The 245,326-nt window shown below is 33.3% G+C and overlaps 19 protein-coding genes and 1 long non-coding RNA gene across 30 annotated transcripts in view; 13 read left to right on the forward strand and 7 right to left on the reverse strand.

The window, feature by feature from the left end:
- The window catches only part of LOC100254825 (uncharacterized), an 11,732-nt gene extending 10,457 nt beyond the window's left edge, over positions 1-1,275 (forward strand). The window contains exons 5-6 of one of the 2 annotated variants that reach the window (XM_010657376.3): positions 113-355; positions 791-1,275. In XM_010657376.3, coding sequence (XP_010655678.1) covers positions 113-346 — 234 coding nt within the window. In that variant the 3' untranslated portion in view covers positions 347-355; positions 791-1,275. The remainder of the gene's footprint in view (positions 1-112; positions 356-790) is intronic. The other variant, XM_002277669.5, reaches the window with a different exon arrangement.
- Positions 1,276-11,192: 9,917 nt separating this feature from the next.
- Positions 11,193-12,561, forward strand: LOC100249695 (protein TIFY 5A). The gene is made up of 3 exons (XM_002277733.5): positions 11,193-11,484; positions 11,611-11,713; positions 12,153-12,561. The coding sequence occupies exons 1-3, from the start codon at positions 11,399-11,401 to the stop codon at positions 12,345-12,347; spliced, it is 384 nt and encodes a 127-aa protein (XP_002277769.1). The 5' UTR covers positions 11,193-11,398; the 3' UTR covers positions 12,348-12,561.
- Positions 12,562-16,298: 3,737 nt separating this feature from the next.
- On the forward strand, positions 16,299-18,131 carry LOC109123259 (uncharacterized). The gene is made up of 2 exons (XR_009466738.1): positions 16,299-16,334; positions 17,452-18,131. It is a non-coding gene; the product is annotated as an uncharacterized LOC109123259 (long non-coding RNA).
- Positions 18,132-26,662: 8,531 nt separating this feature from the next.
- Positions 26,663-27,902, forward strand: LOC100244546 (protein TIFY 5A). Its single transcript, XM_002277769.5, has 3 exons — positions 26,663-26,851; positions 26,957-27,059; positions 27,495-27,902. The coding sequence occupies exons 1-3, from the start codon at positions 26,766-26,768 to the stop codon at positions 27,687-27,689; spliced, it is 384 nt and encodes a 127-aa protein (XP_002277805.1). The 5' UTR covers positions 26,663-26,765; the 3' UTR covers positions 27,690-27,902.
- Positions 27,903-36,520: 8,618 nt separating this feature from the next.
- Positions 36,521-37,739, forward strand: LOC100256656 (protein TIFY 5A). Its single transcript, XM_002277916.5, has 2 exons — positions 36,521-37,060; positions 37,412-37,739. Exons 1-2 carry the CDS (start codon positions 36,809-36,811, stop codon positions 37,589-37,591), a joined length of 432 nt encoding a protein of 143 aa, XP_002277952.1. The 5' UTR covers positions 36,521-36,808; the 3' UTR covers positions 37,592-37,739.
- A 38,503-nt stretch (positions 37,740-76,242) lies between these two features.
- Positions 76,243-77,373, forward strand: LOC100246382 (protein TIFY 5A). The gene is made up of 3 exons (XM_002271161.5): positions 76,243-76,473; positions 76,638-76,740; positions 77,014-77,373. The coding sequence occupies exons 1-3, from the start codon at positions 76,406-76,408 to the stop codon at positions 77,206-77,208; spliced, it is 366 nt and encodes a 121-aa protein (XP_002271197.1). The 5' UTR covers positions 76,243-76,405; the 3' UTR covers positions 77,209-77,373.
- Positions 77,374-82,451: 5,078 nt separating this feature from the next.
- LOC100232932 (glycolate oxidase 1) lies at positions 82,452-87,839 on the reverse strand. Its single transcript, XM_002278068.5, has 12 exons — positions 87,359-87,839; positions 86,265-86,438; positions 85,958-86,082; positions 84,925-84,971; positions 84,649-84,726; positions 84,375-84,499; positions 84,123-84,189; positions 83,967-84,029; positions 83,812-83,881; positions 83,597-83,697; positions 83,048-83,152; positions 82,452-82,822 (listed from the first exon to the last, which is right to left on the reverse strand). Exons 2-12 carry the CDS (start codon positions 86,408-86,410, stop codon positions 82,631-82,633), a joined length of 1,119 nt encoding a protein of 372 aa, XP_002278104.1. The 5' UTR covers positions 86,411-86,438; positions 87,359-87,839; the 3' UTR covers positions 82,452-82,630.
- Positions 87,840-103,124: 15,285 nt separating this feature from the next.
- LOC100263527 (uncharacterized) lies at positions 103,125-106,613 on the reverse strand. The gene is made up of 2 exons (XM_002271242.4): positions 105,918-106,613; positions 103,125-105,257 (listed from the first exon to the last, which is right to left on the reverse strand). The coding sequence occupies exons 1-2, from the start codon at positions 106,323-106,325 to the stop codon at positions 103,296-103,298; spliced, it is 2,370 nt and encodes a 789-aa protein (XP_002271278.1). The 5' UTR covers positions 106,326-106,613; the 3' UTR covers positions 103,125-103,295.
- Positions 106,614-107,657: 1,044 nt separating this feature from the next.
- Positions 107,658-109,680, reverse strand: LOC100253248 (receptor like protein 29). Its single transcript, XM_002271309.5, has one exon. The coding sequence runs from the start codon at positions 109,124-109,126 to the stop codon at positions 107,702-107,704; it is 1,425 nt and encodes a 474-aa protein (XP_002271345.3). The 5' UTR covers positions 109,127-109,680; the 3' UTR covers positions 107,658-107,701.
- A 2,433-nt stretch (positions 109,681-112,113) lies between these two features.
- Positions 112,114-113,065, forward strand: LOC104880516 (uncharacterized). The gene has a single exon (XM_010657378.3). It carries the CDS (start codon positions 112,199-112,201, stop codon positions 112,898-112,900), a length of 702 nt encoding a protein of 233 aa, XP_010655680.1. The 5' UTR covers positions 112,114-112,198; the 3' UTR covers positions 112,901-113,065.
- A 6,350-nt stretch (positions 113,066-119,415) lies between these two features.
- Positions 119,416-127,614, forward strand: LOC100243001 (protease Do-like 5, chloroplastic). 2 transcript variants are annotated; one of them, XM_002278236.5, is made up of 8 exons: positions 119,416-119,934; positions 121,396-121,545; positions 122,289-122,351; positions 122,478-122,567; positions 126,299-126,421; positions 126,674-126,761; positions 127,017-127,091; positions 127,424-127,614. In XM_002278236.5, exons 1-8 carry the CDS (start codon positions 119,689-119,691, stop codon positions 127,528-127,530), a joined length of 942 nt encoding a protein of 313 aa, XP_002278272.1. In that variant the 5' UTR covers positions 119,416-119,688; the 3' UTR covers positions 127,531-127,614. The 2 variants fall into 2 exon arrangements, with proteins under 2 accessions (XP_002278272.1, XP_059596206.1); XM_059740223.1 differs by lacking the exon at positions 121,396-121,545 and having other exon boundaries at positions 119,559-119,934.
- Positions 127,615-127,901: 287 nt separating this feature from the next.
- LOC100853415 (agamous-like MADS-box protein AGL61) lies at positions 127,902-129,110 on the reverse strand. The gene has a single exon (XM_059740224.1). It carries the CDS (start codon positions 128,975-128,977, stop codon positions 128,174-128,176), a length of 804 nt encoding a protein of 267 aa, XP_059596207.1. The 5' UTR covers positions 128,978-129,110; the 3' UTR covers positions 127,902-128,173.
- A 5,496-nt stretch (positions 129,111-134,606) lies between these two features.
- On the forward strand, positions 134,607-141,329 carry LOC100260091 (protease Do-like 5, chloroplastic). Of its 2 annotated transcripts, none has more exons than XM_059740225.1 (8): positions 134,607-134,983; positions 136,434-136,637; positions 137,324-137,386; positions 137,515-137,604; positions 140,003-140,125; positions 140,379-140,466; positions 140,722-140,796; positions 141,139-141,329. In XM_059740225.1, the coding sequence occupies exons 1-8, from the start codon at positions 134,738-134,740 to the stop codon at positions 141,243-141,245; spliced, it is 996 nt and encodes a 331-aa protein (XP_059596208.1). In that variant the 5' UTR covers positions 134,607-134,737; the 3' UTR covers positions 141,246-141,329. The 2 variants fall into 2 exon arrangements, with proteins under 2 accessions (XP_059596208.1, XP_059596209.1); XM_059740226.1 differs by having other exon boundaries at positions 134,608-134,983; positions 136,434-136,583.
- Positions 141,330-141,636: 307 nt separating this feature from the next.
- LOC132254483 (agamous-like MADS-box protein AGL61) lies at positions 141,637-142,779 on the reverse strand. Its single transcript, XM_059740227.1, has one exon. The coding sequence runs from the start codon at positions 142,710-142,712 to the stop codon at positions 141,909-141,911; it is 804 nt and encodes a 267-aa protein (XP_059596210.1). The 5' UTR covers positions 142,713-142,779; the 3' UTR covers positions 141,637-141,908.
- Positions 142,780-145,400: 2,621 nt separating this feature from the next.
- Positions 145,401-151,991, forward strand: LOC100261680 (KH domain-containing protein At4g18375). Its single transcript, XM_002278331.4, has 8 exons — positions 145,401-145,514; positions 146,538-147,148; positions 148,090-148,581; positions 149,310-149,549; positions 149,656-149,922; positions 150,661-150,716; positions 150,818-150,914; positions 151,456-151,991. The coding sequence occupies exons 2-8, from the start codon at positions 146,561-146,563 to the stop codon at positions 151,585-151,587; spliced, it is 1,872 nt and encodes a 623-aa protein (XP_002278367.1). The 5' UTR covers positions 145,401-145,514; positions 146,538-146,560; the 3' UTR covers positions 151,588-151,991.
- A 3,991-nt stretch (positions 151,992-155,982) lies between these two features.
- On the forward strand, positions 155,983-181,598 carry LOC100233101 (ornithine aminotransferase). The gene is given in 10 exon segments (NM_001281140.1): positions 155,983-156,201; positions 169,543-169,651; positions 170,020-170,250; positions 171,978-172,137; positions 172,346-172,401; positions 172,708-172,860; positions 174,191-174,288; positions 175,341-175,421; positions 177,081-177,314; positions 181,170-181,598. Coding segments are annotated over 10 exon segments (1,401 nt in total). The 5' UTR covers positions 155,983-156,070; the 3' UTR covers positions 181,318-181,598.
- A 7,661-nt stretch (positions 181,599-189,259) lies between these two features.
- LOC100251447 (F-box protein At5g46170) lies at positions 189,260-191,596 on the forward strand. The gene is made up of 2 exons (XM_002278444.5): positions 189,260-190,921; positions 191,231-191,596. Exon 1 carries the CDS (start codon positions 189,699-189,701, stop codon positions 190,896-190,898), a length of 1,200 nt encoding a protein of 399 aa, XP_002278480.1. The 5' UTR covers positions 189,260-189,698; the 3' UTR covers positions 190,899-190,921; positions 191,231-191,596.
- A 3,658-nt stretch (positions 191,597-195,254) lies between these two features.
- Positions 195,255-213,518, reverse strand: LOC100249845 (transcription factor TCP2). Of its 2 annotated transcripts, none has more exons than XM_002271512.5 (4): positions 213,009-213,518; positions 212,321-212,444; positions 210,429-212,152; positions 195,255-195,526 (listed from the first exon to the last, which is right to left on the reverse strand). In XM_002271512.5, the coding sequence occupies exon 3, from the start codon at positions 211,804-211,806 to the stop codon at positions 210,472-210,474; it is 1,335 nt and encodes a 444-aa protein (XP_002271548.1). In that variant the 5' UTR covers positions 211,807-212,152; positions 212,321-212,444; positions 213,009-213,518; the 3' UTR covers positions 195,255-195,526; positions 210,429-210,471. The 2 variants fall into 2 exon arrangements, with proteins under 2 accessions (XP_002271548.1, XP_010655682.1); XM_010657380.3 differs by having other exon boundaries at positions 212,960-213,486.
- Positions 213,519-227,393: 13,875 nt separating this feature from the next.
- LOC100241180 (large ribosomal subunit protein uL14mz) lies at positions 227,394-238,321 on the forward strand. Of its 7 annotated transcripts, XM_059740114.1 has the most exons (5): positions 227,482-227,501; positions 228,390-228,472; positions 228,580-228,659; positions 236,696-236,787; positions 237,724-238,321. In XM_059740114.1, the coding sequence occupies exons 3-5, from the start codon at positions 228,626-228,628 to the stop codon at positions 238,099-238,101; spliced, it is 504 nt and encodes a 167-aa protein (XP_059596097.1). In that variant the 5' UTR covers positions 227,482-227,501; positions 228,390-228,472; positions 228,580-228,625; the 3' UTR covers positions 238,102-238,321. The 7 variants fall into 7 exon arrangements, with proteins under 7 accessions (XP_010655685.1, XP_002278662.1, XP_059596097.1 ...); XM_010657383.3 differs by lacking the exon at positions 228,390-228,472 and having other exon boundaries at positions 227,394-227,501; positions 237,727-238,321; XM_002278626.5 differs by lacking the exon at positions 228,390-228,472 and having other exon boundaries at positions 227,395-227,501.
- A 370-nt stretch (positions 238,322-238,691) lies between these two features.
- On the reverse strand, positions 238,692-243,026 carry LOC100246301 (probable inositol transporter 2). The gene is made up of 6 exons (XM_002278696.5): positions 242,685-243,026; positions 242,501-242,571; positions 241,576-241,911; positions 240,780-240,887; positions 239,762-240,364; positions 238,692-239,471 (listed from the first exon to the last, which is right to left on the reverse strand). Exons 1-6 carry the CDS (start codon positions 242,815-242,817, stop codon positions 238,989-238,991), a joined length of 1,734 nt encoding a protein of 577 aa, XP_002278732.1. The 5' UTR covers positions 242,818-243,026; the 3' UTR covers positions 238,692-238,988.
- Between the last annotated feature and the right edge of the window lie 2,300 nt (positions 243,027-245,326).

Genomic DNA, 245,326 nt, shown 5'->3' on the forward strand with positions numbered 1-245,326 from the left:
AAAGTGCTTCAATATTGAATCAACTGTGTTAGTTTGTGTTTATTTTTGGTCTTTTTGTTTTCTAAATATTGAATCAAATGTTTATCTTTGTTTCTGTAATTTATTTCTCTAGGCTCTCAAGCTCTGGTGGAAAAATGTGCAATTCATCCATCATCCAAAGTGTTCCAACCCAGCATATAGGGAGGAAGCTTCAGTACGTGATAGAAAACTCAAATGCTGTCAGGCCTCTGGACTGGGCGAGGATGAACATATGCTAGTTGGAGGAAGTGGTCCAGATTTTGTGGCTGACAATTATGAGGAGGATCGATGGTTTTCATGGAGAGATGCTAAATGGCCCTGGTGTTGAATGATAACAGTAAGCCACTGTGTTTTGATTCAACCTAACACGGACACTGGCCTATCTTTTATTTACTTCATTTGTTTAGTAATTTGTTAAAGCTTATATGTGACTTTACAGTAAGCACACACAATGAAAACAAAAAATTTATTTGTTAATAAACTTGTATAGGTGAACTGCAACCTGTCTACATTTTTTTTTTTTTTTAATTGCTCAGTTGTTTATTTGATTTTTCTTTTGGAGCCAATTTAGTATGTCTCTCACTTCTTAGCATCTAGTTGGCTTGGAACTCATGACCTAATACACTTTTTATAGGTACATGATTGAACTGACTTCTTAGGACTGTTCCTACTTTGAATATTTTGATTGCCTAGTGAGATTAGCTCTTGCCAAATTAAATTTTGAGAAATTTTTCATGATCTCATTCTGTCTTTATGTTTTCCGTTTCTCTAGGGAGAAAGCTGATATTTGACATGGATATGCTGAGTTATGGACTTTGAATTACCTCACATGTTCAAGGATTCCTATTATTTCCCAGATGGAAAATGTTTATTTCTATAATTTTCTAATGAAGATGTTCCTTTTATTGTGTTGAAGTAACTATTGCTTTTCCCTCTCAAAAATGATCATCCACAGGCACCATGGTATCAAGACACTTGCCATAAAGGAGGCGGCAGGAGTTTCTGTCACACGTGATCGGGTGATTTTCTAACGGTAAATTGGGTGGGGCAGGTTCTATGCCTGATGAGCTAAGGATGTGTTTGTATGAGAATATTTGGAAGTACCAAGAGTTAAAATCTCAAAATTTTTATCTTTACTCCTCTGGATCATGGAAAAATACCACGGGTAAAATTGTCAAATTCTTAAAGTTATATTTTATTTGTTATTATTATGGGAAAATTATGTTTTGGGCCCAACTGAGCTCAAAAATTAAGCTATGGTCCATATATGTTTCATATTTAAGCCCAACACCCAATAAAAGAGTAGAAATTGAAAGTAAAGATATTGTCTTTAAAAAATCCCTAAAATACCCTTAACCATTAAATGAAAAAACTAACAAATTATCTCACATTTCTCATTCTCTCTTTGACTTTTTTGTCCTTCTATCACCTATTTAATAGTGGAACCAATTTGAATAATTTTTCTTCATCAAATATGAAAGATGGTTAAAAATTATTATTACTAAATATATTTTTGAAGTGAATAACTTTTAAATACCTCATCAAATATTATTCTTTTTTTCAAACTTACATAATATATAATAAATATTTTTTAAATATATCGAAAACTTATATAATATATAATAAATAATATTCGTTATTTCAAACTTATATTATTTCTCATATATATTAAATAATTTTTAAACACCTCATAAAATATTAATATTATTTGTTTATTCTAACTTGTAAATTATTATATTTTTTCAAATTTATAGAACATATAATAAATACTTTTTAAATACCTCATAAAATATTATTAATTTTTTTTTTCTAACTTGCAAATTAAACACATGGTGTTTATTATTTTTTCGTAAATAATGTAAACACTCACATATATATATATTTTAATCAAGAAGACAATATTTCTAAGACTAATTTACCAACCTTCCAATAATTTTGAAAGTGTAAATAGGGTAATTGGTCGAATTAAGGTCTTTAAAATGTTCAAAATTTCTCAATTCCAAAATTACCTAATTACTCTCCACACTAATCCTAAATATTTTTCAATACAGATTTAAATATTTAAAACCATTAAAATAAATACTTTCTTATTAAAGCAATTTTTTCAAAGTAATAAGATGAAATTCATGAAATCTTCAAAACTATAATTACAATAAATATTTTTAACTTTAAAACTAATTTCATAATTTAAATTAATGATTTTAAAAATAAAAATGTTATAAAAATAATTTTTGTTTATTTTTAATGTCATTTAAATATGATTTTTTTAATCTCTATTGATAACAATGAAATTATATTTATAAAGGCAAAATAGTAAAAATATATATTTCATTTAGTTTACTTATAATGAACAATTCAAACATGATTGATTTTAATTTTATTTCCTATGTATTAATTTTTGTAGAGAATGTCTTAATGACATAGTTTGGTAAAAAAAAGAAAAACAAAACTATCAATAATCTTCTTAATGTCAAATTCAAGTTGTTTAAAATTGTACAAAACCTATTAGAAGCTTTGTACACCCTTGTACACTTAGCACATTTCTCTTATACAATTAGTGTAATATCCTTTAGTGTAACACCCTTGTACAATGACACAAATTTCATATATCTCCTAATTTATATGTCCATGTAGGTGTATTAATCATATTTTCAATGGTTTGGTTGAGAAAATGGTGGATGACTTAGGGTCAATTTTTTTTCCCCAAATATCATTATTGGGAAAAATATTGGAATTTTCATGTGAGAGTTAAATAAAGTGCATGACATAGGTATACAATAATTGGGTGACAAGGAAAATAAAAAAGTAGTTTACAATAAATTAAAATCATTCACAAAGGGTAATCTTGTACACCTTTGTACAGTTAGTACATTTCCCTTGTACAGTTAGTGTAATACCATTGTATAATGACACAAATTTTATATCCTTTCTAAGTTATGTGTCCACGTAGGAGTGTTTAACCATATTTCCAATGATTTAATTGAGAATATGGTAGATGATTTAAGGTAAAAAAAAAATTTATCCAAATATTATTATTAGGAAAAATATTGGAATTTTCATGCGGGAATTAAATAAACTGCATGACATATGTGTACAATTCGTGAGTGATAAAAAAAATAAAGGAATGACTCATAATCGATTATAATATTTCACAAATTGTAACCTTGTACACCTTTATACATTTAGTACATTTCCCTTATATAGTTAGTATAATACAATTGTACAGTGGCACAATAAATGAATAAATAAAATTTATTATTTTTTTATTTTCATATTAAAAAAAATAGTACTAAACAAGGTTTTCAATTTTCATTTTAAAAAATAGTTTTCATTTTTTAATTAAAAATATTTTCAAAAAGAGACAATATAGAAAATAAAAATTATTTTTAAAAATAAAAAATAAAAACTAAAAAAATATTTTAAAACCAAACTCAAATATAATCTATATGATTTTTAACCACTTGTTTTCATTTAAAATAAGTAAATATACATTTCAACCATTTTATATAAGAAAAATTCAATTTCTACTATGTATTGATATAATTCACTTTTAAAGTTAGGTCATATGAAAATATTTTAATTGAGTACTTAAAATAAAAACTTTCCATCCATCATTTTTCTTTCTTTTTCTTTTTCTTATTTTAATAAATTTTTAATTAATTCAAATCATTAAAAAAAATCCTTAATAAACAAATTTGTAACATTTCATATAACTTATTACTAAAAGTCATGTTCAAAAAGTTATTAAAATAAGGAAGAAAGAAGATTAAAAAAAATTAAAATTTTTATTTTATAATAGTAAAAAAAAAACTTTAAAATACTTTTTAAAATAAAAAAATTAAAATAGTGAATATATTTATTTTAAATAGTATTTTAATCATTAAATTATTTACTTCTAAAATGTAAAAGATAAAAATAAATGTAAAATATAATTTTTATTTATTTAAATTAATATTTTTTTAGAAAGTATTTTCCGAAATAGTCTTTGAATCATTAATATAATTTTTGTTTATTTATAATTTAAAAATAAAAAATAATGTTGATTTTTCAATTATTTATAAAAGAGTTTAAAAAAATAATAAAAAATCCAAAAATGATTAAATAAGAAAGAATAGTGGCATGTGAAGAGTGGTAGAATAAAGACAAAAATGAGTCAAGTTGGTATTTTTGTTTATTCTTATCTCATATCCTTGTAATCAATTATGGGTGTTTGAAGGACTCTTTATTAATTATCAAAGTCAAATGGGTCTAAAGCCCAATTCTCCCTATTATTATTGTTTTCTAGCTTTCGGTCACCACTAATTTTTCATGATTCAAATTATTTTGGAGACCATTTTTTATTTTATTTTTGAGAACAGAAAACATGAAAACATGTTTGATTGTCAATTACTCCCAAAATAAGGTTTGGAGAATTGTCTTGAAAGGATTGTTTTTTGATAACATATTTGTTTTTGAATCGTTTTCTAAGTTTTTTTTAAAAAGATAATTGTATAAATATGAAACAAAAGATAAAACAATACGAATAAAAGTTATTATTAAAAAATATTTGCTAAAAAAAGAGGTTTAAAATATTTTAATTTTTTAGAAAGATTTTATTCTAAAAAAATTGGTTCTAAAGGGGGGTGCGGTCGGGGTGGGGTGGTGATGGTTTTGGCAGTGGTAGCCTGGTAGGGACGATGGGGCTGCATGACCACCAGCAGCTGTAGAGGTGGAAGTGGGTCAAGTGGGTGAAGGAGGGCAATTAGATGTTCATGGTCACAAGGGAGGGATTTAGAGGATGCTCCAGGAAGCGGAGATTGCTTCATAGGAAATTTAAATCATGGAATTCTACATGTAAGTAAACACATCTAGCAGAAAGATGATTTGACTGAAGCAGGCCCTGATATGAGTGAAGTGTGATACATCATACATGAGAAGGATGGTATTGTACTTCCGCTCTCTCCTTGCAAAATGAGAAGGACTTGTGTAAGTTTTCTCAAGATTCCCACTGGTGCCCGTTCATTTACCATAAATGCACACACAAAAGAGGAAGGTTGTACTACCACTGTCTCCCGTGGTCGCCATGTACAAGTACCTTTTTTTAAAAAAACTAAAGGATATCAATTAAAAAAAAAAAAATGATATCCACATTCATCCTGGGTGAAATTGAAGTATTTGGGGGCATTTGATAAATGGTCTGTCGTTGTTACATTGCCACGTTGTTACCATGTTCATTTTCAATCAAATTTCTTGCTTATAACGAGAATTTTATTCTTCTTTTGTCTAATCGCCTAACTTGGTTTACAAGGGAAAGGGTTTGGGCCATGGAACTGGTCATGATAGTGACCTATTGCCCAAAAATGAAAAATATTCTCCTCGAGGATGGAGATGGTCTTCTTATCTCAACTGGAATAGGCCCTTGTACTTGTCCACCCTCATGTCCGACAAAAGCACATTCTTTCAAGTCATGTTGCCAGCTGCCTGTGAGGGACGTAAATTATTGGACTCCATGAGCGGCTGTAATTCGTTTGGCCATTGGAAATGTACTGCCAATTGAGCTTTGGCTCGTTATCTTCTAGGAAATTGCTTTGCATGGAGACAGAATTTGAGAAGGCTCCAGGTTTGTTTGAAAGTGGCTGTGGTTACAGTACGGATGAGAAATGCATTTTTTGTACATATCTTTATATCTTCTTCCCATTTGTTTATACCCTTATTACCCCTGCTAATTTCTTGAAGGTTAATATCGCTTTCCCTTGTCATAAGAATGAGTTGTGGTGGTCGGAGGTGGGAACCACTGCATTGTTCATTCATTGATACTGAAACGTTTATAATGAGTTCTGAGAGATGGAGATGTGACGTGAGATGCTTCCAGACAAACATGAGCCTCTTTTTCAACAACATCAGTGTTATTTTCCTTAAGTACCTAAACAATTTTGGAAGAATATAATTTAGGATAAATTATTAAACACCACTCCTTATAAAATGGCCCGTTAGGTGCTTGGGTAGAATTGTCATTCCTTAAAAAAAAAAAAAAAAAAAAAGTAAGAATCTAAATTAAGACCTAAGACTGAATATTTTACTTTGGAATAATTTCTCCTGTAATTTTTAGTATCGGAAAAAAGACTTGGTGTTAGGTAGGAGTGGGAAACAGAGACTTTTGAAATCAGGTGCGGTGGAGGTTGGGCTTACCCCAAAAATTATACTCCGCCTACCCTCCAAGGTATTGTTTCTTGTAAAGTCACATGCCCATCTTACCTTAAACTTTAATCCCTAAAACTCTCCTTGATGTCGAATCATGAAATGGAAACAAAAGAATTCATATATTTTGTCATGAATCTCGGTTTTGTTGATGAGCAAACCAAGGTGAATAGAAATGCATGTTGAATGTTTCCAACATTTTACAATAACAATACTTTAAAATAAGAAGAATGATAATAAAACATTTAAAATTTTTATTTTTGTTCATGAAACAATAAAAGTGGTTACCCAAAAGGGGTATGTTCTCGAAAGTTTTCACTCTCGTTTTAGTGCACCAATAAATAAGCAAGGGAAGCTACTTCTCAATTCTCACAAGTCATACCTTCCTTTGTTGAACGCTAATTGCATTTCTCCTATTCGTCCATGTGCAATCCCGACTTGCACATAAAGGAAAATGTTAAGAAACATGATATGCATGAGGTTTACTTGCGAGTTTAACCATCTCATTTGAAAATCAATGGATGTTCAACAACATTACACTTCATAAACTTGTTTTAAAAGTCATCATTTACGTGATTTATTTTTAAACTTAAGAGTGGCAACAATCTTTGTTTTAAAAGTCATCATTTAGGTGACCCATCTTTAGATTTAAGAATGACAACAATCTCTCCTCCAACATAACTCTTAAGTAACTCAAACTCATGATCTTTGGGTATGTTATCATGTTGAACAACTAATTTTTATAAAAACATAAATTTACAAGATTTAAACTCAATATGCATATCGCGCTCTTTAACATCCTTTGTTTTTTTATCCCCATACCCCCAACTCTCTTTTAAATGACCCACTCACATCATCTATTGGCATTAATAGCCACCATTTATTTATTAGTATCAAATTTGAATACCAATGACTTTCATCTTACAATATGCTAAATCTAAAGGAACCCTAGCTATATTCCTAAAGAAGATAAAATATTAATTTAGCTTTTAGTTTCAATGCTTTTTTCTACTAAAAACACTATTTGCACACTTTCTCTCATGTTATAATGCCAAAGCAAGCAAAGTTACCAAAAATGGCTATAGATTTTGTTGTTAGATTAGATCAAATTCATGATTTCTTCCATTATACTACCACAAACAAGCAAAGTTACCAAAAATAATTTAAGATTATGATGTGGGGTGAGATGAATGTCATGTGCCAAAGTGCCACTTGACTTGATGCGAGTGTGGACTAGGACCACTTGACTCGATAGTTTGATGAGAAAAAAAAAATGAAATGGGGTTTTAGCTTATTAGGCATTAGGCGAGATTCAGGCATTCCATGTGCTTTATAAATTGCATGTTGGAATTTGTTTTAAGAATCTTAACAATTGTCATCTATAATTTCCATTTTTTGGTTCGAGGTGGTGATTGTTTTCTAATTTTAATATTAGACGGTTTGTTTTTTATAATATTTTATTTTTATTAAATATTAAAAAATAAAAAAATTTAATATATATATATTATTTTTTAAAAAGTTAAATATTCTGATTTTTTTCTTTTTCAACAAGAAGTTTTTAATAAATCATAAAAAGATAAAAAAAATTAATCATATGAAAACAAATTAATTTCAATAAATTAAAAAAAAATCCTTTGAACTTAATTCAATATCTTTTTTTGGGAAAATCAAGTATTTTTTTTCAATGAATTAAATAAAATAATAACGTGTTTGACTGAAGTATTTTCATTAAAATATTTTTTTAATTAAAAAATGGTGTAAGTATTTTTATTTTATTTTTTAAAGTGTTTTTTATTTATTTTACTTTTCAAAGCGGGATGATTATTTGTTTTTAGCAAAACCGAAGACTTTAAAAGAAGAATGTGCTAAAAGATTTGGCGACTTAAAGTGCGCAACAAAACTTCAAAAGTTCATTAATTTTCCAAACCTAATTTCAACGGCTGAAATCAAATAAGCCCACGTTTCTTATGAGCAAAGAAAACCTTAGCAAAGCAGCAATTTCAACGCCATGTGGCAGCCTCAAAGTGGAAGAAAATTATTACGGTGGTGGCCCAAAGAGCGTCGTGAGAAGGGGGCTAGCATTGATCACGTTCGGAAATGGAAAATGTGAAGTTGCTTGACTTGGTGCGGAAGGCAAAGGCGGGAGGGTAGGCCCAGATTTCCTATTGAAGTCGGAACTGCCACAATGACTTGTTCAAAATTTCAAATCACATTTCTTCACGTGCTCTTGCCACATTTGGCTCATGTCTTTTCTAGGTCGCCGCAAGTGAAATCAATACATTCATGGGAGAAAAAGATGGGGTAAGCCATTGCATATCAATTTTGAAAAAAAAATACACTAATTTAGACTTTATTTAATAATTATATTTGTTCAAATTAATGATAAAAAACTGTTTTATGTTTTTAATAATAAAAAAATGTTTTTTCAAAAAATATTTTAAATTATTTTTCATTTTTTTCACTCATTTTATAAATACAATTTTAAAAAATAATTATATAAATATTTTTAAAAAATTAAAAATAAAATACTACACAAACTTTATTTTAAAAATATTAAAAATAGGTTAAAAATATTTTAAGTTTTTAAATAAATTTTATATTTTACAAAATATCGAATTATAATTTTTAAAAACTATTTTAAAAAAAGTTACCAAAGGAATCTTTAATTTTTTAAAAAATTATTTCAGTTAAAATTTAAAATTATTTTATAAAAAGATCATTTTAATTAATATTTTAAAGGGTGTTTTTGTCAAAATCCCCTCCCATACCTACCATCCATGCATGCAGTACATGATGGTACTACACTATCAGCTGTCACTTAGCCTCTAGACTTGTTTTCAATCTAGTCCTTTACTTTAAAAATAGTTGAAAGATGACAAATATAATTTGTATTTTCCTATGATGAAACAACTTTAATAAATGAAAAGTAATTTCAGGTGTAATCACATGGGTTTTATTCTATTTATCCCATTTTTTTAAATACCAAAATTGGGAGGAAACTTCTAAAATATTTCATGAAAAACATTTAAAAAATGTTCTAATTGTTTAGAAATGTGAGACTAAATTTTCAATTTTTAAGAAAGAGAAATATTTAAGAACAATAATAACTCAATTGCAATTGGCTTATTTCAAGATTTAAAACACGACAAGTAAATATTATGAAGTGACTAAAATGATCACGTATATTTGATGATACTAAAAATAGGTACGTGCCCACCAAGTACCCTTTATAGAAAAGTAGAGCCTTGAGGTATCATGCAAAAATAGGTACCTTTGAAAATTCATACTTAATTACTGAAATATCCATATTGATAAGATTCGTGATTCCTAATTTTGACTTTAATTAAAAAACCGTAATCAAGATTAAATTGATTGAGAAAGTTATCAAATACTACTATATAAAAGGTAATCCAATTAATTGTAAAGATAAGATGAACCTAATATAAAAAATAGGTTTTCAATCCTAGTTTTACCATTTTTATGACACCTTTTGAAATTATTTCAAAGGGAAATAAATTAAATAAAAACAAAATTTTGGTGCCAAATTTTAAAAATTAAAATGGTATTTTCCACATGGTGTTGAAAAAAGTGAGTCCAAGTTGTACAAACTGTCCCCATTATCTCAATCATATTTTTAATGCATGTGTAGGTGACCTCTAAGTGTGGGGCAAATCAATTGTAGGATTTGTCACTTCCATTTACTCTGGTTAATCATAAATACACAACATGCTATTTGGATAAGTAGGCAAAAGCCACCCTCAACTTGGCCATAAATTGCTGGCTTGCAGCACCCACTTTATGCCTCGTTTGGATATTTTTATTTATTTTCGCTCTACCTCTTCAATTAAAGAGGCAGCTGGAAAGGGCAGGCCAAACACGTGGTTTCCTTGGGCCACCACTTTCCATATTCCACGCCCCCGCCATAGTCCAAATAGAAGTTTTCAACCTTTCAAACATGTGGGCGTCAGTGCCACTTTTTCACCCCTACAACTAGTTGGGCTTCTGTTTTTGAAATATTTCCTTTTCACTTTTAGTCATTGCGTCGTCATTTTAATAGTATTTGTAGGGCAAGCATATGATAATTTTATATCATAATTTACATTATCCTATGTGATCATTTTTAAGGTTTTTTTTTTTTTTTTTACAGTGTATAAGAATATTTTGTTACACTTTTATTTAATTAATATCTTATTTAAGATTATTTATTATCTTATCCTAAATCATTTTAAATGGTGTTGAATTGTGAAAGTTGAATCAGTATATTGAGATATAATAAATAACATCCGTTGAATCTTTTTATATTTTAAGGTTTTATTTTATAAAGATCATAACAATAATTGAAAGTAATTTTTAAGAGCTTCATTATTATATTTTATTTTATTTCTTTTGATTAGTAGATTTTTTTTGTAATTTATGTATAATATTAATTTTTGAATTATATTAAAATTTTTATTTAATTTTTTTTTTAACATGTGGTTTGATTTTTTTTATTTTTTATTTTATAATGATTTTCTTTTTAAAATTTTTTTATATAATTATTTAAATATGATCATATATATCTAGTGCTGATATTCAAAATTAAGAATGGTATCAAATCAATACCTTAAAATCTTTGTAAGTTTTATTAATACGCCGTAAATAAATTATTAAAGACTTCACTTTCGGTTTGTAAAAAATAAGAACAAATAGGTAGACATAATATTTTAAGAAGTGGAGGAAGTGGGACTCCGCCAAACAAGAAGATTTCAAAACTCGACAGTCGACATCAAGTAAAACCATATCGATTTCCTTTCTCTGACTTGTCTTTAGAGATACAGATACAGCTAATAAAGAGAAATATTAAAAAAAAATTGAAAAGAAGATGCCGACGGGGGATAAAAACTGAAAAGCACGTGTAGAAATGATGAGAAGAAACAGTGGGGGGAAAACCAGGGGGAGACTGGGAGTGGGAGGTGAATATCGTGTTCCACGTGCAGATTAAATGTGGGGATATTTCTGTGTCTGATTTTTCGTGGGTTGCGTATTAAAAATTATTAGAGTAGTTGAATGTGGGATGGGGTCCAGTATTTCACCCTCGTGTATAAAACGGCCATCTCTCTCTCTCTTCTTCCTTCATCACTCATTTCTCCATGAGCTCTCCTCTCCTTATCACAGAAATCAAAAGCGAAGGAAGAACTGAAGAAGACCCTTTTGTCCTTTAACAATGAAGAGAAGGAACTGCAATTTGGAGCTTCGGCTTCTTCCCCCCAACACTGATTATTCAAGCCCCCAGCACCACCACAACATGATGTAAATCTCTCTCCCTCTCTCTCTCTCTCTCTCTCTCTTTGTTGCAGTACTGTTTGAGCATGAGACTTGGGTGGGTTGTGTATATAGTTTTCTCTGACTGTTTTGTTTTTGTGTTGGTGATTGAAGGATGGAGACGGGAAGAGGAAGCCCACAGGAGCAACAACAACAGCAGCAGCTTACCATTTTCTATAACGGAAGGATCTGCGTTTGTGATGTTACAGAGCTTCAGGTATGTGTGTTTTGGCCTGGTCTTTTTTTTTTTTCCCCTTTCAATGAAATTATTACTTGAAATGTTGATTCTCTCATGGGTCTGTTGATGTGGGTAAAATGGGTGAAGTGAGAGTCGCCTCCCCAGCCTGTTTTCCTGTAAATTAAATCTTCTTTTGGGGTCTGTTGTACCTTTTGTATAAAGGCAGTCAAAATACAATCTATCTCTGCAAAAACAAATATTTCACAGGTTCCATGAATGTGTTTGCAGCCAACTCATGCCGGCCCCCCACTTGTATTCAAAATTCCAAAGCCTTTGTTATTTGCCAATTTCATCACACATATAAGTTGTTGATTCTGAAATTTTTGTGAGCATATCATTTAACTAGTTTCTGATTGTGTTGAAACCATAAATCTAGCAAGATGACCGTGAATTAATAAGTTTGTTGGCATATTTGCAGGCTAGAGCCATCTTACTGCTTGCAAGTAGAGAAATGGAGGAAAAAACAAGAACCCCGACTGCCTCAGACGCGACCTCGCCATCTCTGCATTCTCAGCTGTATAGCGCTACTGGCCTTTCCATGAAGAGATCGCTGCAACGCTTCCTCCAGAAGCGAAAGAATAGGATGGAAGCAACCTCCCCCTACCATCGCTAGTCATGAATCATGACCACATTTTTTTGGTTTGTTTTTTTAATATAATCCAACGCGATTCCTGATTTTGATCCAGTTGAGAAAACCCATCTTGTAAATTTTCTAGCTATTCAACCCTGATGCCATATGGGACTTGTAAATTAAGAAAAATTTACACTCGTGTTCATTAAATTGCCTTTGATTTATTACATCAATTTACAGAGATTTCTGCTAGAAACCATTGGTGAAAGTTCTTGACGGTTTGTGCAGATCTTGGAAGACTTTTGGGATCACAGAGAGAAGTGAATAGTAGTATCAAATGAGATTGTGACATACTTCCATCCGATCAAGCACTGGGCCAATTAAGTATTGAATATGAATTATTTGATTAAATAGGTAGTAGGTATGTTGAAAAATCTGTTCTGTTTGCCAAGGAAAAAAATTATAATTTAAGGCAGAGGTCAACTACTTTTAAAAGTAAAGATTTTCTCGGAAATCTAGAAATTAATTGTGGGTAATTCCTTCCTCATGTCTCCCACCTTTCCCGCACATGGTTTGCTAAGATTATCACGCCAACAAAGACAAAAGAAAACAATATCACTTGGGGATCGCTTTTGGTACATGGATATTCATTTTAAACTTCTTTTTACTTTTTCAAAGCAAAATATGACCAAATGTTTAAGTGGGATTTTTGTTATTTAATTTTAAAAATTGACAACAAAATTTCTAAATAGAAAACAGTTGGAAACAACATGTTACATGAATTAAATGGATCCATTGTTCTTATTGGAAGCAATACTATATATTATTGTTATTTGCATGATGGTGATGGCTGACTTCCTCCTCCTCCTTCCCCCTCCAACCAACAGCCCACAAAACCCAATGATAAAGAATGTGAATCTGGAAAATTTTTGTAGGTGATTAGGTGTGGAAAAAGACTTTCAAGGCGAAGTAACGTGTTAAAAGTTTAATTCGCAGTTGAAAATGTAGCATGATATGATTATTGAAAATAGAGAGTGTAAGCTAAGCTTTCTTTAATGGTTTCCTTGCTTTTGACCCAGTGTTTGTTTATTTCTTGTGGTCTGAAAAAGGGGGAGATTGGAATTTTTATGTTTAATTGTTCCTTGTTTGTCCTCCTCTCATGGTCCCACAACGCTTGATTAAGCACGTGGTAAAGTTTTATCCATAGCAAGTAAGATATGAGTTTTTTACGTAAAGAGAACTGTGATTCTTCATACACGAGGATTCCCTTTTTATATAAACACATTTTTAAATTGTGGTCTTATTGAATCCTAAAATAGTTAATATACAACACACTTTCGATGAACATCTAAATACCTAATTCATTTGTTATTATAAATTAAAAACCTTTACGTATACTCAACTTCTTTTAATTGTGAAGTCACATTTACAAATTATAGAGCTCTTGAATTTCAAAATGGGCAATATGTACACCAGAGACGAAAACGTCTTATGTCCGTAATGGACATTTAGGTTATGTTTAGTTTTCGGTAAGTATCAAGAAAAGAAAAAAATTATTCAAAAAATGATTTTTCTCATATTTGATTTTATCATGAAAAATACGAAATAAATAAATATTATTAAAAATCAATTAAAAATTTATAAAATTTAAAATTATCTAATATTTTTATAATAAAAGAAAATAAATTAAATGAATTTAAATAAATATATAAAAATAATTTATTTATTTTAAATCTAATTTTTATTTTGCTTTATTTCTTTTTTTTTTTTACTTTCACTTTTTCTATTTTCTTTTCCTCACATTTTCTCTCAAATTTCTCAAGAGCAGTTTAAGTTACATAGATTTTAAGTCCTTTATCGAATAAGATCACCAAAGATAAGAATAACCAACCATGGACCTCTAAGCACTAGAGTCATTTCTCCATACAAAATTAAGTTATATATATACCAAATATGTTTTTCCTTATTTTGAATGTATATATATAACTTGGGTAATTATTTAAAAAATAAATAAAAAAAATGAATTTTACCCATTACAAATTTGACCTTCAAAAATAAAAAAATATTCATAATTAAATGTTATTAGAAAAAGATAACGTTTACACTTAGTACTAAATTTAAATATTAAGATTTCAATAAAATTACAAAAATAAAAAATATATTATAAAATCTATTTAATTTTCACATTTATTTATCTTTTTATCTTTTTAAAATTTATCTTGATTTTTTTCATGCAATTAATGTTGAAATATGTTTTTCACTTATCAAAAATATGTGTGAATTTTCTATTTTGTTTTATTATAAAATGTTCATAATAAAAATGAATATTTTGTAATTCTTTATCTTATTAAATAAGTTTCATAGTAGATTCCTTTTGCTTTCAATTTGAAAATTTTAATTTTTTTAACTTTGGAGATTTAATTGGATAATAACTAATTTGCAACTAAATTATATAATTATACTAAACTATATATTACTTAATTTTTGATAAAATTTAGTCTTATTTAATTATTTATATTAAGATTTTAAAATTTAGCCAAAACTGAAATTGAATTATTATCATTGGTAGGCTGCCAGATTTGGATTTCCGTATTGAGACAAAGTTGATTTACGTATTACATGATTATATCCACTACTACCATGTTTCTTTTAACCATTAATATTGTTAAAGATCCACTCTTCCCTATGGAAAAAAAAAATGCTAATATGATCTCGACTGAAATTATTCCTGTTACATGTAGCCTATAAGGTTATCTAATCAAAATTGTTTGCTTAATTATAACATTTGAGAAATTAGAGACACGTTGTTGGAAATCGATTTGCGTGCCCAAATACACTAACTCGGCCTAATTAAACACAATATTTAAAATAATTAGAGGAAATAGTTTCTAAGAGTTTTTTAACCATTCAAAATGTGCCACTAAAAATATTAATAATAATAATAATAATAGTAATAATATTAAAGTCGAATAATACATTTTTTTTTTCTATATATAACTAAAGAGAGTTTTTCCAAAAGATGCTTGTAAGCACACTGATTTCCATTTTTTTTTTCTTTTTCTTTTTTTTATATTATTTGATATTTATATTTATTACAACTTCACCTGTCATTTTCTGATTGAGACAAATAATAGTAGAGATGATCCTATTTTAGTTATAGGTTGTAATAAAAATGATCCCCTTCTAGTGATGAGTAATTGTGTTCCCAAGGGTGGTATTTTGTGTGTATTCTTGAAGACATGACTTGATTTATATTCACAAAAATACGATTGTTAAATATCACTTATCTTGATTATAATAAAGGTTTTTTTTATTTATTATTATTATTATTATTAACGACTACTTCAATGTTAACTCTTAAAGGCTTTAGATTTTATTAGTGAAAACAAAAGTTAAAACCAATGTTTTCAGAATCGGACCGATGATCGAACCGGAAAAGTTATCGGTTCACGGTTCACTGGTCGGACTGGCTGTCGGACCGCTATTGAACCAGTGACGTCATAAATATATAATTTATATATTATTAAAATAAAAAATAATTATAAAAATTAAAAATATATAAAATTACAAATTTTAATAATGTTTGATTTTTATATTTGGTAATTAAATTAAATGATAAATTTTAATATTTTAAATTTTATTAAATAGAAATATGTAATATTTAAGAAAGAAGATATATTTAAGATGAAAAAATTTAAAATATTTAATTTTATCCTTTTGTCTTTATATTTTATTGTTTTTAAATTATTCTATTAACTAATTTATATTATTTTTTATAATTATTATAAAAATAAACAGGAATTTAAATATTTACATTTTTTTAAAGATTTTATATGATAAAATTTTGAAATAAAATCAAAGTTCCATGCGTCCAACCCTCTAAAGGCAATGTTTTCCTCTAATAGTCTCATTCCCAATCCCACATCGGAAGCACAAGAATTTTATGTGCTCCATGTGCTCTATAAATCCCTTCCAACTTGCCTTAAGCCAAACAAGCCAGCAAGCTGGGCCTGAAAGCATGGCCCAAATGTAAGTGTTATTTTAAAATAAAAAATGCTGCAAATTGGGCTTTTAGACATGGCCCAAATAATAGTGTTTTAATCTTTTCATTGGACTAGGCCTTAGTGGCTTGGATCAAAGATAGTTTATTAGGTTGAGTTGTAAGCATTGGGCCTGGGTGTTTTAATCTTTTCATTGGACTAGGCCTGAGTGGCTTGGACCAAAGATGGTTTATTAGGTTGAGTTGTAAGCATTGGGCCTGGAATGGGCCTTTTCATAGTTAAAAAAAACTTTTTAAGTTATGACCGGTTTGCAAAAAATCGGACGGGTCGTCTGGTTCGATGGTCCAACCGGTTCAATGTCGTTTTGATAACAAAACGGTTCAAACATGTATAATTCATGTTATCCCATGGTATTGAAGAAGAAATTTCACTCATGCTGCCATGTTCCCCTGCCCCAAGATTTGGGGATTAGAGATATCAGGTGTCTAGGTGCATGCACCCATCATTCATACCCTAGTCCATGACTGCCTGGTTTGCCTTGCATCATCTGACCACCTAGCCAAGCATACAAAGCACCTTTGACTGCATGGTATGAAATAAGCTATTTGATCTTGATAACCTTGATCAGGCACTGATAATGAGCTTCTGGACTGATGTTGTATGCAATGTTTCTACTAGTAACCTTTTCAGCCTCATGTGCCATAAAATAATGGTGCCTTACATTGTCTTAGTGCCTATTCAAGTATGGTGGGCTCATTCTCTAGCTTGCTGCATGATAGTCTATTTGATCTTGGTAATGAATGTTTTTCTAGCAATGCCTTGCTATAGTTGTGCATCCCATGAAACTAAAGCCAGTGTGAAAAAATTCATCAATCTTTCTGAACTCAGTTAAGTTGATTCTTTCAGTTCTATAATTCTGTGTAGCAAATGGAGCAAATGGATTTTTTCTTTTTTTGAGATTTTCTACACCAAACACTGTCTCATTGATGTCCAAGCACAAGGTCTGTTTTGAAGACATTTCTGATATGAGCCCAAAGTGCTTCAATATTGAATCAACTGTGTTAGTTTGTGTTTATTTTTGGTCTTTTTGTTTTCTAAATATTGAATCAAATGTTTATCTTTGTTTCTGTAATTTATTTCTCTAGGCTCTCAAGCTCTGGTGGAAAAATGTGCAATTCATCCATCATCCAAAGTATTCCAACCCAGCATATAGGGAGGAAGCTTCAGTACGTGATAGAAAACTCATATGCTGTCAGGCCTTTGGATTGGGCGAGGATAAACATATGCTAGTTGGAGGAAGTGGTCCAGATTTTGTGGCTGACAATAATGAGGAGGATCGATGGTTTTCATGGAGAGATGCTAAATGGCCCTGGTGTTGAATGATAACAGTAAGCCACTGTGTTTTGAGATTAGCTCTTGCCAAATTAAATTCTGAGAAATTTTTCATTATCTCATTCTGTCTTTATGTTTTCCGTTTCTCTAGGGAGAAAGTTGATATTTGACATGCATATGCTGAGTTGTGAAGGACTTTGAATTACCTCACATGTTCAAGGATTCCTCATTTCTTGCTATTATTTCCCGTATGGAAAATGTTTATTTCTATAATTTTCTAATGAAGATGGTCCTTTTATTGTGTTGAAGTAACTATTGATTTTCTAACGGTAAATTGGGTGGGGCAGGTTCTATGCCGAATGAGCTAAGGATGTGTTTGTATGAGAATATTTGGAAGTACCAAGAATTAAAATCTCAAAATTTTTATCTTTACTCCTCTGGATCATGGAAAAATATCAAGGGTAAATTGTCAAATTCTTAAAGTTATATTTTATTTGTTATTATTATTGTATTCCTGCTTTCTGTCACCACTAATTTTTCATGCCTCGACTCTTTTATTTATTTATTTTTGAGAACAGAAAATAGGAAAACATGTTTGATTGTCAATTACTCCTGAAATAAGGTTTTGAGAATTGTTCTGAAAGGATTGTTTTTTGACAATATATTTGTTTTGAATCGTTTTCATTTGTTTTCTAAGTTTTTTTAAAAAAAAGATAATTGTATAAATATGAAAGTAAAGATAAAACAATAGGAATAAAAGCTATTATTAAAAAATATTTGCTAAAAAAAGAGGTTTAAAATATTTTATTTTTTAAAAAAGATTTTATTCTAAAAAATTGGTTCTAAAAAATTATTTTTTACTGTTTTAAAAAATATTTTAAGTGCTTATAGGCTCCGATGCGAACATATGGTGGTGGTGGGGGGTGGCGGGGGTGGGGTTGTGGTGGTGATGGTTTTGGCAGTGGTAACCTGGTAGGGACGATGGGGACTGCATGACCACCAGCAGCTGTAGAGGTGGAAGTGGGCTAGCAGAGGTAGGTCAAGTGGGTGAAGGAAAGGAGGGCAATTAGATGTTCATGGTCACAAGCGAGGGATTTAGAACATGCTCCATGTGGGATCCTCCCTAAAAAGTGCCGCGTGGCTCCCTCTCCCTTGGACACGCAGACGGCCCCTTGCGACACGTGGCATCGCTCATTCCACCCGGACGGAAATTCTCACTCATTCCACCCGGATATCTCACATCCAGAATTCTGTCCGACCGACGTTCCACCTTCTCTGGATATCTCACATTCGGAATTTTATCCGGCCGACGTTCCACCTTCTCCAGATATCTCACAGCCGGCGCCTGCCGTCGGATGGGAGAGGAGGACGATTCAACTTCCCTAGGCAGACATGTCCGGATCCTCTAGTAGCGTTTACCCGAAGAACATCCGCAGCCGACAATTCAGATTCCCCGGACAGCTTGGCTCGTCAGACACTCACGATTCGCCGGATCTATTTCTGCCCACAATAAAAAAGCAAACTCCGACAATACTGACGACCAAGTCTCTTGAACTGTCACTCATCTTTAATGCAAGACACACTCGACAAGACATTCCTAAGTCTTCTCAGGTCGCCTGACGCATCCCTGATATTTAAAATCATAAATTGAGGTGACATCCGCCGCCTGAATACCCTCCTGATAGTCGCCATCTCGCACCAGAAACGTCATGATTGCTTCGCCACCCTATGAGCCGCAATCATGACGATGGGACCCGCTAGCACAGTGGGGCCATACTTTCTAACTCATATATAAACTCTAAGGAGACTCTTAGAAAGGTAAGCATCCTTGATGAAAATAACGGAGCAACACTCCCAAAGGAAAACTCTATTTTCCAACAACTTCCAAAAGACTAACTTAATCATTGGAGGGTGTGTCCGGACAACCCATCTAGATATCTTTTTTGCAGGAGGAAGGAGGATTCACTGTAACGCGTTGATCGAGATTCTGTTGCTGGTGATTACTATTGCAGCAGGGGAATTTTGCCATCAACATTGACGCCGTCTGTGGAATGTAGCCAATCTAAAGCAATACTACCAATGAAAGAGAAATTTTGTAAAGGTAACATTTTTATCCCGCCTTTTCTAACCGAGCCAGACATGCGATATAAAAGGGGGCATTGTGGGATCCTCCCTAAAAAGTGCCGCGTGGCTCTCTCTCCTTTGGACATGCAGACGGCCCCTTGCGACACGTGGCATCGCTCATTCCACCCGGACGATAATTCTCACTCATTCCACCCGGATATCTCACATCCGGAATTCTGTCCAGCCGACGTTCCACCTTCTCCGGATATCTCACAGTCGGCGCCTATCACCGGATGGGAGAGGAGGACGATTCAACTTCCCTGGGCAGACATGTCCGGATCCTCTGGTAGCGCTTACCCGAAGAACATCCGCAACCGACAATTCAGATTCCCCGGACAGCTTGGCTCGTTAGACACTCGTGATTCGTCGGATCCATTTCCACCCACAATCAAAAAGCAAACTCCGACAATACTGACGACTAAGTCTCCTGAACTGTCACTCATCTTTAATGCAAGATACATTCGACAAGACATTCCCAAGTCTTCTTAGGTCGCCTGACGCATCCCCGATATTTAAAATCATAAATTGAGGCGACATCCGCCGCCTAAATACCCTCCTGACAGCAGCCATCTCGCACCAGAAACGTCATGATTGTTTTGCCACCCTATGAGCCGCAATCATGACGATGGGACCCGCTAGCACAGCGGGGCCATACTTTCTAACTCATATATAAACTCTAAGGAGACTCTCAGAAAGGTAAGCATCCTTGACGAAAATCACGGAGCAACACTCCCAAAGGAAAACTCTATTTTTCAACAACTTCCAAAAGACTAACTTAATCATCGGAGGGTGTGTCCGAACAACTCATCCGGACATCTTTTTTGCAGGAGGAAAGAGGATTCACTGTAACGCGTTAATCGAGATTCTATTGTTGGTGATTACTATTGCAGCAGGGGAATTTTGCCATCAACACTCCAGGAAGCGGAGATTGCTTCATAGGAAATTTAAATCATGGAATTCTACATGTAAGTAAACGCATCTAGCAGAAAGATGCTTTGACTGAAGTAGACCCTGATATGAGTGAAGTGCGATACATCATACATGAGAAGGATGGTATTGTACTTCCGCTCCCTCCTTGCCAAATGAGAAGGAGTTGTGTAAGTTTTGTCAAGATTCCCACTAGTGCCCATTCATTTACCATAAATGCACACACAAAAGAGGAGGGTTGTACTACCACTGGCTCCCGTGGTCGCCATGTACAAGTACTACCCTTTTTTTCTTCTGATCTTTGAACATTATAACTAATAATTTTTTTTTAAAATAAAGGACATCAATTAAAAGAATTCTTACAACCGCATCCACATCTAAACTAAAATAAGCTGTCCAATATCCACATTCATCCTGGGTGAAATTGAAGTATTTAGGGGCATTTGATAAATGGTCTGTTGTTGTTACATTGCCACGTTGTTGCCATATGCCCTTGTCTAAAATGCTTTCCAGGTCCTCAGACATGACCCCAAGATATTTCTCTTATGAGAAAGAAAGAGGTGAAAGCTAAAAGAAAGGTTTCATCGCTTAAGGCCTTAGATAGTTACCATGTTCATTTTCAATCAAATTTCTTGCTTATATCAAGAATTTTATTCTTCTTTTGTCTAATCGCCTAACTTGCTTTACAAGGGAAAAGGTTTGGGGCATGGAACTGGTCATGATAGTGACCTAATGCCATGTGGGGTGAGATGAAGAGTTTTGGGTCAAAATTGCCCATTTATTAGAAAAAACATAACATCTAACCACTTTTTGAAACTTATGTTCAAATTGACCTCTTTAGTACCACATAAGTGTCATGTCATTAAAAATTTTTTTTTTTTCATCATTTTAGTTAAAGTCTCAGTTGGCAACTGAGGCTTTATTTTTGAATTGAACTCGTAGTTTTCAACCGAGACTTTATTTTTAAACTAAAACCTCAATTGACAACTGACAATTCATTTTTGAACTAAAGTCGTAGTTGCTAACTGAGACTTCATTTTTTAACTAAAGTCATAGTTGCCAACTGAGGCTTTAATTAATATTTTTTTTAAATTTAAAAATTATTAAATTACAATTTATGATTGAAATTTAAAAAATATACTTACATAATAAATTATTTATATTTAAACTTAAGAATCTAGTATTACTTCAACAAACATAAATTAATAAATAGAAGATATTATAAATGAATATTTTATTTATTAATAAATTAATAATCTTAAAATAATAAACTTATATAACATATAAATAATATATAAAATTGTATAATTTATTAATTTAAGATATTTAATTTTTTGTTTTTTAATATATTAATTTATTTGTATTATGACAAAAACTAATATTTAAAAGTATACTATTATTTCAATAAAGATAAATTTGTCATAATACAAATAAATTAATATCTTAAAAAACAACAAATTAAATACCTTAAATTAATAAATTATACAATTTTATATATTATTTATATGTTATATAAGTTTATTATTTTAAGATTATTAATTTATTAATAAATAAAATATTTATTTATAATATCTTCTATTTATCAATTTATGTTTGTTGAAGTAATACTAGATTCTTAAGTCTAATTATAAATAGTTTATTATTTAAGTATATTTTTTAAATTTCAATCATAAATTGTAATTTAATAATTTTTAATTAAATTTTTAATTTAAAAAAAAATTAACTAAAGCCTCAGTTGGTAACTGCGACTTTAGTTAAAAAATGAAGTCTCGATTGGTAATTGCGACTTTAATTAAAAAATGAAACCTCAATTACCAACTGAGACTTTAATTTAAAAATAAAATTTCAGTTGGCAACTGCGGTTTTAGTTCAAAAATGAAGTTTCAGTTGCTAATTGAGACTTCAGTTTAAAAATAAAGCGTCAGCTGGTAACTACGACTTCAGTTAAAAAAAGATTTTAAACTAAAATGATGAAAAGAAAAAAAAATTAATTACATGACATATGTGACACCAAGGAAACCAATTTGAACATAAATTTTAAAAAATGGTTAAATGTTGTATTTTTTTTTATTTAATAAATGAGCCATTTTGACCCAAATTCTTAGACGAATGTCATGTAACAAAGTGCCACTTGACTTGATGCGAGTGTGGACTAGGACCACTTGACTTGATGGTTTGATGAGAAAGAAAAAAGGAAATAGGGTTTTAGCTTATTAGGCATTAGGTGAGTTTCAGACATTCCATATGCTTTATAAATTGCATGTTGGAATTTGTTCTAAGAACCTTAGCAATTGTCATCTATAATTTCCTTTTTTTGGTTCAACATTGAGGTGGTGATTGTTTTCTAATTTTAATATTAGCGGTTTGTTTTTATAATATTTTATTTTTATCAAATATTAAAAAAAAAAAATTAATATATTATTTTTTTTAAAAAAAAAAGTTAAATATATTGATTTTTTTCACTTTCAACAAAAAGTTTTTAACAAATCATAAAAAAAATTAACCATATAAAATTTGAAATCAAATCACTTTGAGTAAAAAGATAAAAAAAAAAACACCTTTTAAGCTTAATTTAAGATATTTTTTTGGGAAAATCAAATATTTTTTTCAATGAATTAAATCAAATAATAACGTGTTTGACTGAAGTATTTTCATTAAAATGTTTTTTTAATTAAAAAATGTTGTTAGTATTTTTTATATTTTCTTGAAGTGTTTTTTTTTTTTTTATACTTTTTAAAGCGGGATGATTATTTGTTTTTAGCATAACCGAAGACTTTAAAAGCAGATTGTGCTAAAAGATTTGGCGACTTAAAGTGCGCAACAAAACTTCAAAAGTTCATTAATTTTGCAAACCTACTTTCAACGGCCAAAATCAAATAAGCCCACGTTTTTTATGAGCAAAGAAAATCTTAGCAAAGCCGCAATTTGAACGCCATGTGGCAGCCTCAAAGTGGAAGAAGATTATTACGGTGATGGGGTGGTGGCCCCAAGAGCGGCGTGAGAAGGGGGCTAGCATTGATCACGTTCGGAAATGGAAAATGTGAAGTTGCTTGACTTGGTGCGGAAGGCAAAGGCGGAAGGGTAGGCCCAGATTTCCTATTGAACTCGGAACTGCCACAATGACTTGTTCAAAATTTCAAATCACATTTCTTCATGTGCTCTTGCCACATTTGGCTCATGTCTTTTCTAGGTTGCCGCAAGTGAAATCAATACATTCATGGGAGAAAAAGATGGGGTAAGCCATTCCATATCAATTTTGAAAAAAAAATACACTAATTTAGACTTTATTTAATTCCATATCAAAAGATGGGGTAAACTCTTTTATGTTTTTAATAATAATAAAAAAAAAATTTCAAAAAAAATTTTAAATTATTTTTCACTCTTTTTACTCATTTTTATTAGTACTGTTTTAAAAAATAATTATATAAATATTTAAAATAATTAAAAATAAAATTCTATATATAAAAATTATTTTAAAAATATTAAAAACAGATTAAAAATATTTTATCTTTTTAAATAGATTTTTTATTTTACAAAATATCAAATAATAGTTTTTAAAAATTATTTTAAAAAAGAATTATCAAACAAATCTTTAATTTTTTTAAATAATTTTTATAAAATTTAAAATTATTTTATAAAAAGATAATTTTAATTAATATTTTAAAGGGTATTTTTCTCAAAAATCCCCTCCCATACCCACCATCCATGCATGCAGTACATGGTGGTACTACACTATCAGCTGTCACTTAGCCTCTAGACTTGTTTTCAATATAGTCCTTTACTTTAAATATAGTTGAAAGTTAAAAAATATAATTTGTATTTTCCTATGACAAAACAACTTTAATAAATGAAAAGCGATTGTGTAATCACATGGGTTTTATTCTATTTATCCCATTTTTTTAAATACCAAAATTGAGAGGAAACTTCTAATATATTTCATGAAAAACATTTAAAAAATGTTCAATTGTTTAGAAATATGGGACTAAATTTTCAATTTTCAAGAAAGAGAAATATTTAAGAATAATAACAGCTCAATTGCAATTAGTTTGTTTCAAGATTTAAAAACAATTTGCTTATGATTTAAAAACATGACAAATAAATATTATGGGTGACTCAAACGATCATACATATATGTTGGTACTAAAAATAGGTACTTGCTCACCAAGTATCCTTTAGAGAAAAGTGGAGTCTTGAGGTACCATATGTAGTCATATACTTCTGAAAATTCACACTAAATTACTAAAATATCCAAACTGATAAGATTTGTGATTCATAACTTCCATTTAAAAAAAAAAAAAAAATGCAAATGGCCATTCAAATTGATTAAGAAAGTTAACAAACACTACTATATAAAAAGTAATCGAATTAATTGTAAAGATAAGATGAACCCAACAGAAAAAATACGCTTTCAATCCTAGTTTTACCATTTTTATGACACCCTTTTTGGTACCAAATTTGAAAATTTAAAATGGTATTTTTTTTCCACATGGTGTTGAAAAAAGTGTGTGCACCGTCCCCATTATCTCAATCATATTTTTAATGCATGTGTAGGTGACTTCTAAGTGTGGGGCAAATCACTTCCATTTACTCTAATTAATCATAAACACACAACATGCTATTTGCGTAAGTAGGCCGCAAAAGCCACCCTCAACTTGGCCATCAATTGCAGGCTTGCAGCACCCACTTTATGCCTCGTTTGGATATTTTTATTTTTATTTCGCTCTACCTCTTCAATTAAAGAAGCAGCTGGAAAGGGCAAGCCAAACACGTGGTTTCCTTGGGCCACCACTTCCCCTATTCCACGCCCCCGCCATAGTCCTAATAGAAGTTTGCAACCTTTCAAACATGTGGGCGTCAGTCCCACTTTTTCACCCCTACAACTAGTTGTGCTTCTGTTTTTGAAATATTTCATTTTCACTTTGAGTCATTGCGTCGTCATTTTAATAGTATTTGTCGGGCAAGCATATGATAATTTTATATCATAATTGATAATTTTTAAGGTTTTTATTTTTATGGTGTATAAGAATATTTTATTACACCTTTATTTAATTAATATCTTATTTAAGATTATTTATTATCTTATCATAAATCATTTTAAATGGTGTTGAATTGTGAAACCTATATCAGTTTTATAATTGTTCATTTTTTATATTAAGATGTAATAAATAACGAGTTTGTTTCTTTAATCTTTTTATGTTTTAAGATTTTATTTTATAGAGATCATAAATATTTTATCTTATTTATTTTGATTAGTGGATTTTGTTTTGATGTATGAATTATATTGATTATCGAATTATATTAAAAAAATTATTTAACATGTGGTTTGATTTTTTTTGTATTTTATAATGATTTTTTTTTAATTTTTTATTATATAATTATTTAAATATAATCATAAATATTTAGTGCTGATATTCAAAATTAAGAATGATATCAAATCAATACCTTAAAATCTTTGTAAGTTTTATTAATATTATAAATGATCATGAGTCCATCGAAATCAGACAAATACGCTGTAAATAGATTATTAAATACTTCAATTTCGGTTTGTAAAAAGTAAGAACAAATAGGTAGACATAATATTTTAGGAAGTGAAGTGGGAGTCCGCCAAACAAGAAGATTTCGAAACTTGACAGTAGACATCAAGTAAAACCATATCGATTTCCTTTCTCTGACTTGTCTTTAGAGATACAGATACAGCTAATAAAGAGAAATATTAAAAAAAATTGGAAAGGAGATGCCGACGGGGGATGAAAACTGAAAAGCACGTGTAGAAAATGATGAGAAGAAACGGTAAGGGGAAAACCAGGGGGAGACTGGGAGTGGAAGGTGAATATCGTGTTCCACGTGCAGATTAAATGAGGGGATATTTCTGTGTCTGATTTTTCGTGGGTTACGTGTTCAAAATTGTTAGAGTAGTTGAGTGCGGGATGGGGTCCAGTATTTCACCCTCATGTATAAAACAGCCATCTCTCTCTCTTCTTCCTTCGTCACTCATTTCTCCATCACGCTCTCCTCTCCTTATCACGGAAATCAAAAGCGAAGGAAGAACTGAAGAAGACCCTTTTGTCCTTTAACAATGAAGAGAAGCAACTGCAATTTGGAGGTTCGGCTTCTTCCCCCCAACACTGATTATTCAAGCCCCCAGCACCACCATAACATGATGTAAATCTCTCTCGCTTTGTTGCACTGTTTTAGCATGAGACTTGGGTGGGTTGTGTATATATATAGTTTTTTCTGACTGTTTTGTTTTTGTGTTGGTGATTGAAGGATGGAGACGGGAAGAGGAAGCCCACAGGAGCAACAGCAACGGCAGCAGCTTACTATTTTCTATAACGGAAGGATCTGCGTTTGTGATGTTACAGAGCTTCAGGTATGTGTGTTTCGGCCTGGTCTTTTTTTTTCCCCCTTTCAATGAAATTATTACTTGAAATGTTGATTCTCTCATGGGTCTGTTGATGTGGGTAAAATGGGTGAAGTGAGAGTCGCCTCCCCAGCCTGTTTTCCTGTAAATTAAATCTTCTTTTGGGGTCTGTTGTACCTTTTGTATAAAGGCAGTCAAAATACAATCTATCTCTGCAAAAACAAGTATCTTACAGGTTCCATGAATGTGTTCGCAGCCAACTCATGCCGGCCCCCACTTGTATTCAAAATTCCAAAGCCTTTGTTATTTGCCAATTTCATCACACATATAAGTTGTTGATTCTGAAATTTTTGTGAGCATATCATTTGACTAGTTTCTGATTGTGTTGAAACCATAAATCCAGCAAGATGACAGTGAATTAATAAGTTTGTTGGCATATTGCAGGCTAGAGCCATCCTACAGCTTGCAAGTAGAGAAATGGAGGAAAAAACAAGAACCCCGACTGCCTCAGACGCGATCTCGTCGTCTCTGCATTCTCAGCTGTATAGCCCTACTGGCCTTTCCATGAAGAGATCGCTGCAACGCTTCCTCCAGAAGCGAAAGAATAGGATGGAAGCAACCTCCCCCTACCATCGCTAGTCATGAATCATGACCACCTTTTTTGGTTTGTTTATTTAATATAATCCAACGCGATTCCTGATTTTGATCCAGTAGAGAAAACCCATCTTGTAAATTTTCTAGCTATTCATCCCTGATGCCATATGAGACTTGTAAATTAAGAAAAATTTACACTCGTGTTCATTAAATTGCCTTTGATTTGTTACATCAATTTATAGAGATTTCTGCTAGAAACCATTGGTCAAAGTTCTTGACGGTTTGTGCAGATCTTGGAAGATTTTTGGGATCACAGAGAGAAGTGAATAGTAGTATCAAATGAGATTGTGACATACTTCCAAAATGGGCTAATCACATTCAAAAATATTCCGATTCACATTCTTTATCATTGGGTTTTGTGGGCTGTTGGGGGAGGGGGAAGGGGGGAGGGGGAGGAGGAGGAAATCAGCCATCACCATCAGGAATCGCGTTGGATTATATTAAAAAAAACAAACCAAAAAAAGGTGGTCATGATTCATGACTAGCGATGGTATGGGGGGGTTGCTTCCATCCTATTCTTTCGCTTCTGGAGGAAGCGTTGCAGCGATCTCTTCATGGAAAGGCCAGTAGGGCTATACAGCTGAGAATGCAGAGATGGCGAGATCGCGTCTGAGGCAGTCGGGGTTCTTGTTTTTTCCTCCATTTCTCTACTTGCAAGCAGTAAGATGGCTCTAGCCTGCAATATGCCAACAAACTTATTAATTCACTGTCATCTTGCTAGATTTATGGTTTCGACAAAATCAGAAACTAGTCAAATGATATGCTCACAAAAATTTCAGAATCAACAACTTATATGTGTGATGAAATTGGCAAATAACAAAGGCTTTGGAATTTTGAATACAAGTGGGGGGCCGGCATGAGTTGGCTGCAAACACATTCATGGAACCTGTGAGATACTTGTTTTTGCAGAGATAGATTGTATTTTGACTGCCTTTATACAAAAGGTACAATAGACCCCAAAAGAAGATTTAATTTACAGGAAAACAGGCTGCGGAGGCGACTCTCACTTTGAAAAGATGAATGACAGAGGGAAATGGCTGAATGAATATTATTGATGCTGAATTGTGTATTTATACAGGGAGATTTGTGATCTTTTCCTACAAGTCAGGAATTAGCTACTACATTCTAGGTTGTCCAGCTATAAGTCAAGGATTACAATAGGAAGACTAATATACACAGATAATCTATTCTTAATATGGAAGATTTAGAAAGATTAACTTTCCAACACTCCCTCTCAAGTTCGAGAGTGGATATCCCACACTCCCAACTTGCGAATCATAGGAGCAAAAATCCCCTTTCCTAATGGTTTGGTCAAAATGTCTGCAAGTTGGTGTGCTGAGCTCACATGTCTTGTAATAATGGAACTATCTTGGATTTTGTCCCTAATATAGTGATAATCCATCTCAATGTGTCTAGTATGCTCATGGAAAACAGGGTTGACTACAATGTGTAACGCTGCCTTGTTGTCACAATGTAGCAAGGCAGGTTCCTAATGTAAAACACCCAAATCTCTCAAAAGGTACTGAAGCCACGTCAACTCACAACAAGCTCTTGTCATTAAACAATATTTTGCTTCGGCTGAAGAGAGTGACACTATTTTCTGTCGCTTTGATCTCCAAGAAATCAGTAAAGGCCCAAGGAATACACAGTAGCATGTAGTGGACCTTTTCTGCCCAATCCGAATCACAGTAGGCTCTTAATCTGAAATCATTATTTGAATAGAAGAACATGCCATCAGCAGGTGCATTCTTGAGATAACGCACAACTCTAAGTGCTGCTTCCATATGAGCCTTTCTTGGTTGATGCATAAACCGACTTAACACATGAACTGCATAAGTGATATCTAGCCTCAACACAATTAGATATATTAACCTTCCAACCAATCTCCTTTAACGACCTTGATTCTTGAGCAAATCACTCTTATCAGACAATTTCAATCCTCGTTCCATAGGTGTATCAATAAGGGCGGCGCCCAATAGTCCTGCATCCTCAATAATCTCTAATGCATACTTACGGGTGAACAAAGAATAATTGGCTCGAGATTATGCATAATTGGAAGATTGAATAGCTTTTGAGAACTTGGTGAACCACTGGCGAGATGCTTGTTTCAAATCATAAAGTGATTTATGAAGACGACATACCAAGTTTTCCTCCCCCTGTCGCCGAAGCCCTGGCGGCGGAGACATATATATTTCCTTATGTAAGTCGTCGTGAAGAAAGACGTTGTTGACATCCATTTGATGAAGGGACCAGCCACGAGTTGCGACCAATGCAAGCAAACAACGTATTGATATGATCTTGGCAGTGGGGGAAAAGATGTCCTGATAATCGACACCTTCTAATTTAGTGAAACCCTTTGCTACCAATCGTTCTTTGTAATGCTTGATAGACCCATCTGAACGGTGTTTAATTTTATACACCCATCATCAACCAATCGGTGTCTTGCCGATCAGAAGTGGAGTGAGAGACCAAGTGCCATTAGCTTGGAGAGCCTCAATTTGGAACACATTGCCTCCTGCCACTCAGGATGAGAGACGACTTTCGAATAAGACCTATGTTTTGTGACAGCACTGTGTTGAGCAACAAAAGATCTATATGTAGGCTTATATTTGTGACAAGAAACATAATTGGCCAGTGGATATCATGTACCTTTGGTCGGACCTGGAATCAAGGAAGACGATTCATAGGAGCAAACGTGGGAGTAGACATAATCATGGAGCTTGACCAACGGGCCTATATGGTGGCTGGAGCGACGAAGTGGAGCGGCTGGTTCGGGTGAGTGTGTTTCTGGTGAAAAAAAGGGGCGTCTCGGATGGAGGAGCAAATGGGATGGATGCGGACGACGACACCGGAGAAGGCAATGTTGGAGTTGCAGAAGACGATGGTGGAGGGTTTGGATCGATCTGAGAAGAAGGTTCGATCGTGGTAGGATTATTTGGTAAGGAGGAAGGTTTTGGGCATCGGGTATAGGTATGAAGAATGAAGGGTGGGGCTAGTGTCAGCACTGGAGAAGAGGGACCGAATTCAGAAAGTGGAGAAGGAGATGAGAGGTCATCATTTTCTGTGGTGGGATACAGTATGCTTGTGTGGTTAGAAAGAAGAGAGGAAGATGCGTGAGAAGTAGAGTGAAAAAAAGAGTCATGGGCTACCAAGGGGATTGGGCAAGAATTATGGGTCAACGAAGGGAGAGTAGAGTTGGGCTTGAGAGAGACAGAAGGAAAAATATTTTCATGAAATTTGACATCTTGGCTAGTAAAGGCCTTTTTGGTTGATAAATCAAATAATTTGTATGCTTTCTGATCGACAGGATAACCAATGAAGATGGATGGCATGACACGGTAGTCAAATTTGTGAGAAATGTAAACATTGGTGGTATAGGTGATTCGTGCCCAATTGGTGTCTTAGCTGATTCGTGTCCAGCTGGTACTCCTTGATTGAGGGAGTAATCAACAAAATTTATAACCTATTACACCATGAACTAGGGTAGCAAAGACAAAGCTACTATAGCATAGTGGCTCTAGGATCGTTCACTGGGATGGGTTTTCACTTCACAGATGATGTTAATTCAAAGTTGAATTGGTGCCTTTTCATTTCAAGGTTAGCTTTAAAAGAAAACATAAAGATGTAAATGTTTTAGAAAGATTTAAACTAATCTAAGCTAACATTAAAGATTAAAATGAAAGGGTGTAAAAACAAGTTTCTCAAAGATAGGATAGCTATGCTCTGGCTCTTATGCAAATTGGAAATCTCAGGATAGGCTCCTCGCGTTGGGGTTGCAACTATGGTGATGTTTGCTTCCCGAACCGGTATGGATTTAGCAAATCAAGTTTTAATCCTTTAAAATGGCAAAACAGATGGTAGTGAATTTCATCAATGGTTATTCACTTTAGACTTCCTTTGAATGGCTCGTAAGAGATAACTAATGGTCTAAAGCCAAAAGCTTACCAAATATTGGCAACTCAAAGTCATTCCAGGTGATAAACTCACCTTTCAATGGTCATTGAAATTGGTTCTAACAGATTAATGCAAAACTTGGAATTGAAAACCTCACCTTCCAATAGCTCGTAGGAGATAACTAATGGATAAAAATCCAAAAGCTTATCAAGTATTGGCCGTTGGAAGTTGTCCAAAGGAAATAAAAACCAAACTTTGCATTAATGAACCATTAATGAAAAACGACTACTTTACCTTCCAGGTGCGAGAAATTTCCATGGGATTGCATTCAAGTCATCACATAACATCCATACTTTGAGAAACTAAAAGTTTTAGCCAATCATCATCTGAGGAAAAGCCCTCAGAGGCTGTTTGGCTACTAAGAAAATAGAAATGGGGAAGAACAGGAGAAAAGAGAAAAAATAGAGCAAGGCTCTGTATATTCTATATATTGATCGATATTACATATATGAGACGTTTTTCCAACCTTCCTAGCTAAGAAATATTATGGTTCGTAGATTACAAGGAGAAGAATGGAAATTTATACAAAAATATCTTAAGAAAAATATCCAAAAGTGTCGGTCGCAACTATCGGGAAGCTTCAGGAGAACACTCGTGCACTGTTCAAAATGGCTGCGAAATTCTCGCAGCAAAAGGCTGATTTCGCAACCGTGTAAAATTCTTCCTTCAGCTTGGAGTGATCTGTTTGCAATAGCTGTAACTACTTCATTTCAACTCTGAATTATGCACCGTTTGAAGCATTAGATTGTTGACTTCCTGAGCTTTGAAATGGTATATAGCATGTAGAAAATGGACTTCGGGAAGTGCTCCAAATGTGCGAAAGAATACTGCAGCTGCTGTCCTCTGTATTCTTCACTCTGTTTTCCTCTTCTCCATTGCTTGTGCTCGTGTTTCCACTTGAAATTCAAGCATGTAAACTTCCAAAATCCTTGCTTTAACTTGTCCAAGTAGCCCCTCCATCAATTGGCATGCTTGAATTGGTTCATGAGCTAATAAAAACATGTAAACTTGCCACAAAATGGTTAAAACCAATTACTAAGGACCTTAATGAATTAATTGGGTTAAATGAATATGATTACTACTCAAAGGTGCTTAAAACCATTATAATTAGATCTACAAAATAGCACTTTTTGGTAGTAATCAATAGGCTAAACATCCGAAAACACAGAGATGAGAGTAAGAATGTGGTTTTGAGTAAAGCAATTCAAATGAAGTTTTGAAAGACAATATCGGTGAAGGTAACCAATTGATGATGTGTACGGCAGTGAGAGCACACTCTCCCCAAAATTGAGTGGGAAATTAAGCATGAAATTTCAAAACTTGGGCTACTTGTAAAATATGACAATGTTTGCGTTCCACAACCCCATTTTGTTGAGGCATGTAAACGTAAGAATGCTGAAAGATGACACCATTATCTTGAAAAATGAACGAAGTGAGATAAATTCTCCACCATTGTTACTTTGAAAAGTTTTAATGCGAAATTCAAATTGTGTGAAAACATAGTTGAAGAAGCGTTTTAAAAGTGATTGTGCTTCATCTTTATGTTGCATTAAAAATATCCATGTGAAACGTGTATAATCATCAACAATAGTGAGAAAGTAATGGGCACCAGAAAGAGAAGGGTGTCGATAACGACCCCAAATGTCACAATGAATAATCTCAAAAGGTTTTGTAGAAGAAATAACACTAGTACCAAAAGATAAACGACTTTTTTTAGCCAAAGGACATATATGGCAAACACTATTGGACTGAATGGAAAAATTCAAAAAATTATTGGCAATGAAACTCAAACGAGAAGGTGATACATGGCCTAAGCGACTATGCCAGAGATCGGTGGAAGAGATGGCGAGATTGCAGGCTGGTTGGTTTGTAGATGAGGAATGGTTGGTCAAAGATTTTTCCGTCGCTAGTGCCACCAAATAGTATAGTCCATCATTTTACCCAAACCAATCGTCCTCCTTGTAGCCAGATCCTGCAAAATACACCAATAATGGAAAAACGTCACTGAACAGTTCAGACCTCTTGTCAAACGACTAATTGATATTAAATCAACTTTGAATGTAGGCACGGATAACACATCATGCAAATAATAGACGGAATTCAGAGGCAAAGACCATTTCGCAACAATATTCGTTTTTTCTCCACTAGGCAACAATACGGGCGATAACGAGCAATTTTTATCTTTATGCAATAACTTAGATGATGAAGTAATATGATCCGTCGCTCCATTGTCAATAATCCAATTGCAGGAAGAGACTTTGGACAAACCTGGCTTTGTTACCACATTTGCTTTGGAACTAAAGCCTTCATCTTGGTTATTAAGAAGTGACAAAAGTTGCTTGAGTTGAGATTCTGATAATGCAACTTCAAGTCTCCCTTCATCTGCCTCAAAAACTTGGTTAGTCACAGAAAAACCTTTATACCGATTTGAATTTGAGTCTGAGGTCATTCTTGCTTTAGGATGGCCTGGTGGGTTATCCATGTAGTTGAAAACACTTTTGGACCCAATGGACCATATCTCCATAATACGAGCACTGGGGACGTCCTCTTCTAGAACCTATGCAACACTGATCTAGATAAAAAAAAGCGTCTACCATCTTGCCACTGAGAAGATTGATTCGCCCATAAATTTTGAGAACCAGAGGGGCGATCAATCGGTTCCATTCTTCCTGTGTTCGATCAATCTATTCTGTCCTTCCAGGCCACCGAAGGCTTGTCGTTGCTGCACACGGCCATAGCAGCACTTGCGACAGATTCCGCTATTGTGTTCGTCGAAGTGAGGAGGAACTACATTTCTTCTTGAAAGATAGAGGAGTATGCTTGGTGGACAGAAGGGAGATGATTCATTAGGAGGATTTTTCCCGCGAATAGTACTGTAAGATTCATTCAATCCCATCAGAAATTGCATCAATTTTTGTTGATCTTGTTGTGCCCCATGTGCTGCAACGTTATAGGAAGCTAGTTCATCCCACAAGCCTTTTAATTTTGTGTAATAAGCAAAGACAAAGAGTTGTTCTTGTCGAAGACAAGCAATATCTCACCGAATTTAAAATATGCGAGGTGCATTGCTTTGAGAGAATCACTCACAGAGATCTTCCCAAACTTCATGAGCAGTAGAATAATAGATTACACTGTCCACGATTTCTGGATTGAGAGTATTGACAATGCAGGAGTGAACCATGTCGTTACACTATCACCAAATCGGATAACCTTCAGGATCAGTTTCTTCTAAAGGACCCTTGATCGAGTCATTGACAAAACCCAATTTGTTATTGGAATTCAAAGCTAGAATCATAACCCTTTTCCAAGCCAAATAATTTTAAAGAGCAAATTAATTATAATTATTTTATAATTAAATGCAAAATTTTCTTTTAATTAATTACCAAAAATATAAAAATTATATAATTTTCATCATAATATTTTTAATATCATTAATAAATAATTAAATATTAAAAAATTATACATATATCATAATTTATTTTATATTGTTTAATACAATTGAATTAAATGGATCATAATTTTAATATTAATATATATTTTAAAATTAGACATATTACAATCAAATATCATAATATTAGATGTAATTTAATAATAAATATATACTTATAAAATTCATATTTTTATCGATGCATACGATATTATTATCAAATATGATAAATCATATTATACATATATCAAATTATTTAATAAAACAACTTTAAAATATCATTATACTTCTAATTACATTTTTATGAAGTTTTTCTTATTTTTTTTTCTAAATTTTGATCAATTTTAGGTTTATCGATATTTTTTTCCAAAATATCCGCCGATATATCTCCGATATATCCGTAAAATCGAAGTACTGATATATCCATGATTACTGATATTTTCATCCTTGGTCTAAACTGATTCAATTCTAAACTTAGGAAAAAAGGTTGGGTTGTAAACCATATATATGAGTTAGTCTTAAGTTGAATTTTGGACAAATGTGATTTGTTCTTAGATTAAGCTCGGGTTGAATGTCAACCTTAACCAACTTGTTGATCACCCTCGGTGAAAAAAACTTATTAATCATTAAATGCTTATTAATAACTTGAAACCTATTTAATATTTCTATTTAAACCCCCTCCTTGTCTTATTTTGTAACACATGAATTCAATTCATTTTATTATCATTCAATAAAAAAAAATTTAAGTTAGAAAATACATTCAAATTAAAAGAAAAAAAATTCAACCTTAACCAACCTATAGAGTCGTGTCCTTAATTTTAAGGGTATGGATCACCTGAAGTGAAAAATGCTCACTAACCCTAAAATGCTCATTAATAACTTGAAATGTATTTAATATTTCTAATTAAAGTGCCTCATCTTATTTTGTAACACATGAATTCAATAAAAAAAAATTTAAGTTAGAAAATAAACTCAAAAGGGGACAATTAATTAGTCCATTTGCAAGGTTTATGCAGGATTGAACATGGCATTGTCACTCAACATACAATGTTAGATTCACCATCCCCAAAATAGTGTGATTGGAAGACAAAATTGGACCTTAAGAATGACATGGTTGAAACACCCTTAAGAGGGTGGAGATACAACGGCTCAAGCTCTTAAAAGTTGTTCAGAGGTATACATAACAAATTATTATCTAATAAAAGGTCATAACTGTAATTTTTATTGACAAGTCTTTTTATGTTAAATAAAAATATTTTAATTTTTTTTGACAAAACCCACGTAAGAAATTATAAACTTGGTGATGGATCGAGTTTAGGATTGAGTAACTTCCCAAATTTCTCAGTATTTTATGAAACATTTGTAAAAGGTCTTAATTGCATACACTTGCACAAAATTTAAGTTAATAAAAAAATATTATGTCACGGGAGGTGGTGCGTCTTTTTCCCAGAAAAATGGAGATTATTGTCCAGCTGCGAGGAAAAGAAAGGGGGGTATGAATGTGAAATAAGGACACGATTGAAGGGGAGACCGTGATCCGCGTGGAGATTGAAGGGCTTGATCTTTTGTTTTGTGTCGGTTATGTGTGCATTACGCGTTCAACACCCCAAGTTTATCAATTTCCAACTGTTATCCAGTGGGGGCTGGGCCAGCTATCTCACACCGTACCTACATAAAGGTTAAACCCCCCAGCTACCTGCCTTCACCATTTATTTTCGTCTTTATGGAGTTTACCCCCAATCTAAGAAAGCAAAACAACTTCCCCTCTGCCCTTCAAGAATCAATCAAGATGGAGAGTAACAAGCCCATGAATCTGGAACTTCCACTGTTTCCCTCCACTGCTCACACTTCTTCAATTCCCACTATGAGAGGAGGAGGAGGAGGAGGAGGAAGCCCCCAAGAGCAACAGCAACGGCAGCAGCTTACCATCTTCTACAACGGAAGGATTTGCGTTTCTGATGTTACAGAGCTTCGGGTATGAATGACTGTTTCTGGGTCTCTCTTTCCCTTCCCCTCCCCCTTCCCCTTCCTCCCCAGGTAGTGCTTGGAAAGTGGATACCGTCATGGGCCATTTCCGTGGCGGCTTTTGGGAAATGGGTTGAAAAGGCTTATTTTTTCCTTGCAAACAAAGTCTTCTTCCAGGGTGGTGGCCCAGCACCCGAGTAAAGTATAGCATTGCATTGGAAAATTCAAGCTGTCATGCCCATAACCTATCAGTTTTAGTTTCACATTAACAACCTCCACTGGCGATGAAATTGACAGGAGACCAATCATCGATGCCGTTGCTTGATTATAGGCAATTAACAAGTTAATTCACATATTGCAGGCTAGAGCAATTATACTGGCTGCAAGTAGAGAAATGGAGGAAAGGAAGAGAGCCCCGCTGTCGCCATCCATGCAATCTCAGCTCTGTGGCCCTTCGGGTGTTTCAATGAAGAGATCGCTCCATCGGTTCCTTCAGAAGCGAAAGAATAGGAGGGAAGCTATGTCCCCATACAATCATTAATCCCTGATTCCCCTCTAATTGTGAGTTTGATTCAGGTCAACCTGTACCATTTTTTCATTAATTTCTGTCATTCCTTATAAACGGATGATGTATAACGTTAAACTGAAATTGAATTATTATCATTGGTAGGCTGCCAGATTTGGATTTCCGTATTGAGACAAAGTTGATTTATGTATTACATGATTATATCCACTACTACCATGTTTCTTTTAACCATTAATATTGTTAAAGATCCACTCTTCCCTATGGAAAAAAAAATGCTAATATGATCTCGACTCAAATTATTATTGAGACTCTAGTGCTGTGAAAGTTTTTTAGTCGATTCTCGGTAGTTTCATTTATGATTTGGAATGAAAATTTTATCGAAAAAACAATCGAATTAGGATTTTTTAACATCTTTGGAGATAATTTAAATTTTTTTTTATTAACACACATAAATGTAGTTATCCAACCAAATAATCTTGTATTCCTAACAAATAATTTTAATGAATTTTTTAGGAGTTTACCTTGTTTTTTCTAATTCTTTAAAAAAAAAAAAAAAACTATGTCAATTGTAGAGGAACATACACGGGTTTCGTATGATATAAAAAATGACGAGGCGACGAGTGACAGAGACAGCGGTGATTAATTAGCACGGCCATGAATTGGTCCAAATACTGTTAGATAAGCGCGTATTACGTGTTCTAGTTGTTGAAAACGTTATCCCAATGTGTGGGAAGGTGAGGGGGTGGGAGGGGAGGAGGGAACCGGGTATTTGCACGAGGAGCATTCTTTGACCAAATTAAAATCAATCTTAAGATGATGTTTAGTATTTGGAAAATCTGAAATAAATAAGTGAAAGAAATAAAAATAATAAATTATTTTTCTATGTTGTTTTAAATTTATTTTATTTCTTTTAACTTTTTATATATAAATATATAAATATATCATTTTTAAGTAATTTTAATTATTCTTAATTTTATTTTGAATTTTTTTATGGTATAATTAAATATGAAAAGAAATCATTTTTCTTTATATGTGGTTTCAAATAAAAAAAAAGGAAAGAAAAATACTAAAAAAATTGATTTTCTTATATTTATTTATTATAAAAAATAGTTAAAAATTGAGGCATTTTAAAATGATTTAATCTTTATATAAAAAAGATTTAAAATAAGAAACATTTTTAACCTAAAAAATGTTTTTGGAAAAAAAAAAAGTATTTGACAAAATTTAGGAAACATTTTTAAAAATTTGAAGATTCATTTATAGTGTTGGAAAATTACTTGAGATGTTTTTTTTTAAAAAAAAAAATTTGATAAGTGATTCTCTTAAAAATACTTCGTGAAAAAACATTTTAACTAAAAACACTTCCAATATAAATACAGTCAAACACATTTTTAGTTATATCAAATGAGTTATAATTAAGGATAAAAATATTAGGATATATTGTTAATATATCGTGTATTGGATCAACCCAACTAGTCTATACATGACGACTTTTTAATCTTATCTAATGGACTAAAAAATGGATAAAGCCTAATGACTTAATAAATGTAAATTTTTAACTTTTATATATATATATATATATAATTATTATAAATAAGTTAATTTTAATTATTAATATTTTTAAATAAAATATTTTGTGTCAAAATGTGCCGATATTTTTAAATAAAAATCATAAATACATTTGAATAACATAATTAATACATTTACAATAATTTAGTTTTAAGTTAATGATTTAATTTTATTTTGATATTCAAGTGTAATAATAGCCTATTGAGAATAAATTAGTTTAGTGTATTTTTACATGAATATAACATTGAATTTAAATTAGTACATTTTTACAATTAATTAGCATATTTTTAATAGATGTAAGTAAATTACCTTATCATATTAATACATTTGAATCAAATAATTAACACATTTGCAATAATTTAGCTTCATAATGAGTGTATACTTATAAAATTCACATTTAAGACCAATACAATATAATTACATTTAATATTGCAAATCATATCATACATATATCAATTTCTTCAACAAAACAACTTTAAAGTATCTATTATACTTCTAATTTTATTTCTAAGAGTTTTTCATGTTAGGATAGAACCCTTAAAAGCATGACATGATGTAATAATTTGGAATTCATTATTTATTTAATGATGTTCCAGTTTCACTTTTATTTATCATTATTTCATGTATTATACTTTATGAGCATTCTTGCATGCATATTTTGTATTGTACGTGACTTAGGTGCATTAGAAGTTGTACAAAAAATCTAAGTCATGGGTTCTTTGCAAATAGATAACTTGTTCACAACCAGTTCATGGGTCTAGGTAACCCATTAGAGGTTGTAGTGCACCACTTCCTAATTAGAGGGATGACTAGTCTTGGCTATCAGGATGGCTTTCCCATAATGAGTGTACTAGTATGTATGGTTACACATTGGACAGAACCTACGGTGAGTCATGACTTAAGGCTATCAAGTAGTCATGACCTCACCAAACTGCTTTATTGTGTTGTCTCTCAACCTTGAGAGAGTATTGAACTTGTGTTAAAGTTAACAGTGACTTTGACCTACGAGTGAGATTGTAAGTTGATCATATATTCCCTATGGATTGACTCACTCTTGATGGAAGCTCGTAGCAATAGGTATCTCAATAAAGGGACACCATGATATCTCTTGGGATTGAGACAGTGTGTCCTATTAGGTGATCCTAAGGAGGTGTGTTCATGGAAACTATGACCATAGTAGTTCTTTAAGTGGAACTTGACATAGGCTCTTTGAGAGCTAAGTATGTTAATTGAACACACAATAGAAGGATTTGTAACTCAAGAATGGTAGAGATAGTCTTGAAAGGCTGATAGTTTTCACCTTGTTAGACTATGGACACCATTTCATGGAGACTGAACACAATGGATAGCAAGTCACTGATCTAAGCATTGGTGTCTTGTTGTTATTTATATAGGATACTAGAGTTCAGTTGATTTTCTATAGTGAGATGTTGAATCAACTTTAGAATTAGATTTTGAGGGAACCAGTATTCCTATAGGTTCCATTGGTCTTCGCTTTAAGCTCATATAGTTTGTTGGCATGGGTTATGAGGGTTGGATTAACTCTAGGTTCACTTTTGTACATTAAGGCATTTTGGTAATAACACAAGGTTGCATAGAGGTAAGTGAACAAGACTTCTGGATTAGGCTAATTGAATAATCAGTAGGTCCCTTTGGGTTAATTATTCAATTAGGACCCATTTTGGGTTAGATTAAGTGACCTAAGCCCATGTGGGCTCAAGTCACTTAAACTCACTTAGGAACCCGATAAATACTCTCTAGGGGTTAGGATTTCCATAGTTTTTGTCTTCCACCATTTAGAGAGATAGAGAGTCATAGCCTCCACTCCCTTTTCCTCATAGGGCAAAAGACTTCGGGTTTACAAGACTTCTGTAATTTTAATCTTCATCTTCACCATGTGGATTTGATTCGAGAACATCCAAATATGAGATATGGTTTTCATTAGCACTTTCTGAATGCTTTTAAAGTATAATAATATTATTATTTTTGTTGTGCATAGGATTTAGAAAAAGCCTAGGATAGTTATACTTGTTCCTAACCTGATCTGGACTTGGAAAACGAAGATATCCATGTTTTTTCCATCAATTGGTATTAGAGTCATAGATTAGTAATCGTACTAAAACCATTTTAGGGTGTGCTAACTTGTTTTTGTAGGGTTTTTGTGTTTATCCTATGACCCTAAGGATAATTAATGTGTGTTTTTTTTATTATGATCTTGTTATAATATGGTGGTTATAACCAATGTTTTCAGAACCGAACCGGTCATCGAACCGGAAAAATTACAGGTTCACGGTTCACTGGTCAGACCGGCGGTCGAACCGGTTGAACCGGTGATGTAATAAATATATAATTTATATATTATATAAAATTAAAAATAATTATAAAAATTAAAAATATATAAAATTATAAGTTTTAATAATGCTTGGTTTTTATATTTGGTATATTAAATTAAATGATAAAGTTTAATATTTTAAATTTTATTAAATAGAAATATGTAATATTTAAGAATGAATATATATTTAAGATGAAAAAATTTATAATATTTAATTTTATCTTTCTTTTTTGTATTTTATTGTTTTAAAATTATTCTATTAATTAGTTTATATTATTTTTTATAATTATTATTATAAAAATGAATAGGAATTTAAACATTTACATTTCTTTAAAGATTTTATATGATAAAAATTTGAAATGAAAACATTAATCTTAAGTCTTATTATATATATATATTTTAACAACATTGCAAAAGTCCAGCCCTCATGCAGTCATGCCATGCTTCCAACCGGACCAGCTCTCAAAGAGGCCATGTTCTATTCCCAGTCCCACATCGAAAGCACATGAATTCCATGTGCTTCAAGTGCTCTATAAATAGAGACCTTGCAGCATGCTTTTCAAGCCAAGCAAGCCAACAAATTGGGCTTGGAGGCATGGCCCAAGAGAAGGATTTATAAGTTATAATTTTATTGGATTGGGCCTGGTGGCTTGAACCAATTATGGGTTTATAATTAGTTAAGTTTTAAAAGTATTGGGCAAGGAATTGGGCTCGTTAATGGGCCTCATAATAGTAACAAATATTTGTAGAAGAGGGAAAAAAAAAGCTTGGCCGGTTCGTAAAAAACCGAACGGTTTGACCGGTTTGGCGGTTCAACCGGCGGTTTGACCTGTTTAATACCGGTTTGACCATAAAACGGTTCATTGGGCTGGACCGAACCGGAAAGGTCACCGGTCGACGGTTCGACCGGTCGGACCGGCCGGTCCAGTCCGGTTTTTAAAACATTGGTTATAACTGTGATTGCTTTTTATTGGGTATGTAATAATTACTTGGATTGGTTTTTACTTTTCCTAGATGGGTTGTAAGCCTCATAAGATGCATATGATATTTTGTTTTTTGTTTTTTTTTTTGTTTGTTTTTTGTTTTGTTTTTTTTTTTTTTTTTGTAAAAATCCATTTTTTATATCTTAGAATGATATGTAAACTCCAAATCTTTGGAGTATAGGATTTTGTTGTAATTTTTAAATAATTTTTTTTTATTTTTTTATTTTTATCATTCTTTGCAACTTATGAAGAGTATGGAAGCAATCTGAAGCATCACAAAATGTTTGTGCACATTCTCTTTCTAGAAAAGACAAAATAAGGCTTCTTGAAGTTTCTTTTATAAGTTTCTGTGGTGTTTTAGGTAAAAATAAAGATTTTGGGAAAATATTGATTTGAGATCCTTGGCAGCATAGTTTCATCATCTTTAACTTAAAATTGGGATGACATTCCATGAGATTTTTGGGGCAAACTACATATAGTTTTGAATCTTAGGAAGTTAGGAATCCAAGGCTTCAAATGAATCGTAATTCGGAGTTGAAACAAGGGAATTATAGTTGATTAAAGCAAGACTGCACAAAAAGCATGGCAACATAGTGACGCTGATTTCAACTCAAAATCGGGGATACCTCCTTTGAGATTTTTGGGTCAAACCATATATGGTTTTGAATCTTAGGAAGTCAAAAATCCAGTGTTTCAAATAGATTTCAATTCAGAGTTGAAATAAGGGAGATATGACTGATTAAAGTAAGGTTGTACAAAGGGCATGCAATTACAAGATTGAGTTTGGACCAAATTATTTTTGGTTGTATGGGCTCAATTTTGGGATTCTTTTTAGGCTCTTTTTGTGAAAATTGGGCCCATTGAGTTTTTATTTTTTCACTAACCCTATCTTTGGTTGTAGGACTATTTTGATAATTTGGAATTTATCCCAATTTTAGTTACCAAATTTGCAACAGGATCTCTAAGGCCATGAGAATTATTTATTTAATTTCCTTTATATCTTTTATGTTTTTATTTTTTTTTATTTTTGGAATATAATATATTTTTCTATTCGTAAGTTAATGATTTTTCATATTTTTTTTCATTCTTTTAGATAATTTATTAAATTGGAATGTGTTAAGAATTAGGAAAATTTTATTTTAGGTCAAGACAAGTTGGAAAGAAATAAGGAACTTACTTCCTTTTCAAAATTAAACTCTTGGAGATTTTTTTTAAATAAATATTTTTAGATTTTAGATCTCTAACAATCTTTTTATTTTAAGGAAGAAGTTTTATTTTTCCAAGTCTTTACGAAATAAAATATTCTTTCCTATTTAGCACAAGATTCTAATTTAAAGAATTAAATTATTTTTTGAAAAATATATGATAGATAATTCATAATTGAGATAACTTACCAAGATTTGTTTCAAATAAAATAAATTAAAATGGTAATTTTGGATTTTCTTGAAAGAAGAAATTTTCATAAGTTTTATTTCCACTATTATTTATTTAAGAAATTGGTTGTTGTCATTTGGAATTTTAAATTTCTTTTGGGGTTTTCCTTTATTTAGGTTAGGTGGTTATCCAGGCTCCCCCTAGAGAGAAGGAGAATGACACCTAAATTGGTCATCCAGACTCTTCCCCCATGAGAAAAGAAGGAAACCATTTAGTTTGAAAAGGAAAGTTTAAGGATAAGGAATATAAAAGATATTCCAATTTGGCATAAGAGTCTCAATTCAAGTAATAAATAAAAGTTTTGGAAATTCTCATAATAGATAATTTATTTTAAGATAGTTCCCAAAATTATCTTAAAGTCTCTTTTCCAAAATATTAAGTAGGAGCGGGTCATAGGCAAATCTATAGCCTCCAAGATCGAGCTCATCTTGATTTTGGGCCCATTACCATCCTAAAGATGGGGTGACCTAAGGAATCAAAGGATATGGACTATCCTATATGGTCAAGAGTATATACGTTTGTAGTGGGAATGACCAATCCTAAAGATGGAACTCTTCACTTGGTAACATTGATGTCAAAGATCTTGGTTACATGCTTAATTTAGACATGAAGTGGTAGAATCACCTAAAATGGTCCTACTTGCATGGGCTAAGGGCTAAACATAAAGGTATGTTGATCAATGCCTTAGGATAATCTTTGGAGGTTTAAGGCAGGTTGATTAATTAGAGAGGGTCTCTACCTAGAAATAAGAGTCATGACCTGCCTAAAATAGGCTTGATTATTTTGATACTAGGATATCTTGCATAAATATATGTAGTTTGAGAGCACTACATTTTTGCTAAATTAATTATCAACTTATCTTGAATACTCAATTTCTTTTTATTAATGCATGGAATTATTATATTTATTGTAGATATCATGTCTTTAACCTGTCACCTATTATCTTTTATTTAAATTGGACATAATTATATATTGAAAACAATCTGGATATAGTATTAATTGCATAGAAGCTCATTTTGGTAGATTTTGTTATTTCCTTTTAACAAACCTATCGTAAAGTAAAAGAAACACATCAAAGGTGACATAAGACGGATAAAAAAAACTAAGTCTCTCATACTTGGGTCTTTAGATAATGTGTTGCAAAAGCAACACATGTCTATTGCCATAGTCTATGATATTCTCTTTAAAGTTGGAAGGGTTATTTGGTGATAAGGGCAAGTCAACTAAACAAGTTTCCCTTAAGACTATTATGAACACCATGATTCATGTTATCCTAGAGATCTTATTAGACTCTTTTAGGATGTGTAAGAAAATTTTCAAAGAGTGGAAAGGTGTTCATATGGAAGTCAAGGTTCTTCAGGCTCTTCTATCAAGAAGAAGAAATAAAAAAAGTTCAAGAAAAGGAATGGGAGAACAAACTCATGGGCATTAATTCCTTTGTGACCTTTTAGGACACTAGAAAAGGAATGCTTGGAGTGCTTAAGGATAGATAAGTACACATCATATTCTTATTGTTAAATAAATAGTGGTGGATTTCACCAATTGTAGTAGATAGATTTTAGGCCTGATTCGACTCATGGTAGCTTAGCTTTAAAGGCGTATCAACAAAATTTATACCTTGAATACTATTACTAAAGTAGCCAAGCTACTATAGCATAGTGGTTCTAGGATCGTTCACTGGGAAGGGTTTTCGCAAACACAAGTGATATTCAAATTAGGAAAATAGGTGATTTTCTTATGGATGTTAGCTTTAAAAGAAGATGTAAATGTTTTAGAAAGATTTAAACTAATCTAAGCTAACATTAAAGACTAAAATGAAAGGGTGTAAAAACAAGTTTCTCAAAGATAGGATAGCTATGCTCTGGCTCTTATGCAAATTGGAAATCTCAGGATAGGCTCCTCGCGTTGGGGTTGCAACTATGGTGATGCTTGCTTCCCGAACCGGTATGGATTTAGCAAATCAAGTTTTAATCCTTTAAAATGGCAAAACAGATGGTAGTGAATTTCTTCAATGGTTATTCACCTTAGACTTCCTTTGAATGGCTCGTAAGAGATAACTAATGGTCTAAATCCAAAAGCTTACCAAATATTGGCAACTCAAAGTCATTCCAGGTGATAAACTCACCTTTCAATGGCCATTGAAATTGGTTCTAACGGATTAATACAAAACTTGGAATTGAAAACCTCACCTTCCAATAGCTCGTAGGAGATAACTAATGGATAGAAATCCAAAAGCTTATCAAGTATTGGCCGTTGGAAGTTGTCCAAAGGAAATAAAAACCAAACTTTGCATTAATGAACCTTTAATGAAAAACGACTACCTTACCTTCCAGGTGCGAGAAATTTCCATGGGATTGCATCCAAGCCATCACATAACATCCATACTTTGAGAAACTAAAAGTTTTAGCCAATCATCCTTTGAGGAAAAGCCCTCAAAGGCTGTTTAGCTACTAAGAAAATAGAAACGGGAGAGCTCTGTAAATATTCTCTATCTATATATCAATATCTCAATATCTCAATATTTGTTACAACGGATGCAAGGGGATATAAATAGAGAAGTTTTTTCAACCTTCCTAGCTAAGAAATCTTATGATTGGTGGATTACAAGGAGAAGAATGAAAATTTATACAAAAATATCCAAAAGAAAAGATCTCGTGTGGAGTCGGCAGAAACAGAGGAAAATTCGCACGTTGGAGTTCCAATTTCGCACTTTGGTTTGAGGCGTGCGAAATTCCCACACTTTGGACTGAGGAATTCGCACCTTGATTTCCATCGTGCGAAATTATCCCTCAGCTTGATGCAGTTGTCTTCCGAAGGCCATATCTTCCTCATTTCAGCTCCAAATTGTACACGGTTTGAAGCGTTGGATTCTTCACTTCCTGATCTTTGAAATGGTATATAGCATGTAGAAAATGAACTTCGGGAAGTGCTCCAAAAGTGCTAAAGAAGACTGCAGCTGCTGTCCTCTATTTTCCTCTTTGCTTCTTTTTGCTTCTCTTTGCTTCTCTTTGCTTTTCTCCTTTTGTTGGCTTGCTTTGGTGTAGCTAAAAGCTTGCTTTAACTTGTCCAAGTAGCTCCTCCATCATTTGGCATGCTTGAATTGATTCATAAGCTGATATAAACATGTAAACTTGCCACAAAATGGTTAAAACCAATTACTAAGGACCTTAATGAATTAATTGGGTTAAATGAATATGATTGCTACTCAAAGGTGCTTAAAACCATTATAATTAGGTCTACAAAATAGCACTTTTTGGTAGTAATCAAGGCCCACTATCTATAGTTCTTTACAGGGTTTTAAACAAGTGAGAAGGTCACATGATGGGATTATACTTACCTTAGCTTTAGTTGCAAGGTTAGTTGTGTAAGCAAGTGAGAGGTATTACTTCTTTTTTTTTTTTAATGTGAGACTCCATTATCATTTTGCCAAGTAATGAGAAAAGCCATATCTTACTAAAAGAAAGAAACTAGCACTAATCAAACATTTGACTTCTAATGCCTAGGTCATATTAATCTATATAGAAATTAAGTCTAGACCTTATTAATCCAGAAGATCTTTTAGTCTATGAATATTATATAGATGGTAAAATGACTATTGGATAAACATATCGAGGCACTTTGATTAAATTGAGGTGGTTAGTCTAGTAGGTTTGATTCTTTCCAAATAGAGCATGAGATCTTATTCCAATTATGTGCACCAAGGACTCCATTGCAAAATGGAGTAATGGAAATAAGATATTAAACTTTGATAGACAAAGTGAGATCAATGATTATTTCTCATTACTTCCTATATTCTTTGGGGATATATCTTAAAATTTGTGTAATACATCTTCTTTTTATAAAGATGTGTATTAGTTTTATAAGATATCAAAGAGGATTTCAGGATTATTACTTTATAGTCAAAATTATCAGAAGGTGTTTGTTGTTACAAATACCAGATTTTTTTTATAAAGATTATATGATATGTAATAAGGCAAACAATGACATAGATTGGAGAACACTAGAAGATAGTCTCACTATACATAAGATACTATGGATTTAGTACCAACCATTCCTATTTCTAGTTCACCGATGCCTTGTCGTAGTGGGAGGGTTGTTAAATAACTAGATCGATTCATGTATCTGGGAAAGTCTTTCGAGGCCATTCTAAAGGAACATGACATCGACCCCATATATTATGATAAAACAATGAGAAATGTGGATGCACATCTCTGGTAAAAAGCTATGGAAGCAGAGTTAGAATCTATGCGATTCTAATGTAGTCTGGGTTCCTATAAAAGCACCTGAAGGGGTAAAACCCATAGGTGTAAGTTGGTTTACAAGAAAAACAAAGAAGTAGATGGAAAAGTTGATATTTATGCGGTTAGATTGTAGCTAAAGGTTATAGTTCGAAACATTGTTTCGAATATGGAAAACCTTTTTACTAGCAGCCATATTTAGATCCATCAGAGTACTCCTACCCATTATGGTGTATGTCATTTATGAGATATTGCAATAGGATGTTAAGATAGTGTTCTTAAATGATTATCTTTATATTAGCATCTATATGATTTAAATGGATATTTTTCATAGCAAAAGGCCTTGTGAGTACAATAAATTGCAGGAAAGCATGGTGCTGTTCTAGGATCTTATAGGTAAATGATAATCTACTCATTGGTAATGATGTAGGATTATTGTTATTAGTCAAGATCTAGTTTTCTACTCAGTTCTAGATGAAGAATCTAGGAGAAGCGTAATATATCCTTATTAAGGTCTTTAGGGACTGCAATAATAGGAAACTAGTACTACGTCAAGCTACCTATGTGGATAAGTTTTTGGTCAAGTATGTGATGCAGGATTCCAAGAAAGGTTTGTTACCTTTTAGGCATGGAATTTCCTTTTCTTAGGATCAATGTCCTAAAACACCTGAGGAGAAAGAGCGCATGCAGTTAGTACCCTATGCCTTTGCAATTGGTACTCTTATGTATGCGATGTTATGTACTAGGCCAAATATTTGCTTTGAAGTGGATATGGTGAGTAAATATCATTCTAATCTAGGTCCGGAACATTGGGTAGCTATCAAGCATATACTCAACTATCTTAGGAGAACGAGAGATTATGTGTTTGTGCTCCAAAGTGTTGAGATAGTTTAGAGGGTAACATGATGGTTGACAAGATACCTTATGTGAAGAACCTGGTAGATCTCTTCACCAAGACATTGTCAGGGAGAGTCTTTATTGGTCATAGGGATAGCATAGGTTTCAGATGAGTATCTAACATGCTTTATAGGCATGATGCTTTGAGGGCTAATGAGAGAATGTTAAGATATAACCCTTAAAAGCATGATATAATGTAATAAATTTGGAATTCATTATTTATTTAATGATGTTCCAGTTTCACTTTTATCTATCCTTATTCAATGTATTATACTTTATGAGCATTCTTGTCTGCATCTTTTGCATTATACGTGACTTAGGTGCATTAGAAGTTGCAAAAAAATCTAAGTTATGAGTTTCTTTCAAATAGATGACTTGTTCACAACCAGTTTATAGGTCTAGGCAACCCATTAGAGATTATAGTGCACCACCTCCTAATTGGAGGGATGACTATTCTTGGCTATCGGGATGAGTTTCCCATCGTGAGTGCACTAGTGTGTATGGTTATACATTGGATAGAACCTACGGTGAGTCATGACTTAAGGCTATCAAGTAGTCATGACATCACCAAGCTGCTTCATTGTGTTATCTCTCAACCTTGAGAGAATATTGAGTTTGTGTTAAAGTTAACAATGACTTTGACCTACGAGTGAGATCGTAAGCTAATCATATATTCCCTATGGATTGGCTCACTCTTGATGGAAGTTGGTAGTAATAGGTATCTCAATAAAGGGGCACCATGATATCTATTGGGATTAAGATAATGTGTCTCATTGGGTGATCCTAAGAAGGTGTGTTCATGGAAACTATGGTCATAATAGTTCCTTAAGTGGAACTTAACATTGGTTCTTTGAGAGCTAAGTTATGTTAATTGAATACACAATAGGAGAATATGTAACTCAAGGATGATAGATGTAGTCTTGAAAGGTTGATAGTTTTCTCATTGTTAGACTATAGATACCAGTTCATGAGAAGACTGAACACAATGGATAGCAAGTTACAAACTTGAGTACTTGGTGTCTCGTTGTTATTTACATAGAATTTTGGAATTCAGTTGATTCTCTGTAGTGATATGTTGAATTAACTTTAAAATTGGATTTTGAGAGAGCCAGTATTCCTATAGGTCCTAGTGGTCTTCGCTCCAAGCTCGTATACCTTTTTGTCATGGTTATGAGCGTTGGACTAACTCTAGGTTTGTTTTTGTGCATAAGGGTGTTTTGGTAATTACACAAGGTTGCATAGGGGTAAGTAAACAAGGTTTTTGGATTGAGTTAATTGATTAATTAGTAGGTCCCTTTGACTTAATTAATCAATTAAGACTCATTTTGGGCTATATTAAGTCACTTAAGCCCATTTAGGAACCCTATAAATACTCTTTAGGGGTTAGGATTGTCATAGTTTTTGTTTTCCACCATCCAGAGAAATAGAAAGTCATAGCCTCTACTTTCTTTTCTTCCCCACCAGAAGTGTGTCAAGATTAAGATTCGAGTCATCGAGCGGAAGACTTTGGGTTTACAAGACTTTTACGATTTCGATTTTCATCTTCACCATGTGGATTTGATTCAGGAACATCCAAATCCGAGTTATGATTTTCGTTAACACTTTCTAAATCCTTTTAAAGTATAAAAATATTATTTTTCAACTGTGTATAGGATTTAGAAAAAGCTTATGATAGTTATGTATGTTCCTAACTTGATTTGGACTTAGGAAATAGAGAGATCTGAGTTTTTCCCATCATTTCTTACATTTCCATGAGTTTGAATTATTTTTTGGCCCACCAATATTTTGTGTCAAAATATCTGCCAATATATATTCGCATATCTGTCATTACTGATATTTTCTTATAACCACATAAAATTATGGGACAATTAACACACTATTAAATAAACACTATTAAAAATGATCTTTAAGTAACATGCCCGATGTGAAGTCACAAAATTCTTTTAAATAAAATGGTAAAATATAATTTTGTTTTTCAAAATAAAATTGTATAACCTTTTTTTAAAAATAGGATTTTTTTTAAAAAAAAAAATAAAGTTACAAAATCATCTTTATCTCTAACACAACAAAATCTTTTCTTAAAAATAATAAAATTCGAAAAATTTCCTTCCAACAAAAATAAACTAAAGTCTCTTTTCATGTTTTCTTAAAATAACACTAAAACTATTTTCCTTAAAAATAGTAAATTTATAACCATTTTCTTTAATAATTTTGAAATAGTAAATTGCAAGAATTCTTTTGGATAATACTCAAGAACCTTTTAAATAAAAATGAAATCCCCTTGTAAAATATTTTTTAAATGAAATTAAATAAAACTCTCTTTTTAAAATAAAATTTAATTGGGAAGTGATTGTCACAAGTGAAAGTTGTAATCCTTGAAAATGAAGTTTGATTTAGAAATAATTTTCAAAAATGAAAGTTGTAAAAATATTCAATAATAAAAATCTCTTTCTAAATAAAATTGTTTTGGGGATTTTTATTTTTTTTTTATAAATAGAAATCGTAAAAAAATTATTTTAAATAAAATTGGATTGAAAATATTTGTGTAAATAAAATTTGTAAAATATCATCTTCTTAATAAAATTGAATTGAAACCTTCTTTCGTAATTAAACATTTTCTTTGTAAACATTTTCTAAATAGAAACTTAAATACTTATTTTTGAATAAAATTGTAAATCTAGTTTTCAATAAAAATAATAAAAATCAATTCGTTTGTAAATAAAATCAAATTGGAATTTTGTTTTGTAAATGAATTTTTAAAAATCACTTTCTTTTAATAATTTGTAAAAATAAAAAATTATTTAAACAAAAATTGAATTGAAATACTCTTTTAAAAATAAAAATTGTAAAAATTCATTCTTTTTCTAGAAAAAAATAAATAAAAATCATATTCTTGTAAATAAAATCAAATTCAAAATTTTCTCTTTAAATGAAATTGGATTCAATAAATTATTTTAATAAAAAAACTACCAAATGTCTATTTGAAAATAAATTTAATGTGAATAAATAAAACAAATCCTTTGTTAATAAATTGAATTTTATTTGTAAATAAATAATTGAATTTTCTTTAAAATTGTGTCGCAACATTTTGGAGTAATAAACATCTCTTCTAATGAATCATTCTATGCACTTATCTTATATTATTTTTGTATATTCCTGAATTAATTTTTTTCATCTCATGTCATGTTGTATGTTTATTTGTATCGTACTTTCCTTGGTATCTATCTATGTTTTGATTAATCAATTATCATAATTCCTTTAATTCATTTAATAAAGATCATAGGTATGTAAACTTAAAGAGGTGCTACAACTTATTATCATAACTTTTTGACAAGTGAGCTGACCCAAATTCCTTTTTGGTTTGCATATTTGTCATTTTTTCAAATAAATAATCACATAAAGTTTCTTTATTATTTTGTTTTCCCTTTAACAAATAAGCTAAAATCAGTGATGATTTCAACTTTTTAAAAAAATCATTTTTTCACTATAAAAGCTGACTCATGCTATTGACTGGGGATGGATATGAAAAATGTGGATCAATGGTGAGTATTATTGTGTTTAAAAACTATGCACCTAATTGCATAATTTGAATAAGTAGGGATGCACAATTTGAATGGTACACAATTTAAATGAATAAGGGTATGTTATTATTATTATTATTATTTTTCTAGTGCACGGTATCCAATTTCAATCTATAAAAATTTTAATTCCTAATAGAAAATATTTAATACAATTTTTTTTTATGAAAAATATAATTTATTTTTATTTTATATAAATAAAAAATATATTTTTTGAATCATAGTCAGTTTTTTATTTTATATAAGTAAAAAAATTAAATATTTTAATGAAGTTAAAAGTTAGGACTACGATTAAGTTAAAATTATAAGTAAAAAGCTAAAATCACGATCATTGATTAAGATTTTCACATAAAAAATTAAAATAAATAAGATTTATAAATAATAAAATAAATATAATTTAATATACTATAAACAATAAAATAATATGATAAAGATATTTTATTTAATCAATAAGTGATAAAATTTATAAAATAAATCAATATTTTATTTAGCATGAATATATAAAATTTTATATCTTAAGCCTCTAAATTTTTTTATTATACTTATATTTATATTAAAATTATTTTCATTAATTTTTTTATTACAAATTATTATTTTGTATTTTCATAAATAATTAAAATCAATAAATATGAAAACAATAAAAGAGTAAACAAAAAATGAAATTAAAAAGGTATCATGAGAAAACACATGACCAACATATTGAAAAAAAAAAAAGGAAAAAAAAAAGGGAAAAAAAAAGGGAAAATAGTTAAGAGAGAAAAAAAAAAAAAAAAAAGGGGTGAGACATGACCTAAAGGTAAAATGGAGGTGGAAGAAAAAAGAAGTAAAAAAAAAAAGAAAAGTGAGGTGGTGTTTGTTTTTTTACTTAATTCTAAATAGAATCTTAATACTTAATAGTATTAAATATTAGGTTGTTTGTTTTTATAGTATTTTATTTCTATTAAGTATTAAAAAGTAAAAAAAAATCATTGTGTTATTTTTTCTATTTAAAAAAAGTCACATATTTTGGTTTTTTCTATTTAGTAAAAAGTTTATAATAAGTCATGAAAAAGTAAAAAAACAAACACCACATGAGTCGTGAGAAGAAGAGGAATTTAAGTGTGCGTGTGAAGTTGATCGTGGTGGTTGGAGGGTAGTGAAAGTGAAAGTTATCACAAATTTTATTTTTTTAAGGTTACATATGGGTACATTATTTTCCCTTGAAAAATGGATGAAAATTGATTTATTTTAATTTTGTTATACCATAAAAGTGTTGAATCTATAGTAGTAAATTCATATACAATGATTTATTTATTTATTTATTTTAGAGTTATTGTTTTTAACGACGAATGTACATAAATATTTTTAGGAAATTGAAAGTAAATTTATTTTCTTTCCTTTGAATTCCATGATATCGAGAATAAAGATAAAAATCAAAGAAAATAACATTTCTTATCGCCCAAAACTACCTAGAGGGTTGAATAGGTTGTCTAATTTTTATGATCTAAATCTAGTTCCTTAATTTCTAATTTATCAAAATTCAACTTTAGTGTAATCCAAGAATATAAGATTAAGATTAATCTCAAATTTAGCTTCATATATTATTCCAATCTCAATGTAACCTCTCATTGCAAACTTTTCTCTATTTCTCCATCCCCTTCATATCGTTACAAAGTCTGATCATCCTAATTAACTTAACCCTTTTTTTCATAAGCTTTAATTATTGACTATATCATCACCGGTCTACTATATCACTCTCCTTATTGCAAACTTCCTCTAGTCTTTTTCCTTATCTAGAGTTCAAATTTTGATTATCCAACTTGACCCTCGTATAGTAATTTCCTTCCAATCAAAACCTATACTCATCCATTTTAACTAGGCTTTACTTTACTTTATCAATAATTTAACAAATTTGACTTTTCTTTTAACGACTCTTCACAAGTTTCACTGCATTTTACCTTACACATCCAACCATTTAGATTTGACCATATTCCTTTATTTATCTAGTTATCAAATCATACAAACTTCATAAATTGAATTATTTTAATTTAGTGAATACTTTCTAGGAACTTTAAACTCCCTAAATGTTTTCCATTTGAGTTAACCTCATCCCTTCAACATGTCCAATTTAAGGATGACTTCTTATAAACTTCAATCACTCATTTTTACTAGTTTGACATAATATCACTAATTGAGAATTACCTAAGTAATTTTTCTTTCTTGTTTGATAATTTTAGTTCCCGTCTAACGTGAGATCACCGATCCAAAACTACCAAAGTAATATTTCTTTTCATCTTATAGTTTTCATTTAACTTGATCTTCCTCTCACATCATAAGAGTTACGTAACGGATAATTTTGTGGTAGCATTTAAATCAAGATTTAACATCATAAGAGCTATATAATGGATATCAATGCAGCAACGAATCAATATCTTAGTCAAAGTTTTTGAGTTAGGTATTTTTTTTGTCATTTTTCCCTCTTCTCTCTTTCTTCTTTTGCACTCTATTTGGCATCCTCGTAATTCCATGAATAATAAAAAAAGTTTTTATTTCAAAATTTAGTAATTATTAGTTCAAGGATATATCCATCTCCATTCCATCCGGGCTATATTTGTTCCAAAAAGGTATTGAGAAAAGAAAAAAAGTTAAAAGAAAATGATTTATGTTTAATTTTATTATGCAAAATATAAAAAAAAATAAATATAAATAAACTTAGTTAAAATTTTATATATTTTTGAATTATTTAATTTTTATATAAAAGAATTAAAATAGATAAATTAAGTTTAGAGTAATATATAAAAATAATTTATTAATTTTATATATATATATATTATTTTATTTTATTTTTATTTTTCTTCCTTTTTAATTTTCAGTACCCAAGCACAACCTTTATAATAATAATAATAATAATAATAATAGTTAAGTCAAAATTTGCTCACTATGTTATAGTAAAGAGATATAAATCTCCATTTATTTATTCATTAAAATATTTATTTTATGCGCATGTATGATATTATTCACTTCCTGATCCTAGCTTAATCTTCATTTAAATGTCATCACGATCCAAAAATAAAATTATTTAACCTCCAACCACATATCAAGAAAATTAAATATTTTTTATATTCCGTGCCACCTATTGTTATTTATGTAAGGTTTAATGCTTACTAATATCTGTCTTCCGTGGAATAGTATTAGTTAGAATCGATAAGTAATTGGAGAGCAGTGTCACAAGGCACCATCTATTCATTCTATGAATTCATTAGACAGCAACGGGTTATATTTTTGTACATATGAATTTATGATCGATATTGCGTTACAACTCATATCTGAAACTTTATTTTAGTCGGTTTCTGCAGGGTCCACAAACCAAATCGGGAAAAGTGGGGACTGAGCAGGAACATCTCCAGACGAGTCAATCCAACACTTATTACCCCACCCCAAGAAATAAATCACTAAAAAAACAAGATAAGGGTAGAATGTGGATAAGAACACTCCCCCCATGGTGGTCTGAGTCTTCCATTTTAACCAGCAGAGTCAGGTGAAGGTCATATGGCTACCTCCATTCCTGGCCACTCTATTGGAGGTTACCCTCATCACCCCCTGATGCTTTCTTCATTGAGAATTGCACACGTACCCAGGCAGTCAGGCAAGGAAACAGAAAATTAATAAAGCAGCCTGCAATGCTTGCGAGACGTGTAGTCTCAGAAGTGGATTTGGGAAATATAATTCTGGCCGTATGTGCATGGCTCGGCCTCCTTTAATCCATGCTTACTGATATATGCTTTATTCAATGAAATTAACTGTATACTTAGCGAAGTCTGCATCACTTGAGTTCCAAGTGTGGGCTCCCTGGTGGCTTGGAGCCGACTCCATTTGGGATTCAAATGGAATGAATTCTGAATTCTAGAGCTAGGCAATGGAACACCAAGAATATAAAATTAAGATTCATCTCAAATTTAACTTCATGAATTATTACAATTACACCTGATTTGTTCAACATTTATAGTAAAAAAATATTAATTCAATTATCCATTGTCTTATTAATATGAAAAACTTTAAGCAATATATGATATGTTATCTTAATTTTAACAATTTAATTTTTATTAGTTTATTCTTCTCTGAATTTTTGTATTTATTTAATATACTAAAACGTAATGATATAAATTGATTTATTCACTTTCTACTACAAAATAACTTATCTTTTCCTATATGATATAAATTGATTTATATCACTCTCCTTATTGTAAACTTCCTCTAGTCTTTATCAATTCATTTCCTTCTCTTCAATCGAAAATTATGCCCACCCAATTTGGCTAAATAATTAAAAGAGTTTTTATTTCAAATTTTAGTAATTATTAGTTTAAGGATATATGCATCTCCTTTCCATTCCACTATATATAGTTCCCAAAAGTTATTGAGAAAAGAAACAGAGTAAAAGAAAATGATTTTTTATTATGGGTAAAATATGGAAGAAAAATAAATATAAATAAAATTAGTTAAAATTTTATATATTTTAAAATTATTTAATTTTTATATAGAAGAATTAAAATAAATTAACAAAGTTTAAACTAATATGTAAAAAAAAATTATTTACTTTATATTTATTTTTCTTTTTTCTATTTTTTCTTTCATTTTACTTTTTATTTTCTTTTGCATTTTCATCAAATATCAATTTATTTATTCATTAAAATATTTATTTTATGAGTATGTATGAAACTCACTTCTGATCCTAGCTTAAACTTCATTTAAATGTCATAACGATCAAAAAATAAAATAGTTTACATCCAACTACAGATCAAGACAATATAAACGAAAATTAATTATTTTTTATATTCCCTGCCACCTATTGTTTTTTACGTAATCTTTCGTGGAATACTACTAATTAGAATTGATAAGTAATTAGAGAGCAGTGTCACAAGGCACCACCGATCCACTCTATGAATTCATTAGACAGCAACAGGTTATATTTTTGTACATATGAATTTATGATCAATGCGTTACAACTCATCTGAAACTTTTGTTTTAGTCGGTTTTTGCAGGGTCCACAAACCAAATCGGGCAGAGTGAAGAGGAACATCTCCAGACGATTCAATCCAACACTTACCCCACCCTAAGAAATAAATCATTAAAAATAAACAAGATAAGGCTGTGATGTGGATAAGAACACTCCCCATGGCGGTCTGAGTCTTCCATTGGAACCAGCACCCATCATGACCCAACACAGTCAGGTGAAGGTCATGTGGCAACCTCCATTCCTGGCCACTCTATTTGAGGCTACCCTCATCAGCCATCACCCCCTCACGCCTTCTTCATTGAGAATCGCACAAGTGCTCAGGCAGTCAGGCAATGAAACAGAAAGTTCATAAAGCAACCTGCAATGCTTGCGATACTTGTAGTCTCAGAAGTGAATTTGGGAAATATAACTGCGGCAGCATATGCATGGCTCGGCCTCCTTTAGTCGATGCTTACTGACATTTGCTTTATTCAATGAAGTTAGCTGTATACTTGGCGAAGCCTGAATCACTTGAGTTCTAAGTGTCCGCTTCCTGTTGGCTTGGATGGCGGCAGCTTCCGGACTCCATTTGAGATTCGAATGGGATGGATTCTTAAAGCTATCGCTAGAAATGGAACACGGACACTCCTGGGGAATATGCCCTTTGTGAGAGGAAAAAATTATTTGACATGACTAGCTCCAGCAGTGCCTTATCGGAACCAACACCAAAGTAATTCATTGCCTCTTCGTTGAGTCGTGAGACACACTAGAGCTGGCTCAGGCTAAGCAACAAAATTTTTTTAAAGGGAGAACGTTTGCTTTCGCTTTATATTTGGCTTCAGTGAATCATTACGTGGTCCACAAGTATTTTCAAAAATATTCCTGAAAAATAATTTTTAATATCAATTTTTTTAAAAACTGCTTTATAACTCATTCTCCAAGTCAAAAACTTTTAACTTAATGAATACTTCTTATAAATTTTAGGTCCAATTTGAGAATAAGTTCATATACAAACTTCGATAACTCATTCTTTCTTGACAAACATGATATTATAACATATAAACTATGTTGGGTAGAATAAAATATCAGGAAACGAAAAAAATAATAATAATATTCTTATATTTGATTTTACTAGGAAAAACATGGAAGAAAATTGAATATAACAAAACTTAATTAAAAATTTATATAACTTTTAATAATCTTCTTATGTTGGTTTTACTATGAAAAACATAAAAGAAAATTAAATATAACAAAACTTAATTAAAAGTTTATATAATTTTAAATTTTTTATTTTTTATATAAAAGATAAAAAATATATAAATTAAATTTAAAGTAACTCTTGATAATGATTCTATAAAGCACTTTTAATATTTTTAATATTTAAAAATTTTTATCATTCAAGTACCAAAAATAATAGAAACACTTTTTAGAATTACTTTCAAATGTATTTTAAAAGTACGTTTGACAGTGATTATAGGAAATATTTTTAACATTTTTAATACTTAAAGAATGAAAATTTTTAAGTATTATAAATATTGTAAACACTTCTTAAAATCACTGTCAAACAAACTCTTAATAATTTTAAAACAATTTTTTATTTTCTTTTAATTTTTATTTTGTATTTTGTATTTTTCCTCAAATATTTTAAAACCAAACATAACCATAAAAAACTTATGTAAATGAATATTTTTTTCCTTCTTTCACAACTTTTATTTGATTTAATTTTTTCACATATTGTAAGGATTACATGGAGAATAATTTTGTAGTAGTATTCCAATCAAGACGTTAACGTGGTTTAGAGGTGAAGAATTTAGTGGACAATCTTATTGCAACATTTGTAGTGTACCAAGTGGATTTTAGAAATATGATTATGGCATTACATGCATGGTTGGGCTTCTTTATCTTTACCTTTATGATCCAAGCGAGTCTAAAATTTAAATGACTTTGAGTTCTTTTATCTACGATTCAATTAAAAGTTATCTTCTTCTCTTTGTTTAATTATTATTTTTATAACTCATTCTTATCCAATATTTTCCTAACATTTTGGCCTCCTTTTATCTACAACTTATTTAAAATTTATCTTTATCTCTTGTTTAATTCTCATTTTAATAATTAAGGATTATTTAATATTTAGATTTTATTTAAGATATTTCTTACTTTTTGTTTTAATAGAAAGCTTAAGTTAAAACTAAAGTCACGAGACAATGTCGATATTAAAAGAGTTTTAGTATGCGAGAAAGATTACTTTTAACTTAAGTCACGAGACAATGTCAATATTAAAAGAAAAAATTTTAGTATGTGAGAAAGATTACTTCAATTATTATCAATATTTTATATATTTAGTTCTAGTTTGGAATAGGACTTTTTTTTTTTTGAAGTTCAAGTTGAAACCAAAGTCATAATTTTTAAAAAATAATATTGATATCAATATAAAAGTTTTGGTAAATAGGAAAAGATTTTTTGTGAGTCAAAATAAGGTTTTTACATGAAACAATATTTTCCTTTATTGACTTCTCTTTTACGCTTTGTTTTAAGTGATAAGTTCTATGAATAAAAATAGCCAATATGAGAGCTTTTATTGAGTTTGAAAAAGAGTTTTGGCTTCTTAAAAGTAGAATCAAATAAGGTCGTATTCACTTTCTATAATAAAATGATTTATCTTTTCCTATATAATATCTTAGCCCCTTTCATCGCTACTCTCATTATCGTTTTCACCTCTTATTATACTCTATTCTATTAATGAACCCGCTAACTTTCCTCTATTTATATCTCTTTTCTATTATTACAAACTTTGCACATCCCTTTAACCATTTTCGTCTCTCATTATCGTTTGCATCTTTTGCCTCTTGTTAGTGTTGCTTGTTACTGCAAACTTTCTTCTATCTAGATCTCCTTCCTATCGTTACAAACTCTCGCATCCCTTTAACTATCTTTGTCTCCTTACTATTTGCATCCCTCTAACTATCTTCATCTCTCTCTAACTATCTTCGTTTTCTTACTATCGTTACAAATTTTACTCATCTTGATCAACTTAACCTTTTTTTTTTCATTTTAAGTGTCAAAATTGGTTATATCATCACCTAACTTCTGTTCCTCTTCATCTTCTGTTTCCAATATTACTCTCCTTCCTTGTCACAACTTTCCTCTAATCTTTATTCATCTATTTAATTGATTTTATCCTTATTTACTATTAGAAGTTTAGTTATCTAGTTTGACATTCATAAAATGATTTTGAAGTTTAGTTATCTAGTTTGACCTTCATAAAATGATTTCCTTTCAAAACGAAACTATACTCATCCAAAGTTAGATTTTGCTTTTTCAACAATTTAACCAATTTGACTTTTCATCGGACCTCACACATATAATAGTTTAGATTTACCCATTTTTTTCTCATCATTTGTTAATTCATACAAAGCTCACAAACTTTTAATTCTCTCATTTTCATTTGACTTGATCTCATCCTTTCAACAATTCTAATTTGAGGAAGGCTTCTTACAAACTTCAATCAACCGACCTTTCATGATATGGTGGATAACAAAGGTACTTTTCTCTTTCTTACACTATTTAGCATAATTCTATAAATAAATAAAAAAGTTACTATTTCAAATTTTAGTTATTACTAGTGTTTTTTTAAAGGATATCCGCATCACCATTCAATTTATTATTTTATAAATATAATAATAAAATTGATATGTCAAAATTTGGTCATTATCTTCTAATAAAGAGATACACATCTCCATTTATTTAATTCATTAAAATATTTATTTTATTTTCATATTATGGCCCAAAAATAAAATTATTTCACATCTTTTTTCCTTCATATTCTCTACCCCCAATTTTTACATATGTAAGGTTTAATGCATACAATATTTCTAACTAATTTCGTAGAATAGTACTAGAATAATTGATAAGTAATTAGAGAGAAGTGTGATAAGGCATCATTGACTGATTCCATAAATTCATTTGGACATCAACATGCTCTCTAATGAAGAATTACCACAACATTGTTATACACAACCCCATCTAGGGCATTCAATTTACATAAATCTATAATCAATGTTACAACTCATATATGAAGCTTTGTTTTAATCGATTTTGGCAGGACCCACAAATCAATCGGTCAGGACCGAGGAGGAACATCTACAAACGAGTCGATCCAACATTTTCTCCACCCCAAGAAATAAAGCAATATTTGTGAAACAATCTGAAGGTGATGTGAACAAGAACGCATCTCCCATAGCGGTCTCCGTCTTCTATCAGAATCAACACCCAGCACAATCATGTGAAGGTGATATGATTATCTCCATTCTCAGGTACCCGATTAGAGGTTGCAGTCATTCTCCTCATGACTCTCGTATGACTTCTTCAGATAATATTATCGGTCAGGAAAAGCAACAAAAAGATACAAAGCAACATACAACGATTGCAATACTCATAATATGGGAAGTAGGCTTAGGAAATAGAATTCTAACAGTGTGCGCATGATGTAATATCTTTTAATCTCTGTTTTCAAGATGTCTAACTATGGTAAAATCTTGAGATGGAGGTGGCAGCTCTCATCACTGATGTGGGCTGTGGGCTCTCCATTTATCCAGAAATATACCTAGTTAGCGTGGGCTTTCAACGTCTAGCTCAAAGGTGGCAACTTCTAACCTATAATCGAGATTAAAATGGGACAAATTCTCAATACTAGATGCAATGAAAAACATGAGAATATACCTTCCAGTTATTATAAACATAGATTAGTGGAACCGTGTAGGTGCATGTTGTAAATTTTTTATGATTTTTGTTAATATTAGAAGTTGAACAGTTGAGGAGGTGTAATGAGAAACAATGTATATTTTATATGATTTTCGTTTGTATTAGAAGTTGAACATGCTATAATGAGAAACAAGTTACAATTTTTATGATTTTCCGGTACATATCACAGACATTTGCAGAATTTGCTGATGGGACTTATGACCTATTTGGTTGTTGTTTTCAAGAATTGTTTTGGATCTATTCTTGAAAATAAAAAACACTAAAAAGGAATTTGGGAAAGAGGGTGTGTTATTGTTTTTTGTGTTTCTTGTATTTTCAAAAATCATTTTTTTATAATAATAAAATGATGTTTTTATTGTTTTCTCATTGTTCAAAAAACACATTATTCTCCGTGTTTCTCCGTGTTTTATCACTGTTCAAAAAGTTTTTTATTTAAGAAAATTATAAGTAGTATAAAAAATTCAAAATGGCAAGTTAATTAAAGAAAATACTTTATTAATTAAAACAAAAACAAAAACATGTTTTTCTATTTTAGTTATTCTAACAAAACTTTTTATTAATTCAGACTTTTTCTTTTTGTTTTTTTAGAATAAAAACAGTTTTTCAGTTTCCAAATACAATTTTTTTTTAAGCATAAAAAATCATTTTAAAAAACAATTTTCCAAAACAGTTTTCAAAAACAACAACGATGGTTAATATGTCACATACCCAATTTTTAAAACTTATGATTATCATTTAAATTTAATCCAAAGAGAAAAATAAATTATGACATTCAACTTTTTAATAACATAAATAAATGAGTATTCATGTTGAATTCAAATTGTGTATGTAAAACTCTTTATATACATTTTTTTTTAAATGATTTAAAACATGGTAACTTATGTTTAGTTGATCAATCTTAGGACATGTTTAGCTTTTTAAAAAAAATATTTAAGAATAAATAAATTATATGTTGATATAAATGGATGAAGAATTTTACAAAATTCAAAATCACCAAATTTGTTCAATTCAATAAATAAAAAATCATTTTAAAAATAATAAAAATATAAAATAAAAAAAATTGAAAAGACAAGCACTACAACTAGCTCCGGCCAAGCAATAAAATTTTTTTAAGGGAAAACTTTTGCTTTCACTTTGTATTTTGGCTTCGATTAATTATTATATGTTCTATAAGTATTTTCGAAAATATTTCTAAAAACTAGTTTGTAATAATAATTTTTAAAAAATTGTTGTATAATATTTTATAAAATAAATTCTTTTTGAGAATTTGAATTTTTTTAATCTATTTTTTATGTTTTTAAATATATTTTAAAAATCATTTTAATTTATAGTGTTTTATTTTTAATATATTTTAGCTTAAAAATTTGTATATTAAATTATTCTTTTAAAAAGAATTCAATGTATATTCTCTAATTCAATAATGTTTAATTTAATGAACTCTTCCTATAACCTTAAAATTTTGCCATTCAAAGACTTTGATTTGACCCAACCTCGTCATTCCCATTGGTCCAATTTGAGGGGGAGTTCCTATACAAACTTCGATGACACATTCTTTCGTGTCAAGCATGATATTATAACGGCCATGTTGGGTTTCATAAAATAGCAAAAAAAGAAAAAAAAATATTAAAAAAATAATATTCGTATGCTTAATTGTATTGAGAAAATATAAAAGATAAAAATATATAAAATAATTCATAAAAATAATTTAATGATGTTGAATCAATTTTTTTCTTCGTTTTTTCTTTAATTTATTCAACTTTTCTTCTTTATTTTTTTTTAATGATATGTCACAAATCACAATATGATAATTATCATTTAATAGAGAGAAACATAAGATTTATCTTTATCTCTTATTTGATTATGATTATCTAATATCTTATTAACATTTAGATTTCATTTGTGATACTTCTTAATTTTGTTTTAGTAGAAATCTTATGTTAAAACTAAAGTCATGAGGTAATATTGATATTATAAAAGTTTTAGTATATAAGAAAGATTACTTTTTATTATCAATATTTTAAATATTTAAGTCTAATTTGAAATAGTTTTTTTCTTTTTTTGGTTTGGAAGACAAAGTCATAATTTAAAAATATATATATTAATATTATAAAAGTTTTACTAAATATGAAAGGTTTTTTATAAGTTAAAATAAAGTTTTTGTACAAAAATTTCCTTTCTTGACTTCTCTTTTAAGCTTGGTTTCAAGTGATTAATTTTATGAATAAAAATAGCCAACAAGTATAGAAGCTCTTATTGAGTTTTAAAAAAAGTTTTGACATCTTAGAAGCATAATCAAACAAGGTCTTATTCACTTTCAATTATAAAATGATCATATTTTCCTATATAACAACTTAGTCCCTTCCATCGTTACTCTCATTATCAATTGCATCTTCACCTCTTGTTATACTTTATCCAATTAGTGTAACTTGTTACTACAAATTTTCCTCTATCTATATCTCATTTCTATCACTACAAACTCTATGCATCCCTCCAATTATCTTCGTCTCCTTACTCCTTGCTATTGTTATAAACTTTACTCATCTTGATCAACTCAACATTTTTTCATTTTAAGTTTCAAAAATCAGTTATATCATCACCTAACTTTTGTTCTTCCTCATTATCTATTTCTTGTATCACTCTCCTTCCTCGTCACAAATTTTCTCTAATCTTTATCCATTTATTCAATTGATTTTATCCTTCTCCATTGTTGGAAGTTTAGTTATCTTAATCTTCATAAAGTGATTTTTTTTTTTTTTTTTCAAAACGAAGTTATACTCACTCAAACTTCCAATTTGACTTTCCACTTGACCTCACATATCTAATGGTTTAGATTTGACCACCTTCTATTTCTTTCTCATTATTCGCTAATTCATACGAATAGATTGAGTAGGTTCAAACAAACTTTAAACTCTCTCATTTCCATTTTATTTGATCTCATCCTTTCAACCAATTTAATTGGAGGAAGGCTTCTTATAAACTTCAATCACCCATCCTTTTATGATACCGTAGATAACAAGTTCATTTTCTCTTTCTTACATAATTTAGCATAATTCTACAAATAATAGAAAAGTTACTATTTCAAATTTAGTTATTACTGTTGTTTTTTAAGGATATCTGTATCACCATTCAATTTACAATTTTATAAATATAATAATAAAATAGATACATCAAAATTTGGTTATAACCTTCTAGTAAAGATATACACATCTCTATTTATTTATTCATTAAAATATTTATTTTATGCTCATGTGAAGGCTCATTGACATTTACCTCTGATCATACTAAACTTCATTTGAATGTCGCAACATGACTTGAAAATAAAATTATTTGACATATCCGCAAAATATAGATGAAAAATAATAATTTTTTCATATTTCTCGCCACTAATTTTTACTTATGTAAGGTTGAATGCATACCATAGCTGACTAGTTTCGTGGAATACTAGTAGAATAATTGATAAGTAATTAGAGAGCAGTGTGACAAGGCACCATTGACTGATTCTATAAATTCATTTATATGAGTTGTAATATTAATTATAAATTAATGTAAATTAAAGACCATAGATGGGGCTATATATAAAAATGTTGTGGTAATTCTTCATTAGAGAGCATGTTGATGTCTAAATGAATTTATAGAATCAGTCAATGGTGCCTTGTCACACTGCTCTCTAATTACTTATCAATTATTCTACTAGTATTCCACGAAACTAGTCAGCTATGGTATGCATTCAACCATACATAAGTAAAAATTAAGATTCTTGAGAATAGGCCCTTTCAGTTATTATAAATTATATATAGCTAGTGAAAATGTGGAGGTACATGTTGTACAGTTTTTATGATCATTTTTGTTTGTATTAGAAGTTGAGCAGCTGAGGTGCTACAAATATATATATGGTAGATAAATAATTATAACAAATGAAAGGAAAATAAATTATGAAATTCGACTTTTTTATAACATAAATATTAAATGAGTATTCATGTTGCATTTAACTTAAGTGTGTAAAACTTTGCATATGTATTTTTATAAAAAAAAAAAAATTGATTAAAAACAACATAATTTTGATTGGTGACTCATGTAATTGTTAACACAAATCACACACAAGTAGAAATAAGAAAAATAATAAATAAAGGATTCTAACGTGGTTTAATGATTAATGTGATTTCTACCTCTATGAAGTAAAATAATATTAAATCCACTAATTAAACCAAAATAAAAATATATATAATAGTAAAAATTTTAATTTTCCCAATCACAACAACACATTTGTTTTGTTGAAAGAGAGTGTGAATTGTATTTGAGTGAAAATGAAAAGAGGTGCTAATCCCATATTGAAAAAGGGTTAAGACACCTTTTATAGGATTATATCATTTCTTCTTTTGCCTCATCGTTTGTGGGTAAAAGTGTGCAAGTGGGAGCCTTGTGCACAAGGGGCTTGGATTTTAGACTTCTATTCTATCAGCTTGTGTAAAATGGATGAAGGGAGTTTTGAACTTGACTAACGGACAACCATTTTATAAAGGTGAGATACAATGCTTTGTATTTTAGATGTCGATTCTCTTTTGTACTAAAGTTCATCTTTGAGGAGAGCGGATTTACTTTAATGATAGTGTACTTTGTTCACTTTAATTCGATAAATATCATATTCTAATTTTGTTTGTTTCTTGTTTAATTGGTTTTGAACTTAATTAAGATGGTTAAGATTAATATTTTAGACGTTCATTTTTTATTGAGGTTCATCTTTGAGGAGGGCATTGAAGGATAATATTTTATTGTCTCGGTCACTTTAATTTAAATATATTGTTCTAATTTTGTTTGTTTCTTGTTTGGTTGGTTTCAAACGTGGTTAAATCCTTTAAGATTAATTTCTTAAGCCTCTCAAAATCAACATATTTTTCTTTGGTTAAACCTTGAATCATTAAGAATGTTAAAGATAAAAACTATAGGGGCAAAATCATTATCAAACAAATGAAAAAAAAAAAAGTCTACGTATTGTAACAAGTTTAAGACCAGCGGACGTTTCTCTCACCAATCCTAGAACTAATTTATAACCTTCATTTTAATCGGTTTATGGCATCCTCACTCTCCATCGAAACCAACGCAGTATGGAGAAGTGTCGCATGAGTAGATCCGGCCTTTGCAACTCATTTACCCGATGGCTTGCTCATGGCCTCCTGGTTGAGTTGAGAGACGAACACTACCACTCAGACTAGGGAACAAAAAATTCAAAACAACCTGCAACAGTGCAATACTTGCAAAACGTGTAGAGTGAGAAGTGCTTTTGGCAAAGTATGAGTGCCCTGCATGGCCATGGCCTCTTCTATCTGCTTTTGAGATGCCTTGATATGGGTGGTGACTTTGGGCAGGTTTTTGAGACTCTGACTACTGATGGCGGGCTCTCCATTAATGGGGAATATAAGTAGGATTAAAGCAAAACACAATGAGATTAATGTACAAAACCATCGAACCACAGCTCCGGTATAAAACAATGAAATTCGGATAGAAAGTATTGAGACCAATTTGTACATATGGCATCATTCAATTAGTGGTACTTTATCGGTTTATATTAAACAAATACATTTCATTAATGTAATTGAACCTTGATAGTGTGCTTTTGAGAGTGATTTTAGAAAATGTTTTTAACATTTTTAATACTTGAATAATAAAAAATTTCAACCAATTTGTACATATGGCATCATTCAATTAGTGGTACTTTATCGGTTTATATTAAACAAATACATTTCATTATTGTAATTGAACCTTAATAGTTAGAGTCCTTTTGAGAGTGATTTTAGAAAATGTTTTTAACATTTTTAATATTTGAATAATAAAAAATTTCAAGTGTTAAAAAGATTAAAAGTGTTTTCTATAATTACTATCAAATAGATTTTTAATTAATTTATTTACTAATATGATTTATATAATTTGACAAAAAAACTTTAAGCACACTTAAAATCGACTAATGTGATATTGTTTTAAGTAAAACATTTCTTTTTCCCATACCTTATTTAATATTCACATTATTACTATTATTATTATTAGACAACTTGAAATGTTTTCAACTTATTTTCTATATTTTCAAATATTTTTTAAAAATAAATTTATATGTAACACTTTATTTTCAATTATTTTTTATTTTTTTCTAATATTTTTTAAAACAATCTTCATAAAACAAGTTTTTTTTCATAGAAAATATCCTCTCTTTTTTTGTTTTTAAGAATAAAGTATTTTTTTATGATTACAAAATATGTTTTGCAGTTTTTATTAAAATAAGTATACTCAATTCTTGAATAAAAAATGTCTATTTGGATATAAATGATAGTTATTTTTGCATAAGAAATAAGTAATGATTTTAAAAACTATTTAAAAAATCCATATCTCAAAATTTAAAATTTCTAAAAATGAATTTTAAATATATAAAGTAAATTTATGTTTTTTGTATAAGATATTCTACTTTTATATAAAAAATTCTAATTGAAATTTTTAAAAATGAAAAATTTTATTTTTAATAAATCATTTTAAAATCTAAATCATCATTTTTATATATTATAATTCCACACCATTACAATTGCCTGGTCTGGTCAGCAAAGGATCTTGCCTTCTCTGGGCCGAGACATGGGCCTCAGTTTGATCCGGACCAGCACATAGATGGAATAGCCCACAACGATAGGCCCAGAGTAGGAACGGTTGATTTGCAAGCTTTATGAATATGGACTTTGTCTAGGCCTGTGGACCCGTAGAATTCATTTAACATATTTTAACTCTTGGATATAAAAATTAAATAATTTAAAAATACATAATTTTCTAATTAATTTTAATTATATTTTATTTTATTTTATTTATTTTACATTTTCTTAAGTATAATCAAACAGAGGAAAATTATTTTCTTTAATTTTTTTTCTTTCTTTCTTAATACTTTTTGAGAATAAAACATTTACAATTTAAATGATTTTTAGTTCTTTTATACAATTAATTAAAATTTTGTCTCGCAATTCCAATATATTGTTTTCAATTCCTTTTTTTTTTGTGTGAATAATATTTTGAGTACCTATTTTAGGTTTACAATTTAAATTTTATTCATTTATGACATGCAATTTTTATATTTATTTAATATAATAAAAAATAATTATAAATTATTTATTCACTTTCTATTACAAAAAGATTTATCTTTTCCCATATATATAAATATATATGGATAATATTTATACTATTCAATTCCAAACTTTACTTATTCAATTAGTCTCTTCCTTCAATACAAAAGTCTCTCTAGTCTCAATCAATCTATTCAATCTTATTTTGCCTCCTCAGTGTCACATGATGCACAAATAACCCTCCCCATGGGCTTATATAGAAGGTGGGAAGCTTTTGAAGACTCCTAGAGCCATCTATAATAAGCCATTGGTGGAAAGAGTGTGGAAGCTTTTAAAGATGGCAAGAGATGTTCACACATCTCTACACTATGGTGGAAGGCATGAGAAGAGTCTAAGGCTTTTTAGAAAATTCTAGAAGTCTCTTGTATATTTTTGTACATAGACTTGTACATAGAATTGTGTAGAATGTTCTAGAATATTCATGAGTTGTAAGGAATCATCCAAGGTTCCATAAAGTTCCATTGGTGCCTATAAATAAGTAAGGACGTCATTTGGCCTAAACACCAAGTGAGTTCCAAAGCACTTGTAAAGTTTCCTTTGAACAATAAAAGTTTCCATTCTTCAAGAGTTGTCTACTACGCCTTCTAAAACTTTCAAGTCGTAAGCATCTTAGTCTAACAAACTAAGCATTGGGAGAGTAAGACCGACTTAGCAAGTCAAGTGTCTTGACTTGTCTAAGTGTCGCAGGAGCTTAGGAAAATACTAAGTCCGTGACAATTGATATCAGAGCACGTTTACGAATGGGGCATAGTGAAGGAAGCATGTTGAGCTCCAATGTGGATGAGGCTAGTGAGCAAACCTGTGGGAGGGAGACCGAGTCTATTGCATGAGGCAATAGTAGAAGGATAAGTCTCGTGATGCCTTAGCCAAGGCTATCCAAAATGGAGCTAGCCATGGCGGACACTCGAGAAGGCGTGGACTTGATCGAGCAAGGCATGGAAAAGGGCTTAGAGGATCTAAGTGAGCATATCTAAGACCTTCGTGATGGTGTGCTTGTCTCACAAGTTTAGCCAATGTCACACAAGGAGTTTATGTCTTTCCAAAACAAAGTCATGAGAATGTTGATTAGCATGGAGTCAAGGGTAGAGGCCTTGGTTGCACGCATGAAAGCCCTAGACTAGGAGGTTCGACAAGAGTTGGTCATCTATAAGACCGTAGTGTCAGTACAGGTCATGGCCACTCATGAGACACCAAGAGTGGAGGTGCCCAAGCCACACATGTTCAATGGCAAGAGGGATGCTAAGGAGCTGGATAACTTCTTGTGACATAAGGAGATGTACTTTGAGGCTATCACACTAACGGATGAAGCCACTAAGGTACACACTACAACTATCTACCTCACTAATAATGCTACTATATGGTGGCATCGAAGTTTTTGCGATATAGAAAAAGGGACGTGCACCATAGACACATGGGATGTCTTTAAGCAAGAGATTAAAAAACAATTCTAACCTAAGGATGTGGTTTACCTGACAAGGAAAAATATGAAACGTCTAAAGCACACAGGTTCGATCCATGAGTACATCAAGGAATTCTCTACATTAATGCTTGAGATTCCTAACATGTTTGAGGAGAAACTATTATTCAATTTCATAGACAATCTACAAAGTTAGGCCAAGCAAAAGTTGAAGACACATGGTGTCTAAGACCTAACCACAGACATGGCGGTAGTAGAGTCCTTGGTGGAATACAAAATAAGAGACTCTTCCAAGCCTAAGCCACAGTACAAGGGTAATCATGGTAAAGGTGGGGGAGACAAGGGGTCAAGGGGTTATACTCTTAAAGAAGGATAAGTAAGGCCCCTGGTGGCAAGGATGACAAGGGCAAGGATAAACAAAAGGAGTTCACGCCTAGGACCAATTATTTCCTAGCTCCCTACGGCGCATCGATCTTATTTCAAAGGAAACATGATGGTTCCCTAAAGATGGGCATTAACCATCGGGCACTCAACAAGGTGACAATAAAGAACAAGTCCCCTATTCTGCTCATCGTTGACTTATTTGATCAACTTGGTAGGGCAAGATACTTCACGAAGCTAGACTTGAGATCGGGCTACTACTAAGTAAAGATTACGAAGGAGGACGAGCCAAAGACTACATGTGTGACCCGATACGACTCATATGAGTTCTTAGTGATGCCCTTCAATCTCACCAATGCACTAGCAATGTTCTGCACACTCATGAATAAGATCTTCAATCCATATCTAGACAAGTTTGTGGTGGTATACTTGGATGACATAACCATCTACAATAGCACCTTGAAGAAACACATAAGGCACCTAAGGAAGGTCTTCAAGATCCTAAAGCAGAACAAGTTATATGTAAAGAAAGAGAAATGTTCATTTGCTAAGGAATGGATGAGCTTCTTAGGGCATCACATCAAGGATGGCAAGCTGATGATAGATGACAACAAGGTGAAGACCACCCAAGAAGATCCATCTACTAAAGTACCTCAACTAAGGTTTTTCCTTAGCTTGGTTAACTACTACCAGCGATTCATCAAGGGTTACTCTACAAAGGTAGCTCCACTCACCGGTATTCTCAAGAAGTAAAAGGCATGGGAATGAGATGAAAGGTGTCGGCAAGACTTTGAGGATCTAAAGAAGAATGTGATTAAGGAGCCAGTGTTGGCACTACCCGAGCATTCTAAGTTATTTAAGGTACACACGGATGCTTCAGACTTCGCTATTAGGGCAATTCTAATGCAAAATAGGCATCTGATAGCCTTTGAAAGTCGCAAACCCAACGACACAGAGAGGCGCTACACGATACAAGAAAAGAAAATCACTGTCATTATCCATTGCTTGCACACCTGAAGACATTATCTTCTAAGGTCTCACTTCATAGTGAAAACCGACAATGTTGTCACTAGCTACTTTCAAACATAAAAGAATCTAAGCCCTAAGCAAGCTAGGTGATAAGACTTCTTGGCCGAGTTCGAATAAACATTGGAGTATAAATTAGGAAACGTTAATCATGTGATCGATGCCCTAAGTCGTAAGGTAAAGCTAGCTTCCATGATTAGCCAGCCCCAAGAAGATATGGTGGATCTTATAAGGGAAGGGTTGCAGCACGATCCAATGGTTAAAAACCTCATTGTCTTAGCTCATGAAGTAAAGACTAAGCGGTTTTGGGTGAAGGACGACCTACTATACACCAAGGGTAAATGGCTCTACGTGCCTAAGTGGGGGAATATAAGGAAAAATCTTATCAAGGAATGCCATAACACCAAGTGCGCTTAGAACTACTTAAGTCGGCTTACTATTGACCTCAGATGGGGGATAAAGTTGAGGCTTATGTGAGGACTTGTCTTGTGTGCCACCAAGACAAAGTAAAGCAACGATAGCTTAGAGGCCTGTTGGAGCCACTACCCATGGCAAAGCATCTATGGGAGAGCATCACTATGGACTTTATCATTGGGCTACCTAATTTGGAGGGTTATGGCTCAATCATAGTGGTAGTGGACATGTTCTCTAAGTACGCTACCTTCATAGCAGTCCCTACAAACTTCACCACAGAAGAAATGACAAGGCTATTCTTGAAACACGTGGTCAAGTATTGGGAGTTATCTAAGTATATCATTAGTGATCGTGACCCACAGTTCACAAGAAAATTTTAAATGAAGCTCTTCAAGCTTATTAGATCGAAGCTTCACTTTCTCTATAAGCTTTCACCCACAAACAGATGGACGAACCAAAAGAATGAACGTCTTACTAGAGTTATACTTAAGGTACTTTGCGAGTACCAACCAGAAGGATTGGGCTAAGTTGCTAGATGTGGTCCAGTTCTCATACGACTTGCAAATGAGTGAGACAACCAATAAAAGCCTATTTGAGCTAGCCATGGGGTAGCAACCATTGAGTCCTCACACATTAGTGATAGGGTATACAAGGAGAAGTCCAACGGCTTTCAAGTTAGCTGAAGAATGGCATGAGCAAGCTGATATAGCACGCTCATACTTGGATAAGGCCGCTAAGAAGATGAAGAAGTGGGCTGACATGAAGCGATGCCACACGAAATACAAGGTTAGAGACACAATGTTTGTCAAGCTCTTTCCTTAACAATTCAAGTTGCTAAGGCAAGTGCATAAGGGCCTTGTGAGGAGGTATGAAGGACCATTTCCCATACTTGGGGAAGTCGACAAAGTGTCCTACAAAGTTGAGTTGCCACCAAGGTTAAAGATTCATCATGTCTTCCATGTGAGTTACTTGAAACTATATCACGAAAACAAAGATAATCCAAGCCGAGGAATGTTTAAGAGGGCACCTACAATGGTTGTGACCTTCTATGATAAGGAGATAGAGTACACCATAGTAGACTGAGTCAAAAGGAGACAAGGCATGTCTCCGGCTATGGAGTACTTGGTGAAATAGTAGGGAATACTAGAGAGCAAGGCTAGCTAGGAGCCAAATTGAGTGATTTTGGGCGGAAGGCGCGATGAGGATATCTATAGCTTAGGTGGGGGTAAGTGTCACATGATGCACAAATAACCCTCCCCATGGGCTTATGTAGGAGGTGGGAAGCTTTTGGAGACTCTTTGAGCCATCTACACTAAGTCATTGGTAGAAAGAGTATAAAAACTTCTAGAGATGCCTAGAGATGTCCACATATCCTTACACTATGATGGAAGGCATGAGAGGAGTCCAAGCAAGTGAGTTCCGAAGCACTTGTAAAGCTTCCTTTGAACAATAAAAGCTTTCATTCTTCAAGAGTTGCCTACTACACCTTTTAAAGCTTCCAAATCGTAAGCATCTTAACCTAGCAAGCTAAGCATCAAGAGAATAAAGCTAACTTAGCAAGATCAAGCATCTTGACTTGTCTAAGTGTTACACAAGCTTAGAAAAAGACTAAGTCTGTGATATTAGTTTGTCCTTGTTGTAACCTTCATCATCAATTTAACCTTCTTTTTCTTGTAAACTTTAACTAGATTTAACCTTTTATTTTTTGTGAACTTTTGAGATTAAAACATTTAAGTACTAGCCACATCATCACTTATTTCCCTTGCCATTCTCATTCTTTGGCTTTAAAATAAAAAATGGGTGACTATTTTCAAGTACCCGTCCAAGGATGACAATGAAATAAGTTTTTTCGATTGCTCCTAATAGAATGTTGAATGCTTAAACAAGTTAAAATTGGATTTAAGAAATTTTCTTTTGAAACTTGAGTGGGGGTGAACCAATTTGCTATTGCCTTATACTCTTATTATTATATAATTAAATAAAAAATAATTTAATTTTTTTCATTTCTCATTTTTTTAATGTATATAAAATAAAAAATTTAGTTCTCATCAAAATAAATTATATAATTTATATTATTCATTTTATTCATAATTTAAATTTATTTTTAATATAATTATTTTAAAAAAAATTAAAACTTGTAAAAGTTAAACTTGACAACACACGTTTAGCATAGAAAATTTCCCTACTTGTCTCCCCTCTCTTTAGTTTCTTTTAAATGGGGATAAGAACTGATTTAAACAATTTAGGTGTGAGTTGTCTTGAACTTGGCCTATTATCATCTCTACTCAACATCACACCCTAAGTAGTCTGTAGCCATCTTTATTCAACATCATGGTTACTTTTATCACGTTTCTCCATTTTTGTTCAACATCATGATTTCTTTCATCACTGTTCTTCGTTGTCACAAAATTCTTCTCATCTTTGTCAATCAATTCAATCTTACCACTTTTTGTTATTGTGAATTCCTTTACTTACCCCCTAATCATGGAGAATCAAATATCCCATTTTACCCTTATCAATCCTAATCGATTCACATTTCTCTTATTATAGACTCCCCATTAACTTAATCTATTATTTGATTGCACTCCAATCCATCATGGAGAGCCCATACATCAAATATTACCTTTATACAACTCAAAACTTGACCTTTATGCACCAAAATTCAACCAAAAAGCTTTTGTTTTAATTTTTATTCTTCTAGTAACTTGAACATTTCGTTTAAAAATTTAAAGAATTAAGCCTAAGGTTTTAAAGTGAAACATATATTCATTCATTTTTAGAAACTTAAGATCACTTTTAAACTAACATAGGTATGAATGAAAGACATTTGAAAATGTACAAAAAAAGTTTTATCCTCGATGCACTCATGAAATTCATCTTACATTTGTTTCTAAACATATTGAGTCTTCAAAGATACATTTTTTCTTGTTATCATCAAAACATTAAATGGAGGAATCATTGGGCTAATAATATTACTTGTTGAATATATATTTATAATTTACCATATATTTAAATGATAAATTAATAATAGGAAATTTTTACATTTAATATATGGTAATAACTTTTTTTTTTTAACATTCGGTAAAGCAAATGGTAAAATAATGCAGTAAATTAAAGGGAAGGAAAAATAGTATTATTTAATTTAGATTGGATTAGATGTCACACTTCCCAAGTGTGGGACTAGAATTAGAGTCATGTTCCTATGATTGATGCATTGAATTTATTTAAGGGTAAAATAAATATTTTGATGCAAATGGAAGGAGAAAAGAGGTTTTTCAGAGAAAAATAAAACAAAATGGGAAATACGTGTGGACAAGGAAGGAGGGGTATGAATGCATGATACTCGATAATGACAAAAAATATGCAGCAAAAAAGGTGGTTGTGGTGTGGTGTGGTGAATATCGTGTTTCACATGCCGATAATTTAATGCCAATACCTTTTGTCTTTAGGTTTCTTGTGTGGATTTCGCGTTCAACTCATTAAAAACGGTACCACTGGTGTGGTGTGGTGCGGTGCGGTGTGGCTCTTCCTACCATATGATATTTGATATTTCATTCACATGTGGCATATATATAGAAGCATCCCGTCTTTACCCTTCCTTCATCCCCATTCATTTCTCTTCCTGCACTCCAAATATTCAAGCAATTAACACAAGGTTTCAGCCCTTCAAGGATCAAAGATGAAGAGCAGGAACTGCAATTTGGAACTAAGCCTTCTTCCCTCCACTGCTTACCGTCACAAAATGATGTAATATAGTCTCTCTTTCTGGGTTTCTTTATCTTTTACCTATTCATATATGCACATAGAGCCCCGGAGACAGTACTTCACTGCCTCTGACACAAGGGTTGATAGTTTGTATATATGCACTTCTTTTGTCCTGATTTGTTTGGTTTTTGTGTTGGGAACTGAAGGATGGAGATGGGAAGAGGAAGCCCACAAGAGCAGCAGCAGCAGCAGCAGCTGACCATTTTCTATGACGGGAGGGTTTGCGTATGTGAAGTTACAGAGCTTCAGGTATGCACATACGGGTCTGGGTCTGGGTCTGGGTCTTGTCTTCCAGGGGCTATTCATGAACCCTGCAGATCAAGTCTTCTTGTGGGCTGTTGTACCATTTGGATATATGTATGAAGTAACTCCCGAGTTCGACTCAGTATATCATTAGGGAATTCAATTTCAATGCTATGCCATTTGTCGTATGGGCAAAAGTACTCTTTGTCATATATGACTTATTAATTAGGACAGAAGCTTCTTTCTATTAATTATGATAAGTTTGTTAGTATATTGCAGGCTAGAGCCATAATACTTACTGCAAGTAGAGAAGTGGAGACGAAAACCCCAACTGCCTCAGACGTGACCATGGTCTCGCCATCTCTGCAATCCCAGCTGTACAGCCCTACTGGCCTTTCAATGAAGAGATCGCTGCGAAGCTTCCTCCAGAAGCGAAAAAATAGGATTGAAGCCACCTCCCCATACGGTCATTAGTCTCTTCTCAGATATTACTATCCAACGACTTTGATTCAGTGGAGAGACGACTCATCTTGTACAATTTCCTCCCATTCAAAGCACATGTAAATTATGAACCAGGGTTTCCAATGGGAAAATTTGTACCTTCTTAATTAAAAATACCCTTTGATTCCTTAGTCTTTACATTTCACATATCTTAATTGTGCTTGTTATTAAGAGGATGTTTGCAAAATCAATTTCATCACTTCATATGATTTTGTAATTTAATTTAAGTGGTTAAAGGGATTAAATATTATTAATAAAATAATTTAAATTTAAAAATAATTTTAAGTCATGTTAAATCAAAATAACCGATATCTTAATTTTATTGTTTTTTTTTTTGTCTTATTTATTCAAGTCTTGTATGTCTTCTATTGATATTCACAACTTCACTCTATCACTTATTTTTTATTGTAAATATTTTATACTGCTTCTAATATTTTTAAACATCATGTCATTCTTTTATTTGACTTACAAAAAGAACAGAAAAATAGAATGAAAAACATATTGTATTTCAGTGTTCAATATTTATTTAAAATAAAAATTTATTGAAAAAAAATTAACAAATGAAATCTATCACAGGTTAATATTATTTGAAAATTGTTCAATAATTTATTATTTAACAAGAAATAAAACTTGTTATTACTTTATTAATAGTATTCATGATTATTTAAAATTTATAAATAAAATATCATATTCTTCTATTGCTAAATATAGAAAAATAATTTGCATATTAAATATTATATTAAATAATGCATATATAGTACTATTTTACATTATGTTTTAAAGAACTATAAATTTAACTTTTTTTTAATCAAAATTATTTATTTTACAAAATCAATAGCATAAAAAAAAAATTAAAATGAAGAAAATTGATAATAAATGGAAATGTATTATTCATAAGATATGTAAATTATATATTTAATTGAGGATCAATTGTTATATTCCAAGAATATAAAAAAGAAAATAAAACAATATATCTCACTATTTATCTTATTCTATATTTAATTTAAAATGAAATATGATATAAATGATGAGATTTTATATTATATTGTCATTCAAACATGCGATAAGATATATTATCTCATCTTTTAATTTATTTTATGATATATTCAAACAACCAAACATGACCTTAATATGGATGTTTAACAAAAAAATAAATTATAACTCAAAATTAATGAAAATAAATATTAATTAAAACTAATGGGGATGAATAGTTAATTTGATAATTTAGAAGAAAATAAAAAATAAAAGTTCATTTGATAATGATTTTAAGAAGTCTTTTTAATATTTTTAATACTTGAAAATTTTTATTATTAAAGTATTAGAAATATTAAAAACACTTTTTAAAATCACCTTCAAACACACTCTAAATTAACTGATCAAATAAGTTTAATACTTAAAGTAAAAATCAAATGTATTTCAAGGATAATTTAACTTAAAATTAATTTAAATAATTAAATAACAAGAATTAAATTTGAAAAAAATACTCTTTCACCATATGAAACAATATAAATTTTAAGGTTTCTAGGAAAAAATTAAATAAAAGATAAAAAAATATTACGAAAAATTATTTTCTCATATTTTCTTTACTATGTAAAATTAAAAAGAAAAAAAATCAAATATGACTATATTAATTAAAAAATGATACAATTTCAAGTAATTTAATCTTTATATAGAAAAGAATTTTTTTTTTTTTTTTTTTTTTGCCTTTTACTTTCTATCATTCGAACATTTTTCCTCATTCATTTTTAAGAACAAACACAGGGTAAATCACTTCCAATACATTTCTTTGCAAAGTTGCCTTCCTCCTTACTTCAGTATGAATATAAACATCATTTTAATTTTTGGGCTTTTTAGGCTTCTATCAATAATCAGATTCAAAGTTTGTTCGGTGGGCATATTTAGGTGAGTTGCATTCAAAAGGAGCGGAGCCTCATCCAAACAGTCTCTCCCACCGTTCCACGTTTATGTTATGAGTAGAGATTTTCACGACACTTTTACAACAGAAACATTGAACCAGTAGAGGAAATTAAAGGGAAAAACATCATCTCCGGCGGTGGGGGGCCAACTGATCTTGTTCAAGTGGCTAAAGACAAGGCCCAAAAAGTCACAAGTGTCCCATTTTTAGCATCTTCCAAGATCTTTCCTAGGAAATTTGTACATAGTTCTAACCTTCTAGGCAATTCCTTTGCTCCTCTTCTAATTCCACCATCTCTAACTTCTGTTCCGTGGGTGATATTGTTGAAAGTTTCTCAGCGCCGAAGGTGGTGTTTTTCTAAGGCATAAAAGTCAATGATTTTGAGCCATAATGTGGTGATTCACTGAACCACACTGCAGACCTTATAAAAAATTATTATTATAATAAATATTTGGGCCGCAGAAAACGTAAGGCAATTGCATAGCAAATTCAGGGCAACATGCTCGGGAAAGTAGCCATGACTTGTAATAATTTTAAAAAAATTAGGGCGGATATCGGTTCGTGCTTATCAAACTTGTAATCTAGAGTTTGTTTGGAAATCATTTTTTACGATAGTTTTTTATTATCCAAAACAAAAAATACAGAAAATATATTTAATAACTAAAAACTTATTTTTATTTTTTTTTTTTTTAAACAAAAAATATGGTGTTTGTAGATAATATTTTTTAGTTGTTTACTTGTTTTTGCTTATTTTTTTAGAGTTAATTATACGGAGAATGATTAAAAATAAAACATTAAATATAAAAATTACTTTTAAAATATATTTAAAAATATTAAAAATAAATTAAAAACATTTTAAGTTTTCAAACATACTTTTGTTTTATAAAAATAAAAATAAAAAAATTTCAAAAATTGCTCTCAAAAAACTATTTGTAAGAATTGTTTTTGAAAACAATTGCTAAACATGCCCTAAATCATTAAATAATAATACAAACAAATAGAACCGAAGTATAAAACGAAATTAAAATATAAAAAAATAATATCAAAATACAAAATAATAGAACATAAGTTAATACAAAATAATGAAATTAAACTACACATATAATATATTGTAGTTGGATCTTTATTGTAATTGATACTGATGTGATATATAGCGCGAGCCTTAATAATTTTTTAGGAATTTTTTTAAAAAAATAATATTATTATTTTACATAAATCCATGACTTGTTGTCAACGTTGGAGCCAATATTTTCGTATAGAATAATGTCTAAAAGAATGTGATGAAGGTAACAAAATGCATTTATTTCATTTTGTGATATGGACCGAAAGAAGAAGTGAAACCTTTTCTTAGTCATAATAATTTCCCACAATTTCAACTTATCAAACGCACCACGTTTACCTTTTGTTTTAAGATAAAAAAATTTTAAAAAAAAACGCACATAGATTTGTTTTATTCAAATAACATAATCCAAAGACTTACTATTAAATTAAAATAATTGGCTTATTCTGAATTATAATGATGTCTAATAAAGCTAAATACTTATTATTTAATTACTCAAATTAATTTCATAATTTATAATAATTTTAATATGGAGATGTTTAACCAATAAATTTATTGATTAAGATTAATGAAATTAAATATTAATTAAAATTAATAAGTTAAATATACAATAATTTAAAAATAAGTTAATTTTAAGTGATAAATATTAAGTTTTATCAAATATTTTAATATTAAATGGGTGTTTAGTGAATCAGTTTAATAACTTAAAGTGACTTAATAACTTAATTTAAGTAATTAAATAAATTAAGTATGTTTAATAAAATAACTTAATAATATAGTTTAAAGTAAAAAAACAATTTTAAGTAATAAGTAGAAATAATTAATTTGTTCTTAAGTCCACATCTGTATTTTATCTTTTTATCTTTATTTATCGTAGTTACCTCCATGATCTCTTTTACTACTCCACGACCTTCATTGTTACTCTACCTTTTTTTACTTTAATTATAATTTATAAAGATAGATATGTTAATTTGATGATTTCAAACAAATTTTAAATTAAGTTTATCAAACAACCTTAATACATAAAACAAAAATTAAATAATAAATTTTAAGTCAATAATTTAAGTATAATTTAACTTAAAGTCAACTTAAGTCATTAAGTAATAAGTATTAAATAAAAAGTATTAAATTTTACTAAGCATCCTCAAAATAATTAATTTATTTTAAATCCTAAATCCTTTTTACTTATTGCCTACATCTCTTTTAAACTCATGACTCTTCCCTCATCTTTTATTATAAATATTATGTAATTATTTAATATATATATAATACTTTTAACAAAGATGTTTAACAAACAAATTCATTCATTAAAATAATGAATGCAAATATTAATTATAAATTATAATTAATAAGAGTAAATATATCAATTTGATAATTATAAAAAATTAAATTATTTTTATCAAACAATTTTAATGAAATAACGAGTTTTAAATCAATAAATTAACTAATAAATATTAAGTTTTATGAAACAATTTTGATGTATTTTTCTAATTCAATGGTGACTTTATTTTCACAAGTGGCTTCACCAATACTAAAAGCCAAAATAAATAAATAAATAAATAAACAAAATAACCAAATTGGTTTGAAATTTGAATTAAAATTAATACAAAAGTGATTATTAATTTTAGAATTTTAGATGAAAGTTAAAAATGTCTTAAACCCAAAAAGATGATAATAAGACCTTAGGCTTGAATAATGGCAAGCCTCTATATAAGAAAAGGGTTGGCATAAAATGTATTGAGAATTTGTATAAATTGCTTTGTCATTGTGACATGAGGCTGAACGCAGAGGATAAGCTTGGTTGAATTTCTTTTTGGGCCCTTATCTTCCCCAGCTTGGTCCGTGTTGATTTGGGTTGGCTATCTCATTTCATAAAAAGGAAGACAACAATTTTGTTCCTACTTGGAAACAAGGCATTTGAAGAGAAAACAAAAAAGTTGAATTCAAATTATTAAAGTACAATCTTTTCAAGGAATAAAATTGTGAACAGGAAGGGATTTTGTACAATTTGAAGATAAGGTTCAGGTCTTCGGGAAGATCAAAATTGTATGAAGATTAGAGTTTTGGAAGGGAGGAAACAAAAAACAAATAAAAGGAAGATTGCCAACAACCAAACAGAGCATTAGCAGAGCAGGGAAACTGGTTTAATGTGTGCCACTGCCACAATGCAATTTCTACAACTTCAAAGCATGCCCAGATAATATTCAGCAAACCATCCTGGCTTGGAGGAGCTATACAGTATACACAGAAAAAGCAGAAATAGCCATTTATAGAAGTACCATTCATTGTCATTACAAAAGCTTAAATTCTTCTAAATACTTTTCCATCCAATGAATCTGGGATGAAGTTATTCTAATGGCAAAGGCTCTTGACACCTAACCTTTCATCACAATCAGTTCCCAACAAGGCGCATTACCATCTTATAACCTTGGCTTAGGCAGAATGTGAGGAGCGTCCCAGTCAGTCATGATGTGGTTGCGGCTAATCTCTTTAAGGGAGCGGCAACCACTTAATGCCATGGTTAGCTCAAACTCATCACGAAGCATTTGAAGTGCTTTTCTGACACCAGCCTCACCATCAGCAGCCAATGAGTACACCACTGGCCTTCCAATCTGAAATTAAGACGAGGGGATCGGACTAGTGAAGATTTTCCAACAATAATTTTATTTTACTTTGAATTTTTGACATATGTTTCAGATTTTTTCAGAGTCTTCCATTTTGGACAAGAGAAACAGAAGAAAATATGAGATTGGAGCACTAAATCATCTGAGAGGCCACTAGAAGTCAATTCTTTCTTATATTTACTATCATGGATGAGCCATTTATGATTTACTTACAAATATGCCAGAGGCTCCAAGAGCCAAAGCCTTGAAGACATCTGTCCCACGCCGCACCCCACCATCAAGAAAAACAGGAATACGGCCTTGGGTGGCTTTGACAACCTGTTGGTTACCACAATGGAACCATTGTTAGAATAGCATGAGATACATTTTCAGACAAATGCATATTTAATAGAAACTTCCAGGATAGAGGCAAGTTAAAAACGAAGCAATCACAGTCCACTTGGAGAATGATCAAGACTAAAGGAATTCATTGAGCAAATATCATCAGAGCATGAAGCCGGTAGTAATTGAAAAATCTCACAAGGAATAAGGAAATGATATGGATGAAACAGGAATGAGCATGAATTTGGGAAAGAAATCCATGTTCGATAAAATTACAAACATGTGAATAACAGAATTAAACACAAGAGATTTGGTCTACTTTGGTTTTATATGAAGATAATAATCATGTCAAGAATTTTTTGAAACATAGGGAGAATTTTATTATGATGGTGCCTGTGATTAGAAATCCACCATAATTATGCATGCAGCAAGTAAACATACCTCTTCTAGAGCCATAATGGTTGCAGGGACATAATCAAGTTGGCGAGCTCCATGATTGGAGACAATGATTCCTGCTGCTCCAACATTTACTGCTATCCTTGCTGCAAAGTTAGCACAAAAACTGGGTTACATGCTTAGATCATTTAACTGCTGATAAAACAAAATTAGAACATAATAGGTCTCTCTGATGGGTTCTGCAGTGCTGTTTTGCTTACCATCCTCAGCAGTGAGTACACCCTTCACCAGAATCGGCAATTTAGTAATTGTCTGAAGCCACTTGACATCCTGTCCAAATATCCAAGTTGAGTTTTCAAAATCTTACTTCTGTGCATAGTTCAAGAAATCTTAAGATAGAAAAAGCAATCTCTACCTTCCAGCTAAGAGACCGGTCAATTTGGCCAGCAACATATGAAGCTAGTCCAGAGTCATCGGCCTGCAATATCAGCACCACAAACATATCATGAAATAACAATAACATAAGTGGACACAATCGGTCTAAAACTAATAATGTTTATTCCTTGCTAACCTTATCCATCTTGCCAAGATCTAATCCCTCAAAGTTCTTCAATGTCAAAAATGGTGGCAAAGTAAATCTGTAGGGTAACTCATTAGTAAAACTTCTTATGGAGAGCAAACTAACTGCCCCTAATTAGATGTGCATATTACCTCAAGCTAAGATTGATTTGATAAATTAATTGGGTATCAAGAGGCCTTATAATCAAATATTTCAAATTATTGTATGATTCCCTGATTCCAAATAATTATTTTAGTTATTCACCTGTTCTTGATATCAGCTTCCCTGCGGCCAAGTCTTGGAGTATCCACAGTAAGGGCAATTGCCTTGAAGCCAGCCCTCTCAGCCCTCCTCACAAGTTGTGCAACCACATGCCTGTCTTTGTAAACCTGAATGATAGGTAAAGGAACCACTGATCAGAGATATTTCTGAAATGAAAAATACACCTAAGCAATAGTAACAAAATTCGGGATTAAGGAGATAATTCAAACCCTTGAATGATGTGGAACTTGGCACTTAGTCAACAATTCAAACTTACATAGAGCTGGAAAAATCGAATGCCGGGGCCGGTTGAAGCCACCTCTTCAACACTGGAAGTAGCCCATGAGGACAAGGTCTGAAACAAAGCATTGCACACAATTAAACAAGGCAGAGACAGAATATTGTTAATGCTTACAAGAGCTGAAAACTATGCCAGAAAATCACCATATTGGTTTGCACATGAATCCTAATTCTACACATTCAACCGTACAATAATATAAAAATTAAAATCAATTAAAAGAAAAAGGCAAAGTAAAATGGTTAGATATCTAACCATGATTGTCCCAGCTGCTGATGCTGCTCTTGCAGTTGCATACTCACCTGCATAAGAATTAAATTTGTGGGTTCAAGTTGCATTTCTTCATGTTTCATAGAGTTGTACTAATTTCAAAAATGAAAGACTAAATGAACTATCCATTAACCTTTGTATGTGATTATTGAGCTCCTTGAAATCATCCTACTTACCTATTTGAGGCAAACATCACCTGTAACCATTTTTTTTTTTTTCTCCTATTGAAATTTTTGCAATTATAGACCATGGATACTACACTCCTTCCAAGTGGTCAGTGGTTCCTAGGAGGTACAAGGGTAATCTTTTCCAAAATAACTCTTATGGTTGGTAACTCGAAGAGTTGCAAAAAGAAAAAGGTAATTGCAGGGAATAGGAGCCATCAATTCTGAGAACTCTTTAAGAAGAATAATGAAGATGAAAAGACGTCTTGGAAATGTATATTCCAGCAACCATATTTTTCCATCAATTCTGCAATGACCTTTTATACATCTCAATAAAAGCAGGCAGTACCTACTTTTTCCACTTGTGACGGCAACAGTGACTTCCAAGCTAATTTTCATACTAAAGTGATTTTAGAACATTCAATCAAACTGCACACTAAATTCTATTTGTCCCAATGGCCATTACCTTTCTTCCTTAAATTCATTTCTGCACAACATCACAACCACCTCACCCTCCCTGCTCACCCAACAATCATCATGCATAATTACATGTATTTATATGCGTACACATGTATGTTTGAATATATGAATATTTTGGTTCACTCACAAGCATACATACATACACACATACACACATACACACATACACACATACACAAATACACGTGTGTGTGTGTGAGCGTGCACATGTGTGCAGGTGTGTGTTTGTTTGATTATGTACACATATATGCATAACAATGCTTGTACATTTGTAGACGTGTATGCATCTATAGCATGTAAGTACCAACTCCAAATATAACATATGCATCAGTTCATTGAAAGAGAGGACAAGCTCTAAGAAAAGGAGCATATACCTTCAGGGTGAGCCATTTTCTGAAAGGCTGTAGGAGCAATCATGATGGGCATTGAAATCTTGAAGCCCAAGACAGTTGTGGTCATGTCAATCTTGCTTACATCAATGAGAATTCGAGGTCGAAACCTATGTATTCAATCAAAAGACGGATTTTAGAGAACAGAAGCACTAAGCCTGAAATAGTGATGGTGACATCACAGAAAATAACCTGCTGCAAAAATTGGAGAGCATAGAGATGATTCCATAAGGAGAATCAAACCAAAAGAACAACTTTTGGGGAAATTGCAAATAGCAAGTGAAGAACTTACAGAATCCTTGAGAAAGCATTTCGGTTTTCTCTAAGAGTCCATTGATCCTCAGCACCAGATGCATAGTAGTCAAAAGCCATCTTAGGCAATTTTGCCTTAGCAATGGCCTCATACTCGGTAACATTGGTTATCTCTGTGTCTGCCATTATTTAGTTCTTCTGTTCCCAAACAATTCTGTAAGAAGATTTAGAATTACTGAATTACATTTAGATCCGGGCATTACAAACAAAATACACAAAGCAGAAAAGCTAAGGTACAACATCAGTTCAAAGTATGCAAAATCTAGAAGAAAATAAAGAAGGGAATTCCACCAGAAGAAAAAGTAGAAACAAACTCCACTTCGATCCTAACAAACATACAAGCAGCCAAAAAAGCACACTCTGCGACAAATACTGCAGATTTCATCCCACCAACTATTTACTAAACCAAAAATACAGGGTCCAAAGTGCCCGTGACTACACTCCTAAAATCACCACTTCAATGATAGTCTCTAGGGAAAAATATTTTCACAGTAAATATTTTCATTTCATTTCCTATGCAAGATTCATCATTCCAGCAACCACGAACAGGATTCCCCTGTTTTTCCTTCTTCTAATTCCGGAGGATGTGAGGCTCACTTTATATTCAACATCCACAAATCCTTACATTAGATTCAAATACTACCCACTTTACGAACACTACTGAGTCTACGAGATGATGATTTGCTAAAAAAACTCGTGGTCTTAGAAATCATAATTGTTTTTGGGTTTCTAAACAGAATATATTTAGATTAAATTCTGGATTCATGCAACCAAACCAAGCTAAAACCCAAAAGACCGTAAACTAGAATAAACTCACTCCCAAGTCCTGATTAAAACCTACTTGGGAATTAACACAAGTAAACAGTCTTCAATCAAACCCAACTGAAACCCAATAACACAGACACAGACAAAAATCAAATTTTTCATTCAGACCCATTTCTGTACATGGAATGAAGAACCCAGACACATGAATTTGATCAAACCCAGATGAACAATACAAAAGCAGACATCAAACAGTAATGACCAAGAACAATAACAATCTGAGATTGAACAAGAGTAAGAACCAGAACAGACCTTGGCCTCCTCTACAGAGAAGGAGATTGCATGAAAGAGGATGAGCTGAAGATAGTGGTGGAGGTAGGCTGAAAACTCTTAATTATTCAAGTACAATACACGAAAACAAACAAACGCAGCAATTAAAAAAAGGGGTGAATGAGGACAAAAAGGATAGGGAACAAATGAGGGAGATGGGAAGTTGTGTGGATTAGTTTTTCAAGGTGGGCATTTCATATGGAACCGCATCCCCTCATGAAAATTGTAGAGTCGTTCTCTAATTTTCTCATCCACTGACGTCCTTCATGTGTAGGAGAGAGCCTCCAGTACATTGCATTGTCATCAGGGGTCTGTTGTGCGTGGGCTCATAGCCCATCATATTCCCAATGATGACGTCGGGTGCTCATTCTTCCACAATTTTCCAGGAATTTGTGGCAACCATTTTTCTTGGAAACAGATAAACTTATCTTCTATTTGTCCACGGACAACACCATAAATCTTTTTTTTTCTTAAGATCTTTAATCACTTTGAGAATTTGAGAAAATATGGGATATTTGGAAAGAGAGATTTTAGGAAAAAACTCATCCCCATTTTAATTAATTCAAATTAGTAAAATTTATATTTTATTTATATTATTAATTAATTATCATTTTAGATATATTTTCTATTTTCTGTTTTTGAAAACAAAATAATAATAACAATAATAATAAATTATATACAAAACACAAAAACTCTTAAAATTTTATGTTAAAATAGTAATGATTTTTAAAAATAGTTTAAAAATATAAATTTTAAAAATTTTGAAGTACAAGAGTTTTTTTTATTAAAAAAAATGAATAGAAAGTATATCCTCCCACTTTATATACTTTCTCTAAAAGAATTTAAAATGTTGTATGGTTTTTTTTGTAAGTATCAACTTATATTAGTATTAAATCAACATACACATGCTTCTTAATCTCTTCCTTGATACCTATGGATAGATGTTGTAAATTGAAATTCTAATACAAGGGGCGGGACCCATCTTCTTCTCTGGCCTCTAGGCATTGGTGGGCTTGCTGATAGAGAGAGGGCAGCCTCACAAAATCAGATGAAGATAGACGCCAGTTAGTAGTAGGAAATTATTTTATATATTTGGGTGGTCAGTGATTGGATGCCCCATGTGAACTACAATTTCTCTACTTGGCTCCTGCCCCGTGACTCTTCCCTTCGCCGCCCTCGAATCCTTCCCCAATTTAAAACGCCCATAATCCCATATTTCTAAAAATATCCATATTTTATTCGTTAAGACTTGTACTTTGTAGGGCATGTTTTTTTTGGTTGTTTATTACCTACCAAAGACACTTTCAATGGTATATAAATAGTATCCATATCTAATATCTCACATCAAATAAAAAGAGAAAATCCAAAAAAGTTTTGAGAAAATTTCTAACATTACATAAGTATAAGTTCTTTTTAATCTTATTAGAAACATTTTAAAATCGTAAAGGTTCATTTGGGTTAAGAGTAGATAATATATACACAATTAGGAATGGGTTATTATAAATGGTATCAAAATTGATCATTGATCTCAATGTAGGGGTTTGTTTAGCCCCGTGAAAGGTGTTTGTCAATTTGATCTCATAATCTCATGATACACAACGAAAATGTTGCATCTAAATACGGGATAATTATGATATCTCACATTGGATAGAAGAGAGTTTTTTATACTATATAAATATGAGTTTTTCTTAACCTTATAGATATGTTTTAAAGTCGTGAGAACTCTTTTAGGTATAAAGTAGATAATATCTATACAGTTTGGAGTAAGTCATTACAAATGGTATAATAAACAATATCTACATGGTTAGATGTAAGTCACTACAAATGGTATCAGAGTCCATTTTTTACCCTAGTGCAAGGGTTTTTTTAGCCCCATAAGGGGTGTTTATCTGTTTGACCTCATAATCCTATAAGACACAACGAGGACATTGTGTCTACATGAGAAGTGTCTATGATATCCCACATTGGATAGGAAAGAAAGTTACTGAGGCTAATATAAGTATGAGCTCCTCTTAACCCTATAAATGTATTTTAAATCTATGAGGGTCCTTTTGAGTTCAAAGCTAACAACATCTGCACAATTGGGTGCAAGATTGAGATCTTCCAAAGAATTTTTAAAGCATTCAAAATTAATTAATTAATATAAAATACTAATTTAAGAGTTAAAATCTTACCTAGAAAAATTGATTTTCAAACCCTAAGCTTTCAAATCTTTAATCTCACATTCTTTTATCTCTTTGATCTCCATGTAAAAGGATTTATGTACATTAAAGTTAGGGAATTTAATTTATATCTAGGGTTTTTTAACTCGTAAAGACCTCTCTATCGTTAATAAATTAATTTAATTTATTTATTATTTTCTAAATTATAGTTTTACCCTTAAATCGGGTTTGGGGCATCACATTCTCCTCCCCCTTAACAAAAGTTTAGTCCTCTAAACTTGACTAATTGAGTCTTGAAATAAAGAGGATGCTTTTCTCTCATCTCCTCCTCTAATTCTCAAGTGATCTCTTGAATACTATAATTGCTCCACTAGACCTTTACTAACTTGACAATAGTAGGACATAATATCTTTTCTATTACATCTATAATCTGAATGAGTACTTCTTCATAAGTTAGATCCTCTTGAAATCTGAATAGGTTTCAACTCTACAACATAAGAATGATAAAAAAAAAAAAAACATATAAGATTCATAGAATACATTATGAACCTTATACAAGCTTGTGGGGTAAGGCCACTTTATATGCCAAAGTGCCTATTTTTTTCAAGATTCCAAATGGTCCCACAAACCAAGGATTGAGCTTTTCTTTTCTCCTAAATCTTATCACAAACTTCATAAGTAAAACTTTGAAGAAAACATGATCACTAACCTCAAACTCTAAATCTCGCTTACGATTATCAGCATAAATTGATTTTCAAACCCCTAAACTCTCAAATCTTCAACCCCACATTCTTTTGTTTCTTTTGTCTTCGTGTAAAAGGATTTTTATACAATAAAGTTAGGGAATCTAATTTATATCTAAGGTTTTTTAAACATGCAAAGACCTTTCTACCCTTATTAGATTAATTTAATTTATTTATTCTTTTCTAAATTACAATTTTACCCTTAAATTGGGTTTGGGGTGTCATACTAAAACTTTGTATTTTAACTCTCATGTTTTATACCATATATGAGTTTTATTACTTTTCACTTTGATCACATCCTTTTATATATTGATCTCATTTATTTATATCATGTCTTATTCTTTTTTCGATTTTGTACTTTTAATTATTTTAATGTGGAGAATAAATATTTCCCATGTGAAATTAATATTTTGTGACATTGATGAGTTATCTATTACTTGATGTTGATTCTTTTTGGATGTAATGTGGCTAAGTTCAAAGCATTATTTCCTGTTAATATATATTGAAATTTTCCATTTGAAGTGTCAAATTTAAACTCTTTGTTTACATGTTCTCTCAAATGTTTGAAAAGTAAAAAACGAATTTTATTTTTGACTTTACTCAGCATTTTATATATGTATATTACTTGAAAGCACAATGAATTTAAAGCATAGAATAAAATACAACTTGAATTTAAATCGTCTTAAACTCAACATTCAAATCTTAAAGAACATCCTCAAATAACTTACGAGGAGAAGTAACTTATAATAAAAAGAGATAAAAGCAATAAAGGAAGTGAAAGATTTAGAGCTTACATATAAAGGGATTACAAGTCTTGGTGATTGAGGACAAAGGCTTCTTAAATATGAAAATTTTATAATCTTGAATGGTAAACACTCTTAAGTGAATACTGAATAACAAAATTTACCATTTTACCATCTCTTTTGACCTTTTTTTTTTTCTTAGCCTTCTTAAAGCTAGTTGTGTATGTTGAAAAGAATCAAACTTTCAGTGCAAGCTATCTGTCTTAATGCTAAAAAAAGTTTGAGACTAAACAAAATTGCTTTCGGTGGAGAATTTTATCTTAGCAAATCTGTTTTTTCTATAACACTTTTGACTTTTAAAGCTAAAGATAGGAAAACATGTAAATCTTATCTTGATTCATGTGGAAAGTTGAAAAATGTTATGAATATAGCTTTCAAGTCTTTTAAACTTAAGAGTAATCTTTTCAAATGTGATCATTGTTAGGGTGAATTCACAATATTCCAACAAACATTGGAATTTTTTTACCATTTCTTTGTGAAAAACTAAATAGGCAATATCAACTAGTAGCAATAAATAAATAAACTCATGCAACAGAAAAATAAATCAAACACCAAAATTTTTATGTAGAAAACCCCCAATTTGAAGGAAAAAACCATGGGACGTTATCCAGTTCAAACTTCCACTATCAACAATAATGAGTTACACCTGTATTTTTTAGAATAATCTCTAGAGGTTGCCAAATACATTAAGAACACATATAGCCTTGGATTATACAATCTCTCTTGGCAAAAACAAAGAAAATTGGAGAAAGTATACCAAAAACGTTGTTACTGTTCACGGGTAGTAACATTAGTTCTTGAGCTCAAAATCTAATCTCCACTATTCAGATTGTAGCTACTTGAGTTTCAAACCTCTCCTTCAAATTTCAACTTGATTGGACCACGGATGAAGTAGGATCAACTCGTTGATAAAATCTAGGTAGTGAGATTCATTTTTCTCTCTTTTTTCTTCTTTTTGTTTTTTTTTTTTTTTTCATTTTTGCCTTTTCCAATGCAACCAACTTGGTCCCCAAGCATATGGGCACCACTCCCTCACATATGAGAGAGTCCAACAAATCTCCCCCTCCCGACTATGTGAGGAGCTCTACCAAGTCCACTTGCTTTGTATGGAATTGTAATTTCTCTGTAGATATTGGTTTTGTTATCAATATGATCCATTCTCATCAGTATGGATTTTCTCAAGGCAAACAAATTTCATCTCTAGTGCATCACGAATCCAATGATATATCACATCAATATGTTAAGATCTAGAGTGAAAAATTGGATTCTTACTAAGATGAATAGCACTCTGACTATCACAGTAGAATAGATACCTTTCTTGCTATAGACACAATTCTTGTAGGAACTTCTTCATCCACAGTAATTCCTTGCTAACTTCAGTGATAGCAATATACTCAGCCTCTATGGTCAACAAAGCAACACATTTCTACAACCTTGATTGTCATGACACTACTCCCCCTGAAAAAGTGATCAAATAACCAAAAGTAAACTTTTTGGAATCAAAATGCCCAATCATATCTGCATTTGTACATTCTACAAGCACAAGTTTGTCAGTCCCAAAATATAAACATGTCTTAGAAATACCCCTTAGATACCTAAGAATCCATTTCACTATAGCCCAGTGTTCTTTGCCAGGATTAGAAATGAACCTGCTGACAACTCCAACAGCATGAGCAATATCAGGCATCGTGCACACCATGGCATACATCAAGCTACCCACGGCTGATGCATAGGGCACCTTTCGCATTTCTTCTTTTTCTTTCTCACTTGAAGGATTTTGTTTGGAACTTAGCTTTAGATAACTTCCAAGTAGAGAACTCGTTGGTTTTGTCTTGCCCATGTTGAACTTGTCTAAAACCTTCTCAATATAGTTTTCTTGAGATAACTGCAATTTTCTATTTGTCATATCTCGAGAAATCTTTATACCAAGAATCTGACTTGTAAACCCTAAGTCCTTCATTTCAAAGGACTTGTTCAACTCCTTTTTCAACTTATCAATTTTACCAGTATCATGACCAACAATCAGCATGTTATTCACATATAGCAAGAGAATAATAAATTCTCCACCAAAGAATTTCTTCACAAATACATAATGGTCAAAAGCAATTCTATCATACCCATGCTCAACCATGAAGGAATCAAACTTCTTGTATCACTATATCAGTGCCTGCTTGAGACCATACAAACTCTTTTTCAGTCGACACATTAAGTGTTCATTGCCTTTGATTGTAAACCCTTCTAGTTGCTCCATATATATTTCCTCCTCTAAGCCATCATAAAGGAAAGCTATCTTCACATCAAGTTGTTCAATCTCTAGATTCATACTGGTAGCCAAGCCTAACACAACTCGGATTGAAGACATCTTAACCACGGGCAAGAAAATCTCTTCAAAGTCAATGCCTTTTTTCTAACTAAAACCCTTCACAACCAATCTAGCATTGTACCTTGGTTATGATCTATTTGGTTTAGGCTTCATTTTCAGTACCCATTTATTCTTCAATGCTCTTTTACCCTTAGGCAACTCCATCAATTCATAAGTGTTGTTCTTATGTAAGGATTTCATCTATTCATGCATAACTCTCAACCACTGATTACTACTCAAAAAGTGTTATTTCATAGCTTGTAATTAACTCTTATAAACACTTTTGAGTAGTAGTTATCACATTTTAACCCAATTAACGTATTAAGGACCCTTGTAATCAATTCTAATCAAATTGTGTTAAGTTTTGGTGTTTTGATAGCTTTTTTATCACCAAAGCAATCCGTGATTGAGGAGAGTTCTTTGGAATCCATGGCAAAGCAATGGAAAGCTCAGGAGCATGAAGAACCGAAGCTTTGAAGTCCTTTGTCATAAGCAAATCTGGAATGCAAGGAGTAAAAGATGTCCGGACAGGGCATCCGGACAGGATGGCGGCGAAACATGGTCTGTGGCAGGCTGTCCGAATGACGTAGCAAGGCTTGCTCACATTAAGTCAATGATCCAGACAACACATCCAGATAGGATATGCTATCGTCCGAGTGTGATGTTCATGAGTGTCGTGTGCTTCTCTCTGAGGGAGTCCGGAAATGGGAGCACGCCACATGCCCTCTTGGGGAATCCGGATGGAGTTGACCCGGATAGCCTTGCGCGCTCCGTGTCATCTAGGAGAAGGGTCCTTACTCCTTGCACACGCAGACGGTCCCCCTTGCGGCATAGCTCATTCCACCCGGGAAAGAATTCTATCCGACCGAAATTCCACCTTATCCGGATATCTCACATCCGAATGGGAGAGGAGGACGTTTCAACTTCTCCGGTCAGACATATCCGGATCCTCTGATAGCGCTTACCCGGAGAGTTTTTCTCTCAGTATACAGTGCCGCGGAGTTCTCCTGAAGCTTCCTGATATTTCCAACCGACATCTTGAGATATTTTGCTTTAAATATTTGTTGTCTAAATCCCCAAAGTCTCCTTGTAACCCACCTATCATAGGATTCCTTAGTATTTAAGTAAGAACAAAGGGGTGAATAACCTCTTATATATAGTTGTAATTTTCTTTACAATAGATAGAACTGTGGAGCTAGTTCTTGGACGCATCCTTTGTACAGTTTTGCAAGAAATATATTTTACAGAGCACTTGCTTTGTTTTTCCTTCATATTTTTGTTTTCTTGTTATTTTAATTTCTAGTCAATCAAACTCTGAGGATTTTTCCTCAGAGGATGAGAGGCTAGGCTCTTCGTTTCTTGGAGTGAAGAAAGCCGGGTAAGTTTCCAAATGCATAAATTGGAAGTTTTGTTGTTTTAATTTTTAATGAAGAGAAAGTGTGACCCGTTAATGATTTTTATCTTTTTAGTTAACTTAAAACATCTTTAACTCACCTGGGCCAACACTTGATAAGGCAAGTGATCTCCGTTCATTGAGATGCACTAGTTTATCTCTTGCGAGCCTTTAGGAAGTGGTTTGAAGGTAGGATTTTCTAGAATAGCCAACACTTGGTAAGCTTTTGGACTCCAAGGAGACATCCATTAGTTATCTCTTGCGAGCTTTTGATGGGTAATCCAAGGTTAAAGATCATCTTGAATGGTAAATGCTAGGTGAGAGGCATGAGTCATTGCAAGGTGCATTAGTGAGAGGGATTTAGTGTTTGAACCCATTAATAGGAAGCATCTGTACCACACCGGTTAGAGAATTAACTATATGTTAATTCTCTAATGCGAGGAAAAGAAACAAATGACCGGAACTCCCTTTTTGTATGAGGAACCTAAACCTAGTGATCTAAACTCCAAGAAACACTTTTCTTTGTAAGTAAAATCAGTTACTATTTTTGGTTAGTTTAAAACCAAACATTTTTCATTTAAACCTCTTTATGTTTTTTTTTTAAGCTAACCTTGAAATGAAAATGCACCAATTCATCTTTAGATTAATATCAATTGTGGAATGAAAACTCATCCCAGTGAACGACCCTAGAGCCACTATGTTATGCTAGCTAAGGCTATCCTAGTACATGGTGTAATAGGTTATAAATTTTGTTGATTACACCCTGAAGACCACAATCAATGGACACCAGCTAGACACGAATCAAATGGCACCACTGTTAGGGACCATTGAGAGGACATGAATCAGCTGAGACACCAATTGGGAACGAATCAACCACTCTTTTTTCTCGTCATGTAGTAGAACCCCTTAATAATTTTCTAGTTCTTTCCCATCAGAAAGCAACAAATACTCATCACTAGTATACTTTCTGGAAGGTTGACGCTATCTAGTAGATCTTCTTAATTGTGTTTCAGTAGGCAACTCTGAAGTAGTTTGTTCTTGTTGTTGTTTTAGGCCATCATTCTCAACTGTAGGATTTTCTTCTACATCATCAACTATAGACTCATCATTTCTGTCAACTGTATCAACCTATTCTTCTTGCACAACTTCCCTATGTTCATTATGTTCCACAAAGTTAGGAGAAACTAAACCCAAATCAACTTGTTTTTCACTGAAAGGTTTTGACTACTTAACTCGATCCAAGTCTTCAATGGTTTGATCTTCGAAGAAAACAACATTTCTACTTCTTATAATCTTTTTGGTAACTAGATCTCATAACCTATACCCAAACTCTTCATTTGAATAACCTAGGAAGATACATCGTTTAGTCTTGTTGTCAAGCTTGGACCGCTCGTCTCTAGGAACATGAACAAATGTCTTATGACCAAACACTCTCAAGTGCTCAAAGGAAACAAATTTTCCTATCCAAACCCTCTCTAGAATATCACCCTCTAAAGAATATGATGGAGACAAATTAATCAAACCAACGGTTGCCCTCATGGCCTCACCCCAAAAAGACTTAGGCAATTTTGCATAAGAGAGCATACACCTAATTCTATCATAGATGGTTGTATTCATTCTCTCAGCTACACCATTTTGTTGTGGGGTCTTAAGAATCGTCTTCTCAAGCTTATGTCATGATTTCTGCAATATTGCTCAAATAGCCCCTTATATTCACCACAATTGTCTGCTTTGACAGATTTTAATTGCTTGCTAGTTTGTCTCTCAACCTTCACTTGAAAAACTTTGAATACATCAAGTACCTGGTCTTTGGATTTCAAAGCATATGCCCACACCTTTCTTAAATGATCATCAATAAAAGTCACATAATAAAGTACACCACCAAGAGTATTACTTTGCATAGTACAAACATCAGTGTGAACTAAATAAAAAATATATGGTTTTCTACATGAAAGAAATCTACGAAATGCAACTCTACTTTGCTTTCCAGATAGACAATGTGTACAAGGTAATAGTGATGTACTTTTAATTGGTAGAAACTTCTTTCTGGCAAGAACCTAAAGTCTTTTATCACTTATGTGACCAAACAGTTTATGTCATAGTTCAGTAGAGGCTTCATTCTCAACAATGTTCACCTCTTCCTTCACTAGTCTCGTTTTTGTCTTGTAGAAAGTATTGTTTTTCTTCTCCCTAGCTAAAACAAAAGAACCCTTAGTAAGTTTCCACTTACCCTCTCCAAGATGACTATGGTAGCCCTCATCATCAAGTTTCCCAACAAAGATCAAACTAAAGCGTATTTCATGAACATGTCTAACATATTTCAGAACCAATTTGCACCTAATGCTAGTTTCTAGTTCTACATCTCTCATGCCAACAATTTCACATTTTGCTTCATTTCCCATCCTAACCCAACCAAAACTGCCACTAGTGTATGAAGAGAACAAATCACTACGTGCAGTGATATGAAACGATGTTGTTGTATCAACCACCCAAGTGGAATCCTGGCATGCAAGGTTTACACACACATCATCACAAATAATGATCGTATCACCATCAGATGCAACTACTGTGATGTCTTTGTCTTCTTTCTGTTCTTTACATTTTCCTTTAAATTTTTCTCTTCTGAATTTTCTGCACTCTCTCTTAATGTGTTCTGGCTTGCCACAATAAAAATATTTTATCTATTTTCTAGACTTTGACTTTCCTTTTAACTTGTCACAATTATAATCACTGGAAGGTTTTCTATTTTTACTTTTCATTCGTCTCTCTATAACAAGTGCTTCTGTATTAAAGAAAATACCTAACTCTTTTCTTCTTGCCTCTTCATTAAACATGTTGTCTTTTACCATGTTGACAGTTATCACACCATTTGGGATTGAATTACTCAAGGATACCACCAAAGTTTCCCAATTGCCTAGTAAAGAGCTCAACAAAAGTAAAGTTTATACCTCATCATCTAGCACAAGCTTCATAGTAGACAGCTCATTCAACAGTTCTTGAAAATTATTGAGATGCTCTGCAACACTATTATCATCCTTGTACTTTAAATTCATAAGCCTTTTTTATCATAAAGGCTTTGTTCTGTGCGGTCTTTCTCTCATAAAGACTCTCTAATTTCTATCAAAGGCTATATGTGTCAACTTCCTTGGCTACATGATGGAAGACACTCTGATCAAGCCACTACCTAATCTATCCAATGGTTTTCCTATTTAATTTCTTCCACTCATCCTCAGTTGTAGTAACTAGCTTATAACCCTTGCATTCAATTGGCTCAAACAACTCTTTGCAATATAAAATATCCTTCATCCTAGTCTTCCAAATTGAATAATTAGAAGCTATGAGTTTAATCATTCCACTGCCAACCTCCTCCATTTAATTCACACAAAAGATCCCATTGATAATTGACTTGGCTCTTATACCACTTGTTAGGGTGAATTCACAATATTCCAACAAACACCAAAAATTTTCTACCATTTCTTTGTGCAAAACTAAATAGACAATATCAACTAGCAACAATAAATAAATAAACTCATGCAACAAAAAAATAAATCAGACACCAAAATTTTTACGTGGAAAACCCCCCAATGTGAAAGGAAAAACCACGAGACCTAGTCCAATTCAAACTTCCACTATCAACAATAATGAGTTATATCTATCTTTTCTAGAATAATCTCTAGAGCCTACCAAATACATCAAGAACACATATAGCCTTGGATTATACAATCTCTCTTAGCAAAAACAAAGAAAATTGGAGAAAGTATACCAAAAATGTCGTTACTGTTCATGGGCAGTAACATTAGTTCTCGAGCTCAAAATTTGATCTTCACCGTTCAGATTGTAACTACTTGAGTTTCAAATCTCTCCTTTAAATTCAACTCGATCGAACCACAAATGAAGTGGGATCGACTCATTGATGAAATTTGGGTAGTGATATGCATTTTTCTCTCTCGTCTTTCTTCTCTGTTTTTTCTTTTTTTTTCTTTTTTTTTTTCGTCCCTTTTTGTCTTTTTCCAATGCAACCAACTTGGTCCCCAAGCATATGGGGGGACCACTCCCTCACATACAAGGGAGCCCAACAATAATAGATCACCTTAATTTTCTAATGGGAGGAAAAATAACTTCACAATCATCTTCGTTGTCTTGGAGATAATTGATATATGAAATCTTTGACTCACGTTCATACTTTGAACCAACATCTTCATTTTCATCTTAAAAGAGGGTGGAGATGTTGTCTTTAAGGAGCTTCCAATACTCCATAATTTTTGTTACAATAAGTTGAGTTTGGATTCGCTATTTCTTAACAAGTTGAGCTTCTAATACTCCATATTTTTTTATATGGATGGAATCGAAAAAGGATACTAAGACTCCCTCAGGCATCTTTTGTTTTTGCAAATATATGTTCTTCAACCAAGGACTAAGGAGAGTGTGTTTGTTGTTCAATTGAAGTTTGGACATCTAGCTTGTAGCGCTGTCTTTTTTTTTTTTTACTTAATGTTCCAAGAGGTATCTCCCCTTGTTACAACTAAGGTACTCCTCCGGGCCGGGGGCAGGCTTGGGTAAAAATTAAAATAGTTTTCAATTTTGAAGGGAACCCCTTCCCTTATGAATCCATAAGGGAGCTAACCACCAACTAAACTAGCCCTCTTTTGTATAACTATTTTGCATTAGTTATATATATATTAGAAATGTTGTATGATTTTTGAAAAAAAATAAAAGTGAGTTGGCTGTTCAACGGTCACATGACCGTTGAACATGTCTGCCACTCAATTCAATATTATGATCGTTGAACGGTCTTGATTAAAAAAAAATTAAATCCTAATATTTAAATCTCTATAAATATTAAATACCCTCAATTTTTTTCTATTCTCTCAACTCTTAAGCTCTCTCCCATTCCACAATATTTCCGATTATTGCATTTTGTCTCAAATTATTTAATATTATTGGTGGTGAAAAACAAGCATTGGTGGTTCAAAGAGTTCAAATTTGAAGGAATTTCTGCTTCGGTTCTCCAATTTAGTAACATACTTCACCTTTACTTTTATTTATTTGTTACATTTTAATTTTACATTTATTATTTTTAGCATGATATTTTATCAATAATTATAATTATGGCAAGTGGTTCTTGTTCTTCATCTAATGCATGTGATAACAAAAAATTTACTTCATATATATGGAATTTTTTTTATAGAATAGAAATAAATTTAGAAAATAATAAAAAAGAAATAAAAGCAAAATGTAAAATTTTTAACAAACTTCTTAGTGGTGGCTCAAATGCAGGTACAAGTCATTTAAAAATGCATCATGAAAATTGTAAAACTAAAAATAATGTAGATATTAGAAATTATATACAATTAAGTAAAGATGAAAGTGGAAATTTAAAAACATTTTCTTATGATGAATCTTATTGTCGTGAAGAAATGATTGGTTATAAAATAAGAGCAGAACAACCTTTCAATTTCATGGAAACTCATGATTTTACGGGAACAATGCAACGAGCTATTAATCCTCAGTTTCAAGGTTGCTTTGGAAATACAGTTAAAATAATTCTTATAAAAAATTTTACAAATTTTGAAGGAAGAATTTGTTTAACATCTGATATTTGGACATCTTTAACTCATAGTGGTTTTTTATGTATAACTGCTCATTATATTGATAATGAATGGAAATTAAATAAAAGAATTATTTCATTTAAAATAATAAATGCTCCACATAATGGTAAAAATATAGCATCTTTAATAAATGATGAAATTATAGATTTTGGCATTCGTGATAAAATATTTACAATAACATTAGATAATGCTTCTAATAATGATGCAGCAGTATCTAGATTAAAACGATATTGGCAAATAAAAGAAGATCAATGTAAAATATTTCATGTGCGTTGTTGTGCACATATTTTAAATTTAATTGTAAAAGATGGATTAAAACACGTTGATGATACATTATCAAAAATTAGAGGCATTGCTACGGGTCTTAATAGTTCTCAAGCAAAACATGAATTATTTTTTTATTGTTGCAAAATGATAAATATGAAAAAAAGAAATATAAATTTAGATATGCCCACTAGATGGAATTCCACTTATAAACTTTTACAAACTATTACAAAATATAGAAAAGTAGTAGAACTATATGAAATACAATTAATTAACAATGATTGTGAAGCAGATATTGATGTATTAAATGATTATGATTAGCATATTGCAGATCTTTTAAGAGATCTTTTTGAAGTATTTGATACTTCAACAAAAAAATTTTGTGGTGTACATTATCCATCTTCAAATCGAGTTGTCATGCAAATAACTAATATTTTTATTGTACTTCAAAAATATTTAAATTTGGATATATTTAATGATGCAATATTTGCAATGATAGAAAAATTTAGAAAATATTGGGGAGAAATACCTTTAATTTTTTATCTTGGTTTAATTGTGGACCCTAGATTGAAATTTGAAGCTTCTGATGAATGGTTAACAATTATTTATTTTAATAACCAAATAAAAATTGAAGAAATTAAAAATGAAATAAATTCATTATTATATAATTTATATAACTATTATAAAGAAAAATATGGTGATGATATTAGTTCTATTAAATTACCACCTACATCTACAAGTTCTTCATCTTTTTATAAAGGAGCTCTAGAAATGTTAAAAATTCGAAAGAAGACAACAAATAGTTCTCCAAACAACACAACTGATTCAGATAGATATCTTAATATTGATTTAATTTCATTTGAAGATGATGAAGATTTTGATATTTTAATATGGTGGAAATCACAACAACACAAATATCTTGTGTTTTCTATCATTGCTCGTGATGTACTAATAGTTCCTGTGAGTACAGTTGCATCAGAAGCTGCTTTTAATGCAGGTGAAAGAGTAGTTAGTGATAAACGATGCAGCTTAGCGCCGGATTCTATTGAAGCAAATATATGTGTAAAAGACTAGGCAATAGTAGATAAAAGGATATTTGATTCTATTCAAGAAGAAAATATGCTTGTCGATATAAAAAACTAAAATCATCAAGATCTTCATGGATTTGCGATAGTTCGCCATCACCGCCAAGAGATAATGATTAAAATATTTTACTAAATGTATGTCATATTTTTATTTTTACTTTTGTGGTTAAAAAGTACAAATGATTGACAAATAAGTAGGTGTCAACCTAGTTAGGATGTATTTATTTTGTAGTGATGTAAACTTTTCCCACGTTTTCAAATGTAACGTATACATTCAATGAATAAAATAGTTAGCAATGAATATTTTTATTAATGTAGCATTTTCTATTTCTTGAATATTTTATATATATATATATATATATATATATATATATATATATATATATATATATATTTTAAGTGGTGGGCCAGCCCGTCGGGCCGGGCCGGGCCTAAATTGGAGCCCATGGCCCGGCCCATCTAGAAATGGGCTTGGGCTGGGCCGCTGGCTTTTTGGAGACCCTTAGTTACAACTATTAGAAATGGGACAAGAAAGTTGATTAGACAAATATGGTTCAATAAAGGAAAAGAACAGTTAATAGTAGAGAAAAAAGAGCAATTAATTGCAGCTAACCGATCCTCTTTAACAATCCCCTCAAATTGAAGTGTATATCCATGACAACCAACTTGCCGAAGGGCTTCGGTGAAAAGATTAGCAGGTTATTTAGTAATGGACTATCTTAACAATCTCAACTTGAAGCTTCTCCCAAACAAAATGACAATCAATTTCAATAAATTATGTTTGTTCCTTGAAAACAATATTTGAAGCAATATCAATGGCCATCTAATTGTCACAATGTAACATTGTTAGTTGTGTATGTTGGATCTTCAAATCTTCTAATAATTGCTTCAATTAAGTAATCTCACAACAAGATACTACTAGTGATCTAAATTCTTCCAATAAATAGGAGATTACCCGAGCAGTATGCAATATCATATGACTGATCATTGTGTGTCGTCCCCTACAAGTTGATCAATCCGCATTACATAAAGCTTCAATTAGACTTGACTACAAGCTAATAAAAATATCCCTTGATGTTGTGCTTGTTTGATATATGTCAATACTGTACATGTCACACTTAAACGGGATATCAGATGTTTTGGCCATGAACTGACTTAATAATACATGTACAACCTATATAAAGTCAGGCTATGCAATGGTTTAGTAAATTAGGAGACAACAAAATCTTTGATACGATGAAGGATCCTTCAAAGGTTCTCCACTACACTTATCTTGCCATGGAAAGAGGTCAATCAACCACCAAGAATCATCCAACCGCTAATGACAAGGATCATAAACACTAACCTTTTATATCCGTTCATCAGCAATTTTGCTCTTTCGTTTGTAAAAAGTCATCCTGCAATCATATATATTTTTCTGTTCCATTTAAAGGACAATAAAAATCACATATTACATCATTCCTTGCTTAGTTTTTTTTTTTTCTTTTTCTTTTTTTTTTTATTTAGACAAAAAGAGCAAGTAAAACAAAGAGCCAAATCCAAAAGCGTGCAAAAGGGTCCCTAGGTTTTGCCACAGCCCTTCATCATCAGGCTCATCTTCCTTCTTTAAGTTTTTGGTCCCCTGAGTCTCAATCTCTTCTTTATCCGTATGTTTCTGGGCATTGGTCTCCTGAGTCTCAACCTCTTCTTTATCCGTATGTTTCTGGGCATTGGTCCCCTGAGTCTCAACCTCTTCTTTAACCGTATGTTTCTGGGCAATGGTCCCCTGAGTCTCACCCTCTTCTTTATCCGTATGTTTCTGGGCCAGCGCCCCTTCATGTAGTGCCAAAATATGTTTCTGGGCCAGTGCCAACTTTGCCTCTTGTTCAGACAATTTGGCCCGCATTTTCTCCACCTCTGCTACCATCGTCTCCCACTTCCTTCTATATTCTACCACGTTCAAAAAAGGTCCTAAGGCCTCAATTTGCTCCCTTAACCACCCCACATTCACCTTCACCCTCTCCAGATCTTCTAGCTTTCTGTACATAAATCTAAAATCATCATGAGTCAGCTTTCGCGCTGGGTACTCTTGCATTAGTTGCATTACAGTTACCAAACCCTCTACTAGATAACCACGGAAAGCTTGATCCTTGAAGAGACAGTTTGCAGTAATGTCTCCATGCTCGGCAAAAATTTCCTCAACCATAGGTGCAATGGAGGGAGACACTGGTACACCTCGTACAAGCACTTTGGTCCCATCATCTCTATCAGACTTTGACTTTTCATGCCTTGGTTCCACTGGCATGATCGTGGAAGGAGAAACAAACGTCAGACTTGGCATGGGAGAAGGATCTACCTTGAACGTAATGGAAACCAAAGGAGAGGCTAAGGAACCCTTGTTGAAAGCAGTGACTGCACCCACGCCTGAGTCAATCTGAGGGCTTTGGGATGGAGAGAAATAAGTTGCACTCATACTTGAATTCACCTTTACGTCACTGCTCTTGCCCTGCAACTCTTCCTGAGCCTCAGGCTTGAGGTGCTTCTCCGCCCGGTCCTCTGAAAGTAAGCTTTTTTTACTAACAGTTGATGAGGCCTGCTGAGGCACTAATTGTGATTGGGGCAAATCCCCCACCTTAGCAACAACTTGGGGGACCTTTACATCACTGGTCTTCCCCTGCAACTCAGGTTTGAGGTGCTTCTCTGCCTTATTCTCTGAAGGTAAGCTTTCTCGACCAACACTTGATGAGGAAGCCCTTTCCCCACCTTGGGGCGGAGATGAGGCCTGCTGAGGCACTGATTGTGACTTGGGCAAATCCTCCACCTTAGCAACAACTTGGGGGACCTTTACATCACTGGTCTTTCCCTGCAACTCAGGTTTCTCCGCCCCAATCTCTGAAAGTAAGCTTTCTCGACTAACACTTGATGAGGAAGCACGTACCCCATCTTGGGGCGGAGGAACTAATAGTGATAGGAGCAAATCCTCCACTATACCATCAATTTGGCGGACCTTTACATCACTGGTCTGCCCCTGCAACTCAGGTTTGAGTTGCTTCTCCGCCTCATTCTCTGAAAGTAAGCTTTCTCGACTAACATTTGATGAGGAAGCACGTACCCCACCTTGGGGCGGAGGCACTAATTGTGACAGGGGCAAATGCTCCACCATACCATCAATTTGGGAGACCTTTACATCAATGGTCTTCCCCTGCAACTCAGGTTTGAGTTGCTCCTCCGCCTTATTCTGTGAAAGTAAGCTTTCTCGACTAACACTTGATGAGGAAGCACTTTCCCCACCTTGGGGCGGAGATGAGGCCTGCGGAGGCACTAATTTTGATTGGGGCAGATCCTCCACCTTATCAAGAGCTTGAGGGACTGATGCAGGAACTTGGGAATTGGACTTCTGAAGATTTGCATTCGTATTCGACTCTGACCCCGTTTGGATAGCAATACGTCGATCTCTATAGCATTTGCACTGAGGGTTAGCCTATTACACGTTTGACATGGGGAAGGAGTTAGGCATGCATAATGAGTGAACAAACAGTAAAGGATTCAAGGCTTTCATTTAGGGTTAGCCTCCACATTTCCTTCAATAATAGTTTGTTAAACTTCTTTGCAGATATTTTGAGCTGCTTATCCTCCGAAAGGTACCTGGTTTTGTTTAAGGCAACTGTCATTTTGGGGGTGGAGGTAGCGGGAAGGCAGGGCAGGCCTCGAATTCGATTTTGCCTTCTTTTTAAGTGTAGTATGATCACAAATAGCTCCCCCAAACTTAAGGAAGACAAATTTAAAATCATTTACATAGTTCTTTTTTTTGGTCATTAAACTTTAATTTCCATAGGTAAACATTAGTCATTAGTCCATTATTGATATTGTCAATGGATTGTATTTGACCACAATAGTCCAGGACCAATATCCCCTAACTAGCATATGCCATTGTAGTCATCACTTTTCTTTCTTAGAATTTATACATAAAGTCTGCCACAAAGACATTCATAATTAACTTAAAACTAAAAAATTACTGAAATTAGAGAATTGAATATTATTTTCTGTAATTGTTAGAGTTTGATGACAGAAAGAAATTACATAAAAAGTATGTCTTCATGTGCATTTTTGGAAGAAAGTTAGATCATGTAAAGAAGAGAACCTTAGTGGCAGAATCTGGCCTCATGGACACACCCTCTCGGGCTGCTGATCTCATTTGATAGGAAACTTTCCCTACTTGACGAGCTGCCATGACTTCCTGTTTCACCCAAAAGCTGCAACCGATGATTCCAATAACGCAAGCCAAAGTGAAAGACGCCCTTCCCACCCTTTTAGCCATGTTGTGGTCATTGGCTTTGTTGCGTCTTGATGGTGTCCGAAACCCACTTGCAGCACAAGTTATTGGACCAAGGATTTGCCTAGCTGGGTAGCTCCTGAAGCCTTTACCAGGGGAGAAAGGAGAACGGCGGAAGCTGAATTGGAGATTTGCGGCATGGTAGGAAGAAGGGATGCGAAGGGGAAGGGGTGTGCGGGGGAGGGTGTAGCAATGGAGGCGAAGTGCCGACTCCATTTGTTTTTCATTGTATGTAAGGCTAGGATTAGTTATCCCAGTCTTATGTAACAATAAAACGGCCGCATGGACGATGAATCTGGTTTTCCTTTGGAGGAAGTAAGGTATAATTGTACTGGTTTCAACCAAACATTCTCAGAGGCAAAGCATCTGTGTCAACAGCATTTCATGCATGCCATTTATAGAGTTCCAAAACTGAAAATCTGAACCTATTTTGGGTTTGATCAGTTGACCCTAAAATGAAAATCTTTAATGATACCAATTTTCTTCAGTATATGTCAGCCATTTCCAAACCCTATCACTTTGTTTTCAGCTTGTACTGATTTTGCCTCAAACTATAAAATACTATAAGCCAACCATAATGTCCCAAGAGTAACATGGAAAAAGAGGGTCTCTTCCTTCATATCCAGGAGAGGAACAAACTTTACTTTCGAAGTTAAAGATTCCTTGATCAGTATCCACAAGTCTCTTTATCAACCCTTCAAAACTAAATCAGAATCAGCATTTAGAACTGTGATAGAAATTTTTTCTGAACATGTAACCGTGAACACCAAATTTGGAACAATTTTTTTGGCTGGAATGCCTAACATCATCTGTGATGGCAACTGCTATACATGCATGGGCATACAAAAATGGAAAATGGAAAAGAAAAGAAAAGGCTCATCCTGCATATATGAGATCCATGACCATTGGGCTTCTCCATGGAGGCCACCTGACCGTACAGAGACTGGTTGATTATCATGAGACTTAGGCAGAGCTCGATCATTAGGCTGAGAAAAAAAATTAAAGGAATTACTTGCTGCCACTCTTTTGAGAATTATTACCATAATTTTATTTCTTATGGATGGTGGAAATGTAGTGTGTGGAAGAATTATTACCAAAATTTTTTGGTCAGAAATGTTTTAATGGTTATTATAAAAGCCTACCCAAGTAAGGTTTGTAAATTTATGATGAGTATCTTTATACAAAAAAGAATTTGTGATTCGGCCATGTGAGACTTCTTCTAGGTTATTGAGAAGGCATGTGGCTTGGGCTCGAGGAGCTGCAATGAGTCAGAAACACCTACAGAGGGCGACAGGCCTGGCGAATGCCCTCCAGTCTCCATTGAAAAATCCGACACTTCTGCTCCTCTTTCTGAAAGGCTGAAACTCAGTGAGGGGACTGAAGGTATACGCCACTTTCATGTGAGCATCTTTCAAGAAAGCAGGGCCAAAAAGGTTCAGGGTTTTAGGTAAAGCTCCTCGTCACTGTGCAGTTCAATGCAACCACTACGTTACACAGGCCCCATCTAATGATTATCACCATTTTCATGCATTTTTCCTAGCAAGAAAATGACCACCCATGAATATATTGATTCTGTAAGACAAGCCACTTCCCTACAATTGTAAGAATAAGAATCTCAGAAACCAAACAAAGAAATAAGGCAAAAGGAGATCTTGATTCAGCACTGGAGTGTTTGAGCTCCTAATTCCGTGCTCCCAAGATGGCTTCATTTTCTTGCAATCATCTGATTGTGGTTCAGCCCAGCTCTTGTTGTTACTTGATTCTGCTGAATGTAAACATGCAGGTGTAGACAGGTATAGAGAAATATTCTTCTCGTACAGCCGGTTGCTTGTGCATAGCCCACTGTTTCCTCTAACATCCAGCCTCTTCCCAAGCCTGTTAATGAATTCTTCCGGAAATAATAGCTCCCCACTTAGATGATTTTGGCTCAAATTTAGCTGATCTAATCTTGGAAGTGTCCCTAAATCTGGAGGGATTATCCCATTTAGGCTGTTCTTGTCTAGAGACAGAGCAGTGAGATTCCTCAAAAATGGAAAATACTTGGGTATGGGGCCTGTTAACCCACATCCTGAAAAGCTCAATACCGTGAGCTTTCTGAATGTCCCTATAAACAGGGGTATCCCTGTGTTTAAAGGGTTGTATTGAATCAATAAGTACTCTAACTGCTCCATACCTGAGAGAGTTTGAGGGATTGGCCCGGTTAAAAAGTTATTGCTCAAATCCAATAAGACCAACCTCTTCAGCTTACCCAAATATTGGGGTATTCTTCCAGCCAACCTGTTTGAACCCAAATCAACTTTTTGGAGGAGCTGAAGCTGACCCAATGTATAAGGCACCCTCCCTTCCAGGCCATTCCAGCTGATGTCCAAAATGGTCAAGCTTTTTAACCCTCCAATCTCTACAGGGATTTCACCACTCAGGTTGTTGTAGCTGAGGTCAAGCTGCTCCAAACTGCCCAACCCACCAAGCTCCTTTGGGATTTCTCCCTGCAGATTGTTCTGAGACAAGCAAAGGATCCTCAAATTTGCAACCTCTCCTAGACTTGCGGGAATCACTCCATGGAGGGATGGATTTGATTCAAGGGCTAGATGTTCTAAGGAAGAGAATGCACCAAAGAGGGTTGGAGAAAGAGAGACTGGTGAAGTCAGGAAACAGTCAAAAATAGAGAGGGTTCTCAGATAAGGTAACTTGAGCAGGGACTTTGCAGGTAGATTAGCATTAGCTTTGCAAGGAGGGATAAGAACATCAGGGCCAACATGAATCTTAGTGACATGAAAGATTAGAGGGTCTTGGCTAATCTCACATTGAACACCAGGCCATGGAGTGTCGGTACATGGTTGTGGGTGCATCTCTGCCCAGCTTGGGTCCTCTAGAAGGGCATCCATAACTTCAAAAAGCCCCAACAGCTCCTCCTCCTCCATCACTACTGTTTCACCACCATCTGAGTTTTTCTGCAAGGCAACCACCCCAGCTGCCAAAACAAGCAACCCCACAAGAAGAAGACACACAGAAGCCATGAGAGAAAAGAGAAGAAACTGATAAAAGCCAAGAGAAAAGAACCCTTAAATTAAATGAAAGGTTGAAACTGAAACTGTGACTTTAGCCTGAGTGAAGATATGCTTCATTTTCTTTTACAAAGCTTCCCTGATTGATCGATTCAGAGAAAAAGGGAGGTAAGGAATATATGTTAACTCACTATCATGTCAGTATAAGGCAACCCTAAGTTGTCGCCTCTTCTTCCCACACATATATGAGAGTGAAGATGACAGTGTTAGTTTGCATGGAAATGGAAGAGATGATGGGCAGTAACAGTTGCCACAAGAGGAAACATTTGTCAGAAGGAGAAGAACAGTAACATGATGAGACATTGCCATATCTCAGTATCACCTATGAGGTCGACTCAACAAGGAAGCTTTTGCAGCAGATGACAGTCTCCTCCATCTCTTTCTCTCTCTGAATCTCTCCTCCAAACCCTAGGACTTGTTGCATGCCCTGCCGCCTCTACTATAACCTCTACCATCCACAGCTTTGTCCCAAGTGAAGCTTTTATACTCTGTAAGTGCCGTTTTGTACAATTTTTCTGTCCATCCAAATAGTTTATAATCAGAAAAAGATCATGAGAGATTATAGGCTTTTGCCTATCCATCCTACATACATACTTTACTAGTGCCAATCTTATTTATGTCAAGAAGCTGAATCCAATGTCACCAACATGTCATTGGTTTTGTTTATTTGAGCTTGAAGAAGGAAAATAGAAATTGTGGTGATCTTCTTTAAATGAAATGTCTATTAATTCAGCATCAGAGAAACTTAGCCATTACTGGACTTGCCACATATTTCTAGTGGGTCAGAACAAATTAAGTTTAGGACTCACACCAACCCAAAGAGGCTTTATTTCCATCCACCTCACCCTGTGTACGAGGGCCCAAGACCAATCCCACCTCTCAAAACAAAGGCTTCTATGCTGATTATTGGGCCCATCTTCAAGATGTTGTTTGCAGACTCTGTCTCCATCTCATCCACTGTCCCATCTTATTTTAGCATCAAAGATTTCAAAGTACCAATCCAAGTTAGGTTTGACCAAATAGCATCAATTGGGTGTACAACCATGGGATTGTATACATCATGCTCCATTACAAATAATAATAAGCCATGGTAGAAGCATTTTTGAGATCTGGAACCAGCACAACAACAATATGCACGCAGTGAATGAAATGGCTTAAGCAATCAAACCCAAAAATGTTATTCATTGTTGTGACAAGCATCAAGCTCAGAATCTCGACAGTTGGGCTCCTACCAGAGTTTTCTTTTGTTAATAGTTACTAGATGTTGTTACTAAAACCAAACTACATGACTCAAAGACATTAATTAACCTCCTCAATAATCATTAAGAATCTTCTTTGTATCTTGAAACCTCCCAAAAAATTGTTCACCGTAAAATTTCTTCATGTCAGTTTTTTTTTGAAGTTTTTTCACTCACCCATGAAAATATTGTTTATTATAAGTACAAAGAATCATTACAATTTTATAATATATATAATATTAGAAACTTCTTCCCGTAATCGATATGAAATATCATACTTATTTTTTTATGTAAACAACATTTTCATCGTATCTCATAAGATTATGAGATCTAACAAACACATTTCTTATAAAGTGGACAAACAAAATCTCACATGGAAATAAAGTTAAAGATTGTTATTAAAAACATATTTTGGGTTAGAGACATTACCCCCCTGGGAACGCCTTATATATATCCTCTATACTTAGAAAGAGGCCTATTCTCGTTAAAATTTTCTAGTGTACCCTTAATTTTTACCATTATTTTTCTCTAATGAAAACTTCTATTTCCATCACCCCTAATTTTCTTTTTATTATCAATCATTAACTTATTTTAGTCATACCTCTTTCTGAAAAAGACTATTCAGATACATCCGACAGTAAATTGATATACATGAGAATGATTGATCCATCATTTATGCCATAATCACAGGTATCAATAAAGTATGAGACGTTTATGTTTGTCCACTTCTCCTTGGACTCTTCCCCTACCGATATTACTATATATAAACTACTGCTTCATTAACATCATTTTAGGCCCTAATATAACCCACAAGCGACCAATCACATTCCGCCACTCAATCTCTCACATGTGCCACTTCACCATTTCTTGTTCCCTAATCTTCTATTATAAATTAATAACAATTCAACCTAATCAGATAAAACTGAAATTACGGGACAACTAAAGCAAAAAAGAAATCACAAAAACTAAATTTTGACTAAAGAAAAGCGAACTCCTATCATACACGTGGCGCATACCCAAGTGAGTTGGGTCCCAGCCTTCGGAGGGATTCTCTCAATGAAAGGGATCCATTGTACACGTCTCAGCCGCATATTAAACAATCAGGGAACTGTTAGGAATGGGCCACACCGGCACGCCCACCTTTATGCGCCCAAGTTCATGAGGCTTGAATTTATATCATGAAAACTACCAGAGATAAGCATAGAGCTAGGACCCAGGTGAGATGATCTCAGCCCTTCGTTGAGGAGTGGTGGAGCCATGAATGAGAAACTGACACGTGGACTCAATCAATCATGCTTAGTAAAGACAGTACAGTATCCGTATAAGAACTGAGAAGAGGGGTTAGGTGTCACTGTGGATAAGTTTTGGAAATAGGAACTGGACCCATATACCATACAAAACTAATGGTATGTTTTAGCTAACGGCATTGTTTAATATGATTGCTATTATCATGTATCAGAGCTTCTTTGACTGGTTTCATGCTCATTCAATCATCAAGTTTCCTCTAGAAACTTTCCATTTGGCCAAACATGAAAAAGTTACAAGGACATAAGCGTAAATTGGATAAAAGTAATGGGCATTTTTGAGAATGCGGAGAGGTCGAATTATTTGCCACCTCGACAAAGATTGAAGACCTACACTTCCTTTTTCGGGTAAGCCCTCCTATAAAACCCCTTCATGATACGGTACTTCACCAACTGCATTTTGAAAACTTGAAACCCCACGACACCAAGCCACAAAGCCTCTCTCAAGTCTCAAGTCTCAACTCCCTTTTCTCTCTCTAAGCATGGCCAAACTACCTCTAAGTTTAGCGTCAACTAGACCTTACAAAACCAAAGACTATTCTCAACAACCAAATGGGATCTCCTTCTGGGCCTTTCTGGTGTCCATTTTCATTTACATTTCTATTTTCTATGTCTTCAACCTCTCTCCTTCCACTCTCTTTACCACTCCCAGGTTCTGGTTCTTCATTTCCAACACCCTCATCCTTATCATAGCAGCGGATTCCGGCGCTTTCTCCTCCTCCCCAAAAGAAAACCACCAAGATTTCTATGATGAATACTTGGCAAATAGTCGAGCAAGGAACTCTCCATCCGTTGAGGTCGTCGTTGAGAAAAGCATTACACCAGTACAGGAGGTTGAGAATTTGGTAGAGAACAAGGTGGTTGTCCATGAAACTAAATTAGAACTAAAAAATGATCTTGAAAAGCCTAGTGAATCCACCCCAGAAGATACCAGTGAAGCTTACCATGACAAGAAGATCGAAGCAAGAACAATTCAGCGTAGCAAGTCTGATAAGGCGATATCGGTGAAGGCGAAAGATGAGGAGAACAAGACTGTCCTCCGCAGGTCGGAGACTGAGAAGCTGCGACCAAGTGCCGAGGAAAATGAGTTTCTGAGTATGTCAGATGAAGAACTGAATAGAAGGATCGAGGAGTTCATTCAGAAATTTAACAGGCAAATTCGGGCTTCAAGGGATCAGTACTAGAAACCTGGAACCATATTTTCGAAGTAAATTTGAGGGCTTCAAAACATTTCGCTGTTTTGTTTTGTATGCTTCTGTCTTTGTTTCTCTTGTAAAAGTTTCGAACTTTTGTAAGGACCGCTATGGCGCTATGTCTATATCAAAAAAAATTTCCTTCTATGCTTAAAATTGTATTTATCATATGTTTGGTTACGTTGATAGTGCTCCTAAAAACAGTTCTAATATAAAACATGTTTTTAAAAATATGAACTTTCGAAAACATTTTTAAAAATTAAAAACAATACTTACAATACTTTATAAAAAAATAATTAATAAATCATTTTATTAAAGAAAATTACAAAAAATATGGTTAGTACTCAAACTCAAATCATATTTGATCAAGGCTATCATAGCGTTGAAATTGAAGCAGTGGGACAAAATTGAAGTGGCAGAAAGGCAACCCTAACCCATGGAGCAATAAAATTTTAGGCCCCACCCATTTTGGATTCTTGTTTAAATAGAATAATACTTTATGTTTTATACTGCGAATGGATTCCCGAAAGCATTGTTTGAAAGATACGATTACATAATCTGTGTGAACGTTGAGATATTTTAGTGAGACTGATGGTTTTACATAGCCTTATGCCCATAGAGTGGGCAATTGCTCGAATTCATTGATGTGAAATTTCCTGTTAATTAAGGTGTAAATAAATAAATTTATTTGTTTTTTTTCATACCTTAATGTTATTATTTATTAAATGTTAAAGCTAATTTCTTTTGCTAATTTAAAAATGTTTTAAATCAATAATTAGTGTAATATATAGTATTTATAACATATTTTATACTATAAGGTATCAACTTTTATTATAATAATAAAAAGTCTAAAAATTACTTTACAAAAAATGTTTCTTTCCTTTCAAAGGGAATGTGAAATAATGGACCATACTCTACTGCTTTTGGTTGAGAGCCAGTAGAATTAGAGAACAAGAGTTATGGTTGATTGACAATCACGAAGGTATATGGAAAATAAATAATAAAAATAAAAATAAGAAATGAAAAAGAGAAATAATGTTTTAATTTTTCTTAAATTATTAATTTAAATTTTATTACTTATTTTTATTTAAGTATTGTAGTTGTTTAATAAAATTAATTTTAAATTTATTTTATATTATAAAATTGACATGTTTACCCTTTGTTTTAATTTATATTTATATTTTCATTAATATTAAAAGTATTGCAGATGCAAAAATATTTACAATAAAAAATAAATTATGAAAGTAAAACCATTGTTGTAAATTTGATATTGAAAATAATTTATTGCTTAAAGTTATTTTTTATTTTAAGTTATGATATTAACTTAAATTATCAAATATACTTAAATTATTTAATGACTTAAATTAAGTCATTAAATTTGGTTTATCAAACACCCTTTAAATAACATTCTATTTAATGATCTATACAAATGATATATTATTTTAATTATAATTAACCGTCCAAAATAATTTGAGAATTCATATATGACTTGAAAATGCATTGAGAATCCATTACCCATAAAATTATTTTAAAGCATCTTACATCATTATATTGAATTTGAACTTGATTATTAAAAGCATATTTAACAGTGATTTTAGAAAATATTTCTAATTTTTTTATTTATTATAAAAATTTTCAAGTGTAAAACAAATTAAAAACACTTTATAAAATCATTATTAAACAGGTTTTAGTGTATTTATATTAATTTTTTTAAAAAATAATAATAACTCGAGATCTTATCCTTTCTAACCACTTTATTGCTATAATTACTAATCCATGTCCATAAAAATTTTGCTATTCATATATCAAAATTGTGAATTTTTTATATTCAGTTTGACAAGGACAACCAGATCATCATCAACCACAGAAAGTTACAAAGCAGAAAACCTCCTTCTCCTTTAAGCAGCACAATCCAAGGCAAGCACCTGTTTCTTTTCGACCATCACAATCACAATAAAGAAAAAGAATGTTAATAAAATCACTGAAATGCAGCACTGAATTGAACAGCGAAAGAAATCCAGAAGCATCCACCCAGATTAGAACTAATTCGATTTTTTTCACATCAAGTAAATTGATTTGTAGACCAATTAAAGATTTTGATTTTTTTTCTTCCTTTTTAGCTTTAGATTAATATAATTATAAAGATGTCATTAAAACAGAAACTGATGAAGATTGGGAATGACAGGACTCCCCACGATCCGGTCGGTAGATATTCTTTTGAGAAACCTTACACAAAATAATATTAAATTACACAAAAATATGACATTGTCATAGGACAATATTCTGACACATACCATACAAGGCCGGTGCAATTAAGGAACAAAAACCAATTAGTCAGAAACCTAGCAAAATGATTTTTTGGTCGACCCATCGTTTTCCATGGCAAAAGGCCCTTTAGGCTCCACCCCTCACATGCAAATAATTTTCTCTCGGACATTATTGTACGGTTGGCTTTCACTGTAATCACTTTCTTCATGAAACGTCCTATCCTATAATATTGCATGGTACATTTTTTTTCTTTTTTTTCCCCCAAAAATATGGGGATAATATTATCATGAAGCTAAAAACTTTGCAATAATTCAGAGAAATTCCTGCCTATTTCTAGAAGTATCGTTGGAAGTTGTTTAGTCCACTTCGGAGACAAAGCCATGGCACAGTTGTTTTGAAGGTATGCCATGTCTCCTCCTTTTGTCAGTCCTTAATTTTTGTGACAGATGTAGGCGAAACAAAGAAAGTAGGGATCCACAAAGTGGGGATTCTTCTTTCCCTTTTCACTTTGGTCCACAGTTAAAAACTTCCTATTTATGTTTCTCATTCGAAGTTCGAACGAAGACTTCGTGTAAATTGAGGATTTTGGATATGAATGTCCCATCAAATTGCAGGACGGATGGAGCATCCGGTGAGGGTTTTTAGATATGAAAGTCCCATCAAATGTCTCTGATGCAGCCAGTAAATTTACTTTGGAAGCAACTTCCCTCTTAAAGAAAAGAATATGATAATATTAATGGTTGAAAAGATCTGGCCAATGGGTGTCTTCCACGTTGCTACAATGATTTTCACTTAAATTGATTGCCACCTTTTCTATTCGCGAAAGGTTAACATGGACACGTGGTCACCGCCCTCTTGTTTTATCTAGGATTTGACCTTCTCACAAATCATGCGTACAATCATACAAATTATGCAAGTCATGCATAACTGTTTAATTTATTCATTTTTAAAATGATTGTTGTTGTGCTGTCAAAACATCTTCATCCATGGATCACAGATTGATGCTTCTTCGTCATAAGGTTAAAAGATTACGATTTTGAATACGTTTTTAAAGATTTTCTGTATTCAGATTTTTATTAATATGTCTAATTAGAGTGTTATTAGAAAAATTATTTATCAAGTGCTTTTTTTAATATAATTAGTTATTTTTGTAATTTTTATAAATATTTTTAAATTTTTGTTTAGTGTTTTATTTTTATTTTTTAAAAAATATTTTTTATATTAGAAATAGTTTTTAAAAATATTTCATGAACTTTTATTTTAACATGGTTTTCCATAAGTGATATAACTAATTTTTGAATTTGTTTATTGGTTTCTTGGATGTTTTTCTTATATTCCATCAAGCCTTTATATGTCATCCTCTAATTGGTCTGGTTAGTAACTATTTATAATTGAAAATATCCGTTTCAACTTACGACAATTATAAGTGTTTGTTCAAACGGGTGCTTCAAGCAAGCATTAACTCGATCATCATGAGTGTATATATATCTAGATGAGTGGTTGGTGTAGGTACATTATGCCGACACTCGTGTTACCCAAACGAGAGTTATTTAAGTATGCCAAGTTCAATGCCAAATTCGAATGCGTCCATCATTACCCATTTGACATTGAAGACCATGTATATTTATGATACGGTGGATGTAGTGGGTACTTTAATTTTGGTTGTTGCTACTCTTGTAGACATGTGAGAGACATGGTCGTCTCCAAGGATAAATATGACTTTAATTGATATATATATTAATATTCAATGTTTCAAATGTTGCTAGCTGGGTGAGTCACTTAAGTTTGATAGAGATTGACAATATTTGAAGGAACAAGCCCTCAAATAACTTACTTACAACTAAGCGGTAATCCTAACTTCTAACAATACAAATTAAGCCCACCTAATCAATCCCAATATATAATATGTATATCATCATTTTGATTTAAGAAGCCTGAGTTGAATCATTGCATCTTTGTATTAAGTCAACCTTATCTTAAAGTCACGAAAACAAACTAATATTTTTGAAAATAGAAAAGATCATCATTTATTTTCAAAATCTAGAATTCCGTAAGAAAATTAGAATTCTAACATAAGTCGTACTTAAAAATAATTTTTAAACATGTGAGTCAAACAAATAAGAGTTAGGATAAGACATTTGCCATTGATAGTCTCACTAGTCCATTAGTAACTAACAATTTTAGATTCTTAATTTGATAACTTGTAATTGACGTAACAATTTTAGATTTTTGGTAACTTGTAATTAATTCCTTAGTTAGGTTGATTGTTTGTTCTAAAAAAACAAAATTAAGAATGATTCAACCTGGACCTAAATTAAGTGGATGTTTCATAAACTAACTTAATAACTTAAAATGACTTAATAATTTACTTTAAATATGTTTGATGAAATAATTTAACAATAGGATTTAAAGTTAAAATAATTTTAAGTAATAAATAAAAATAATTAATTTATTCTTAACTTCATTTTTATTTTTTTTTACCTTTTCATCTATATTTGCTCTAATTATCTCCACATTCTTTTTTACTACTTCATGACTTTCACTATCATTCGACTTAATTATAATTTATAAGGATAAATATTTCAATTTAATGATTTAGAATAAATTTTAAATTAATTTTATTAAACAACTTTAATACTTAAAGTAATAATTAAGAAATAAGTTATAACTCAACAAATTAAATATAATTTAACTTAAAATCAACTTAAACCATTAAGTAATAAGTATTAAGTTGTATGAAACACCCTTAAAATTATTGTTTTTTATATATAATTATGTATTTTTGGTTGCATGCATGCATGACATAAAATCGGTTATCATCTCTCTCTCACATTAGAGCCATCATGATCAAATGCCTAAAAGGACAAACCCAATCAATATATTCCCTTTCTCGCCATCCCATCTAAACTGTTTGAAATTTGTTCCCACAGTGTAAATTGTTTGCACCCCCAAAAGATAGAGACTCCGTAAACTAGTAGCTAAGCTACCAACACATATAAACAATGGAGCTATCAACATCATCTCCCATCTGAAGAAGTTGGACAGATTCTGTTACATTTCTTTGTGCCAATCAGAGAGTGACAATCTCACAAGCAGTTGCATGCATGGATCGGAGGGACCAATCTTGATCCTCAAAAGCTATGCTTCTGGGGATGACAGGTCTTGCTTTATGAATATTCATCTCAACGGGGCGACTCCATGGCATCACACGCCATCCCCAGATCAATGCGCTTTGGTCTAATCATAACCAACAAAGTTGGTCACTTCGAGTGACAGCCTTATCCCTCCAGGTTTTTTCACAAAGTCTTTGGCTAAGGAATTTGTCTTTTTACAAAGCTGTAATTGAGGACTTGAATGATATAAAGACTTTGATTGAAGATGCCTTATTGGATGTGCAGTAACTCAAATACCATGATCAGAGCCTTACAAACAATGTCATTGTGTGCTACCTTCTGATCTAAATAATACCATGATCAAGTGAGAACATCCTACAAATTAAACCTCTCCACGTCGGACCGACTAAATTAGATAGAGCCGCAAAACAATGCAAACCCACTGAATAGAATTTCAATATTCTACCTTGATGTGATTGAAGATGGTGAGGGTTTTTCAAGAAAAGCTACATCTTTAAGCTTTCACTTATAGCTAATGAACACTTAATAATTTTTCTAAAAGATTAAGAGCATATAACCTCCTTTGGACTTACCCCTAGAGTCGATAAATAGGAGAATAAAATAGTTTTTTTTTTTAATTAGTAAATTGAGGAAATAAATATACATTGAAGTTTGAACACATAATCTCCAGTCATAGGAGGTTTTGATATTATGTTAGTGAATCAATTTTCTTTAAGGTTATATTTGATTCCTGAAAAGTATTAAGAAAAGAAAAGAAAAAGTTAAAAAAAAATATTTTCTCATGTTTAATTGTTCTAAAGGAAATATCAAAGAAAATGAACTACAATTAAAACTAATTAGAAACTTATACATTTTCAAATTATTTAATTTTTATATTGAAAAGTTAAAATAAGTTAAATAAGTTTGAAATGATATATAAAAATAATTTATTAACTTTAAACTTGTTTTTTAGTTTCTTTCGTTTTTTCTTTTCTAGTTTCTTTTCCTTGTATTTTCCCTTAAATTTTTCGAAAACCAAATTAAGGTTGTAAAATTTGGGCCCATAATATATTCATGCATTATAGGTTTTTAACAAATAGCACATGAGTGCTATGGTTCTGAAGGCACTGTTCTGTCCAAGAGAGTGAAGACTGGAAGTGCTGGACGAAAGCCCGAACCCCCAGACCCACATATGCTTCAATTGTTTTCCAAATTGTTGGGCCTAGCCCAAAATTATTAGCGGCTTATATCTGTTCAGTTCGACATCATCCCTGTCCTCGTAGGTCCAAGCGGAGAAGAGGAATTGTAATGAGAAGGATAGGAATTGGGCGTTGAGAATCTAGGTGGGAGAGTGAAGAGGGTGACCTTAATTGTATCCATTCTGGATTGAAGGAGATAATGGTGGTGTTGGGTTGCCTACAATCCATCCCCTCTCTGATTCCAACCAAGGAATCACCGTCATCCTCTTCTTCTTCACCATCATCATGGAGCAGGAGCCTTGGTACAAGAAGAGAAGCCATAGTGTTTGGTACATGCTTTGTTTCCTCCTTTCTCAGTTTCACACCTGCTTTTCCCTCTGCAATTGCCCAGCAGGAACAAGATCAGTTTCAGCAAGATGAAGAACGTGTGGTCCACCTCTTTCAGGTCTCCTCTCTCTGTCTTTTCTTTTCTCCTTCACCTTCTGATATATAAAATAACAACTCTTTCTTGCTTGCATAATACTGGTTTTTTTTTGTAATTAATTGCTTGGTCTGGGTCACTGCATTGTATTGGTTGAACATTCGGTATGCACATGAATAAATTTAATGGAATTGGGATAATTTTTAATGTAAAAATTGGATGTATGTTTTTATTGTAAGAATTTATCAAGAATTGGGTGTTGACTAGAATTGCATTCCAAACGCACCTCAACTTATTTAAGATTCATTACTTGCTAAATTTTTATCATAATTGTTGGAGTTTTAGCAAGTTGCAACCAGTACTATTCATTCAACAAGTTTTACGCTTATAGCAGAGAAGGTAGCAGCTCCTTTTTACTATCGGCTAGTCAGAACCACTTTCTTGTATGTAAGCAAGTTAACCTGAACAGAGCAGTGGGTTATTTGTATTTATGCAACCTCTACACAAGCCGAAGCTAACCTCAATCATTTAAGTTTGAATTCAGTTTGAATTTGAATCAACTTTTGTGGGAATAGGAATGGAAATAGGATGAGAATGGAGGTAAATCATAATAGCGTCATATTAAGTGCACCTAGGCTCAAGGCACAACCACTCTTTAATTGTAGTGCCTTGCACCTAAGTTGTAGGAGACTTTTGCACCTTTGGTGTGCCTTGTACCTTCTAAGACTATGAATAGCATGTAGAAGAGAGGAATCAAAAACCCTACTAAGAGTGGGACTTGATTTCTATAACAATGAATTTTTTATTCCTATTCCCATTCTAAAAAACAATCCCAACACATTAATGAAAGAGATTCTCCATTCTAGTATTCCAAACACAGCATCGCTTGAGCTCCAGATTAGATTGGTAAAACTGGTAGCAAGCTGGCTTAGTTATCCTCTTATAGCATGTTTACTAAATTTTTCAGGAAATTGAATGGAAGAATAGAGAATCAGAAAAGGAAATCAAATAAAAGGAATCGTATTCAGAATCATCTACAGAACTATTATGAAATGGAAAGGGAATTTAATTAGAAAACTTTTAAATTAATAATTCTTAACTCCTAGAGCCATTTGTCCAATAATTCTCAAGTATAAGCACACTAATAGCCTATCGAAAGAAAAAGTAATAAGGAAGCTAATAACAGATCAGAGCGCAGTATACTTGAGTTTGACTTGATTAGACTGGAGAATGAACTAACAAATTCCCAAGCTGAGCACAAGCCACTTATTGTGCTTTGCCACTTAACTTTTGAAAGAAAAGTGTTCTTTATTCACTTGTGCATCTTTATTTATTTGGTTGTTTACTTATCCATTCATTTCTTAAATTGACATCTTGAATATTGGCTGAAATTATTCCCAAGGCCATTAGAGATTATTCTTGCTTGAAGTTGCATGTACTCATGAGTTTGTACTTACTAAGCTTTACTTGTCTTGATGGTTGTAGGATACTTCACCATCTGTTGTTTTCATTAAAGACCTGGAAATAGTAAAGAGCCCTACTAGCTCGTCCAATGAATCCATGCTGAATGAAAATGAAAACACAAAAGTTGAAGGAACAGGTTCAGGCTTCATTTGGGACAAGTTTGGTCACATAGTAGGCATTCCCTTCTTCCAGTTTAATCTTTGTTTCAATCACACAATATTATATGCAAGTTTTCTTTGGTTTTCCTTCATCTTTCTATTCTTTTTATTATCTCATGCATTTTGCTAGTAAATAAACACCTTGATAGGAAAAAGAAGTACTTCTTTTCAGCTGAATCCGTATTGATGATGCACTCTATCCTTTGATGTGATGATAGCAAAGTGGCAAAACATGCATTGCCTATTCATATTTACCTTCCTTTTCTATTCCAAGCTATACTTTGGTTATGCTAAGAGTCTGACTCCTATGATATAAATGAAAGTTAGATTTTTTTTCTTTTTCTATGTATCTGAAGTCCTGTTGACAATGTTTAAACCAATGCAATCCTCTGGACATATGTCCATGATTTTCTCCTATTTGTATTTTACGTTGCATGTTACATGCTTTGTTGGTTATATCAATCGACTACATTTTGTTCTCTTTGTAACTTTTGTGCTAAACTCCGGTAGTGCAAAGTCCTAGCAGCCATTACTTGTACAATATACTTTTACCTATATTATCATTGCAATCTTTGAAACATAGATACTTACCTCCATGGTTTTTTTTTCTTCTTCTTTTTTTTTTTTTTGTTTTTTGGAGTAGTCTTGTACGTTTTAGTTGGTGACCTTGTTTTTTTCTTCTATGTAGTTAAATTCTCCTTTTGGTGTAAAGTCTGCACTCCTTTATCATTGAGAAGAATTATTTGTATATGACAGGTCACTAATTACCATGTTGTAGCTAAACTGGCTACAGATACAAGTGGACTACAGCGTTGTAAGGTTTTGTCCTGTTTCTCGTTATTATATTTTGCGTTTCCTTTTTATCTTCTCAGTTTTTTTTTTATATAGTTTAATGTAGTAGACTCATGTTATCATCATTCTTATCTTGGTGCTTCTCTTTTACAGGTGTATCTTGTAGATGCAAAAGGCAATAGCTTTTCCAGAGAAGCTAAGATCATTGGCTATGATCCAGCGTACGATCTTGCTGTTTTGAAGGTATATTTTTAGTTCTTTATTAATTTTAAGGCAAGTTCTGTTAGGTACTTCAGGATATAAGAAGTACATTGCAAACCTCTTTTTTTTTTTTTTTTCCTTCTTCAGTTGTTTAAATACATTGTTAACTTGTAAATTGGAAATCCTCGCATAAGCCTTTCTAAGAGCTGCATTATATATGTTCTAAGAAGGCTAGGAAATGCAGCAACATGGAACAGTGAAGTAGAGAAATCATGCGGAACAATGCTTTAGTAAGATTCATATATGCTATTCCACCCTCTCCAATTTGGAGAACAAAACTTAACAAATAAAAACAGAGAAAAGTATTTAGAAAAAACAAATCACCTTCAATACAACACTATTAAGTACAGGTAAACAACATTTAAGGGAAAAAAATGAGGGCACTATTTAGAAAAACTTAAAGTACTTTAAGGGGGTGTTTGGCACGTCAGAATAGGGAATGGAAATAATATTTTGTTTCCTTTCCTATTTCTTAATGGAATGGAATGAATTTGATGATTCCATTTCTAACATTTGGATGAACTTAGGAATGCAAGATTGGAATGATTATTTGTTTCCATTCAAATATTTGATAATAATAAGAATGGAAATGAAAAAGAAATAAATTTATAATAATATCCTTACATATAATTTAAAATATTTTTTAATTTTTACTTTTATTTAAAAAAAAAAAAAAATTTGAGAGGTTTTTTGTTATTAAATAATAAGACTAAAAAATATATATATACTCAATAAATAAAAAATTAACCATAAAAAATCGTATAACCCTAATGCACAAATATTCAATTATTATTTTTATTAAAAATTTGAATAATTTGTCATGCTTAAGTAGTTATAAAATTATATTTTTTTAAAAAAAATTATTTATTATAATATTTAAATTTTCAAAGCTAGCAAATATTTTTCCTATTTTCAAAAGAGGAAATAAAAGAATTCAAATTTATTATTAAAAAACCAAAAGTTTTGTTTTTGTTTGTTTTTTTCTTTTTATATTTTTCCTAACCATTAAAAATTTTCAATATTGTAAACACGTGAAATCGAAAAATCTTTTTCCAACCATTTCAATTTTTCTCTCCAGTTTCCATTAATACAAGATAAAGAAACATCAAAGATTCCAAACATAAATTAATAAAAAAAAAATTAATCGATTTATAGAGAAGAAGAAACACATATAAAGAAGTAGAAGAAAAAAGAGAAAATAAGGTAAACCTGATCGAAGATGTAGAAGGGAGTTTTCAGAACCTAGTTGCAGCAAACAATAACGAATCTTAGATCCAACAATCAAAATGAACATCCAAAACCCTATAAATTAGAAATTGATTTTTTTTTTTTAAATATCGTGGAAGATTTAATTGATTCAATTTGGAAGAATCACTTGTTGTAGAGAATTGGATGATGAGTGGGTCTCTAGCTTTGCAAAGAAGATAAGAAGTGGATGATGAATGGATTTCTACCTTTACAAAGAAGATAAACATCGGGTTTGAAGAACAAGATAAGAGGGTAAAATAGTAATTTAGGTTATTTTATATTATCAAATAGGTTTAATGAATCAGAATACCACCTACTTTTAATGAATGCAAATCCGACTCATAAGTTAGATTTGATTTCTGCCGGAATAATTTTTTATTTCATTTCCGCCTTCTTAACATTTATCCAAACATAGGAATAAGGGAGAAAAGGAATGAGATGTCTATTCCCACTCCCTATTCCCGTGTACCAAACACCCCCTAAATTTAATTGAATGGGAATTTGTAAAATTTAAGATAACCTTAAGTTAAATTATGCTTAAGATGTTGAGTTAAAACTTATTACCTAATTCTTACCTTAAGTATTAAGATTGTTTGCTAAAACCAACTTAAATTTTTTCTAAACTATCAGATTGACATATTTACCCTCATTGATATTTAGTAATGAGATTATGAGAGAGAAATAAAGGGAGAATGAGACATGGGTTATTAAGGCAAAGGATGTTTAGGATTTATAAAATTTGATTGACTACTTTAAATCATTTTTAACTTTAATTTGTAATATTAAATTATTTTATTAAACATACTTAATGTTCTTAGTAACATAAATTAAGTCATAAGTAATATTAAGTCATTAAGTTGATTAACGAAACACACTCTAAATCCAAACAAATTTTTTAAGGAGCAAGCTTATTTTGGCTGTATTATGCTTCTTTCTTTTTATCAATTAGGCCATCCAATTTTGTCAGGTGTATCATTGATATGAAGTTTCAAACAGCTGTAAAGCCACGAAAAATTATTTAACCATCAAAAATTCGTTGTGGTTATATTTGTATGGCATGTGAAGTGGATATTTGTAACAGAAGGCAAGTTTTAAGATGTGAAGTGAATGTCTTATCAGAACCTCACATCTTGAGGTGTTCAGAGCCTCACATCTTGAGGTACAGTTTTTTCTGTTCAATTAAACCTCAAGGCTGTGCATTCTATGTGATTTCCATGAGTTGTTCCTTGAGATGTGGCTTGAGGACAAAGCCACAAAGCCTTTTAGAATGTGGTTATACACAGTAAACAAGGGACCAATTCCATTTAATGCCTGAGGTCCAAGGCGCTAGTTATAGGAAAAATCAAGGTATGGAAAGTCCTCCACTTTTCTTCTGTGTTTCTCTCATGTTGAGGTGTAGGCATCAAGGAGGCTAGAAGCAAGAATGAGGGTGGGGGTATGGAGTGAAGGAGAGTTGCTTATAACCCATCCATGGTCAAGAGAAATGTGAATCAAAGGGAATGGACTCTTTTCTAAAATATCTGCTCTTGCAATTATGTTGTTGCTATTGCAGGTGGATGCCTACCCAGATGGTGAGGAAAAAAGGGTCTTAGCATAAGTCGATACCACACAATTCAGGGGCAAACAAAAGTGAGCTAGCATCCTTTTTAAATTGGTCTTTTTATACTTACTCTTCTGGCAAAAAATTAACTTAAAGAACGTAATGGGAAACATTCTTGGGTTCTATTAAGTGGTCTTTCACACATTTATGATATCTAATATAGCTTACTTTTAGCAACTAGAGGTTTGATAGAGCTTGCACCTATTGATTGTAAGGACAAATAAATGGAATCCTGTTCAAGCCAATGATGTTGAAGTGAAAAGCGAATTTGCCTATTGGACTCAAAAGGTTTTTTAGTACTATTACTAGTGGTATTTTCAAGCACCCATCTTATCACTCTTAATACATGTGCTTCAACATGAGTTGACATCATACCACAAAGGGGGAATTCGGAAATAATTCTTGTTGGAAAAAGAAAAGGAACTCAATGCAAGAGGACTCGCCTAATAGTGCCAGTGTGATGGGGAAAAGAAATAAATAAGAATATCAACAGCAAAGGAAAATAGACATGTGGTAAGAATATTTCGCTCTTTTAATCAAAACGAAATATTAATTAAAATCCCACTAGTACTATTCTAATGAACTTTTGTTTATCCTCCTCTTCATTTGTAGGTTGAGTTTTACTACCTCTCTCTCTCTCTCTCTCTCTCTCTATATATATATATATATATATATATATCAAAATCTCAGGTTGCTTTTCTAATACCCTATTTATATTCTTACAATGGTACAATTTAGTATATGAATATGGAGCACCTACTAAAACGAGTTGCATGTGTATATGTATCTTGCATTAAGTCCCATGTGTCATGCTACTTTTGCAATAGTATGTGGTTGAAGACACTTAACCAACTGTTTTGTTCAGGTTGATATTGAAGGAAATGAATTAAAACCTGTTGTTCTCGGCACATCTCGTGATATACGTGTGGGTCAGAGCTGCTTTGCCATTGGGAATCCTTATGGATATGAGAACACTTTAACAACAGGGGTAATTTTCTTGAAATATGACCACAATCCATTTACCTGTTTTCAACTCCTTGTGTCCATTACCATAGTATACTGATGAGACCGTATTCTTTATTCATTTCAATTTTTACATCTTCTGTTGAATCATATACTGGTTCTTTAAATCTACTTACTCCAAGGGGAATAAAAAAAATATACTACTTCACTGCAAGGGAGTAGATGGCAGATATTCATTAACATAATGATTGCTTGCTGGGTGATTTGAGTAGTGCAGGTAGTTAGTGGGCTCGGCAGGGAGATACCCTCACCAAACGGAAAGGCTATTCGAGGAGCTATACAAACGGATGCTGCTATTAATTCCGGTGAATTTTCAAAATTTCTTTTAAAGATTTTCCCTCCTGTTTGTTGTTTTGTAGTTTGTCTGTGCATTGTGATGGAAGAAATTCATCCCATCATTTAAATTCTGTTGATGGTTAATAATATTTATTTAATTTTAGCTCCCTTATTCATAAAACATGTTTGGATCTTTCAAGTTGAAGTTTAGTTATATTTTCTTCCTTTAAACAAATTTCTAGATTTTATTTTTACAGATTTTTGATGTATTAAAATCTGAACAGGAAATTCAGGCGGGCCCTTGATTAATTCATATGGTCATGTTATTGGAGTTAACACAGCAACTTTCACTCGTAAAGGTGAGGAGATGTTCCTTTGTTCATTTGTTTTCCTTAATTGTGTGTTTTTGCATGTTTACACCCGATGTTTCCCTAAGTGGGCATATCGGTTTTGGAGAGTCGTGTATGATAAGCCAATCCAATCTCTGATACAGAAAAGAATCGCCCTCTGCAAATCTTAGGTTGTCTTTCATATCATTTTCAAAAAAACTCTCTTCTGCTGCTTTAACCATCCCTTTAGTGCCTTAAACTTCATTTCAACTAGGGTATCTTGAAAGGCTAAAACCCTGCCTTAAAATTAAAATTCGGTTTAAAGTTGAATTAAGCTTTTAGTTTATTGGTCTACTATGCAGGAACAGGAGTATCCTCTGGAGTCAACTTTGCAATACCAATCGACACGGTTGTGCGGACTGTACCATATCTTATTGTATATGGAACACCTTATAGCAATAGGTATTGATCACATTTCACCATTGTAATTACCATGTCACACTCCTAATTTAGGTCGTAAATTTTAATGGAAGAATGTCTCATTTCTTGCAAATCATTCATTACAGTGGATGAACAGAAAAAAAAAAGTGTTTGATTGTTTATAGAGAAATAAACAGTATAAAAAAACCGTAAATTTCCAACACTTCAGAGAATAACATTCCTGAAAATTCCAGATTTTTGGAGAAAACAGAAATCTTAGCTCCTAAACCAAACCAGAGTCGATCAGACGCTGAAAAAAAATCTGAGTCTTTTTAGGACATCAAATAGAGGATAACCTACCATAGTATGTGTTTATGAATCATCCATAGAAATTCCCCTTGAATAGATGATCAGAGGTACCTACCCATCCTTAATGGAAATACAGCCACCAATATTGAGTTCTTCAAATTACTATCCCAAACATCACATGTATTTTCTGTCAATGATTTGAACAAATAGCAAGGAAAATAGAAACGCGGGAAAAGATATTTGAATTTGTAACTGTACTATTCATGTAATTATGAAGAATATTCTTACAAGGAAGATCTTGCTGCAATCTTGATTTTACCGTTAGGAAAAAGAATTAAGGGAATGCAGTACCAAATTTGTATGGGGTTGGACGAATCGTCCGATCAGAAAAGGACTTCATCAAACTCAAAATCAAAATCAAAATCAATATCTATATCAAAATCAATATCCAAATTCGAAACCGTAGGGGACGCGAAACCATAGGGGACGCCATCAAGAAGAGGAGAAGAATCGTGCTCGTGGGGCTGGCATTGGAATTGGTGTTGAGGTTGGGGTCCAGGCGGTGTTGCATATTCAGCCATAGCATTGGAAGGGCCACTCTCCATCATCATCATCGTCATCTCCTCCACTCGATCCGCCACCTTCTCCCGGAACTCTTCGATGGAAGCCTTGAAGCGCTCCAGCTCAGACAACCCCATATTCTCAATTGGCGCATCCCACCAAAACCCAGCTTTCCCATCTCCGATCACCGCGGCCTCTTCTCTCTCCCTCCCAACTTCCGGCCTTTCCGGAACCCCCAAGCATTGTCTCTGGCCACGCTCATTCCCTTGTCCTCCACCCGCCCACCAAAACCCATCTTCCCTATTTCCCATCGCCGGCGCCTCTTCTCTCTCCCCCCCAACTTGCAGCATTTCCGGAGCCCCCAAGCACTGCCTCTTCCCACGTCCCATACTCGCACTTGAATGCGGCTCCTGGTGAAGGAAGCGATCGATCACGGAGTCAGCAGAAGGGTGCCCGAAGACGAAGGGCCTCCCCGCCGGAGAGAAGACGATCACAGTGGCCTCCACACCGCACAAACTGCAGAGATCGCCGACCTTCTTGAAGAGCCCAGTTCGGCGCTTCGAGAAGGTAACCTCCAAGGCTTTCTTTTTTTCAATTTTCTTTATTTCGATCTTCTTGCGGCCCATTCTGTACTTGTTCTCCGAGTTGACAACAACGAAAGAAGATGATCACAGATTCACAGCTGCCTTTCCAGTCTTCCTTTCCTTTTGTGGACATATATAGGCGCGCTTTTGAAGAAGATTTGAATATATTGACGCGCTTTTCAAGAAGATTTAGAAATATTACAACGGCTCATTTTTTATCACAGCTGCTTTTCCAGTCTTCCTTCCCTTGTGGACATATATAGGCGCGCTTTTGAAGAAGATTTATAAATATTACAACGGCTCATTTTAGATTCACCAAATCTTTTATTTATATATAAACTATAATTCTGATGCAGTTAAATTAAATTATACATTTTCAACCCACTCTATATTTATTGATGCTTAAAAATATTTATGTGAAAAAAGATTTATAATACTATATAATGAGTTTCTCTTGATATTATTGTCACATTTTAAAACCATGAGAATTTATTAAGCTCAAAACGAGTTATATTTATATTAAAAGGAATAGGGTATTATAACCGATATCCCTGATTGGACATAATGCATACATTGTGTTTGCGTGGGGATACATTATCTTCATGTATGGTTTTCTCATAAAAATTAAGTATTTGATAAATGTTTAGTTTAATTAAAAAGTTAGAGAATCATTTGGCACAATTCCTAAATAATTACTTGAGATATGATTTTTTTTTTTTCAAAAATCTTTTTTTTTGGATAGTACCAAAAATGTTATCTTGGTTTTCTTTTGGTTTACATCAACCACAGAAAGTTACAAAGCAGAAAACCTCCTTCTCCTTTAAGCAGCACAATCCCGGGCAAGCACCTGTTTCTTTTCGACCATCACAATCACAATAAAGAAAAAGATTAATATTAACAAAATCACTGAAATGCAGCACTGAATTGAACAGCGAAAGAAATCCAGAAGCATCCACCCAGATTAGAACTAATTCGATTTAAGCATCCACCCAGATTAGAACTAATTCGATTTTTTTCACATCAATTAAATTGATTTGTAGACCAATTAAAGATTTTGATTTTTTTTTTCTTCCTTTTTAGCTTTAGATTAATATAATTATAAAGATGTCATTAAAACAGAAACTGATGAAGATTGGGAATGACAAGACTGCCCCCGATCCGGTCGGTAGATATTCTTTTGAGAAACCTTACACAAAATAATATTAAATTACACAAAAATATGACATTGTCATTCGACAATATCCTTTGACACATACCATACATGGCCGGTGCAATTAAGGAACAAAAACCAATTAGTCAGAAACCTAGCAAAATGATTTTTTGGTCGACCCATCGTTTTCCATGGCAAAAGGCCCCTTAGGGCTTAGGCTCCACCCCTCACATGCAAATAATTTTCTCTCGGACATTATTGTACGGTTGGCTTTCACTGTAATCACTTTCTTCATGAAACGTCCTATCCTATAATATTTTGCATAGTACATTTTTTTTCTTTTTTTTCCCCCAAAAATATGCTGATAATATTATCATGAAGCTAAAAACTTTGCAATAATTCAAGGAAATTCCTGCCTATTTCTAGAAGTATCGTTGGAAGTTGTTTAGTCCACTTCGGAGACAAAGCCATGGCACAGTTGTTTTGAAGGTATGCCATGTCTCCTCCTTTTGTCAGTCCTTAATTTTTGTGACAGATGTAGGCGAAACAAAGAAAGTAGGGATCCACAAAGTGGGGATTCTTCTTACCCTTTTCACTTTGGTCCACAGTTAAAATTTTCCTATGTATGTTGCATTGGAAGGTCGAACGAAGACTTCGTGTAAATTGAGGATTTTGGATATGAATGTCCCATCAAATTGCAGGACGGATGGAGCATCCGGTGAGAGTTTTTAGATATGAAAGTCCCATCAGATGTCTCTGATGCAACCAGTAAATTAACTTTGGAAGTAACTTCCCTCTTAAAGAAAAGAGTATGATAATATTAATGGCTGAAAAGATCTGGCCAATGGGTGTCTTCCACGTTGCTGCAATAATTTTCACGTAAATTGATTGCCACCTTTTCTATTCGCGAAAGGTTAACATAGACACGTGGTCACCGCCCTCTTGTTTTATCTAGGATTTGACCTTCACATAAATCATACGTACAATCATACAAATTATGCAAGTCATGCATAACTGTTTAATTTATTCATTTTTAAAATGATTGTTGTTGTGCTGTCAAAACATCTTCATCCATGGATCACAGATTGATGCTTCTTCATCATAATGTTAAAAGATTACGATTTTGAATATGTTTTTAAAGATTTTCTGTATTCAGATTTTTATATTTATGTATATTTAGAGTGTTATTTAAAAAATTATTTATCAAGTATTTTTTTTAATATTATTAATTATTTTTGTAATTTTTATAAATATATTTAAAATTTTGTTTAATGTTTTATTTTTTCTTTTAAAAAAATATTTTTTATAAAACATGATTTTTCATATACGTGATATAACTAATTTTTGAATTTGTTTGTTGGTTTCTTGGATGTTTTTCTTTTAAAAGGTAAATTATAAGTTGTGCTGGTAAGTATGCCAAAATTCCACTTATTCTTTTTCTCTTGAATGTTCATAGATATTTATATTCCACCAAGCCTTTATATGTCATCCTCTAATTGGTCTAATTAGTAATTATTTATAATTGAAAATATCCGTTTCAACTTAGATGATCGTATTAGTGCTAATACAACAATTATAAGTGTTTGTTCAAACGGGTGCTTCAAGCAAACATTAACTCGGTCATCATGAGTGTATATATATCTAGATGAGTGGTTGGTGTAGGTACATTATGCCGACACTCGTGTTACCCAAACGAGAGTTATTTAAATATGCCGAGTTCAATGCCAAATTCGAATGCGTCCATCATTACCCATTTGACATTGAAGACCATGTATATTTATGATACGGTGGATGTAGTGAGTACTTTAATTTTGGTTGTTGCTACTCTTGTAGACATGTGAGAGACATGGTCGTCTCCAAGGATAAATATGACTTTAATTGATATATATATATAATTAATATTCAATGTTTCAAATGCTGCTAGCTGGGTGAGTCACTTAAGTTTGATAGAGATTGACAATATTTGAAGGAACAAGCCCTCAAATAACTTACTTACAACTAAGTGGTAATCCTAACTTCTAACAATACAAATTAAGCCCATCTAATCAATCCCAATATATAATATGTATATTGTCATTTTGATTTAAGAAGCCTGAGTTGAATCATTGCATCTTTATATTAAGTCAACCTTATCTTAAAGTCACGAAAACAAACTAATATTTTTGAAAATGGAAAAGATCATCATTTATTTTCAAAATCTAGAATTCCATAAGAAAATTATAATTCTAACATAAGTCGTACTTAAAAATAATTTTTAAACATGTGAGTCAAACAAATAAGAGTTAGGATAAGACATTTGCCATTGATAGTCTCACTAGTCCATTAGTAACGAACAATTTTAGATTCTAAATTTGATAACTTGTAATTGACGTAACAATTTTAGATTTTTGGTAACTTGTAATTAATTCCTTAGTTAGGTTGATTGTTTGTTCTAAAAAAACAAAATTAAGAATGATTCAACCTGGACCTAAATTAAGTGGGTGTTTCATAAACTAACTTAATAACTTAAAATAACTTAATAATTTACTTTAAATCATTAAGTATGTTTGATGAAATAATTTAATAATAGGATTTAAAGTTAAAATAATTTTAAGTAATAAATAAAAATAATTAATTTATTCTTAACTTCATTTTTGTTTTTTTTACCTTTTCATCTATATTTGCTTTAATTATCTCCACATTCTTTTTTACTACTTCATGACCTTCACTGGCATTCGACCTAATTATAATTTATAAGGATAAATATTTCAATTTAATGATTTAGAATAAATTTTAAATTGATTTTATTAAACTACTTTAATACTTAAAGTAATAATTAAGAAATAAGTTATAAGTCAACAAATTAAATATAATTTAACTTAAAATCAACTTAAACCATTAAATAATAAGTATTAAGTTGTACGAAACACCCTTAAAATTATTGTTTTTTATATATAATTATGTATTTTTGGTTTCATGCATGCATGACATAAAATCGGTTATCATCTCTCTCACATTGATCAAATGCCTAAAAGGACAAACCCAATCAATATATTCCCTTTCTCGCCATCCCATCTAAACTGTCTGAAATTTGTTCCCACAGTGTAAATTGTTTGCACCCCCAAAAGATAGAGACTCCGTAAACTAGTAGCTAAGCTACCTACACATATATACAATGGAGCTATCAACATCATCTCCCATCTGAAGAAGTTGGACAGATTCTGTTACATTTCTTTGTGCCAATCAGAGAGTGACAATCTCACAAGCAGTTGCATGCATGGATCGGAGGGACCAATCTTGATCCTCAAAAGCTATGCTTCTGGGGATGACAGGTCTTGCTTTATGAATATTCATCTCAACGGGGCGACTCCATGGCATCACACGCCATCCCCAGATCAATGCGCTTTGGTCTAATCATAACCAACAAAGTTGGTCACTTCGAGTGACAGCCTTATCCCTCCAGGTTTTTTCACAAAGTCTTTGGCTAAGGAATTTGTCTTTTTACAAAGCTGTAATTGAGGACTTGATTGATATAACGACTTTGATTGGATGTGCAGTAACTCAAATACCATGATCAGAGCCTTACAAACAATGTCATTGTGTGCTACCTTCTGATCTAAATAATACCATGATTAAGTAGTGAGAACATCCTACAAATTAAACCTCTCCACGTCGGACCGAGTAAATTAGAAAGAGCCGCAAAACAATACAAACCCACTGAATAGAATTTCAATATTCTCCCTTGATGTGATTGAAGATGGTGAGGGTTTTTCAAGAAAAGCTACATCTTTAAACTTTCACTTATAGCTAATGAACACTGTTAATAATTTTTCTAAAAGATTAAGAGCATATAATCTCCTCTCTGACTTACCCCTAGAGTCGATAAATTGGAGAATAAAATAGTTTTTTTTTAATTAGTAAATTGAGGGAATAAATATACATTGAAGTTCAAACACGTAATCTCCGGTCAGAGAAAGTTTTGATATTATGTTAGTCAATCAATTTTCTCTAAGATTATATTTGGTTCCTGAAAAGTATTAAGAAAAGAAAAAAAAACATTAAAAAAAATGATTCTATCATGTTTGATAGTTTTATAAGAAATATCAAAGAAAATGAACTACAATTAAAACTAGTTAGAAACTTATACATTTTCAAATTATTTGATTTTTATATCGAATATTTAAAATAAGTGAAATAAGTTTGAAATGATATATAAAAATAATTTATTAAGTTTAAACTTGTTTTTTAGTTTCTTTAGTTTTTTTCTTTCCTAGATTTTTTTCCTCGTATTTTCCCTTAAATTTTTCGAGAACCAAATTAAGGTTGTAAAATTTGGGCCCATAATATATTCATGCATCATAACAGATGGCACATGAGTGCTATGGTTCTGAAGGCACTGTTCTGTCCAAGAGACTGAAGACTGGACGTGCTGGACGAAAGCCCGAACCTCCAGACCCACATATGCTTCACTTGTTTTCCAAAAAGTTGGGCCTAGCCCAAAATTATTCGCGGCTTATATGTGTTCAGTTCAATATCATCCCTGTCCTCGTAGGTCCAAGCGGAGAAGAGAAGAGGAATTGTAATGAGAAAGATAGGAATTGGGCGTTGAGAATCTTAGGTGGGAGAGTGAAGAGGGTGACCTTAATTGTATCCATTCTGGATTGAAGGAGATAATGGTGGTGTTGGGTTGTCTACAATCCATCCCCTCTCCGATTCCAACCAAGGAATCACCGTCATCATCTTCTTCTTCACCATCATCATGGAGCAGGAGCCTTGGTACAAGAAGAGAAGCCATAATGTTTGGTACATGCTTTGTTTCTTCCTTTTTCAGTTTCACGCCTGCTTTTCCCTCTGCAATTGCCCAGCAGGAACAAGATCAGTTTCAGCAAGATGAAGAACGTGTGGTCCACCTCTTTCAGGTCTCCTCTCTCTGTCTTCTCTTTTCTCCTTCACCTTCTGATATATAAAATCACAACTCTTTCTTGCTTGCATATTACTGTTTTTTTTTTTTTTTTTGTAATTAATTGCTTGGTCTGGGTCACTGCATTGTTTGGGTTGAACATGTCGGTATGCACATGAATAAATTTAATGGAATTGGAATAATTTTTAATGTAAAAATTGGGTGTTTGTTTTTATTGTAAGAATTTATCAAGAATTGGGTCTTGACTAGAATTGCATTCCAAACACACCTCAACTTATTTAAGAATCACTACTTGCTAAATTTTTATCATAATTGTTGAAGTTTTAGCAAGTTGCAACCAGTACTATTCATTCAACAAGTTTCACGCTTATAGCAGAGAAGGTAGCAGCTCCTTTTTACTATCGGCTAGTCAGAACCACTTTCTTGTATGTAAGCAAGTTAACCTGAACAGAGCAGTGGGTTATTTGTATTTATGCAACCTCTACACAAGCCGAAGCTAACCTCAATCATTTAAGTTTTAATTCAGTTTGAATTTGAATCAACTTTTGTGGGAATAGGAATGGAAATAGGATGAGAATGGAGGTTTATAATAGCATCATATTAAGTGCGCCTAGGCCCAAGGCACAACCACTCTTAAATTGTAGCGCCTTGCGCCTAAGTTGTAGGAGACTTTTGGACCTTTGGTGTGCCTCGTGCCTTCTAAGACTATGAATAGCATGTAGAAGAGAGGAATTAAAAACCCTAATAAGAGTGGGACTTGATTTCCATAACAATGAATTTTTTATTCCTATTCCCAGTTTAAAAAACAATCCCAACACATTAATGAAAGAGATTCTCCATTTTAGTATTCCAAACACATCATCGCTTGAGCTCCAGATTAGATTGGTAAAACTGGTAGCAAGCTGGCTTAGTTATCCTCTTATAGCATGTTTACTAAATTTTTCAGGAAATTGAATGGAACAATAGAGAATCAGAAAAGGAAATCAAATAAAAGGAATCGTAATCAGAATCAATGGAAAGGGAATTTAATTAGAAAACTTTTAAATTAATAATTCTTAACTCCTAGAGCCATTTGTCCAATAATTCTCAAGTATAAGCACACCAATAGTCTATCGAAAGAAACAGTAATAAGGGAGCTAATAACAGAGCAGAGTGCAGTATACTTGAGTTTGACTTGATTAGACTGGAGAATGAGCTCAAACAAATTCCCAAGCCCAGCACAAGCCACTTATTGTGCTTTGCCACTTAACTTTTGAAAGAAAAGTGTTATTTATTCACTTGTGCATCTTTATTTATTTGGCCGTTTACTCATCCATTCATTCCTTAAATTGACATCTTGAATATTGGCTGAAATTATTCCCAAGGCCATTAGAGATTATTCTTGCTTGAAGTTGCATGTACTCATGAGTTTTGTACTTACTAAGCTTTACTTTTCTTGATGGTTGTAGGATACTTCACCATCTGTTGTTTTCATTAAAGACCTGGAAATAGTAAAGAGCCCTACTAGCTCGTCCAATGAATCCATGCTGAATGATAATGAAAACACAAAAGTTGAAGGAACAGGTTCAGGCTTCATTTGGGACAAGTTTGGTCACATAGTAGGCATTCCCTTCTTCCAGTTTAATCTTCGTTTCAACCACACATTATTATATGCAAGTTTTCTTTGGTTTTCCTTTATCTTTCTATTCTTTTTATTATCTCATGCATTTTGCTAGTAAATAAACACCTTGATAGGAAAAAGAAGTACTTCTTTTCAGCTGAATTCGTATTGATGATGCACTCTATCCTTTGATGTGATGAAAGCTAAGTGTTGCCTATTCATATTTACCTTCCTTTCCTATTCCAAGCGATACTTTGTTTATGCTAAGAGTCTGACTCCTATGATATAAATGAAAGTTAGATTTTTCCTTTTTCAATGTATCTGGAGTCCTGTTGACAATGTTTAAACCAATGCAATCCTCTGGACATAATGTCCATGATTTTCTCCTATTTGTATTTTACGTTGCATGTTACATGCTTTGTTGGTTATATCAATTGACTACATTTTGTTCTCTTTGTAACTTTTGTGCTAAACTCCTGTAGTGCAAAGTCCTAGCAGCCATTACTTGTACAATATACTTTCACCTATATTATCATTGCAATCTTTGAAACATAGATACTTACCTCCATGGTTTTTTTTTTCTTCTTCCTTTTTTTTTTTTTTTTTTTTTTGTTTTTTGGAGTAGTCTAGTACGTTTTAGTTGGTGACCTTGTTTTTTTCTTCCATGTAGTTAAATTCTCCTTTTGGTGTAAAGTCTGCACTCCTTTATCATTGAGAAAAATTATTTGTATATGACAGGTCACTAATTACCATGTTGTAGCTAAACTGGCTACAGATACAAGTGGACTACAGCGTTGTAAGGTTTTGTCCTGTTTCTCGTTATTATATTTTGCTTCTCCTTTTTATCTTCTCAGTTTTTTTTTTTTATATGGTTTAATGTAGTAGACTCATGTTATCATCGTTCTTATCTTGGTGCTTCTCTTTTATAGGTGTATCTTGTAGATGCAAAAGGCAATAGCTTTTCCAGAGAAGCTAAGATCATTGGCTATGATCCAGCGTACGATCTTGCTGTTTTGAAGGTATATTTTTAGTTCTTTATTAATTTTAAGGCAAGTTCTGTTAGGTACTTCAGGATATAAGAAGTACATTGCAAACCTCTTTTTTTTTTTTTTCCTTCTTCAGTTGTTTAAATACATTGTTAACTTGTAAATTGGAAATCCTCGCATAAGCCTTTCTAAGAGCTGCATTATATATGTTCTAAGAAGGCTAGGAAATGCAGCAACATGGAACAGTGAAGTAGAGAAATCATGCGGAACAATGCTTTAGTAAGATTCATATATGCTATTCCACCTTCTCCAATTTGGAGAAAAAAATTTAACAAATAAAAACAGAGAAAAGTATTTAGAAAAAACTAATCACCTTCAATACAACACTATTAAGTACAGGTAAACAACATTTAAGGGGAAAAAATGAGGGCACTATTTAGAAAAACTTAAAGTACTTTAAATTTAATTGAATGGGAATTTGTAAAATTTAAGATAACCTTAAGTTAAATTATGCTTAAGATGTTGAGTTAAAACTTATTACCTAATTCTTACCTTAAGTATTAAGATTGTTTGCTAAAACCAACTTAAATTTTTTCTAAACTATCAAATTGACATATTTACCCTCATTGATATTTAGTAATGAGATTATGAGAGAGAAATAAAGGGAGAATGAGACATGGGTTATTAAGGTAAAGGATGTTTAGGATTTATAAAATTTGACTGACTACTTTAAATCATTTTTAACTTTAATTTGTAATATTAAATTATTTTATTAAACATACTTAATGTTCTTAGTAACATAAATTAAGTCATAAGTAATATTAAGTCATTAAGTTGATTAACCAAACACACTCTAAATCCAAACAAATTTTTTAAGGAGCAAACTTATTTTGGCTGTATTATGCTTCTTTCTTTTTATCAATTAGGCCATCCAATTTTGTCAGGTGTATCATTGATATGAAGTTTCAAACGGCTGTAAAGCCACGAAAATTTATTTAACCTTCAAAAATTCATTGTGGTTATATTTGTATGGCATGTGAAGTGGATATTTGTAACATAAGGCAAGTTTTAAGATGTGAAGTGAATGTCTTATCAGAACCTCACATCTTGAGGTGTTCAGAGCCTCACATCTTGAGGTACAGTTTTTTCTGTTCATTTAAACCTCAAGGCTGTGCATTCTATGTGATTTCCATGAGTTGTTCCTTGAGATGTGGCTTGAGGACAAAGCCACAAAGCCTTTTAGAATGTGGTTATACACAGTAAACAAGGGACCAATTCCATTTAATGCCTGAGGTCCAAGGCGCTAGTTATAGGAAAAATCAAGGTATGGAAAGTCCTCCACTTTTCTTCTGTGTTTCTCTCATGTTGAGGTGTAGGCATCAAGGAGGCTAGAAGCAAGAATGAGGGTGGGGGTATGGAGTGAAGGAGAGTTGCTTATAACCCATCCATGGTCAAAAGAAATGTGAATCAAAGGGAATGGACTCTTTTCTAAAATATCTGCTCTTGCAATTATGTTGTTGCTATTGCAGGTGGATGTCTACCCAGATGGTGAGGAAAAAAGGGTCTTAGCATAAGTCGATACCACACAATTCAGGGGCAAACAAAAGTGAGCTAGCATCCTTTTTAAATTGGTCTTTTTATACTTACTCTTCTGGCAAAAAATTAACTTAAAGAACGTAATGGGAAACATTCTTGGGTTCTATTAAGTGGTCTTTCACACATTTATGATATCTAATATAGCTTACTTTTAGCAACTAGAGGTTTGATAGAGCTTGCACCTATTGATTGTAAGGACAAATAAATGGAATCCTGTTCAAGCCAATGATGTTGAAGTGAAAAAGCGAATTTGCCTATTGGACTCAAAAGGTTTTTTAGTACTATTACTAGTGGTATTTTCAAGCACCCATCTTATCACTCTTAATACATGTGCTTCAACATGAGTTGACATCATACCACAAAGGGGGAATTCGGAAACAATTCTTGTTGGAAAAAGAAAAGGAACTCAATGCAAGAGGACTCGCCTAATAGTGCCAGTGTGATGGGGAAAAGAAATAAATAAGAATATCAACAGCAAAGGAAAATAGACATGTGGTAAGAATATTTCGCTCTTTTAATCAAAACGAAATATTAATTAAAATTCCACTAGTACTATTCTAATGAACTTTTGTTTATCCTCCTCTTCATTTGTAGGTTGAGTTTTACTACCTCTCTCTCTCTCTCTCTCTCTATATATATATATATATATCAAAATCTCAGGTTGCTTTTCTAATACCCTATTTATATTCTTACAATGGTACAATTTAGTATATGAATATGGAGCACCTACTAAAACGAGTTGCATGTGTATATGTATCTTGCATTAAGTCCCATGTGTCATGCTACTTTTGCAATAGTATGTGGTTGAAGACACTTAACCAAATGTTTTGTTCAGGTTGATATTGAAGGAAATGAATTAAAACCTGTTGTTCTCGGCACATCTCGTGATATACGTGTGGGTCAGAGCTGCTTTGCCATTGGGAATCCTTATGGATATGAGAACACTTTAACAACAGGGGTAATTTTTCTTGAAATATGACCACAATCCATTTACCTGTTTTCAACTCCTTGTGTCCATTACCATAGTATACTGATGAGACCGTATTCTTTATTCATTTCAATTTTTGCATCTTCTGTTGAATCATATACTGATTCTTTAAATCTACTTACTCCAAGGGGAATAAAAAAAATATACTACTTCACTGAAAGGGAGTAGATGGCAGATATTCATTAACATAATGATTGCTTGCTGGGTGATTTGAGTAGTGCAGGTAGTTAGTGGGCTCGGCAGAGAGATACCCTCACCAAACGGAAAGGCTATTCGAGGAGCTATACAAACGGATGCTGCTATTAATTCCGGTGAATTTTCAAAATTTCTTTTAAAGATTTTCCCTCCTGTTTGTTGTTTTGTAGTTTGTCTGTGCATTGTGATGGAAGAAATTCATCCCATCATTTAAATTCTGTTGATGGTTAATAATATTTATTTAATTTTAGCTTCCTTATTCATAAAACATGTTTGGATCTTTCAAGTTGAAGTTTAGTTATATTTTCTTCCTTTAAACAAATTTCTAGATTTTATTTTTACAGATTTTTGATGTATTAAAATCTGAACAGGAAACTCAGGTGGGCCCTTGATTAATTCATATGGTCATGTTATTGGAGTTAACACAGCAACTTTCACTCGTAAAGGTGAGGAGATGTGTCCTTTGTTCATTTGTTTTCCTTGATTGTGTGTTTTTGCATGTTTACACCCGATGTTTCCCTAAGTGGCCATATCGGTTTTGGAGAATCGTGTATGATAAGCCAATCCAATCTCTGATACAGAAAAGAATCGCCCTCTGCAAATCTTAGGTTGTCTTTCATATCATTTTCAAAAAAACCTTCTCTTCTGCTGCTTTAACCATTCCTTTAGTGCCTTAAACTTCATTTCCAAAAAAAACTAGGATATCTTGAAAGGCTAAAACCCTGACTTAAAATTAAAATTCGGTTTAAAGTTGAATTAAGCTTTTAGTTTATTGGTCTACCATGCAGGAACAGGAGTATCCTCTGGAGTCAACTTCGCAATACCAATAGACACGGTTGTGCGGACGGTACCATATCTTATTGTATATGGAACACCTTATAGCAATAGGTATTGATCACATTTCACCATTGTAATTACCATGTCACACTCCTACTTTAGGTCATAAATTTTAATGGAAGAATGTCTCATTTCTTGCAAATCATTCATTACAGTGGATGAACAGCAAAAAAAAAAGAAAAGTGTTCGATTGTTTATAGAGAAATAAACAGTAGAAAAAAACCGTAAATTTCCAACACTTCCTGTGCAAGCAAACAGAGAATAACAATCCTGAAAATTCCAGATTTTTGGAGAAAACAGAAATCTTAGCTCCTAAACCAAACCAGAGTCGATCAGACGCTGAAAAAAAATCTGAGTCTTTTTAGGACATCAAATAGAGGATAACCTACCATAGTATGTGTTTATGAATCATCCATAGAAATTCCCCTTGAATAGATGATCAGAGGTACCTACCCATCCTTAATGGAAATACAGCCACCAATATTGAGTTCTTCAAATTACTATCCCAAACATCACATGTATTTTCTGTCAATGATTTGAACAAATAGCAAGGAAAATAGAAACGCGGGAAAAGATATTTGAATTTGTAACTGTACTATTCATGTAATTATGAAGAATATTCTTACAAGGAAGATCTTGCTGCAATCTTGATTTTACCGTTAGGAAAAAGAATTAAGGGAATGCAGTACCAAATTTGTATGGGGTTGGTCGAATCGTCCGATCAGAAAAGGACTTCATCAAACTCAAAATCAAAATCAAAATCAATATCTATATCAAAATCAATATCCAAATTCGAAACCGTAGGGGACGCGAAACCATAGGGGACGCCATCAAGAAGAGGAGAAGAATCGTGCTCGTGGGGCTGGCATTGGAATTGGTGTTGAGGTTGGGGTCCAGGCGGTGTTGCATATTCAGCCATAGCATTGGAAGGGCCACTCTCCATCATCATCATCGTCATCTCCTCCACTCGATCCGCCACCTTCTCCCGGAACTCTTCGATGGAAGCCTTGAAGCGCTCCAGCTCAGACAACCCCATATTCTCAATTGGCGCATCCCACCAAAACCCAGCTTTCCCATCTCCGATCACCGCGGCCTCTTCTCTCTCCCTCCCAACTTCCGGCCTTTCCGGAACCCCCAAGCATTGTCTCTGGCCACGCTCATTCCCTTGTCCTCCACCCGCCCACCAAAACCCATCTTCCCTATTTCCCATCGCCGGCGCCTCTTCTCTCTCCCCCCCAACTTGCAGCATTTCCGGAGCCCCCAAGCACTGCCTCTTCCCACATCCCATACTCGCACTTGAATGCGGCTCCTGGTGAACGAAGCGATCGATCACGGAGTCAGCAGAGGGGTGCCCGAAGACGAAGGGCCTCCCCGCCGGAGAGAAGACGATCACAGTGGCCTCCACACCGCACAAACTGCAGAGATCGCCGACCTTCTTGAAGAGCCCAGTTCGGCGCTTCGAGAAGGTAACCTCCAAGGCTTTCTTTTTTTCAATTTTCTTTATTTCGATCTTCTTGCGGCCCATTCTGTACTTGTTCTCCGAGTTGACAACAACGAAAGAAGATGATCACAGATTCACAGCTGCCTTTCCAGTCTTCCTTTCCTTTTGCGGACATATATAGGCGCGCTTTTGAAGAAGATTTGAACATATTGACGCGCTTTTGAAGAAGATTTGAATATATTGACGCGCTTTTCAAGAAGATTTAGAAATATTACAACGGCTCATTTTTTATCAGAGCTGCTTTTCCAGTCTTCCTTCCCTTGTGGACATATATAGGCGCGCTTTTGAAGAAGATTTAGAAATTACAACGGCTCATTTTAGATTCACCAAATCTTTTATTTATATATAAACTATAATTCTGATGCAGTTAAATTAAATTATACATTTTCAACCCACTCTATATTTATTGATGCTTAAAAATATTTATGTGAAAAAAGATTTATAATACTATATAATGAGTTTCTCTTGATATTATTGTCACATTTTAAAACCATGAGAATTTATTAAGCTCAAAACGAGTTATATTTATATTAAAGGGAATAGGGTATTATAACCGATATCCCTGGTTGGACATATTGCACACATTGTGTTTGCATGGGGATACGTTATCTTCATGTACGGTTTTCTCATAAAAATGAAGTATTTGATGAATGTTTAATTTAATTAAAAAGTTAGAGAATCATTTGCCACAATTCCTAAATAATTACTTGAGATATGATTTTTTTTTTTTCAAAAATCTTTTTTTTTTGGATAGTACCAAAAATGTTATCTTGGTTTTCTTTTGGTTTACATCTAAACACTAAGTGATTTTCTTTAAATGCATTTTTAGTGAAAATATCATTAATAAAAGTGTTAGAGATGGAATTGCTTTAACTAGAATCATTCTAAGCGATTTAAAAACCATTTCTAATGAAAAAATTATTAATAAAATGGTTACATACTATGTTTTTTTTTCTTACATGTCCAATGAGAATTTTACTTAAATAATCTTATGATTAAAACTAAAAAAATTAATTACTTTTAGCTATTAATGTTCTTGCAATTTTAAAAAATAAAAATAAACTCTTTAAACATTTTATACCAATAATTGAAGTTAGAAATATTTTTTAAAAAGATAGTTCATCAAATTGCATTGCACACAAATCATGTGTTGGCATTATGTTAATTATTTCTATTTTCAAAAATAAAAATAAAAATAAACTTTCCACTTAAAGTAAAATTTGGACAACTAATATCACTTTCATAAAAGAATTCAAATTACTCATCAATGATGAATTTCATACCTAGTGGGAGTATCTTCCCATTTGGTCATGTAATTAGAAGATCAAAAAAAAATTTGATAAGAAAATGATAATATACTACAATAATACCTATTGAACAAGAAATCTATACCGTTAAATCAGTATGGTGAGATTTATGGTATTGAAAGGGGATGCAAACAAATGAAATCAAGTTATAAGAATACAAACAAATGATATTATGGTACAGATAATAAAAGTTAAAAATATATATATATGGAACCATATAATTGGTAATACCTTTATCGAAAAAGTACAATATTATTGTCGAACTCTACTGTGGGACGCTTATTGTCGTTTCCTAATTATTGTCTAACACAAGGCATTATAGCGCGTTGCTTGGTACGAGACATTATAGCACTAGGGCCATGTAACCTTATCCATCTATCCCAAGGTACTACACACATCACCTGACAAACATCAATTGCAATAGACATTAAGTGTCTTGATTGACATGATTGTTACGAAGCTAAAACGCTAGTCTTTAAGGCTTATCTATGCATAACAACTATTATAGACTGAGAATCATTGACATTAAAGATAGTAACGCGTAATCAAATGTACCATTAAGACACTAAAGAAGACATTACAAGATTGGGTAAGGATAAATAGCCACTATTGGCCACAGTAAATATATGCAGTCATTTTTCCAAAAAACACTATCTTGCTCAAGTCTTCAATGATTTAAGCTTCGAAGGGACATGTCCAAAAAAACTTATCCAAATATTCCTTTGTGCAGGTTGAATCACCGTTTAAGTTTCAAAGGCTAGTTGGAATCTCCATGTTGGTGGTGCACCAACACTTGCCCGTAAGGTTTCCTTCCTACAAACCATATCATTTGTATACCTCTACTCTTCCTACTTTTCCATCTCCCTCTTCCATTTTATTTTTTAAAGATTTCCTAAAGCATCTAGACTTCACCTAGTTAAATTTAACACTAAAGGAAAAGGAAGGGTTATTGTTTACTTTTTTATTTTTATTTTTTTTATGTATTCTTTATTTATTATTATATTTTACTACATTTTTTTAGATATCTTATAATTTGAAGAATATTTAAAGTATCATCACTAAATTTACATCTTTCCAAATAATTATCTGAATTTACTAATTAATTGACTTCCCTGGGTGAATAAAAAATGACCACCCATTAAATAAAGTGAAATTAAAAATAAATTTATCATATATTTATTATTACTTTTTAAATCAAATGTATTTAACTTTATTTATAATTATCAAAATCATTAAAAATAATTGCTAAAAATATAGGGTTGATTACATAAATCCACGAAAAAAATAGAGGAAGGAAAGGAAAGGAAAGGGAAGGGAAGGGGAAGAAAAGAAGTAAAAACCGGAGCAACCCGCATAACCAACCTCCTATCGTCGGTCCCTTCAAAAAGAATTACCGGCTATAGCCAGTTGACACTGAATATATATGTCTCTGGAAAATCGAAAGAGCCCGAAATAGGATAAATCACAAGTTCGCATAGCGCAACACTCGTCTAGGGTTTTGGCATTCTCTCTTCCACAGGTACGCTCCTTCCTAGGGTTTTTGTTATGGGGTCTCCGAGATTTCTTTTTGTATCGATTTGGGGTAAACTGTTCCACTTGTTATTCGTATTTTCGAGTCTCTTTGTATTGGGTAAAAATATTTCCTGGGTTTTTTTTTAAGGATAACATTGTTTTCAGTCATATATATATATATATATATATATATATATATATATATATATATGTTTTACAACCAGAAGCCAATTGGGGGGAAATCGCAATTCTTTTCCTTTAATATTTTTGTTTTTATTTTTCGACGCCGATTTGTAAAAAGGGTCAGATTGAGTGCCCTAATAATTTTTTCCCTCCTTTCTGATGTTTCTTTTAGGTACTTTTTGGTAGCGTTTTCTTTCAGTTTTGAACTCAAATTAGATCAATTTCAATCGAGAAAAGTACTTCTAATATGCTAGGGCATTGTTTGGTTGGCAATTTGGTTCTACTGTGGCTTTTGGAAGGAACATTTGCTTTCCTTTGTGCTCAAGAAAATAAGCAATTTTTTTTTTTAAGGTAACAACCAAAAGAACAGAACATAAGGGTCTTATGAGGTGCTATTTGGAATTATGTATTGTTGGAATTCAGAAAATATCCCCGCTTTTTTTTTTTTTTTTGTTGCCTCTTATGTGTTGGGTTTGTATTCTCTCTCTGTGTTTTTGCCTCTGGTTTTCAATCACCTTGTTGGGTTTGTATTTTTATTGTGTTTATCTGTATGTCTGGATTGATTTCTGAGAGGACATAAGAAGCAAATTTTATTATTTTGGGACCTGAGAAAACTAAGCTCTACCCTAAGGGTAACAGAACTATTTGGGTGCCTGTACCTGGCAAAGCCTAATACAACTATTTGGGTTGGTTTACTATTGTTTTGAAATTTTTGGAAATGGCAGTGATGTGAAACATCAGATTCAAAACTTTGTTGTGTCTTCTTTTCCTTAACTTTACAACTGCAGACGGTTGGATTTATTTTATACTGATTTTTCTTGAATGTGGCTTTATTTTGTGGTTTCAGGAGTCAGTCTATATTTAAAAAGAATGGGCGAAACAGGGAAGCGGTTTCGTTCCCAGAGAGACCAAGATGGTGACAACAAGATTCAGAAAAGACGGGTAAATGAAAGAGATGAAAAGGGTAGTGATGAATTGATAGTTTATAGGATACTGTGCCCAGATGGGGTTATTGGGAGTGTAATTGGTAAAAGTGGGAAAGTTATAAACTCGATAAGACAAGATACAAGGGCAAAGATTAAGGTTGTAGATCCATTTCCAGGTGCCAAGGATAGGGTTATAACCATCTATTGCTATGTTAAGGAGAAGGAAGAAGTTGAAGTTGATGATGAATTTAATGACAAGCAGCCTCTATGCCCTGCCCAGGATGCCCTTCTTAAAGTGCATGCTGCCATTGTAAATGCTGTAGCTTCACTTGAGAACTCTGACAAAAAAAAGAAAGATAAGGAGGAATGTCAAATTCTTGTTCCATCTAGTCAGTCTGCAAATGTTATTGGTAAGGCAGGTGCTACCATAAAGAGACTGAGAAGCAAGACGAGAGCAAATATTAAGATAACTGCCAAGGATTCCACTGACCCCAGTCATTCATGTGCTATGGAATTTGACAACTTTGTTCTGGTCAGTAATTACCGATCTGTGTTGGATGACCTTTGTTTTAAGCAAAAGTTATAATTGATATAAAGTAAATTTTTTGCATTGATAATTATTGTATTGGATGTTTCATAATCTAACATTTCAAAACTTGGAAGAAGCTTTGTGTTGCACACCTTTTATTTGATAGTTGTAATTTTTTTAAATAGACTGTGTTATATTAGTTTATAAAAGAATATCAAAAGAAGGGAAGTAGGAAAATTTAAATTATAGTGTGAAGTAAAATTTGAGAGATTAAGCTGAACGGTAGAGTACCTTAGCTTGCATAAAGTTATCTCATCTTTTGGTTATCATTTTTTTCTTTTACTTCTCAACTGATATGTTATAAGAATGATATGTGTTTAATCCAAAAACTGGAGGAGTTACCATTTAACATGGTTCTTGACCATGAAGCTGTCCGAGTTTTAAAACATTGAATGATGCTTTTCCCTTAATGTTGGCATTTACACCATCAGACAACTGAGGTTAGATAATCGTTGTAGTTACTTTTCACTGATGTGAGTATAGATCAGAGGGATGCTCTATGGTTGGTGGTGTTTACCGTAAAAGAATATAAAAGATTTCTGGCCTAAAATTCGTGCTTTTTGAGAAAATATGATACCCTTTTGCTGAAACCCCCATTTTATAGCTCTTTTGGTTAGGTTTCAAGTTTCTTGATGGCAATTAATGTCCACCATTATTTCAGGAGAACTGATATGTTCCTTTTGGACCTTAGGCTTATATATGTTATGTCAGGACTACTAATATCCATGTGCAGTGGTGTAAAATGGATTACACGTGTGCAGAACTTAATGCCTTCTTGTTTGCTTCTTTATGATTTTAGTCTATGAAGTTTGACTTTCTGTCTTACATGAATTCTTTTTTAGTACTCTTCATGCATTTTGACCATTCTGTTTTCTTGTGTTTAGATAGCTGGTGATTCGGAAGCAGTGAAGAAGGCACTGTTTGCAATTTCTGCAATCATGTACAAGTTCACTCCTAGAGAAGAAATTCCTCTTGACACTACTGTACCAGAAGCCCCTCCCAGCATCATTATCCCTTCAGATGTCCCGATATATCCTGCTGGTGGATTCTATCCTAGTGCAGACTCTATTGTGTCTGCTAGATCTGTTCCTCCTGTCTTAGCTGCTACACATGTACCAGAACTTCAGGGTTATTCAGACATGGGCAGTACATGGCCAGTTTATTCATCTAACCTTCCTGTAGTTTCTGGTTATGGAGCATCACGATCTGAGGAGTTAATTATAAGAGTTTTGTGCCCATTTGACAAGATTGGGCGTGTTATTGGCAGGGGAGGGAGTTCCATTAAAAGTGTAAGGGAGGCTAGTGGTGCACATGTTGAGGTTGATGACACCAAGGCTGATCGTGATGAGTGTCTCATCACTGTCACTTCAACAGAGGTGTGTCCTTTCTTTCTTCTTTTTGATCAGTGTCCTTTCTTTCTTCTTTCCCTTTATGTTATTATGAATAACTCAAACTCTATGGGGAAGTGAGAAGGAGGACATTAAGAGGCTTTTTGCATTCTTTGTTTACTGCTTTGTATATTTCACCAAGGAATCCTGTCACACAAATGGATCAAATGAAGCTTTTAGACATATTCAATGTGTTAAAGTGAAGTGCTATAGACAAATCTACTTTCTTTTAAAATATTTGTTTTTTTTTATGAGAATATTTGTCAAAAGCATTTGTCATAGTTGGCATAGGAACTTGTGTTTCTCATAACTTGTGAATTTGAAGTAAACATAGGTTTTATGTTTGGTATAACTTCTAGAATATGCTTGGTCAGGAGCTCCTTAATTGTATACTTTGTACTTTGATGTGCCTTTTTGCAAGCGCCCTTAATATATTCTCCTAATTTACCTATCAAAAGAAAGAAAGAAAAAATGCTTGGTCTGGACCTCATGTTTCCTGTTCCCCTTAAATTTAGGTTTTCTAACCTCAAATTTAGGTTAAACATGATTTAGAACATGATACCACAGGATTGGTTATGAACTGTATATACTTAGCATGAACACTTTCTTCTAACACGGCATCCAATTACTGCCATTAATCTATGTGCTTCACTTGCTATGAATGGACAACTTCTCACCATATATTTTGATAGTGTTGAATATCTATTGTTTGGCAGTCTGTCGATGATCTGAAATCCATGGCAGTTGAAGCTGTTTTATTGCTGCAAGCTAAGATAAATGATGAAGATGACGACACTGTTGCTATACGTCTTCTTGTTCCATCAAAAATTATTGGGTGTATTATTGGGAAAAGTGGTTCAATTATTAATGAAATTAGGAAGAGAACTAGAGCTGATGTTCGCATCTCAAAGAGTGAGAGGCCCAAGTGTGCTGATGCCAATGATGAACTTATTGAGGTCAGTTTGATTCAATTTCTTAGGCTTGTATTTAAGTTTACTTGTATTAACTTGTGTATGTGGTGTTTTTGTTTGTTTTTGTATTTTTGTTTTGTTCCATATTAAGGTGGTTGGAGAAGTTGGTAGTGTGAGAGATGCACTTGTTCAGATTGTTCTGAGACTTCGGGATGATGCATTGAAGGATAGGGATACTGGTCACAATACTTCTGCAGGCACTGATTCTTTATACTCTGGTGGTGCGGGTCTATCAGTTTCTTCTGTTTTACCCTCTGCTCCTCCGGTTGCTCCATTGAGCTATGACCAGAGGGCTGAAACTGGAAGTGGCTTGGGCCTTCTTTCTTCAAGCAGCCTTTATGGATACGGATCTTTGTCAGTAAGTATATGCTTGTAGCTTTAATTATCTGTCCATTTATGACCATTTTTTCTTTGTTTTGTTTTTGCATTTGGTTTCTTAGCTATTTTTTGCCGTTAAAGTCGTCGTCGTTTTCAATGGAGAGGTAGTTTTCAATACAAGAGAGTGGGATCTATGTGCATGTGTGTGGTGCTGGCAATGCATTGACATGCTTCTACATAGGGAATACTTTGGGTGATTGGCATATCAAACTTAGAAAGGGTAGTTTTGGTTATTGATTGTGGTGGTTTGCCAGTTATAATAAGTTTACAAGTTTGAGTATTATTTGGGATATTAAGAACTCAAATGTATATATGCATTTTTTATCGTTTTAATGTAATATATATTTCTTGGAAAATTGTAATAAATTCCAGATGTGATATGAGTTCTCTTGAGATGACATTTTAAAGAGGTGCTAAGTTATTTTAAACCCTCCAAAGAAAATGGGTTTTTATTTTTTATTTTTTATTCTTTTCCCTATTTTTCATCCTTAGGATTCTTAAATAAGTTAATATAAAGATGTACATATTAATGTGATATAGGATGCTGAATTTAGAATGTTAATGTTCCATTTTTTAGAAAACTTTCTGTCTATTAAATTTGCTTGTGAATTCTAGCTTAGAAGAGGGAACATTCCTAATCATTTGGTAATTTTATGGAGGTGATCATTTTTTGCACCTCTGTTAGCACTCATTCTGCGTGGGTTTTTTCTTTTAACAGGTGGGGGAGAATGCCTATGGATCAATGTCCTCTTATTCATCAAAGCTTTATGGAGGGTTAGTGTGTTATGCTTCAGAGCTCTTATATCAATGTGGTTATCTTGTTTCTTTTACAGTTTTTTCACTACTTGCTTGTTCTCTGCTATACTTTGTTGCAGATTGCCTACACCATCGACCTTTGACATGGTGATCCCTGCAAATGCAGTGGGCAAAGTTATGGGCAAAGGTGGGGCAAATATAGCAAACATTAGGAAGGTGGGTCATCTTTTCCTTAATTTTTGGTCATGTTGTAGTTGTTAATTATTATTGAAGCACCCTAGTTTTCAATCAAGAGGGAGGACAAATTGTTTTTTAGCTGTCTGTAACGAAATCACTAATGACTAATTGATTCAAACTGTAATATATGGGTTTTAGTTTATTCAGGCTATAGAAATTATAGAAAAATCCATTACGGGGGCCTAATTCTTTGCATGCCTGGAGCTGTTACTTCTGGCTGCATTTTTCCATGTAAACAGTTTAGGGATGTCAACATAGATGTTTTTGTTCCCTTGTTATGATGTGATTAAAGTGTTTTTTATGTTTATTATGCTGCTAGCTTGCAGGCTGTATGAATTTTGATATTTCTATCATTTTAGGTGAATCTTTTGGAAGTGTAGCATAGTATGTTCTATGTTTGCCCTCCCTCTACATTCTCCATGGTTTTAAGTTGATTTTATGGAACATTGGACATGAGTTCCCTTATTGTAAAATACAGTTGATCCAATGATATCTTGACACCAACTTCTCTGTCTTCCAGATATCAGGAGCAGTTATAGAGATTTCTGATTCCAAGTCTTCCCGAGGTGATCGCGTGGCCTTGATATCTGGTACACCTGAACAGAAACGCACAGCAGAAAATTTGATTCAGGCTTTTATAATGGCCACCTGAGTTTTGAGGCCACTTCTTGGTATTTGAAGGTGAATTCTAGTTGAAACCTTGGAGCTCTTCCTCATGTTTCCTCAATGTAGTTCCTTTAGGTTTGGTCCTGGAGAAGGCTTCTTATTTCTAGGTTTCTTCTTCTACTGGACTGCTTCTGTTTCTTCCAATACAGTGCTGGGAAGATTCACAACTGGCTCTATTTTCAGGGAATATAGGTTTCTGTCTGTGTTGTTTAATCCATTCATCATCTGCCGTTATCTTAGACCTTATTAGGACCTTTCTTTCCTTTCGTAGTATTTTATGAGCTCTTAATCTTTGACTGTTGTGGAGCCCATCTTATTTCCAATATTGCTATGATATAAATTTGATGTTCGTGGCCACAAGTATTTTCGGTAAAGACCATTATTGGCAAATTCACGGCGTATATATTTATGTTTTATTTGTCTTGTCCTTCAATCCTCTTGGTCTCAGCTTCTCTCTAGTGGATCATTCTATCAATATGCACAATGCAATGTGGCTGGTGATGATCTCTTCTCAATATTATCCTGGTACCTTTTAACCTTGCAGTTTAGTTTTAAGAAAGGACGACTCATCTTCTGAAATTAAATTAATCAAAAGCCACTCAGTGTGGCATCAGGTTTTTCCCCTTTTTCCTTCTCAAGTCTGTATCTTGTGTCTTGATCTGTGCATATGAAGAGATGATCACTCTAAACTGAATCATGGAAATGGCTGTAGTTTTTCCTGAAAACCACTTGATTTCTGGCTTCTGCAGACTTTCCTGTCAGCATTTTTGACAGTGAAGTTGATTTCATGTTTCTTACAAAATTCAATTCATGATCTTAATCTTAAAAAATTTTCAGGGTTATTCCCTTAATCCTTTTAATCTTGCCCAATTGTTAATTGCCTGCATCAGAATTTGATTGTTCGCTGCTGCTTTCTTGTGGAAAATAAAGATCTTTTTTTTATCCTTGATGGAAATCACCTCATCTGACTTTTTAGGCTGCGGCAATTGTGGAGGCATGGTTGTTTTTTGAAACAGCAATAGGAGTTATCTATTCCCAACCTCTGTCATTGAATTATGGACTTCATGTTGGCTTTGGTATTAGGGATAACAAGACCTGGAAATGGTTCTTGTCTATCTACATTTTACACTATCAGTATCATGGTGTTAATATATTGATATTTTGGTGATGCCAAGTTCACCAGAATTTTGTTATAATTTCTGAAAGGAAAACTGCTCCCCCTCAAATTGAAATTTGACTTTCTAAGAACTAATCTGTTATCAATGTCCCATTCGTCTCATAATATTCAAGTATATGTTAATATGATTACGTTATTCGCTTCATCCAACTGCATTTCCTGCTCCTGTTGATGATTTCATTAGCGGTTGAAACTGACCCTATGTTATCAGTTCAAATGGAGATTCAAATGGTTGGCAGTAGTATGCTTACCATGTTCAAACTTGATTTCCAGTTCTGATGATTTGTTTTTGTGGTATGATATCTTGACATCTGTTTTACTTTGGGAGGCACTCTTGGCTTTCTTTTCCCGCTCTATGTACGTGGTCGATACCTTATGCTAACAAATGAAGTTGGAAATCAAACTGCTCATTCTTTTCACTACTCAGCTCCTTAGGGAGATTGCTATTGTAGCACCTTGTTACCCCATTTAGTTAGAGCTTGGTTACAGTTATTCTGTTTTACGTTAGTCTCTGATATTCTTCATTTACATCGTGTCTCTCCATTCATAGGCACTTTCAACTTGTACTGATCTCTTGTGGCTGGTGCTATCATATCCTCTCCTTTGTAATGTAGTTATAAGTTCATTATTGGAATGTGTGTCTGGACAATCAATTAGACCCAATGCCCAGATGTTTGGGGAGGATACCACCCGAGCTAGGTAGCCATGGTAGTTCTGTTGGCTGATAGGGGATTTGGTTTGGTTTGGTTTGTGATATAGAGGGTAATGGTAGGGTTGGGTATTGCCTTTTTGTGTAGTGTTGATGCACAGCATATTGGTTGGGTTGGGTTGGGTTGGGTAATGTATTATTGTGGAATGTTAATATAGTGGAAGGATGTATGAACATGATTATAGCTCCGAATGATAATTGGCCTCTGGTGCTGCTCTATGTATGTGGTGATGAATGAGCAGCTGCTTGAAAGGTTTATCTTTTGGCTAGAGGACATTTTTTTTTTTTTTTTTTTGTGATGACATTGTAAATCTGTACTCTCTGTTTTTGCTTATGATGGTTACTGTATTGCTTGTCATGAGCATTGTAGAATTGACTTACTGTATGGAATTTTTATAATGTAATAACAAAGGAGTTTGTTTCCTTGATGTTTTGAATGATGGTCTGGTGATAAAACTAAAAATTGTAAGAGTTTTAGCTGCGATATATTCAACCCTGAAGGTATGGTGTTGTCCCATATTTTAAACTAGAAATGGATAGGGGTTTAAGAAGTTTGAACCGGAATAATGTTTCTATTTTTCCTGTACTGTTAGACGCCGAATGCAAACAGATGAGCAAATTGGATTTTGAGAAGAAAATTAAAGCCATTTCCCAATTTTGCCTTATGCCGGATGCTTGGCGTCTCGTAATTTCAGGTAGCCTGGTAATGAATGCATGTACATTTTGGGATCATAAGATGAGATGCCATTGTCATCGCCTCATGCGCTGATGTGATTTTTCGGGTTGTGGCGTAGGCTATGTTGCTAAATTTTAATAACTTATGTATGTGAATATGTTTTTTTTTTTTCTCCTGTGTTTTTTAGCCTTTTATTGGCTGGGATTTTGAAAGGTAAATAAATAAAATCAGAAATTGACATGTGTGGGCTTGTTTCATGATTCTATATTTGATGAAGGTTAAGATATGTACGGTGAAAGAAGGGACTGGCACTGGGATGTTGGGACGGCATTTCAATCTGCATCCTTGTCAGATTCTTTTTTTTCTAAATATGAGAAGAGGGAAACATTTATTAAGACCAGGTTGGGTAGTGTTAAAAGAAAGTTAGAAAAATTGTTTTCTCATAGTTGATTTTAACGTAAAATATATATATATAACTAAAAGTAATTGGAAATTTATATAATTTTAAATTATTTAATTTTGGTATAAAAATATTAAAATAAATTCAATAAGTTTGAAATTGTATATTAAATTAATTTACTGATTTTAGTTTTTTATTTATTTATTTTATGTTCTTCGTATTTTATTCTCCTATTTTGGGAAGAAAAAAAAAAGAGCGGCCTAAGCGAAGAGATGAGGTTAATCCAGATGGTATTGTGCCGTTACGCGTCAGCTCTCCACTCCCCACTACCATATCATCTCTGACTTGTCTTCGTCAGTTGGATTCATGCGTGTAATCAACTGCATGACTGAGTAATGGGGGTATATCACTTGTACATGCTTCTAAATGACTGCAATACCCCTTCTTTCGATTCTAAAAAATTTAAGTTAGGTTTGGTTCGAAAAGTATTAAGAAAAAAATAAAAATATTAAAAGAAATTGATTTTTATAGGAAAGAAAAAAAAAGTTAAATATAATTAAAATTATTATTATTATTATTTTTTATAATTTTAAATTATTAAATTTTTATATAAAAGAGATAAATAATTAATAAAAGTTTAAAATAATATATCAAAATATTTTATTAATTATCTTATTTTTAATTTTTTTTTGATATTTTTTTCTCTTTTGTATTTTTTTTTTAAATTTTTCAAAACTAAACATAACCTTAAAGATCAAAGCTAAGAAAACCACGTAGCACATCCTCAAACTTTTGGCCTTGGCATGCCCCAGAGTTTGTTTTTTTCAATGGAATCCTCTTCTTGTTCATACCATTCTAGAATGCTTCTGCCCCCATTCTGTAATTTTATTCTCACTTGCATTTGCAAACAATTTTTAAGCATACCCCTATGCCCAATTTCCTTCACCATTTTAAGATTTGGTACCCCTTTTATCAAAGGCTCCTCAAGTTGAAGTTCTGAGGTTGACGAAATATGAGTGCTTATAGCCCAAGTTGAAAGGATGTGAAACCTTAATGTCGCTGTTTGACTGATTGAATGGACAAAAATTAAAACTTCCACGCTAAAAACAAGGATAATTATGATGGAAAGAAAGGATAATGTTAATCTATTATCTGATTCACCCAACTCCTCACTGGGAAAATGATTATGGACTAAAAATGGGTAAATTCAGGCAATTAGATGGAGTGAGGGCCCATTCCGGAATTCTAAATGAGGTAAAATCCAAAGTGGGATATGGGATGCCAGGTATGCTTTGGAAAGCGTTGTCTGCAACTCATCACACCCCCAACCAAACAAACTGATGATATATTTCATCATCATCGCCAGATTATGAACCCGAAAATCTGTAATTAAGCGCATTCTTAAACTGGGAACAAGACAGAAAGGAAGAAGTGAAAATAAAACTAAAAATTTTCTGAAAGAACAGCAGCTGCTGTAGAGGTGGTGGTGATACTCTATTCTTCATCAATGGCACTGGCTACCAGGAGATTCTTCAACACTATTTGCAGGGGAACAAGGAGCTTTGGTGCTCTCCCTGAAGGCATCCCTTCCTCTTCTCAACACCTCATCAACTTGGAATATGAATACAGTGCTCACAAGTATTTCCTCCCCCCACTCTCTCTCTCTCTCTCCAAATCTTTCTGTTTTGCTTGATTTCTGTCCCATCGAGTTTGTGTAATTTCAGCCTATTCCATGTTTTGGTTTCTGGGTTTCGTTCCTTTTCCTCTTGCGTCCGTATCTAATCGGTTTCCTTCTCGTGGGTTTTGTCTAATTCTATTATTTTGTTTTTTGGTCTGGTGTTATGATCACATATGAAGAAAGTTAACAATTAATTTTTTCTTTTTATTGTTGGGGTTTTTCTTGTATTCATGATCACACACAAATAAGGATCAAGATAGGGTGTTAAGGTTAGGGGCTTTTTTCAGTGTTGAATGGCTTTGTTTGTTTAAGCTTCTTATTTTCTATGTGGTTTGGTCTAACTGAATTCCTTGACTTGGCCTCTTTCCTTTTATTGATTCATCTGTTGAAGCAGAAGTTTTCAGATAATTATTGGCCCCTCTCTCTCTCTCTGTTTATCTAGTGGGGTAAAATGGCATGTTTCTTCAAGATGGTTTCCATGCAATCTGAAAGTTAAAATGTATGCAGAAATGTGTCAATGACACAAGTTATCTAAAGGTACCCATGAAGATGCAAAAATGGGATCAGAGATTAATAGGAAAGGATTTTGATCTATAGATTGGGCATGAATTTGAATCTGCGCTAGCTTTGGTTGCTTTTTATAGTGAAAGTAACCTGTAGATTTTTCCATTTAAGATTCTTGGCCACCAAATTTAAAAAATATTGAATTTGCATTTACCAAACTGTGGTTTTGTCTTAGCGTAAGAACTACAGAGGAATGTTTTCTCTCCCTTTGCCATGGATGGAGCATACATGTGATTGATGTCTGGAAGATTCTTTATGAGGACTTAAAACTTTCTTTGGTATTACATTTATGCCAACCTCTATAACTAATTGCCTTTTGAAATTCCTGGTTCCACTACCAAGTTTCTATTAGCAATGCTCATTCCCCTTAGATTCTCCTACAATCTAGTTCCCTTCTCTTTAGTACCATTATCCATTCATTTCATAGAATATTGGTTTCTGTCTAACTTCGAACTTCATCACATTTTTAAGCTTGTGAAAATGTAAAACATGCAACACCCTTTAGTTTTATCCATGCATCCACCTCCCCCAAGTTTTCCTGAATTAGTAAAACATAATGCAAATCAAATTTCCATTTTGACGTTTCCATTTCCTAGGCAGTGAAATCAAAATTTAATTCTGCTGTTCATTTGTATTGGCCTAGCTTTTGTAGGCATCATTGTTTCATAAGGTAGCCTTACTACATGCTTTTTCCAATCTCAAAATGCAGGAGGGATCTCAGCACACACTTCCCTTTCCAAGAGTATCTGTAATTCTCCTATTTTTTTCTGGAAGCTGAGGCTCTTTTTTGTTTTTGTTCTACTATCTTATGAAGCAATTCTTCCTTCTAGGAATACAAAAATTTGTCTTTCCTTTCTACCCTTTCTTGGGTTTGGTTTAAAAACCAATGTTTGAGGCTCCTCAATAAAACCAAAATTTTACCTCATACCCTTGGACTCTTGACTGGATTCCAGTATTATCTAGATTTTCTATCGGGTATAACATATTAACAAATGGCGTGCCAAGAATTACTACTTGAGTAAGGTCTTTTACTATTATAATGGTTATTGGAAGCATAGACCTTGATTGCACACTGCCATGTCTGATATTTATAATTTATCATCATTCTCTTTCCATTTGTTGTAGAACTCGGGTTGTTTTAAAAAAGTACTAGGTTGGTACTAACCCCCTATTTATGCAATTCAAATTGACCCCTGAGTCAAATAAGTGCCACAGCCTCAAAACTACATTCCTTGTTTGCCACAATAGTAATTTGCGCATACCATTTATGGCTAACAATTCTATCCACCAGATTTATGAATTGTAGTCCTTCCATCTACTCTTTTCCTGCATCTTTATCTTTGTGCTTAACGCTTATAGACTTTTTCCTAGGCTTATGATCTCATCAAATTCTTCACTCAAATTTCCTTCATCTCCACCAAAATAAAGTTGTACCAAAGTTTGGACCCTAATCTTAAGATCTTTAATTTCTCCCTTAATTCATTGCACTCCTATCTCAATTCTTGGAGAGTGGGTACCCTATGGGTTATTTGCTGCTGGGACCTTTCTATAATAGCCATAAAACTATAAAGTTCTTTTGGTTTCTTTACAACCCCCGCTTTGGGGTTTGAGCATTTCCTCAATTCTAGGCATTTTCTAAGAGCCTGTTCTCTAGTGTGAGGATTTTCCATGCTATCCACAAATTCTAAGATGAATCTACAGGTCCTATGATATTTTCATCTTCCATTTATGAAGTATCTAGATGACCTTCAGATTCTGATGTTTCTTCCAATATTGACTTGACAAAGCTATTTCTTGAGGTCTTCATCCAGCTTTAATTCATCAACTTTTTGTTTTGTTCTGCATTTATTTTGGTAATGTCCTACCTTACCACACTTGTAGTTAACTGGAAGAGATCTTTTTATCAGTTCCTTTTTCAAGGTTTGGCCTCTGTGGGGGTTCTCTCCTATCCTTTCTATTCTCCAGTCTCCCTTTCTTGGGGTATTTTATTCTATGAAGTCTTCCTTTTCACAAACTCTAGTCTTCTGTTCTTTTAGAAGTGGATTTTGCGAAGACTGTTTCACAATCATAACCAAACTATTTGCAAAAATTGCTGAAGTCTGTTCTTGCATTCATTTTTTCTCTGCCAGTTTTTATTTTTATTTTTTTTATTTTAAATCAGTTCATAAGGATAATCCCTTAGTGTAGATCTCAGCTGCTAGTGTCCCATAGGTTTATTGGGAAAAAGGAATAATTTCCCCATGCCTGGCTTTTATTCTACATTATTCTAAACCTAACCTTTTCTGCAAATAGAGGAGGAAGTCCTGATATGAACTTCTCCTTCCAAAAATCTGAACTTGAGTCCAGTCTCATATAAACCTTTGATATAAAGGCATCCCCATACCGCTTAAAATGTGATAGAGTAGGACATGTTAAGCTCATCAAAAACTCTTTACGCCTATCTTCTAATAATTCTGTGGTCCCCACAAAGCACAGTGCAATGGTGTAAACTAATGTGTTTATTGTATCTTCTTCACAAGACATTGTATTCTCTTGTTTAACACCTGATGTCCCTTCTATTGGCTCTTAGACTGTAGGGCCTTGCTTTGAGATAATCACCAAGATAGCCTTCCACCATCCTCTAAGTTGTCCAATGAAGCCACTAATAATGGTTCTAAGCTGCATCAGCATCTCTATTCCTATTTAAGTGTGAGGCTTGGGCATATATCCTCATATGCCTCATCGTGTTTAATATCCAATATTCCAATAACCCATCTATATTTGCATTATACGATGGATCTCCCATCATGTTGAGCTTAATCATGAAGGTAGTTTTCCTCATGTTGCATATCTATTGGAGTGGGTTTGTGGTAATACATTTTTGTTGGAGCCATAGGGACATTTTTTTCCCCAAGTTGCTTTGTTAACTTCTAAAGGCTCCCCTAAGCTACTCCTAAATCCTTCTTCCATTCTATTTAAATCTCCTTCTTGGCCCTTCTTTTTCCAAGGCATTAACTTGCGGAGCTTTTCCATTAGATATCTGTAATTTGGCTAGCCTATCTGCCAATTTATTTACAAATTCTCCCTCCCTTGAGGTAGACTTGTATAATTTAAATGACTCTTTTATTAGAGTTGAAGGAGGTTGGAACATTGTCTTTTCCTTTCCTTAAGGGATAGGACTTGAAGAAACCGATTCCGCCTTGGCCTATAAATTTTCTATCCTAGTGGCATGCTTCCCTAAAGATTATTTTTTTTGATAGATAATGCTTCCCTAAAGATTATAGGTATGGGTTGGTATAATTATTTGTTGGATAACATGACTTATTCTTTCTAGATTGGCTGGTTGCTCCATCCCTTGTCCTTCTGCTTTAGAAGGAGATGCTTTACTCCTTTATTGACCTCTGTAATCCCTTTTGGAGGCTGAATAGCCTGAACACTCTTCCCTGAAGCCGTCTTGTATGTCTGGAAAGTGTTCTTCACCACATTGATGGTATTATCTTCATAACCTTTCACTTTGTGTTTTTTCCATAATCCTTAAACCAAGAGAACCATTCAATCTGAATCTTATTTTCCCTTATGTACTTATAATATCTTTTCTGAATCAATTCTCTAGATTTTTGAGAGAATTTTTCAAAAAACTATTTTCAGAGGTTGTCATTTTTCTTTCATAAAATTCTTCTTTCAATGCCTCCTTATTTATTAAAAATTTGTCTACAAATTGACTAATTGAGGCTACATTAGAGAAAGATGGATCTATTTGTCTAGAGTGGATATTTCCAAATTAATCCCTCCGATCTCTTAGATTTCTGACTTGAGAAGCTATACCCTCTGTCTTGGGATTTCAACCATATAATATTGTTGTTGAATCTGTTCTAGGGTTCTCCTAATCCTTTCTAAAATGATCTTCTCATGTTCTCTTTCAAGTTCACTCTAGGGGATTGAAGAGCAGGATGTCCTTGCCAGGAAGAGGGTCCTGACCTACTCCTTATTTCTATCAGATGGGATAAATTTTATTTTTATTCTTCCATCAGAAAACTTCTCAATACTCGCTAATTCCGTATTTTCTATGAGTTTTCTATGATTTGTTATATTGTAATTCCTGTAAACCTGGCAGAGGAGCTTGATCCCACTTGATAATCTTTGGAACATGTACTTAGACTTACTAGCATTTACTTGAAATATGGTAATTTGTCCCCTCGTGTCTAACATCCTAGCATTAGGACACAAGGTATCTATAACCTTGTAGTAGACGCGGTACACTACCTCTATACTATGAGATCCTGGAGTCATTCTAAACCCATGCGTCTAAAGAGTCAGGGTCAAGGCCCTAGTAATCTCTTTCTCAGTTAGAACCATTACCAGATTTGGGCAACAATTTTAAAATATTGGTCCTTCACTCAGGCTTGATTCAACTTCTCCGAATAAGGAGTCAAAAAAAACATCATGCATATCATCTGTTACAAACTAGGACTGAAGTATTTAACCCTAGCCTAATGATTGGTATAACAGCCGGTTGAATCATCCCAACATGCAAATAAGTAAACTTCTAGTCCTTATGCTATGCTAGCATGTTTTTTAGATAAAAGTGGGATGTCTATGTAAGACTTGAAATGGAAACAGTTTTTTTCTATTGTTCTTATCGCATCATGAAACTTAGGCTTAAAAGAACCTATGTCTGTTACTGGTACCTTAGGAATGTTCCAGTTGTGAAGTCTACAATCTACATCAGGCATTACTACCTTTTCCATATTATTAATTCTATTTTTGTCCCTTAAATTTGTATATTCTTTAAACATTCTTCATGATAGTAATCTTATAAGCCCTTCCATTTAGTCATAGAGTAGCTACTTAAATGAATGATCTAGTTTCTGTCAACAGAAAATCCTGCTTCAAACTACCCTTATCCTCTGAGCAGGCTCATATGCATTATGTGACTTTGGTGTAACCCAAGCATCTACTGACTACTGTGCTACCAATGCCAGTTTACGCTTTCACAGACTCTAATACCAATTTTTCTCCCAAGATCCAAATTATATGATGCACACCATAAAATAAAATTTAAATAAAATAGTACAATTTGAGAATAACACCAGCATGCAATCAGACTGGGATTATATAAGAACATAGTATACACTTAGATTCAAGCCAAGTGACAATGGTGTACAATATTGGGAATGAAGGAGAGAAGAATCAAGAGCATGCTTAGCAAAAAAGACTGTACGGTAGAAGTGCCTCCTCCAAACAACCACACCCTTATTTATAGATATAGTAAGCCATTAGTAAGCCATTAAAGAGGTGAAGTCATGCCGTCCTCACTTTAGCTTTAATCAATGTTTTGAAAAGAAAAGAAATCTTCAACTTTTGAAAAGAAAGGGAATCATGCAGCTTTAAATCTGTGGAGACCCTTTAGTGAGTGGTAAAAGAACCCTACAACAATATTTCCCATTTGGTTGAGCATAATCCTCCTCATCCTCTTCCATTAGCCTAGTTAATGATGATATGGATGCATTATCATCTTCTTCGAGGGCCATTAGAATCTTTCTCTTAAGTTCTTATTGTTAACCAAACTTTTATAAACTTTATGCGGAAATAATTATTTAAAAAAACAATTTTGGATGCATAAAACAAAATAAATGGAAGTACTAAAATAATGATCATATTCTTACCTTGATCCATGGTACCAATAACACTTTTGAAGTGAGATTGAGTCACCTTGTGAATTGTATTGTTAAGGTCTTCAACTCACTACTCTCAAATAGTGGATGGGTCACTTGTGTGGTGTATGTTGTTAAAAATAAAACAACAAAAGGACATAAGAATGAGAGTGTGGCTTGGGACCTTAACTTATAAAAATTGTACTGTGGACCCTCACCCGATCCACTCGGATGGCGCGACTCGCTATCTCTTTTTTTAAAGAGTAGTGTGGAATGGAATGGAAAAGTGGTTTTCAAGTTTTGAAAAATTCGTCCCCGATGAGGAACGGTTTTGTTTGGAGTCACCACTTACTTCTTATTTTTATTTTTTAAAGGGGGAAAAATTAAGTAAGAACAAAAACCCCTGATGACTCTAGTATGGAAAAAGCGGTTTACGAAACTTGAGTCTGGGTCTACGGATTAGGTTACCTATCAGGAAGGTACCTCATGTGAGGTAGCACCCCTCTAGGCTCGGAACTCGGTCTCTACTATTGAATTGGGCATGTGGGAGTATATGGGTCAAGGATCAAATAGCCTCTTAGGCTAATCATAGACAACACGAATCACACAAACCTACTCGATATCTAGCATGCATAGGCACTCAATAAATCAACAAATGGCGTACCTGAGGTCTCTAGCCATGCCCTGCAGAAAAGATCAGTCAATAAGCATCAATGCACAACAAGCATCGCAATCCAAATGCCATGTGGGCATACTAACACAAAAGCCGACAATCAAACTCATACCTGTGGTCCCTAGCCAAGTGCTGCATAAATGATTAGCCAATAGGAATAAATACACAACAAGCATGCATGGCAATCACATGTCAAAACATCAATCACTAGGTACCAAGGCCCACAAATGAGCTCAAACCATGGGTCAAAGTACGTACCTTGGGTCCCTAGCCAAGCGCTGCAATGAGGGGTTAGTCAACACGTGGCAAGCATTTTTTAAACAAACATCAAAATGTGCCCAAGCCAAACATTCACAATAAACCCCCCCGACCTTCCTAGCCAATAATACCCTTAACTCATAGGTGGGCCCACATTAATTCAAACCAAATCTGGATTTAGACCCTAAAAATGGCCTACAAGTGCCTTGGAGCCTAAGTGCCTAAACCATAACAAAAATGGGGGTCAAAACACGTTGAAACTGGAACTACCTAGCATAACCGGTTGAACCGGTTCCCAACTGGCTCAACCGGTTGAGAAAAAATCTGAAACTTTACCAGAATATTCCTCAAAGAATAAGGAATCCAACTAAACAAACGACACTCAATTCTGAGCCCGAATAAGGGAGAACTGGCCGAAACAATGCAAAGCATTTATAAAACAGGGCTGCCACCAAGCCACCTGTTGAACCGGTTCCCAACTGGTTCATCCGATTGAGAAAAAATTTGAAACTTTACCAAAATATTCCTCAGAAAATAAGGAATCCAACAAAACAAACGACACTCAATTCCGAGCTCGGATGAGGGAGAACCGGCTGAAACAATGCGATGTGTTCCATAAAAGGCCAAACCCAAGCCACCCAAAATGCATTGTTTTCTTTAAAATTCGCCACTTAAGCCAATGCTTTAGTAGATGCAATTTTTCCATAAGCCTTTAGCATGCATGCCTAAAAGGGCAAGGCCACGAATGAAAGGGCCTACTTCCCAAACAAATTAACCGTATTTCCTACAATCAAAGGAAATGAACACCATGTCCCCTCCCTTGCCAAATCTAGGACCAACGAGGCCCCAATGGCTGAATGATGAGCACAGTGGCTCAGCCAATATGCCATAACCTCTAATCCTAATTGAAAAACCGAAATGGTTTACCCCAAATTCCAAACAAAACAGTCCAAAGAGACTTTTTCTCAAATCAAAACTAAAGGGAATGGTTCCCTAAACTAGAGGTGCAAGCCCCTTTTTGGTATTTTGGAACCTAGCATGAAAGCCCAATGGCAACCCAAAAAAAAAAAAAATTGACTGCACTTCCAAACCTGAAACCAATAACGCAGCAAGGACCTTACTTGAATGCCACAAGCAGAATGCAAATTCCACCCTCACTATGCAACCAAACAATGGAGTCCTTACCCCAAACATACATGCAACCAAGATCCTAAAGAATGCCATTTAATGAGCACAAAAGCCTTACCTGCATAAGCAATCAGATATGACCAAAGCTTTAAACAGTTGCCTTATAAGCCATTAGGACTATTAATTCTCTTTCCACATTCAGGCTTAAAACAAACGAATGCATCAAATAGTCAACCAATGCCCCATTTTTATTTGCAAACTACTAAGGTCAAGGCCTCAGGGGCCAATATAAAAAAAACTAAACTTGGACAGCCTTTGAAACCCAATCAATGATCAGTTAGCCAAGAAAATCACACACAAGTAACAGCAGAAGAAAATAATAGCAGAAAAAAAGAAATAAAAATAAAATAAAGGAAAAAACAGAGGATCTCCAGTAGCAACCAAATCACACAAGAGATCAGTTTAATTCTAAAACCCAGAATCTTACCCATAAATGGGCACCAAAACCCCAAAGGTCCTCTAGATGCAATGACAAGGGGAACCACGAAGGCCTTATGAAGGAAACAAAACAAACCTAAATTGAGGGCTAAGGAACCCTCATTCCAAACCTGAATTCGAGCACCAAAGACCTTTGCTTACTCAAAGCAAATCAAAACTGGTTGCTAATGAGAGAAATACTTGCTTTGTTCACAAAACAAGTCACACCATAGATGAGAGCTTAGGCATGCAATAACGAAAATGCAAGGATCCCAGCCTTATCTTTCATATACCTCCAATGACCGTTTCAAATGCTCAAAAAATAACAGACTCACTCTCAGTTGAATCAAACATGCATAGTCTCAGACAACTTACAAACTTGACCCAAAGACTAATCAGCAAAGGCCCTCATTTTCTTGTCTAAACAGATTATTGCAACAAACCTCAGAAAGAATGAGAATATAAAATAGCAGAAAGCAAGATCAAAGAGTTACCTATGCATGCATTGAAGATGCCGAGGTAGAAATGACGTCATTGGGGTAGCAAACGTCCAAGTTCCGCTTTCAGAAATCAAGGCCTTCCCCTTCAACAGCACGAACAAGAAACTACTCCCTCTACAACCAGAAAATCTCTCAAAACCTCCGTCTCCTTCACTTTTTCCTCTGTTTCTTTTTTCTATTTTTTTTCCTCGCTTCTTTCTTTTCCTTTCTCTCCCAACACATAGAACTTTCTCAAGTCCAGAACTCTTCCCCCACTCTCTCTCTCTCTTTTTAAGCTCTCACCCTCTTTTCATTTGGCTTTCACCGTTTTGACAGAGTTTCCTCCTAGAATCTAGAGAGAAGTCCCCCTCTTCTTCCTCTTTTTTGGCTTTTATATCAGACCCCTTTGTTCCTCCAGTTTCCATTCATTTTCCCATGCATTCAGCTCTGGAAAACAGCCCTTCAACCTCGAAACCACACTCCCCAATAACTCTCCTCACCAATTCTCCATGCAAGCTGACTCCTTTAAGTTTTCAGCTTGCTTCACCACCAAGGATCCATATGAATTCATGGTGGGCTGCAAGGAACCCAAACCAAGGCCCAAAATGGACCCACAATATAGCCCAAGACCGATTTGGAGCTTATGGGCCCAAGCCATGTAGGAATTGGGCTTCAAAATCATCAAAACCAGTGCTCCATACAAGCTAGCTCGATGAACCGGTTGAATCGGACTCCAACAGGTCGAATCGGTTGAGAAAAATTATGAAATTTTGACAGAATTTTCCTTGAAGAATAAGGAGTCCATGAAAAAAAACGGTGCACGATTCCAAGGTCGGATGAGGGAGATATGGCCAAAACAAGCCTGAGTGCTCCGAATTCAGACTTGCTCCCATGCATTCTGCCTAAACTGAAATTTTGGGGATTGGTCGAGCCGATTGAGAAAAATTATGAAATTTTGACAGAATTTTCTCTAAAGAATAAGGAGTCCATAAAAAAAAAACGGTGCGCAATTCCAAGTTTGGATGAGGGAGATATGGCCAAAACAAGCCCGAGTACTCCGAATTTGGACTTGCTCCCATGCATTCTGCCTAAACTGAAACTTTGGGGACCGGTCGAGCCGGTTGAGAAAAATTATGAAATTTTGACAGAATTTTCCCTGAAGGATAAGGAGTCCATGAAAAAAAACGGTGCGCAATTTCAAGTTCGGATGAGGGAGATATGGCCAAAACAGGCCCAAGTGCTCCGAGCTCAGACACACTCCGATAAACTCCAACTAAGCTAAAACTTCGGGATGGCCCCAGTTCCTTCCTATGGCATGATGCCAACAACTAGGAAAATGGCCACGATGGCACTCCAAAATGAACCATACTCCCACCACAATGAACCACATACGAACCTAAACAAGGCTAAAAAAAAACCGACTAAGCCCAAAAGGAGGCCCTAGTGGTGCCATACGAAAACATGGGTGCATGTGACACTCATAGGATAAAAGCAAGTGTCAAGGGACAAAATTGAGGGTCTACAAATGTACATCTCTTAGTCTTCCCATCAAAGACTACATGGGAGTTGTACTCATTATTTACACCCATTATGTACAAATTAATGGGTAATGGTGGGTTATTAACTTGAATGCATCTCTATAATTGCATAGGTTATACTTTTCCATTTTCCTCCATTACTCATAAACATAATGTACCAAATAAATTTCATAATGATGGGGTTACAAAAGTTGTAACACCACATTCATATAAATTAAATTTTCTAACTCCTCATTTATAATTTGAGTCTTCCATACATAAGGCTCTTGGATGCCCAATCAATTGATTCACCTACCTATCAATTGATACCCTTAAATAATATTTACACAAATGTAATTATATATGCCCACACATTATAGGAAAAAAGCTAACACTTATTTGAATAAGGAGTGCTATTGAGCGAAGATTTCTTTAATCTGTGTTGATAAAGATGGAACATCTGTTGACCTGGATTCTTGTGATTCAATTAGGGCAGAAGGAAAGAGAGATAAAACAGATTCTATAGGAATAACTTCTGGATATAAGGCTGAGAACTTGAGCTTTTTCTACCTTCTCACTGAAGATAAGGGACATAGTCCCAAGGCCCCTCATCATTAGAAGTTACTTCATAAGTTCATTTTAAAATTCACGGCACCTCGTATAAGGCGATGAACTAGAACAATAGTTGTCTATTATCTACCTACTTATTGGTAGATTTAAACCTATCTAAGGACTCCTTTAATAACTGTGGCAAGATATCTTGGATTGGTTCCTAAATATTGAATCAATGCTTAAACCAATTTAATATATCTTTTAAGGTCTAAGTCTAAACCGGATATACTAGCTATGAAAGAAATACTCATATTGATATCACAAAACATTTTCTCATGCCTTTATATCATCGAAATAAGTATAAGCACTAGATCTGGTATTGGAAAGCCTAAGATATCTTGGCTTGTTTCAGTTGAAACCCCAATCTTTACAAGAGATCACATCCATAATATGGAGCTTTGAGTATGCTATAAATCTTTCTTTATTACTCCAATTGTGTTGAATGCTGATAGATCTTGCATCCACTAATATTGCCTTGTGGACGTTTTTGTTCCTCCCTTCATATGGAAGTGAATGACCTCTAAGATTCATAGATGAAATTTCTGGAGGATTCTTGGAAGTATCCTCATGTTCAATTATTATTACAATTACTGTTCCTGAATTTATAAAGGGAGTGGTTGCACCTTGAGAAGAACTATGACGTTTGACCAGCAGTAGGGTTAACTGGGGTGATTTTTTAATATGTTGGAGAGATTTTTTTTTATTGGCATAAAGTGTTATAAGGCCCTTATAAGGGCTTAGCTTTTCTTCTTTTTGTCCCTACAAGAATCCTTGATTAACAAGGTTAAACAAAGAATTGGTTTCACCTTTAATGCATTCAATTTTGAAATCAAAAGCACAGAGAATGGTCTGCAACATGCCAAAGATCTATTTTGATGCCAAATTTTTTACATCCTTTTTTAGATGTCTTTGGTTGCTTTGTAATCTACCCTAATAAGAAACTCTTGGTTAACAGGGTCACTTTCAAATTTTGTGACACTATGGACAACGGGCTAAGGTTTCCTTTTTAATAAATAATCTTTTGAGTTGGTTTCCATGCTCTTGAACTATAGCTGATCAAAACCTCTTTTTCATCAATTTTTTGCATAAGGATTCCTCCAAACCCTACCTCAAAGGCATCTACCTTCATGATTTTAAAGGCTTTGGGATGAGGGATGGATAAGCAACGCAATATTTTTGTCTTAAGCTTAATCCTTTTTACTGCCTTGGTATGTTCTTCTGTCCATCCATGTGGGTTCTTTCTGAGTTTCTTGTATAGAGGTTCACAATCTTTCACCAGATCCTTACAGAAGTTTGAGAGTTAATTTAGACTTTTCAAGAATCCCTGCAATTATTTTCTATCTTTTATTTCACCTGGGAGCTTATCAGCAAACTTGATTGACCTCTCTATTGTGACAATAGTTCTCATGTAAATATGTTGTCCTAGGAATTCAACCTTGTTTGGAACAACTTTGCCCTTTTTGCCAAACTACCAAACTTGCATTTTTTACCACTCTAAGAAACGCATTAAATGTTTCCAATGTTGATAAATATATTGAGAAGAAACAAAAAATTATCAATATAAACAGTTGCGAAGAATAAATATATCATTCATAATATTTTGGAAGTCTGACATGGCATTTTTTTAATCCAAATGTTATTACATTCCATTCATAATGGTATCCAAAGCCTGATAGTATACACAGTATACTACCACTATACTATGACACCCCTAGTGTCATTCTATAATATACAGAATTGTGTATGTGTATTTTAGCTTTCATCAAATTAGTAAAAAAAATGTGAAAAGGAACTCAATTGAATTACTTTGATTGGTAACCATTTAGAACAAGAAAAACAAATGATTGATGTTGAGAAGCAAATAATCTTAGCATGTACCATGTATCCTTTTGTTGGTGTGTTTTGTTGAATTTTTTGGTAATAAGCCCTTACTGAAGTCAGTTCTCTGGTTAAAATGCAGTTACCACCCAATTCCCATTGTGTTCTCTCAAGCAAAGGGATCAACTATATGGGATCCAGAAGGCAAAAAATATCTGGATTTCCTTTCTGCTTACTCTGCGGTTAATCAGGTAATAAAAAAGGACCGTTTAATTTCTGTTATACTGATGCCTTATCTGAAGTGTTTGGACCTGACTGCAAGATATTCACTCTGGTACTCCTCCTTGCCAAAAACCGTACCTTCAGTTGAAAGATGTCCTAAAACTTTCATGGCAGCAAAATGCTGCTTGTTGTATGAAATTCATTGCACTTGTTTCAACACACTAGAAGTAGTTCTTGTGACTACTCCTAAATAAAATGCTAAGCTAGCCAAAGTGCTTGTCTGTGTAAGAAAGTCCATTCTTGAGTAGATTTATTGCAATGATCAATTCACACTCTAACTTTTCATATTGACTTAGACATGGATGCAATTGTTTAGTTTCATATCTACTTTTTGTAGGGACACTGTCATCCAAAGGTCTTGAAAGCATTAGTGGAACAGGCAGAAAGGCTCACTCTCAGCTCTAGAGCCTTCTATAATGATAGATTTCCAATATTCGCAGAGCGCTTAAAGAATATGTTTGGCTATGATATGGTGCTACCAATGAATACTGGTGCTGAAGGCGTGGAAACAGCTCTGAAGTTAGCTAGGAAATGGGGTTATGAGAAGAAAAAAATTCCCAAAGACCAGGTAGGCACTGATGGTTCTAAATCATGCTTATTGCTAGAGATTTCCTAGGGATTTAATTTTGATTTCTCCAAATGATTTCTTCTTCTGCATTTTTTTTTTGAGCTTTGCTAGGAGGGGGTTAGGTGGTCATGTCCAGGTGATTAGATGGAATACTACCAAATACGACAATCATCCTTGTACAAAATCCCTCTAGTTAAAGCATGAGGACTACACTAGCCCAGCCTGTCCTCGATTAAGAATGGATATATTTTTGCACTATGTAACTTGCTAACAGCACAGAACTATTATGAATTATGTGCTCCCAAATACTGTAATTGAGAAAGCAAGAAGTAGAAGATTATGGATGAGAAAGGTTAATTTCTCATTTTGTTATCTGATGGTAATTATTGTAGAGTATTGATCATGGTTTCAGAGAAGTTGGAAGTGGAAATGAAGCTTTGGCTCCTGTGAGGCAAGCTACAAGGTATGGATATTATGGAGTACATACTTGATCAGAATGAAGTCTTAAAAAATTTAAAGATAGAGAATATAATGACAGGCTAATAACTTACACCACATTTTCAATGTTTTGAAGCGATCATTTACATTGCATCATTTACAGGAGGTTTCCAATATTCATTTCGTAAATTGTAAGTTTGGTAAAGTTAGCATGCTATAAAACTATTCCTTACCTTGCCTTCAATTAATACTTTTAGGGTTACTCAAAATACCTCTTCAGCCATTCCAAAATTCCCCCAAACAAGGGAATTCTGAACTCCAAAATTTGATCACTGACTGATCTTAGATTCACTCCATTGTGAATCCCACATTTTCATAGCATTTCTGTTCAAATTAGGTGTTTCTACCCAGGTGTGATCAATGAACTTGAAGGTTTCACTGATCAAGCTCAAGAAGAAAAATTTTACTGCACACCAATCATTCTCACTGATTCGTGGATCACATTCAAAATTCACCTTAAACCGAACTATTTCATACCAAAATCATTCCTAACTTTACTTAGACTCATAATATTGAATTTAAATCAGATCATGGATCTAAACATCTGTAAAGGTCCCAAATCAATACTTGTTTCCTGATCTTCCATCTTACACTTGTTTTTCATAAGATAAGATAAATTAAATAAAATTTACTAAATGCTCTAAATTCTATGTCTGGTCCTTTAGGCCTTACTCCCATCCTTGTAGGCTTGTAGCTCCTTCAACTTGGACTTATCACTCCTCTTTAATACTGCAGTTTTTCTTTGTTGCATTTAATCAAACCTTCTTAACCAGCTTTCTCTCACCTTAACCTCAGTTGGTGTTCCTGCCACTTACAGGTTCTCACTAATACATTCATTTCTTATACGACTCTCCTTTATTCTCACAAATGATCCATCACCTCATCCTTTCTTACCCTCCCATTTTCTGGGTTAAACATGGCCTGTAGATCCTTAGTTATGCCTGTGAAGCTGTTTATTTTCATTTTTTTTTACTTACTACTGTATTGCTTTTCACTTAAAAGTTCATTTGTTAACATAAATTTGTGGAATATTATTTGAGATGATAATAGGTAGATATGCCTGCTTTAGTTGTGAAGCTTTACTTCAGAAATAAGTTGGCTAGTAAAGTAGTTAAGTGTTCACATTAGAAATATGTTTTCCTGTTTGCTAATCAATAAATTCTAAGTACCAGTTGAGTTTACTGAATTTTCAAAAGATGCTTCCTTTACACAAAATGAATCATGTGTAGGCCATTATCGTCTCTTGTTGCGGTTGCTTCCATGGTCGTACATTGGCTGTTATTTCTATGAGCTGTGATAATGAGGCTACACGAGGTTTTGGGCCCTTGTTGCCAGGTCATCTTAAAGTTGATTTTGGTGATGAAGTTGCCCTTGAGAAAATCTTTGAAGGTTTGTAAACATTGAAATTTGTTACTGTTCTTGATGATTGCATATATATATATATATATATATATATATTGTGGTCTTGTTTTGACTAGTAAACCTTATACATATTACATAGTCCACACCATTTTATATTCTATCTTGGATTCTTCAAGAATGGCAGATAATATAAGATGTCTAATACAAGTTTAATACTTTATTTTATGGAGTGCAGAAAATGGAGATCGGATAGCTGGATTTCTATTTGAGCCTATTCAAGGAGAGGCTGGGGTATGCTTAATTTGGAACTCAAAAGTTTTATGCTCTTGGAAATGTGTTGTCCGTATCTAAGTTTCGCTTAGTTGGGAGGACAATGGAAACTAATCAAGTTTATACAATAATCTTTTGAATTCTGGACTAGGTTCTTAAGATTCTTTGTTAACCTACTGAAGGAAATCTAATGCCTGCTAAATGCATAAATTCAGGTTAATGCTGGAAAAGGGTTGGGGATTTTCATTTTTTTTCCCTTGTAAATATTCGTTTTTATTTTTCCTCACCTCTTCTTCTTCCTAAACAATCATATTCTCCTGTTGATAGGTTATAATTCCTCCAGATGGTTATTTAAAAGCTGTCAGAGAACTGTGCTCAAAATTTAATATTCTAATGATTGCTGATGAAATACAAAGTGGCTTAGGTCGGTCAGGAAGAATGCTGGCGTGTGATTGGGCAGAAGTTCGTCCTGATGTTGTTGTAAGGCATTTTTCTTTATGTCTTCATTTTTTGAGTTCCCTCAACCATTTATATTCTGAAACCAAATAGTTAGCTGAACCACTAAGTGATCATATAATTTTAAACTGTTTAAGAATAATTGTTAACAAGTGGTTCCTTGTAGTTTATACAGATTTTTTTTAATAAGGTTCTTTATTTTAAATTAATGGGTGCCCATCCATTCACAAGGAGACATACCTTCTTTTGGGAAGCAGCATTACCATCAGGGTGTTTTGGCCTTCAAATAAAATGTTTGTGTGAACAAGTGTATGGATTTTTCAGGGATAATATTCCTGTACAGTAGCTAATAAATGCCTTGTTCTACGGAAAATTTATAAATTTTGATTTGAAAACACACTTTCTTTCTCCTTGTTTCTGATGATCCGTTGTATTGAAATTATACAGCCATAGCACTAGATAAAAAACATTGAAACAAAATGATATGTACGTGTTTCTGAATATTTGAATGCCACACTGCTGTTCCATGGATTCATGAATTTCATCCAACAGTTTCTGAAGGTTCTTTTTAACTGATCAAATAAAGTCTAGTTGTACTAGTAGTCAAATGTCAAAATAAGGTATCATGATAATTAAGAGAGAACCAGAAAGTAGCAAACTGAAGAATATAAGTACAAAGTTTAAGAGTAAGTTCTGTTTGGAGGTCAGATTTGTGAACCATAGACTTGAACTTGAAATGAGAAAAATGAAACAGGTTAATTTGGCGGAGACATCAAACAAGTCATGTTTCTTTGAAAATCGGCCTAATATCTTCACTCCTTTTCATGCTTTAGAAATTCCTTGATAAAGTTATTGCTCTTTCAAGGCTGATCTGGAGAAAAATGGAAAAACCATTGTGGTCGCAATTCACTTGGTATTTCATTTCATCTTTCCCATGCTTTAGAAATGTTATGTCTAATATGGTTATTATTTAGAGCCTAAGTTTGAGAAAAAGGCAAAACTCAATGCAGCAAGCATTCTGATTGATACAAACTTTTCAAAGGTGAAAGGCATCTAAAAGCAGTCCAGTCCTCAAGTTGTACTTTCAAATTCCACTATTTTTCAGTAAGATTCATTTAACTATTAGCCTCATAGAGTTATCGGCATCCCAAGTATGCTCCAAGACTTCTTTTTTTTTCTTTTCTTCCTCTATTTATTATTTATTCTTTATTTTTGGTGTGAGCCAGTGTTCCTTCAAATCTTTGAGTTACTGCATATTTCCTAATGTTTATATTCTCAAAAGGAATTAACCATCTTATACAGATCAAATATGTCCTCCTATTAAAAGAAAATTCTTAATGTTTGTTTTTCTTAGATACTTGGAAAAGCTTTGGGTGGAGGAGTGATAGCGGTTAGTGCAGTGCTTGCAGACAAAGATGTAATGCTCTCTATTCAGCCAGGAGAGCATGGAAGGTTTGCAACCATAACACCTTAATTTCTTGATCAGTTTTCTCCATTTTGTTTCTTGATTTAAAAAATTGCCAACTTTTACAAGCAGCAAAATAAGTATTCACAACTTGTCCATATTGATTTCAAGAAGTTGACATGCAACTTCAACCTTATGTCCAGAAAAGGGTGCATGCAATTAGAGATGGAAATTGATTGGATTCAGGATAGGTGTGGCATGCTAACTCAGTTTGGGCTGGTATGATATGATAAGCAGTGCTAAATAGTCCATCCAAACTCAGAGCTAACCAAATGACACATTATTGGGTCTAGGTACCACTGGTCTTGACCAAGTTTGTTTGGCACAATGGTAATGACACCTTCTGTCTTCGTACCCTAACCCATATTTAACTTGGTGGGTAGATCGAGATTACTGCTTCATGAAAACAGATCCCCAGGAAATAACATAAGTAGAACATGAGTTTTGTTAAACGAGTTTAATAAAGAAAGAATAAATTTGTGGATATGATTTAGTTATTTACCTTTTTCTCAAGGAAAATGATGTCTATGATAGAGTGAAGCTAGAACTTTACTTTCATGTAATTGGCTTGCTAAAAATATTAGAGTATGTTTGATAGTGATTTTAGGAAGTGTTTATAGCATCTATAATACTTAAAAGATAAAAATTTTAAGTGTTAGAAAGGCTAGAAACACTTCCTAAAATCACTGTCAAATGCTCTCTTAATCTTCCCCTTCTTTGTTTTGGACCTCAAGTCATTTTTGGGCCAACCGGGTGATTCCTTGGTTTTTACTTCTGCATCTGATTATGTTTTAATGGAATGATGTGAGAGCAATATTTTCTAGAATATTTATGTAATATTGACATGGCTATACACATTGGACATGAAGTAGCTGTTTCTGACCCATGAAACACCATATAAGGCTGAATTTTAAGTTATTTTTTGGGCTTTCATTACAATCTTCATTCATTTTTTCTTATCCCGTTTCCTTCTTTTGACCATTCAGCTTAGCAGTCAAACCTCTTCTTATGGGATTTAACTATGCCTCTGATTTTTCAGCACATTTGGAGGAAATCCTTTGGCGAGTGCAGTTGCTGTTGCCTCACTCGATGTGATCACAGAAGAGGGGCTTTCAGAGAGGCAAGAAATCTGTTACCTTATGTTAAATTATTGGGATCAGAAACACACTGCTTAGAAAAAGAAGAAATTTGGAAGTAACTGACACTAGACAAAACGTAATCTTCCTCACTTTGCCCACATTAACTTAGATAGCGGTGGAATTCTTTTTTTCTTTGATTCCTAGTCAAATAAGGATCTGTTCATCTAGTTTTCAGGAGTTTGGAATTGCAATTTATATTTCCAATATAGATTCATTAGAACCAAAAGTGTTTTGTTAACTGGTTACTTAACTCCAGTGTTTGAAAAATCTGATTTTTTGGCGAAATATTGGCTGAAATATGTTATTTCAGCCAGCCTCAATATGGAAACAGGACACGAATTTCTGCCAGCTGAAAATTGCCAATATATCACGACTTTTTTAAAGATTTTTCCACCTGAACCCTGGCCTCCTACCAGAAGAGGTGGGGATATTGCCACCAGGTCAATTTGCACTTTAATACTATTTCAATGTATATAGACCTTACTTTGTCTCCCCTAAAACCATATTAATTTTATATCCACCTAGAAAATGAAATATTCAAAATAAAACTTTATTAAATAAACAAATTTTAATTATCCTATTTTCAAATTCCATTAAATTGATTGTTGAACATATAAAAACCATCATGATAATCTTCTTAATGAGTTATATGTATCTATTGTATAGTAATTAAATACAAGGAGAAGCATAAATTTATAAATAAAATTATGTACATTTAAAAAAAAAAATAATGATACATATTGTATCATTTCTTTTATATCCTTAAATATATCCAAATTAGATATATCATCATTTTAATATTAAAATGTGTTCTCAAATATTGTATATTGTTGTCTAATGTCATAAATTTTATCATACATGAGTTTCGATTAATTTCCTACTTATTAAAATTTTTTCTGGAATTTCCATAAAATTTAACCACCATTATTTTGCAAATTTTCAAGATTTTTATCCTTGCTTAACTCTAGTTTCTTGAGTTTAGGGTATGAACAAAAGAATGTCCAACAAACTTGTATTTCAAATTGCCCCTGCTAAACATGGTTCTTCAATGTGGGTTGAGTAATATGGTGTTTCCCATATCATTGTTCCTAAAACTATTACCAAGTATTCTTCTTTTGTACAAAAACTTCATGAATTTATTGTGGGTAAAGTTTGGTGGTTGGCAAAGTCATCGATCCAATAACTAAAAATTGAACTTTTGTTGTTTAACTAAGTTGAGTTATGCATAAAACTATGTTATGATATGTTGAACAACCAATTTTCCTAAAAGTTTAAGCTTGTAAGATTTGGCTCACAATGTATATAATGCACTCTAACATCCTATCTCACATGTAGCCTCCATTTTTGGGCTTTATATGGGTGGGGGGGTGCTTAATAAATTGGGTAAATAAATATGTAGTGGTGAGGTTCGAACACTTGATCTCCCACTAAACAAGGCTTTGATACCATGCCGAACTACAAATTTTCCCAAAAGTTTAAGCTTGTAGGATTTAGGCTTACAATGTATATCATGTACTCTAACATGACATGTTAAAATCTACTTACCCCAACTTGACATTGTAAGTGTGTAATCATCTTTAATTTTCTTTCTTTACTTTTATTTAGAGATTTATTTTACCTAACATTCCACTATTCAACAGATCCGACCAAATGGGACAGGAGCTTAGGAATCAGCTAATGAAGATTCATCAGCTATTCCCTAACCTCATAAAGGAAGTGCGAGGAAAAGGTCTGTTCAATGCTGTGGAGCTCAACAGCAAGGTCTTGTTCCCTGTCTCTGCTTATGATATTTGTTTAAAGTTGAAAGAGAGAGGAGTTCTTGCTAAGCCCACACATGATACTATCATCCGATTAACTCCTCCCCTTTCCATAAGGTAAGAAGCATGCTTGAAGAGTGCTCCATATTTTTATGTGGTTAGAATGTTAATTTTTTTTTTCTCAAGCTGTCAATTGTGCTTTGGTGCGACTTCACCTAACAAAATTTGCCAACCTATGCATCAATCCTTTTTTGCCATTTTTGCTTAGGGCCATTTTGTTTGTAAATCATAGGTCATGTTTTTTTCTCATAGTTTTATCTCAAATTCTCTCCGGCCTTCCTTTTGTCATCGTACAGCTTGTCACTTAAACCTAATCACTTCTCATGCAAGCACTTGTCTTCATTGCACATGACTAACAGCCCGTTTGGGAGTGATTTTGAGAGAGCTAGAAGTACTTTTTAATGCTTGAAAGCATTTCCTTGTAAAATTTAGGCATTTGACAAACTTTCAAAAATCACTTTTAACAATCTAGAAAATCACTTGAAGTGATTCTTTCTATTATATCACATTAGTAAAAATACTATTAAAGTACATTTTTTTATTTGTATCCAAATGCCAAGTGAATGTCCTTAAAAGTGTTTCTAATGGAAGCACTACTGAAAAAACACTACAAAATTGAAAGCACTTTAACTCAAATCACTCCCCAACAGACTCAAAACCTTAAAAGTGAATGCATTCATTCCTTATTCTATCCTCATCTTTCCTCTTATGCATTTCAATCTATGTTACATGGATTAGGGTACATGTTGGGTATTAGTCTGTATCAAGGTGTCAAATTTTTATGATCCCAAAGCTTAGAACTTGAGGACATAGATGAATTATTGAAGTATTTAAGTGCCTTTCTTGTTATGCATTTCAACCTATTTTACATGGATTAGGGTACAAGTATCATGTATTAGTGTGTGTTTAGATTTCAAAATTGTATTGTCCCCGAAGCTTAGGACACTAGAACATAGACAAGTTATCGAAGTGTATAATTTCTTCTTCTCTACCCTAGAAAAGTGAACCTTCTGACATGGTCCTTAAATTGTAAGAAATATATGCGGCAAAGAAGCAAATGAAAGAGGTACCCAACCAAACCTATGGTGAAAGAGAAAATTTTCCTCTATTCTTTTGTTGGATGTGCCTATTGGATAGACATTCAATTCTAGGTGTGTTGGACACATCCCATATGCCTGTTGTGCCCATGTCATTTCATGGCTGACATAGGTACTTCAGATATTTTGAAGCATCCATGTAACATATATTCCACATCCTCATTTTGATTGTGTTAATTTTGCAAACTTATTGGTTTTTCATTGCCTAAAGACTGTGGCTTTAATTTGACTTATTGTTCCTCCGAGTTTTAACATTCTCTCATTTATACCCCTAGAACTAGAAGTAATGAAGTTACTATCCATATCCTGTCTTAGAGTTGTGTCTTTTTCACTATGGTCTAGCCTAGGGAAAGGAGGGTTGTAGACACATAAGACTGAATCTTATGTGAAACCTTTATAAACATATATCTTAAAAATTCCTGGGTTTAAAACCTTCTGGACACCCCACCCCCTCTCAGAAGAGAGAGAGAGAGAGAGAGAAAGAGAAATTAGGTCGTCGCCAAACAAAAGACAATATAAAGTTTTGACATGGTCATTTCTTCAATCATTTTAGTGCTGTGATAAATTTTAGTAAGCTATTTAGAAGAAAAGGGAACTGTTCATGCCCTTGTGATTTCTAAATGATAGGTGTAGACAGAATATTATTGTTTGAAACTTGGGTTGGGTCCAAACATGAAAAATAGGCACAATGCCCCTGTCAATGTAACAGAGAAGAAAGAGGAAGAGAACAAGGAACAAAAATTAGAGGAAAGCCAGTACATGAAATGGTGGCTAGCAATCTTACAAATATTGACACCCCAATTCTTTGAAATTATTCTAACCCCAATACCTATATTGAGCATAAACATCCATAATGCAAATAATATGTAGTTATAAGTTTCTTCATCACTATGTCTTTTACAGGGTGACAGTAGGTTTTATCTTCTCATGAAATGTCAGGTTGTGACAATATTCACAGCTTTCTGGTTATAACAAAACTTTCTTTGGCAGTATCACTGGAAAAACTTATCTCCTGTAAAAGAAGTTTCACACATTGTATGAACCCTATAGTTTGGCTCTTCATTAAAACTGGCTACTATATATTAATTGCCAACTCTTATATATCACTAAATACCTCCCATATCCAGAAAGAGACTTTTTAACTAGATTATACTATGCAGCTAGCCAGTTTTTGGGGCTTCCCAAATGATACCTAGATTGAGGCAATGCTTCTATAAAATTCAGACTTTACAGCACAAGAAGACTGAATATGTTGTTTAACAGAAATTTTATAACAAACAAAAATGAAGCAAGTGGTATTTCTTCCTTTTCTTTTAAATTTTGTAGGAAAGCTTTTTGGAAATGGGATGGTTGATCATATGATTCATATCTCAGTTGTCTGATAGTGTTCAATAGGATAGGATTCTGACATCAAAAGCGTAGTTATACCTCTTGATTGACAGCATTGAACTCTTTGTTCAAGGGGTGGGCATGCCCATGGTTTGATCAATGTGTTGGATCAGGTTTGGGTTTTCTTTTGTGTCTGAACCAAAGTTTGGACTAGGCTTGGACAGTTGGGTCTACCCTAACTGAGCACAAGGGGCTTGACCAACGTGCAACACTATTCTAGATCTTACATTTAATATATATAAATATTTTGTTATTTCTTAAATTTAAAAACTAGCCAGCAGAATGTAAGGAATTGGATATAATCATACCAGTACCACATAAAGCATATTTGAAAAAAAAAATTGAACTTATTAAACTCTGGGCTTTTAATAAAAACTGACAAAAGAAAGTGGGGAGTCTAATGAACTTCTCAGATGGGCCTGACTTGGGGAAGCCAATGGGTTTGGTTCTAGAAATTCAAATAATAGGCTGCCTACACTTTGCTTGGTCTTTCTGCACCCTTACCTTCATCTGTATCAAGAAAACGTAGCAAATTTTTTACTATCCAACTTATCCTAATATCTTTTTTCAGATCTAAATGCTGAAAATTGCTAATGTTGTGTCTACTGATATTTTAATTAATTAGGCATGGAATTTATTAGCAAAAATTCATTTTCTTAGATAATTGGTTATCAGAGAAATTATAAATCATCAGATTTCCACATTCTGGGATTTGTTTGAGGTTCTTTTAAGGTGATTGAAGCTTCTTTCTAATGTTGTAAGCCTTGTGGCTCCCATAGTTTCTCCGTTTCTGATAACTCTTTGACCCCTTTAGTAGGAGTTTTTCTAGTGTTTGTATTATTATATATCAGTAAAGTTTTATACCGTCATAATAATAAGAATATGAAGTCTTTTGTCCCATTTCATGCAGTTTGTATTATTTCATCAGAACTGGATAAATTATTTTAAAAAATCTCAAATTGCATGCTATTTATGTTTTAAGCATGTGCAAATCATCTCTATTTTATATTAGCCAATATCTTTTCATATTATTCAGAAAAGCAAATAAGCCCCAAAATATAGTCTTAAGATCATGAAACTAACAGCATATAAATTTTTTTTCCTTGAATGCATTGCCTTTTGCCACTCAATTTGTTCTTGATTTTTTTTTCCTTTTCTTTTTACTCTTAACTGCATTCCAATGTTCTTGCCAATTTTTTCTGATGACTAGCTTACTTTTAATGTTCATTTTCCTAATTAATTCTCAAATTATTAGTAATGCAGCATATTTTCCAAACTTGAAATGTGTTTAAGCTGTGTAAACTGTAATGTTTCATGGACCAAAGATTTGCCTCTTCTCTTGAATCAAATGCTAGTAAAAATGAGAAATGCCTCGTCTTCATATTCAAGATTATGTATTGTAGGACCTAATGTTTGTATTTGTCAGTTTGGATGAGCTACAAGAAGGCTCAAATGCTCTTCGTGATGTCATGGAATTTGATGTACCAAAGATGCAGAAGGCAAAGCACAAGAGAGTCCCCCAAACAACCACTAACATATGTGATCGTTGTGGTCGAAATATGGATGATTCTTAGATAAATATCTCTGAAATAAATGCATGTTGCTTTTTCACATGCAGATTTCTACCTTCTAGATGTCTACATCTTGTACATGGGTTCTTTAAAACTATATTTCCTTTTCTGTTCCAATAATTCTGGTCTATCTGAAGTAAACTGTGGCGCTGAATTCCCTAATCACAATCTGTAAGATACTTCTCCATGGATTCCTGTTCCTTGTCGAATCGGGTGTCATCTGTGGCTGAAGTCACCAGCCCAAAAAACAGCAACAAATTAATAACAATGTATAATTAGCAAATGATATCGCTGTTGCTTTTCCTCTCTTTTGTTGCAATATTTCTAGTCTCCAAAGTAAACTTTGGCTCTGAATTCCCATTCACAATCTGTGAGATATAATTAGCATACGATATTGCTATTGCTTCTTGTGTCAAGTTCTATTATATGCTATATATCAGATAACATGACTTCTTTTTTCTCTGTGTGCGTGTGTGATGAATGACAAATTAACTCCTTTTTCCATGCTTGCAGACAAGATGTTTCCAATCATTTTGCCATTTGGTGATGTTTCTTTCTTCTATGATTTTCTTTAAGGTTGTTGTGCATTAGATGCTTTTCTTTTCTTTTCTTTTCTTTTTTTTGACTGCATTGAGATCAAAACACATGACTAACAAATGACTTCCATACGAGAAAACTTTAGTGTCAACAAGTAGTAGAAGAGCTCTAACTTATTGGGGGTAGTTTCCTAGTCCATATCCCAGCTAGTAGATGGTAGGAAGGAGAGAGAGAGAGAGAGAGAGAGGTGTCAAATTCTGAATAAATCTGGCCTGAAGCTTTGTCTAATTGATGGCAAGTGAGGCCTGTCAGTAAAGCCCCATTTTCACCTCTTACCGTGTTTAAAGAAATGCCCACCTCTGTGTGCGTGTGTCCGTACGTGGGACAGTGTTGCCTCTAGATTCCGTGTTTCTTCCTCGTATGTCCTACACGCCAAGTCTCTTCTTTATTTGCCATGTGATCCACATATCCCTCTCCAATACTGTTTCTTTCTCAAATAAAGAAATCAATACGGACATATATAGCTACCGTGTTAAGATTAAATATGGGATAAATTAACACAGATGAGAGTGGCATGTGATCTAGCTGAGGCCAGAGGCCCTTGGGAAACTTGGTGCCTGCATATAGAAATTCGTTAGTTGTGTCAAAGGTTATATAATATAAGTCCTTTGGTTGAGGGAGACATGGTGGAGACAAAATAATGCAAATACTTTTGGTTGTTATGTGATTATAGAGTGAGAGACAGCTCTTCTCCTTGATGATAAAAAGATGTATCATGTTAACCCATGAGAGTCTTAGAAGATCCATGGCGTGTAGACATTTTTTCATCAACCTTAGCTGGATTTCATGATTGTGTAGTGACAAAATATTGGGAAAAGCTTAGCTGTTTATTATCATATTGTGAAAACTTCTCTGCTCTCTATTTCATATAGATCATATTCATACTAAAGTACAGATTGTCCTCCTTTGATTTTATTAAAATATTGCTCAGTTTGGTCAGATCATTAAACTATACTAAAATATTTTATAATTTATTTATCCAAATTAATATGCAGTTTCAAAAATATTATCAACTAACGGGGATAAGTCTTGTTCTTGTGAGATGAGAATTTCTTTATTCTCGTAATGATCGTTCTCTCCCCATGTGGATATTGTTTTTTCTTTAGTATATATTACATGGTTAAGAAGAGTTTACTCCTACTTCTCGTATAAATATTGTTTGTTCTGAATTTAATGGACTTTCACATATAGCATTAGGAACTTGTTTTCCATCCGATGTGAGACTTCATAATTACCCTTAATGTAAATATAACATTTTTATTGTATCTCATGAGATAGCGAAACCACTTAAAGTATACATTGAAAGTCTCACATAAAGGTTATAATTGACTTTGATATTATTTGTTACGACTTTCGATATACTCTCTATCGTGTAAATATTATATGCTCTAAGCATAACAAGCCTTGATTGCTTTTAAACGCATCACATGGTCAAGAGGAGTTTGCTATATGAAACTATATATAGGGTTCATCTTAATCATGTAAATGTGTTTTAAAATCGAAGCACCCATAAAACTTAAAATTGGTTGTTATAATTGTAAAGATATGGAAGTTCAAGTCTATTCATTATGATTTGGAAAATTGGTTGTTTAATCGGCAAAAAATACGTTCTTTAGTGGACCTTTTCCAATTCTGTTGTTCTGATTGATGATAGAGGTATCTTAGGAGGTAAGAAAAGTCAAAGCTAAAACTTGGAATTTGGAAATTTAATCCCTCACTGCGAGTCCGAAAATCAGCAAGAATAATAAAGAAAAGATTTCCAAATGCAAAACTTTAAGGGTACGTTTGGTTACTAGAAAATGTAAGGAAAAGAAAATAAAGAAAATAAAGATTTATAAAAAAAAAGGTAAAGAAAAATGAAAAGTAGATTTAAAATTCATAAGTTATTCATATATGTTTTTTCAAATTCATCTTATTTATTTTAATTTTTTTATATAGATTAAATAATTTAAAACTATATAAGTTTTTAATTAATTTTAATTATATTTTATTTTCTATGTTACAACGAATATGAGAAAATGATTTTCTAACTTTTTTTTTTCTCGGTGCTTTTTGATAACAAAACATAACAGAAAGAATCAGAAATTTTTCTTGCTAAAAAACAACTCAAACATGGAAAAAAAGAAAGGAATAAAACTTTCAAGTAAAAAAGCAAAAAGTGTCATTCAAATCTTTTTCATTCATGTAGAGTCAAATGTGGTAGATTATTGAAGATTTTAATACGTATAACCATGGTTTTTCCATCTAAATCAAGATGGTTGCATTAGGTTTTGTCGGTTATATCATAAGCCAATTCCTACTTGCATAGATATTGCCTATTCTCCTCATGGTTTTTCACCAATTAGAGAAGTCTACTACACAGTATCGGAACCTCTTTCCCTATCCGATTTGAGATATCATAGATTGTGTCAGCTTAAGAGCAGGATATGATAGAGTAGAACTATATTCTGGAATTACTTTCTAATAAATGAAATGCTATGAATTGGCCACCAACTTCTCTGTGTTGATATTGCGCTTTTCATGGACCACTGTGACTTTGAATTTATTTAAAACAAAATGGAGATAAATCAATGTATAAAGTTGCATTTAAGGCTAATTAATCCACAGTTGTGAGAACGGTAAGTGAAGAAAATGAGACAGGAAATGAATCCAGAAGTTTTACATACAGTGGGAGTTTAGAAATAAATACATAAATAGTATTTCCTTTGTATACATTTCTTGATCTTTTCATGCATATAAATTGTATCAGAGCTTTTGCTGAGGTAACAGATGTGTGAAGGCATCTCTCAAAGTTCCAAGATATGATACTTGGTGGTGGGTCAAACTACAAAAGGTATCTAATTTTAAGTGGAGAGGGATCTTGGTTTTATCTTTGTTTACTTGTAACTCCTTTCTTGTAGATAGCTATCTCTCCTGATAAAAACCAAGGCTGTCCATGCCTAATAAATTCACCTCTAGCTTAGTGTCCAGATATAGAATATGTTAGGTGGTTGAACTGATGATGCTCCTTGCTTCTAAGCATATGCCTTGTATCCCATTTCTTCCCTCGAATGGACCGACAGAGGAGGTCAAAATTTTGGATTTCAGCAAAGATTTGGAAAGTGAAAAGAGGAGAAAAATCTTATCTCTTTGTCTTCTCTCCCATGCCTGATCTCTAAAATAAAATTTGGAAAAAATCTGCTCCACTTTTATGGTTTAGGCTAAGCCTGAGGTTTTGTAGAGAGGTTGATGTCCGAATCCCATGCATGTAAGCCTCAGTCTTTGTCAAGTATGGACGTCAAACGTAGGATAGGGGCCTTCAAATGATATTCAGAATATGTTCAGTGGTGGAAAACCCACCATCTGCATGGACCTCACACATGAGAAAAGAGCTAAGGAGGACCACTCTCTAGAATGGCCTCTGTAGCTCGAGGGCCATACTCCCCACATTCTCCCATTTCTTAAACATCCCCTGAAGAGTAAATTCCTTCATAATTCCAATATTTAATTCATATCTTAGGAGTCATTGTCCACATGGACCGTTACAGCAAAACCCCATTGTTTTTTAGTAATAACAAGATTATAGCGCTTGATCCCATCCCATACATGAATGCTTAGGCCCCCCCACCATTGCAGCTGCAGAGCATGTGACAAAGAGCTCCTAATGTCACATCATTACATGGGCGCACCCCATTATTAGGAAATATGTAATATTGACTTGGTAACCCTATTCATGTAATGATTTGTCATAGGCATGGGGCAGTTGGGCTGAGTGGGTAACGCATCACTAAAGATGAGATTATGATGTTGGCATTCATGGGCTCATTGTTGGTCACAAGGGCGGGGGACCATCAGCACCACCATGTATGAGTACGAGTAGTTGCAACTTGCAAGTCCATTGGACTAAGGATGACAAGCCTTAGCAGATGGGGTAATGGGTGTAGTATTATTAGGACAACATCCCCTTCTGATGTAACTCACCCACACAGATCATGGGTTCTCCTCTCCTCCCCATGCTATAGCTCTGCAGCAAAGCTCTTTCCCCTCTCTTTCCCCTCCACCTCGCTGCCTTGATTATGACTTTTATTGCTCTCCAACTGCTCCTCAGTTTTGTGTCATGAATTAAATTCTTCCCACTAGCGCCATTGTGTACATGTATGACACTGTCTCTTACTGTCTTTGTACCCACTTTTATTGAGGGATGAGTTGTGGCAGCCGCGTGGGGCACGCGCTCCAACTGGGGAACCCCTCAAGCTGTAGGGCATGGCCCCCATTTTTGTCTCTCCCCCTCCTCTCCTCCCACCTGTTCTCTCTACATCGAAACTTTCTGTTATGGAAACCGGGTACTTCTATGTTTCCTTTTTTTTTCTCGTAAGTTCTCCCCCCACCGCTGAAACTTATATATATACTGTAATATAATAATTGAAACAAAGTTACAAAAAAAATCCAACTTAATTTGATGAGCTACGTGGTTGCAACGATTTGTCCTAAAACTGCTACCATCAACGAACAACAACCATTCCAAGATACAACCTCAATGTTGACTCATAACAGTCTCTTTTATGAACAAATTGTCCACAAAAAAATTATAAAGAACTTATCTATAATCTAATTGCTCAAAAAATGTTAAAACTGAAAAGAAAAAGAATGCATACGTCTATAATATTTTGTTGTAGTTTTTAAAAATAAGAATAAAAATATTTTATAGTGTATTTGATAATGATTTTAAGAAGTATTTCTATCATTTATAATATTTAAAAAATTTTATTTTTAAGTAGTAAAAAAGTTATAAACACTTTTAAAAATTACTATCAAACACACTCTCAAAGAATAAAAAGATGATTGTTGTTTAACTCTCTATTATCTCAATACAGTCAATTGCATAAACTTTCATAAAAACCAATCTAACATTTAGAAGAGTAAAAATCACTAATAACTTTTCACCTTTATAATAATAAAGTAAAAAAATCACATTTTTATATTATAATAAGAATGTTACACTTAAAAAGCTTTTTAAGGCCTTGTTTCACTAAAAATTCAAAAACTTTGCAGTAAAATAATCACCCTGATCTAACCTTTGAAACAAGCATTGGGCAACCAAGAGGTTGCAAGTTGACCTCTACTAAATTCTAATACCACCCAAACATGACCTCCACATTAATTTGTACGGAAGGCACGGCCTCGTCCTTTGCTCCAAAGCCCGTGAAACTTTCTCAGCTTCCAAACATCTACACATGCTACAACGTGTGTATGGTGGTTTTCTTTTCCTTCTTGAAATCATCCATGGTTTCGTAGATCTATGAAAGTACCAAAAGCACGTACCGCACATGACTTATCATTCTTGTAAAGCCTACAACACCCATATTTTATACCTTTTTTCAACTCACAAACTTGCATCATGCCTTACAAGAAAGTATATACATGCTTAACGAATAAGACAATTCACAAAATGAAAATTTTTTTTTAAAAGCTTTATATATTTTATGACCACTCATCATCGCCATCTTGAATCTATCATTTATTAGTACCCTCTCAACTAATCTAACCTACATTGCATATGATAATATATATGCTTCTTCTATCCCTAAAATTGCCCGTGACATCGATTTGTGTGCCGGGATGCTTAACCTTGGATCAAGCTAGTAGTTAATAAGTTTATTATGTAACACGTTCAAATATTCTCTAGTTTACCTACTTTACATATCATAAGAATACAAAACTTTTGTTTAAGATATTTAGTATATAGCAATTAGAAGCAAACTCATCCAAGGAGGTGGTGGTACAAAATTATGTGATGTAAGACTAAGTAATTTTTATAGTATAAATTAAAGAAAGCACCCGTTTCTCTCGTGATGGATTGGCTTTTTGGGGGATGGGGGTTGTGGATTATTCATGATATTGGAGGGGTTTTGGTGGGTATCATTATTCTATTTTTATTTTTTTTATATCTTATGTTCAAAGTTTAAATGAGCAAATGAGTTGGGGGATGTGATGTCCATGAATTTGTGATTCATTTCTTGTAACATGTCTTGGACTTGTATTTCAATAAAGATTTGACACTTTTTTTCATTATTAATCTGACAAAGGGTAGGTTTTGATTTTTATGGGAATGAATTTTTTGTATTTTTATTTCTATTTTTAATAAGTAATGAATGGAATTTGAACTTTGTGAATCTATGGTCTATGTGTGGTTTATGAAAATCAAGAATTGAATGTGAAGGTAAAAGAGCTAGTTTGTGGAAAGGTAAAAATGATAAGTATGTAGAAAGAAAAAGGCAACAAAGGGTATGATAAAGGAATGGTATGATTTGTGGGGATGATTACCCTAAAGCTCTAAGAAGAAATGCATTGGATGATATTATTATTGATGGAAGTTTTTGTAGTGGCTGGTCTTCTCTCCACCTACACTACACAAAACAGGTCAAAGCTTTTATACCATCAACTCCCCACTTCCTCTTTTTTCTTTTCCTTCTATGGAAGGTTTAATTTGTACCCAAAATAGAAACCACTCCTTGATGTCTATTTTTTTAATTAAATTATTTGGAAAAAGGTGGAGTGGGCTTGTATGAAATTGGGCTTGGGTGAAAGTTGGGAAGTCAGAGGGGTGAGAGGATAGGGTAGCTGAGAATAGAGTTGGAAGGCGTAGGACTAAAAATGGGCCTCCATGTCTTCTTCCTTCTTCCCCCAAATAGCAAGCACCAAAATCAAAGTTACTTTTCAACAAACCAACGGTCAATCATAATTCATTTACCAATATAAAAAGGTTTATAGTATTATGCATATTGTAATTTTTTTTAACCACGTGAAAATGTTATAAAATGATGAGAATTCATCGAGTATAGAATATACAATATCAAATCCATCAAGAATTGGAAATGATTGTTATGAGTTGATCTCGATCTCGATGTAGGGGTTTGTTTAGCCTTATTTAAAGTGTTTATCTATTTGACCCTACAATCATATAGGACATAATGAGAACATTGTGTTTACATAAGAGTGTTTATAATGTTCCACGTTGAATATGGAATAAAGTTTTTTATGTTATTAAATACGAATATTTTTCTAATCCTATAGACGTGTTTTAAAATCGTGAGAGTCCCTTTTTGAAGGTAAAGTAAATACTATGTACAAAGTTGAATGGGTTCGTTATTAATAATATCATTTATTTGGATATAAATATTTTTTATTTTAAAGATCAAAAGTAAATTATATTCAAAGAAGTAATAGAATCGATGATTTGTTTTAATTATGAGGCATGGGGAAGTAGTTAAATGGAATTAAAACATGATGGTAGACAATTTGATGCATAGATATTTGGTAGTGATATATGATGGGTTATCTACCAATCTCTAAGTGACATTTCAACCAATGAAAAATGTATATTAAATAGAAGATGATAGAATAAAGGTATAAGAAAATAAATAAACAAAGGGAAGGGAAGGGGTGTTTTTATAGAAAGATATGAGATGAGGGAAGAGGGGCAGATAATAATATCATCGTCGTCATCATCATCATCATCATCGATCCCTCAATTCTTTTGCTGTGTGTAAAACAAGACAAAAGGGTGCGTGGATCTATTTCATCCCACCATTTCCAGAATTTTCATCTCTATCCCTACAGGGTTAGGGTTAAGGGGGACAGTAGGGTTAGGGTTAAGGAGGACAGTAGGGTTAGGGTTTGTTTGCCTCATGACTTGCATCCCATCAGATCTGCTTCAATACCCTTCTCTTACTGTTGGGTGAACCTTCTCTTTTTCCCTTCCTTTCCTTTCTCTCATTCTCTCTCTCCCTCTCTTTCTCTATCGAGGAATGGCTTCGTCTATGCGTCCAGATCCGAGCACCAGAATCTGGCCGGAACCCCAGAACAGTCCACCGCCGGTGATGATGATGGCAGAGGCCATCGACCACTTCGACCGCTTGCCGGACTCTCTGCTTCTCCTTGTTTTCAACAAGATCGGAGACGTCAAGGCACTGGGTCGCTGCTGTGTTGTTTCGAGACGCTTCCATACCCTTGTACCACAGGTTGAAAACGTCGTCGTTCGGGTGGACTGCGTTATTTCCGATGATGAATCTTCCTCCGCCGCTGGTTCTTTGGAAAAATCTCGTGGGCCTTTTTCGCACCTCTTTCGCCTGGTGTTCGGCGGCATTGTGAAACCCCTCCAAGCCCTAGGCCAGTTCTTAGGTCCCAAGAGATCCGCCCCAACGACCTCTTCTTCTCTCGCCGTAGGCGGTGGCTCCGAGGAAGATGGGGACGTTGATCATCAGACTGGTGGAGTTACGCACCACTCGCCCACTCAAGTGTTGAAGAACTTCAACGAGATTCGATTTCTACGCATCGAGCTTCCCAGCGGCGAATTGGGGATTGAGGATGGGGTGTTGTTGAAATGGAGAGCGGATTTCGGATCCACACTTGACAATTGCGTGATTCTGGGAGCGGCATCCGTGATTTGCCCAGGCCCCACAAAGGGATCGGGGGTTCAGGACAGTGGAAATGATGCTTTTTGTGTTAGCAATGGCGGAGATGATAATGGAAGCATTCCAGAGTCGTTTTACACAAATGGAGGTCTGAAATTAAGGGTTGTTTGGACGATTAGTTCTTTGATTGCTGCCTCGGCGAGGCATTACTTGCTTCAGCCAATAATTGCAGAGCATAAGACGCTGGACAGTTTGGTGTTGACAGATGCGGATGGGCAGGGAGTTCTGTGTATGAATAGGGATCAGTTGGAAGAGTTGAGGGTGAAGCCTTTGTCGGCATCATCTGCATCAAAGAGGACGCTTGTGCCTGCACTCAATATGAGGCTTTGGTATGCGCCCCACTTGGAATTGCCCGACGGTATTGTGCTGAAGGGAGCCACATTGGTGGCGATTCGGCCAAGCGAGCAGTCAGTGACAAAGAAGGAGGTGTCTGATGGATCTTGGGTTTCAGCTGCATTTGAGGAGCCATATGGAACTGCAGCAAAGATGTTGGTGAAAAGAAGGACATACTGTCTTGAGATGAACTCCTTTTGAGAATAGTGGAGGAGAAGAATGAGGTAAATTTGCAAATGTGATATTCCTTTTGGCATGTAGTAGTGTGGAATGAGTTGGGTTTCCTTATGGGTGTTTGATGCTTTACAGAATTTATAACTAGGGTAAATTGCACATATTATGTCACCTATTATCAGCTAAAGACACTGATAACAATTAGAGCTTATTGTGCAGTTGGAAGATATGTGTTTTTACTACCTGTTTTTGGGTCTGCCTATGTGCAATGCATATTTGGTTTCAGAAATTCATTGTGGAACATCATTGGATGATTTGATCATTCCCAATTTATTCAATTCATGATGGGAATATTTCAGGGAATGCACAATGGCAGAAGGAAAAGGGGATTTGCTTGTTTTTGCAGGGCGGGGAATCAGAGAACACAATTTTGGTTGGGTTCAATGTACCATCAGATGGAATCAAGCTACCTCTGACATGCCAATCCTGGGTTAATTGTGCACAACAAATCTTTCGCCATCTGTGCTTGCTTGAACTGGTGGATAAAATGCATTTGCTTTTTGGTTTTATTTCGGGCATATGCTTGTGAGCATGCACACATGCAACTAGATGGATGTTGTAAGAGCTTTGAGTTTGTAGTCACTTACATTTATTAATCATCTCCATATATGTGAATATTGTAGGTATGAATATTTTATGCTTATGTGATATACTTTTGAAATTCATTCAGAAGTGTATTTTGCCTTTAGCTCTAAATTCAGATTCCCTGGTTATTATGGTTTACTCTTGAAAGGGTGTAGGAGCTTGTGGACATGGATAGACTGGTTAGGAAAACAACATCTACTGTGGCATGTGGTTTGATGAGGTGCCTCCACAAAGATTCAGTAGTGTATGTGTGGCAATACCAGAATTAAATAGATATTATGAACATAATTTGGGCGTGCTAGTAGGACAGGTTTTAGAGGAGTTAAGTCGACTAGATGGCAGAGCAGAACTTGGTTTGGCATTCGTTGCAATAGGGCTTCAATGATGATGATCCAGATCCAGAATTTCATCTCATGAATCAGAAGGAATTGACAATTTAACAGCTGATAGTCTTGCTAGGATGGTTTGCTTGTCCCACTTTCTGGTGAGTTTGTTTCTAGTTAGTTATGATGCTGACAATTTAAACTCTTGAAGCTTTAATATTTCATGTTTTGGTAGATGTAAGATAGCTAGTCACTGCATCAGGAGTTTCTTCTTACTGCCTAATGCCATATATAAAGGTCGTATGCCTGCGTTGCAAATAATTCTGACCTACAATAGGGTGTTGTTTGCTTGCGTTGCAAATAATTGTGACCTACAATAGGGTGTTGTATGCTTGGGTTGCAAATAACTCTTGACCTACGATAGGGTTTTAGATAACAGGTTTTGCCTTCCAGAACCCACGAAAAGGAATCTCATGAGTTGTTCCTGTTAATAATCTGTCATATTGGGTGCCCCATCTACTGCTTATTGGCAAAAAAAGTGTTGGAAATGAATCGAAAACATTAGCATCAGCACTGTCCTCATGATGATAGATGATTCTGTAATCCTTTAGATGAAGTGAAGCAGTCCCTTTATATTTTGTTCAGCTTCCGTATGGGGAGTAGTTTTGCTGTCAAATGTCTCATTCATGTCCCTTTTTTTTTGTTCTTGATAGATGATTTTGTCACTCATCTGTTTTGTGTAAATACAGGCTTAGGATCCATGTTATAATTGCAGTTGTTAAAACCTAATACCTCTTTGAACAGCATCAATACCCTCTTCCTAGAGATATTGCTTGGAAAAAACTGAAATGCTGTTTAATCACTGGAGTTCATATCAAGCAAGAAAATGTTTTTTATAGTGATTGAGAGAGATGGGAGGGTAGAGATGGCTATCTCAAAGTGGGGAAAGAGATAACGTGACGACTGATATATTTTAAGGAAAGCCTATTGAGGTCATCTTAGAGTATCCCAATAGTCTGTTTCTCTTTAGCAGTTAACATATTGCTTTCCATGATCAACTTTGAGTTGGCCCTGTCTTCAAGGCAGCTCTAGATTTGCAAAGGAGGCATCTGGCCCAATGCTTGTTTTATATTAGGTATTATTTGGTTATGAGTGTCTTTGCTGCTATTCTATCCAAAAACAATGATGATGATAAAATAATGACTTCTGGATGAAGAAGTTTCATTGTAATGTCAGAAGCTATTTTGTCATTGAGGCTTAAGACAACCAGCATGGGGGGTTCACCAGGTTGTAGTGCCCTACTAATGCCTAAAAACTGCAATTTTTTTATTTATTTTTTGGTTAATAGAGCTGACGTTTTAATAGTGGCTTTTTGGGGTACCCCAAAGCCACTTGTAAAAGAAGGTGCTGTAAAATCATTTGAGTTTGTTTTTTTAATGTTTGGTTTGAAGGGTCGGTTTGTTTGAATCTGAAGGAGGAAGGGACTGGGAATTGGGAGTGGGTGGGGTTGGATGTTTTCTTAGTGTCAAGTAGGGGCTTCAATTTATAAGGTTCCAGAGACGACTAGTACTTGGACGAAGTATGATGAGTGGAGGAGATTTTTTGGAGGGGGGTGGAGGACTATTGAATGAGTTTATAGCTGAGAATGATTGATGGGGCAGGCTGTTTCCAGGTAGCTATTGCTAGGCAGTACCTCTTCACCTCTTATTTTATTTGAAATGAGAGCAATTAATATTTCATAAATGAGCTGGTTCTGCTTGGGAGCTTTTACCTGTATGATCACATGAAGGCGTTACCCCTGCTGGTGGCTGGTGCACTCCAAGATCCACGTGAATAAAGTCTACCTCCCACACCAGCCATTCTTCCCCTCACTCTTTGCGAACCAGTTTTGTAATCCTTCTTTATCTTTATTTCTGATTCTGATGGCATTTTGAAAGCGTCAACTAGTTTTATTGGTAAATTATTTAAGGGATTATATTAGATACTTAGAGATTTTGTTTTGTTTGAGATCCAATATATAATCAATGCTGTTGCAAGGATGGGGAAAGAACGAAAGACTTTGGCCCTGTTTTACCACCCTTTTTTTCGAATGATTTTTTATTTTTTATATTTAAAAGAAAAAAAAAGCAAAAAAAATGATTGGTAATTAGAAAACTGCTTTCTATTTTTGTTAAAATTGAAAATAAGGTGTTTTAAAAAAATATTTTCAAATTATTTTTATTTGTTTTAAGGGTTATTTTAAAAAATAATTATATGTAGAATGATTAAAATATATTTAAAAATATGTTAAAAATATTTCAAGTTTTTAATCGTGATTTAGAAGATGAAACCTCCTAACATTTGTTTTGTTAGGAGCATATGATCGTATTGCTTGCAGGCCTCTTCTTTTTTCGTTTTTATTTATTATTATTTTTTTAATGAGAGTGTAGTTGGCGGAGGTAGAAGGGTTTCCCAAACTAGGAATCACCAGGGATGTGAAATTAATGAGAATGGATACATACTCACATGTAACTTATTTGAGAAGATAAAACACATTTTTATCTCCATACCCACTTATCCGTCGCATCTTCCAGCATGACCCTTCCTTTTGGACCCATAACGGATTTGGGCCTATCTAGTAGAGGCCCAGACCAGTGAAAGATGAGGGTCTGAGTCTGTTGAAACCACCACTTTGCTTTGCAACTTTCTTTCTTTAATTTTTCCCAACAAAAATTGTTACCATGTTTAAAAACCCGTTTATAACTTAAATAATCCATGAGACGGAGGCATACTAATCATTTAAAAAAATTTCTAACAAATCAGGGACAAACTCTTTTTGCCTCCTTATCATGTACTGAGATTGAATGTCACCACGAGATACAAGTATAACCGATTTAAAAAAACTGGTCTTTCAGTTAATTTATTATCTTAGATGATGTTTGTTTTTTTGGTTTTTTACTTAAAACAATTTGTTTTCGGAATTTAAGTTATTTGTTTTTTTACTTTTTTATGACTTATTATAAACTTTTTACTAAATAGAAAAAACCAAAATATATAGCTTTTTCTAAATATAAAAAATAACATATTAATCTTTTTTATTTTTTAATACTTAATAAAAATAAAATACTACAAAAACAAACAACCTAATATTTAATACTATTAAGCATTAAGATTCTATTTAGAATTAAGTAAAAAAACAAACACCACCTTAGCATATGAAGAATTGAAGTTAGGAAAGACAGCACCAAAAGAGACCCGTGATAGGTTTTCTACTTTGTGAAACCACAATGGATAAGAGTTTTTCATTTCATATCAAAGACAAAAAGACAAGACACGAATCTGGCGCACGCTCAGACCCACAAATATAATATTTAATAATAGGTCGCAATGAGGGTTATTTTTGGGGGTAGGGGGTAGGGGGGTGTGTTCCAGAAACTCAAAATGCAATTCCGCTTCATTAAGTAGATTGATTCTTAAATAATAAGTATCGACAAATTCCAAAAGGCAAATTGATGAATAACTTCAAATCAAATCATCTCATCAAAACACACAATGCTTCCCATGCACAAGCAAAGCAAATATATCCCCAATGTGTGGGATGGAAAGCTCAACCATTTCAAAACGCATAAAGCATAAATAATAACAATTTCAGGGGAAGGCATGCATTCACTCACGGCTTCCCTCTCTACTTCTCCATCTTCATTTTTCCTGCACCAACATAACCACTCAAGTTAATACACATGATATTCTATCCCCAATCATAAAATAACCTTGTCAAGTTCCAATCTCAATGTGTGTGGATGTCAGGGTGCCTCTGGTGTGGCTTCAATTCTACACCAATCACCTGTGGGGGGGAGAGGAAGCTGTAGTGCAGCAAGGGTCACATACAAATACTGTTCTGTAAATGAAGCTGCTGAGCTTGTGTTGTGTATTTGTATACGTGTACACAATTTATTTATGAGCATGCAGAGAAGATATACAAGCATCAGTAGAAAAACATCCTAGGTGAGAAATATAGCTCAGTACAATTATAGAATTTTCCATAGGTTTAAATTTTAAAACTGGACTAGTGAAGAAATTGTATAATTAGGTATCAAGTTTCTCATTCATCCCCTCTTCTTTGCTGGATTCTTACCTTCCTCTCAGTAAAACTCATTTTTATCTATACCAAAAAAAAAAAAAAACTCAACTAAAGTACATGGCACCTCCGTCCCAACAACTAGGAGTCCCTACATCTACATTTCTCTTTCAGGTCAATCCAGCATGTTCCTAATACAGAAATGCCTCCACTTCTGTCTTTCAGGATTCCTATTCAAAAAGTAACTAAGTGTTTATTTTGGATATGAAACTAAGAAAGGTAACACTGTCATATATGCCTAGTTGGTTTGCATGTTGATGCTCTTCATTATGCAAAATGTTTCTGAACATTGAGTGTCAATAAAGTATAAAGCAAAAAAAAACAAAACATAAGTTACATAAGTTTGGTAGGCAAAAGATCTCATACATATCTATTGAAACTGAGATCAGCTCCCCTATAATCTCCTTTCCATCTACACTGGATTAATAAACAAGTCTTTCACAACTACCCTTATGACTTTAAGAACTGATGAATTGAATGATGTAGAACGTAACTTTCCAATAATTTTCTTTACAGTGAACCTGGAAGTAATTAACCAGTAATATGTTGGCTATGTCACACTGTATCTGCAAGGTTTCTAGGTGACTCTCAAGTATACTATCTAACTTACTGGAAAATATTTGCTCCCTGTTCAACCACTTTAACCAGTTAATTTACACTATCCCCCAGCACTTTCGCAAGTTGGTTGTCTTGCATGCAATGCTCCTCTTTTAAGGGACAAAAAACATTTAGAAAAATAGAATCTGCTCAATGCTCCATTTTAGAGTACTGAAACAGTTACTAGAAAATAAAATCCCTATCTCATGAACAACCTTCCATGGTCAAAATCCATTTCTATATCTCATTATCTTAAAAGGTTTGAGGACCTAAGAAAGAAGAGTAAAACCAGTATTTTGACACGATATTACTTAACACTGAATCCAACGGTAGGTATGCAGCATATATGACATTCATTGCTTGTATAAATCTCAGTTGAAAACTAATTCACAAGAAAAAACTGTCCAATCATTTAGACATCTTCATCCAATCTCCATACTTATGTAATGAACATCTGAATTGAACATAAGTTCATCTAGAGAGTCATCAAATGAAACAACTTTTTCATGAAAACTTCTCATAACTTCCAAAATCTCCTTATTGCATAATTATTTGATTGTGTGCAATCAAATTGTTGCTCATGAAGCTTAGAAGCACATCAAACTGATCAAAACCGCTAATTTGTGTTTGACCTAAATAGTATTCTCTTGTCAAGTAAACCAATCAACCCTTCTCCAAAACTTCAAATAAATGTTGCCTTTGACAGCTCAAGGTTCGACTTAAAATATTGAACTCCCCATTAACAAGGCCCTGCTAAAAATGTCCTAGTGCTTGCATGATGATATAGTACTCTTTGAGTATATACATGATAGATCAAGCTTCACTAAATTTCTGCAACAAGAATAGGTATATGACACCTTCGTTGGTTAAGAAAGCCAAATCATTACCCAAAACCAAGGCACAAGGTCAAACTTGAATGCCACTTGAAATTTGATAGGAGGGGAAGAAAATTTTTCCTCAAGAAGTTGAGAGCTCTTTTTTAATATTTCAATAAAAACCAGCTTGCTTCCTGCAACCACCAGATAAAGCGAATGTAGTCCTCCCAGTCTATATTCAGTTTGCCAACACATACAGACCACTCCCGATGGGTTAACCTTTTCCACATCCAAGCAAAGACTTGAATAATATAGTGATCAAAATGAAAAAGAATTTCAATATCTTGAATTGGTAAGTATAATACTAGATTCTAAAACAAAAGAATTTGACAATGCTCATCTCTTAAAGAAGGGAATCCAATTTGAGTCTCCTACAGTTACGTATTTGAATGACTCTAACCTAGGCCCAAATGCATCTGTAAGCATAGACTGCTTTAACCATCATCAAATGCATAGCTTCATTTTTATTAGCTCCTTGTAAACTAGAATTGTCAACAACAGGAAGAACACTGAAAGGAGAAAATACAACAATTGGAGAGTCATGTCATCAAGCATTTGCCTTCCAAGAGTGCCAATACATCAAGGATTGAAGCTTGGTTCAATTTCTAAATTGAACTTGTTATGTTATTCCTTAGTTTCATTGGTGCCCCCAAAAGCTTGTTAATTGCACAATGTTAGTCAGTCTCCTCTGCCTTCTGTCTAAATTGGAAAAGGTCGCTTTGATAGCATCATTTAAGAGGGAACTCCATTTAGTTTTAAAACAAGTTATCTCCCACACCAAATCTTCAGATTTTCTTCCGGCAGGGGTACATCCCTTTGACTTTGTCCCTCCGCACAGATGGATAACCATGAAGTGTCACTACCAACCTCTGATTATATCATTTTTATTTAAGAGGAAGACTATCATAAAACTTAATTACAGCTTCCAATGATAATGTAGCAGCCCACCCCTTTGTGGAACATGATTGGAAAAGAGTTCTCATAGCACCTGTGATTTGGATGTAAGCATTTTCATGCTACCAACAACTCTTTTTTGAGACTCAATGCAGAAATTCTGTGGGTTAACAAGTCTATGAAGTGTTCAAATTTTCTCATCTCGCTATTTTAGTCATGATTTCTGGTTACCCTCACTCTTCTGCTTGCCTTTAGGAACTATGATAGATCATTAACTAGCCCAAGAGTTGTCAAACTCAAATCATGATGAATAAGAAAAGAAAACGATGGTGGAAGGTTTTGGGATTTCACTAATCAAGATGGTCATCTATGCTGAGGTGCACTGTTAAGTGTTAAGATGGCTAAGTGGAGCTGCCGTAGTCGCAGCTCCTTTCAGTACTGAGGTGGAAAGATGGCGAGAGGATGCATAGCTTGAAGAGACACCAAGACAACTGAATTGATTGAAGGTGATGATGAAGTCTGTAAAAACCTCTCAAAGTGTTTTTTAGGTCTCTGGTTTTCTTCAGTTTGAAAAAGCTCTATACCATCTTTCAGGTTGAATAACCTTCCAGGCCTGTCTCTGGCCTTCGGAATCCAACTTTGGCTTTTTGAAATAGCTCTGAATGTCTTTTAGGCCTTCATATAAGGCTTCTAAAAGGTTCCAATTCTCACCCTAAACTCTTTAAAAGGTTCTCCCAAATGTTCTCCTTCCCCCTCTTTAAGGAAGCAACTATTCATCAAGGGGACGTATGTTTATCCTTCAAGGAGGGATGTTATCCTGCAGTGGGGACAAATTTACTAGTAGATTTCTTAGTAGCTTACATGACAATCAATTGGGTAAGGAATGTAAGATACATACATAAGTTATTATGCCTAAGTCTAGACACATGCCACAACGTCCATCCACTCCTCAACTCCCTCAGACTTGTTGCTTACTTGGTCAAACTCTCAAATGACAACCTCACTATCTACATTGCAATCATCATCGTGAACTTCTAAATTGCATGCATCCACTGATTTCCTATTTTAAGGTATATTAACAAGACCAAAAATAAATACATAAATAAATATAGGGAAGCATATAGCAATTAACTACCAATTTTATAAAAGATAGTGATGCTATTACAAGGATAAATACATATAAGAAACATTGGCATTATGATTTTGAAAACAAATAAATAAATTTAATAAAATATAAAATTTTAGTACATAAGTTGATCGTGATATTAACAGAAACAAAATTTTATAAACATAATTTTTAATTTCAAGTTCCATTTAATGAAAATAAATAAATAAATATTAACCAAAAGTCTTCATCAAACATCATCTTCAGGATCAAAACTCAAATGCTTCAAATTCTACCATCCCTTCAATTGTCCATCAAAGTTTTTTCTCGTCACCTTTTTCATATATATATATTAAACTTGGGGATACTTAGCGGTCACACATTTAACATAAAAATGGAACACAATATTGTATAGTATCATATCTGTATCCTGTTAAGGTTTTGGCAATTAATTGTAACGATGCAAAAACTGAAAGGTAAAAAATTGTGATAGATTAATCCAACATATGTCTCATATGTACATGGTACTCATTGTGATAAAAAAGAACAAGAATAGAGAAAAGAAGATAAGAAATAAAAAAAATAAAAAATAAAAATAAAAAACAGACAAAAAAAAAACCATGTATATAGTTTGGTTTAGAACTTGCATTAATAGTAAAAAAATTTCCAAATTCCAAACATTCCTTCTCTTCGAGTTAGGATTTCTCCATATATTTTCTTCTCATCATATAGGAATAATTTAAAATTTGCTCCTTTATAGAACAAGCATATTTTTATAAGATATTCTTATAATAAGAATATTTCCTTTATATGATAAAAAAAAACTTTCTAATGTTCCTGGACTTAAAATTTGAATTAAAACGACAATATCTCATGCGATTAAACCTAACATTTGGTTTTTTTTTTTTTTGATAGGTAAAGAAAAGTAGCATATATAATAAAAAAAAAGGAACACCAAAACCAGTGCTCTCAAAGTATACAAGAAGTATACAATAAAGCCTAAAGGTTCAACCCAAAGGGGAAGGGAAAGAGCAAAAACCATCACATGTCCTTATTTTGAGTCTAACCAATCAATGAAGCTAATAAGAGAAAAAGGGCTTATATCTATAGAAACCCTAGACCAAGACCACAAATTACATACAAATTTTTTTTTCAATTTTTGGATCAATAACTCCTCATTGTCAAATGCTAACAAGCTACTTTCTTTCCACACTGCCGAACATATACATAAAAGGTAAACCTAACATTTGTTTAATTTCCTCTGTTAGATTTTCGCTAACAGAATTTCTCATGAACATGTATTTCTAACATATGTACATGTAAGACCCTTTTTTTATTATTCATTGCAATTCTAAATACATTTTATATCTAACCTTCTCAAAGATGCTATGAATAGTCAAAGGTATTCGTATTTTAGTATCAATACATGGTTTTTATAAGCATAGGACAGAAAAGAGTATATCAAAATACAGGCCTATGCAAAGGTCATTAAACAGTAAATAGAAGGAAGAAACAAAAAACAACCACCTCTCTAAAGTTAGTACCCAATCAAATCAGTCAATATGATCTACATAGACTTCGAAGGCTTTATTTATGCACTTTTTAGCCCAAAAGCAAAAAAGTGCACATTAACAAGGTTTTGAGAGCTTGACCCAAATTTTCCAAAATTTTAAACGATTTCTAATTTCTTTCCCTCCAAGTAATGAAAAATAAGCAAAAGGATATCACTTGAGTCTTTTCTGTTTCTTCATCACAAATGTTTTGTATTAATCAATAAAATCTCTCTTATTGAAAAAGACTATTGTCTATCTATGGAAAATAAAGAAAATAACAACTATCATAAGACCCTATAGGAAAAAGTATATGGTTATCTGATTCTTCTTCACCCTTAAAAAGATCACATCAATTTGTCAAGGTTAATTATCTCTTTTTCAACTAGTACAAAGTTAGAATCCTCTAACAAATGGCTTTCCAAGAGCACCATTTTCATCAAGATGCATGGATTCCAAATTATTTCCATATGAAAAGTTTCCTCATTACCCCATTATAAATAAGATTAGAAGGCTTTAACCATGAATTTTTCATCCTTTAAATTCAATCCAAAACAACCTATCCTTTCTATCCCTCTTTTATTGATATCTCATGCAAAGATAGAATCAATTTTTCGAGCTCCATCGTCTCCTTAACTTATCTTGGTACCTATGGATTCCAAATCGTTTCCATAGGAAGAGTAGTTCTTCTCCTAGCTCCAAATAAGAAAATAGAACTTTGAGTAAGAATATTCCATCCTTTGAATCTATCCAAAACAATATATCCTCTTCATCCCTCTTTACCAATCTCTTGTGCTCTGCCTCACCACTTCCTAGATTCCAATAATTTTTTTTATAGACAAAGATATATTGAATTGAGAAAATGCCAAAACAAGGGACACACCCTACGTATATAGGCAGTATACAAAGAGCCAAAACAAGGCTTGCAAAAAGAAAGAAAAACCCTAGAGAGATAAAAAGTTAGCCACTATATGCCAATCACCCAAAAAATTAAGAAAAGAGGGAGAGTCTAAATCCAAAAGCTATTGAGACATCACTCTAGAAGTGAACAGAAAAAGACGTTCCTCAAACTTTGATCTGACAACTCTTCCTCTTGGAATGTTCTTCAGTTTCACTCTCCCCAAATACACCAGAAAAGACAAATAGGCATCAATCTCTAAACTGCTCTCCTCTTCTTCCTAATCCCTCAACTTTCCAATCTAGAAGCAGATTCGTCATTGAAGCCGGGAACACCCATACCAGTCCAAAATATGATAGCGGCAAAGTCCATGGCTCCCTTGTCTTACCATAATGAATCAGAATGTGGTCTGACGATTCCTCACTATCTTTACAAAGGTTGCACCTATTGACCATGGACCAGCCCTTCTTCATTAACATGTCTACTGTTAAAATTTTTCTCCGCACTTCTTTCCAAGCAAAAAAAACAAATTCTAAGAGGGGCATATGAACCCCAAATCTCTTTGGCTGGGAATAAAAAGCTATTCTTAGCCCTTAAGGGCCTATAATACGATTTGACATTAAACTTTCCCCTCCCATCGATCTTCCTAGATTCTAATAATGTATGATAGTATCATGTGTTATACATATTTCATAATTAAAATATTCAATGATGACATGTTTTGGATAAAAAGATTACAAAAGGTTGCACTTTTTTGTTGTAGAATACCCTATATCATGCACCATTTTTTGATAAGTAAATAAAAAAATATTATAATTATCAAAAAGGGATACATAGGATATATATATATATATACAACGTTGCCCTATAGAGAGAACACAAAAAATAACTATTTCATCCCTCGACTATATATCCCACCCAATATACAAAATCAAAGGCATTGAGCCTTCTTCTATGTACAAGTTAGCATGTGACACAGTACTGTTAAAAAGTGTTTTTAACACTTGAACTAACCACTCTTTACTTTTGAACACTTTTTTATTTTTTTTCCTTCTAAATTATTTTAAAATTACAGAGAAAAAACGTTCTTCAAACCATACACCATAAAATTTTAAAAGCAAATTACAATTTAGGAGACAAACTCAGTTCAAAATTGTGATAAAAATTCACTAATTGCAGGATGTCTGCCTCATTTCCGCATGGCATCAAAAGTAGCTAAATCTAAGATTTGTTTGACTTCCCTAAATTAGCCAACATGGTTTTTACAATTGATTACAACATTTGGCAGCTGGTAATTACTATTCCAGCCGAAATAAAGTCTTATTACCTTTTTCCACATCGTTTGTCACTTCTTTTATTAATAGGCTGGTAAATGTTGAGTGGAGGAAGAAAAAAAAAAGAAAATTATAAAAAATAATATATATATATATATATATATATAAATACTTTTTTTTTCTAAAATCACTTTTTTTAAATTGTTAAATAACAAAATTTTTCATATAAATAAGAGGAAGATGTTATTTTGATTACAAGTTTTACTATTCGTTAATGTTACAATTTGTGATTAGTGATGGAAAAAAAAGGTAAAAATAAAAAGTATTTATTTTTACCACCAATCATTACTCGTTAAATAAGTAGGGGTACAAGGTATGGTTAAAATATCATTTCCCAATAGAAATCCCATGGGGAGGTGCTAATGATTGATTTTTACATTATTTAATCGTTAGCCAATTTAATTGATATTATTAGTATATTCCAAAAAAAATTAAGTTCTAAGACATTATTTAACATGATGCTAGAATTATAAATCCTAGGAGTCTTAGCTTCCCTTTCTATTTTATATCATGTATAAGAAAGGTTGCAAGTAAAAAGGGAGGTGACTGTTATTTAGCATCAGCATCCATCATTGATTAATTTCTAATTGTTTAACTTGTTAGAGAAAGCAATGATTTAACATGACATTAGAATTTTAATTTTTAACAATCTCAAATATAAGTTTGCATGCATTCCATCACTTGTGTAATTTATGATTGAGGGTCCAATAGGGTGGGATTCTGATTTTTAACCCTTAGCAAACACAAATCAGACAAATTGTTAGTTCTTACTTCAAACCTTTGAAGGATGCATTAGTTTCACAATTATGAATAAATTGGTTTCCACTTACCAAACTGGTAACATGTTTGACTCCATTGAGCATTTTGAACCAACCGGGTCCCTCTTGTAACCAACCCTCTACCTATAACACCACTTTTTAAATTGCAGAGGGAACAACAAACGATATTTAATCTGGTTAAAAGGAAACCCTAAAGCGTCATGACATAAAATAGTGGATCAAAATGTGGACAAACAGAATCACTACTTTGCACTTGATAGTTTCGTTCAAAAATCACCCACCTTAAAAGCATGGGATCAATGATGAGCATTTTGAGGAAAGGGTCACCTTCGAAAGGAAGTATACCATTTTGCTAGGGCTGGTGAACTAGAAAGGATGGGTGGAGACCCGAGAACTCACCTTATCCCAGTTTAGTACCCGGTCAACAATGAAATGATAAGTGATTCTGTCCAAATTACTTCTTTGTGTTTAGGAAGAGAAGACTTAAGAATGGTCAAAGGAAATGAAGTAACCTTTGGTGGGGTGGTCTCTAAGAGAGTAGTCATATGGTTTAGCTAGCTAGTTCTTGGTGGACAAACATTCTGCCCAGCGGGATGGTTAAATCAGCTCTCTTATAACAACCTTAGCAGATAGGAAAGAAATTACAGGTTGTTTTACGTAGACTCCTAGTTAGAATGATCCTGTAAAGAAGACAACTTCTCATCATCTATTCATATTTTCATCATCTTACAAAAAGTTGATGTTTCGAAGGAAGAAAAAATGTTGCATCAACTCCCAGTCAAATGCATAAGCTCAAAGTCTTGAAAATGAAGAGTTGTTTCTAAAAATAGTTTTCTATTCTGAACAACAGAAAACTGGTTTTCAAGTTAACAGTTTTTTTATAGAATACATTTTTTTTAAGAACTTGTTCTGGAAATAGGTGTTTTTTATAAACATATTCTAATTGTTTTTTATTGTTATTATTTTAAAAGGTCATAATAAAAATATGAAGAATGACTAAAAACAAACCATTACATATAAGAGTTGTTTTTAAAAAATATTTGAAAATACAAAAAACAAGTAATGAACATTCTAAGTTTTCAATCAGACTTTTGTTTTAGAAAACATTATATAACTAATTTTTGAAAACTATTCTGGGAACCATTTTTTAAGAGTTGTTTTTGAAAACATTCTCAAACAAATCATAGGTTTCTAGGTTTGCAAATGAGGTGTAGTTTTAAAAAAGGTGATGATTGGTTTTATTGGAGGTATTCCTTATGTTATATGTAATTATATTGGATTATAATCAGTACATGACAGTTAATGGTTTCGCTTTCAAATATTGAAGGGCAAGAAATCTTTCAGTAATTTACATCATCTGATAAAAAGAAGTAAGCCTAGAATATCCTAAGAAGAAAAGCAAAACAAGTCGGACAACCGACGGTCACTACAAAACCAAGCCAAAACATCACTAAATAGTCAATGTTAAAGTTTGTAATAAACAATGTTTCAGTAAGCTAATACTCTAACAGAGTTGACACCACTCTAGGGCATTACTGTCTACAGTTACTATATCCTTTCACATTGTTGTCATCCTTCCACACTACTCATAAAAGTGATCACAATCTTCTATGTTACAATATATAGGCATTCTTCCCATTCTATTCATCTTGTGATATGCCATTACTCATTATTTTCATCTCCAAAACTTTAGGACTATCCTCTAAGACAAGTGGCCATAATTAACATCATTATCCAGCCTCCAAACTGAGACCAAGGTTGAAGATTCAAGCAGGCCCGAAACTTTGTTTGGTTGTTGAATCAATAGTGATGAGGTTTTCTTTGAGCTTCTCTCTTGCAATTGAATCATTCCCTTAAAAAGAATGGAATCATACAGCATGGGCTTCACAAGTGTAATTGATGCATGGGGTGCTTTAATGGCAACAGAAACAAATCCTACAATCATTTGCTGTTTTATCCCGTCATGACATGATAACAAAAAGGTTAATTTGTTTTTCATGAGACAACTCTATCTGTCACAAGTTGGATTTAAAATCATCCCAAAACTAATTCAAACCTATGTTTAAAGATAGAGTATAATTCTTTTTGAAACAAACATGCCTTTAAAGATTTTATTTAGTAGGTTTTACTATTTCAGACAATTGAAACTGGAAATATTTTAATTTGACAGGAAATAAACGATAGCAAAAGAGATGACAAAAAAATTACATTGGAACAAGCAGGCCAAAAGGAAAATGAAGCAAGGGCAAGGACACTAGAGGGGAACAACCTCTAAACAAATCAATGTCTAGATCATTTTGAATTCAACTAAGGTGGAGAAAGTCAAGCTCAACAAGCACTGATTACTGCACTCACATAAGTAGGAATATAGTGGAGGTTCATGGAGTCATGAACTAAAATGAAATGGGAAGCAAAGACCGGGAGACCTCATAAGAGAGTGAGAAAGTGCATGTGGCAGGAGAGTCGAAAGCTAAAAAATGGCTCTAGATAAAGTGGATTGGGCAAAAATGATTCCTGTAGAGTCCATGTAGATGGAAAAGGATTGCCAATTCAAGTTAAGTTTGATGCTAGACAACTAGTGAATTTATGTAAAATCAGCAAACATCCACATATCAAATTCACCCATGTTAATTGTTGTATTCAACAGCTTCATATTGCTCTTAGTGTAACATTTTGAAGGATTAAACAGCTTCATATATGTTCTTTAAATATGGAAAAATAAAATAAAATAAAAGGAACTTTTATTCCCTTACGAGTTTAAACTATTACAGGGTCATTTTTCTAGGTCAAAGTAGAATTTGGAATTCCTAATCAAACTATATAAAGTCATAGATCTAAGGGCCAAAGTTTTTATCCTAATTTATAGTCCAGTATATAAATAAAAACTCTGTCACGAATAAAAACTTTTATTAAGCATAAAAAAGTGTTTTTGACTTTCAAAATATCTATTCATTCTGAACTTTCTTATGCTAAGTGATGGCAATGCCCTAGCCTAAATGACCTCTACATAGGTGGAAGTCTAAGCCTCTAGGCTACCCACACAAGGATGCAAGGAAAGAGTTCAATTACTTCACTCTAAGGGGTAAAGAGGCTGAATCTTTTGACAAAATTTCAGTGAGGTAGATGAAGGAGTTCCCTTGTGACTGGTTCAGTTAGAATTCTACTTTTTTTCCTTCCGTGTAGCCCCAAAAAAAATGACAAAAAGGGAAAGGAGGGGAAGAGAGCTTGTATATTTTTTCTAACTACAAGGATGAAATTTCCTTTTCTCGCAATGGAAATGAAGAAAGAATAAGGATTGATTCTGATTGGGTCTTGGCAACTTGGCAACCAAGAAGTTGCTGGTCAAAGGTTTAGACCAATTGCAATTCATCACCATCTGGCCGACTTTCTTCTTGAGGCAGAAGTAGAGAAGCAACCATCCATATCAAGTGCACTCCCTCTACTCAATTACACTCTTAATCAAGCTGGTAAAGGGAATTTATATATCCTTGGCCAATCTACAAATTCATAGAAGTTAGTTTTACCTCCATGAGTAATCCTCAAGGCTACTTTCCTAGTATTAACTTCTTGATGGTTGACACTAATAATAATACGCCTGTGGGAGGAATGAGCATGTTTCAAGTGGTGTGTCCCGCTCGTGTCTTGCCTTCACAACACCAATCACTTTGGATACATTAGTGATGTGCCCTGCCCTCACAGCACTAGATGCTTTGAAGTTGTTCGGGGATATTTATTTGGTGAGATATGAAGGGTTTCACGGAGGTGATGAAGTACTGTACACATGTGAAAATTACTTTGTTCAATTTGAGACGAGGAGGGTAGCATCAACATGTAGGAAACACATCCGCATGTCAATATATTTTCACCTCTTTATTGGCAAATGGGGATTCCAACAGTCGATTTTCTTTCATGAAAACATAGTTCACTCTACACCCAATAAGTCCTCATAATTTTAAAATGCGCTTACATGATTAAAATGAGCTCATATAATATCTACATGGAAGAAATGATATCAAAGTCAATGTTCAACCTCGGCGTGGGACTCTGTTTAACTTGGGTGTTTCTCCATTTGAGTGCCCCATAATCTCGTAGGACACAATAAAGGCATAGTATCTGCACCTCTAATGAGTCCTCCTCACGGTTTTAAAATATATTTATATGATTAAGAGGAACTCATGATATCTACATGGAAGGAACGGTATCAAAGTCGATTCTCAACCTCAATATGGGACTCTGTTTAGCTCGATAAGGGTATTTGTTTGTTTGAGTGGGCCCAAAATCCCGTGGGACCCAAAAGAATGTAGTATTAATATGGGGTTAACTATGATATATTATATCAAATTAGAAAAAATGTTCATGACACTACATACGTATGAGTTCTTCTTAACTATATAAATACGTTTTAAAGTAATGAAAGCCTATTGAATTTAGAACAAGCAATATAATTGAGAGCAGATTAGATTGATTACACACATGTCGCTTATCATAACAGCTAGACTTCCAGTCCCTTGTAAAAGGGTCCCTATGGTCCATTTGTGGGAAATCCCTTATAAAGAAGTCCTTGTGGTCCATTTGTGGGAAAATATTAAAAAAAACAAACCACAAAAGAATTTCAACCTCTCAAATTGAAGTATTTGCATGGGATTTAGCCATCTTCTCCAATCTTCTCTTTCTACTCAACCTAATTACTCTCCCCTCAAATCTAGACACCATACTCATGGCCGATCTCTTCCTACCAAAAAATTTCCAATTAAACATTCGATGAGAGATTAAGAATAGCATTTAAAATAATGGCAGTTAAACCTCAACTTGATTTCTAGAATAAATAAATTATATATTCAACATAAAATGTGATTTTTTTTTAGTGTGAGCAAAATTCCTTTGCTTTAACCCCCTCAAGCTTCACTCAAAAGCTATGCTTCAACCACATAAACTTAATTGATCCCCAATGATTACATATCAAAAGTACAAAGCCAATATTTGAAAGATGCTCTCGCAATTTTTTTCAGGCATCTATCCAACAAATAAGAGTCAATAAAAACACTCGAAAGAGAAGAGGACCAACAAAAGAAAACACCTTCAACAAAAGAATCCACACCATTGAAAAAAGAAAAAGAGAGAGAAAAAGAAAAATCACAAAATGCAAGGTTTTTCAGATCTTTTCTTTTTCTGAAGAATCATATGGATTCTCTAACCCAGCTGCATGTTGATTAAACATCATTTAATCACATATTAGGACATTAGATCCATAGTATAAAAAGAGAAACTTCAGCAAAAACATCAAGGTTTAGTCATAAGTATCGCAGATCTTCCATTCTCAAAAGGGAAAAAGGTAAAGAAAGAAGGAAACAGAAAAATATGGAAGAAAAAAAGGAAAGCATTACATAACTGGATAAGCCATTTCAATCACTTTTACATGATTAAATTCTGAACCTGGTAAAAATATAAAGGATCAAACAATAATCAAATGCCAAGTATGATTTAAATAAAGTAACTTCTAATGGTTTAACTTACACAATTAATTTTATATCAGTTTTCTTGGCTATCCACCTAATTTATAGTTTGTAGCGCACTAATTTTTTATTTATGTCTGTAATTAATTTGAACACATTAGTAACTAAATAAATTCTCATAGACAAAGACTTCAAGATCCTTAGGATGACTCACTATATTTAGCTTCCTTTACTGCTTAAGAATATGGTTTTTATTTTTCTTAAATTATCTGATCAAGGTTTGAATATTTCAACTGCTTTATTTTAAGTTCATAACAGCCTATAACTTTATCAGATAGGTTGAAAAAGTAAGCCTTCCTACGTGCATGGGATTTACCCAGTGGGATTCAGGTAGCCTTTCATGTGACTTACCTAACCAACTAACTACCCAAACAGAAAACATCACAAAAGCTCAACAGTGCTCCAATCCTTTGACAGGTGGTACACTGCGACCACTTTGGTGGTGCTGATGGGCACCATATAAGGTGACAGACAGAATTGGGATTCTAAAACCAAAGTTCTTCCAGTCAGGGACTAACACCTGGCCTTGGCAACAGATGCTACGGAAGGAAGGAACCAAGAAGAGAACCAACAATGAGACAACCCGCCGATCCCCATTCACGGTAATCCATGCAAGAATCTTGAAGGACCATAATAAAAAATAAAATAAATAAAAACACCAATAAAATAAAGCCCAAGACCAATAGTTAAAAGGCTTTTATAATACCAAGAAAGCAAGCAAACAATTAAGGTAGTGGCTTATGTAACACCCGTAAATCCAAAAAGCACTCCGAGAAACTACACACTATAGCATAATTATTAATTATAGACTGAAAACTGGAAACCCATGGAAAGAAAGAAGCAAAGCTCTACCCAAAAGCGATGTAAAGAGATGCAAGGTAACTAATTTGAATGGAAAAATGCGCAAATCAGATTATCAGTGCTTACCAGAAACGATGTTGAACCGAGAGGAATGTGCTCTTCCAGCAACTTAGTTCTTTCCTTTTCCCTTCTGGTCTGAATGCCTGCTTCCGTCGCCATAGTAGAGTTGCAAGCAGCCATCAAATCCAGGTGGAAATTGATGATGGTGGTGATGATTCTCCACAGGAGCAGCGCCCATGAAGAAAGGTAGATTTGATCCGTCTATAGGAGAAAACCTCTGAAGGTGAGGCAACAGAGACGGAGAATTGGACTGAAGGGTCCCCCTATTGAAACCAGCAAGGCCGGAAGAGATTGTAAAGTTGAGGTTGTTGTCACTACCACCGGGTTGCGAAGTCGCCACCGGGATAAGATGGTCGGGAACAAAAGAAAAATGCTGCAGCTCCGGATGATGATCGCCAGCCACATTGAACGGCGATTGCGGCAGTGAATTTCCCAAGTGGATTTGTCCAGCAAATCCTGACGAGTGATTGGTCCGGGACGAGGATGACCCGAGAAATCCCGGGCCAATGTAATCCATAGTGGAAGTCCACTGTCTTGTCATCTTGTGAAACAAATTGGGCTCGCCACTGGGGTTGTGCTGAACTGAAGTCGCGTTATTGCTAGCACAGCCAATACCCCCAGTGAGTAGTTCTGTGAAAGACGAGCTTTGGGGAATAGGGTTGTTCACATTGTGAGGGTGGGCAGCACGGGATTCATTTTCTTTCTCCTTCTCCTTCTCCTTTGCTGCTCTCTCCCTTGCTCGTTCACGGGCTTTCACACGGTTAACGCGGATCTCAGATCGCGAGAGAGACAACCCTGAGCCCTTGCTCGTCTCTGAAGTGCTACTACAAGCAGATTTCGACAAAGAAATATGCTGTTGGGGATGCTGATGCTGATAATTGTGCTCGCCTTCTAAGTCCACCGAATCAAACCCTTGTTCAGTGCCAGGGCTCGGTCTTTTTTCATCGCTCAGTTGCTTCGGTGTATCAGGAAATGAACTATTCAGCGAAGGGAGCTCGGCAATAGCATCTGAAGCTGCTTTAATCAACCACTCCACAGCTTTACTGGGCTGATCATAACCCAACCGATCTTGAAGATCATAGAATTGTATCGCGGTGGTGACTGAAAGCCGAACACGCCGGTCCCTTAGCCCTTTGGACGTCAAAACCTTACTATGCCTATCCTTGCCGCCGGAAGCTCGAGATACCCTAAAAATCCGAGAGTGGTGCCAAGCGCGAAGGCGACCACCATCGCTTCCTCCACCACCTCCCCTTTTAATTTCTCCATCTTCCTCGTCATCTGGGTATTGATCTCCCCCCTTTTGACCTATCTTGGTTAAATCATTTCTACCATTACCAACCCTGGAAAACTTACACGCCTGCGTCTGAATCTCATCCACCTCCATAGCACTTTCATACCTTTCACCAAGAAAACCAGCACAAGAAGAAGACCCCTTTGCCTTGCTTCCTATTATGACTTTGTCTACCTCGTTGCTTCTAGGGATAGAGAGAGTTTAGAGAAACAAAGGGGTGGCAGTTGGAGTGGTGGGAGTGCAGGTGGGGTGGTGTGTCCTTTGCATTGATGACGAATACTCAGAAGTACTTTGGCTGTGTTGTGATAAAAAGGCCTTTTTTTACGGTTCGATATATCGCAGTCCAAGCCGGAAATGTCAGCACTCTTCGTTTAAGCTTTTTGCAGTGCTTTCAAAAGCAAAGCCTGAAATGTCTCAGACTCACTCAGCCCCTGCGAACCTAAGAGAGAGAAGCATCGGATGCTTAATACGTACACTGTTTTAACACTAACATAAACACATCCCCACACCCATTTTATCAACATCTCATTTGACTTAGGCCTAAAGATCTGTTTTTAAAGATAATCAGCTTTGGAAAAGCGAAAAATAAAAGCTTACTACTTCTCACCTTGATCTGATGAGCTTTTTTCTGCTTCAGATTTAAGCTATATAGCCTGCAGAGTCGGCAATTGCGTACAGGTCGCCGATCTATGTCTTTTTTCAACTCCTTCGAATTTAAGGCTTTCAATGACCTAAAAATGGCACACATTACATTACTACTGTGCCCAGAGGAAAGAAAACAATAATCATAAAATATACATCGTTTCTGTTTTCTAAATTACAGACACCAAATCTTCAGCAATATTGACTGCGATTTTGAGGTTTTAAATTATGGTAAAAATGGCTGAACACTCTTTTGTTTTTCCTATGGTTTTCTTTGTTTTCAATGCGAACTAGAAAACACGGATCTGTGCTCATCCTCCACATGGATCTGTCGCTCTGAAGAACAATTACTGTACAAACCGAAACAAAATTTCGAGTATTCGTAACTCAAAATACGCAAAACAGCTCCATTTCAAAAGCTTAAAAAAATTGAACCAAAAAATTTTGTTTTAACCTGCGATTTCCAGTTCCTACGCAGCAAAACAAAGAATCAAACATTATTTGAAGAATGACAGGTGGGAATAAGCTCCATTTCAGAAAAAAAAAATTTAAGGAAAAAAAGGCAAAGAAAATAAAAAGGAAAAAAACCAAACAAACAACGAACGATATGGAGCCGGATCGGAGCGGTTTCAAAACGAGGAGACAAAGAAGACCTTCTTCGGATTTCGGGAAGCGAAGTTGGCGTGCGGTTGTTTCCTACGGTTGCGAAAGCAGTCTTCTCAGTAGAAAAAGACTCTCTCTCTCGAACTCGCTATGTATCGCTAAAAATGCACTAGCACTTGTTCAACTCCTCGTCCCCTCCCACTAGTCCAAGCCTTGAAAACACCAAAACCGCCATTAACGAAGCTCGAATTCACCTGAAACTGAGCTGAATTGCGACAGAGATTGAAGGAAGTCGTGGATGCGTGTTTCTCTCACTAGAACTGATATTTCTTTTTCTTGCGTTCCAGTTTTAAGAGAGAGGAAGAGAAAGAGAGATGAGGATTGTTTGGTGGCTGAGAAAATGAAATCCAAGTGTACAGGAATTTTTGAGAAATCAAGATACGAAGAGAGAGAAAGAGAGCTCGCGGTTCTATGCCCTAAGGCTTCACCATTCGAGCAATCACCGGGCTTATCGGGAAAGGACAGACACAGCGCCGTTCCCACTTTAAATATGTCTCTCTCTCCCATTTGCCCCTCTCTCTTTTCCATTTTACTCTTTTGCCTCCTTTCCTTCATTTTTACTTCCCTTCTCTTTTTTCTCTCATATTTTACTTCTTACGCCCTTTTTCTTCCCGTAAACAAACAATCAAAGGATGCTTTGTTTTCTATTCATAAGTAACCCATCCCTTCACCGTATGGTTAATTTTTATATCAAATTATGTTAGGTGCTTCTTATTATTCTTTATTTCTTCAAAAATCAAATGATACTACTTTAAGTACGCCATATAATTTTTTTTTTCTAAATATTTTTAATGAAAATCTTTTCGTTTTAAGTGTTTTTTAATTTTTATTCAAACACCTTTTTAAAAAAATATTTTATATAGTATAAGTGATTTCTAAAATTATTGTTAAACAAACTCTAAAAATACATTTGATAGTATTTTCATTCAAAATATTTCTAATAAAAGTATTTACTCCATAAATGTCTTCTAAAGAATTATCGAGTTGGATATTTCTTTAAAAAAAATGTCATTATTCAACTTTTTACGTTTCATTTATCGAATACAATAGAATAGGATATTATTAGATATTATAGGGCGAGAAATGTCTTTAACTCTTAATTAAAATATATTTCCTTTTGTAAACAGAATATTATATAAACTATTTCTTGAGTTTATATGTAATTATAATTAGATTTGTTATTGAATAAAGAAAACTGATAACAATATCTTTATAAATACTTTTAAGTCATGAAAAAAAAAAGAATGTAAAGATTATACGGGGTGAATAGAAATGAGACACTCAAGACTGGATAGTTACATTTATTTTTTATATAGTGGAATATTATCTCTTTCATTTAGTCTGGATGATTGGTGAATCACATTAAAACCTCGCATACCTTTATGTGTAAATTATTTTATTTTTGTACTTTTTTCATTAATATGTCTATATTAAAACTTCCATTGACACAATAAATTGTAACAGAGCCTTGTTGAATATGCCTAGAGGAGCCTTGGTTGAATATGTTTGAAAGAAAGCCTTAATTGAAGACATGTAGCTATTTCTTGAAAATGTTTGGAAGGTCATTGGTTGAAGATGTCGGGAAGATCATTGGTTGAAGATATCGGGAGAACCTTATTTGAAGATTATAGGAAAAGCAAAGAAAATAAAACACAAAAGAGAATTACAAAAAAAAATTTCGTTCAAGGTAAAATCAGGTTTTTTTTTCATAAATGACACAAGAAGCAAGGAGATTGTAATATAGGGCAAGACCAGGGTGCATGAAATAATATGTAAATCATAGAGAGATGGAAAATTGACCTAATAGAATTTGATTCAAAATGAAGACTGTCCGGAGGTGTTTCAAATTCCTGATTGGAATGTACTTATTTTTTCATAAAAAATAGTATTATATAAAATATTTTATAAATTTAAATATGATTGTAATTAGCTTTCTTATCAAATAAGAAAAAAAGGAAAATGAGTTTTGTCTCACTAACATAAAAATATATGGAAAAAAATAACCCTAATTTTTTTTTTATAAATTTGGGAGAAAATATTACAAGTCTCGAAAGGAAAAGGTTATGAGAGGAAGATGATTTATAAGGACTATAGAGTGGGTAACGTAAAATGTTTCAAGTGGAATGTTATTTATATTATTCACAACATTTTTTATTATATAATAGAATGTTATCTCTCATTTGTTAAAGTAAGCATGATTGGTGAACAACATTAAAACCTTTTGTGTCTTTACGTGCATATTGTTTTATTTTGTATATGTTGAATTTTTTGTTGGCACAACATTATTTATGATCAAATGAAATATGTGTATCTTAAGAAATCATATTCATGGTATATAATGTACTTTATATTAAATTCAATTAAATATTTTATGCCATATTTGTATTTATTTTATAAAAAAATAAAAAATAGAATGAAAAAACATATTACATTTAAATGTTTGACATTTATTTTTAAAAAATTATACTACATATTAATACTTGATACTAAAAATATATAAATCTATCTTATATTTAGTATTATTTGAAAAACGTTTTACAATTCATGTGATATATTTATCTTTTTTATATATACAAGTTTAATAAATTTAAATTTTGAAGATAAAAAGTGCACCCACTTTTTAAAAGATGAGTTTAGGATAAATAGGAGAAAACGATCCAAATGTTGTCAAAAGTATTAGAGGCAAAAGTTTTTTAAAATAAGTTTTCTGTTATTTAAATAAAAAAAATAAGAAAATATATTTGATAACAAAAAACTATTTTCCATTAAAAATAAAAAATATAATATTTTCATCTAATATCTTTTAATTATTTTTTGTTGTTTTGTTTAAATAATAATTATACAAACATGTAAAAAAGATTAAAAATAAAATATTAAATATAAAAATTATTTTTAAAACATATTAAAAATATTTTAGGTTTCAAAACATATTTTTATTTTATAAAATATCATATAACAGTTTTTAAAAATAATTATCAAACATGCATTTAATTTTTAAATAACTATGTTTTTATAATTTATTTTTCTAAGAAAAAAATCCCAAGTCTACGAGCTACATCTACCACAGCCATTAAGAGCGTAGCTCATATCCTATTTATAGCCTTCACCCAACAACTTCACCCCCATTCAATTATTGCTCTGCAATGCTGCTGTTATTGCTGCATAAATTAAATTTTCAATTATTATTATTATGAGTAATTTAAATTTTCATTTGTTTTCTGACAAAACTCCATTGTTTCCAACTTTCCATCCATAGACACATTACAATGGTACCAAAAGTTTAATAGCTTTTATAGACCAACATGCCCCGTGGTTACAGCTCACAACCATTATTTGGAATTGAATGATTCGTCTATTTTTGTGTCCTTAATTAATTTTTATTTATTCTTGGTGCAATCATTGATTGGGAGAATATATATATATATATATATACTTTTATTTATGGACTTTAGAAAATTTAGACATGTTTGGATGACCAGAATGAAAAAGGAGAATAAAAAATAATTTTAATTTTAATGAAAAATTTATAATCTTTTTTAGTTTTATTTTTGTTTGCTATAAGATTTTAAAAATATTTTTTAAAAATTTAAATTTAAATATGGAGCATTGTGAAATTACGATTTTATATCATAAAGTTGGAATTAATTCCAGGTCTTAAAAACAACGTGGTGGACACTGTAGAGATGGAGACTGTAGAGACGGGCAGTCGAAAATCAAAGAGGACACACCAACCAAATGTCCAAATCAGTCTTTAAAATAGAAAAGGCCATGTGTGGGCATAAAATTTAGCCCTACACTACCCACCTGGCTCCTTCTCTCGCACATATTTTTTTCTCCTCCATGCTACACGCTGGAATCTTCTCTTAAAATCCGCCAGGACTTAAAATAAAAATAAAAAATAAAAAAAAATTCAAATTTTGAAAAAATAGGATGAGTGAGATAAGAAGCTTTATCTTTTGAAACACAACTTTGATTTAAGTAGTGAAATTGTCTTATGATTTATCATTATTCTGTCAAAAAGGGGTCATGATTTGAATTGATCGTGTTAATGTTAAAAATTAGAGACTTTATTAAATATGTTAAAAATGTAAATTTAAATACAATTTAATTATTAAAAATTGAAAATATGTCATGTAACCTATTTATCTTATTTGATAAAATTGATGTTATTTAATAATCAAATCAAGTTAGATTTTGTATCAATCTATATAATTTATATGTTTAGAACTTGATTGTAATTAATTAATTTAAAATCAAATATTAAATAAGTAAAAAATATAGAATCTATTTAGTCGTGTAATTTTAAAAGAGTTTTTTTAACAATTTTTAAAAACAAAATAAAATAGATAAGAGATTTTAGAGAATAAATAGACATTGTTTTCATCAACTTTAAAAAGCAAAGAGAAAATATGAGCTCTTTTGACCATGTTTCTTGAAACTTGTTTTTAAAAACATTTTGTTTGTATTTAAAAAATGGTTTTTAATACCAAATTTCAAAAAACATGACCTAACAACCCATAAGTAGGTTAAAGTTATATTTAGATTTATTAACATGATTGTTAAATAGGTCCATTTGTATTACATTGGTGTTACATGTAAAGTCTATTAAGATTTTAAACCTAGTATTTCTTTAACCTATTTACTTTATTTAATAAAAATGATGTTATTTAATAATCAAATCAAGTTAGATTTTATATAAAATCTATATAATTGATATGCTTATAACTTGATTTTAATTAATTAATTTAAAATCAAATATTAAATAAGTAAAAATATATAGAATCTGTTTAGTCGTGTAATTTTAAAAGAGTTTTTTGTTTTTAAATAATTTTTAAAAATAAAATGAAATAGATAACATATTTTAGAGAATAAATAGAAGTTGTTTTCATAGGCTTTAAAAAACAAAATAAAAACATGAACTCGTTTGACCATGTTTCTTGAAACTTGTTTTTAAAAACATTTTTTATATTAAAAAAGCAAATTTTAATACTAAATTTTTTTTAAAAAAAAGACCAAACAGCACACAAGTTAAGTAGGTTAAAGTTATATTCAAATTTATTAACATGATTGTTAAATAGGTTAATTCGTATTACATTGGTGTTATAGCTATATAAAACATGTTTAGGAACTGTTTTTTAAAATAGTTTTTTGTTTTTCAGAATAAAAAATATAAAAAATATGTTTGACAACAAAAAAACTATTTTTAATTTTTAATTTTTTTAAGAAAAGAAAACATAGTATTTTTGAAGAATTATTTTAATTATTTTATATTATTTTCACTTGCTTTGTGTGAGCTGTTTTAAGAAATAGTTACACAAATATGTAGAACAACTAAAAATAAAATATTAGATATAAAAATTATTTTTAAAATATTAAAAATATTTTAAATTTTCAAACAAATTTTTGTTTTACAAAAATCAAATAATAATTTTTAAAAACTATTTTTCATAATTATTTTAAAAACGGTTATCAAACAAACTCATAGATTTTTATAAATTTGCATGTATTGGTTACACCAAATGACGGACATGTATATGGAAAAAATTGAAAGAAAATATAAAGAAAAAATAAAATAAATAAATAAATAAAGTAAAGTAAAGTAAAAAAAAAAAAACTAATTTAAAATTAATAAACTATTTATATATATATTTCAAACTCATTTAACTTATTTCACCCATTTTATACAAATATTAAACAATTTAAAAATATATAAAATTTTAATTTTTTATTTCCTTACTCCTTTTTCATAGCCAAAGATAACCTCAATAATTAATTACCAAGAAGAGGTAAGTATGGCCAAACTTGGAAATTAAAAAAAAAATAAAAATCATATACCTTACCTCAAAAGCTTTCCATATTTTGTGAGAAACATAGAGTGGTAGGCATCACCTACTGAAGGTTACATAAGTTTGATTTGAATTATATACCTAAGAATTGGACCATTTTGCCAATAATTGGTTGGTCCAAACTTAGTATCTCACCTACTCATCACTTTCATCTGTGACAAATTGAACAAATTGAGTATTTGGGTACCTATTAGCCCTATTAGAAAACGACATTTCGCATAGGACTTGATGCTTTGCCGGTTGTTACTTCCATCACGTCATTTCATTCCCACTATCATTTGTAACTTTTTGTTTTCACCATTCAACAAAGTTTTGGATTTAAAAAAAAAAAAAAAAAATCATTGTAGAAATAAAAATTTCAAAAATTTGATAATTTAGAACACCATCGATTCATAGTAGAAAAGAGGGGGTGGTCTTTGGTATGCTTTTTTGTTATATTATTGAATTTCCAAAGTTACTATCATTTGAATGAAGTATGGAAAATGCCAAGAATATGATTATTTATGAATAATATGATTAAAGTATGAGAAATATATTACAAATTTTTCTTATCTTTTTATTTATTTTTTAATTTTTATGTTAATATTATTTTGAAAAGAGAAAAATATTGGAGAAATTTCTTAATATTATTTCAAATAAAAATTTGTTTGAAAGTTTAGAATGTCTTCAAACCTGTTTTTTTGTATTTTTAAATACTTTTAAAATAATTATATTTGTAATATATTTTTTAATTATTATTTGTTTATATATATATATATATATTAAAAAATCTCATATAAAACAAATAAAAATAATTAAAATATGTTATGATACCATATTTGAAAAATAAGTTCTTGAGAAATTATCAAATATATTTTAAGTTTAAAAAATAAAAAATAGTTTTTATTCTTAAAAATAAAAATTTTGGTGTTTTTAGAAAATATTTTTTTAGTTCTTTTCATTTGTTTTTATAGAATGATTATAAAAATATGGGTAATAATTAAAAATAAAATACTAAATGTTAAATTTATTTTTAAAAATATAAAAAACAAACTAAGAATTTTGAAATAGACTTTTGTATTATAATGTTTTTTAAAAACTATTTTTAAAAAACACTTTTCAAATATAGCTTTATCTTTTATTTTTAAGAATAAAAAGTTGTTTCTAAAAGTATGGTCAAAAGTTTTGATAAATAGAATAGGGTGGGAAAAAAAAAAAAGGTAAGAGTGTGAATAAGGGAGATGAGGGTAGGTTAGTAAATAGAAGGGAAAAAGGGGGGTTAGGTACAAGGAAATGAAAAGGAGAGCACTAGGCTCCCCAAAGTGATGTAAAAAACAAAGGGTGATCCCCACCACCCAAATGTCGAGTTGAGAACTCACTAATCACAAACTTTCGAAAAAGTAGTGTTTTTTGGGGGAATTAACATTAAAAAAAATAAAGGAAGGATTTTGAGGGCATTTAAACAAATAGGGTGTCCGTACGAGTAATGATGTGTCTCTTAGCTTCCCTCCATATATTTGTTTATTTATTGAATGATGGAAGGTAGCGGTCGATGGGCCACAAGACCCACTGGCCACTACCATCCCTCTGCTCCCAAACAAATTTACAAGTAACAACTGAGAGAGGCCAGCTATTTGGTGCCCTCTTCTTCTCTCCTGCCTCATGGTGGCAGTGCCACCCCACCCCACTCTTAGGCCTTGTTTGGATGTCTTTTCTTTTGCTTATATCTCCTCCTCATGATTCATGATTCATTTCAGCATGCATGCACCTTGGATTTTGAATTTTGTTCTTATCCTTTTATGGCCCATAATTCATGTATTTATGTTCAAACCCTCATAATTATTGGAAAAGAGCTTTTCACCTTTTAAAATTCCTATATTAAAAATTAATAATATTTATTTAAGTACTCTATTTTCTATTTTTAGAAATAAAAATACATAACTTTTTTGTTTGACAAAGGTGTGACAAAATGAGTTGAGAAGCCAAAAACTCCTTTTTAAGCCTAGTAAGAGTTTTCACCTATTTTGATTAATTTTATCCAACTTATGATTTAAAAAGAAGTTTAGAAAATGTTTGTTTTTTTAACTTTTTTCTGAAAGTATTTTACTTATAAAATTTAGGTTATTTATTTTTCTAGTTTTTTTATGACTTATTGTAAATTTTTAACATAATAAAAAAAGTCAAAATATTTAAATTTTTCTAAATAAAAAATGATATATTAGTTTTTCTTTATTTTTTAATATTGAATAAAAATAAAGTATTACAAAAATAATCAAATACTTGATAATATTAAGTACTATTTAGTTTTAAGTTCTATTTATAATTAAATAAAAAAAACAAACATTGTCTTAGTATGAAAAGTAAGGAATTGATTCTTGTTGTATGAGCTCTATTTTGAGTTCTACAATTTTTATTTTTTAAATGTTTAATAATTGCGTTTTAAAAATTACGATATTGGTTAACTTCCAACTAAAGCCAAAAATTAAAAACCATCCCAAGCCAAGCCTTAATAACTCGAAGGATTTAGTTTATTTGGATCTTCAAACTTTTATTAAGTTTTTTTCATTTAAAACATTTTGATGTTTTTAAAATTTTTAAAATTTGAGATAATAAATTTTTTTTAATAACTCAGCTCATCCTTTTTCGAACAAAATTTTAAAGTAATTATACATTTTATAAATAAGTTAATATTATTTTTCATAGCTTCTTTTGAGGTGAGGTAAAAAATAATAATAATAAAAAAATCACATTAAGGATAATCTTGAACAATTTGACTTAATGCATGATCTCCTTTGTCCTCTACAACCTCTTATTATTCTATCTTGAATCTATGTAACCAAGCCTAGCAGCCTAATTGTTTGAAAATTAGGTTAAAAAACACAAGTACAAACCCATGCATGTCTTTTAACTTAATGGGTTTGACTTAAGAGGGAAGAATGTTGAAATGTTTTCTTTTCTTTGGCTTGAATTCCATGAGTCAAAGTATGACTTCTCCTTCATATTAACTGTTTCCTTTTCCTAACAAGATCAGTCAAAGTAGGCCTAAGTCTAGAAGCTTCAAGATCTCTTTAAAAAATAAAATATAAAATGAGAGGAGATGTGAAAAGTAGGGGGAATAGAGATGTACAATGGAATGGTTTGTAGGATGTCCTATCTAGGTAGGGGATGTTTAAATAAGGGAACTTATACCTACCATCTTCCAATTGCATGGCAAAATGGAAAGCCATGATGAGTTTAGGGTAATTTTTCATTTTAATTCTTTTATAAAAGTAGTGTTACTTGTCCATAATTTACTTAAGGTGGATTTTTTTTATTTTTTTTATTTTTAAGTAGAAGTAATTAAGATGATGTTAAACATGTTTGATGTGTAATACAATCTCATAAACTATTTTAAAAGGAATTTTCTAAAATAAATTATTTTTATAAAATATTTGAAGGGTTTATTTTTACATTTCAAAATTGCAAGAACGTTAATAGTTAAAAATAATTAAAGTTGTTTTTTTTTTTAATTTTAACCACAAAAATTGTCTTTAAAGAATAGTTTTTACAATGTTAAGATAACCTCCCCCAAGCACTTCATAAAATATTTCTTTAAAAACTTTATTTTGATTACCTAATGGAGTCTACGGCCTCTTTGATTATTGTTTTCGAAAAAAAAAAAAAAACGTTTAATAATCAGAAGCTTCTTTTTGTTTTATGTTTTTAAGAATATAAAATAGATATTTTTAGAAAATAATGTTTAATTTGTTTATGTTGTTTTCATTTGTTCTCTAAATATTATTTTAAAAAATAATTATAAAAATATGTAAAATTATTAAAAATAAAACATTAGATATAAAAATTATTTTTAAAATATATTTAAAAATACTAAAAATATTTTAAAAACATTTTAGGTTTCAAAATAGATTTTTATTTTACAAAGCATCAAATAACAATTTTCAAAAAATCTTTTCTCATAACTATTTTAAAAAACAATTATCAAATAAACCCCATATTTTGTTTTCCCATGAAAAAATCATTCAATTTTTATTTATTTTTATCAAAATTCTTATTAGATATAGTAAGCTAGCTTGGGCTGCTACGTAAAAACTTGAGAATTAGGTTAAGGGCTCATTAGAAACACTCCTAAAAAAAATATGGTTTTGAATATAAATTAAAAAAACAATTTTATAATATTTTAATAGTATTAACAAAAAAAAAAAAGGAACTTCTCATAAAAAATCATTTATCAATAATTATTCAAAATTTTCTAAATTTAAAAAAATAGAATTTTATTAATTACCAAATTTTGATGAGAAAACAGTTTCAAGTATTTTCAAAATCATTATCAACTGGGTTTTATAAGATTTGACATTCAAAGTTTTTTAATATTCATCTTCAACTTTATCAAATAATAAAATAGTGGAAGCAAACTAAACTCCAATGCAAAATGAAAACAAGGGGCGAGAGAGAATAGCAGAGCAATTTTGCAGTACACAAAAAGAGAATAATAGAGAGAGGGGGGAGTGTGGAGATTAAGGAAAATGGTGGGTGATAGCCTTTTAGAGGAATGGAGAGATGTCTCCCACACAATGACCAAAAACTAATGTAAACAAACCATCTGTTACATTAACACCAACCCACCCAGGCGTGTTCTCGCAATTCCATGCTCTCTCACTTGCCGGGAAATTTGAAGCCAACCATTAAAATATTTCCCATTCTAGATTTCCCCCTTTTTTTAATTACATATTTTATTTTTAAACTCTTCAAAAAATGCCACTGCCGACTCCCACTCCTCACCAATTACACCTCACCCACTCTCCAATCTGACACTTGTGCATACCCTCTGATCAAAGGACACCCATTATTTATTTATTTTTTATTTAAATCTTTGTCCCGTTGTGTACAAACATATGTCCACGATGTAAAATTAATATGTTATGTAATATGCTAAAGAGTTGACAACATTTAGGAAAAGTTAACGAGAAAGGAAATTATTCTTTAAGCGAAATGTGACGGGAAAATCCAATAATTTAATAAAATAAGATTGATGATAGATAATGGGAGAGGTGAGGTGGGAGAAAGCAAAAGAAGTGGAAGATGGGGAAAAAGGTGGGTTTGCGCCGCCCAATGCAGAGGGCTCTTTAGGCTTTACAGAAGGGCCAAGTGGGTAGAGGAGGAGGAGACGAGGAGAGGGTAAAAGGAAAAAAGGGAAAAAAAAGAAGGGGGTGACCGGTGAGAGGCTCGAGAGAGAGAAGTGGTGAGAAGGAGAAATCGAGGAAGGAGGCAGAGGCACGTGTCCTGGTCTGAGTGTGTGTGAGTGGAAGAGTGAGGCGTGTAATATCTCAATGCTTTTCTCGATATCTCCATTCCACTGCACGTGTCACGGTCTTCCGCTACCGTCCTCCATCATCACCCTTCCTTCTCTCTCTTCCTTCCTACCACTACTTATCTTTTCACTTTATTTTTATTTTTATTTTATAATTAATGACAAATAAAATTATTTATTCATTTATTTATTTGGGTTTTGGAACATGGTATCTTCAAAATTGGTAAGGAGGCAATGTAGAAGTAATGAAGAGGGAAGCAAAAGGTAAGACTCCACCTTTTCAGTGGATTGCCTAAACCACCTTTTAGCCCAATGGAATGACCCCATATAGAGAATGGCCAAACCCAACACATGATTCGTGAATCTTATTCCCATTAAGTTTTCAGATTGGGACACGACCGCTCTTATCCCAATTATTGCATGCTCACGTTTCACATATGTTCTTGTCCCAACATGCACTAAAAATCATCTTACATTTTAACCTCTCCTCTCACTAATTAATTAGGATCCTATTACTATATCAAATTACATTTTTTTTTAATATCAATCAAAAACACATTATCCATATGTGAAATTCAATTTTTTTTTACTTTGTGTCAAAGTTTCATTTGTTTATACTACATATAAGATGAAAATCCCATTATATTTTGATCTTCTCGTATATTTGTATATTTATCAAATAACCTAAATTCAAGGTTCGATAGTTATTGATTTGATATTTTAGTATTAATGTTGGTGATACTAAAATTAGATACATGCCACCTGGTTACTCCTTGAATGACACAACTCATCTCAACTTCATATTAAAAAAGAAGACATCCTTCAAGTCCCATCCATTAAAGGGTATCTTTTTGAGTCATCACTTGATCATTGACATGGTTATATTGACAAAATTGTATTTCTCAATTTGGAACTTGACGAGAAAGTTTGTAAACACCATTATCACTATTATAAAAAGTCTACATATATTACCGTTGTATATGAGGCAAGCAAGTCTACTATAACATTCAAGACCAAAAAATAAAATGAAATCATGTTTAACCCTGAGGAGTAGCTCAGTTGGTCAGACTTTGGGTTTGCTCCCCAATGGTCACCAGTTCGAGTCCCCTCAGGGCCACTGGAGGTTTACCCAGTTGTTAACTTCAGGACCCCGTGGGATTAGTCGAGGTGCGCGTAAGCTGGCCCGGACATCCACGGTTATCAAAAAGACTGCTTTTAGGGGTCAATGTTAAACTCTATATAAAATATAAAACACTTTGGACTTAATTTAGTTTCAGACTTTTAGAGATCAATTCAATCAACTTGCTTCCCATTATTGTATATCTTCATCCAATGAATGCCTGAAAATCCTCCAGAGTGATGGTGATTACATCAATTTTTGTAATGGGTCATTATTATTTTTTAATCAATTATAATGACATAACTACAAAGAAGAAAGACAAAAAAAGTTTGATTTGTATTGAAGCATATAAAGTTTTATTTTAGTATATTTTAGTCTTATTTATCCGTACATAACCTGAACTCAAAGATTTGATATTTTAATATTTTTGAATTAATTATAACGATATGGATTAGGGAGGAGAATGAAAAATAAAAGGGTGTGGATAAATATTTGAATTGAGTGGTTAACTTATTTTGGTGGGGCGACCCCGGTCAATGGGAAACCTACAAGTCAAACAACATAATGTAACTAAAAAATGACAGTTGTAGCTTCCAATGAAGAGTTTAAATATGGGAATTGAAGTCTTATTTTATATAACATTGAGTAACGTAAATTGACTAACTTCTTATTCAATTTTTCCTTTCATTGTCAAAATGCACTTACAAATCCATGATTGAGAGGCTAAAAAACTCAATCCATGAAATCAATTTATACACAAGGAAGTAGCGTGAAGCTACAACACTCCTTCAAGGTCAATATTCTGATCAGTCAACACAATCCCCTCTTCTGATTGACCAACATCTATATATATATATAGGTAGTGCAGCATTTTGTGTGTTCTTCTTGTGGAAGAACCCTTAAAACTTTTGAAGATATCTTCTTCTGCCATTTTTGACCATTTCCCATATTTTATGTGGTCCACGCCTCTTTATCTGTGTGATAGAAAATTATAAATATCCCAAAATTGTATACTTCCTTTTGGGACATCCGAGGACCTCATATTCCATTTCAAAATGGGGGGTGAAAATTTTTGGTACTATAAAAATATTACCCTTCTTAATTTTGTAAACATATTTTAAAATCGTAAGGGTTTTTTGAATTTAAAATAGATAATATTTATATAATTTTATACAAGTTATTATAAATATTATCAAAGTTGATCCTTCATGTATAAAGGTTTGTTTGACCTTATGAGAAGTGTTTATTTGTTCGACCTTACAATATTAGAGGACATAATGAAGTCATTGTGTTTGCATGAGGAGGGTGCTTGTGACATCATATATCGGATAGAGAAAATTTTTTTTGACACTATATAAATATAAGCTATTTTTAACTCTATAGACATGCTTTAAAATCATGAGAATCCTTTTAGGTTCAAAACCGACAATATGTACACGATTGGGTATCATTACACAAAATTTGAATGCTAATATTGTCCTTTTATCAAAGGGACTTTAACACATTATTTTTTTTAAAACAAGAAAATAGTACTTCTTTTTATTTTTATTTTTTAAAAAAGAAAAAGAAAAATAAATATATGATATACATGTATTTTTTATAATTAAAGATATTTGCTTTGGATAAATCTTCCTCATAAAAACACATTTGAAACATTTAGGTATGGTGGGCCTGAGGTTGAGCCGAACCCTTTATTGCGTCCCAGCTCAAATCCATCTTAAATCCAAGTCCAGTTTATGTGGTTGGGCCTCACCAAATTGAATAAATAGATGGGCCCAAGTTTTGGGAACCGTCCCTAGTTTGTAATCTTAAATTCTTACATGATGAAGACATTTTCTTTTAGTTCTAATGCTACTTTATTTTAAATTGCATGTAGGGTTGGGTCTGAAAATGTAGGTGGTGAATTACAGCAACTACCCTAAGGTTTGTAACATTTACAGGAACGTCCTTATGGTTTCTGAGATAACATTTTCTTTCCTTTCTCCCCTCCTCTTTCATCCATTCCCATAGTTTGTATCTAGCACTTGGAATTGTTTTCTCTTAAAGCCCAAAGCCCAAAGCCCAAAGCCCAAAGCCCAAAGCCCCTCTGTAAAAATCCATAATCTGGCTCTTCAAATTGTTTTTGCTCAAAGCCCAAGGCCCAAAGCCCAAAGTTCAGAGACCACAGCCCCTGTCAGAAAGGGTTTTTCAACCCCCGAAGTAACCGTTCGAATTGGGTCTTGAGTTTCCGGTGAGTGTTTCTCCAGTTTTTCATTTTCCGATCTCAGAAAGCTTTTCACTCATTTTGTTCTCATAATTTTTCTTCTGAAACTCATTTTTGTTTTCTTGGTATATCTATGAATGACGGTTTGAGATGATATGTCGAGTTTGGAGTTTGATTACCCTAACTCTTTTTCGTTTTTATTCTCCTTGTTCTTATCACAGATGATAATGGGGTGATGTAATCCCAAAATATATAACATGGATTAAGTACCAATAGAAAAGAAGAGAAAATTCCTGGTACAAAATGAAATTTCTTTTTCTGTTCATCCAGTTCCCCTGCAACCCAACAGAGCATTTTTTTTTGCACTAATCTTAGATGTGTTTCTTGTTGTTTGAGTTCTTATTTGACTCTTCATTACTTTGAAAATGCGGGTTTTTTTCAAAGAAAAGATTTTGAAATTGTTTATTGAGAGATTTGTTTCTGTTTTCATGTATCCTCAAACCTTTGTTCAATTAGCTTGAACATGGGTCAAAATTTGTGGAAATCTGCGAGTAATATTTATGCCTTGTATGTAAACAGTACAGAATTATATATGAAAAACATTATCCAGAAACTGGAAGTGTTAGTGCTGTTATAGGCCTTGTCTTTGTCCCAGCAAGTGACAGCATACTGTAATGGTCCATTTGGTGTTGAATTTTTCTTTTTGGTTCCTAGTTCGAGAGTGTTTTAACACTTTGGGGATTAACTTCAAAGCTGCACTCTCCATGTACCTAGTCCAATTGGCATTGAATTTCTTATGTTAGGAATTCCTTCATAAGTGATTACCTTTGAGGGCTGTTAGCTCTGTATTCTTCTTTTCCATTTCTTTTTTTGTTTAAGGCTTCTGATTTCCGTCCAATCCAAGTTCTTATGTAGAGCAGGGTTATGTGTGGAATTGAAAGCACATTGCTGACATGTAGTGATTTCTCAGAGGCCCATAATGGAAGATTGATTATTGGGTTGTCATTTTTTACATGGAACTTTGTTTATCTTTTGTGTTTAATTCTGCACTTATAATTGAAGAGCTACTGATGTAACTATTATTTTTATTTTTTCACTGTGACAGGGAAGGCAAGGAATTTGCGATTTAGGTTGGCACTTTACATCCAGAGATGGCTGCACGTTTTGCTTCCAGATTGTCTCATGGTATGTGACTTCATGGTTTTTAAGTGGTGATTGGTTTGCTCTCTCTGGTTAGTTCGTGTGTTAAAACATTATAGAAGCTTTTTGGTCTATCTCACTCTTAATGAGTTTATAGTAATTAATATGTATTCTCTTGCTCTATTAAAAACTTACCTGAAGTTGCATCACAGAATTAGTTTTGGATTCTTAAATTGGTATCTGCATATGTTATTCAGTTTTTCATTTTGCATGGTTTCTGCTCTTATCATAGAAACTTTAAACTTTATGAATGGTTAAACATGCTGAGCTCTACCTTTTGTTCTTGGAATAACTCGAATCGTTTGCTTCATAATGAAATTGGGATTACGGTTTGATTAAAATGAGAGCAATTTGCATAAGGTTCTGAATCTATGCACTCCTTTCCTCTGTAGATCTTCAATGAACTAAATGAGTATTGGACTGCTTAATCCTGACTTTTTTGAACTTAATTATGCTCGAGTTGGGTTATCTCCAAGATCGCCTAGTCTTGTTCAAGCTTGCCTGTGTAGATCTGGTGGGGCTCAAGCTTGTTTTTGGGACTATTCCAACTGTTCTTTTACATAGTCATGCCTCAAGTAAGCCCTTCAAGGATCCTAATCAATTGCACACATGACCCTTATTTGTTTCAAACAAAAAGCTCAATAACTCAACAATCTTGGAATGATTTGAGCTGCTGACAACTTTAGTTGTTTTTGGTATTGGATTCCAATAGGACAATTCCATTGATGATCTGAATGCTTTTGATCTAATGACTAATAACTAGGTTTTGTCCAAATTCTGATCGGCATTTATTGTTGATATAATAAAATATATTGCATATGTATAATATATATTCTAGTCTATATTGTAACATATTTATCTCCAATCATACATATCATAAGGCACATCCCAACCAAACCTCAAACCTTACTACTTGGGATTGGCTACATGTTTTTGCCATTTAGTTCTCCCTAGAGCCATGTCCATATGTAGCATTATTATATACCACAGTATGGATATAATTTAGAGAATACAAATTTCTATTGTACAATGTCTCAAATATTAGAAAGGAAAAGAGACAAAATCTCAACATTCATGAGTAGTTCATATTTTGTTTAAACAATAGATATTTTGTAAATTTGTAGACAGGAAAAATTAAGCCTTTTTCAGTTTATCACATACTCAAATTAAGTTAATTATAGACCAACAAAAAACTAAATGTTAATAATTAGTTTAAATTGTGATCAATTACAAATTTTCACATGGCATAAATTTTCTACCACTTAAATAATGTCATGTGTCATATAGGTTCCACGCAATAGGAAGACAAGTCATCTTTCATTTAAATAATGGAACATATATTTTGATAATTAAAATATAATTGTTTTTTTTTATAGGTAAATAATTAAATTATAATTGTTAGAATAAACAAAATTGACAAGTTTGGTAATTAAAAAAGTAATTATCAAGTCTTGTTGAGAGATATATTGAAAATTACAAAATATAGTTTTCTAAGTCTTCTTAAATATTATTTTTACTTAAAGAATAATATTTTAAATGATTAAGACTATCAAATATGGTCTTCTAAATCTCCCTAAATATTAACTTGAATTAAGGAATAATATTTTTAAGGAATCGTAAAACTATCTGAATATAGTGCTTCCAATCATATACATAAGGCCACTTCCAAAGTTTTCTAGACAATTTTGAAGACATGAGTTGGAGGAGAGCTATTCTAGGGAGACCCAAAGTTTCTTCAAATCTTCAAATAAGACTTCAATTTCTTCAAAGTGTTTTTGAATTTTCAAGATTTTTAAAGCATTAAGTTTCAAGTTTTAAGATTGAAATCTACAAAAGATTTCTTTGATTTGAGATTAAGGCCCAAGTCATGTTAAGGCTCAAGTTAGGCCAAGTCAGCCAAGACCCAAGTCATGCTAAGGTTCAAGTCAAGCCAAGGTCCAACTCATGCCAATGCCCAAGTCAAGACAATCCAAAATAAAGTCAGCCTAAATTAAGATCAAGCTATCTGGGATCAAATTTCTTCAAGCCTCGATTAACAACTAGAAAAGGAAGATTCAGAGGATAAAAATAAATATTACACTTACATCATTCTTTAAATCAATAAAATCTAACTTGGCCACGGATAATTTTTCTTCAAGCCTTTGCCTCTCTAACTTACATCTCTCTCTCTCGCTTTTTTTTTGATAACCGTGGGTGTCCGGGCCAGCTTACGCGCACCTCGACTAATCCCACGGGGCCCTGAAGTTAACGACCGGGTAAACTTCCAGTGGCCCTGAGGGGACTCGAACTAGTGACCATTGGGGAACCTCTCTCTCTCTCTCTCTCATTGTTTTTTTTTATTCCTTTGAACTGGGCATTCATTGTTTGTTTGCTTGTTTTTCCATGATTATATATGCATATGAAGCCATACTAGGTACTTAATTTTAGGAACTGTGCAGAATTCTATTGCTCATTTATCTTCCTTCTTTTTAATCTTGAATTTTTTGTAAATGTTTTTTAGATGTGAAATTTTAAGAGCTGACCTATTTGCTATTTGATAATATTTGTTATTTAATATTCACAATGTCATGAATACAACATATCACATGTACAGTATTTAAAATCCTAATGCATTTCTGGGATTATTTGCTGTGTGAACGGGTGAAGAGCTACTACCTCATGTACAAAGTGTCACCCTAGGTTCAAAGTATTGGCCGAGTCCAGTATGACTTGGCTGAGTCGTATCCATCTTGCTAAGCTCCATGATGAGTCCGATACTTGATACATGTTTTGCACTTACTCGGTAAAAAATCGGTAAAACTTGTTCCGATTCACCAAAACTACACCGAGTTAACTCGGATCCATGACTTCAAACCCACAAAACAATCTTCTTCATTGTTGTTGGATTGAACGGCGGTGAGTGGTAGCACTAGGATTGGCTGAGGCATCATTCTGATCCCGACCCTCTTCTTCAATCTTCATTGCTTACTTGCTGGTTGTGTCAATGTCGTTGAACAACAATATCGTCTTCATTGATGGTTGACAATGAATTGGGTAGGTGTGACGACAATGCTTCTGCATTTCCTCTATCTTGGTTTGGAAGTGTCGGTAGCGTTGAACAACAATATTGTCTTTGTTGATGGTCGACGACGAGTTGGGTGTGACGATGCCTCATTTCCTCTTCCTTGGTTTGAAATTTAGGAATTGGGAAAGTAGCGGAGTAGATTTAGGAAATTTTAACCTTATTCCTTTTATGAAATTAATTATTCCTAATATATGATAATTTGTTTATAAAATTAATTATATAGGATATTTATAAAGAATTAAAACATAACAAATTGAAATATGATAAATGTTACAAGTATTAAACATGGATATATAATAATTTTTTTAAAATATGAATATTAATCATTAATAATAAATTAATAAATTTAATTATATAAATATGAAAATTAAATATATAATGAAATACCATAAAATATAATAATGGTATTTTAGAATATTTTTACTATATTGATATGTATTTATAGTTAAATATTTAATAGTTATTAATTATATTTAACGGTTTAAAATTATATATTAATGCAATTAGACATTAAATGAAAGAAGTTTATTTTATTAATTCTTCAGGTCATTTCATTGTGTTTAATTTTTTATTTATTATTATAATAATTTTTAAATATATATTTTAGTTTTTTTTTTTTTGATAAACCAAGATAAGATATCATATTAGAACACGCCAAAACAGGGGGCGCTTCCTAAGTACACCGGCAGTATACAAAGAAGGCCTCATTCAAGGCAACAAAGGAGAAAAACAAAAACCTAGAAAAACCAAAAAAGACCAACAAGTCAACCACCCAACAAATTCATAAAAGAGAAAAAGTCCACGTCCATGAATTGTTGAGACCATTCAAGAAGAGCCCGAAGGAAGAGATTCTTCAAACTCATATCTGACTTCTCTTTTTCTTGAAACATTCTTCTATTCCGCTCTCCCCAAATACACCAAAACAAACAAATAGGCACCATTTTCCAAACTACACTCATCTTCTTTTCTAGGCCCTTAATTTTCCATTCAAGAAGCAAGTTTCTCACTGAATTCGGGAACACCCACACCACCCCAAAAGAAGAGAGCACCACAGTCCAAAGCTCCCTTGTCTTACCGCAATGAATTAGAATATGATCCGTCGATTCCTCATTCTCTTTACAAAGAACGCATCTATTGACCATAGACCAACCCCTCCTCATTAACATATCAACAGTAGAAATTTTACCCCACATTGCTTCCCAAGCAAAAAAACGAGTTCTTAAAGGGGCACGCGAACCCCATACCTCCTTTGCTGGAAATAAGGGGTTGTTCTCCACCTTCAAGGACCGATAATAAGATTTAACACTGAACTTTCCTTTCCTCTCAATCTTCCAAATTAAAGAATCCTCCCCTTCTTGGACCTTTATTGCAGAGATGTGACTTAGAAAACGACTCACCTCCCCCAGTTCCCAATCATGAAAGGGTCTTCTAAAGTGCACCTCCCATCCCCCACCACCATCTCCTTGTCTCCCCCAAAGATCAGCCACTAGAGCTGAATTATGGGAAGCAATTCCGAAGAGCAAAGGAAAGAGCTCTTTCAGCTTAGACTCTCCAGCCCAATAGTCCCACCAAAATCTGGTACATCTACCATTTCCAATACAAATACTAGTTTTGAGGAAGAACTCCTCCCAACCCTTTCTAATATCTTTCCAGAGGCTCATCCCATAGGACTCCCTTACCTCTCTAGTGGTCCAACCCCCTTCCCCCTCTCCAAATTTACCAACAATGACTTTCCTCCAAAAACTCTCCCTTTCTAAAGAAAATCTCCAAAGCCATTTTCCAAGCAAAGCATGATTGAATTCCTTCAAGTGCCTTAACCCCAACCCTCCATACTTCTTATCCTTGCAAATAGCTGTCCATCTTACCAAGTGGATCCTTCTTCTCCCCTCCACATCTCCCCATAAGAACTCCCTTTGAATTTTCTCCAATCTAATTCTCACTTTCCTTGGTAGTACAAAAAGTGACATAAAATAGATGGGGAGATTTGAGAGGGTGCTTTTGATAAGGGTAAGACGACCACCCTTAGGCAGGTATTGTTTTTTCCATGTAGCCAATTTTCTCTTGAATCTTTCCTCTACCCCATCCCACACTCTACAAGAATTATGAGGGGCTCTAAGAGGTAGGCCTAGATAAGTAGTAGGGAGATTCCCTACTTTACACCCAAAAACCGCAGCGACTCTGTCCACATCCTCCACTCCCCCAACTGGGATAATTTCACTTTTCTTCAAATTAATTTTTAGGCCTGATACCATTTCAAAACAAATAACAACCCACTTCCAAAAAACCAACTGGTTCCTATTATCCTCGCAAAAAAGAAGAGTGTCATCGGCGAACAAGAGATGGGAAACGGAAGTCCCTTCTCCATTTCTTCCCATTACCCTGAAACCTCTAATGAAACCTTTCTCCTCAGCTTTAGAGATTAAGCTACTAAAAGCTTCCATAATTAGCACAAATAGATAAGGAGAGAGCGGGTCTCCCTGCCTTAGGCCTCTATAAGTTGAAAAAAACTTAGTGGGAGTGCCATTCACCAAAACTGCCATCCTCACAGTTGATATGCAGAAAAGTATCCAACTACGCCACTTGGGCCCAAACCCCATTTTCTCCAAGACTGAAAGAAGGAACTTCCAATTAACGTGATCATAAGCCTTTTCAATGTCCAGCTTGCACACTAAACCCGCACTGGCACTTCGCTTCCTTGAGTCTATCGCCTCATTAGCTACCAAAACCGCATCTAATATCTGTCTTCCTTCCACAAAAGCGTTCTGACTGTACGAAACAAGTTTTCCCATAACTCTTTTTAGCCTATTTGCCAGGACTTTGGCAATAATTTTATAAAGACTCCCCAATAAACTGATGGGTCTAAAATCCTGCACATCACTAGCTCCTCCTTTCTTCGGGATAAACACTAAAAAAGTTGCATTATGGCTGCGAAAAACATTATTCTGCACATGGAACTCCTCAAAGACCTGCATCACTTCCCCTCCCACGATCGGCCAACAAGACTTCCAGAATGCCAACGTAAAACCATCCGGCCCTAGAGCCTTATCTCCCCCCAACTCTGATATAGCTTTGTAGACCTCCTCTTCCGAAAAATGCCCCTCCAAAGTCTCATTATCCAAAGCATCAAGCGTTTTAAACAGGCTTGACTCCACATCTGGTCTTCTTACCCGAGGTTCCTCAAACAAGGATTTAAAATAAGACCCAATCCCTTCTCTAAGCTCCTCCTCTTTACTCAGCCGAACACCCCTAACAGTCAGATTGCTGATAAAATTTCCCCTCCTCCTTGCATTGGCCATACGGTGAAAAAACTTAGTGTTACTATCTCCCTCCTTTAGCCAAAGAGCCCTTGACTTCTGCCTCCAAGATATTTCTTCAAGGATGGCACAGTGGCTGAATTCATCTCTAGCTATCCATTGGCTATGTCTATCTTCCTCAGAAAGAGGACCACACCTTTCTAAGCGGTCCCATGAGTTTAGATCCTCCAAGGCAGCATCCTTCCTAGCTGTCACATTGCCAAAAGCCTCTTTATTCCACCTCTTCAAATCATATTTCAAAGCCTGAAGCTTCTTTGCAAGCACGAAGCTAGGTTTCCCCCTAAAACTATAGGACTGCCACCAATCTTTAACCTTATCCATGAAACCTTCCACCCTTAGCCACATATTTTCAAACCTAAACGGGCTTTTACCTGTTCTCATCCCTCCACAGTCTAACAAGATCGGCCAGTGGTCAGAAACAGGTCTTGGAAGAAGAACTTGCATTGCCCCCAACATCCTTTCCTCCCAATCTCCTGAAAATAAAAACCGGTCTAACCGAGCCTTTAAGGAACCTCCTTCCCCTCCACTCCAAGTGAAAGTTCCGCCTCCCAGGGGAGGATCAACTAATTCAAACTCCTCTATAAAGCCTGAAAAATCCCTCATCATGGTTGACATCTGTTTTCCATTACTCTTTTCAACTGGAAACCTCACTGCATTGAAATCCCCTGCTATACACCACGGATCACCCCACAGCCCCTTGACAGCGGCTAGCTCCTCCCACATCTCCCTCCTCTCCTTACCGTTACACGGTCCATATAAACCGGAGAAGACCTACACAAAACCCTCCTTGCAGTTTTTAAAACGACAAGAAATAGAAAAAGAGCCTACTTCAGCCTCCAAACCTTCCAAAACTTTCTTATCCCACATCACTAGCACCCCACCTGCCGAGTCCCTTGCATCTAAGGAAACCCACCCCAAGTTTCTACCAATCCCCAAGCTTCTTACGATTCTATCAGACATCTCCTTCATTTTTGTCTCCTGAAAACACACCAAGTCTGGTTTGTATTTTCTCACCATCGTCTTAATAACCATTCTTTTATCAGGGTCATGCAACCCAGTTTTTAATTAGTATATTTTGCATATTGGCGCATACTGATCTGAGATGCTGAGACCGATGTGCCTTAGGTGCTCCCGAGTCAATGATACCGTGACTTTGAACCATGGTGCCACTCAACTACGTGACATGTCAAAATTGATAACAGTACGCATATGGTTGGAAACCATGACCCCTCTACCAAGTAAACCAATATAAGTAACATCAGAAGTGGTCAAGGAACTTGTCTTGAGCTTAAGGAAGCATGTGCTTGCTGAAGTTGATCTAGTAAAGAACTATTGTTTGGAGTGATGGCTTTCACATTGAGCACCAATTCTTCCCTTAATAGCTAATATGCATTAGCTCAATCTTATGGAAACATACCTGGATGGGATTACTTGGATTCTCTGACCGGTTCTTTTTTCTGGGTGCCTACCATGTTTGGACTGGTTTGAACTGGAAACTTACTTTGTATTTTACTTTTCTAAATTGATTTCTGTCCATATATTCCATTACTTTGAATGGTAACTTAGTATTTTACTCTTATGCTACCTTTTTTCTCCTGATGACTGACTGCATTTTGTTTCATTTTTCTGGAAATAAAAAATAGTGGGCCGATCAGTGTTTGGGGGGCTTGGCAACATCTCTTCTGGTTCACTGAGAACATCACTTGATAGCACATGGAACAATTTCTTGTCTCAGGTTAGCATGTTTCTTTTTGATTTGATTCTTCCAAGTTTTTATAGAATTCAAGTTGCAATATAATTCTCCTTATTGCAAGCTGCCAGGGATTCCATGCATCCCAGTTTTTACTTTCCTGGTGTGACTCATTAAATATCTTGGTTTATATCCTTATTGTACATGGCAGATTCAACAAACCATTGTTTATATTTTATTATAATGCTTTGTTCTGTGACTGTGGAAAGTGGTTGAAAACTTTTATTCTTCAAGATTCTCTTAACACTTTGAATAATAGAAGTTCTCTTCCACATTCCAAAATGGCTACTACTTGATGTTACTTACATCTATTTAAAATGGCATTAAGTAGCCATTTTATACATTTCATATGATTATTCTAGTTAGAGACTGTCTGCAGAAACATGCTCACTGTTGGACATGGGCATGTCTGAAGAACAGCTATGAGCATATCCCAATTTTGATAGAATAATCCAAGGATACTTTCTTGCAGTGTTCCTTTGTTATGTGGTGCTATGTTAGACAATAATTTCAAAATGAATGAATTGTCCATGTAGGAAATGCTATATTCACTAAGCACTTCATTTCACCCAAGAGTACAGCATGACAAAGGAAAATTGAACAGTTTCAATTTTCTGTAGATGTTTTTTTGTGTTCTAGCAATTCTGGTTGGATGAATTGACACCTAGATGTGTAACTGCACACAGTACATATTCTCAGGTTCACCATCGATTTAGTATAGAATTAGCCAGCTTCTACTAGATTTCAAGAACTTAGGTCATTGAGCAAGTTGATTAATCAAGTTAACAAATTTCATCTTCTTTTTCAATAAAAAACAAAAGGAAACCCCTGCAAATGAGTTTAGCTAAATTAGTTGCTTATAGTTCCACCTCTGATTTGCTCCAATAGTTGTGTCGTTGATTTGTCTTACAATTTCTACAGCAGCAGCAAAGGACTTTCATACAGATGAGGACCGTTCTCAAAGTTGTGGACAACTCGGGGGCAAAAAAGGTGATGTGCATACAAGCTTTGAAGGGGAAGAAAGGAGCAAGACTGGGCGATACAATAGTTGCATCAGTGAAGGAAGCTCACCCTAATGGAAAAGTGAAGAAAGGAGAAGTTGTATATGGTGTGGTTGTGCGTGCTGCCATGCAACGTGGCAGATGCGATGGTAGTGAGGTCAAGTTTGATGACAATGCTGTTGTACTTCTTGATAAGCAAGGCCAGCCAAGAGGGACTAGAGTATTTGGGCCAGTACCCCATGAACTAAGGAAGAAAAAGCACCTTAAGATTCTAACCCTCGCAGAGCATATTGCTTAATGTCAGGATCTCACCCAGGGATTATGAATTTTCTGTTTTTTTGTTGTTTAAATGTTTTAGATTTTGTTGTTTAAGAGGAGGAATTTTGCCCATAGTCTCTTGGAAGCTGAATTTGATCATGGTCATTGTTGGAATACTGGCATGTGATGCCCTTCTCTACACATTCAGGATTGTATCCACTTAATAATTTTGCTTATGATTCATATTTCTGATACTTCAACCTTCCTGTTTCTGTGCTAAGGATTAGCAGTGCAGTCCAAATCATGCAGAGCAGAATGACCACAACTCAAACTGCTCGTGATAAAAAATTCTCCTTTGCTAGAGGAAAAGAAGCCAGGTAACAGTGGTTTGTTTCACATTAATTTCTTAAAGCAAATGAAGTTAAAAATGCAGCAAAATAATGAGTGCACACCCATGGTAAAGCTAGGAGTAGACACCCCCACTACTCCCTGCCAATTCTTTTTACCTCTTTCATGTTTAGTAGGGCTTTACTCTGGACCAAATGGTCATCTAGAGTTAGGAATCTTAATTGGGGCAGTGCATTCAGGCTTGTGCTTGCAAAGCATTTCTGAAAACCAAGTTAAAAATACTAAAAACAAAGAGGTAAATGCTATAAAAAGAGTTGTGCCCTTTCAACCTCAACGTAACCCAAGGCAACAGGGTCACTAATCTAACACAAGTATTTTAGAAATGGCCTTGGCCATCCAGAGTTTGATATTCTTGTAGTAGGGGTCCTTTCCAGAATAAAGAAGGCAAGTACTCATATCAATCTCAATTTTATTGAACTAATCGCAGTTGGTAGGATTCACACCACCAAGTAAGGCAGTGTGACACTAGCCCTTTACTCAAACTGCATGTCTACGTCTGTCATGTGTTCCTTCTATTTTTCATACAGCTTGGTTCTTTTGTAACGAGTCTGGCCTTTTCTCCCAAAACCTTAACTGCAATGTTCTCATCTCCAACATCTTCTCAACCTCCTCAATTGGAAGCCCTTTGGTTTCTGGAACATAAATTATCACAAAGAACAGGGCCACAACTGATATTACTCCAAATAGCAGGAATGTCCAAGACGTCCCAATGGCTTGTGTCAAAGAAAGGAAGGACTGGGCAACAATGAGGTTGGAGACCCAGTTTGCAGTGGCAGCTATTCCCCCACAAACCCCTCGAAACCTTAAAGGATATATCTCTGAATTCACAATCCATGGGACAGTACCCATTCCAGGGGAGAAGAATATGATATAAAGAGCCAAGCCAACTACTGCAAGCCACCCGTATTTGCTTGGACATCCGCTTGTGTACCATAGACTATCTTCTTTATGGCACAGATCCTTCACTGTGTCGTTTGAGATCAAACATGCCCCTGGAAGCAGCTGCAACAACAAAAGTAATACTTATTATCAATAACAAGAAGAGCAAACAATGGATTTTTTGAAGCTATAGTATCGTGATTTTTTTTTTTCTTTATTCATTGCATGTGTTGTATTCATAATTTTTTGCTAACTCAGCGGGGAATGGAAATTCTGAAAATAATGTTCTCAGTTTTGAGACAGGACTTCTTGCATAAAAATTTGGGAAGGAACCAATTCTGTGAAGATTTCATTCATGTTTAGTAGCAACCGGCCCTTAGAAGATAGAAATACATAAAAAAAGTGTGTTTTACCTTGTTAATAGCGGAGGCGCAGAACCCACAATCTGGAGATGAAGCTTTCAAACACTTCATGCAGTCCCAAGTAGCATCTTCTTTGGCTGAACTGTAATCCGGGCAGGTGTAATTTGCGAAGCGTGATGTTGCTAGCGGGCTAACATCTGGCGAGTGTGATGTTGTCTCATGGAAGACTGCTGATAGAAGCCCAAGTGAGATTATAACACCAATCAGACTGATGACCAAAAGCTTCTTCCTTCCAGTCCTGTCAATGAAATATATGCTAACAATGGAGCCCAAGGCATTGAGTCCAGCAGTTACGAGCGAGAGAAGGAGTGCAGTTCGGTTTGATGCAAAACCAGCAAACTGGACAATGGTGGGGCTGTAGTACATAACTGTGTTTATGCCCACAAACTGCTGGAAGACTTGAAGCCCCACCCCTGCAATGAGTCCCCTCCTAACTGTTTTGGTTCTCCATAGTTTGATGAAGTTAATCTTCTCAGAAGATCCCTCTTCCTCAATCTCTTTTTCAACAGACTCCTTTAGATCTTGGATCTCTGTTTCAACCTCGTGGGCTGGGTATATTTTCCTTAGTATGGCTTTGGCCTCTTCTTCTCTCCCCTGTTAGATAAGAAAATATTGATTATGCTGGAACTTAAAGGTTATGTTTGGTTTGGAAAGTAAAATAGAAAAAAAAAAATATTAAGAAAAATGATTTTTTCATGATTGTCCTATAAAATATTCCAAAGAAAATTAAATATAATTAAAATTAATTAGAAATTTATGTCTTTTAAAATTATTTAATCTTTATATTGATGAGTTAAAATAAATAAAATGAGTTTGAAGTAGTAAATAAAAATAATTTATCATTTATAACTCTATTTTTTATTTTCTTTCACTTTTTCTTTTTTTTTTACATTTACTCCCCATTTTCTTTTCTTTACATTTTCCCTCAAATTTTCCGGTGAACCAAACTAAAGGAATAATTGATTGGAATTTAGAAGCTCTACAGTTTTGAAGTTTGTGAAAGGAGAACCTTGCGGAAAAGCCAACGAGGGGACTCTGGAAGAAGGATCATCAATATGAACTGCACCAAAGCTGGGACTCCAGCAACTCCAAGCATCCATCTCCATGTCCCTGGTGCCTATATTTTGACACAAACAAAGTGGATTAGTGTCTTCTCATATGTTTACGTCTTCATGCTTTGGGCAAACTTCAGGAACAAACAACTTCCGATTCTTACCCCATTTACATCATCTTGTAAACTTTACTGATAAGTAATAAGGTATCCAGTTGTTCAATGGGAACCAAACCAATCCAGTGTATGCAGGGTTCACTTTTCCATAGCTCAGTTCTACTTGATCTAGTGGCCCATAAACATAAATGATAGACTGAATTTGAGAGGAAGTAGCAAATTCAGCTTTCAAAATATCGATCAACCAAGATTTTCTGACATTTCCTAGAGGATTTCATCAATTCCTGTCTTCATATTTTTATCTTTGACCGGGTATTGATAGTTCCATATTAAACAATTATGTGATCAAGTAAATATTTCAAACTCCTTCTCCCTAGATCCTCCAATTCATGGAATTTAATGATCAGAAGTAATTTCTCAAAAAGAAGTCTCTACCTGAAGTGGAAGGTTTTAAGTTCAGTTTCTGTGAAGTTGCTTACCGTTGGAACTCAATATTTTCAGCCATTAGAAACCATTCCTCATGGTCGACGGCCATCTTGATTAAGTGGGTTGTATTTCCTGACTTGTAAGAAATAGAGAGAAAAAAAAAAAAAAAAAAAACAAAAGCAGAAAGGAAAGAGTTTTTTTGGTTGCTTACCTTGGTAAAGGCCAAGTTGATAAGGTAAGCCAGAAACTGGCCTCCAGTGATGAGAAAACCATTGGTACTGACCAGGGCACCTCGAATTTTTGCTGGAGAAGCTTCTGAGATATACAGTGGGGACGTCATGGAAGCCATTCCAACACCCAGTCCAACAAATACTCGTCCAACGATGAGCGTAGCTGGGTTTTGAGCTGAAGCCATGATCACAGCTCCAATGAAGAAGAGGAAGTCTGCAATTAGAATTGCAGTTTTCCTTCCATACCGGTCGTTCATCCATCCACCTATTGCAGCTCCTATAATTGCTCCGGCCACCGCCATGCTCACTATGCTTTCCTATATATACATATTTATTGTCATCCATACTAATCTGTCAAGTATATTCATCAATCCCTGTGGAAAATTTAGATGGCGTAGGAAATTTAATCAAGAAACACATTTTTTTGGCTGCATAATGTGGGCTTCACATGAATTCTCCCTTGAGGATCATTGAAAAGGGTATTCATCCTGATAATTTACTCAATTCAAAAATTGATTTCATTTTTTTTCTCACGTGTATCATGAAAACTCCTCTCATTTAATATTTTATCTTGTAGAGAAATTTATTAAATTACAAATATGAACACAAAGATCCCAGAAAGACCCGGGCAGCATGAGTCTTGTCATCATTTTTTTCCTTTCCTTTTCTTTTCTTTTTTTTGTTTGGAAAAAAAAAAAACTCATCACGAGTTCATGAATCCAAAGTGAACCAGTGGAAAAAGCTTAGATAAGGGAGTTGGGCAATGAGTGGAAATTGAGTGGCTGCTGCTTCTGAGGCGTGAAGATTGGAGGGCAGTTGGGTCAAACAGAAAGCCGACAAGGGGTAGTAACGTCCAAGAGGATCAATATAAAAAAAAAAAATAAAAATAAAATTGAAGACAAGTACCTGCAACACAGTCTGCTTATCCACAGAATCGAAGTCCTCTTTGATATAGAGAAGCGCTCCCGATATCACTCCTTCAAAGTTCAAACCCATCACAACACAGTGATCAACATCTTTCATAGATGTAGTAGAAGAAGAAAGACGAAAGAAGAAAGCAGAAAGCAGAAAGAGCTTCTAAAAATTGTACCAGTATCATATCCAAAGAGAAGGCCACCGATGCCGGCGGAGAAAGCGAGACGAAGAACATACGGGTTCTTCCAAGCTAGAGAGAAGCAGTCCCTGAAAGCCGACGTTTCCACAGGGTGTATCCCTCCTTCCATTTTTTTTTCTTTGTTGTCCTGTTTATGAAATGTATCCAAACACACCCTTAAGCTACCATGAAAGGGGGTGAGAGAGAGACAGAAACGGGAAGCAGAGACTAAGAGAGTGTTTGTTTGATGGGGAGTCAGAGAGAGGAAGCAAGGAGAGCGGCCACTTTCCAATTCTCAATGCCCTCTTCCAGTTCCAGCTTCTCACTTATACTGGAAAAATGAGACTTTCATTTTCACACGACCTTATTATTATTAAAAAATTATGTCATTTTTTAAGGCCATTTATTTAAAATAAATGCGGATAATGTTGATTTCTGTTCCGCCCGCAGTCAACAGTCAATTAACCTTGTCGTATGCTAAACAGGATGACGATAATGATTGCCCCCAGTCGACCTTTACGGCGCGTGCGTTGCACCCCCAATCATACCAAAACTCTCACCCCCAATTCCCCACTCCCAAAATAATTTAACAGCCCCCCCCTGTCCTCACAAACCGAAACGCCTTTCAGTTTCCGTTACGGCCTTCTCAACATCTCCTTTTGGATTCTCCCTTCTTAATTGCCTCCTCATTTTTCAATTTTTTTATAATTATTCTATTTTATAAATTAAAATTTTGATTATTAAAGAATTTCATTAACACTAATAATTGTTTTATAAAATAAATAATTAATGATAATAATATTAACAACATATATAAAAATAACATCGATTCTCTTTTTTCTATTAAATATCTAATCAAATTTATTATGTTTAGTATTGTTAAAGTTTTATGATCTGAATTCTATTTAGTCCAACCTAAAAAACTCGCGATACAACATATATGATAAAGTTAAAATTATGAAATTTTTTGAAGAGGTCTCGACACTATCCCTGATCCCTCCTCCTTTTTTGGACCAATTTTTGATATAGTAAAATTTTTTTACTCTATTCATAATTTTTTTGTTTAAGGTTTTTCACGTAAATCATAGTATTCTTATTACCTGTTCTCCTTATTTTGTAACAAGTACCATTGGAACCTATTATTATAAATATGTTTATTTAATTAAAAGTAGTATTCTTAAATAAAAATAAAATCATCAAGGACTGGTTTCTTAACTATTTTAAGTTATAATTAATATTTTTAATGATATATTAAAGTGGTTTGTCCACAATTTATAATAATAACAAACTAAATAAAAAATGGTTTCAAATAAATTATACTAGAACATAGAGTTTAAAAATTATGACAATTTTTTTGTGGGACCATGCATTTTTTATTTTTTATTTTTTGTTTGTATAATAATAAGAATTTCTTAAGTTTGTCCAATTTTCCTGCTTTTTCTTATCCATACCCAAACAGTGTCTCAAATCTTGTTTCCCCTAAAGTGAAACTGCTTTAAATCAAAAGTAGCAACATGTTTTTGACAAATTTAGCAGGGTGGCAATGATACAAAAAAATTTACTCCTGCATCCACCATATTTTATTCTATAATAGCAAACTTTATGTTCAAAGCATATGTATGATATTCATTAAATTCTAGATTTAAAAAAAATCAATAAAAAGAAGGATTTTTAATTGACATTGTTAGTGATATTATAAAAAAGAAGAAACCAAGGGACTGTTTGGTAATTGCCTTAAAAAACGGTTGTGGAAAATAATTTTTGAAAACTGTTATTTGATGTTTTATTGAAAAAGACCTATTTGGAAATATTTTTAACTTATTTTTAATATTTTTAGAAAATAATTTTTACAACTATTTTTTATTTTTAATCATTATACATGTTTATATAATTATTTTTTAAAACAATCCTATGAAAATAAGTGAAAATAAGAAAAAAACAATTAAAAATTATTATCCAAAAACATCATATTTTCTAACCTTAAAGAACAGGAAATAGAAAACGGCTTTTGGTTATCCAACATGTTTTCTTGATTTTTTGATTTTGAGAATAAAAAAAACAGTTGCAAGCACAAAAAAATTAGGTTGCTTATGTGATCCTTTAGGCAAAAACAAACAACACATTTTTTTTTTTTAAGGATGGAGGCAAGTTAGGAGAAATGAATAATTTAGTTGAATGTGTGTAAACATTGCAAGTATGAGTAATATAATATAATTTAATGATTATAAAATTGTAGCTACTGTTTTGGGAAGAAAGATGACTTCATTTAAAGATTAAATTAACTTGAGCCTACATTTGATTGATAACTGCCATGTGAATCCACTTTTCTCTAACAATAAAGTTGTGATGAACATGGCATGGGTTAAGTGTGAGCAACATAGTAGCTTAAAATTTGGACAAGTAACTTGGTCACAGAGGCCATCCATCCACCCTCACCCCCACCATTTAATCAACCACTTTTGACTAGTCCCACTGCTAACATATGGGGTATGAGGGGGTTTGTAGAAATTTAGGGATTTGACAAAGATAATCACCATATGTAACATATGGAGGTCATCAAGTAAGGGGTCTCAATCCTCTTTTTTCAATGGACAAAATGTCTAATATTCTACACCATATGCATGTACATGAATCTTCCC

Source organism: Vitis vinifera, chromosome 10, assembly GCF_030704535.1.
Source record: "Vitis vinifera cultivar Pinot Noir 40024 chromosome 10, ASM3070453v1".
Classification (NCBI taxonomy): Eukaryota; Viridiplantae; Streptophyta; class Magnoliopsida; order Vitales; family Vitaceae; genus Vitis; species Vitis vinifera.

Coding starts and splice junctions, on each gene's coding strand:
- LOC100241180 (XM_002278626.5), top strand. CDS start 228,626: ATGGCTGCACGTTTTGCTTCCAGATTGTCTCATG. Junction 228,660..236,695: donor TGCTTCCAGATTGTCTCATG/GTATGTGACTTC, acceptor AATAAAAAATAG/TGGGCCGATCAGTGTTTGGG. Junction 236,788..237,723: donor GGAACAATTTCTTGTCTCAG/GTTAGCATGTTT, acceptor CAATTTCTACAG/CAGCAGCAAAGGACTTTCAT.
- LOC100246382 (XM_002271161.5), top strand. CDS start 76,406: ATGAAGAGCAGGAACTGCAATTTGGAACTAAGCCTTCTTCCCTCCACT. Junction 76,474..76,637: donor GCTTACCGTCACAAAATGAT/GTAATATAGTCT, acceptor TGGGAACTGAAG/GATGGAGATGGGAAGAGGAA. Junction 76,741..77,013: donor GTGAAGTTACAGAGCTTCAG/GTATGCACATAC, acceptor AGTATATTGCAG/GCTAGAGCCATAATACTTAC.
- LOC100232932 (XM_002278068.5), bottom strand. CDS start 86,410: ATGGCAGACACAGAGATAACCAATGTTACCGAGTATGAGGCCATTGCT. Junction 84,500..84,648: donor TTCGATTTTTCCAGCTCTAT/GTAAGTTTGAAT, acceptor CCTATCATTCAG/GTTTACAAAGACAGGCATGT. Junction 83,153..83,596: donor CCATTATGGCTCTAGAAGAG/GTATGTTTACTT, acceptor GGTAACCAACAG/GTTGTCAAAGCCACCCAAGG.
- LOC100256656 (XM_002277916.5), top strand. CDS start 36,809: ATGGAGTTTACCCCCAATCTAAGAAAGCAAAACAACTTCCCCTCTGCC. Junction 37,061..37,411: donor CTGATGTTACAGAGCTTCGG/GTATGAATGACT, acceptor CACATATTGCAG/GCTAGAGCAATTATACTGGC.
- LOC132254483 (XM_059740227.1), bottom strand. CDS start 142,712: ATGGGCCGCAAGAAGATCGAAATAAAGAAAATTGAAAAAAAGAAAGCC.
- LOC100261680 (XM_002278331.4), top strand. CDS start 146,561: ATGGGCGAAACAGGGAAGCGGTTTCGTTCCCAGAGAGACCAAGATGGT. Junction 149,550..149,655: donor CCAATGATGAACTTATTGAG/GTCAGTTTGATT, acceptor TTCCATATTAAG/GTGGTTGGAGAAGTTGGTAG. Junction 150,717..150,817: donor TCATCAAAGCTTTATGGAGG/GTTAGTGTGTTA, acceptor ACTTTGTTGCAG/ATTGCCTACACCATCGACCT.
- LOC100853415 (XM_059740224.1), bottom strand. CDS start 128,977: ATGGGCCGCAAGAAGATCGAAATAAAGAAAATTGAAAAAAAGAAAGCC.
- LOC100246301 (XM_002278696.5), bottom strand. CDS start 242,817: ATGGAAGGAGGGATACACCCTGTGGAAACGTCGGCTTTCAGGGACTGC. Junction 240,365..240,779: donor CTCGTTGGCTTTTCCGCAAG/GTTCTCCTTTCA, acceptor CTTATCTAACAG/GGGAGAGAAGAAGAGGCCAA. Junction 239,472..239,761: donor GCGCCTCCGCTATTAACAAG/GTAAAACACACT, acceptor TTGTTGTTGCAG/CTGCTTCCAGGGGCATGTTT.
- LOC100244546 (XM_002277769.5), top strand. CDS start 26,766: ATGAAGAGAAGCAACTGCAATTTGGAGGTTCGGCTTCTTCCCCCCAAC. Junction 26,852..26,956: donor CAGCACCACCATAACATGAT/GTAAATCTCTCT, acceptor TGGTGATTGAAG/GATGGAGACGGGAAGAGGAA. Junction 27,060..27,494: donor GTGATGTTACAGAGCTTCAG/GTATGTGTGTTT, acceptor GGCATATTGCAG/GCTAGAGCCATCCTACAGCT.
- LOC100249695 (XM_002277733.5), top strand. CDS start 11,399: ATGAAGAGAAGGAACTGCAATTTGGAGCTTCGGCTTCTTCCCCCCAAC. Junction 11,485..11,610: donor CAGCACCACCACAACATGAT/GTAAATCTCTCT, acceptor TGGTGATTGAAG/GATGGAGACGGGAAGAGGAA. Junction 11,714..12,152: donor GTGATGTTACAGAGCTTCAG/GTATGTGTGTTT, acceptor GCATATTTGCAG/GCTAGAGCCATCTTACTGCT.
- LOC100260091 (XM_059740225.1), top strand. CDS start 134,738: ATGGTGGTGTTGGGTTGTCTACAATCCATCCCCTCTCCGATTCCAACC. Junction 140,126..140,378: donor AGAACACTTTAACAACAGGG/GTAATTTTTCTT, acceptor TGAGTAGTGCAG/GTAGTTAGTGGGCTCGGCAG. Junction 140,797..141,138: donor AGCAACTTTCACTCGTAAAG/GTGAGGAGATGT, acceptor TCTACCATGCAG/GAACAGGAGTATCCTCTGGA.
- LOC100249845 (XM_002271512.5), bottom strand. CDS start 211,806: ATGGAGGTGGATGAGATTCAGACGCAGGCGTGTAAGTTTTCCAGGGTT.
- LOC100263527 (XM_002271242.4), bottom strand. CDS start 106,325: ATGGAGTCGGCACTTCGCCTCCATTGCTACACCCTCCCCCGCACACCC. Junction 105,258..105,917: donor GGCCAGATTCTGCCACTAAG/GTTCTCTTCTTT, acceptor AACGTGTAATAG/GCTAACCCTCAGTGCAAATG.
- LOC104880516 (XM_010657378.3), top strand. CDS start 112,199: ATGGCCAAACTACCTCTAAGTTTAGCGTCAACTAGACCTTACAAAACC.
- LOC100243001 (XM_002278236.5), top strand. CDS start 119,689: ATGGTGGTGTTGGGTTGCCTACAATCCATCCCCTCTCTGATTCCAACC. Junction 119,935..121,395: donor GTGTGGTCCACCTCTTTCAG/GTCTCCTCTCTC, acceptor TGATGGTTGTAG/GATACTTCACCATCTGTTGT. Junction 126,422..126,673: donor AGAACACTTTAACAACAGGG/GTAATTTTCTTG, acceptor TGAGTAGTGCAG/GTAGTTAGTGGGCTCGGCAG.
- LOC100253248 (XM_002271309.5), bottom strand. CDS start 109,126: ATGGCTTCTGTGTGTCTTCTTCTTGTGGGGTTGCTTGTTTTGGCAGCT.
- LOC100251447 (XM_002278444.5), top strand. CDS start 189,699: ATGGCTTCGTCTATGCGTCCAGATCCGAGCACCAGAATCTGGCCGGAA.